This window comes from Globicephala melas, chromosome 6 (assembly GCF_963455315.2).
Source record: "Globicephala melas chromosome 6, mGloMel1.2, whole genome shotgun sequence".
In the NCBI taxonomy this organism is placed as follows: Eukaryota; Metazoa; Chordata; class Mammalia; order Artiodactyla; family Delphinidae; genus Globicephala; species Globicephala melas.
The window spans coordinates 14,352,382-14,640,739 of record NC_083319.1 but is presented as its reverse complement, the minus strand read 5'-3'; the positions used below and the strand labels follow the sequence as shown (position 1 = coordinate 14,640,739).

Below are 288,358 nucleotides of genomic sequence, written 5' to 3'. Positions count from 1 at the left end.
ACTGCAATGAAGACAAACCCAGAGGGCTGGGAAAGCACTGAGGTGGGCATCCAGAGAAGGCTTCCTGGAGGAGTTGTCTACTGAATGAATCTTAAAAACTGAGTAGGAGTTCTCCAGCAAAAGAGGGAGAGGGTGCTCCATGCAGAGGCAGATGTAAAAGTACAAAAGGATGACTCAGCACAGTGCATGCTGAAATTGTGAACAGTTCAGTATGGCTGGACTTGGAGGAGGAGGACGTAGGCACGGAGAGCTGTCATCTGTGTTATCTCACGTCCCCTTTTGTAGGTGAGGAAGCTGAGGCACAGAGAGGTTAAGTAACTTGCCCATGGTCTCACAGGCAGCATGTGGCAGAACCAGAATTTGAACCTGCATACAGTGGCTCCAGAGCCTGAACCCCTAACCCTTATGGAGGATGAGTCAGACCTGGGGTGATGGTGGGAGATGAGGCTGGAGAGTAAGCTCAGGAAAGACAATGGGGACTTTGGGAGCAGTGTGGGCAGTGGGGAGACAGAAGGATGGTAAGGAAGGCAGTGACATGGTCAGATATGGGTCCATTCCTAAGATTTCATGACTCAAGATCTCAGGAAACATTTGCTGAATAAATGAAAGAATGAGTGCTCTGCCTGAGCTATCTGTGAAACCTCAAAGCAGAGACCAAAGCAGGGGGAATACCCTGGTGGTCCAGTGGTTAGGACTCTGAACTTCCACTGCAGGGGGCGAAGGTTCGATCCCTGATCAGGGAACTAGGATCCTGCACACTGTGTGGTGCAGCCAAAAAGATAAATAGATAAATAAATAAATACGGCTGTTTTTAAGCAAAATGATGACATTGGTGAAGATTTTCCCTTTAAAAACCCCTCTCCCATGAGCCCTTCCTGATTCTCAGCCCCTAATCCACAAACCATCAAGTTATCCTCACTGCTCTGTTACCTGTAAACAAAACAAGTTTCACACTGTTTATCTGCCAATGGTCTTTGCCCTTTAATAGAGACACTTAAAAACAGGAAAGACTACAGACACCGTAATGATGTGGTTCACTGTGTCAAGTGAAGGGAAATTTCAGGACATTTGCTTAAAGAGCAAAATAAGCCTGACCTCTTTGAGGGTCCATAAATTTGACTCAAGTTTGCATTTTTTATAGAGGAGTTGAAAGTACAATCAAAACAACAAATAATGGTATTAATAAAAGTCAGATGTGACAAGATGAGAGGACAGTTATCTCAGAACCACTTTGTTGGTTTGAAATCCCAGCTCTAGCACTGTATCAGTCAGTTTCACTGAAGCAATGCTGCATAACAAACAATCCCAACATCTCAGAAGTTCAATAACAAAGATTTGTCCCTCCAGTCATCTGTGTCATCTGAGGTTCAGCTGTAGCTCTGTGGCTCTGTAACCTTATTCCCAGCACCAAGTGGACTTGAATCTATTCCATCTGTCTTCTCATTCTGTGACTCAGGCTGAAGGAGCAGCCTCCACTGGATACATGAAGTTCCCATGCAGAGGGCAGATTCTCCAGAGGAATGGTGGAAATATGCAGTGTTTCTTAAAGCTTCTGCTCAGAACTAACACACTGACACTTCCACTCATATTTCATTGGCCAAAGCCCAAAATTAACAAGGGACATATGTATACTCCAACCACCAGAGGCAGGTAAGTTACATGGTAATGGATGTGAACCTATAATCTTATGCGGAAGGAGGTACTGATGAACAGTTGTGAGCAAACTAAAATTGATTATAGTCACTCGCTGGCTGGGTAACTATAAACAAATTATTTACTCTCTTGGAGTCTGTTTTCTCACCTACAAAATGGAAATAATAATATCTCCTTTGCAAAGTCATGGTAAGAGCTAAGTAAGATAATGGTCATTAAAGACCCTAGCACAATGCCTGGGATCTAATCGGTAGGTCCTTGTTTCTTCCTTACCCAGTGGCTGCTAGTGCAACAAAATTTCAAATGGCACTTCTTAGAGCAATGCTTCTTAATTTTGTTTGTTGAAAGACCAATGTTTTGTTTTGCTTACTCCCAGCCAGTACTTCTGTAAAACACGGTAAAAATGAGTAGCTAGGAAATGAAAGAAAAATAAAGACATAGAAAATGCTAGCCACAATTTTTTATTATTAGAGTCAACAGATTTATTAAATTGCATCCCATGAGAGATAGCCTATCGTAGCAGAGGTCATCAGTGGTTACAAGGGTACTGACTTCTTTCTTCCCCCTAATCCCTTCACTGCTGGGCTCTGATCATCGCCAAGCAGGGAAGGAGGAAAAGAAAAAGCAAAGTGAGGATGAACAAATGAGAAGACTAAGCCCCCACCCCACTGCAAGTCCCTACACCATAGGGTAGGCACGGGCTGGGGGAGGGGAGAAGCTCTGAATTACATGGGGATTGAAGTTCTGATTTGGACCAGACTGGGATATTTAACCCCTGAGAGGAGGACGATTTTTAATACCTAAAAGTGACTGAATAATGATCATGTATCAATATTGGCTCACTAATGGTAGCAAATGTATCGCACTAAGGTAAGGTGTTAATAATACAGGAAACTAGGATAATATAGGAACTCTCTGTACTATCTTCTCAACTTTTCTGTGAATCAAAACTGTTCTAAAAAATAAAATCAAGTCAAAGATTTTTTTTTTAAGTGATTGGAAGTCTGCGGGATCTGCCTGAGACGTCTTGAAGGGGTGGGGAAGTGAGAACGGGGAGAACATGTCTGAAGGCAGTGGAGGGAGAAAAGTAAAGCTGTTTCTTGTTTGTACCTCATGGCCAGTACCATCAGTAACAGGTGATATTAGTGATTCTTACAGATGGGATAATTTTGAAAGTATGACAAAACCGAATTCTCTGCTTGTTTTTCTAAGCCAAATGTAGTAAAACTTAACAGCCTTTCTTCTGTTTCGGGTACGATGCTACAGAGATGACTGGAGGCCCTGAATGTGATTATCTGTGGGCATGTTTTGTTGCCTCTGCATCCATTTCCCCTGTTTCTGGTATCAGCTCTTTAGGAAAATATGCCAGCTACCCCTACTCAAAGCCCAGGTGACCCAGATAGGACTGGTTCTAACCTCCACTCCCACCCTAAACCAAAGATGGGACACGACCCAGGTCTGACCAATCCTTCAGGTCAGTGATTCATTCTGGAGTGAGGACCAGATCCAAATTACTCCAATGAGTTCAGCCCCTAAAACATGAGAAGCTCTCTTCCTGCTACGTGGCTATGAGGGAGTTGTTGTAGTGCTGCCAGGTCCACCTGATAGAGAGAACCCCCTGGGAACAAAGCAAACACGGAGGAAAATAGAAAATGAAGTACTAAATTCTAATGACATCATTTGAGCACCTGGATCCAGCCTTACCTGATCCAGCTTCCCTGGAACCTTTCAGTTATGTGATTCAATAGTTCTGCTGTTGTTGTTGTTGTTTGCTTAAGCTAATTTTCAGACGGGTCTATTCCTTTCCAGGAAAAGAATCCTGACAAATGTTGCATGCCTTCCACCTTAGAACTAATCTGATAGGAGAGACAAGCATAAAAAGGAATATAACCAAGATGCCAACTGGACTCTCCTGGCCCTCAAGAGATGCAGGTGCCTGCCTCAGACATCCTCATTCCAAGAGTACAAAGCACTTCTCATGACTTCTTCTCATTCTCAGAGACGTGTGTCTTCCTGGACCCCTCTGCCTACACCTTGGTCTGAGGCTGCTCTCTCTGTGTCTACTCTAAATCCTCTCCAAAGCAGAACCTGAACTTTGCCAATTTCCCAACATGTGCAAAAGCATTTGTGAGTGATACAGACTTACCTAAAGGTCTTGAAGGGAAGATGGTGGAGGCATAGTGCACATCCTACAGTGATCAACTTAAAACTCTCATCTCACACACTCTCCGTCCTCCCTAAGTGCCTTCTCAGCTGCCCCGCTGGTGGAGGGGAGATTTCCATCTCTGGCTCTGCCCCCATACAATGTCCAATCTCAGGGACTCCTCTCTCCCTGGCCCCCACCCCAAATTATTTTCCCATCCCCCAACCCCATTCCTGGATCTTCAAGCTTCTCTCCCTCCATCATAAAAAGTGATTCAACTTTGGCTCCTGCCTAGAAGTTGTTTATACACAAATACACCAAGGTGCTTGCCTATTAACTTATTCCACTCTCTTTAAAAGCAATTTGCCTTATAAACAGGAAAAGAAAAATTTATTACGCACAAAAACAGTTACAACACAGTGTGATAAATACTGCACCAGAGAAAGATGGGCAAGGTGTATGGGAGCGGCGGGGGTGTGAATTCTGCCCAAGGGAGCATTAGGGAGGCCTCCCCAAGGTGATGTTGGCAGTTTTTGACAGGCAGGGAATAGAGGAAGCACATGACCGACAGAAGGAAGAGTATGTACTAAAGTGCAGAGATGGGAAAGTTCATGGTCAATGTGTGGGGCAGCTCATGGGGAGCCCCAGGACAAATAGTGAGTGGGGAGGGGCTGAGGAAGTGAGTCAGGTGAGGTTGGCAGGACCCCAATCACGAACGGTCTTAGAAGCCAGTGAGCAGATAGATTCGTCCAGGAGGTGAGGGGAAGCCATTAGCAGGTTTTTAAGCAGAACGGTGACATAGTCAGATTTTGTTTAGAAAGATCAGGTTGGTCACGAGTTTGGAGGAGAATTTGGAAGGCTGATGGGAAAGGGTAGAATTGGTGGGAGCACGAGGTGGTTAGGAGGCTGCTGCAGTGATTGGGGCTGGAAGTGATGGTGACCTGATCGGAATGAGGGGAAGGGAGTGAGACACACTGCAGAACTTGGTGGCCCCTTGAAGGAGGGATAATTATCTGTCTTCCCCCTAAAATGTAAGCCCCTCAACAGTGGGTCCAGACTTTTCTCTGTCTGTATTCCCAGCATAGGATCCTGCACAGGGTAGCCCCTCACAGCTTCATGCCTGCATGAATGAAGGAATGAGCACTGATGAATGAGCTCCAAGCGTTCTGCCTCGGGCACTGAGTGAGAGGCTGCCCCCACTGAGATGGGAACCCAAGACAAGGCACCAGTTTCAGAACCCAGGACAATGTTCAAATTCTGCTCATGGAAAAAGCTACACTAGACCCAGACAAGATGTGAGGAAGGGATCCCTGAAGAGGTAAGGTCACCTGGAGTCCCCACCTCAGTCGGGAAATAGGTCACAAGGTGAGCAGCAATGCAGAACGGAAGTACTCAGGATGCTGAGCACAGATCAGGGCAGGGTAGGCGGTTCATGGCTAGGTTGGTGAAGGAGTCTCCAAGATCTACTTTGCCGTGGCACTGAATCAGACAGACATGCTAAAAGGAGCCTCAAAGAACCAACCAAGGGAAGAATTTCAAGCAATAGTCCATTTCTGCCCTGTATCAGGAAGCTGATGCTGCCTAACAAACCACCCCAGAACTCAGTGGCTTGAAATACGAGGCATTTCTTCTCGTGCTCAAGCCAAGCAGAGATACAGGTCACTGTAGTTTGGCTGATCAAGGCTGGACTGGCTGGGCAGCTCCACTTCAGCCTGCACTTCAGATGGGCTGGGTTGGGCTTGGGTTCAGGCTGCAGGTTTGCCTCGAGGCCACTTCAACGTCTCTCAAGTTCCTTGCACCGCTGGCGCGTTCTTCTCATGGCAAATGGTAGAAGTACGAGAGCCCAAACCAAACTGTAGGAACTCATGTAAGGTCTCTGAACAAATCCCATCCACTATCAATCCATTGGCTAAAGCACCTCAGGCAGACAAGCCCAATATATACTCCACAGTGTGCAAAGCATGGCAAAAGGTGCAAATGTATTATCCTATTACAGTGGAGTGAAGAACTGGAACCAATACCCCAGTCTATCACACACCATCTTACTTATCCAGAAGCTCCAGTCTCCCTCAAACCCTGCCAATACAGCACAATCATCATGCAAAATGCTCCCACCTAGAGGGACATGCAAAATTCATGGGAAAGCACAGCTAACAGAGGTCTAGTTAAGCATATCATCTGGACCTCATCCGCTTATTCATACAACCCACATATCTAAAGTAATTAGAAGTCTTTTAAGGTAGCTTAAGTTGGAGGGCCTAAGAAATTGACAATGTCCTTACGAAAAATCTTCCATTTCCTTGGGAAGACCAGAGTGGAGACTTCCTTAGCAAATTCCATCCACGTAAGTCATAGCCACCAAGGTTAGCCCTAATGTCACCCACTCCTCTGTCAGCAAGCTCCCCCCTGCATCCACTTCATGCATCTTTTATTACCGCCTTAATGCCTTTATAAAATATTGATTGCTCATTCCAGTGGCCCAGCCAAGGGCCCCAAAATGAGCTTGTGTGCTGATGTCTGGAGTGTGGGACACGCCACAGATGACAGAACCCACCTGGGGGACTGGGAAGACCCTCTAGTCCCAGGCTGCAAAGGATACTGGGGAGTTATATGAACATTGTGTTTACTAATGAGAAAGTGAGGATCTAGGAGGGGGGTTCATGAGAAGGGAGATGAAAGGAAATAAAAAGGTCAGGAGGAAGGAAAAGGAAGCTCCTGAGTTGATGGTGGGACCAGGCTGAACGCCTGATCGTCAGCTGCATTTGTTGTTAAATTTAATGGGCTGTAAGTGTTGATTGCTCAATCCATAAAATGAGCTATTAATTTGCTGTTCTAACAGGATAGAACCTATCTTATGCAAATTGATTTGAAAGCCAGCATCAGCTCTGAAAGAACGGTTCCGACCTCTCTAAGCAAAAAGTTTCCAGGCTTTCCTTTGGAGGGCGCTCAGCCTGCTTGTTGCTGTGCAGAGGGATGGCCCGCCTGGTGGAGGGCCCCTGGAGTCAGAAGACCTAGGTCCCTTGTTCATCCCCTACTAGACATGAGCTCCTTAAGGCAGGGCTATGCCTGGCCTGGTCACCTCTGTACCCCAGCACCTAGCGTGGTACCTGGAACCTAGAAGTATTTGTTGGAAGAATAAATGTGTGAAGGCCAATGGTAGATCCCCGTGTGTGACTTAGGGCAAGTTACTGCCCTTCTCTCAGCCTCTGGTTCCACCATATAGAAAGGGGAGGGTTTGGACCCAGTGCTGTCATGAACTTCCATTGTCTGGGTCATCCATCATCTCTGGGCATGGCCTACGGAAGCCATGAGTCACTGAGAGATGAGAAGGTAGGTGGAGAGGCTGGGAGGCTTCTGACAGCCCTGGATCTCACATGTTTCCATGGAGTTATTCTTCTGGACACAGGGTCTGTTGACCCAGGTTTCAGGGAGCCCTGGCCTGAAAGATCTCACCTCCAGTCCTGCTCTAGTGATGACTTGCTGGGAGACAGTCACTTTTCTTCTATGGGAATAACGACTTTGACCTCACAAGGCTGTGGGAGGCTCAAGCTGAAACAATGCCTTGCAAGGAAACCGTGCCTTAAAACCAAAATGTTCTGTGAACATGTCAGGTGAAAGAGGGTGGGCTTTGGGGACAATGTGGTAAGGGTTCAAATCCCAGCTGCATAACTTTGGGCAAATAACTTAACCTCTCTGAGCTTCAGTTTCCACAACAGTAAGGCTAGAATGATCATTCCTACCTCACAGGATTTGTCAGGAGAATTAAATGAAAGAAGGTATGAATAGTGCATAGTATCACAACACCTAAGTACTACAGGACTGGCTACACAATTGGCAGGACCCAGTGTGAAATAAAAATGCAGGGACCCTTGTTCCAAATTATGAAGAATTTTAAGGTGTGATCTCAGAGCATTAGAGCAAGTGCAGGACCCCTCTGGGTGCAAGGTCCTGTGCCGTCCACAGGGCACACACAGGAACCCAACATTGCTGACACACGACAGCTGCCTAAGATTTGCGGGACCTTTTTCTTTCCTCTACCTTGGACCTTGCCCTCCTCAACACATATAAATAGGATTTGGAAACTTTTCTTTAGAAGAAAATCACTATTATTATTCTTGAGGCAGCTTCATTTTTCCTCCCCTGAGCGGAACAGAGTCACCCATCCCGATAGACATCAGTTAAAGGTAGAAAGAAATCAAACTCCTGGCTGCTGGCAAATGCTGTCGCTGGAGGCACAGGTTTACAGGATAAGCCAGGAATTAGAACAGGGAAGACGTGACCAGCAATGATTTTCTACCCATGGCAGGAAACCATGAGCAAGTTCCTAAACACACCATGTCCCTGGTTTGTGAACCTTCAGTGGCTCCCCCTCCGGCACCTTCAAAGTAAAGTTCATTATCCCTAGCAGGGTGTTCACTGCTATCCATGGTCTAATTTTGCAACTGTTTCCCCTTGTTCCCTATCATGGTGCTTCAGCAATGCTGTTTTCTCATTGGCCTCATATATTCCAATGCATGGTCCCACCTCCATGCCTTCGTTCACTCATTTTCTGCCTCCTAAAGTGAACTTTCCCCATTTCTCAGCCTAATAAAAAACTTCTCCAGTCTGAGTTTACATTCCACCTCTTCCAGGAGGCAATGCAGAAGAGTCTCCATGATTTGGAGACTGTATTAGTCAGCTTTACAGTAACAAGCAATCCCAAAATCTCGGTACCTTCGAGTACAAACATTTGTTTCTTGTTCACATTTACCAGAGGGTTGCTTGGAGACTTTGGGTCAATTCTATGTGTCAGTTTTGCTCCATGCATTTTCTTATTTGGGGACCCAGGGTGAAGGGGCAGCAGCTGTTGGACACATGTTTTCTCGTGGCAGAGAAAAGGAGCACATGAGAGGCAGAGTGTCTTCAAAGCCGCTGCACAGACATGGCGCCCCTCACATCCCACTGGCCAAAGAAAGGCACGTGGCCAAGCCCAAAGTGAATGGGGTGGAAAGGACACTCCACCTACAGGGAAGCATGGCAAAGAAAGGAGTGAGGAACTGAACAGATCACACAATGTATTCAGCACTCAGACAGCACACTCTTCAAGGTCAAATACTTCTCTTCTGAATCTCAGTTTTCCAATGATTTGTCGAGTGTGCTCAGGCAAGTTCTTAAAGCTGTGCCTCAGTCTCATTACCTGTAAAAACAGGATAATAATACCTATTTTAAAGGCACCCATGAAAGATTAAGTGGGCTAACGGCTGCAAAACCTTTTGCACAGCCCCTGGCACATGGTAAGCACTCAAAAATGATTATTTTTATCAATAGCATTTTGAAAATTCCTTTTTTTCCCAGAATAATGCATTTTTATTGAAGTATGTTAACTTACAATGTTATATTAGTTTCACGGGTACAGCAAAGTGATTCAGTTATACATATATACACATATATGCGTATATATTCTTCAGGTTCTTTTCCATTATAGATTATTATAAGATATTGAATATAATTCCCTGTGCTATACAGTAGGTCCTTGTTGTTTATCTATTTTATATATAGTAGTGTGTATCTGTTAATCCCAAACTTCTAATTTATGAAAAAAATTCATTTTTATTAATCATAATTTTCTTTTTTAATCATTATTTTCTATTTACTCATTTGTCCATTTTTCATTCGTCTATTCAACAGACATGTCCTGTGTATCCACTGGCATCTGCCTGACTGCCCATCACACTATCTTAGCCCTAAGGAACTTGGATTCCATCAATTAGTCCTATGGTCCCCAAACCAAAGCTTGGCTGACATTTTGAGTCACCCCCCAACCCCACACTTGTAGGAGAGTCCAGAAAACTTTTCCCTCTTGGCCTGGTTCCATCTCAATCTAAGAAATCTATGATCAGTCCAGTAAAGGAATGTAAGTACATAAAACTTTAATTAGTTTCATGAAGTTAAAATTGCTTTCGTGGGTAGAAGGAATAAGATAGGGGATGTTGAGAATAAAACCAAAAAAAAGAAAGGAAAGAAAAGGAGAGGGAAAAAAAGATTGTAGGGGGCTTCCCTGGAGGCATAGTGGTTGAGAGTCCGCCTGCCGATGCAGGGGACACGGGTTCGTGCCCCAGTCCGGGAGGATCCCACATGTCGCAGAGCGGCTGGGCCCGTGAGCCATGGCCACTGAGCCTGCGCCTCCGGAGCCTGTGCTCCGCAACGGGAGAGGCCACAACAGTGAGAGGCCCGCGTACCGCAATAAAAAAAAAAAAAAAAAAAAAGATTGTAGGGAAGAGGAGGAGTTTCTCACAGGAGCCTCAAAATGAACTGTCTACATTTTGCTAGAAATGCTGCAAATGTCGTCTGATTCTGCAAGGAATTGTCTTTGTAAATCACTCAGCTTTTCAAGTGAATGAGAAGAAACACGGGGAAACCCTGAGCTGGATGGTGATTTAGGTCTCAGCCTCAAACAAGGGAGCAGACAGTTCCCTTAAGAATGAATGGGAAAACAAGCAAAGAAACTTACTCTCCCACAAATTCCTCCAGCATCTCCCAGACATTTATTTCTATAGAAAATTCACAAATCTCAGCTATGTCTTTCCCATCTCTGTAGCCTTGGGCAAGCTGCTCCACTGCTGTGAGTCTCCATTCCCTCCAGTGATGAGAGGCACCAGGAGGACCCCCTCTCTGGGCTGTTAAAAGATTAAATGAGCTACTGGGTGAAAAACACCTTGTCAGTGCCTGGCACGCTGTGGCCACACAGAAAGGATTAGTTCCTTTTCCCCTCACTGTGTTGGGAAGGAAATCCTACTTGCTTCAGAGTCAGATGATTAGAAAGGGTTCTCCAGAGAAACAGAACATGTAGGATGTATATAGAGAGAAATAAATTCATTCTCAGGAATAGGCTCACATGATTATAGAGGCTGACAAGTCCCAAGATCTGCCGTCTGCAAGTTGGAGGCCCAAGGGAACTGTTGGAGTGGTTCCAGTCAGAAGACCAGCAGACTCAAGACCCAGGAAGAAGGACTTCCCTGGTGGTCCAGTGGTTAAGACTCCACGCTCCCAATGCAGGGGGCCCAGGTTCTATCCCTGGTCAGGGAACTAGATCCTGCGTGCCGCAACTAAAAATCCCACATGCTGCAAGCAAAGATCCCGCATGCTGCAACAAAGATCCTGCACGTGGCAACATAGGTCCCATGTTCTGCAACTAAGACCTGGTGTAGCCAAATAAGTAAATAAATATTAAAAAAAAAAAAAAAAAGACCCAGAAAGAGCTGACGTTTCAATTTGAGTCCCAAGGCAGGAAAAAACCACCAATGTCTCAGCTTAAAGCCAGTCAGGCAGGAAGAATTCCCACTCATTCATGAGAGGATTAATCCTTTGTTCTATTCAAACCTTCAACTGATAAAACGAGGCCCACCCACGTTAGAGAAAGCAATCTGCTTTCTTCAGTCTATCAATCTAAATGTTAAACTCATCCCAAAACACCCTAACAGAAACACCCAGAATAATGATTGGTCAGATATCTGGGCACTCCATGGCCCAGTCAAGTTGACACACAAAATTAACCATCACAATTCCTAAATCGGATGCCAAGATACTCTTAAGGGGACAGTGCTGTTCACATCTCGCGTGGAAGTGCGTCTGATTACTTTCTATCTGCCATGCTACTGGGAGAATCTCAGCAACCAAAGCACAGGGGGCTTGGCACCATCATCATTTATCATAAAAGAGGTCACCCTCTCAGGCTATTTCCCACTTTGTTAAAAGGAGACCAAAGGCGGGGGGGGAAATGTCATGAAGAACCTAAGGGTAAGACAGGAATAAAGACACAGACCTACTAGAGAATGGACTTGAGGATATGGGGAGGGGGAAGGGTAAGCTGGGACAAAGTGAGAGAGTGGCATGGACATATATACACTACGAAACGTAAAATAGATAGCTAGTGGGAAGCAGCCGCATAGCACAGAGAGATCAGCTCGGCGCTTTGTGACCATCTAGAGGGGTGGGATAGGGAGGGTGGGAGGGAGACGCAAGAGGGAGGAGATATGGGGATATATGTATATGTATAGCTGATTCACTTTGTTACAAAGCAGAAACTAACACACCATTGTAAAGCAATTATACTCCAATAAAGATGTTTAAAAAAAAAAGGAGACAACAATGTCTTTGGTACTAACGAGACACTGTCAAAGGTTAAAAGGAAGAATTTTATATGCATATGTGTGAGGCTATGAGTAATATACTCTGGGGTACCGTATATGCAGGAGAAATCAGGGCAGCCTCCTGGACCTGTTGCACAAGTGAGCTGCAAGTAACAGAATAAGCCAATAAGTAATTCCTTGAGTAATAAAGATACACAATCATCTCACATGACAAGAAGCCCAGATTTCTATCCAAGATCGGCTTCTTCAGCAGCTCAGTAGCATCAGAGCACTGGGTCAGCCCCTCGGCTTTCCCGTTAGGGTCTCAAAAGGGCTGGAGTAGCTCACATTCCTCACTGGACAGTGGCCAACACTGGAAAGGAGGGAAGGAGTGGGGGAAGGGCTTTCTCCTCCTTCGTATCCTCCTTTTAAGACAGGAAAATCTTTCTCGAACTCTCCCCACAGACTTCCCCTCACATCTCACCCACATGACCTCTGCCAAGAAGAACAGTATCTCCATGATTGTCTTGGACAATTCCTGATTATCCCCTGATGCTGGGCACATTTCTCCCAACCAAAATCAAGATTCAATCAGCATGATAGAAAAGAGAAGGGCTTCCCTGGTGGCGCAGTGGTTGAGAGTCCGCCTGCCGATGCAGCGGACACGGGTTCGTGCCCTGGTCCGGGAAGATCCCATATGCCGTGGAGCGGTTGGGCCCGTGAGCCATGGCCGCTGAGCCTGCGTGTCCGGAGCCTGTGCTCCGCAGCGGGAGAGGCCACAACAGTGAGAAGCCCGCGTACGGCAAAAAAAAAAAAAGGAAGAAAAGAGAGTAATTGGATGGGCAACCATCAGTGCCCACCTTTGCTTTCTTATAAGCAGTATGTCAGTGTAAGGCAGTGTTAAGTGGCTATGAAAATATACAGGATTAGGTGTGAAGAAAGTATATCGCACATAAAATGGGCCATTTTTAATCTAAGGATTTTGCCTCCATCTTGAGCAGAAAGGGTGCCCAAAAAATCAGTAGAAATGCAAGGAGCATGAACTAAAGAAAACCTGGTTTTAGCGGCCACAGCCAACTCTATAGCGATATCAAACTGACATCATATGATCATCAAATAGGTTTTTTTTTCCCGCAGGGGGGAGTTGAATTCTCAGTAGTAAATAGTAGTTTATTATTAATTCCTTTACTTTGCTCTAAAAGTTATGTCTTATTAATTTTGTATTATGCTTACTTAGTTTTGCTATTTGCTCATGAAGAGTTTATCTTTTGTTCATAAACGTGGAGAATCCAGAGTTCTTATTGCTCTGATTTCTAAATCAAAGATTTATGTTCTTAGGGCTACTCTGCCAGACTTAGATCACCAGCTGTCAAGTACCTGATACCCGTTTGCCCAAGGGCAGTAGTATCAGAGCATAGAGGAAAAACTCCCTGGTGGAATCTGTAAGATCAAGTCAAAAAGATACTGATCATAGTAGGTGCACAATAAATGTTTGTTTAATTAACTAATTCTCAAGCACAACGAATCAACTATAGCAAGGATATGACATCCTCCTCAGTTCCCTCCTAGGGCAGGCTATGTAGCTTGTTGGTTAGCTGGTTGGTTGGTTAACTGGTCGGTTGGTCGATTGGTTGGTTGGTTGGTTGGTTGGTTGGCTGGTTCCTACTATATGTAGAGAAGTCTGCTCAGTTCTGCTCCTCAAAAAGCATCTGGCAGGAATGGGACATGAAGACTAATCCATCTATTCCTTCACCTCGTCTGAACCAGGACCTATGCTGGGTAACTATTAGGCTGGAGAGATGGAAAAGTCCTATAAAAACCAGGAGACAGCAGATCCAGTGCTTAGGTATACAGGCATTAGCATTTGACGCCCGTATGAAGTCTGCACCACCACTAACTTGCTGGGTGACCTTGTACAAGTCTCTGAACCTCTCTGTGCCAGGATTGTGGTAGGAATTAAATGGAAAATTCATGAAAAGAGTTTAATACAGGGCTTATCCTAGAGTAAGAGCTCAAGACATTTATTACAATCATTATCAGGAAGGTCAGAGGAACTTTGATGGGGAAGAGGGTACTTGAACTGAGCTGCAAAGTGTGAGTAGATGTTCACCAGGGTGGATATTCAGGGCGATGGAAAGAGTGTGAGCAGGGACAGAAAACTGGGAAAGGGCTGGTGTGTTTAGGAAATTGCTGGAAGTTTGGGGTGAACTGGGCAGGATGGCAAACTAAAAAGCCCAGCTAACACGACACTGGTTCCCTCCCCCAAGGCAAGCCCCAAAGGACCTGGAGAGAGGACACCAAGAAGCAAGTCAACAGTGATGAACCCCTTGGGGAAGGATCCTTTTTAAGTGGGTGGAGGAGTAATTTTGACCCAAGCAAGGAACCAGCCCAGCTGGATAGGTGGATAAAAGAGGAAAGGAACTGATTGTTTATTCTTCCTTCTCAGCCACCGTTGTCCTGGGACAAACAGTGCCTCTCCTACACCTGCAGGGACTCACACCAGTGGCCCAGGTATCCTCAGGAGTGACATCAGGGAAGTACAGGAGCCCTGTGCTTGGGAAAGGCTGAGAAAAACAGATGGGGGTTAGTTAACTTCAGGAATCCTTTCACCACCTTCTCCCCTCCACACCCAAGGCTGGGGGACTGCGATCCAAGGAGGATTTCCTCCAAATTCTGCTTTGCTCCGGGGCAAAGGGTGAGGCCTCAAGCTAAACACCTGTCAGGTGGGGCGAGGGTAACTGGCTGTGGTTTTGTGATGCTATGGCCTGTCCACTTCCCCAGCCTGCCCCCTGAGTCCACTGAGCCTGGGACTGGCTGCCGCCCCCAGGTATGTTCCCTGGGGAAAAATTAGTTCACAGGGAAACACAACTAAATATTTGAGAAGCAAACCTATACGAAAAGAAAGAAAATACTAGCGTTCTGGAATACAGATTCCATCGAGAAGCAAGACTATTAGATCAGAAGGAATAAGAATTTAAAATTAGCCTAATCGACCCATAAAAGAAGGTAAGGGAAGGTATTTGACATATAAAACAAGAGGAACAGAAGAAAAATAAAAAGATCGAGCAGAATATTGCATACAGAAAATAGAATTGTTTCTATAATGAACAAAGCAGTTAGGATAAATAGCTTAAGAATGAATTAGTCAACGGGAAAAGAGATTGAGAAAAACTCCCTGAAGGAAAAAGAATGAACTAATTAATTAATTGAAAGAACAACTAATCCAGGGAGCAGAAGTCGAAGTACTGACATCGAGATAGGAGATCCGGAAAGAGAGAAATGAAAATGGAGATGAAAAAATAGTCAAGAGAATAATGAAAATAAATGTCCTGCAGTTTCTCTTTAAAAAGGTAAAAAACTTCAAGTTGAAAGGTCTGAGAGGGGCAAAGAGAAGAGGCAAGGACCCCACACACCTCATGAGATGCATTCAAGACACAGGACAGGATGGAGGCAAGAAGGCTTGGAGCAAGAGGAAGGGGAACTCTGGGTCCAAATCTACCTCTGACTTGAGCCCCACCAGTCCCCAGACTAGACAGCCCCATGCTCTGCTTTATGGTCTCATGGAACCCTGGGGTTTTCCTTCAAGTCCAAGATTGTCGGGCTGGTTTCTTTGTGTGATTATTCAATTCAGGTCTCCGTCTCCACTGAGCATCATAACAACAAAGACTCCACCTCTTCTGGGGCCTCCCTGGTGGCGCAGTGTTTGAGAGTCCGCCTGCCGATGCAGGGGACGCGGGTTCGTGTCCTGGTCTGGGAAGATCCCACATGAGCGCGGGAGAGGCCACAACAGTGAGAGGCCCGCGTACCGCAAAAAAAAAAAAAAAAAAAGACTCCACCTCTTTGTCCCCCGGGGTATACTGAACACATGTAGTCGCCACTGAGTTGCTGCTTGTTGAATGGACTAATCCATATTCCAGTCTGAGTGTCTCAAGGCCCAGGGACCATTCCTTGTGCCCATCTCCCTCCATGGGGGTCTGGCCTGCTGGGCTGGGACCCTGACATCCCACCTAACTGTGGCCAACCTCTTCCCCCTCAGAGGACTAGATCCAGCCTCCTCCATCCCCTATGCCATTCACAGAAGGTGCTCATGCCAACCCCTTACCCACAGCCTGGACACTCACTCTGAATGCCCAGTCCCAGTGCTGGATTTCAAAAACCTAAATCAGAGAAGGGAATGGACTTGCCATGGTCACATGGTACCAGAGTGAGGACCTCAGATCCCCTGATTCCCAAACCATGATGTTCTGTCCTGCCCTACACTGCCTTCAGAGGACACCCATAAACGCAAGTTTCCTCAAGTAGGTCGCTTTATAGCTTTGGGTTTGAGGCAGTGATGGAGCACAGAGCTCATGAAGTCAGACACGCGTGGCTCTCCTCTTTCTGTCATTCATGTGGCGTTGGCTCTGGAGTCAGACAGACCAAGGTTTCCAGCCCAGCTCTGCCACTGACCAACTGCATGACCTTCAGCAATTACTTCTCTCGCTGAGCCTCTGTCTCCTCCCCCTCTAAAGGGCAGGCATTAATCCCCAAGTCCCAGGGGTGAGGACAAAAGCAAATCATGTGTGTAAAGTACTTAGCACCATCCATGGCACACAGCAGGCACCTGATATATCTACTTTCCTACCAGCTTCCTTCAGTGTTGCAAGGAATTCTGTGATCACTGAGATCACAGTACTCTAGCTCACCTTTCCATCTCCACACACTGATGGAGGTATGGGAGGTGCTTAATAGATATTTGTTGACTGAGTGGATGGATGGATGGATGGATGGACAGATGATGGATGGATGGATGGATGGATGGATGGACAGATGATGGATGGATGGATGGATGGATGGACAGATGATGGATGGATGGATAGATGATGGATGGATGGATGGATGGATGGATGGATGGATGGATGAATGGATGCATGGATGGATGGATGGATGGGTAGATGGGTGGGTAGGAGGATGGATGGATGAATGAAGGAATGAATGAGTCAATGAATGAAAAGTCTTCCATTCTGATTATGCTGGGGAATTGATGGGAGGTGTTAGCTTGTATGATGGCCTTTGTTGGTATAGAATAAGTCACTGAAATGAGGCAAAGGTATCCTTTCTGTCATATTACTAAATCCAAGGCAATCCTCACCCAGGAATTTACTGGGCCAAGCTCTCTGTGTCAGGAAAATGGCTAAATTCTCAGGAGAAGAGTAGTCAGTTATGCCACGTAATCTCAGACCATAATACTTAACATTATAAGCTCTACTAATAACTCCAGGTCACTTGTCTGGGGAAGAAAGATAAGGATTTGAAAATTATGCATATTTGCATGTGTAATCTACCACGCAATGACGTTGACTCTGAGACTGAGATATTTTAATTCACTCCCCCTCACCACCACCCCACTTGCCCTCTGACAACACAGTTGTTTAAGGAGAAGTCAATGGAAAGAGATGATTGCTATATGGTTCCATTCTGGAAATTTTATTCCATGTGAAGCTCGTTTCCAACCATATTGCTAAGACAAGTCCTCTCCCTGGAGGGAAGGAAATGTTTCTGGAGCTAAACAGGAGCAATGATACCCTGAAGTTTAAGTCTGGGCTCTCCTAGTGGTCTGCTGTGTGGCTTCCTACAAATGCCTGTTCATTCATTTATTTATTCCCTGCCTTCCTCTACCCGCCGAATCCACACCAACTTAAAACCGGAACATAGAGGTACTCTTTCCTAGCAGATTAAAGATAGCTGCAAATTCTCTGACCCTCCTCCGATCGAGGTAATATCCAGCTCATTTTTGTTTTATGAGTTTTCTTGTTTCTTGGGTTTTTGTTTTTTTGGTTGTTCTTTGTATCTCCCCATAAGGGCATGAACCTTGTTTACCTGGTACACAGTAGGTGCTCAATAAATATTTGTTGAATGGATGAGTAGATGGATGAATGGATGGGTGAATGAGTGGATGACAGATGGATGGCTGGATGAGTGGATGACAGATGGATGGTTGGAAGGATGGACGAATGGGTGGACAAACTTAGGCAGAATGGTCAAATGGAAAGACCATGTGTTTTGGAGTCACGGTGGCCTGGGCTCAAATCCCAGTACTACCACTTATTGGCTGTATATCCTCAAGCAAGTCACACAACCTCTCTGAGTCTCAGATACTTCTCCTGTAAAATGGGGGCGATAATATCTCAAAAGGGCTTCTGAGAGTTAAATGAGATAATATATAAAGGATATAGAACTTTCTGCTAAATTCCTGCCACTGCAGTAATTGCTAATTAAATGTTACCTTCTCTTCTCCCTCCCATGAAACCAAGTCTGAGGTATAGTTATTATATAGCTATTATATAGCTATAAATCTGAGTCTTGAAAGGGAGACTCCAGTTGTGTCCTGACTTCAGATGTCCACGTGTGATTAACTGGGACAACATCTGCGTATACTATATCCACCAAAATGAGAGTCAGGTGAATTCAATAGCATTTATTAAGCTTCTATTAGGTGGCCAGGTCAATGCTAAGACCTAGGGAGGACACAGAGAAGAATGGTCTTTGCCTTCACGTTTTGGTACAGAAAGAAACCATACCTGTTCAGCCCATGAGGAAGCCTGTGCATCCATGGTTCCTCAGGTCAGATGAGGAAAAATAATGTCCCTACAGCGGGCACACATGGTTATAAGAGAAAAGTTCAGCCCTGCTCAGAATCTTCCCACTTACACAGAAATCCTCAGGAGATATGCCCCATGAAGGCAAACTCTTAGACCTCCTGGCTGAGACTGTAGGTAGCTTCTGCTATTTCTTCCTCAGACACTCTGGGTATAGGCACGTGGATTCTCATTCCTCCAGGTTCAGTGGTGACGACAGCACTCAAAGAGCCTCAGAGAAGGGAGAGCCCAGTGTGTGAAGACGCAGTGAAGGACATCTCCTGGAAGAGGTGGCCCCTGGCTTTGACCAGGGATGGTACATGCATGCCATCGGTGCCTCCACTCCCCACCTCATCCAATCAATTGGGGCACACACCTACACTGAGCTCAGGATCCTACTCAAACCCAGGGCCATCACCAATAGATCCAACTGGCAAATAAGAGGGTACCTACTTGCCATCCCTGAACCAGGCATTGATTGGGGTAAGATTTGGGAGGCAGCATGGTGCAATGACAAAATCCTAACATCGAAAGGCAGACAGACCTGAGTCTGACTCCTCATGTTTCCACTAACCTGCTTTGTGGTGTTAGTTACATTGATCAGTCATCTCTCTGAACCTTAACTGTTTCTTTAACAAACGTTTTTGTAGCATTTACTATATGCCAGGCACTCCTCTAAGCACTTTATAAATTTTAGGTCATTTGTCCACTGCCACCCTGTAAGCTGATTGCACTATTACACCATTTTACAAATGAGGAAATTAAGACACAGAAAAGTTAAGCAACTTTCCCAAGGTCAAAATATTTTTAACTGAATGATGATGAAAATATCAAAATTTATAGGATGCAGCTACTACTGTGCACAGAGGGAAAATAGTAGACTTAATTGCATATATTAGAAAAGAAAAAGGTTGACAATCAATGATCTAAGCTTCTATCTTAAGAAGTTAGATAAAGACAGCAAAATAAAACTTTAGGAAGTAGGAGAAAGGAAATAAAAAGCAGAAATTAATGAAAGAGAACACAGAGTACAATAGAGTTGATTAACAAAGGCCAAATTTGATTCTTTTTTTTAAATTAATTTTTATTGGAGTATAGTTGCTTTACAATGCAAATTTGATCTTTGAAGATTAGTAATACTGATAAGCCCTTGGCAAATCAGATCAAGGAATAAGAGAGATATCAAGAGAGCACTAATAACCAATATCCAATGTCAGTAATAACAAGGGGAACATCATGGCAGGATTGTATAGAAATTCAAAATATAATAGGACATTATGAACAACTTTATGTCAATAAATTTGAAAATAAAAATTGAAATTGACAAATCCCTAGAAAAACACAACCCACTAAAACTGACACAAGACAACAAATAATCTGACTACTGTCTCATATCCATCAAGGAAATTGAATTCATAAAGGAAACCTTCCCCACAAAAACCTCGATCCACCCAAGTGGCTTCACTAACGAGTTCCACTCAGTACTTAGGGAATGATGCCATTTTACACAAGCTCTTCCAGAGAATATAAATACTTCTCAACTCATTTTATTTTATAAGGCCAGCATCATCTTGATACCAAAACCTGAAAAATAAATTGTGAGAAAAGTACAGACTAATTTCTCCCATGAACCCAGTAGCAGAAATCCTCAGCAATATATTAACAAGCAATTATTAACAGCAATATAGTTACTATAGTAAGTTGATTCCTCTCCCTTATTGGAGGCAACTTTGGATAGTAAAGTTGCCCGTGGAAATCCTAAACTTAGTGATAAACTGAGGTCCTTTTTTCCTACTAGGAAGGAGGAAGGCCTAGAATTTCAGAGATGCTATCATCACTTTTGAGGCAAGGAAGGAAGGAAGGAAGGAAGGAAGGAAGGAAGGGAGGAAGGAAGGGAGGAGGGAAGGGAGGAAGGAAGGGAGGAGGGAAGGGAGGAAGGAAGGGAGGAGGGAAGGGAGGAAGGAAGGAAGGTGGGAAGGAAGGAAGGAAGGAAGAAAGAAAGAAAGGGAAGAAGGAAAGAAAGAAAGGAAGAAAGGAAGGAAGATAGGAAGGAAGGAAGGGAGGAAGGAAAGGAGGGAGGGAAGGAGGGAGGGAAGGAGGGAGGCAGGGAGGAAAAGACACATTATGATTTTTATGGGGAGGAGGAATTGGAAGCCTGTGCTTCCAAATGTCATCTGCTTTTGGTCTAATTCAGCCTGAGCGACGACACCAGACTGGGAAGGACAGAGTATAACTCATCCACCAAGGCTTCCAGGAGCCTTGACATCTTGTGGTTTAAAAGTGTGGGAAGTCAGCGGGAAGGGAGTCAGAAAAGAGACTTCAGGCAGGATTCGGCATTTCCATATCTGTTGATGGACTATAAGAGCCTTGGTTTATAACTGACTCTAACACCCTGTGCTCCCTCCCACCTTTGTTCTCTCCACTGAACAAGGAAAAATCCTCTTAACCCAGCAGACTGAAGAGCAGAGCTTCATTTGAACTGACTGCACCTGAGTGTACCACCCCTGATTAGAATGAAATGGTCTTGTCCCCTCTGAGTTGAGTCAACTGCTGAGCCAATCAGGGCCCTGCAAGAAAGAAGTGAGGCTCCGAGGCTGTTCCGCTCCCCACTCTCTGCCCTGAGCTCTCAGGAAGACCAGCGTGTGGTCAGTCACCACGGCAGTTCACGGGCCCAGTCACTGAAACTGAGACAAGGTCAGTGGATGGGGGAGCTTCTAAGACAGGGTATCCAGCCTTCTTTCTCCCATGGGAGTTATTTGCCCAAGTTCACCCGAAGATGAAGGGCAGGGGCTCTTTCTCCTCCAGCCACCTCCAAGGGGCTGTGCGGTATAGTATACAGGCAGAACTTCACATTCAGTCCTCATCAACTTTATTTATTGGGCAGATTGTCTGCCTTAATTCCTTACCTCCTTTCTGATCCTGAAATGAGAGAGGCCATAAGTGCCCTTCTGCACCTCTTCCATCCCTCTAAACTTCCATCTACCCATTCATTCATTCATTCAACAAGCACTAGCCCAACTAGTTGAAGCGGTAAGGACACACTCTTTAGAGCTCTGCCACTTATTATCAAGTCACTTGAGCAAGTCTCTTCTGTCTCTGACCCTGTGCTCTCACCTGTGACTGGGGCTGACCTGAAAGACCAGACCTGGGGGGTCGTAAGGATTATCTTGAATGCGTTCATAAAACCAATGACGTAGCGACTGGCATTTAACTGGTGTTCAAGAAGTTCATTTATTTCCTTCCTTATGTACAGGTGATTACAAAGGTGAATCCGACATTTTCCCCTGACATCAAGAAGCTTATGATGCAATAAGGGAGATAAGGAATACATGAGAGGGGCTGGGTAGAAGAGGGTGCAGGGTCATACGATGTGGAGAAGGTGGGGAAGAGAGGAAAAAGCTGAGCTACCAGAACGGTGGTGGGACAGTGGCTGCTCTGTTCTTCAGAGGGTCCCACTGACGAGGTGTCACAGAGCATGAAGCTGGGAGTCTTCAGACCAGACCCTGGAGGGTCCTGAGTGCCAGGCCTCAAGTCTGGGCTACATTCCGGGTAAAGCATGACGCAAAAGACAGGCAATGAGAGCCACTTAGGATCTGCCTTCAAGCAAGTCTTTCAGGCCACACCTTCCCTGATGACACATAGGCCAGGATGCAGGAGGCTCTCCATCTGCCCTCTGCAACTTCACAGCATCAACCACCGTCCTTGCCAGCTGCTGTCACAGCGTTTTGACCCCTCTGTGTCCCAGGGAGCAACCAACTCTCAGCTCAATGTCACCACAAAAGGGGTGCAAATCTGGGGAGGTGCGTGAGGCCAAGAACATTCTCATCGATAAGTGTCAGACTCTTCCTGGGGCCCCAGACACTGATGTCCCCCCAACCCCAGTACCCAGATGAAACAGAAACCAGGACATCATCCCAGAGCCTCCCTTTCCTCATCCCTCCCCAGCCAATCCACCAGGAAGCCCTGCTGAGACTCCCTCCCAAATATCTCTGAAATCCATGTGCTTCTCTCCCCAGTCACTACCTCCCTGCTGGCCCAGACCCCATCCTCCCAGCCAGAGCCTCTGTCCTGGTCATGCCCTTGTGTAAAATTCTTCAGTAGCTCCCACTGTCCTAGGACAAGTGGCAAACTCCTCTCCAGGGCCTTCAAGATTCTCCAATCTGGCCCCCACCAACTTCTGCAACTTTACCTGTGCCACTCCCTGTCTCACCCGCGAGTCCCACCCAGCCAGACTGGACAACTTTTAAGTCCTTAAAATCACTGCATCCTCTCTCACTTCCAGACTTTGTACACTCTTCCCCTCCAACCCAGAATCCTTTTCCCTCCCTCCTAACTTTCACCCAAGCATTTGCCCTCAGACCCAATATTATGAGTTGACTTGTGTCCCGCCCAAAATTCATATGATGAAGTCTTACCCCTCAGTACCCACGAATGTGATCTTTTCTGGACACAGGCTCTTTACAGAGATGATCAAGTTTAAATGAGGTCAGGAAAGTATACGCTATTCCAAAATGACTGGCGTCCTCACAAAAGGAGAAATTTGGAGACAGACATGAAAACAGCAGGGCGCCACATGAAGATGAAGGTAGAGATCTGGGTGACGAATTTACAAGCCAAGGAACTCCAAAGACTGCTGGCAAACACCCAGAAGAGGAGAGGGGTCTGGAACAGATCCTCCCTCACAGCCCCAGAAAGAACCAACCCTGCTGACACCTTGATTTTGCACTTCTGGCCTCCAGAACTGCAGACAATAAATTTCTGCGGATAAGCCACCTAGTTGGTGGTACTCTGTTCAGGCAGCCCTAGCAACCTGACACACCCAATCAAATCCTAATCACCCATCAGAGAGCTTCTTAGATGTCCTTCCTCCAGGGAGTCTTCCCTGACCGCCCCCCCCACTGTGGGTTAAATGCCTAAACTCTGTGCTCCCAAAGCATCCTGCTCTTCCTCTATAGCAGCACCCATTGCCCTGCATAGTCTCCACGTGGGTGCCTGTCTCTGTCCCCTCATGGTCACCTCGAGGGCAGGCCGTCATCACTCTGACTCGCTGCTGTGTTCCAGAGCCCAGGGCAGAGAAGGCCCCAATGTGTGTTTCTCGGATGAATGAGTGAATGAATGAATGGGCAGAGGCTAATAACAGCCAGGACTAATGACCAGAAACTCAAAAACTCAGCGCCCACAAAGGTGTGGGCGACTCAGGCTGGACTGAAGCAGCTGTGAAAACTCGGGGCAGGTTGGGTAGGAGCCACGTTCAATCAGACAGACCCCAGCCTGACTCAGACTGTGCTTTGGAGAAGAGTACCAAGTAGTTTCAGGGGTGGGGAGGGGGGGAGGTCCAGCCAGGAACCCACTCATGAAGGGCGGGACTTCTAAGAACTGGATCCCCCGCAAGCGAGTAAGGCGCCATTTGAGTTCACATTTTAGCCTCAGATCAGCAAAATCCAGACTGTGGGAAATGTGACAGGACTAATTACCTGGTTTCATCAACCAAATATTGCAATGAAAGAAAAGAGAGATGGAAAGGGAACCTACGGATTGAAATAAAGGCAGACGGCGGGGATGGGGAGAATGTCCTTTCATGCCCAGCACGGAAACCAAGGCCAAACCCCATGGACTGAGCTGAGTGAGTGAGTTTCGGGGCACCCAGGAAGCAGACTCCCTGGAGAGTGAGCTCAAAGCAAAGACCAACCTAGAGTCTGCCCACTGGAGTGCTGACGTGAGCTGCCCACCATCGGGACTGGCGGGAAGGGCAGGGGTGTACCCACTGACGAAGGAAGGAGGGGCCCTGGGGGTGGGAAAGCTTCCTGCATTCCCTCTCGGGTCCCTGAGGTTGATACAGTTCCCACATGCAAGCACCTGGTGCTGCAGAGGTGGGAGAGGAGCCCGGCCAGTCAGGGAGACTGGGCAGTATACAGGCAGCAGCAGCAGCAGGTGTTGTGTGAGTGCAGACACACGTGGGAACTGCAGACTGGGAGACGGGGGGGGGGCACCTCGCTCCGCCGTGAGGTGGCGGGGGGAGGGGGGCAGGATGAGCTTGAGTGCCCTAAGCACAGGGATGAGGCCAGTGTGGCCAGACCAAAGTCAGGAGGGATTTTCAAGATCAGAGAAGCACCCAGGGGCCAGGGACCCTGTCATTCTCAGCTTCAGCTCTGTGAGGACTTTTGGATTTTTCGCTGAGGCAGAGGACTTCGAGCAGATAGATGTTATGATCTTATCCTGTTTTGAGAACAACTGGCTGTTACAGAGAGAAGAGACTGAAAAGGGTAAAGCTAGTGGCCTAAAAAGCACCTATGCTCTGGAAACACATCTGGGTTCAAATGTCTGCTTCAGATCAGCAAAATCCTGACTGTGGGACATTTGACAGAACTAATTACCTGGTTTCAGCAACAAAATATTGCAAAGAGGGAAAACAGAAATGGAGAGGGGAGCTACAGATTGAAATAAAGTTAAGCCATGAATCAACCTATCATGATCCAACTCAGAGCCCGAACTAGAAATGGCCGGGGAGATACAGACACAGGGGATATTTGATTTCATAAGGAACTGCTGTTAATTTCATTTACGTGGGAAATGGTGTTTGTTTCTTAAGTCCTAATCTTTTCGAAATAGGATCTGAAATACTTAGAGATTAAATTATTTTTTTAACACACAGCTTCACTGCGTGCTATGTGACGTCTGGCAAGCCGCTTCAATCCTCTGAACCTCAGTTTCCTCACCTTTAAAATGGGTATGATGATATTCAGTGGGAAAGTGCCTGGCACACGGTAGACTCTCGGTACCTGGCAGGGGTTATTGCGACCAGTGCCTCCACTGGACACAGGATTTTCTCATTGACCTGGCAGCCCCTAGGATGGCCCCTCTGATGGGGTCTCAGAAGATGAAGGGAACTACATTTCCAACGCAAGCCCCCTGAGAGCCCCCTGAGAGCTGGAAAGACTGGGAATCTCTCCAGATCAGAGTTCCAGCCCCAGGGTAGCCCCCAAGCCAAGGCCAGGTCTGCCCCCTAAACCTCTCCCAGCTCAGCCTCACTCTCAGAAGGTCCAGGCAGGAGATGGGGTCAGCAGATGAAATCCCCCAGGTGACAGCCCCTCCAACTCCCAGGTCCCCCATGTTTCCAGGCAGCAGGGCATGGGCATTTCTGAGCAGCAGCCAGCCAGCCAGCCAGTGGGGTTATAATGAGGCTAGTTCCTGTGTCCTCCCGGGGCTGCTCTGTCCTCTCCCTTTGGTCATTTTGCTTGTCAGATGGTCCCCCCGCCCCCCGGTCACAACCACTTCTTGGAATGGACTTTGACTAAAATCCAGTGAAGCCGAACAACAAGCCAGATTCACAGGGGATGGAAATCTCAGCCACTACCCTCAGGGAACTCAGCTTAATTCACGCTTCACACCAGGGAAAGGCTGGCCCCAGAAGCGGACCTTCGACCACGGGGACTGGCGGCTTTGAGCCCCTTCCCTGCACCAGGCCTACGAATGACGTTCTCTCACTTGCTTTACCAGGATGGGTGGTCTTTCTATGTGCGCCTCTTCTAGGAACCCCTAAAGTCAGAACAGAAACTGCAGGCTTCTGCTGCCACTGCCCCCTGTAACTGGGTGTCATTCCACTGCTTCTCTGCCCTGGAAGCCATCTTTCCATGACAGTCAGATGTGACCACCCCCAAAGCCAGCAGAGTTAACGCCTTGCTTCTCTTCTCCCCCCACCCAATTTCTTTACAGTACTTAACACACAGCATGATGGTAAGTCAGGCACATGCCCACCGCCCCCCAGACTACATATTCCTTGAAGGTTTTTTGCAAACTGTAGACTGTTGAAACGAGCACGGGAACAGTGGCCCATGAGGAACAGTGGAGGAGCTGGGATGGAGAAAGTGAATAATAAGAATAATATTTGTTGTGTCTCCTACCTCCTGGGCACTGAGCCAGGTCCTTGACCTCTGGAAGTACACCCAAAAGATGGGGACGCTGAGGCTTCGCATTGAAGACACTTCTCCTCCTGCACAGAAGCTCCCTAACACAGATGGGCTAGAAAGCCAGAGTTAGTTAGGGGACACAACTGACAACACGGCGACCCTTCCCTGATTCCATCCCAGGACAAACTAACAAGTTGGAAGGAAACCAGCTTAGAGCAGGGGGCCGACACTTAACAGTTTCAGCTGTTCTTTCGCCTAAGTGAGTAGCTGTCATTTAACTTGATTGTTAGAAATGCATTGGTTTTGATATGATACAATATATTGTTTCAGTTTCATCTGACTGGGGACAATTAATCAAATTGCTATTCTGAGGTGCCATGACAAAATAATCTCAAAATCTATTGGGAAAAACTCTCTCATTATTCAAACTCCTACGAGAAAATAACTAATTGTGAGTTTGAAACGGGTTACTCACTTTTTTCCCCCCCTCATCGAAAAAAAAAATTGTTTCTAAAATACAAGTTTTGAGAATGTGAGGTTTTCTTAGGCATGCAGCTGTCATGTTATCGCAAATCAGGCTGTATCATTCCCACTTTACAGACGGAGAAATCGTGCCACAGGCTAAGTGACTGCCTCACAGTCACCATCGAGTTACATGCAGAAGTAAGATCATCTCTAGAATACACCTAGAAATAGAACTGCTGGGTGTATTAGGGCCAAATTCTGCAGCTAAATCAAGTACCATTATATGAGTAAAACATTTAAGCTTTCCACTTTCCCTTTTAAAAATATACCAATCTGTTATAAAAAGCAAGTTTATTTTTATTTTAGAATTTATCGCTTTAGTTATAAGTGAGGTTGAGCATCTTTCAGACATTTATTCCTTTCTTTCTATGGAAAGGTTCTGATTATACCCTTTGCCAATTTTACTCTTTTGCTCTTCCACTGGAATTTCTAAGAACTTTGATTAATAAGAAAATGTTCTCTCTGTCATTTGTTACAAATATGTTTACCAGTTCAGTGTTTGCCTTTTAGCTTATTTATGGCATTCTCACCAGACAGAAATATTTTAAATTATATGTAATGCATTTGTCTATCTCTTTTGGTTTTATGTGATGTTTAGAAGAACGCTTGCCACTCCAATATTCCTCTTTTTTGTTTTAACATCTTTATTCGAGTATAATTGCTTTACAACGGTGTGTTAGTTTCTGCTGTATAACAAAGTGAATCAGCTATACATATACATATATCCCTATATCTCCTCCCTCTTGCGTCTCCCTCTCACCCTCCCTATCCCACCCCTCTAGGTGGTCACAAAGCACCGAGTTGATCTCCCTGTGCTATGCGGCTGCTTCCCACTAGCTATCTATTTTACATTTGGTAGTGTATATATGTCCATGCCACTCTCTCACTTTGTCCCAGCTTACCCTTCCCCCTCCCCGTGTCATCAAGTCCATTCTCTACGTCTGCAACATTATTCCTGTCCTGCCCCTAGCTTCTTCAGAACCCTTTTTTTTTTTAGATTCCATATATATGTGTTAGAATACAGTATTTGTTTTTCTCTTTCTGACTTATTTCACTGTGCATGACAGTCTCTAGGCCATCCACCTCACTACAAATAACTCAGTTTGGTTTCTTTTTATGACTGAGTAATATTCCATTGTATATATGCGCCACATCTTCTTTATCCATTCATCTGTCGATGGACACTTAGGTTGCTTCCATGTCCTGGCTATTGTAAATAGAGCTACAATGAACACTGTGGTACATGACTCTTTTTGAATTATGGTTTTATCAGGGTATATGCCCAGTAGTGGGATTGCTGGGTTGTATGGTAGTTCTATTTTTAGTTTTTTAAGGAACCTCCATACTGTTCTGCATAGTGGCTGTATCAATTTACATTCCCATCAACAGTGCAAGAGGAGTCCCTTTCCTCCACACCCTCTCCACCTCTCCCGTTGCGGAGCACAGGCTCCGGACGCGCAGGCCGAACAGCCATTGCTCACAGGCCTAGCCACTCCACGGCATATGGGATCTTCCCAGACCGGGGCACGAACCCGTGTCCCCTGCTTCGGCAGGTGGACTCTCAACCACTGCGCCACCAGGGAAGCCCTGTTTGTAGATTTTTTGATGATGGCCATTCTGACTGGTGTGAGGTGATACCTCATTGTACTTTTGACTTGCATTTCTCTAATGATTAGTGATGTTGAGCATCCTTTCAAGTGTTTGTTGGCAGTCTATATATCTTCTTTGGAGAAATGTCTATTTAGGTCTTCTGCCCATTTTTGGATTGGGTTGTTTGTTTCTTTGACGTTGAGCTACATGAGCTGTTTGTAAATTTTGGAGATTAATCCTTTGTCAGTTGCTTCATTTGCAAATATTTTCTCCCATTCTGAGGGTTGTCTTTTCGTCTTATGATTTCCTTTCCTGTGCAAAAGCTTTTAAGTTTCATTAGGTCCATTTGTTTATTTTTGTTTTTATTTCCGTTTCTCTAGGAGGTGGGTCAAAAAGGATCTTGCTGTGATTTATATCATAGAGTGTTCTGCCTATGTTTTCCTCTAAGAGTTTGATAGTGTCTGGCCTTACATTTAGGTCTTTAATCCATTTTGAGTTTATTTTTGTGTATGGTGTTAGGGAGTGTTCTAATTTCATTCTTTTACCTGTAGCTGTCCAGTTTTCCCAGCACCACTTATTGAAGAGGCTGTCTTTTCTCAAGAATTGTATATTCTTGTCTCCTTTATCAAAAATAAGGTGACTATATGTGCATGGGTTTATCTCTGGGTTTTCTTCCTGTTCCACTGATCTATATTTCTGTTTTTGTGCCAGTAGCATACTGTCTTGATTACTGTAGTTTTGTAATATGGTCTGAAGTCCAGGAGCCCGATTCCTCCAGTTCTGTTTTTCTTTCTCAAGATTGCTTTGGCCATTCAGGGTCTTTTGTGTTTCTAAACAAATTGTGAAATTTTTTGTTCTAGTTCTGTGAAAAATGCCAGTGGTAGTTTGACAGGGATTGCATTGAATCTGTAGATTGCTTTGGGTAGTACAGTCATTTTCACAATGTTGATTCTTCCAATCCAAGAACATGGTATATCTCTCCATCTGTTGGTATGATCTTTAATTTCTTTCATCAGTGTCTTACAGTTTTCTGCATACAGGTCTTTTGCCTCCTTAGGTAGGTTTCTTCCTAGGTATTTTATCCTTTTTGTTGCAGTGGTGAATGGGAGGGTTTCCTTAATTTCTCTTTCAGATTTTTCATCATTAGTGTGTAGGAATGCAAGATATTTCTATGCATTAATTTTTTATCCTGCTACTTTACCAGTTTCATTGATTAGCTGTAGTAGTTTTCTGGTAGCATCTTTAGGATTCTCTATGTATAGTGTCATGTCATCTGCAAACAATGACAGCTTTATTTCCTCTTTCCAATTTGGATTGCTTTCATTTCTTTTTCTTCTCTGATTGCTGTGGCTAAAACTTCCAAAACTATGTTGAATAATAGTGGTGAGAGTGGACAACCTTGCCTTGTTCCTGATCTTAGAGGAAATGGTTTCAGTTTTTCACCATTGCAAACGATGTTGGCTGTGGGTTTGTCATATATGGCCTTTATTATGTTGAGGAAAGTTCCCTCTATGCCTACTTTCAGGAGGGTTTTTATCATAAATGGGTGTTGAATTGTGTAGAAAGCTTTTTCTGCATCTATTGAGATGATCATATGGTTTTTCTCCTTCAATTTGTTAATATGGTGTATCACATTGATTGATTTGTGTATATTGAAGAATCATTGCATTCCTGGGATAAACCCCACGTGATCATGGTGTATGATCCATTTAATGTGCTATTGGATTCTGTTTGCTAGTATTTTGTTGAGGATTTTTGCATCTATGTTCATCAGTGATATTAGCCTGTAATTTTCTTTCTTTGTGACATCTTTGTCTGGTTTTGGTATCAGGGTGACGGTGGCCTCGTAGAATGAGTTTGGGAGTGTTCCTCCCTCTGCCATATTTTGGAAGAGTTTGAGAAGGATAGGTGTTAGCTCTTCTCTAAATGTTTGATAGAATTCGCCTGTGAGGCCATGTGGTCCTGAGCTTTTGTTTATTAGAAGATTTTTAATCACAGTCTCAATTTCAGTGCTTGTGATTGGTCTGTTTATATTTTCTATTTCTTCCTGGTTCAGTCTCGGAAGGTTGTGCTTTTCTAAGAATTTGTCTATTTCTTTGTGGTTGTCCATTTTATTGGCATATAGTTGCCTGAAGTAATCTCTCATGGTCCTTTGTATTTCTGCAGTGCCAGTTGTTAATTCTCCTTTTTCATTTCTGATTCTATTGATTTGAGTCTTGTCCCTTTTTTCTTGATGAGTCTGGCTAATGGTTTATCAATTTTGTTTATCTACTTAAAGAACCAGCTTTTAGTTTTATTGATCTTTGCTATTGTTTCCTTCATTTTTTTTTCATTTATTTCTGATCTGATCTTTATGATTTCTTTCCTTCTGCTAACTTTGGGGGTTTTTTGTTCTTCTTTCTCTAATTGCTTTAGGTGTAAGGTTAGGATGTTTATTTGAGATGTCTCCTGTTTCTTCAGGTAGGATTGTACTGCTATAAACTTCCCTCTTAGAACTGCTTTTGCTGCATCCCATAGGTTTTGGGTTGTCATGTTTTCATTGTCATTTGTTTCTAGGTATTTTTTGATTTCCTCTTTGATTTCTTCCGTGTTCTCTTGGTTATTAAGTAGTGTATTGTTTAGCCTCCATGTGTTTGTATTTTTTACAAATTTGTCTTTTCCACACTGATCGAAATGCCATCTTATTAAACATTAAATCCTCTCACATGCTCGAATCTTCTTCTGGACCCTCTGTCTATATTCAGTGTCATATTATTTTCATCATTACCATTTTACAATGTGTTCTAATATATCACAGGCTTAGTCCCCACTCCCCTTTTACAGATTTTTCCTGTCTTTTCTCATAGGTTTGTATTTTTATATGAACCCTAGACTAATGTTATCCTTATCTGCTATTATTTTTATTGGTATCATATTGAATTTATAAATAAATTTAAAGAGAGCTACCAACTTTATTCTGAACAAAGAGTACCTTTCTACCTTTCCATTTAAAGGTTTCTTTTAGTTGATTGTTGTAATGGGCTGAACTGTGTCCTCCCAAATATTCATGTGTTAAAAGTCCTAACCCACCCCCAGTACCTCAGAATGTGACTGTATTTGGAGATAGGCATGAGGTAACAGCAGTAGAATTTAAACCCAAGGGGCTGAGTGAGAGGCAGCCCAGAAGTTGAACATTCCACTTAGGACAGGTGTTAGGATGAAATGAAGTAACCAAAGTACTCGGCATGCCATAAACCCCGGTAAACTTAAGTTATCTCTTACATCTCTAAAGGCTTGGGATAGAGTCTGCAGCACATCCCTCCACCCTACACAGACAATTTAAAGGCTTCCTTGACCTTTGGGAAATCTAGAACTTAATCTGGAAGGTATAAGGAATGCTCATGGACTTGACATCAGAGAGATCCAAGGGAGTTCAATCCATCTGGCAAATTCTGACACCATTGAACTTCGATGGGGACAACGATGCTTGCCTCCCCTGGTTAAAGTAGCTAATGCGTGAAAAGCCCCCATGTCAACATCTGGCACAGCGTAGGTGCTTAAACTGAACTTGGAGTCAGGTTGAGAAGAGCGTAGAAAGAACTTTCAAAGCTCTGCAGGAGAAACTGTGAAGAGAGGACACACGGTCCCCAGAGAGAATAGAAAGAATGAAACCAGGTGGTTGTTTTCTGTGACTTTCCAAGCCACATATCCTAAAAGAAATTAGCCCAGTTCATTAAATCTGGCCAATTCCGTGTGGACCAAAGACAGTTTACACGAGTTTTGTTTGGCCTCAGATGTTGACTTCCCTTCTATAGAGTTATAAGTAGTTTTGACATTTACTCCTTCCGTTAAATAAGAAGATGGAGAGAACACAAGAGTGGGTGGGGACAGGGCCAGAAAGATTTTTTCCAACAGAAAAGAAGTGTCATCTACGGAGCAAAATGAGGCATCAGCGTTGCAGGGACAGTTCGGATGGGGCAAATTAAGCAAACGTTCCCATGATGAACTGTCTCTGCACGATCAGTCACGGTACCTCTGGCTTGAGTGGCAGCCGTGCTAACAAGCTGGAGAGAAGACTGATGCCCGTCCATGGCCAGAAAACGCAGCAAAGTGAAGAGCTGTTTCAGGCCTGCACCAGTCAGATTACAAATATGTACCACTGGCTTCTAAAGTGAGTTATGATTTCATTCTCCTACTGGTACCTGAAATCTAGAGAGGGCATTTGTCTAGTCTTTGTATTGGGGGTGACGGCTATAGCAACATGGTTGCACAGGGGAGATATCCACTTGGCAGATAAATCAGGTGCCATAAAGGAACCAGTTGTTATCAATTTGATCTTGCGGCAAGAGGGGGGACCTCCCTGTCCACAGGCAGCATTGTTAGTATGCTTCGCAGGTCTTCCCTTTACTGAAGCATTTGCAGGTGCTGTTTTCTCCAGCCTGTGATGCCTTTGGATGGGCTGGTGTGAAGCTGTCTGTCCCCACCCTTCACACAAGGTACCATCTGGCTTGCCCACTAGAGCATGAGCTCTTTGAGGACAGGCCCGTGTTCAATGCCTCTGTGTGCCCATCTTGAGCTCAGGGGATACCACTGTCTGTTCATCAAAGTGAATAAAAAGGCCAAATCTGAAATCTAACCTGCACCAGCGGTGGTGGAGACACTGGCATGAAAGCTCCAAGCTCACAGGATTTCCCTATCTTGGTTTGTTTCATGAGGTCCATGACCCCCGAGTACATCTTCAATGCCCAGGGCTCATTTCTCCTCATTATAGTCACAGTCATCAGGCAAGTTTATCCCCTTCTGGGCTTACCATCTAACCACTGGAGTCACAGATGCCAAGTCTCTGTCTGCAGCCCAGGCCATTCTCCTGGGCTCCAGACCTGTATAGCCAGCCTTCCTGAGGACATCTCCATCTGTGTGTCAAACTCATCTCCATCTGTCCAGAATGGAGCTCAGCAGGCTCCCCACTTCTTCCCATGACCCTAGTCTTGGCCATGACATCATCACTGCCTCAGCTGCTCAAGCCAGCAGCCCAGCGGGCATCCCTGACTTCCCCACACCATAACCTGACATCCCAGGGCTGAGGACACCAGCAAGAAGTTAGATTTTTGGGGTGGGTAGAGTGAGTCCTGACTTGACATTCTTCAGAGTTCACATCCATGACAGAGTGAATTTCCCCCCCTTAGGTTGACAGAGGGACTTGGCAAGGATGAACAAGTACATCAGACTCCACCGGTCTCCATAAAAGGAGAGGGTCGAACCAGCTCAGTGTTTTTAAACTAGCTCCATAGATCTCTTTACCTGCAGACAGAGAACCCTGTACTAGATGTCCTTTGACTTCGAGAAGGACTGTGCAGTTTCCCTTGGTTCCAAGGCAGACTCCCCAGAGGAGATTGCTTGGAGCGTTACGTGGTCCCTATCTCCTGTAAAGCATCAAGAGAGAGCAGCTGAGGTTTTGCTCCCTTTCCTCAAGAGTGGAAACTCAACAGGTAACCTGAGAAAGAACCAAATGGATGGAGGGAAGGAGGGAGTCATGGGGGTAGGGATGTCCCCTATGACAGGGTTTGGATAATTTCAGCAGCAGCACACATGGTCTGGTCAGTGGCAAAAGGGCACCCAGAGAGATCATCGCCTTCTCAACCACTTCCTTTTCTGGTAAGAAAGGCTCGTAGCTAGATGCTCACGTGGTCAACATTAAGAGCAGTTTAGCACGGAGGTTAAGAGCACACACAGGCTTCGGAGTCAGACAGACTTAGGTCAAATCCCACTCCCATTGCTGACTCCCTGTGTGATCTTGGGCAAGTCATTTCACCTCTCTGAGCCCGTTTCCTCATCAGCAAAGTGGGTAAATGCCTCCTAGGGCTGTTGTGAGAATTAGTACGATTATATATGTACTAGTATTAGTATACGTAGTAGATATTTGGTAAGTGGTAACCATGATTTTTACTGATGATCAAGACCATTCTTTCTGCTTTGAATTCTAAGTCCTTCCAGTCCTTGAAGGAAAGTCTCAAGTCCCCCTCTTCCGTGAAGCCTTCTTGGATCACCTGACAAGGAACCAGCACCCTCGGGGAACCATATGTCCAGCCAGGAACTGGAAAGACAAAGACGACCCAGACACAACTCCCGCCTGCAAGTGGGTTATGACCTTCAGCAGAGTCCAAACTCCCTTTCCACCACTTCCCCACTGTGTGAAGTTAGCAAGCAATTTCACTTTTCCGAGGTGCAGTTTTCTCATCTCTACAGTGGGGATAATGTTTTATTTTCCACTTCCATCAGTGGTATAGAGCATGAAAAAAGACAAGGAGGAAGGATGGAAGAGAGGAAGGGGGGGAGGAAAAGGAGGGAGGGAAGAGGGGAGGGAGGAGAGAAGGGGAGGAGGGAGGGAGGGGCTACAGAGGGAGAAAGGGGAGGACGTGTGATTACCAAACCGCCCTGAAACAGGGACGGTGAATGCCTGAGTGAATGAATGAAGCCACTCTATTTCCCCTGCTGTCTCTGGGTCCTACAAGCTGTCCTCCTCTGGCCCCTGTGTCAGGATACCTGTGCCAGGTCTTCATCATTCTACCTGGAAAGAGATTTCATTTCCCGCCTTTTACAGCCCTATTTTCAAGAACTGAAACCTGTTTAAAGGGCTGCTGTTCCCCAAAATGGCACATCGGACAGAGAGCCCACACATTCAGCTGTTTATGGGTATTAATAATACGTGGCAAAAAAGCCGCTGCTTTATTTTGTTCTCCAAGTCAAGCTCTTTATTTTTTTTAATTTTTTTACCATCTTTATTGGAGTATAGTTGTTTTACAATTGTGTGTTAGTTTCTGCTGTGTAACAAAGTGAACCAGCTATACGTATACATATGTTCCCATATCTCTTCTCTCTTGCGTCTTCCTCCCACCCTTCCTGTCCCACCCCTCTAGGTGGTCACAAAGCACCGAGCTGATCTCCCTGTGCTATGCAGCTGCTTCCCACTAGCTATCTGTTTTACATTTGGTAGTGTATATATGTCCATGCCACTCTCTCACTTCGTCCCAGCTTACCCTTCCCCCTCCCCGTGTCATCAAGTCCATTCTCTACGTCTGCGTGTTTATTCCTGTCCTGCCTCTAGGTTCTTCAGAACCTTTTTTTTTTTTAAGATTCCATATGTATGTGTTAGCATATGGTATTTGTTTTTCTCTTTCTGACTTACTTCACTGTGCATGACAGTCTCTAGGCCATCCACCTCACTACAAATAACTCAATTTGGTTTCTTTTTATGACTGAGTAATATTCCATTGTATATATGCAGCACATCTTCTTTATCCATTCATCTGTCCATGGACACTTAGGTTGCTTCCATGTCCTGGCTATTGTAAATAGAGCTGCAATGAACATTGTGGTACATGACTCATTTTGAATTATGGTTTTATCAGGGTATATGCCCAGTAGTGGGATTGCTGGGTTGTATGGTAGTTCTATTTTTAGTTTTTTAAGGAACCTCCATACTGTTCTCCATAGTGACTGTATCAATTTACATTCCCACCAACAGTGCAAGAGGGTTCCCTTTTCTCCACACCCTCTCCAGCATAGATTGTTTGTAGATTTTTTTTTTTTTTTTTTCGCCGTACATGGGCCTCTCACTGTTGTGGCCTCTCCCGTTGCGGAGCACAGGCTCCGGATGTGCAGGCTCAGCGGCCATGGCTCACGGGCCTAGCCGCTCCGCGGCATGTGGGATCTTCCCGCACCGGGGCACGAACCCATGTCCCCTGCATCGGCAGGCAGACTTTCAACCACTGCACCACCAGGAAAACCCTGTAGATTTTTTGATGATGGCCATTCTGACTGGTGTGAGGTGACACCTCATTGTAGTTTTGATTTGCATTTCTCTAATGATTAGTGATGTTGAAGCTCTTTAAATCAAATATTTAGGGAGGGAATATTTACCTGCACGTCCTCAAGGAAGCATTTCTGGTCTTAAAGGGAAACGTACGCTGCAGCAACCATGAGGTGATATAGGCATGGGGAGTATAATTTCTTTAATTCTCACAACAACCCATGAGGCACGCTCTTAGCATCAGTGTTTTATAGATAAGGATACTGAGGCTGAGAGAGAGTACGTGGACTTTCTCAAGGTTAGTCAGCTGGTAAGCAGAAGGGCAGGGATTCAAATCTCAGCCGCCTGACTCGGGGCTCACGTGCTGCCTGGTACCCAGGCTTGGTATGGGCAGGAGGCTGAGAGCCAGGTGGATACACAGGCATTAGCCAGCCGACACAGGCGTGCCCACCCTCGCTGAAGGGAGAGCAAGGGCATGGAGAAGGGTTACAGAAGAAGCAAAATAAACCAAAGCCCGAATTAAGAGTGCGTGCAACTCATTTATAGAACTGAATGGAGCTGTGGCCGGAACCTGGGAAGCCAGAGACGTGAGAGCTGAAAAGAGACCTCGTGGGGCCAGTTAAGGAGCTTGGAGTTTACCTGAGGGTCCTGGGGAGCTGCGGGTGGCACTGGAGAGCCAGGGAGCACTGGAGTGACCAGCGTTGTATGTTAGGACACATCCTGAGTGGTCCTTGATGCCCGATGCCCAGCACTGAGCCAGGAGCAAAGAACTCAGAGAAGAAGACGCCACAAGCTCCTCTCTTGAGAAAGAGGAACAAACCAACATTTACTCTCTTTCGGGCACTGAGCCGGGCTCTACACGATTATATCCTTAAAGGATGGCTCCTAAATTCCCATTGTGTACAGGAGTGAACTGAGGCCTAAGGAGGTCAAAGGAGGCACGGCCTAACAGTGAAGACAAATACAAAAATGGCCAACCACACGGCACTGTAGCAATAATTACAGCAACCAGCTCTGATTAAGCCCTTTCTTAAGTCAAGGTCACTAGGCCATGCACTTTCCCAATGCATACACTTCCCCAATTTTCTAGCTATTAAGAGCTAACTATCCTCAATCTACAGGAATGAAGAAATTGAGGCTCAGAGAGGTGAAGTAACTGGCCCAAAGTCACACAGCTATCAAAGGCCAGAGCACACTCATTCTTAGCCATCATGTCTCACTGCCACGCTGCAACCCCATGTGTCCACAGAGCAGGGTAAGCACGAGAGAAGGGGCTTAAGCAAGTTGATGAGGTTCGAGCTGGCCCTCGAGAAGGGGAGGAGGTGCTCCCCAGGCAGAGAAGGAGGGAAAGGGCATCCCATGCACTTGACAGCATCCACGAACAGTCAAGTGCATAGTGGGTTCAGGATGTCTGCAGTGTGGGGAACATGGTAGGAAATTCAGTCAGAGGGAAGCTGGGTTAGAACCTGGAGGGCATTGAACGCCAAGCTAAGGAGTTGTGACTTTATCATGCAGGCAAAGGGAGGCCCTCAGAGGGGCTGATGGGCTCATGTGGGGTTGAAGGACGCACTGTGGAGGCTTTGGGACTGGAATAGAGGAATGGCAGCCAGGATGTTGGCTGTTATGATCGTGATTTTGAGGAACCCCCAAATATTGAGCATCTGCAGTGCCAGGCACTGTACAAACTTCCTCTGTAGTCTTTTTTTTTTTAACTTCTTTTATACTGGAGTATAGCCGATTAACAATGTTATGATAGTTTCAGGTGCAAAGTAAAGTGACTCAGCCATACATATAAATGCATCCTTTCTCCCCCAAAGTCCCGTCCCATGCAGACTGCCACATAACATTGAGGAGAGTTCCCTGTGCTATACAGGAGGTCCTTGTTGGTTATCTATTTTAAACATAGCAGTGTATACATGTCAATCCCAAACTCCCTAACTATCCCTTCCCACCTCCCTTCCTCCTGGTAACATAAGTTTGTTCTCTAGTCTGTGAGTCTGTTTCTAGTCTTTACTAGACTGGGACAGGCAGGCGTCATTGTCTCCTGTGTACAGATGGGGAAGTAGGCTGCCGGAGGGCGTGTCCGGGAGACAGTCCCTTCCAGGAGAGCAAACTAAAGCTTCTTCCCTCCCGCCTCCCTGGTCATTCTCCTCAGTGACCCATGACCACCCCTGCTGCCCTCCTGAGAGACCAGGAACTGATGGGACCTTTGTCCCTCCATCCTGTCCTCCAGGGTCCTTCCTGGACTCCTACTACGTGCCAGTCTCCACTGGGCTCCGGGAAAGAGTCCCAGACAAGACACATCGCGCTTTCACTGCTGAGGTCATCAAAAGCAAACAAATCAGTCTGAATCCTGGGCTGGCAGTCCCAGTGCCATCCCCACCCCCAGCTCCAGTCCTGGACTGTCTAAACAATCACGTCCAGGCACGTTAGCAGCCTCGAGCTAAATGCTGAACTGTGTGTTTCCTGCTCAGAGGGACCAGTTATCGCTGACTCTGCAAGGGTTGCTGTAAGTGCTTGAGAGCTGGGGAAGGGGTCTGGCTTAGAGAAGGCTGGACCAGAGTGCGGTGCAGCCCTCTCCCCACACAGCTCAGGGCCCCCATATTTAAGGAGCAGAGGCTACCGGGTAGAGGGGCTCACGGTTAAATCCATTCTTTAAAGACAAAACACCAGACAATTTTTGCAAGTCACAAATGGAGAGGGGTGGCCAGAAAAAGAGAAAGGGGTCTGGTTAATCTGGGATTAAGGCATTTCTGAGGGTTCGCAGGTCTAAGGAGCCGCTCAAGTTACATTCACGTCCACAAACATTTACTGAGAATTTGCCTTGATGTCAAGGTCACACAGGTGGCTGCCAGGATCACCTTGCAGCTTTGAGAGTAAAATGACACTAAGTCTGAACTCCCATCTCACCTTGCAGGTCAAAAACCCGAAGTCACTTCCAGCCTCCCTTCGAGCTTCCTGAACGTGGAATTTAAATTTCTCCCACTTCGGCTCTGGCTCCCAGCATGTGTTTCTGCTGCAGTGACTCTGCTTACACCTTGTAAGCACTGTCCATTTTCCACCTCACCTGCAGTGACACATCCTGACTTCCTCTCCCCCCGACCCCTTACCAGCGTCCCTGCCCCACAACTGTGTGAGAGGCAGGCTTTGCTGAAGGTATCTGGGCAAACGGCAGAGTTCCCACAACTCTCCTGCACACACATCTCCACCCAAGGCACCATGCTGGTCCCAGACACCCTCCTGTCTCCCTGCGTGGTCTGACCCTTCCTTTCTTTCCAGGCTGGTCTCACCCTACCCACCCTCTTGCACCCTGAGATCTAGCCACTCTCACATTCCTCACTCTATTGAACACACCACACTCCTTCCTGCCTCAGGGCCTTTGCACAAGCTGTTTGCTTTGTCTGCAATGCTCTTTCTCTGTTTTTCCCCCGGGGAAGTAGGAGAGGACGCCTACTCAGTTCTCAGCACAAACATCACTTATTATTCCGTGAGGGTTCCCATGACTCCCTAAGCTAACCATTTACCAGTATGTTCTAGTCTTCATTATTCTTTTGCTTTGTTGCACATATCACAATTTATAAGTGTGTGTGTGTGTGTGTGTGCGTGTCTGTTAAATGTCAAACTCTCCCACAAGATCGCAAGCTGTATGAAGGTAAAGATCAAATGTCTAGCGGGAGGCCGGAGGGGAAGATGGCGGAAGAGTAAGACGCGGAGATCACCTTCCTCCCCACAGATACACCAGAAATACATCTACACATGGAACAACTCCTGCAGAGCACCTACTGAACGCTGGCAGAAGACCTCAGACCTCCCAAAAGGCAAGAAACTCCCCACGTACCTGGGTAGGGCAAAAGAAAAAAGAAACAACAGAGACAAAAGGATAGGGACGGGACCCGCATCAGTGGGAAGGAGCTGTGAAGGAGGAAAAGTTTCCACACACTAGGAAGCCCCTTCGCGGGCAGAGACTGCGGGTGGCGGAGGGGGAAAGCTTCGGAGCCGCGGAGGAGAGCACAGCCACAGGGGTGCGGGGAGCAAAGCGGCGAGATTCCAGCGCAGAGGATCAGGGCCAACCGGTACTCACCAGGCCGAGAGGCTTGTCTGCTCACCCGCCGCGCGGGCGGGGCTGGGAACTGAGGCTCGGGCTTCGGTCGGATCCCAGGGAGAGAACTGGGTTTGGCGGCGTGAAAACAGCCTGCAGGGGGTTAGTGCGCCACGGCTAGCCGGGAGGGAGTCCGGAGAAAGTCTGGAGCTGCCGAAGAGGCAAGAGACTTTTTCTTCCCTCTTTGTTTCCTGGTGCGCGAGGAGAGGGGATTCAGAGCGCTGCTTAAAGGAGCTCCAGAGACGGGCGCGAGCCGCGGCTACAAGCGCGGACCTCAGAGACGGGCGCGAGCCGCGGCTAAAAGCGCGCACCCCAGGGACGGGCAGACACTAAGGCTGCTGCTGCCGCCACCAAGAAGCCTGTGTGCGAGCACAGGTCACTCTCCACACCCCTCTTCCGAGGAGCCTGTGCAACCCACCACTGCCAGGGCCCCGTGATCCAGGAAGAACTTCCCCGGGATAACGCACGGCGCGCTCGAGGCTCGTGCAACGTCACGCCGCCTCTGACGCCGTAGGCCCGCCCCGCCATGCCCCTCCCTCCCCCCCCCACCCCCAGCCTGAGTGAGCCAGAACCCGCGAATCAGCTGCTCCTTTAACACCGTCCTGTCTGAGTGAAGAACAGACGCCCTCCTGCGACCTACACGCAGAGGCGGGGCCAAATCCAAAGCTGAAACCCGGGAGCTGTGCGAACAAAGGAGAGAAAGGGAAATCTCTCCCAGCAGCCTCAGGAGCAGCGGATTAAATCTCCACAATCAACTTGATGTACCCTGCATCTGTGGAAAACCTGAATAGACAAGGAATCATCCCAAATTGAGGAGGTGGACTTTGAGAGCAAGATTTATTATTTTTTCCTCTTTTCCTCTTTTTGTGAGTGTGTATGTGTATGCTTCTGTGTGAGATTTTGTCTGTATAGCTTTGCTTCCACCATTTGTCCTAGGGGTCTATCCATCCTTTTTTAAAAAAATTTTTTTCTTAATAATTATTTTTAATTTAATAACTTTATTATATTTTATTTTATTTTACTTTATGTTCTTTCTTTTTTCCTTCCTTCCTTCCTTCCTCCCACCGTCCCTCCCTCCCTCCTTTCTTTCTTTCTTTCCTTCTTTCCTTCTTTTCTTCTTTCTTTCTTTCTTTCTTCCTTCCTTCCTTCCCTCCTTTCTTTCTTTCTTTCCTTCCTTCTTTCTTTCTTTCTTCCTCTACTAATTCTTTCTCTCTACTTTTTCTCCCTTTTATTCTGAGCTGTGAGGATGAAAGGCTCTTGGTGCTGCAGCCAGGAGTCAGTGCTGTGCCTCTGAGGTGGGAGAGCCAACTTCAGGACACTGGTCAACAAGAGACCTCCCAGCTCCACATAATATCAAACAGCAAAAATCTCCCAGAGATCTCCATCTCAACACCAGCACCCAGCTTCACTCAATGACCAGCAAGCTACAGTGCTGGACACCCTATGCCAAACAACTAGCAAAACAGGAACACAACCCCACCCATTAGCAGAGAGGCTGCCTAAAATCATAATAAGTCAACAGACACCCCAAAACATACCACCAGACGTGGACTTGCCCACCGGAAAGACAAGATCCAGCCTCATCCACCAGAACACAGGCACTAGTCCCCTCCACCAGGAAGCCTACACAACCCAGTGAACCAACCTTAGCCACTGGGGACAGACATCAAAAACAACGGGAACTACGAACCTGCAGCCTGCAAAAAGGAGACCCCAAACACAGTAAGATAAGCAAAATGAGAAGACAGAAAAACACACAGCAGATGAAGGAGCAAGATAAAAACGCACCAGACCTAACAAATGAAGAGGAAATACGCAGTCTACCTGAAAAAGAATTCAGAATACTGATAGTAAGGATGATTCAAAATCTTGGAAAGAGAATGGAGAAAATACAAGAACGTTTAACAAGGACCTAAAAGAACTAAAGATGAAACAAACAATGATGAACAACACAATAAATGAAATGAAAAATACTCTAGATGGGATCAATAGCAGAATAACTGAGGCAGAAGAACGGAGAAGTGACCTGGAAGATAAAATAGTGGAAATAACTACTGCAGAGCAGAATAAAGAAAAATGAATGAAAAGAACTGAGGACAGTCTCAGAGACCTCTGGGACAACATTAAACGCACCAACATTCGAATTATAGGGGTTCCAGAAGAAGAAGAGAAAAAGAAAGGGACTGAGAAAATATTTGAAGAGATTATAGTTGAAAACTTCCCTAATATGGGAAAGGAAATAGTTAATCAAGTCCAGGAAGCACAGAGAGTCCCATACAGCATAAATCCAAGGAGAAATATGCCAAGACACATATTAATCAAACTGTCAAAAATGAAATACAAAGAAAGCATATTAAAAGCAGCAAGGGAAAAACAACAAATAACACACAAGGGAATCCCCATAAGGTTAACAGCTGATCTCTCAGCAGAAGCTCTGCAAGCCAGAAGGGAGTGACAGGACATACTGAAAGTGATGAAGGAGAAAAACCTGCAACCAAGATTACTCTACCCAGCAAGGATCTCATTCAGATTTGATGGAGAAATCAAAACCTTTACAGACAAGCAAATGCTGAGAGAGTTCAGCACCACCAAACCAGCTTTACAACAAATGCTAAAGGAACTTCTCTAGGCAAGAAAGACAAGAGAAGGAAAAGACCTACAATAACAAGCCCAAAACAATTTAGAAAATGGGAATAGGAACATACATATTGATAATTACCTTAAATGTAAATGGACTAAATGCTCCCACCAAAAGACACAGATTGGCTGAATGGATACAAAAACAAGACCCATATATATGCTGTCTACAAGAGACCCACTTCAGACCTAGAGACACATACAGACTGAAAGTAAGGGGATGGAAAAAGATATTTCATGCAAATGGAAACCAAAAGAAAGCTGGAGTAGCAATTCTCATATCAGACAAAATAGACTTTAAAATAAAGACTATTAGAAGAGACAAAGAAGGACACTACATAATGATCAAGGGATCTATCCAAGAAGAAGATATAACACTTGTAAATATTTATGCACCCAACATAGGAGCACCTCAACACATAAGGCAAATATTAACAGCCTTAAAAGGGGAAATCGACAGTAACACATTCATAGTAGGGGACTTTAACACCCCACTTTCACCAATGGACAAATCATCCAAAATGAAAATAAATAAGGAAACACAAGCTTTAAATGATACATTAAACAAGATGGACTTAATTGATATTATAGGACACTCCATCCAAAAACAACAGAATACACATTTTTCTCAAGTGCTCATGGAACATTCTCCAGGATAGATCATATCTTGGGTCACAAATCAAGCCTTGGTAAATTTAAGAAAATTGAAATTGTATCAAGTATCTTTTCCGACCACAATGCCATGAGACTAGATATCAATTACAGGAAAAGATCTGTAAAAAATACAAACACATGGAGGCTAAACAATACACTACTTAATAACAAAGTGATCACTGAAGAAATCAAAGAGGAAATAAAAAAATACCTAGAAACAAATGACAATGGAGACACGACAACCCAAAACCTACGGGATGCAGCAAAAGCAGTTCTAAGAGGGAAGTTTATGGCAATACAAGCCCACCTTAAGAAACAGGAAACATCTCAAATAAACAACCTAACCTTGCACCTAAAGCAATTAGAAAAAGAAAAACAAAAAACCCGCAAAGTTAGCAGAAGGAAAGAAATCATAAAAATCAGATCAGAAATAAATGAAAAAGAAATGAAGGAAATGATAGCAAAGATCAATAAAACTAAAAGCTGGTTCTTTGAGAAGATAAACAAAATAGATAAACCATTAGCCAGACTCATCAAGAAAAAAAGGGACAAGACTCAAATCAATAGAATTAGAAATGAAAAAGGAGAAGTAACAATTGGCACTACAGAAATACAAAAGATCATGAGAGATTACTACAAGCAACTCTATGCCAATAAAATGGACAACCTGGAAGAAATGGACAAATTCTTAGAAATGCACAACCTGCCAAGAGTGAATCAGGAAGAAATAGAAAATATAAACAGACCAATCACAAGCAGTGAAATTGAAACTATGATCAAAAATCTTCCAACAAACAAAAGCCCAGGACCACATGGCTTCACAGGCGAATTCTATCAAACATTTAGCGAAGAGCTAACACCTATACTTCTCAAACTCTTCCAAAATATAGCAGAGGGAGGAACACTCCCAAATTCATTCTACAAGGCCACCATCACCTTGATACCAAAACCAGACAAAGATGTCACAAAGAAAGAAAACTACAGGCCATATCACTGATGAACATAGATGCAAAAATCCTCAACAAAATACTAGCAAACAGAATGCAACAGCACAATGAAAGGATCATACACCATGATCAAGTGGGATTTATTCCAGGAATGCAAGGATTCTTCAATATATGCAAATCAATCAATGTGATAAACCATATTAACAAATTGAAGAAAAACCATATGATCATATCAATAGATGCAGAGAAAATTTTGACAAAATTCAACACCCATTTATGATAAAAACCCTGCAGAAAGTAGGCATAGAGGGAACTTTCCTCAACATAATAAAGGCCATATATGACAAACCCACAGCCAACATCATCCTCAATGGTGAAAAACTGAAAGCATTTCCTCTAAGATCAGGAACAAGACAAGGTTGCCCACTCTCACCATTCTTATTCAATATAGTTTTGGAAGTTTTAGCCACAGCAATCAGAGAAGAAAAGGAAATAAAAGGAATCCAAATCGGAAAAGAAGAAGTAAAGCTGTCACTGTTTGCAAATGACATGATACTATACATAGAGAATCCTAAAGATGCTACCAGAAAACTACTAGAGCTAACCAATGAATTTGGTAAAGTTGCAGGATACAAAATTAATGCACAGAAATCTCTGGCATTCCTATACAATAAGGATGAAAAATCTGAAAGTGAAATCAAGAAAACACTCCCATTTACCACTGCAACAAAAAGAATAAAATATCTAGGAATAAACCTACCTAAGGAGACAAAAGACCTGTATGCAGAAAATATAAGACACTGATGAGAGAAATTAAAGATGATACAAATAGATGGAGAGATATACCATGTCCTTGGATTGGAAGAATCAACATTGTGAAAATGACTCTACCACCCAAAGCAATCTACAGATTCAGTGCAATCCCTATCAAACTACCAATGGCATTTTTCACAGAACTAGAACAAAAAATTTCACAATTTGTATGGAAACACAAAAGACCCCGAATAGCCAAAGCAATCTTGAGAACGAAAAACGGAGCTGGAGGAATCAGGCTCCCTGACTTCAGACTATACTACAAAGCTACAGTAATCAAGACAGTATGGTACTGGCACAAAAACAGAAAGATAGATCAATGGAACAGGATAGAAAGCCCAGAGATAAACTCACGCTCATATGGTCACCTTATCTTTGATAAAGGAGGCAGGAATGTACAGTGGAGAACGGACAGCCTCTTCAATAAATGGTGCTGGGAAAACTGGACAGGTACATGTAAAAGTATGAGATTCGATCACTCCCTAACACCATACACAAAAATAAGCTCAAAATGGATTAAAGCCCTAAATGTAAGGCCAGAAACTATCAAACTCTTAGAGGAAAACATAGGCAGAACACTCTATGACATAAATCACAGCAAGATCCTTTTTGACCCACCTCCTAGAGAAACGGAAATAAAAACAAAAATAAACAAATGGGACCTAATGAAACTTAAAAGCTTTTGCACAGCAAAGGAAACCATAAACAAGATCAAAAGACAACCCTCAGAATGGGAGAAAATATTTGCAAATGAAGCAACTGACAAAGGATTAATTTCCAAAATTTACAAGCAGCTCATGCAGCTCAATAACAAAAAACCAAACAACCCAATCCAAAAATGGGCAGAAGACCTAAATAGACATTTCTCCAAAGGAGATATACAGATTGCCAACAAACACATGAAAGAATGCTCAACATCATTAATCATTAGAGAAATGCAAATCAAAACTACAATGAGATATCATCTCACACCAGTCAGAATGTCCATCATCAAAAAATCTAAAAACAATAAATGCTGGAGAGGGTGTGGAGAAACAGGAACACTCCTGCACTGCTGGTGGGAATGTGAATTGGTACAGCCACTATGGAGAACAGTATGGAGATTCCTTAAAAAACTACAAATAGAACTACCATATGACCCAGCAATCCCACTACTGGGCATATACCCTGAGAAAACCATAATTCAAAAAGAGTCATGTACCAAAATGTTCATTGCAGCTCTATTTACAATAGACCGGAGATGGAAACAACCTAAGTGCCCATCATCGGATGAATGGATAAAGAAGATGTGGCACATAAATACAATGGAATATTACTCAGCCATAAAAAGAAACGAAATTGAGCTTTTTGTAATGAGGTGGATAGACCTAGAGTCTGTCATACAGAGTGAAGTAAGTCAGAAAGAGAAAGACAAATACCGTATGCTAACATATATATATATATATATATATATATATATATGGAATTTAAGGGAAAAAAATGTCATGAACAGCCTAGGGGTAAGACAGGAATAAAGACACAGACCTACTGGAGAACGGACTTGAGGATATGGGGAGGGGGAAGGGTGAGCTGTGACAAAGCGAGAGAGAGGCATGGACATATATACACTACCAAACGTAAGGTAGATAGCTAGTGGGAAGCAGCCGCATAGCACAGGGATATCCGCTCGGTGCTTTGTGACCGCCCGGAGGGGTGGGATAGGGAGGGTGGGAGGGAGGGAGACGCAAGAGGGAAGAGATATGGGAACATATGTATATGTATAACTGATTCACTTTGTTATAAAGCATAAACTAACACACCATTGTAAAGCAATTATACCCCAATAAAGATGTTAAAAAAAAATGTCTAGCGGATGGTCAACAAATGTTTGTTGAAAAAAACAAATTTCAGTTGAATTAATGAATGAATGATGTGTATAGGGTACGGAAGTAGGCTAAGAGGTATGGTAAATATCTATCATGTTGAGGGAGGCTTCAGAAGGTTAGCAACACCTAAGAAGGGTGCTCAGGTCAGAGAGCAGGGGCCGACATTCTTTGGAGAGAACAGCTAGAGGTTATGGAAGAGAACGGGTATTTCATATGGTTTCATCTGACTGGGGAGTTAAATGCAAGAGAAAAGGCGGTTTGGGATGAGGCTGAAAAGACGGGCAGGAGAGGAAGGGAGAGCTTAATAACAAAGCAATGGGGAACCAGTGAAGGACTGTGAGCAAGAGTGATGTGGGCAGAGCTGACTTCAGCATCAGGAAGCTGGTGCCCATGAGGAGGGAAGAGACCAGGGAGGGTCGGGGAGGGAAGAGCGATCAGAGGGCTGTTGTGGTGACCGGGGCTGCGGGTGGTTCGGTGACACAGGTGTGTGCACTGAAGTGAGGGTTCACTCAGGAGGATGGGCTTGTGGGTGGAGATAGTTGATCGGGTTTGGGACATATTGAGTGGGAGGTGCCTACAGTCACCCCAATGGGGGTGTCCATGATCTGTGATCAGGAGAACCTAAGGAAGGCACCTAGGCCGGAGGTGACAGTCTGGGAGGCCAGCTTGGAGGTGACATCTGAAGCCGAGGGCACAGGAAGAATGCTGGAGGCATACGAGCTCCCGAGCACCTTCCAGTCCTGACAGCGGTGATTTCACAAGAGCTGGAAACTCTATCTGCGAGGGGAAAGGGAAGAGCGAAGTTCGTGCTCTCAGGTCCAGATGTGAGAGCCAGAGGGAGTGGGAGAGATAGAAAGGGCTTATTATCCTCCATCTCCTGGCATCAGGCCACACTCAGGCTGGCATCTGATTGCTGGCACTAATGAAATGGCACGCCTGCAGCCCAGCAGCCTGTAGTCGGGGGCTTGCGAGGCTGGGCCGGGCTGCCAGAGCCACTGGTTCCATCCTCCTGAAACCTGGCAGGTGGGAACCCCATGTGCCTTCAGGGCCACATCTGGATTTTCACCCCAGATGTTGGCCTTTCAGAGGGACAGGGACCCGTGGAATATTCACTAGCGAAAGTCACAATCTATGTTTCATGAGGGACAAGAACTGGAGGCCTCAACCTGGAGAAGAGAGAAAGTACAAATCCCGGGACGCCGTACTGGGCCAGGCAGCAGATATGACCAGGGGGTGACAGTGGTATGCTCCCTGTCGCTGGGAGTGAAGTCTGAACATCCCTGCGGAGATGGTGCTATGGAGAAGAGTCAAATCTTGAAGAAGGGCTCGAACGAGGTAACTCTTGAGGCCCCTGCTGACCCTTAGAATCTAATGCTTAACCATCCACACGCCAAGTCTTCTCTGGGTATCCATTCTCACATCGCACATCCCAAAATCCAGAGAGTTCTACCCAGCATCCCACCTCAAACCCTATGGCCACAGTCTCAGGTCCATGTGCCCATGTGAAGTGGCTAAAAGCATTCAGGAGCCACACATGACGTTTAACCAGATGCTGCCAGCCCCTCCCCGCCTGCCCACCCCATCCCTGCCAGCCTGTGTAAGTCCTGGACACCAGGAAGAGGGAAGCTGAGAGCCCAGGTGTCAACATCGTGCAAACGGAAATCGGTCGCCACCTCAGGGAACTTGGCTCAGTCCCTGGCCTTCTCTGGGTCTCAGTTTACCATGTTGGAATACGGGAATTGGGGAGATGTTTGTATTGGCTGGGGTTTCAGCTGCAAAATCACGAAGGGTCTTACTGTAAAGTATTACATGTGTCTCAGGCCTTCTTACTGAAACCCTGTGCTCTTTCCACCTGACTCCAGTGACAGAGAGACGGTAGACACTCGGGAATGTTGTAGCCAGGACCAGGGCTTAATTCAGACAATGACTCTGTGGGTCTGGATGTATCTTTTCTTAATTTCGAAGAAGTTATGTACAGTGACACTTTGTGCTACAAGGAAGATGTTAGGCCTGACGCCGTTTCCTCCTCCCAGAAATCCCCTGCCAGCCCCCACATCACCTGCCTGGGAAGCGCTGGCTGGACCTAAAACAGGGCATTGGTAGAAAAAAACAGTAAAAGTTTGACATACCGTTTAAATACAATAAATACAAATTCTAGGAGACACTTGCCCCCAACATGAACCAGGTTGGTCAATATTAAAAACCATCTCAGTGAGGATGAAAAGTGATTGCCTCTGGTGAGTACAATTCTGGGAGCCCTATTGCTTTTCTTTTTCAATCAGATCGTTTCGTTTTTAAAGCACATGCATGTATTATTTTTATTCAACAACATTTAATTATTAAAATAGTAAATAATATATATGCCAATGATTTTATATTTCTAATACATTAAATATATATTTTGATGTATAATATATATTATATATTGTTAAATATATATATTGTGTACACTTGGAGAGTCTTAATTTCATGACAAAGGGTAATCACGTAAGTTGAATAAACTTAACTTTATGAAAAACTGACTTTTAAAAAGTATCTGCCAGGAAGTAACTTTATTCCTCAATTATTATTCCTCAATTATCTTCTTTAGGATTCAGAAAAACATTTTCTCTTATGCCAACTATATCCCTTTTTTTCATGCCAACCCTGGTTTACAACGTGATGTCTTTTTTTGTTCTTTTTTTTTTTTTTTTTTTTTGCTTGCATTCTCCCATTTTATTTTTTTTGCAAGGCTTGGCAAAGGGCTTGTGTAGTGGCCTTTCCATAGATTATCATGATGTTAAAGGCACATTTTTCTGCATCGGTTTTAAGGAACTCTGCATTAAATAGATCTCTTCTGTCCCACAAATTTTAAAAGTTAGAGTATAACTGTCAAGCTCCCATCCCACGAAATACCACGAGCAAAGCTGCAATCGCTAATGGCTTCCTGTGCAATCAGGCAGGAGCATGCACACTTACCTACTCTCATTCCAGTCTCAGTAACCTCTGCCCCTGTGCTCTGGAACTTCAAGATTGAGACTGGGGTTGGCATTCAAGGCCCTGCTGAGAGTAGGGTGTCCTCAAGGCCTATGAAGTCTGGCCCCACCTACTTTTGAAAATTAACTCTTGCTACGTTCCATCACACACCTCACTCCAGCCAAGTACCCCTTCCCTATGCGTTCCTACACTATACCTTTACTCACTCCATTCTCTCCTTTAAAATGCTACTCACGTGTCCGACTCCTCAAAGTGAACTGCAAGAATAAAGAATAGCCAATAAGGTGAGCCATTACTATGTGCATGAGGATTCCTGCAGGGATTTTGAAGTAGTGAGCATAATGGCTCGTATAAAGTTCTTTGCACCCATTTTCATTTAATCTGCACAATATCCCACAACACCCACCTCAGGAAAATCAGCAACGGAGTTAAATAAATTTCCCAAGGTCTCCCAGCCAGTAAAGCATGAGGGCAGGATATGAAGCCGGCAGCTCATTACCAGAGTCATACTCTTCACTATGACACTATACCAGGTCTGGGCAGGCAATAGGTACACCACAAATAATTGTCATCACAGAAAAAGCCTATAAACACCTCAAAAAGTTAAACATAGAGTTACCATATGACCTAGCAATTCCACTCATAGATATATATCCAAGAGAAATGGAAACATACAGGCACACAGAAGCATGTACATGAATGCTCACAGCAAGCTCATTCACAATAGCCAGAAGATGGAAATAACACAAATGTCCATTAACAGATGAGTGGATAAATAAGTTGTGGTATATCCATACAATGGACTAGTATGCAGTCATAAAAAGGAATGAAGTAATGATACCTGCTACCACATGGATGAATCTTGAAAACATTGTGCTAAGTGGAAGAAGCCAGCCACAAAAGCCCACTGCAAGATGGTGATAGCAAGGGAAGCTCTGCATATGCACATATGGGGGGATCAGGGATACATGGAAATCTCTGGACCTTCTGCTTAATTTTCCTGTGATCCTAAGACTGCACTAAAAAATAAAGTCTATTTTTTTAAAAAAGGTCACTGTATTAGTTCACTGTAACAAAACAGCACAACCAGGGTGGCTTAAACAAGAGAAATTTAGTTTCTCCCAGTTCTGGAGGATAGAAGTTTGGGATCAAGGTGTGACAGGGTTTGTTCCTTCCAAGACCTCTCTCCTTGCCCTGTAGATGGTCATGCTCTCCTGTGTCTTCACATAGTCTTCTATCTGTATGTGCCTGGGTCCTAGTCTCCTCTTCTTATAAGGGCACCAATCATATTGGAGTAGGGCCTACCCCAATAACCTCAATTTAATTTAATTTCCTCTTTAAAAACCCTATCTCCAAATACAGTCACATTCTAACGTACTGGGTGTTAGGACTTCAACATACAAATTTTGAGGGACACAATTTAGCCGTAAGCCACGCATTATATGATTCCTTTTATATGGCCTGTCTAGAATAGACAAATCCATGGAGACAGACAGCGGATTAGTGGTTGCCAGGGGCCAGGGGAAGGGGGAAATGGGGAGTGAATACTTAATGGATGCAGGGTTTTCTTCTGAGGTGATGAAATGTTTTGAAACTAGAGAGAGCTGGTGGCTGCACAGCATTGTGACTGCACTAAATGTCACTGAATCATACAGTTCAAACAATTATATGTTGTGTGAATTTCACCTAAATTATTATTTTAAAGCTAAAAAAAAAAGACTATGAACATAGGCAACTCATAAGATTGCCATTCCCCCCTCTCCCTCCCAGCCAAGCTTTGAGGTCTCTTCATCTCTTTACCCAGAAGAAGATGGGACTCTGGGGGCTGATGGGACCCTGAGTTTTCCTAAGTATGACATAAGATTAAGTCAAGTTTGCCAAAGAGAGAAAAGTGAAAATGCCTTCAGGAGAATGTAAGTGAAACCAATGCTCCAAGCAGAAGATCCGTCCAACGAACCAGCTACCAAACGTCTGAGACAGGCCAGGTGTGAGGTTTATTCCTTTGTTCCTCTGCCGGTGCTTGCTGGGGGGGTCTGTAAGTGCCGCTGGCGGAGAGCTGCTTCCCAGACTTGGCCTGAGAATGGGGAGTCAGAAAAACGGGGCAGCTAAATTGAGCAACACTGAGAGGTTGTGTTATGCCTCCTGGCGGCTGCAGCCTGGACCCCACCTCTTCTCGGGATCCTCTGTGACACCTCCCTCCCAGTTCCCTCAAGCCTCAGCTGTCTCCATAGTTGTGGATTTCCTCAACCCCAATACTCCCCAGGGTGCATCGTAAGTGTCTGCCTCTTTAGCTGTGTCCCACTCAGGACTGGGAGAGCAAGGACAAGGTCTCGTTCTATCATGGAACCCCATTAACCAGCCTAGGGTCTGAAACAAAAGAGATGCTCAACTAACGTCAGTGAAAGGAAGAGACGGAGGGATGAAGAAAAGAAAGAAGGCATTTGATAGGAAGGTGATGGCATGGTTAGAAACAATTCATTTGACCTTGAGATCCAATTATCTCAGGTCTCTGTCTCCAGAAGACCAAAGAAAAAATGTTCTGGAAATGACTCAAACAAGCACAGGTTTTGAAAACTATGCATCATACAAGACTCTGTCCTTACTCACTGTCAGGACCATACCAGAGGCATTCACAGCACAAACAGCATCGCCCGCCATCTTGGAAACGTAAACACCATCCCTTAAGCCATGGGCATGACTATGGTGTTACTTCCCCCTGGGCTTCTGGAAAACATCCATCACTTGAGGTAGAAGGAGAACCGACAGTCACAAAATACCTGCTCCTGACAGAAGACACCTCAACCATCTTGTGAGGAAATTGAGAATCAGGGAAGTTAAACAGCTAGACTCATACAGCCAGGGTGAAAGAGCCAGAATTAGAACCTAGTTCTATCTGACAAGTTCCACTTATCACCCCCACCATGACCTCCCCCAAATTTAACTCTCTGACACTAAGTCCTGTGTTTCTAACTCAGCACATGGTCAATCCTTGCTTGACTACATGATCTATATCCCTGGCTGGTCTGGGATTACATCTAGACATCCGTACTCACCGAAGTGTCTTGCATACGGCAAGCACTGGATAAGCGCTTGATGGTGGAGGTAGGGAACCAGTAAAATAGAGAGAGCCCAGGACTGGAGGCTGGGGGACCTAAGTCACATCCAGTCCCAGCCACTTACCAGCTTTGAGTTTTAGCTAAACACATCCTTTCTGCTCCATAGTTTCCCCATCTGTGTTTGGGCTAAGTCTTAAATGACACATGCAGATATTCTTTATTAACTAACATACACTGTGTGCCTGCCTGTACCATGTGCTTTCCACAGACTGATGCACTGAATCCCACACAAGATTGAAGGAATCCTTCTAAGTGGAAGAAAGAGAAATCTCTTTGAGGTCGATTGTTTTTTTTTATTTGTTTCGTGTGAGTCTGAATTCTTTTCAAAGGTGACTCTGTGTTTTATCTCTGTGGTGGTTTCACAAGGACCTTAGAATATAAAATCATGGGGATAGACCCGCCATGTGTTAATTCATGCTAAAGTTTGCAGTGTTTGCACTAAAATCGTCTATAACTATTACTTGTTGAACCTTTGTACTTTTATGTTGGAATTTTTAAAACCTGGGAATAGGCCAAAAATATCTAGGAATTATTTGGTCTTTGGGGATATCTGGAATGGAATTGGACTGAAATGTGCCGTAATCCAGTTGTTTTTGGATATGTTACGGCTGGTTCGTGGGGAAACCAGTTCAGTCAATAGTGTGGGAGGTTCATGACATCAGGGATGTTGCCCTTTTCAGGTGAGAGTTCGTATGTTTTCATGTTTTGGGCCAATCTTGATGAATAATTTGGGTAAAAATAAGAACATAGAACACTGATTTTAAAAGTACATACCTGAGGGCCTCTAAGAAATGGGAAGGTGAGGGTGAATAGAGTTTAACAATGGCTCTAGTAAAAGGAAAGATAGTGGGAAAAGAACTAGATGGACAGCTGTGGCTTCTTCCACCTTGTACATGGCTGGTAGGAATGTAAATGATGCAGCCACTGTGGAAAACAGTTTGGTGGTTCCTCAAAAAGTTAATCGTAGAATTACCATGTCACCCAGTAGTTCCACTCCTAGGTATGTAACCAGAAGAATTGAAAATAGAGACTCAGACACTTATACACAATGTTGATTGCAGCATTATCATAATAACCAAAAGGTGGAAACAACACCAGCGTCCGTCAACAGATGAATGGATAAGCAAAATGTGGTATACACATAAGGGAATATTATTCAGCCATAAAAAGTACAAATATTGTATGATTCTACTTATGTGAAATCTCTGGAATAGGCAACTTCATAGAGACAGAAAGTAAATTAGAGGTAGGCAAGGGGAGGGGGAATGGGGAGTTATTGCTTTTAATGGTACAGAGTTTTGTTCAGGGTGTTGGCGGCATAACACTGTGAATGTAATTAATGCCATTGAATTGTACACTAAAAAATGATTTAAAGGGTAACTTTTATTGTTGCACATATTTTACCACAATTTTTTTTAAGTTGGGAATAGAGAGGAAGAAAACCAAAGAAATCCTTATAGATATCTGTGGAGCTGAACTGACTGGAAAATGTTTGGGGGTTCTTGATTGATTTCATTGTTCAACTGCCCGTACATTTGCAATACGTTCATGATATACAAATAACATTAGTTATTAGAGAGTGTCAATTTCTGTCTTGTTAAAGCATTGAAGACTTTCTTCTCCAACTCTCCAAAAAAAAAAAAATTAAGGTTTGGAGTTCCAGTAGAGAAAACTAGGAGAGGATTTTAAACAAAACCTTCAACATCTGTATTTGTCTATCTTCAGCCTTTGACTTTCATCTTTATTATGTATTCAGAGAGTCTATCTGTGATACTGAAAGCGTGTGTCTCACATCTGAACCTCAACCTGAGGGCCAATGGCCCCCATCCTCTGCTCCCCACCACTGGAATGTAATATTTGTGAAACTATGCAGTATAGGGGGTGTTTGGTACAAGAAGAGTTGAAATTAAAATTAAAGGAGCCAGCGCAGGTGGTCTCTCCTCCCCTCCAGAATACAGACTTTTTTGGATCGTTTCAGTCACAGCTTTACTCTCGGTCCTCCAGAGAGCAGTGAAATCAAACAGAAACAAAAAAAGTTTGTCAGACTTTGGGTAACACAGTGGTGAGAAAGTTTAAATTTAGAGGACATGACCCAATGGTTTAAAAGACACTGAGGGATAGCAACGCCCGGAACAGTGAGATAAGGTAGGTCAGGGCTGTTCACAGTGGCCAGAGGATGCTGCTTCCGGGTCTGGCAAAGAGTGAGCCGGTGTTGGATATTGGGGTAGTTGGTATTTTCTGTTGCTTAAAACAGAGAATTATAATATTTCAGAGTATCGTTATTCATCCATAATAGTAGCAAAGCAATAGGAAGGGAGAGAGGGAGGGAGGAAGGAAAGAAGGAAGGAAATGAGGACAATCACAAATGGCTTCCTTTCAACAGGGAGATAAAAAATGTAAAAGTCCCTTGGGGAAAGTGGGATAATATTAAATGTAAATTATTGATCAGAGGGAATCTCTGGTCTAGGAGGATGGGAAAGTATCAGGGTAGCTAGAAAAACACCAAAACAGTGGTTGGTAAATTCAGGAGAAACTCTGCAGACCACTCAGACCTTGTTGAGAAAACAAGAGAAAAAACAGGCAGGACTGCGGAATGGTTACTCTTTTTTTTTTTAATCTCAAGAGGGAAGCCCACTTGGGAAAGACAAAAGTCTCCATCAAAGTCACCCGCTAATATTTCACTCCCTGAGGCCCTGGAAATAGAAAACCGCTTTATACTAATGATATTACAATAAGGAGAAGGACATTTAGAAATGAAGAAACAGTAAATGGGGGGGGGTATTTGTTTCCTTTCGCCTCTTTAACAAATTACCGTGAATTTAGTGGCTTAAAACCACACAGATGTATTTATTATCTTGCTGTTTTGGAGGTCAGCTGTCTGACATGGGTTTCACTAGGCTAAAACCAACGTGTTTGGCGGGAAGCGTTCCTTCCAGAGGCTGAAGGAGAGAATCTGTTTGGTTTCCTTGCCTTTTCCAGCTCCTAGAGGCCAACCTGCACCCTTAGCTCATGGCCCCTCCCTCCATCATCAAAGCCAATAGAACCGCATCTTTATCTCTCTCTCTTTCTAACTCTGACTTCTCTCGTGCCTCCCTCTTCCACTTTTTAGGACCCTGTGATTCTATTCGGGCCATCTGGATAATCTCCCTCTTTTAAGGTCACGTGAGTAACGATGTTAATTCCACGTGCGATCTTAATTCCTCTGTGCCATGTAACACAACATATTCAGGTGCTGGGATTAAGACAGGTACCTTTGAGGGAAGCCTTTATTCTGCTTCCCACAAGGGGAACCACACATGTTATACTTAGCACAACCCTAAGGAAAGATCTGAAGAGAAGTTTGGAAGGGGCTGTGCCCCAGACCATAAAAGATACATGAGGAAAGACTCTTGACGTATGGCCAGTGTGAGCCTCCAGCCTAAGGAGAGTTTTACCATCCAAGTCTTGTCGACCTGTTGTTTCTCCTCCTCGATCGAGCCAGATTCTGTGTTGAGCAGTAATCACGTAGCCGTATATCCATGCTGCGTAACCAGGCTGACTCATCAGCATCGCTGCCCAGAGCAAAGCACAGATTCCCTCAGTCAAGTATGGAGAAGAGCAGATGTTCACCGACCTGGGGCTCCACGTGAGGAGGAAGTGGGGAAGCCCACAGCTTACGTTATTTCCTTGTCGTTACCATCTTCCTGGAAGTTACGGCCCATCCAGAGGTGGGGCGTGGACCAGGAGTCAACAGTAGGCTTTAGGATCAGACTCATCCTAAAGATGAAAAAAAGAAAGCCTAGAGGTTCAATGAGCTGTCCGTCATCCCTTGAAGAGTAAGCCGTGGAACTGGGATGTGGATCCAGACCTGTCTGACCCCCCAAAGCTTAGCTATTCACTCAATATAACTCAATAAGCCGTTATATTGGATTATAGGTACACAGATATAAGACGCAGTGTCTACTTTCAATGGATTCAGTTTTAAGGGGACCCTGGCATTTATTCAGTTAGACACGGCTGCATAGGTGTCTGTAGATCAGAAAGCCCAGGAAGCTGTGGGAGCTCATAGGAAGGACAACTAATCCTGCCTTGTTAGTTTTAAGTTTATAAAAAGGGACAGCTAAGCCAAGTCATCAGAATTAGATAGGCATTGCCCTGGTGAAGGGGTCAGTAACACACAAAACTTGGGAGGCATCACAGTCAGCTGCGTCCCTGCTCCCTGTTGGGCAGAGGCAGGGCAGACTCTGTGTGTCTGGGACATTGTCAGTCATAATGGCAGAGACACAGGAGATGATCATGGCAAACCACGTGCGGCTCCTGAAGCTTCTTCCTTGAAGTCACACACATCACTTCTCCTCCACTTATTGGACAGAGAGAGTCACATGGCCAATCCTGATGCAAATGAAGGACAAACAGGGAGGAGCCACACATACAAGCGATTCAGGATGTGGCCTGTCTTGCAAAGTGCGCCAGGATTTGGGGACCAGCTCAATCCTGCATTTATCACAACAACCTAACTCACACAGGATTTGATCTTTCTTTCCCAGAGGCACGAAATCATCAGAGGGAGGAAAAACTTGCGTCCATGACACAGTGTCAGATGGACCAATGCCTGGCTGTGGGAGCAGCATCCCTCCCAAGATTTCTTCATAATAAATGAACAAAAACATTCCACCGAACTCTTTAAACAGATAGAGGAGCTTAATTATAAGAATTTAATTTTCAGAAGCAAAAGCTGCTTTTATACAATTACAGCGAGGCAACTTTTAATTAACTTTGGAAACTTTCTTTTGCTTGGAAAATCCAATTAAAAATACTTAGGGAACTATTAACATGACAAGATTCAGGAAGCGGGGTAGAAATAATATTGGGAAGGTGTGGAAAAGAGACAGAGGAAAGGTATCCTTGGGGACTTAGGGCCACCTAAGTTTCCCCAAACATTCAAAGGTTCCTGTCCCTCTCAAGCTCTCGGGACGTCAAGGGGAGATTTTGCCAACACCAGTAGCTCTGTGGATTCCTCTAAGCCGTGGAGTCTGGTGAGAGTTCTGCCTTTTCTTTCTTCTACTTTTGGGACTCCCTCATCTCTGATGTAGGGAATAGAGAGGAGGGGGTGAGTGACGAGATTTGAGAGTCAGAAGAAATTCAAAAAGTGATGTGATACCATAAAACATCAGGGGACAGCAGAGTGGACGCTTATTAGCTTTGCAACTTATCTGCCCTAGCGCGTGCCCAGGGGATGAGAGTGTGGTCTCAACCACCGTGGTTCTCAGAGTGTGGTCGGCATCACCAGGGAGCTCGTTAGACATAATACAGATTCTTGGGCCCCCGCCTCGGATCTACTGAATCTGAACAGGCATTTGAACACAGCGCCTGGTTGATTTGTGTACACGTTAAATTCTGATAAGCACTAGAGCTTGTCTGGATAAACCCAGGTATGATCTGCCAATGACCTGCTTCAGAATTCTTTGAGGAGTCTGTCTAGAGAATGGATCCCCAGGCCCTACCCCAAACCTAGTGAATCAGAATCCTTGGAGGTGGGGCTTAGGGACGGATATTTCAAAGAAGTTCCCCAAGAGTTTGTGGCACACTGGCACACGGAAGAATCCAAGCTCGAGATCGGGGAGGGAGCCTCTCAACCTTTCTTTCTTTCTCAGACTCTTCATCTGTGCGATGGAGGGGGCAGTGCCCCCCCCCTTGCAAGTTCACTGAGCACCAGCTGAGAGAGTGGCCGGGAAGCTCTACATAACTGACAGCTGGTGATGTAAACACGAGCATTCTTTGCTGGTGACATCACATCCCAGGCTGGTTCCGCGGAAATCCGAGCCAGGTGGAGGTTAGGAGACAGAGATTCTATCCTGGCCCTGCCACCAACTCCCTGCAAGACTTTGGGCAAATCTGGCCACCTCTCTGGTCTCAGTTTCTCAACTTTCTGAACAACCAAGCAGGAAGTTGTCAAGTGTGCAGGATCATTGGAGATCTAGGTCATCTCTGAGATTCCCTAGGGCTCTGGAATCTGTCATTTGCATAGAACTGCCCTTTAGGTGGACCCCACCTTACCAGGTGAAAGCAGAGACAGAAGGGGTCTCCACCAACCCACCAGGGACATCGGGTAGGGAAGGGCATGGTCCTCTCCATGTTCCAGAAATGCGGCTTTCTCAGGAAGTTCCTTCTGAAACTCTTCAGATCAACACAAAAAAGAAAACAAGCAAACAAAACTGATTCTCAAGTGGCTCTGCATCCCCCAGCCCACCTTGCCTTGTGCCTGCCAACCAGGGGTTCCAAATATAACTAGCTGACCCAGATTCCTGAACCCAAGGGCCCCCATCAGGGTATGTGTGCCGGGCAGAGCTGTCCGGAGGAACTTTAATGCTACACTGACCCCCTGTGGAAGTCAGAGGCGTCAGCGACTCCTCCCACCTCGAGCATCCCCTCTCCCCCCTCCCTCCCATCCCCACCCCCACCGTCCCAACCAGGCCCTCCGGCAGCAGCCCAGGATGTTCTCAAGGAGGGCCATTCACCAGCTGCCACCTCTGAGGCAGAGACAACAGGGCAAACGCGATTGTATCCCGGGGAACCCCCGCCAAGGTCAGACAGAAGACAAAGGGAGGGGGCGTGCCCTCCACTCCAGCTGTTGTCACCACCGGCCTAGCTGGGATGCGGCTACAGACTTCTCAGTTGCCTCCCAAACCCTGGATTCCTCCTGCTCTGGAGCGAAGTCTCTTTCCTGCTCAAAAGTCTTCACCAGCTCCTTGTAACCCACGGGATGAAGTTCAGTCCTCGGTCAGGCTGGCAAGGCTTCCCACGATCTAGCCCTGACCTACCTCTCCAGCTTCCTCACCCAGGCTCAGCAAGGCCAGGAGTGTAGGCGTATCCCCACATCCTGCAGTTTCCCACACCATGCCTCTGCCCGGGCTGTCCCTCCTCCCAAAGGCCTCCCCCTAGCCTCCCTGTGTCCACGCCTCACCCAGACTTGGGAGGCCAGCGAAAGTGCTTCCTCGTCGCCAAGGCTTCCCTGATCACGCCAGCTCCTGCAGCAGAAGGTGGCCAGAGACCTGGGTCTGCACGCATGGAAGCCACTTCCCCTCTCTGAGCCTCAGTTGTCTCAGGTGTAAAGTGGAGGCAATGACCCCAGTCTTGTGCAGCTCCTAGGATAGGCACTGAGATGTAATGAGGTAACGGGAGAGCTTTGGAAAGTGTTAAGAAAGTACCAGGTTTACTTTAGGTTACGGAGGTTGGTGCCATGCTTTGTCCTGCATCACACAGAGGTTTTGTCTCACATGCTAGCTCCGAATGATGGAAAGCGACCATCAGAGCCAGCGAGTGGCAGAGTCGAGCCTGGAACCCTGAGGCCCAACTCTGTGTCAGATGCCAGAGACACCCAGATGCCCTCAAAGAGCCTTTGGCTAGTAAAGGAGACAGAGCCATGAGGATGACAGTTCAGCTTGATGAGGACTAGGATAGAGGTAGGTACAGAGTAGTGTCCTTGACCCAGGCTTGGAAGTCAGGGAAGGCTTCCTGGAAGAGGTGGCATCTGAATTGAGACCTGGAAGACCAGTGTGAATTGGCCAGAAGGATCATGAGTGTGGGCAGGGAAGTGCTGCTGGAGGAATTTTAAGAGTTCAGTGTGGCCGGGCCGAGACTTGAGGGGAGAGGCAGGATGGCAGGAGGGGCCAAATCATACAAAGACTCCAAGTGTGAGCACAGTAGGAGCCTCTACCAAGTTCCAAACAGGAAGTCAAGTGGTCAGATTATCATCTGAGAAACAGTCCTCTGACTCAGGGTCGGTAGCCATGCCACCAGGGAGCAACCCCTGATTTGACAGGCGACTTGGGGGTCAGTAATGGGACATCCCAGACACAGATTCCCTGTTTCATCCACCTCCTAGCCCCTTTAGACTTCACTCCTGAGGGTTTTCCTTCCATTTGCAAATTTCTGGGAAGTGTGTGTGCGTGTGTGTGTGTGTGCGTGTACACGTTTTTCTGCCCGTGTTCATGACTGTGCATGTCTGTGTTGGGGTATATTGTCTGCCTTTCAATATTTTGGGGTGATTTTGTACATCTCTTTATGGTACACTCTGCTTGACATTCAAATGTGTGGGTTACATTTCCCCACCTGAGGGCGTCCGTGTTGGAATCCATGCACGCAGCAGGAGGTGTACAGTTGGGAGTTCAGTTGTGGGTCCATTATCTACACCACAGGCACCCAAGTAAACTTACTAAAAGGCTAATCTGACCCCAATGTCCTCCTCTCATCTTGATTTCTAGGACAGCCCATCCGTCTCTCCACGAGAAGCCTCGGAGCAGACAGCGCACAGTGGTTGGTGTCCATGATCTAGAGTCAGACACCAGGGGTGTGAGTCCCAGCTCACCTCTCACTAGCTGGTGACCTTGGGGAGATGAGATAACTACTCTGTACCTCAGTTTACTCAACCGTCAAATGGGGTTGATGGTCAAGCCCATGACACAGATTCGTCCACACACGTGCACAGCAGTCAGCTCTTATTCTGAGCCCGAATATGCCAGGCCTTTGTTCATTCATGTGAGTCCATCAGCCTGGCTTGGTCTCCTCCTGCCAAGTCCTATTTTTTCTCCAGCCATCCATCAAATATTCAACTGGCCCGAAGACAAACACTCTGCGAGTCATGAACAAGCTGAGGGTAACTGCCCTCCGAACTCCAGGTGAAGGGAGATGCTGAAGGAAGCAGACAACGCCCGTGCCAGGAAGGGGGAGGGTGGGGAGGGTGCAGTGGAGGGCCGGAGGATCAGGGAAGCCTTCCTGGAGGAGGAGGTATCTCAGCCATAACTCAAAACGTAAGAAGGCGTTGTCTGAGTGAAGGTAGGAAGGAGAGAGAGCCAAGCAGAGGGCACAGGTGAGAAAGGGAGGAGCTTAGTTGTGGAAACGGATGGAGGATGGAGCAGAGAAGGTGAGGGGAGGACTGGGGAGAGAGGACATTGGGAATGCCAGCTGGACCCCGGGGCACAGACATCCTGCTGATAAGAGTGGACTTCCGTGAAGGAAAAGGGAAATGGCGCCCTCAGAGGTGCATTTTAGAAAAATCTGATCAATGCAAAGAAGAGGATAAGTGGGAGGGGACTAAACCAGACTCAGGAAGACAGAGAGTGTTTCCTGTGGCCCAGGCACGGCCCTCAGCACTATACCACCTGTTTATTAACTCATTTCCTTCTCACCAGAAGTGATGGTGGAGGAACTACTCTTATCCCCACTTTCCAGATGAGAAAGCTGAGGCCCAGAGAATTTACGTACCTTGTCCAAGGTCACACAGCAGTAAGGATGCAGTGAGTGGAGAAGACTGGCTGGCCTCAAAGAACAGAGAGCATGCCAGGGCCTCAGGGACAGGGCTGCTTGGGACCAGGGCTCCACCCTGTGAGGCTGGGTGTAGGGTCCCAAGAGCCCTGGCTCTGGGACAGCAAGCTCTAGGAAGGCTTTCCTGCTCTGCTCATTCAGCTCCACGAGCTCAGACAACTGATGTCTCCTCTCGGCCCCCTCGGCTGCAGAGTGCACGTGATGAGACCCATGAGGATGAACAGAAATTCTACCCTTCAGAGATAATGTTCATGTGAACATTTCGGTGAACATTCTTCCAGATGGTCATGAAATGAAAGTATAAGAAGGGGTAGGCACCCATGAGGGGCCCCCCATCGCCTCCCCTGCAGGGCAGCCTGCCGAGCCCCCACAGGCACACACCAAAACACCAGGCGCTGACAGTGGAGAGCAAGTCCCCTGCCCTGCCTTGTTTCTCCCCTCATAAGCTCACATCACTGCCCTCGTGGCCCACGTTTAGGAATCTCACTCTCGTGTGTACCGAGAAGATGCATGGAGGATGGTGTTCATCACAGCAGGAAGGAGCCTCTCCCTAAGACCCAGGAGGAACGGCTCTCTCAGCCTCTCTCAGGAATAGGATCTTCCTCTATAAATAAGTTGTAGATTCTTGTTTCCCTCTTTGCTTTGGCTGCCGGGGAGCTCAGAGCCATGTATAAATTTAATCATCCAGCCCTATCAGTTTTCTAGGGCTCACTGAGAGGGGACAATGTAGAGGGCCTTTCCACAAATGCAGAGGACTCCCCAGTATACATTTGGGGGAACAAACATTCCCTTGGGTACATCTTATGTCACTACATTTATTTACTCTTAGTTCCAATTTCCTTACTCTTTTTCCCCCCAAACAAAAATACATACATACCACTTGAAATTCCACCCTTCAGAGATGTTCATGTGAACATTTCGGTGAACATTCTTCCAGATGGTCATGAAATGAAAATATAATTTTATAAAAATGGGATTGTATAATCGACTCAACTACATGTCATGGATAGCTTTTCATGTCAATGACTATAAATCCACATGACATGTGGATTATCGTAATTTATTTAGCCAGATCCCTATTTCTGTGCATTTAGGTGATTTCTCATTTTGACAATTACAAAGCAAGCTGCCATGGAATTCCTGGTGCAATTATTTTTCCCATTTCTGCAATATTCTTCTGATGAAAAATTCTCAGATATACTCTTTCTTTTTTTTTTAATCTGACAGTATTCTTTGCATTTTGTGATTGGTAAATCTTTGGAGGAACAAGAAGAAGATAAAGATAAAATATAAGATATCTTATAAGATAAAATAAATGATGGCATATTTAACCATTTATCAAAACAATGGAATATTATTCAGCCATAGAAAGGAATGAAGTACTGACACATGCCACGACTTGCAAACATTATGCTAAGTAACAAAGCCTGTCACCAAAGACCATGTATCGTATCATTCCATTTATATGAAATGCCCACAACCGGAAAATCTATAAAGACAGAACGTAGGTTAGTGGTTACCTAGGGCTGGGAGGGATGGTGGGTTGGAGGGTGACAGCTAAAGGATAACGGGCTTTCTTTAAAGAAGATGAAAATATTTGAAAATTGACAAGGTGATGGTTGCACAACTTGGAATACCATTCAGTTGTACCATTGAATGATACCCTTTAAATGGGTAAATTGTATGGTATATATCTCAAAAAAGCTGTTACAAAAACTAAACTATACTAAACTAAACTAAACTAAAATAAAACAAAATAACTGTGAACAGATCCTTAGGAGCTGAGGGGAGACAAGAGCTCTGTTGGAAGACAGGGGACAAAGGAGCTCCCATCATGGGGCTCCTCGTCCTGGGGACGAAACCAGGAGACACGTCTTAGCCCCCAGACCTGAGACAGAGGAAGTGGTGGCGGATGACTCCCTCTGAGGTTTGGGGGGACACAGGAGACATTCCCAGGCCTGCAGGGCCTCCTGCCAGTCCAGCCTGTGTCCCCAATCCCACGTCCCCAAGCAGCTGTCTCCTTCCATCTATGAAGGCCGGGAAGGCAGGTGGAGACTCCTCGGGCACCCATATCTTCAATGATGGCTCGAAGCTCTCTGATTACAATCACTTTTATCATCTCCCCAGCAAACCTATTCCCCTGAAATTTGCTAATAAAAGCCAAGAAGCAAGAAACTGAAAAGAGGAAGAGAGAAAGCGCCGTCAGCGTTCCAGTAGCCGGGGAGGGAGAGAGGAAGAAGTGGCCCAGTTAGGGCCCGTTTCTCACCCCCATTTTATTGGGCTGGATCTTTGGGATCATCTGGGGGGGGGTCCCCCCAGTGGACGGCAGGTAAAGCCAATAATCCCACCACAGCTCCACACCAGCTTCAGCCTCCAAATGCCTGGCAGAGAAATGGGCCACAGAGACTCTGCCATCTGTACTCCAACAGCCAGGGCCCAGGGAGGAGGGCAGTTGGCCACCACAGGCTACCAGGTGGCCCCCAATATCCAGAAATGTCCCTCCTTCCCTGTCACCCTCAGAAAGGCCTTCCCCACATACCAGCCCATCCATTGTGTGGAACATATGCTTAGAGTCAGGCTGGGGCTTACATCCCATTTCCCAGCTCCGGGACTCTGAGCTAGTGACTTCCTCTCTCTGAGCCTCAGTCTCCTCATCTGTAAAATGGACAGTGATGGCCAATCTACCTTTTGCTCATTTCCTTGGGTGTTGTGTTGTGAAGATCAACTGAGCCACCAGACAAGACAAAGGGAATTAGGGCAGCAGTTCCTTAATGCCGGGCTGACTGCCCCAAAATCCCTGTGGGCACATGTTAAAATACAGTTTCCTGAGTCCCCTTTCAAAAGAGGAACGGCTCATTGAATATAGGGTGGGGCCCAGGAATCTGTATCTGGAAAAGCCACTCAGCACTTCTGATGGGTGGCCAGGCATGGAGAACCTCTGCTTTACAAGCCAATGTGGCGTGGCCTCTCCATGAGGGGCAGGGGTCCGACAGTCAGCCCTGGGGAAGCGATTCTCATCTGGGCCAGTTACTTTTCTGCTCTGAGACTCAGTTTCCTCACCTGGAAAATGGGAAGCCACCTACCTTTCAGGATGTGAAGTACTCAGCATACAATGAGTCCTCGATAGATGGTAGCTGTTATCATTTTTATATTAGTTTATCATTTTTATTATTACTAGATATTATTATCAATCATTCAGATAACTTAAAACCTAAAAGCCAGCATTTTTTAATGTTCTTTACCTACAATTTTTCTCTAATTTTTTTCTTTTTCCATTCAGAAAGTGCAGGCATTCTCAATAATGCACATTCATTATGAAAACTTAAGACATCTAGAAGTATTAAATCCCACTATTTATAGTTTAGAGCATAGTTTTCCAGACATTTCTCTATAAACCAGGATAAACATATGGCTGACATTTCACACGCTGACAGAAATGGCATCATACATCGCAAGTTGTCCTGAAACTTGCTTTCTTCTCCACTCAACCATCTATCGTGGACAGCCTTCCACACTGGTATATTGATCTATTGAATTAAGGGACAAAAAGGGTTCCATTACATGGGCGCACCCTGATTTATTTTACTAGGCCCCCTCTGATGGGCGTTTAGGTAGTTTCTGATTTCCAACGCTTATAAACAAACCTGCAGTGCCCATCTTTCGATAGTTATCTGTCAGGTAAGCTATCCTGGACAGCCACCAGGTACCTGGTGCCAAAAACTTAAAATACATTTGCTTCACTTAAACCTCATCACATCTCTGCCAGATTGGACAGATGAAGAGATTGTGACAGAGCTTCAAGGCCCATGCCTCTGCTCACATAACTAGCAGTGGCAGGGTGAAGATGGAGGAAGATGGAGCCTGTGGTAGGTTGACTGCTTTGCTGGCCCCAAGTTTTGCTGCCTCCCTGGATCCCTCCCCCTTTGTAAGTCCCTCCCACGCTGACTCTGGGCGCGGCCATATCACGTACTTTAGCCCATGAGACAGTAGCACACCAGATGCAAGCTGAAACCTGAATGCTTCTGCTTCCTCCCGCAAACCCCTGTTCTGCCATGAGAACAAGTCCAGACTAGCTGGCCGGAGAATGAGCAAATATTGGGTTGGCCGAAAAGCTCGTTCAGGTTTTTCCGTAACGTTTTCTACATTACAGAATACATGAAGCATCACATCCAAAGTCCTCCTAGACCAGCCAGCCCCCAGCCCACCTGCCAGTTGACCCAAGATATGTGAACAAGCCCAGCCAAGATGAGCCGATCCAGCCCAGATCAGCAGAATAGCACAAGTGACCTGCAGAGTCTTGAAAAATAATAACTAGTTCTCATTTTAAGCCACTACGTTTTGGTATGATTTGTTATGCAGCAATAGCTTACTGATACAGAGCCAAACTCTAGTTCACAAGCGCTACTATCTCCAACTCCACTGCCTTCATTCAGGGTCAAAGCCCTTCACATCGCCCACATGCCACAGACACTGTGCTGACAGATCTGGAGGTTCAAGACTAAATGAGATATTGCCCTGCCACCGAGGAACTGACAGTCCAGTGAGCAAGAACAACTGAGCAAATGATTACCATTCACAGATAGGAACCTGGGGCTCAGAAGGGGCTTTTGATTTGATCATCGTCACACAATACTTTAGTGACAAAGAGAAACTCCAGGCCTCCTGACCCTAAAGCCAGAGTTCCTGTGGCCCCTCAAACCTTTGAACATCCTTGAATGCCAGTACAAGCTACGTGCCTAGATCCCAGCAACCCCAGAGAGAGCCTGTTTCCAATTTAGTGAGTCAAGTCAAAGCGCTCCAGTTTCCTTCTGAGGGTATTAACTGCAAATTTATATTTGAGGCTCTGTGTGCTGTTTTTTATGCATCCTTAAATACCAAAACATAATTACCAATGTCAATACATAATGTTTATTTCTTTCAGAACTGACATTTTAATTTTCCTGAACAGGCGGGAAAAATGATATGCATAAAAATAATGACAAATATTAAAAGTCTCCCAAATAAGGGACCGGATCACCCGCGTAATCCTAAATTTAAATGCATTCACGATCACAGCCATATTAAAGGTCTGATAAGCCAAATTAAGTTCCATGTAAGCATAATTAATCTTCTTTTTCAATGAAGATATTACAAGGGCGTTCATTTGAATCCCAAAGGCCTTTGAGAAATTGAATTATATAGATAAATCAAATATTTGACCTTTTGCAGATAATTACTATTTTTTAAAAAATTCACAATGCAAATGAACTGCAAGTAAACCTTGGGTGTCACCAAGCCTGCCGAAATGAAGTTCGTTATAAATATTCAGATACTGCATTCTATTCAGCCCCTCAGCTTTTTATTTCAAATTTGGAAGCGTAAAACTCCAGCTGGGGGTCTTGGTGTTTACTAACAAATAACTGAATGGAATTGGCCGGTGCTGATTATGTCAAATTTGCAAATTATCTGGTATCATTCATAGGTCATTAAATTTCAGAAGACATAAAGCAATGGTGCCACAGTGATGATCCTGGGGCCGGCATTAAATGAGGCTAATGCTTATCTGGGTACATGACTCACCATAGGAAAGGTGCTCCTGTCACCCGTGAGTCAGGTTCCTGGGTCCCCAAGCAAGGTGGGAGGAGGGGATCCCCATCAGCACCACGGCCCTTCCCCTTAAGCTGCCTGGTGGCCTCAAAGATGAAGATCGGGGGCCTAGGACCAAATCCTGGTCCTGCAGCTCATGGACTGAATGGCACTGGAGCATCTCTAGCCTCAGTCTTCTCAACGGTAAATGAGCAGCATCGCACCAATGGTCAGGACCCCTGGGAATATGAAAGGCGATCAAAGATTTGGAGTGTTAACACCTGAGACACTTGGAGTTGGTCAGACCTGCATTGGCATCCTGGCGTCAACCCCCATCCCCACTGGTGATCAGATCTCCTGAGTTTCCCAATCTGCAAAATGGGTCTCCAGCACTACTGAGATATCCTGAGGTTCTTGTGAAGATTGTTACAAACGGGCTTACAAGGCGTTTTTCAGAGAGTAAGCGCTCCTTGAGGGCTGACCCTATGTCAGAATGCTAAGTCACTTCCCACGCTCCCAGAAAGTAGCCATGTGCCTCGGCCCCTTCCCCAATTCCAGAACACACTGCGTTTCTGGGCCCAAAACGACATTACTGGAACCCGGAATCTCAAACAATCCCTCCTGAAGACTGTTCCTGCCACTTCTGACACTGATCCCTCTCCACAGAGAAGTCCAAACATCCCCTGCTGCTGAGGCCAGCACTACTGAGTGTTGACCTGTGAGCCGTCCTAAGAGCTTCACGTTGCGATTTCATTTAATCCTCTAGCGTTTCTACAAGGAAAGCCTGTGGACATCCCCATCTTACAGATGAGGAAACCGTGACCTGGAGAGCTTAAGGAAGTCCCCAAAGTGGTAGCACTAGGGCTCATACCCACAGTCTGGCTCCAGGGCTCACAGTTTTTACCCCATTGGTACTGCCACCCAACCCAGCCACATGCCATGGCCACCCTGGGCCCAGATTCCCTATCCTTTCTCAGTGGCCTGAACACAAAGATAGAAGCCTACCCCTCACCAAAAGCCAAGGCCTTTATGTCCATTAACCCACTCTAGCAGATACCCAGGGTCCTGGCTGGCCAGGCCTGCAGCTGGAGGGAACCATGATCATATGACACAAAGGATCATATGACACAAAGATCATATGACACATGATCATATGACCCTGGCCTGAGGGTCTCCCTGGTCCCCAGCATGGCCAACATTGTAGAATGGTGTCTGCCTCAGTTTCCTTCTAAGACTGAGCTTGGCCCCAGCTAGGTGGGACAGAAATGGCCTGAGTTCAATCTAACTAGTTTTTTCCTTAAGAAAAGCAGATGTGTGACAAGAGGTACTGATGTTGAGCTATGACTGGACAGAGCAGCGTGACCTGATTTGTCTGGGGGAATTGATGACTGGGCCTTCAGAGGGGACATTTTGAGTGGGCTTTGAAGGATGCATAAGAGGTCACCAGGTGGAGCAGGGGAGAAAGGGCATTACTAATGGAGAAAACAGCAAGACAAAGAGAGGGAGTTACATGGAGCACAGGCTGGGGGGTCAAGGCACTCTCTGCCAGCCTTGGTCATCACTTCTTGTGCAATGTTTCCAGCTCCAGACTCCCCTCAGCCCAGAGGGTTGCCACCAGGTGCTCGGATTCATCCTTGGACCCACACGTGCTGGCAGGATGCAAAGCTGGGCCAGCTCAGAGCTGAGCAGAGGGATGAGTTCTTCCTATGACACTATTCGCCGTCATGTTCCAAGCTCGGCCAGAGGCATCATTCAAAGGTTGTCCAGGAAAAGAGGATATTGACAACATAACAAGATCAGGTAAACAAGCACCACCAAACCCTTGCCCTTCCCGCAGCCCTGGCAAGGCCAGTCCAGAGGCTTCAGCTCCCAGGAAGTGTTAAGCAAAGACATTTTACCTGTCATTATCACACTGGAGTTTTCTATCTCTCTGATTAGAGCAGAATTGAATCTGGCCGGGCAAAATTGAATTTGTACATTTCCCTAATCATACAATCTTCAAACACTGAACGTTCTAGTCCCAATTAGTCTGCCCTAATCTGGAAGGAGCAGGGAGACATCCTTATCGACAAAAGGAGAGTTACCGGTGATTGATTCCAAATAAAAATCAGGGCCTCTCCGGATACCAGCAGGTTACCTCCCTTCCGGGTAGGGGAGGGGCCTTGGTGAGGTCCACCTGCAGTGGGCAAGGATTTAGGGCATTTCCTGGGCCTTTCCATATGGCAGAGGTACTTCCACAGGAGATATTTGTTGTGGGTCAAGTAACTTCTTGACCTCGATTGTCTGGCGGGCTCCACAGCCAAGAACAGAACCCACGTTAAACCGCAGGCTGGGCTCAGGCCTTCTCCAGGTCCCCCTTTGCTCATCACAATGGGGGTCCTCCTGCAACCTCTTCTTGCACCAGACACACTTTCTTGGTGATTTAATCTGCCCCTCCAGCTTTAGTTACCATCTCCTCCCCAGACCTCTCTCTTGAGCTCCAAACCCAGGGATCCAGTAACCCTCTGGACATCTGGGGATGTCCAAGATGCCTCCCATTCCACATGGCCCCAGTGAAGGCAGCATCTTCATTTATGGAGAGCACCAGGCCAACCAGAATGAATGAAGCCCCAGGCTGGGCACCGTTCTAAGTGTCTAAATCCATGCATATTTCACTAGGCGCTCTAACAATCCTATAGGGAAGAACTCTTACTAGCCCTATCTGACAGTTGCAGAAACAGTTTGCCTTTCTATACGTAAGATTCTTCGGAAGAACAGAAAATCACTGGGCCATGACTCTGTAGATGCTAGTTTGTTTTCTCAGAGGAAGTCTGAAGCCAGCCCGACTTGTTCATTGCTGGGTCACCTCTTAGGTGTGTCACTTTCTCCTGTCAGAATCCTTGCATGTTAATGGCTTTGATCTTTCTCCTTGTCATTCAACACATTACCCGGGGTCTGCCCACTGGCTTGGTCAGGAAGGAGGGGACGTTTCTGACCTGCACCGTCTGTCTTTAAATTCTGCCTTGGTGCCAATTGTCTTGCTCTTTCCTCAAGAAGTGCCGTCATATCGATATTGCCCCGTCTTTTCTGTTTTTATCCTTTTCTTCTGACTCTTCTAAGGGAGACTTTTAAGATTGTCCTCCACACCCCCGACTTGATTTTCCAGTCGATTCGGCTGTTGTGATGCTTCCCGGGACATGGTAACGATTCTATCGCCTTGTGGGTCCCTTGTAAATCTTCCTTATCTCATCCATCTCTCTTTATATTTCATCTAGATATCTGTTCATCTCAGCTTCCTCTCCCTATGATTTTGCTCTAATTTCATAAAAACCACCCTCTCCTTGCATTTACATGAGGTTCCTCACAAGATTCTAAAATTTTCCTCTGGATCAAGAGAAAACACTTTTCAGAGACCTCGTCATCCTCTGAATTTTGAACAATATTCTTCTTCATTTCTCCAGCAATTGTTTTCCAGAGGTCCCAAACCATTTCTTGAAGAAGAATATAAAAGCACACTCATTTATTCATCAAATATTTCCTAAGCATCTTTATGTCCCAAACACTGCAAAGAATGCTGGAGAGCTCCCTGCTACCCAGTGGTCCAGAGAAACGTGAAATGTGTTTCTCCTTAGCCCAGGGGGAAACTCAACAAGGGCAGGGGACAGGACTGTCTTCCGCTGCTGCCACAAGCCTGGCAGCACGCCCACGGATGGGTCACTGGATCTGAAAGTACTAATCATTCAGGAGAGGGAAAGGGTGACCCTTGATGTCCTTTCTGAAGTCTGGATTAAGTCTGGATTTAGACAAGAAGTTCCCAAGAGATTATTTCATCTCTTTTGTGATGGAGCCAACTTTCTTTCCGAGCCCTTCCTTTGCCTGTTGAAACAGAGACCAACCACGGAGTGGGGAGCCCGGATCCTGCAGTGCGGAAAGGAAACTGAGAGCAGCCGGTTCCAGAGTCGAGCACAGGAGTGACCAAAGCAATAATGGCTAAAAGGATGACTCCTAACAGCCTTGCTCAGATCCTCGCCTCCCAAACCACGCCCCCTCCATCACACATTCTAAACCACGCCCCCTCCACCACACATTCTAAACCACGCCCCCTCCACCACACATTCTAAACCACGCCCCCTCCACCAAAGACTGGGTGTTTGCCATTTCAGAACAGAACAGCAGTGGCTTGGGCAAGGCAATCATGAGGAAAGAGAAAGGTTTTGTTTTCCACAAGAGAAGTGGTTTTTTTTAACAGCTGAACTGAGGTTAAAAAACTGCATATATTTGATGTATACAATTTGATGAGTTTGGCAGTATGCATGCACCTGTGACACCACCACAAGGAAGATATAAAGAGATCCATCACCTCCAAAAGACTCCTTGTGTCCCTTTCTTTCTTTGCCTGTTTTTGGTTTTTTGTGGTAAGAACACTTAACATGATATCTAACCTCTTAAATGTTTAAGCGCACGATTCGGTATTGTTAACTACAGGCACTGTTATTGGTTATTGATCACAGGTATTGTTAACTCCTGTCATACAGGAGATTTCTAGAATTTATTCATCTTGTGTGACTGAAACTGTGTATCAATGGAATAACAGATTCCCCATTTCGCCCTCACCCAACCCTTGGTCACTGCCACTCTTCCACTTCTAAGAGGAATTTAAAATAGTCAAGCCATAGCTTGACTATTTTAAATACCTCTTAGAAGTGGAATCATGCAATATTTGTTCCTCTGTGACCGGCTTATTTCACTTAGCATAATGTCCTCGAGGTTCATCCGTGTCGCAAGTGGCAGGATTTCCTTCTTTTTTTTTAAGGCTGGATAATATTCCACTTTATGTATACATTACATTTTCCTTTTCCATTCATCTGTCTGTGGACGTTTGGGTTATTTCCACATGCTGGCTATGGTGAGTCATGTTGCCATGTACATGGGAGTGCAGATAAAGAGAGAATTTCCTTAATCTTCCCAGGTCAAAGGGAAGGTCCTGTGGGAGAAATGACAGGGGAAGAAACTCCTTACAAGATTCACAGGAAAGAGCAGGTACTATATCTCCTATCTGCTCCTTTAAGGAGCAGATATAATTTAGTAGAAAAAAAGGACAGAACAACATGTGAACCAAGCAAATACACGTGTGCACGTTTGATTATTTCAGAGGTGCACCAGTTCTGTGCATCTTAGCGGCATCTACTAAGTAAGGTATATAGGGCTGAAATTCATGATGTCTGAGACTTGCCGCTCAGGTGCAACCCTGCAGGACCAGCTGCTTTACCTGGGAACTTGTTAGAAATTCTCAGGCCCCATCACAGACCTACTAAATCAGAATCTGGAATTTAACAAGATTCCCAGGTGATTTCTTAGCACATTAAATATTGAAAAGCACCAATTTAAAAGGAAAATAGCACTGATTTAACAAAGAGAGAGAGAAGAGAGAAAAGGGCGAGTGACGCAAATAGAGACAAATATCGCTAACTGTTGAATCCAGATATGATATACGAGAGCTCATTGTACTATTCACGGCTTTTGCATTTATCTGAAAATGTCTGAAGTAAAAAAGCAATGCCCTGACGGATTGACAGAGGAAACCATGGTCAGAGACAGCAGCGATTGCCTCAGGAGAGACGCTCCTGGGGCCGTGTCACAAATGCAAGTAGCCATGCCAGCCCTGGGCACAAGAACATCATTAGATTATATGTCAAAGGGCTGCATTTGGATGTCGGGGGGTAGCTGTGGCCTCAAAGAACAGAGAGCACAAGGCCACGCAGCATAAATGAAAAAGACAGACACGGGACGCCTCCTGGTGAGGTTTCAGCACTCCTCAGATACAGAGAACATTTCAAAAGCTTCAGAGAGCAAAAACACAGAACCCAGTGATGCTAGCTGCCCACTGGATACTGCAGGCCTGGATGCTGTAAAGCTGTGCCTCTGAGTGAGCCTCCTATGGCCGCTGTGACAAACCACCCCAAACTCGGAGGCTTAAGACTACACAAGTGTGCTCTCTCACAGTCCGGAGGCCAGCAGTCTGAAACCAGTCTCACAGGGTGGAAAGCGAGGTGTCCGACTGCGCTCCCTCCAGAGACCCTAGGGAAGAACTTATTTCCTTGCTTTCCTTTTCCAGCTTCTAGAGCTTCTCTCCTCACATTCCTTGGCTCAGGGCCCCTTCCTCCATCTTCAAAGCCAGCAGGTAGCATCTTGCTTCAGTGGCCACGTTGCTTTCTTCCTCTGTCAACAGATCTCCCCCTGCCTCCCTCTTATAAGGACACTTGTGGTTACATTTAGGGCCCCCCTGGATAATCCAGGGCAATCTCCCCATCTCAATACCTTGATCACATCTGCAAAGTCCCATTTATCATAAAATGTAATATTCATGGCTTCCGGGATGTTCTGGGTATTGGGGGAAGGGGGGGGGCATTATTCAGCCTGTCACAGCTTTCAGGTTCTAAGGAAAAGTGTTTTTATCCAAGGGTTCTATACAAACTATTAACTAGGGGGAGGGCAAAAGAAAGATATTTTATGATTCCCAGGAACTCAGGATTTTACCACTCTGCCCCCAAATTAAAAACATGTATATTAAGATGCTCCTACAGCCAAATAACAATATTTTTGAAAATATTTCAACAACAGAGAGACAAACAACCCAATCTAAAAATGCGCAAAGGACTTGATACTACCGCCAAGAAGATACACAATGAGCACATGGAAAGGTGCTCAGCATCAGTAGTCGTTAGGGAGGTGCAAATCGAAACCAGAGCTACTGCTTACACCAACAAGGGCAGCTAGCAGCAAAAACCGGAAAATAACAAGTGGTGGCAAGAGGATGGATAGAGGATGTGGAGAAATTAGAACCTCCGTACATTGCTGGTAGGAATGTAAACGGGTGCGGCCACTGCGGAAAACAGTTTGGCAGTTCATCAATAAGTTAAACATAGAATTATCATAGGACCCAGTAATTCCACTCCTAGGTATATACCCAAAAGAACTAAAAGCAGGGACTCAAACAGATACTGTACACCAATGGTCATAGCAGCACTATTCACAATAGCCAAAATGTGGAAACAACCAAGACGTCCATCAATTTTTGAGTAAATAAACAAAATGTGGTCTATCCATACACTGGAATACCATTCAGTCGCAAACAAGGAAGGAAGCAGTGTTACACGCTACCACATAGATGAACCTTGAAAACATTATGTCACGTGAAAGAAGCCGGATGCAAAGAGCCACATATCACACGAGTCCATTTACATTAAACACACGCAATAGACACACAGAGAGAGAAAGGATATTAGTAGTTGCCAGGGGCTGGTGGGAGAGAGGCATGAGGAATAATTGTTTAATGGGTACAGGGTTTCCTTCTGAAGCAATGAAAGAGCTCTTCTGGAGCTAGAGAGTGGTGATGGACGCATAACATGGTGACTGTACTTAGCTGTACACTTTAAAATAATTAAAATAGTAAATTTTATGTTAAACAAACTTAGGAAAGAGAAAAAGAGTAAACATGGGAAACAGTGGCAGTTAAGGATAAGTTAGGATCAGGGAAAGTGCAAACAAAATTACAGGAGAATCCACTGGCCCTGGTGTTTAGAACATTCCTAACGAAGCAGCAAAGCTTTCAAGACACAGGATTACATTCTCTTCCCTATAGATCTAATCACATCACTCAGTTCTGCGCTGAATACTTCCGTAGCCTAAAGTGTATAAATGGCATTTTATTGGGTTTAAGATTTTAGAACCAACCTATAGAGAAATCATGAACGACCGTTATGGTAACAGAGAGAATGGAAATGTTATGAAGTTTGACCAGGTAAGAAGAATTATTTAACAAGAATTGGGGGGTGTGCAGGAGAAGAAGAAAGTATAAGACCACTGACAAAACAAATGAAAGATTTCTCTATTTTTCATAGCAGAGATCAATACTTATAGTTCAAAATGAATAAATCAAGAAATAGAGACTTAGTATGGTATTAAAAGTTACATAGGCGATCTGTAGAAGAATTCAGAATAATACCATAACTACAAAATTCAGTAAAGGAAAGAAGAGGTGAAAGATAGTAAACTGTGCTCAATTTCTCATTTTTCTTAGCAGAGAGGAAATAGATACTGACTGAAGGACATAAGTCAAGAAATAGAATTATAATACTTAAAGACTTCAGTTATTGGTACATATCTGTTTTTGTCTGGTTTCAGATACCTTCTTTCTTTGGCGATTATCCACTTGTGTGGTTAGGGTGGGGCTGACCTATCCTTTTGGCTATGGGGGTGGTCAGCTTGGCCAATCAGAACCTCCCCTGGGACTTTTTGGTCAGCACTCTTGGGGAAGATACCAACTCTTAGCCAGGGTTGTCAAGTTTGGGGAATGTGAACCTGGGCTTGTCTGTGTCCATCTTCTTACTACTGGGCATGACTCCGAGTACAGGCTGAAGCAAATCAGGGCAAATGACGTTAGTGAGTCCCTAGATGTGCTGAAGTTTATATCATGTTCCAGTTTCTGTTATCCTACTCAGCAAATTCCCCTTTTGCTTAAAATAAATAAATAAAATGCCCTGGGCAGCCATCTGGCTCATGTGCTGTGCTGATGGGTGGTACTGATCCAAGGAATCTTCTAGGAGGAACTGGGATTCACTGGCATTGAAAAAGAGGTAGAACAACAACCCACGTGATGACCCTAAGGTGTTACCCATCTGTGCTCCATTCTGCCATCCAGGAGCAGTGCAACTTAGATGCGATTCTTAACCACACTGACCTCAGCTTCTGGTACCCAAAGAGAGTGGGGACTATCCCATGGGGTTGTGAAGAGGGTTGAAATAACAGATGAAAATACACTTTATAAGCCACACCGGGTTTTCTTTTTTATGATGATTGGTTTGGTCCCTGGGTTGGTCAGTTAAACTGGTTCTGTTCTCTGACCACAGACTGAACCCCTAATTCTACCCCAACCACCCCACAAATGCAAGCTATAGTCCCAGGTGGTGAGGGTGAGAGAGCCTGAAGGATTCACTGCAGCCCCTTCTAACTACTGGGGAGAAACACCTATCCCAGCAATCATTGCCACTCAGCCGAAACTGCCGTCATTTTCTCCTCCTGCCGCTCCTCACTCTTTCTACGAGGTTTGGCACCCTTCTAGCTAGTTCTTCTTTTAGCTCTACTGTCTTATAAAAACAATTTTTTTTTTTTGGTTTTATAAATGCCATCCTCGGACTTCCCTGGTAGCACAGTGGTTAGGAATCCGCCTGCCAATGCAGGGGACACGGGTTCAAGCCCTGGTCCGGGAAGATCCCACATGACGCAGAGCAACTAAGCCCGTGTGCCACAACTACTGAGCCCACAGGCCGCAACTACTGAAGCCCACATGCCTAGAGCCCATGCTCCGCAACAAGAGAAGCCACCACAACGAGAAGTCTGTGCACCAGAACAAAGAGTAGCCCCTGCTCGCCGCAACTACAGAAAGCCCGTGAGCAGCAACGAAGACCCAACGCAGCCAAAAATAAATAAATTAAATAAATAAATTTTTAAAAAAGAAGAGAATAAAAATAAATGCCATCCTCATGAAGTGGCAAAGGGGGCTTTTTAAGGTAGCAAGATATAAATTCAGGTGACCTGTGCCCCTGGAGAGACAGTAAGAAAATCCACTGTAATGGCTTTATACTGAGATAGTATCATTTACAAGTTAGGTAGGGTTAGGTTCCTTTTGTAAACTTTTACACTTTTTTTTTCTTATTCTAAAAATAATATTGTTTACGGTAATTTTTTATTGTAATATAAGTAGTATTGCTTATTGCAGAAAACGTTGAAAGATAAAGGAAATAAAAGTCCCCCACAATCCCACAATCCAGATACAAACCCTGTTCACATTTTGGCGGCTTCCGTGCTGTTCTACTAACACCTCTGAAATCATGTCATATACTGCACCCTGCTTTTTCCATTCAACACTATATTGTGAGTGTATCCTCACTCCATTAAAAATTTTTTTTACCAGCGTAATACTCCAGGTACAAAAATCTGTTCAATCAAGCTCCTAATGTTGGATATTTTAGATCTCCTAGTTGTTCACTACTGATCTCTCGGCCTGACATTTTTTTATCTGTTCATGTGTATGTGTTGTCGTAATGGATGGGTTTAGCCTTGCAGCTCCCTTGGTTTCTGGCACCACATCCGTGATGCTAGGTGGTGGGTCCTGAGGGATGCCACCACCACCTATGCACAGGGACAGTCCCCCTTCCCCAAAGGGCAGCGTTACTTCACAGGCCCCCCCTTGCTTCCGATCCTCACCCAGGGCCACGCCAGAGCTCCCTGACCGAGATCCCATGTTCGTATCTCCGGAAACAGAAGTTCTCAGCCATGTCCTTCTAGAAGGCTCTGCGCTCCTTATGTGCATAAGCCCCTCCCTCTCAGCCCCCCAGCCCCAGAAGGTGAATGTGCAGTTTTCTAACTCCCAAAATAAACGGCTGCCTTCCACCCTAACCCCCGAGAATCAGATGCCTACTGACCTTGCATCTGCATAATTAAGGTCTCCCATCTGTCCCATCTGCAAGGGGAGGGGGCACAAGAGGAGATTAGAGGCCAGAGAGGACCCACCAGAGAGATCCTGGAGCCAGTGCCCATCCTCCAAGCCAGGAAGTGGAGCTCACGTTGGAGAAGGGATGGCATTGCTCCACGTTCACGACTTCTCATCGGGCGCCCCCGTCCAGCTGGACTTATTCACTACCTCTCATTACACCAGGGTCTGCGCTAGGGAAGGGCAGGCCTGGGGTCTCGCTGCAGCTCTACCACGAGCATCCTGTGTTAGTGGCATGACCTCCAGAAGGTCACTTTCTAGCAGCTCCCGGAACCCAAGCTGTTTCTCCTCCTAATCATCGTGGACTCATTCAGAAGGCGCCTCCTCCCGCCTCCGTGTCCTCCCAGCTCCCCTCCCTCCCCAATCCTAGCCCCCATGTAGCCCGTGTTATAAGGATGGTACCATCTGACTGTGAGTTCAGCGAGGGCAAAGGCTCTGTCCAATTCCAAGTGGGCACTCAGCACTCGACCCCAGGCCCGGCCCCAGCACACAGAGGATACTCAGTGCCAAGGGCCCACATGCCTGCCCGAGGCATGATGGGGGAGGGAGCCCCGCCGTCACTCCCCCCGGGGCCACCACTCCAATGGTCGGAGCACTACAGTCAGGAGTCAGTCTTGGGGTCCCAGACACTGGTCCCTAGAAGTGGCCTCCCTGTGATAGGCCCTCAGCCCCCAGCATTGCCTTGAGACGGGCCCCAGGGAGTTTCAGGTCCTGTGAAGGAGCAATTTGTACTTCAGGCCGTTCGTGAATCCCTGAACAGAGGAATTAATTACTGTCTGTCAAAATTAGACTTCTCCCTTCCTTCGAGATGCATCTTCTTTTTATTCTTAATTAATTTTTAAAATTACGAAGTCAGCGCGGTCTAGTTTATTTTACCTTTAGCATTATTTCTCTCATAAGCAATTTCGTTTTGTGCCAGGCACTCGCCTCGGCACGTTTGTCTCATCGGCTCTCCCTTCCTGGGGCTGTGTCAGACCCGAAAGCCCAAGAACCAGGGGCCTCAGATGAGTTGTTCCTTTCCTGGGGCTCAGTTTCCCTACTGAGAGATGAACACATTCCACTAATCCACTCCTGAGGGCCCCTACCTGCCCCGCTGTCTGTGGTTCCATGAGCTCATCCCTCCCTCGTCCCAGGATCGATGGAAGGGGTGATACTGAGGCGCTGGCCTTGTAAACGCACAGCCCTCAAGAGTTCATGATGTGCTTCCCCGTGCGTGTCTCACTGACCCTACAAAAACCCTCTGAAGCAGGGCCTGCCATCCCATTTTACAGGTGAGGAAACACCCAAAAAGGAGGCATTACTCGGACATGTTGGAATAAAGGATTTCAATCCAGGCTCCGACTCCAAATCTGACAACTCTTCCACTTCATCCTGAAACTGAAATGGTGATGGTTATAAATTTCCACTTGAAGACCTGTGATTGAGACCCAGATGCTGACAGGACAGGTCCTGCCGGATTCCAGTTTTAGTCTGTCCCTTACCCCTTCTCCCTTCTCCTGGTAAGTTCATCCGCTTGTTTGGGGGTCTGCTCCCCCATCCGAACTCCCCACCCCACATACTAGCCAGGAACCCAAATGAGAGGAGCTCGCTTCAGCTGGGACCCTTCTCTCAGCCACGGGGACTGCTCACAGGGTGACCCCATGACTCAATTCAAGCCAATCAGGGGCTTCCCTGGGATTTTTCTCACCACAGCTGCTGGGAGAGAGCGTTTTCCTCTCTGGTTATGAAGCTGAGAAGGCGTGAGCCAGAAAGCAGCCGTGGCCGAGTCGCCCACCCAGCAGGGAGGGGGTCAGACACAGAGATAAGGTGAAGCTAAGTTGTGTGAGTCCCTGGTTCCAGCTCTTCCCCAGGCCGGCTCCACCTGTGGCCTCCCAGCTGGGCACACAGACAATAAACCTCCTTTGTGGTCCACATTGGTCTGAATGGAGTTTCTGTCACTTGCTGCCCTAGGGGGTCTGACGGGCATAGATTAGCTTGTAGAGCTGGAAGAAAACAGGAGCCCAGCCTGACGTGTCCAGGAACTGCCTCTAGTCAGTGATGCCAAACACCACGGGCTAAGGGGCTAAAAGTGCATGTTCTGAAACCCAGGAACGTCCCTGCCTGCTTGTCCCTTCCCCCTTCCGGAGGAGGGAGCCACGAGTAGGAGGCTGGTATACCAGGCCCTCCAGACTCCAGCCCACACTTCCTCCAGCTCACCTCCCGCAACAGTGTCTGTCACACACAGCCTCACCTCACCACGTATCCACAGCAGCGTGGGGACCAGACCTTGCCACACTTCTGCACACTGGTTCCCTCAGCCAGGCCCTCCTACCTGCTCATCTCAGACCACACCTCCACCGACGGCCTCTGGCCACCCCAGAAAGAGGGACTCACCCACTCCCTCGGCCATGCCATTCAATCTGTTGGTGCACATGGCACCGGAGTTGGAGCTGTTAGCTTACGTTGTCCCCTATGATACTGTGAGCCCTTTAAGCTCCATGTATCAGTCTCCCCAGGGGAGCGTCACTCACCCAACAGGTGTTTTCTGAGTGCACACCAGGTGCCCTTCAAATGAGCAAAACAGACAAGGTCCCTGCTCTCAAGGAGTTTACAGGTTATGAAGGGGATATAGACAACAAACAAGTACAACACACATGTCGTGGATAGCTGTTCATGTCAATGACTGTAAATCCACACGACACATGGATTACCAGAATTGATTTAGCCAGATCGCTATTTCTGTGCATTTAGGTGATTTCTTCAGGCCGGCTGGTGGGAGCTGGAGTGCAGGGTGCAGGTGGTGATCGTATAGGGGTCAGCGTAGGCCCCACCGATAGGGGACATCTGAGCAAAGTGTCTAAGGAGGTGAGGGAATAATCCACACAGAGGCTGGGGAAGGGCATTCCAGGCAGACGGAGCACCCAAACTTTCAGGCGGGAGCACGCCAGGCATGTTTGGGGGGAAAAGCCAAGGGGCAGGGGGGCTGGGCTGGAGGGAGTGATAGGAAAGAAGATGGGGGTGAGGCCAGAGGGTGACCACCTGGGAGGCTGGAAGATTCAGACCTATCTCGTTAAAAAGCTCAGGATGTGCTCAAACAAACTGAATTGTGATTTGAGAAGGCTCTTATAGTCTAGGTAGCAAGAACTATATAAAAAATTACAGTTGGGGAACACAGATGACCTGACATGGCTATACGGTGATCAGGGGATAACTGGGTGGAATAAGCCAGGGGAATCTCGGAGGCTGTGATTGAGCCGGGACTGGGGCCACGTGTCTACACGTGTCACTGTGGCCGAGTGCGTAGCGTGAGCACAGGCCCCAGAGGGCCACTGTAACAAGATACCACCAACGGGTGGCTTAGAACAGCAGAAATTTCTCCTCTCACAGTTCTGGAGGTTAGATGTCCAAAATCAAGGCATCATCCGGGCCAGGCTCCCTACAAGACTCTGGGTAGAATCCTTCCCAGGTTCTGGTGTGGCCGGCAATCCTCGGCCTTCCTTAACTCGCAGCTGCCTCACTCCAGCCTCTGCCTCTGTTGTCACATGGCTTCCTCTGTGTGTCACTGTGTCTTCACTTGGTGTTTCCCCCCATGTCTCTCTCACCTCTGCTCATAAGGACACCAGTTTCCTTGAGTTAAGGGCCTACCCCCCTCCAGTATGACCTCATCTTAGTTACATAAGATGCAACGACTCTGTTTCCACTAAGGTCACATTCTGAGATACTGGGGGTTAGGACATCAAAGTATCTTTCTGGGGGGACACAGCTCCACCCATACCAGAGGCCACACCTCCCAGGGATGCGCTGTGTGACCTTGGTTGTGCCCATTCCGTCTCTGGGCCTCAGCCTGTCCTCCTGTAAGACAGGGGCTGGTACATCACCCCTCTGGGGCTGCCTGTGTTTCTCCAAGTCCTTCTGAAGAATCTGTTCCCCTCCCCTCACTGCACCGCCTCTGATCTCCGGCAAGGCGGCAGGGGGAAAAGAGCTCAGGTGACTCCAAACTGTACCTTCACCATAAAACAAATATCATGAAAGCCTTTTGATGTCACCCTGATGGAGTGCAGAAAACCCCCTTCAACCCCCCCACCCCACCTTTGCACTTTTAATTGCATCCTTTTTGCTATTGTTTCTTCTCCCTTACAGCTTGTGTTTGCTTTCATGTTACGCATTATTTATTTAGTTGCTTGTCAATTAGTGTCTATTCTCCAAGTGACAAGCACATTAGCAGCTGCAGAGATTAGAATTAAAATTTGCAGCCCAGTTGGTGCTACCAAAGCCACGCCTACCCAACTGAGAGAACAGCACCTCTTTGTCATTTCAAAAGATGACCTTCTCCTTCTCCCCGCTCCTGGCTCCTGATTTAATTCCAATTGACTGCTCCATGGTCACTGCACGGTGATGGCTTTGAGATGGAACTTTTTCAGATGCACAAAGGAAGATGCAGGTTCCCGTTAACAGTGGCCTTTGATGACGGTCAGTGTAAAGAAGAAGTCGCTGGATTTGAATAACGGGCTCCGATGGCCTGTTAAGGGTTCTAAATCAGCCAGCCCAACGTGCCACACCTCTGGTCCACAGTTCGGTCAACATTCCTGACATGGCAGCGTGACCAGCTCCTTGATTCACTGGGTATGTGACCCTGGGCGAGTGAATTAACCTCACAGATTTATTTCCTCCTCTGCAAAATGGGGGGGGATTAAAACCAACTCCATACAGATGTTGTAAGAACTGAGATTATACGCGTGGAGCTTTGCAAAGAAGGCTTCAGCATCTGTTTCTTCCAGTGAATCTGAGGAGTTTACCGGCACGGGTTAATCACGTGGCCAGGAGGGCTTTTGTGAAGGGAGCCTCCCTGGGCAGAGACAGGCTGGGGTCTGACCACTGTGCACCTCAATGCCACAAGCAGAGGTGGAGGGACCAAAGCCTAAGTCAGGTGGCTTGAGAGCCCAGTGACAAGGCAGATGACCAGGGAACTGGGAGGCAGCATTTTCCCTTTCTCTGTTCCCAACATGCTACTGCACAGGTCCAGGAGACGCAGGGATGGGGACAACTTTTGGACCTTCACTGTGAGCTCGGCAAATACCTGCTACCACCCCCTGCCCCTTTGAAAGGCACATTTCCATGCCCTCGGACTCCTGGGAGTGGGAGAGATCCCTTGGCAGCTCCAGTGGGAAGACAAGAGTCCCCAGGGGACAAAGGTGACTGTGTGTGGCTCTGCCCGGATCACACTATAACATGTACCTGCCTGGGATGGATGTCCTCTCACTGCTAGAATCCAAGTGGCCTGAGGGTGACCCTCCCAGGGATCCCCCTTTAGTGAGAAGCAAGGGCAAGAAGCAAGCTTGCCTCTGGGCCGTCCTGGTCACACTGACCTGCTCTGTGACCTCGGGCTGTTCTCCTCTCCTCCCTGAACAGCTTCTTCGAGTACAAAATAAAAGGAGATGAAGCTTAATTCACAGGACTGTTGCTGGGAAACTTAATGGGGAGAGAAAATACTTAAAACATCTCAAAAATGGAGGCTCAGGCAACAAGGATGATGATGATGGGAACACCCTGTTGTCATGATGGCAACACTCTGAAGGAGAAAGGGCAAGTCTGTTATCCAACACGCAGCAGGCAGGACACCAAGTGGTCTCCTCCTTTCTCCAATATTCTCCCTGGGCGGCCACACCCTGGCTGTGTGGGAAAACCACAGCGTTGGACCAGAGGCGGGTCAAGCCTCCAGGCCCAGTGGCCAGAGTGATGCTGTAAAAAACTAAGTCGGAGCACGCCCTCCTCCCCCGCAGACCCTGCACCGTGTGCCCACCTCACAGAGTCACGGCCAACCCCTCCCGGGCCCTGCTGTCCTCTGAGCTCATCTCATGCCATTCGCCACCCCCCATCCGAGTGCCCCCTCACTGCTCCTCGGGCATCTCCGGGCATTGCTCCAGCAGCTGTCACCTCGGCCTGGGAGAGCCTTACCCCAATAACCGCTCCCTCCCTCCTCCCTCATCTTCCTCCAGCCCTGCTTACAGGACCTCTCCCTGCATCTGCATCTGCGGGTGAAATCCAGCCGCCTGCGCCCCTCCCTCTGGGATGTAGCATGTTCGCCCTGGGACAGACAGGGTGCTTTGCTCATCTGTCCTGCTCTCTCACAGCTAGAATCTAAGCAGAGGTCTTTGTTTTGTCCACTGTGTGTCCCCAGGGCCCAGCAGAGCGGCTGCTGAACAGGAGCTCTGAGTATCTATGGAAGGGTGACAACCGCGCAGAGAACAGGCCTCCGTCAGGGCTGACCGGGAGGAAGCCGTCTTAACTCGTGCCCTTTAGGGATTCCTGCATCTCCCCACAGACCCACCACAGCTCAGCCCCTAGGGCTGGGCCCCCCATCTGGATAATTAGCAAGGGCCCATGATTGAGTGTTGAGAAGGGGTCTGAGCACCAGTGAGAGGACGTGAGCGCTGATCCCAGGTTTGCCCAGTTTGGGATATGATCTCTGGCAAGCACTTCCCCATCTGGACAAAGAAGGCGTGGGGCCACTGGTTTGCAAAAGGGGGTCCCCTGGAGCCCCAGTAGTTTGTGGAGAGGCCTCAGAGAGGGGCTTGGAGGTGTAGCAGGCTTCCGAAGTGGTCAGGACCCAGGGTAGCCCGTCCCGGCTTCCCGCAGAGCTGACCCCTCGGTCTGCTTGTATATGAGATTCTTTCAGAAGGGGTTCCAATTCCCCCAGAAGGTATTTGGGGACCACGGGCAGGACAATGGCTGGGACGGGAGATGCTGGCGTTGCCAGGTCTGGACCTTGCATGGATCGCCTCATCCGTCAAGGATCCACCCTCCCCATCTGTCTAAAGGAGGGTTGGACCAAAGGACCCCAAATTGCCCTCCCAACTCGGAAGCTCGGGTATCCTGATTTCACGCCGGCAGAACCATCATGAAGAAAGCGTGGGAACCGGGTGAAGACGGACAATTATCACCACCCAATATAACACTCTAATGGCAGAATCTTTTATATTAGAATAGAGATTATGGAGCAGAGTTCCATCAAATGAATATAATAGACTTGTTTTATATTACAATGCACACTGCAATCACACATTTCAATAATTCCTTCAATGCGTTACATAGAAGCGTTCTGAAGTAATGGAGTCCTGGAAGCATATATAATAAATCACCCAAGGGGAGGACGCTGTGGGTGGTAACAGGGTGGCAAAGAGGCCTCCTAGCCGGCCGGGAGAGCCATCGTCTCAGCCCAGGGCCGCTTGGCTGTGACTCTGCTCTCCGGAGGCTCTTCAGAGGAGGCCCTTTGTCCAAGCACCTGCCCATGGAGGCAGGAATCCCCTCTCTGACACCCCCAATGGTACTTCTGCAGCCACACCTCTAGGGACCACGGGGAGCCCACCCCCCAGGCTACCTATTGGAAGGGCCCTGTCATTAGGAACTTACACTACTGCAGGCATATGGCACGCGATCTCTAAATTCATATGATCATATCTATTCTGACTATTTAAAGCATTATAGTCGATTCCTATTGCTGCTATAACAAAGCACAACAAACTTGGTGGCTTCAGACAAATTTATTCCCCTCTGGTTCTATAGATCAGGAGTCTGACCTGGGTCCAACTGGGCTAAAATCAAGGAGTTGGCAGGACTGTGCCCCTTTCTGGAGTTTCTAGGAGCGCATCTGCTTCCTTGCCTTTTCCAGCTCCTCCACGTCGCCTGCACTCCTTGACTCGTGGCCGCTTCCCTCCACCTTCAAAGGCAGCCACTCTCTGACCCCTTTTCTGTTGTCATGTCTCTCTGACCGTGGCTGGGAACGGTTCTCCTCTTTTAAGGACTCGTGTAATTAGCGTGTCCCACCTGGATAATCCAGGATAACCTCCCCAGCTCAAAGTTTTTAACATTAAGCACATCTGTAAATTCTCTTTTGCCACGTAATGTAAGTATTCACAAGTTCTGGGGATTAGAGATTGGACATCTCTGGGGGACACTGTTCTGCCTGCCATGGGCGTTATTTCATTATTACAATACCAAACAGACTGTGAGTTCCTCCTCGTCTGTAAAAGGACATGACAGTTTGTAGGATTAAGTGTGAAAATATATGTGTAGAGCGTGGCATATACATGCTTGATGAATGGAAAACACATTCAATGAACCAGGGTGAAAATATCAATGAGATAATCTGCTTTGTCAATATCCCTCCAAAAGCAAGCCATGGGAAATGATCTCAAGGCTCTCAGTGCAGTATGGCAATCATGGACAAAACAAGACTATTCACCAACCTTGTCTGGACTCTATACCTCTATTAATGCAGCCAAGGTACCACTAGCATTTGAGGTCCCTTCTTCTTTGGTCTCAGTTAACTTAGCTGATTATAGGCAATTAAAACCCTAAATCTGGGCTTCCCTGGTGGCGCAGTGGTTGAGAGTCCGCCTGCCGATGCAGGGGACACGGGTTCGTGCCCCGGTCCGGGAAGATCCCACATGCCGCAGAGCGGCTGGGCCTGTGAGCCGTGGCCGCTGAGCCTGCGCATCTGGAGCCTGTGCTCCGCAGCGGGAGAGGCCACAACAGTGAGAGGCCCGCGTACCGCAAAAAAAAAAAAAAAACAAAAACAAACAAACAAAAAAACCCAAAATCTGTCTCCAGTTCCAAGGGGCAAATAAGATCATGCCCATTTTATAGGGGGATAAACTGAGGCTTAAAGATGGAGACCCAGAGATGACGGCTGAGATGAGTCTTTAAGGATGAGTGGAGTGAGTCAGGCTGAGGATGTGGGAGATACATGTGCAAAGTCCAGAGCTGCAGAGAACAGGAGGTGCCTTCAGGGCCTATGAGGAGTGTGGCAAGTCTGGCCCTCATGGGTGGGAGTGGGGTTAACATCCAAAGATACTGGAGACGAAGGCCAGGGTCCGACCGGGGAGAGCTTGCATGCCGAGGAGGAAGGGGCACGCGGTCTTGGGAGGGTGTGTGCAAGCAGGGAGTGAAATGATGGGGCTTGTGATTGACAGGCTCACCTGGGCTGTGCACAGAGACCGGACCGGACAGGCAGGGGCAGGAGACAGGGAGACCCGTGAGGACCCAGGCCAGTAAGGAGGAGGCGGATGGAGAGGAGAGGATGGAGGCTGGGTGGGCTGGTGAGAGGCAGTGAGAGGACATCCTTCTGGGGAGACTGAAGTATCTAGGGGGTCAAGGGAGCTGATCTCAAAGACAGGGAGCCCCCAAGGGAGGAAGCGATTTGGGGGGAAAGGGATGCATATTACTCCCACCTTAAAGACAAGAAACTGAGGCCGGGAGCGTTCAGACCCCTCCCCGAGGTCAGCTGGTAGTTGTGGGGCTGAATCCCGGGTCCTTCCTACACAACTGCGTGGTCCTGCCGCCCTCGGGTCACCGGGTCACTCTAGGGCGAGATGCAGAGTCAGCAGATGAAACAAGAGTCCCAGCTGGTCCCCGGGAGGCCACCTCCAGGCGGGTCTCCTCCCCACTGCCCCTGCACCAGGCTTCCTGCAGCAGCAGCAAGAAGAGAGCGGGATCCCGTGTCCCCAGAGCCGTGGCTCCCTTGCCTGGAGATGGTCTGAGTCTCCCACCATCCTTATTTCCAGCTTTTCTCTTCCTGCCTGTCCCCCTTTCCCTGGGCTTTCTCTCTCCTCTCACTGCAACCATCACCACTGGTTCCCCAAGGCCACAAAATAAAAGGCCCCAACTCTGGGCATCCTGTGTACAACTTCTCGCTTGACTCCCTGGCCTCGAGTCACCATCATGGGTCTCCTGGTGGCCTCTGTGCCTTTGCACAGGCTGTTCCCTCTGCCTGGAGCGCCCCTCCCCTACACCTCGCCCCCATAACCCTCTGCCTACTTTGAAGGACACAGGCGGTGTGAACACCCTCCCTACTGCGGAGCCAGACCCAGACTTCTCTCCCTCACCCTCACCGACAGCACGCACACATGTATGCACAGCCCCCGACACCCGCGCACACACACAGCTCCCCAAGTCCTCCTAAGAGTCTCGAATCCACCGCGCCGTCCTGTGCCCCAGCCGGCCTTCGCCACTCGCCCACAGCACGCAGGGCATCTTCCCTGCCCACCTGCAAGGCCTTTTTCCAGGTGTCCCTGTCATTATCATTTACATGACGTAACATAATGGGGTGCTGGCCTCTCACCCACCAGCTCTGGGCGAAGGTGAGTGACGGAAGATGGTGAATTTTATTAAAAACAAATGTCTCTGGGCTTCCCTGGTGGCGCAGTGGTTGAGAGTCCGCCTGCTGGTGCAGGGGACACGGGTTCGTGCCCTGGTCCAGGAGGATCCCGCATGCCGCGGAGCGGCTGGGCCCGTGAGCCATGGCCGCTGAGCCTGCGCGTCCGGAGCCTGTGCTCCGCCGCAGGAGAGGCCACAACAGTGAGAGAGGCCCACGTACTGCAAAAAAAAAAACAAAAAACCAAATGTCTCTGAAACCCTTCCTATGCTGAGAGTCCAGCCCCGACCCCCCGAGAAATGGCCTTGCCTGCAGGCAGAGGCCACAGCATCAGTGAGGTTCTCTGAATACTCTAGGGAGAGAATGTGAGGGGACCCTGAATTACCAGGAACACCAGTGTCATCAAAATAAAGTGACCTTTGCCAAAAGAACCGTGGTGAAATGGAAGCCAAAATCATAGTTTGCCCATTTTGCAGAGAAGAAAACTGAGGCTTCAAGAGGGGAAGAAAAAGAGAAGAAAAGAAAACACACACACACACTCAGGCTTCCAACCATTGGCTTCTGCAGCCAAAGAGCCTCAGGATCTGGTTTCCCGTGTCGTGACCCCCGACCCCGCCGTCATTTTGGAGCCAGGACGGCCATTTCTCTTTCTTCCCTGCCGTCTGCCGTCACCGGCATCCAGTGCCACAAATGAGCTGGGGCCACACATTGTTCTGTTTGGAAGAAGAAAATAGCATTAATACAAACAGAGGATCTTTTAAAAGCTGAAAACCTGTAATTATGCTCTCATGTGAATGCCTGTTAAAAACGACGTGATTCCAGCGTTTGAGAGAGCGTGTGTGAAGGTGGCCGGTGAAAACACTGTGTGGTTTTATTCACATCGTGATCCAGTAGGAGATGGGCTCACCAGGCCCAGTGCTGCCCTCTGGGGTCAGGTGGGGGTAACCGCTTCTCCAAGGATGGGGTCAAAATGAATGAGCTGAAAGGGCCCTGGGAAACCTGGACGGAGGCTAGAGGGGTGAGCTCGCTAGAGGTGGCTCCAGTTCCGCGTCTCCTGTTCAGGATGGAGAGGCTGAGGCCAAGCCTGGGACAGGGCGGGCTTTGGAACTGGAAGCAGGAACCTTCTGGACATCTTGCCAGTGAGGATCACACCCCGGCCCACCTGAGCCACCTTGCACTTACCATACTGAACTGTGCTTGCACGTAGTACAGTGGTGGGGACCTGGGCTCTGCAGCCTGCTGGCCTCCGTCTGAATCCAGCTCCATGGCCGACTGGCCGTGTGATCTTGGGCAGGTCACTCTGTGACCCAGTCAGTCCTTTATCTGAGAAAAGCAGCATCTCCCCCATAGGGTTTCACATGATGACCTATGATAACGTTACAATGCCTGCCCAGCTCATAGGAGCCCCTGAACAAGCCTTCCCTATTGGCCTCATTACTTGTCTGTTCTCCCCATCAATCTGAGTCCTTCCAGAAGGCGGTGGGAGAAGTTTTGGGAATGTCTGGTGAATGAATATATTTGCTGGCCTGTGGCTGGCACTGGGGCCAGAGTGGTGAGCAAATCACATGGGGTCTGTGCCTTCATGCCCTCCCAGCTAGTGATGGGGGGAGGGGGCATAAGCCCCCCAAAATCACACTCACACAATCCAAAGCCACAACTGTGGCCACGTGCCAGAGAGGGGGAATCATCATATGTGAGAGTGAAAGACAGGGGCCTGATCGGAAGGAATCCTCTGACTAGGCTCTGAGGCAACTAGCAAGAGAAACAAGAGAAGCCAGGGAAGTGGACGGGGGCGTGCTAGGCAGAGAGCAGCATGTGCAAAGGCCCTGTGGCTGGAGAGAGGAACGCCCTATGAAACTGGAGCATGGGGAGCTGAGAGGGCAGGTGGCTGGTGGGGAAGGAGGAATGGGCAGGGCTCAGCACAGCCAGGGCCTGCAGGCGATGCTAAGTGCAATGGGAAGCATTCAACATTTTAAACCAAGAAGATAATAGGATCTGCTTTACATTTGAGCTCTAGCTGTCGGTGGGGACATTTGCAGAGGGTAGGGGTGGATGTGGGGAGGCCAGCTGGGAAGCCATTGCAGCAAGTGGTCCAGGTGAGAGACGATGGTCCAAGGTGGACCATCTGGAGATGAGTGAGGAATGGCCTTGAGAGGTAGAGTGGACAGTGAGGCCATGGTCGTGGATGAGACACAGAGGGTGAGGGAGAAGGTGTCGAAGACGCCTCCAGCACATGCTGCTGGCCAGAGGCAGGACCTTCACAGAGACGAACGAACAAGCAAACCCCAGTGATTTGGCCAATGTCCGGGCCTCCCAGACGTTATAAATCTTCATCCTTCCCATCATCATCTTGCAGATGAGGAAATGGAAGCAGGTTCTATTAGGAGCCCCAAGGGCCACAGCAAGACCCTGGGCCTCTGGACCCGCCCACGCCCGCCCCACCTGGCGTCCAGCAGAGTGAGCTGGGAGGCCCCATCTGTGGCAAGAGGTAAACACGACTGGCCCCAAGGCAGCGTCCTGGGCTTCTCTGGAGACGGGATGAGTCATTTTGATAATTGAATTTTGGAGTTAGACTTAAAATATGGCCAAGAGTGAAGAGGCAATTTGGCAGGGTCGGGAGCCCCCAGGCAGGTTTCTCTGCTCCACACTGCCGAGAACTTATTAACAAGATCACTCTTCCTCCCGTCCACGGCCCCATTTACAAGCAGTTCTCAGGGCTGCTGTGGCAAAGAATTCAATTGTGTGTCTCTGGGCTCCAGCTCTGGTCACCCAAAGACGTGTTGGTGGAAAGGGCAGAGAGAGAATACTTGGGTTGAAACGCAGGGAAGGGCTGCAGGTTTGGGAAGAGACAGCATTTCAGGGAGACCCTGTATAATTCAGAGGACAGGATCATTTCGAGAACAGGTTTCAACAGACTCGGGTTCAAATTCTCGCTCCAGCATGTGCTCAGGTGACGCTCCACCCCTCAGTTTTCTCACTTGTAAAATGGGCAGGTGGTACAGATAGACGAGAGGATGCCCAGTGTGGCTACCGCTAATCAGGTGGGCGCCAGCCTGTGGGGGGTGAGCCGGCCCACGGGCAGAGGGCTGGTGCCTCTCTCCCCCTCCTTCTCGCTGGGTATTTAGCCCCTGCAGCTGCTTCTCTCAGGGGGCTCCTCAGGCACACGTGGTGGTTAATTTCACCAAGGGGGAAACTGACACGGTTCTGATTAGGGCTTCCGAGCCTCCAGAACTCAGCTGCTGGTAAAATTAACTCTCCAGGGACAATGGAACTTTCCCGGAGGGTCCAAATTGTCTTTATTTGTGGAGTTTGTTCCTGGCCCTAATCCAGCCCAGGCACGTCGGGCTGCTCGCTCCTCTACCTCCCAGAGGAGGGCGGGCCTTCACTAGCCCAAGGCTGGGAATATTTTTACTCGATTCCAAACTGGGGGATAAAAATACACTTTGCTTTGGATTACTGTGTTCCTGAAAAGCTGTGGGTGACTAAAGCAAATGGCCGGCTGGATTCCCAGAAGCCCCTGCTCTCAGGCATCCTGGGTTTACCACCCAGTGGGCCGGGATGAACCAAGGTCTCCCCTCACAGCCTTTCCAGCTCCCACAGGCCAACCACGTGCCAGGCAATATACTCAGAACTAGCAATGAAGCAGGCACTAACTGTGGGTGCATCTGAATCGGGGTCTGGCTTCCAAGGCTAGCCTGAGCTCTGACCACTGCACTACACCACCTAACCCCCAACTCCACCCCTACCCCCCACTTACACTCCTGCGTTTGTGCACATCAGCCATGGGAACTTAAAACAGTGCTTCCGAAACTCGCTTGAGACTAGCCACTGAAGAGGAGTCGCTGATTTTTGGAAAGGCTCTTGTTCAGCTATTTCCAAATTACACAGGTTCACCCCGTGTGAGCAGGTCTGGGCTGAAAGGTAATCCCCATTTCACAGGTGTAGAGACCTGTAACAGAAGCGTCTAGACCCACTCGGGTCTAGATCCCGGCCTCCCGCTCCCTCCGCAGCGCCATGACAGGAACCCAAGCGGAGAAGGTCCTTACTGACCACGTACCCACCCATCACTTGATGGGTAAGAGGAGAAGAGGTGCGGCCCTGGGATGAGAGGCCCAGGCCGACTCCCGGCCCGGCCTCCGCTCCCCGACGCCCCCTGCCTCCAGCTGATGCAATCACATCACCTCAGGTCACCGTCGTGCCTCGGGAGCTGCAGGGGCGGCAGCGCAGAGCGGGTCGGGGTTTGGAAGGACAGGAGGGGTCAAGGCCCGGCCCTACCAACCACTCATAAGCTAAGGACCTTGGACGGGTCACTCGGCTGTCCTGTGAACACGGGAGTGGTCCTGACCTCCCCAGAGTCCCCACCTCCGGGGAGGTCACGGGGGTGGGGTGCGGAGCCCACAGACCGCGCCGGACTGCGCGATGGAGCCGCGTCACTCCGCAACCCCACGGTGGGGGCGGATTCTTGAAGGACCACTCGGAGCTGCCTCGGCGAGCAAATGGTGGGAGATCATTCCAGAGAGGGAGCGTCCCGGGCCGAGGCTGGGAAGCTCCCCAGAGCTGGAGGCAACGCCGTCTGCCTGGAGCGCGGAGGCAAGGGGGCGAGGCGAGGAGCAGACCGGGGCCCCAGGGACTTGTTAGGGGTGAGGGCGGGACGGCACGGTGGTCAGACCCGCTTCCTCTCTACACCTGGTCTGCTGCAGGACCAAGGAGGGACCAGCCGGGAAAGGAAAAGGAACCACAGAAAGGAGCCTGTGGCCGGAGACAGAGGTAAAGGGAGCAGAGACGAGGATCTCCAAGCGGTCCAAGCAGAGGGGGGACAAGGGAGTGAGCAGGCTGACAGACAGGAGGCGGTGGACAGAGGGCAGAATGTCAGCACGAGTGATGCACAGGGAGAGCAAACCAGGGTGGATGCAGAAAGGCCCAGGACGAGGGCAGGAAGAGGGACAGAGACCCAGTCAGGGTTCCAAATGCTCCCAGCTGTGGGCTGACAAACGAGGCCTAGCTGCCCGGCTGCTCAGTGGCTCCGAGGTGGTGGGCACGGGGCCGTGAGGCAGAGAGAGCAGAGCTGGGCGTGCAGCGTCGCGTCAGGGCATGGCCGGGGAGGCCCCCTCGGTCAGTGCCTCTTGGGGTGCCCTGGGCCAGTGTGCAGGCTCATCTGAACCCGGGGCCAAGCCCTACCCTGTTCACTTCTCGGGGACACTGTGAAGCTCGGGCAGGACAAATGCAGCTCAGGTGTGGCCAATGCACCAGGCAGGCCAGTGGGGAGGAAAGACCACCACCACTGTCAGGACACTGCGATGCCAAGTCCCCGCCCCAGGCCTCGCTGGGTCTTTCCCACGCTGGGCACAGCACCCCCGCAGGGCGCTGCTCCGGACGTCACCGTGCCGTCACTGTGCAGTGCCGAGGGCGCCCCGGGCACCCTGGCCACACCACGTGGCATCGTTCCTCTCTGGACACTGGGTGGCTCAGCACAGAGCTCAGGCGACCTCTGAGGGCCACGCCAGTCCCAAGACCCCCAGGCTGTCCCGGGCTTTAGGCTCTGCACAAAATAACGGCATCACCAGGTTGAATGAGTCGTTAAGTGAGCATCTTCCAGCTGCGGGGCTGGCTGAGCACCAAGCAAATCCAGGGGAGGCGGCGGGGGGAACGCGAGCCCACCCCCGGGCCTGAGAGTAATGCCTCAGCTCCGCACCGGCCCCGGACGTGGGAGGCCCGGCGTCTGGAAGCTCCCACCCTATCTGACAACAACTCCACGCCAATCTTAAGGTGAATGATAGGCCTCCTTTGGCCAGACAGCCCTTCTCCCCTCAGTAAGCGGGAACCACGCTTGAAACAAAGAGACAGGACGAGCTAAGTGGGGAACCATGAGCTTTATTGGCTGGAAGTTCTCCTCAGGAGCCTGGCCTGCTGGGACTGGACGTTCCAGGATGGGCACTCCCGGGCCTAAGCTAGGAGAAGGGGGGGAAAAAATGAGAATTTTAGGTCCCACGGAGGGTCTCTGGAGTAAGATTACTGACAGGATTAATGGTGAGAATGCTATTCTGAAACTACTTTCAAAGACATACTGTTTGATCAGTAAATATTTATAGAACCAGATGATAATGAAATATTTATCAAACGCCTACTATGGGCCAGGCATCGTCTGCTGTATTTCTCACTGGTAAGAAACAGCGTACCAATAATTAGAACAACCATCAACAACACGGCATGATGAAACTTCCCGTGCGCTGCTGGCAGAAAAATACAACTGACAGAGAACACGTGACCGGGTTTCACCTTCAACTTCGTTTTTCAAAAGAAGTCATTGCCAGCCCCACACCCATTCCCATCCCCCAAATGGCTTTCTCAAAGGGGCATCACCTCCAGGTTTCCTCTGGCCTTCCGAAGGATTTTGTGCGTAACGACCACTAAGGAAAGAGCAAAGAACGGGATGATTAGACATAGATGCCCAGGAAGACAGTGTAAAAGCCAAACGCAGGGAGGAGCCCCCAAGCCCCACATGGTTCAGGCGTGTGGTCAGCTCTGTAGCATCCAGACCCAGACGTGTAAGGCCCCACCTGCCCCATCACACATCCCAGCATCAAATAACCCATCAGAGAGGGTGGACCAGAGACCCCTCCTCAAGTCCAGGCTAAGCCACAACCTCAGCGATACTAGAAGGCAGAGAGCGACACCACGTTATAGACGGAAACTGAGGCTCTGCAGGGCCAGTGGGACCCCCAGGGCCCGCCTCTGCGGGCTGGGCTCGTGGTGCCGGGCAGGGGAGAGGCCTGCACCTGACTAGGGCCCCTCAGCCCCCCAGAGAAGCAGCGCTGGGAAGGGGGTGCGCCCGCTCCAAGCAAACCCACACGTGAAGGCCAAGTCGGGGGTCGGGGGCACAGCAGTCCTGGGAGCGGGGGCCTGATGGTGGGGAGGAGGACCGAACCGTGGGTGTCTCTCTCCTGAGCTGCCCTCCAGTGGCCCCCTGGGCCAGGCACACTCTACCTGGACAGCAGCGGGCGGGGCGGGATGATCTCACAGGTCCCTGTGATCTGACTGATGCCCTCCGAGCTGCGTGAGGCAGATCCCCAGCGCATCAGAACCCACGGGGGGGGGGGGGGGGAGTGCCCGCTTTCAGGGCAGCAACTGTAAAGCAAGGTGGCTTCTTCCCTCAGTCCGTGTCTTGTCCAACAAACACCAGCAGCAGCAGGAATGCCGCCACTGAGGGGAGATCGGCCCGATAAGGGATCCACCTTAAACAGGCTTTGGTGATGGCCAGAGACTCCGGCTACCCCCGGGGAGGACACACAGGCTTCTGGAACTGGGCCTTTGGCCAGTGGGGCCCAAGGCTGAGACAGTCTCCCTGTCGGCACACACGGCCCAGCTGCCCAACGGCTTATTCGGAATAGGTGCCGTGTGGTGGCCTTGAGAAAATATTTCTTGCCTCACGAAAATTTCCATCTGGAGGCAACGAAGTCTGTTTGCAATCTGTGACACCGCGGGAGGGGACAGATGGTGTGGGCTTTGTTTTTAACTGGGCAAAGTGAATTTCAAAGGTGCCCACTGCCTCTCTGTGCCCTTCCCCAGCCCCACGCCGCAGGGCAGACATTCTTAAGCTGGGCCCAAGGCTATGTGTTGGAGCGCCCTAAATCCTCAGAAACCACGTGCAAATCTCTGTGTGTACAAGGATGCGTGCACCTTCTGGGGAGAGACATCCCCTCTCCTGAGGTTCGCCAAGGAGCCTGTGACCCAGAAAAGATTCGGTACCATGGCTGTGGAGGTTAAAAATAATGTTCAAACAGTACTAAAAGTACGGAACGAGCTAAGTCTCACCTGGCGCAAGTGTGAAGGGGCCCAACGTCTGAACAGCACTGCCCACGTTCAGAGCAAGCAACTCCCACTGAGATGAGAAGCCCGAGGGACAGAGCGGGGAAGAGCTTGTCCCAAATCAAGGCTGGCCCCAGGCAGAGGCGTGACTAGAGCCCAGGTCTGTCTGACTCAGCACCTGCTCTTCCCACCTCAGCAGGGCACTGGCAAGGAAGACACCAGCCTCAGTGGTGTCCAGCGGTGACAGGTGGTTTGCCAGATGTGACCTCAGTGCACACCCCCCAGGGATTCCCGTCTACAGGCGGGAAGTGAAGTGGGCGGTTCCAGGTCACATGGGGAGGGTCTCACGGTCATCCTTTCCCTCCTCTCCCTGCGGACTCTGGGGGGAGCTGGAGTGTTCGCCTTGGCCCAGGCAGGGAGCAGCCCCAGGCCCTTGCTCTTCCTCGTCGCCAGGCGGGGAAGGGAGAGGAGGGGACACTACCCAACTTCCACTCAGTCCCTTAGAGCCAGAGCAGACCCTGGGAGGCTGGCGGGGTTTGGGGAGTTCAAGTCATTTATTCCAGGTCACGCAGGAGAGCGGAGATCTGAGCTGCGCTCACCGACGATGGCAGGCTCAGCGACCCGGGACTCAGGGCTGGGTTCTGTCCTCTGGACCTGCCGTGGTAACTCACCCATCTGAACCTACTTCTGAAATATGCTCACCTGCAAACAGGGGTAACTTCATGTTCCCTGTGACTGCCTGGGACACCGGCTACAGGGCAACGCCAACGCCGAGCGCGCCAGTGTTCCCTGGACCTGGGGGCCGTACAGAAGCCCGCTTCCCACCCCCTCAAGAGCCGCTCCCGGGGCCGGACCCACCTGGCCCGCAGCTACCTCAGGCACGGCCTCGATGGCTCTCCCCACACCCCGCCGCCTCCAGCGCTCCTCTTCTCTGCCAGTGGCTTGAACCCCCAGGCGGAACCCCACGGACACCCACCGGTCTGCCAGGGCCGCCTCCTCACCCCCTCTCAGCCCCGCCCCGCCCCCCGGCCCCTCCGTGCTCAGCCAAGGGGACCTAACACACGACGGACGCCGTGAGCCCCGCGGCTCCTTCTCGGGTCTGGTCCACGAGGCCCCTCGTGACTCAGGGATGTGAGGGCCTGGCCACCCAAGGCCTGGCAGGGCCTGTGCTGCTAGGAGGCTCCGCCGCGCGCACGAGGGCATGGGTGCCGGGGGCTGAAAGCGGGCAGGGGGTTTGCGCCTCTGAAGCCCCCGGGCCAGGGCTGGGGCCACCTTACAAGCGTCATTGGATGTCTCCGGCCTTGCGTTTCCGTGTCTGTCTAGGAGTGTCTTTCTCAAATGGGTGCCCTCCTCTGGATCCCACCGCCCGGCCGCGGGCCCTCCTCACCTGCCTGCACCGGCCGCCAGCAAGCCCTTCTTGACGCAGATGGACAGTCCGCTTGGAGCGGCTCCCACCCGAGGCCTCTCACGCGGCGGCCCCGGTGCCCCAGGCCCCTCTCACCTCCACCTCCCACGGGCAGCTCCAACTCCAGCAACATGAGCTGCTGTCGGCTTTCCTCACAGGCAGTCTCACTCCTTGTCCCTCTGCCCTTGCCCACACTGTCCCCTGTCTACCTGACCAACACCGACTCCTCCTTGAAGACTCAGGTCAGGTGTCTCTTCGTCCAAGAAGGCACCTCCCAGGACAGAGTGACCCCCTCCCCATCCCACCTCAGTGCTCCCCGAGCCCCTACACATATTCCCGTCACTGCACGCCACACACCTGTCTCCCCAGGGAGGTGACAGTCCCTGGCACGGAGCGGCCCCTCCACAGAGGTCTGTTAAGGGAATTCATCTGTCTGGGTGGGTCAGGATGGGTGAAGTATGAAAGGAAACCCATAAGCAGGAGGTGTGAGGACAGCCCAGGGCTGGGGTTTTGGTCCTCAGAGGCAGGCAGTGGTCAGCCGTGGTGGCCGCCGCCCAGCTACTCACGCTGGTCAAAGATGACTTTCTCCTGGCTCTTGCTCAGCTGCAACAGCTGCATGGTGTTTTGCAACTTCTTTTCTTGTTCAAACAATTTTTTGTGTAGTTTGCTGATCTCTGCCTTCAACTCTCCAGTCTAAAGAGAAAGGGAATTAGAAACATGAACACAGAATATAAACGTCAGATCATAGAGGAAGAATTACAAAACCACGTAAAAAGTGCTCAACCTTACAAACAAAGGTATCTGAATAAAAACTAGAAGCCTAGTTTTCTAGGCTTGCTCTGCTGGTCAGATGGCGGGGAGGGTGTGGGCAAAGCCCTCTCACAACTGCTGGTGGAGCTGTGCACTGGCACAGCCCAGGTGGAACCACGCCCGGCGAGATGCAGCAGAATGTAAAACGTGCTCAACCCTCTGACCCAGCAATTCTACACTTGGGCATCTACCCCAAGGAATGGTAACGCACGAGAAGACGCCTGCGCACCAGGATGTTCACCTCAGCACTGCTCACAGCAGGACAAAAAAAAAACCACCTGATTTGTTTCAATGGGGATTTAGATAACTCAACTACGGTACTTACATAATATGGAATGATTCTGCAGCTATTAAAAATGATGCCGTAGAACTTCATTTATTGACATTGAAAGATGATCATAATTAGTGACAAAAGTGCCCAGAACAGCTATTGTGCGCCACGCACTCCTGTTCCGTAAAATTGAACACATATATTTCTATCCATAGGTGTGTATATCAAGATGTCTAAGCTATTTGATGAGAGAGACATCACGAAAATGTTTATAGTGTTTTAGTTCTGAGAGATGGGATCTGGAATAATCATTTTCTTAATTTATCAGCATTGAGGGTTTTTTTTTTCCAAAAACTATAATGCTGGTATTTTTTTAACGCTTAAATCTTTTTTTTTTAATTGGAGTATAACTGCTTTACAACGTTGTATTAGTGTCTGCTGTACAATGACGTGAATCAGCTGTACGTATACCTACATCCCCTCCCTCTTGGGCCTCCCTCCCTCCCACCCACCTATGTCATCACAGAGCCCTGAGCCGAGCTTCTCGTGCTTTACAGCAGGGTTCCCACTAGCTGTCTACTTTACACAAAGAGAATATAAAGGTATTATTAGGGGAGTATGATCTACTAGGAGAACCTGTGTTGATTTTCCAGAGGTGAGGAGAGTGGATGGGTGGCAGAACTAGAGTCCCCAGACCCCCGAAGTGAACATGTGAACACCACCGCGGCTGTCTGAACCAATCTCCACTGAACTAGTTCACGGGGTTAAGGACACTCCCTTTCTCATAAAACACCTGGACTGTGAGATACCCCGGCACAGGCCACCCTGTGCTACACTGAAATACCTCTGCTCCCAAGAGGGGAGATGTTGGGCTGTCAGCTTACGAAGAGCCACTTTAGTTTGTCCCCAGACTTGTTTATGGCTGTTGTACTTGTAATCAGTTATATGATTTAATTAAGTATTAAGTAAACCTATGAATTATGTGTATGAAAAGAGAGAACCGGTTGAATGAAAACTAACATATGTTTCAGGAAACACTTGATAAAGACGAGTCACTAAAAACACCACATTTCTGGCGAATTAGGTGTGGGTGAATAAAAGATGTGGAAGGAACACAGTCTAGAAGGATTCTATATTCAAATTGCTTTGCAAGTGCCTAAGTTTTTTCTTCATCTTAAAGAAACGGAAATTGGAAGTGACAGACATACATTATGGATATAGTTTATGAAAGAAAGAAGATGTGGAACTTCAATCAGCAGACCCATATTCAAAGAAAAGGCCCTGGCCCTACATCAAAAGAGTGGCAAATGAATGTACATTTAACTGTTTTAAGTTAAACTGAAATGTTTAAGGTATGTATCATTTTTTGATTCCCTACTTTAACCTACTTTTAAGATTAACCAATTGTGTCGGTTACAAGGACTTCAACTGTGCTTCCAAAACAGATCCTAATTTAAACATAAGGTTTTCTTTGATTCTTCCTCAAGCTGAGAGCCCAGAGACTTGTGTTCTGGTGGTGGCTGTAGGCCACACATTCTGGGACAAAGTCACTCTACATTCAGAGCCTTAGGTCCACATCTGTAAAACAGGGATGATGCCTGACCCTCTCGTCACACTGCAGTACAGTGAGACTCAGATGAGAGGATGCCTGAAGACAGGGAGAATGATTATTGCTCACCTCGCCTGGCTAACCTCTATTGCTCTTTCTAAAGTCAGCTCAGGCATGACCCCCTCCAGGTCTCCTTCAGACCCTTCTCTACCAGGAGTCTAGGTTGGTTACTGCTCCTTTGGGCACCCATCGTGCCCAGTGCTTCCTCTAACGTTGCCCGTTTCATGGTAGATTATAACTGGTCATTTACTTGTTTGCTTCCCCTCCTAGACTACAAGCTCCCTGAGGGCAGAACTCAATTCTTCCCTCTGACCCCCAGCGTCTGCCATGGAGTAGGTGCTGTGAGACCATCTGTCAAGTGGATTTGTTTTTGGGTTTATTTTTATTTATAATTATGTAAAGCATTTATACAGTTTCAAAGTCAAATTTATGAAACAAGGTCAATTCAGAGAAGTCTACCCTCTATCCCTGTCCTTCCATCCTCTTCCTTCCCACCCCTACATGTAGACTGTTCTGTGACTGTTCATCCTTCCACTTAAAAACATTTTTATAAATGAATACGTGTACATATTTGTATCTCTCCCCACAACTTTCTTAGATAAACTGACATATATGATATACACTTTCCAGAGTAGTCCCAGGGACTGACTGTAGGAGATGCAAAAGGCAACTTAACGACACTCGGAGAAAACACCAGGTAGTAAAAAACCACTGGAGCTGCTGGTGGGAACTTGGAAATCTGCTTTGCACAGATGTCACACCAAGAAAAAGGCACTGTATGAAACACAGACAGGGACAGAAGAGTGGCTAGAGGCAATTTAACACCACACAGGGGTCTGTGCACACCAGCAGCCATATCAGAGCAACTCCAAGGTCCTTTTTCTGGCTCTAAAATTCTGTGATGCTAAAGTGAGCATAATCAATTACCCGAGAAACCCTCGGAAATAAGGGGCAAACCATCACAGGCACTGACCAGTCCCTAGACTAATCTGCTAGCGGGGGAGACCAATGTGACTCTAATTTGTATTTATACACACTCACATAATAGAAATAAGAACTGCATCCCATCTATTTAACAGACATTACTATGTACTGAGGTCAAAAACACTGCATCAAGGGTGAAATGTTTAGTTCAGACACATGCTTTAGAAATCATATGGGAAAAAAAAAAATCATATGGGCAAGTACCAGTTTGGGAGGATGAAAGGAAATTACTCTTTCATTCATTCAAAAATATGAACAAAATAGACATGGCCCCTCATGGAAAACAGAGGGGCACAGACATTAAACAGACAAGTGTGTAATTATAACTTGTGATAAGGGCTAGGATGAAGCAGAAGAGGATGCTATGATAAAGTGACCGGGAACCCTCTCTGACCTTGAAGTAACATTTAAGCTGAGGCCTGAGAGGTGAGAAGGAGCCAGTCGGCCAGGAGAGAGCACCTGTGCCTTCTGGGCTCAAGATGGAAGAGAGCTTGGTGGGTTAGGAGGAAAGGCAAGGCCAGTGTGGGGCTGGAACCCAGGGGGCCGCCCTTCCTCTCCAACACGCCGTCTTCCACTCCGTGTACAGATTTCCCTGCACAATGACTGCTCGTGTACTTCCCCGAGTTTACGGCACCAAACTTCCTCCCCAGGATCCCAAGACAGAAACCTAAGCACAGGCTCAGCAGAACCTTCCGAGGTGAGAGAGCTGCTTCACTGCTACTTCTTTGCCATGGTTGGGAGATCTGAGAGCTGTCAGAGGGGTGAACTAGATGGGTGATGACGTGGAATGCACATTTCCCTTCTGCCTTCCTGATGGCCTTTGGTAAAAATTTATAGGTTAGATAAAGGGGGAAATATCTATCAGGCCACCAAGCAAAGAGCTCTAACTCTTCCTTAACGAGTAGGCTCCTTCTTCCAGGGAGGTTTCCCTGATTATCAGAGCAGGTGCTCACCTTGTCATAATACGACATGTTTCCCACACACACAGACCCGGGGGACAGGCTCTGCTCTGCGCCATGACAGATGGGGATGAAGATGGAGATGGGAGCAACCGTTCTTAATTCAGTCATGTTCAAGTTACTGCAACGTCTAGCTTTTAAGGGAAATTTCAATGGTTTTGTAATAAATGATTTTGTTTGGTTAAAAAAAAAAAAGTAGTTTCTAAGTAGTTAAAATAGATTTACAAACCCCACTAAAATAGGATGCTGAAAGCTATCGAAAGGCATCAGAAATGAAAGACATTCTGAGCAGGATGGAATGGCCTAGTCCACGAGGAAAACCTGGGACTTAAAGCTATAAATCAAAGCCTGTCCTTGGGATTCAACACCTGTGCCTTCAAAGCCAGCTCTGCACCCTTGAGTACGTGCCTCACTGCCCGAACCTCAGTTTCTTGACGTGTAGAACATGGACAGGGTTTCCCTCAACAAAGATGTGCTGGCGCTGGGGACACGGTCGGGTCCAGGCGGCAGGCCAAGCTTGCAGGGCCCCAGGGGATCAGGTCAGAACCGGCCTGGAGCAGCCAGCGCGGTGTCGGACATGTCACTCGACCAACATGGCGCCCTCCCTGCCCCCCGCCACCCTCCCCAAACTGAGGGCACACCTGCTGGAGGCCAGGTCCCGGGCTGGACATGGAGAAGCCTGAGACACAGGCCCCAGAGGCACCCTCGAGCCTCTGCCCGCATGTGCCACCACCCACCTGTTCACAGTGGAGCGTGCACTGGCCACTGGTGGGCAGTGAGACCCTCCAGAGCAGCGTCAGTAACCTCGAGGCCTCATCCAGGGTCAGCCTGGCTGCGCCGACACCGGTGACGAAGCTGCTCAGGGGCGCCGAGTGTGGACGCTGCGGGGGGGGGACGAGAAGGCTGTTACGTGCGGTCTTGAAAAAGATTATGGACGAGCCAGCTTTAATGGGCAGCATAAATCCCCAGACCGCAGGGCCTGTGCTCCGCACGCCAGGCAAGAGCCTGCTGCCGGGCGACACCAATTCATTGTTCTTAAAGACGGTGACTTATAGATTACGAGAGAACTTCGGTGGTGACGTTAGCCCGGTCAGTAAGCATGACTGATGGCCGCCTGAGTTCACTCCATTTACTGGGCCAAGAAGAGGGTCCCCACAGCCACGGAGCCTCTCCGGAAGGTGAACAACGCCAACGGCAAGGGACGCGACACGAATGTTTCCCCTGGAGTCTGCATGGCGCCGGCGGGAGGCGGAGGTGCCCGCACAGGTGAGGGGGGTGACCTGCAACGCTCTTCAGGGAGCAGGATGACGGAGAAAGAGAGCGCCTTGGCGGACAGAGACCTGGGTTCAAATCCAACTGCTCTGAGCTACTCTCCCTCAGCACCTGCACAGCGGGAATGACATCACCCACCGTAAAGGCTGCTCTGGGATGAAAGAAAATACGATCCTAAAAGGTCTTGTGCAGGAACAGCGGCCGCCAAGCACCTTGAGGCGGCTGCAGGACGGCTCGCGGCAGCAAGCGCATCACAGACGGCAGCGTGGTGGACCAGACCACACGCTGCGTGAGGACCAGGACCTCAGGCACCCCGTTCACCGCAGCAGCCCCAAAGCCTGAGCACGGAGGCCGGGAGGGCGACGGACAGGTGACTGGGTGGGGGAAGGGATGGACACACTGCAGGACTGAAGGATAGAGGGATGGACGAGACACTGGACAGGCCGCGGAGGGGCAGTGCAGCGGAGCCCAGCGAAGCGACCGCGGTAACACAGGCACAGACCTCAGCAGTGTCCCTCCCGCAGAACAACGAGCAGCCTCGCAGCCCGGACCCGACCTCGTGAGTTTCGTGCGCGATGCTCCCTGGCCCCTCTTCCCAGGGCCTTACTGAGGACCCGTGAGCCTCTCGCCCCCAGTGCCCTCGGCCAACACCTTCCACCTCCTGCCCCGCTGTGCATCCCTCTCCCTCCAGCTCTGTCGCTCAGGTTACCTTTGCTGCCAGCTCTTGACTCGTGGGGCTGGGAGACTCTTGGATCTGAACGTCCATCTCGGCGAGGAGCTTCTGGCCCCGGCCAATCTGCTCGCACAAGGCACCGTAGTCCTCAATCAGGCCCAGGACATGGCAGCCACTCTTGCTGGCCCACAGGCGGTGGCCAGGGACCAGGCGGCACACGTTTGAGGCGCTGGTGATCGAGCTGCCACTGTCGCAGGAGAGGGCGTCCATGTCATTTCCAGAGAGTGGAGGAGTCTCTGAAGCTACAGAACGAGAAGGAAGATGTCAGACCTATCGGGGCGGCACCCTGCATTCGATGAGCTGCGTTCAACAATGTCTAGCCAGCCAGGAGGGCTGACAGCCCTCAGGCCCAAATGCCACCTGACACAGCCCCGAGGGGAAAGAGGCCTGGAGCCAGGACCTCAGTCTGTGTATTACCCGCCGTAGGCTTATTCATCCTGTGGGAGAAGCTCATTTCAATCCAACCGGCACTCATCAGGCGCCGGCTCCGCAGAAGAGCCCTGATTCACACAGACGGATCAGGCCTGGGCCTGCGCTTCAGGGGCCCGTGGTCTAATTGGAACACAGATGCCATGTGGGAGGTGTAACAGCGTGATGACAAAGAGCCGGAGCTCAGTGGACAGAATAATCAAGCCTCTGTGGGGGAAGGGAGATCAGGGACGGCTTCCTAGAAGAAGCGACAATTGCGCTGGGCTGAATGGGTAGCAAGAATTATGCTACACAGAGGTAAAAGCCTGCCGCTTTCCACCTTTGGATCAACAGAAGCACGGATGGATAATTTGGACCGGGGCCATCAGGAAAGACATTTCCCTGGGCAGTTTGCATTCAGGATGAGTCTTCGGGAAGCAGCAGGATTTTCACTGGCATAGAAGTGGGCAAAGTCGGTCTGGCAAAGGCGGGGGCCACGCTGCACAGTCCCAGTGACAGGGAAGTGCAGGCCCAACCGCAGGATGGTTTGACCCATCCGTGTGGCACCAGGAGGCCAGAGGGGTGTGGCTGGACGGGCCCACTCGGGCTGGATGCTGCAGGGCCTTGAAAGCCACGATAAGGCAGTCACACTTTAACCCAGGACAACAGGGAGCGAAACCAATGATGTCGCTAAGGTTGGTAACACCTGGGCTTGGAGAACGAGATTGCCAGCTAGAAATGCTGAGAACACAACCCCCCAAATCCTGCCAAATACCCTGCTGAGTTGGGACCAGGGACCCCCCTTTCCTCCAATTTAAAAAGTCCCACTGCCAAACCCAACTGTGCCACAGCTACCCAGCCTCTAGCTTTGTACCTGATCCTGATGGCACGGCTGGGGTGGAATCAAACAGATCATACGAATTGTCAGCTGCCACGGGACACTTGTCACCATCTACAAAATGCAAAATAAGGGAAATAAACCAGCAAACGTTTTAGTTTCGCTCTCATCAGCATTTGAGAGAGAACTGAATGAAAACACAGCGAGGCACCAGACACACACAAGCATTCATTCAGATCCTCACTGGGCATCTCTCCCGCCAGGCCCTGCGTGGGACACGGGGGACACAGAGGGAGCAGGCCCGGCTGCCTCCCCGGAAGGACCCTCTTGTCCAGACAAGTAAACAAGCTGTTTCCCCTCAGGGGTCAGGGCTAAGGGAGGGAGGCACGGGGCCTGTGGGAGCTCAAGCGAGGAGGTAACCCGCGGAGAGACAGAAATGTAGGCAGAGGAAGGAGCAGATGCCAAGGCACAGAGGAGGGAGCCCTCGTGACGCATTCAGGGCGCATGAAGTGGGGGACGTCAGGCGGGACAATGTCAGGCTGAGACCTGTTTTGGGCTGGAGGCGGCTGCAGTAACCCACATAAGACAGAAGAGTGACCCGAAGTAGGATTTGGGAGGTGATGCGTTCGAGACAATGCAAGGAGGCAAAACCAGGCATATGCGGCACGAGATGATGGCCACACTCTATAATTCAGGAAAGCACTTTCACATCTGAACTCTCAGTAGCTCGGGGGCAGGATGGCACTGTAATTCAGGCTTCCTGGAAAAGGAGACCAATGGGCAGAGACAGGAAGTGATCTGCCTAGCATCACCCAGAGTGTCCGTGGCAGAGAGAGGACTGTGTCCAGGCCTCAAGGTGTCCTGCCCAGCTTGCTCCCCACCCAGGCCCCTCCAAAGAGTGCACTTCAACTTTGGGGCCAAGGCGCCCAGGGCTCAGCTCTGTGGAGCTGGCCCGAGAGCGATCACTTCCTGCAGAAACAGCAGTCTTTAGGCCAGAACTTTCAGACAGCTGCATTTAAATACCGTCCTGAAAAGTCCTGTGCAAAGGAAGAAATGCTGCTGCCTACTGTATAATTCTAGGCTTCACCTGAGGAAACTGGAAAACTTCTCCACGGAGACGGCGCTGTGAATTTTGAGCACATCCTCCTAGATGCCTCTTTGGAGACCACCCCCCCCACCCCCGCCCCAGGGCTGACCCTGGACGAATTTCAAAAACAGGCGAAGGCTGTTCAACGGCCTCACTTCAACTGCCCCAAAGCTCCTTCCTGGGCGCCCCTATCACTCAACTCTTCTCCCTGCTTCAATCTCCCTAGCTCACATCGACAACCTCCTCGGTCCCATCTCCTCAAAGCCCTAAGAAGGGCCAGGAGCAGAGCAGACCCCTATTTAAATACGGCAAGGCCCACTGCCGATGTATCCCCTGTGCAGAAGGCGGCAGTAGGGCCCCTTCCCAGCCCCGTGAGGTTCCCCTTGCAGGATTTTATCCTAAGAATACTGTTCAACAGAAAAAGCGTGTTAACGCCGATGTCTATTAAAGCTCCAAATCAGAGACCACTTTAATGATCATCAGGGTAATGGTTTGGTGACTGACAATCATCTGAAAACAATAATTAGGAAGCCCGTGTGAAACAAGGGGAAACATTTATGATGTAATGTTGGGCAAAAACAAAGAAAGGACACAGAATGGCCCAAAACCAATTTGAACATTATAAATTCACACCTACATTTGATTACCAAATGAAGAGACACATACAAAGCAAAAAATTATTATTTTGTAACCAAGAAGGATTTTTTTTTTTTCCATATCATCACATCATCTTTTTGGTTCAAATTTTAAAATCCTTGCCAAGGAGAAACCCATGAGCAAGTAAGTCACTGTAAGTTCCAGAGCTGGGTGACTAGGTGCTCTTTGAGAGATTGTAATTTTTTTAATTAAAGGCGACAGATGTAATTCCCAATCTAAGTAAAGGTAAGTCCAAACTTCTCTACACTACTTGTTTATAAAGTCTGCTGGCATTCCTCGTCCCCTGGATGCGCACATCCATCCACCTGGGCATCGGGATGATGACCCCCAGACACCAGGGCTCCTGAAGGCCAGGTGGTACTTCAGACACAGCACTGGACCCGGAGCTGGAAATGATTTCTAGCTCCAGCTCTGCCACCTACTTGCTGTGTCACTTTGGGCAAGTCCAGTGCCCTCTCTGGGTTTTAGTTCCTTCATCCAAAGAGCAAAGACGATGGCCTGGCTGATTGATTTGAGCCTGGCCACCTGCCGGTTTACGCCCGGCCCTAGGCAGGAGTCGGGCAGACGAGGCCCAGTCTGTCCTCCTTCTCCTCCCTACACAGCCTCTGCAGGGCTAGACAATAAAGCCAGAGGTAAACGCCAAACTGAACCAGTTTTCAAACCTGCCGGGAAGCTTTTGAGATCCTGAGATGCTGACAACCGGAGGAAGAGGTGAAGATGCTCTTTTAAAGGCAGTTAAGAGGGACTGAAAAGGATTTTCAGCAGTAGGTCATGTGGACAGGACTAAGGGGGTGGCAGACAGCAGGACTGGAGGCGATAAGGGCGCTGGAAGCCCAAACCCCACTGCCCTGAGAATCAGCAGGCCCCACAGATGACACCGTTTTGCCAAAGGTGACAGCTACTCAGCGGTCAGGTCCCAAGCTCCCAGGGTACACGGCGCGTCTGCTGTCAGTGAGAAGACACCTCCATGGGGCAAGGGCGGGATTCAGAAGCTCACACGTGCTGCACAGACGCGCAGGGCTGCATTTCAAACAGTGAGGCGAGGCAGGGCAGTACCGGGCTTGTCCAGCTGCTGGGGCCGCTCGGGGACAGACAGGGTCTGGAGAGCCAGAGTGAGATCTGCCTCCTGGGCCTTCTCCCCGCCCTGTGCCAGCTGCTCCTCCAGCCTGCTCTGCAGCGTGCTGTTGGTTTCGAGGCTCCTTTCCAGCTGCGCCCGCAGAGCCTGGATCTCTGTCAGGAGGCCATGCAGGTGGCCGAAAGGGTCCTGCCCCCTCCAGCCTTCTCCCGATGCCTCTGCCCTGGTCTCTGCAAACACAAGCAAAGGGAAGCCTCGACACTGTCAACCGCCAGAGGGTCAGCCACCGAAGACAAGTGACGGCGCTTTCCACCGCTGCCATCACCACCCTCCCCCGCCCAAGACCTAGGTGCCATGGAACATAACAACTCGACCTGAAAAACAAAAGTCCTCGCAGACTTAATTGCTGCTATTCCACAGGCTAAATAAGAGCTGGAAATTAATTTTCGCTTCTGGCCATAAAGGCCTGACAAATTGCACACCAAACCCTGAAATTACGTCTAGTAGTAATAAAATCCATTTGGGCTGGAGTTATATAACGAAAGGGCTGATTTTAAGAGCCACGGGATATTTAAAAGACACAACAGCAAGAATAAGAAAAGCAACCTGAGGAGAAAATGAGAGCTGAGAGGTGACCCTTTTCTAGGTAAACTTTCAATAGGGAGAAACCATCTGGAAAATTAGTTGCGAAAAAAAAAAAAAGATAAAAACCCACCACACCTCAAAACAGATTCTAAAACACTAGAGTTTACAGTCAAGTCGCTCTGATCTGGTATCTCTCTAGGATACAGCGAGGCCCAGGGCCAGCAACCGTCTCTATCAGCACGTAGTAGGTGCTCCGTAATTGTCTGCTGGATGAATGGGCAAAACAAAAACAAACACACACCAGCAGGAAAATGATCATAAAAGTGATTTCGTGAGTGTCTACTACGTGCCGGGTACTGTGCTAGGACGCTCTTAATAAATGATTTCATTTAATTTTCACAACTGTACACAACAGAGATTAGTAGACATGTTTTACAGAGGAAGGAGCAGGCCCAAAGGGGTGAGGTGACCTGTGGAAGGCATACCCTGGGACGCGAGGCCGTGAGAACCCAGACCGCTGTTCACCGGACTCCCGCTGCCACCTGAGAAGAAGGGTGGCCCAGAGAGCCTGCCTCAGCATCCATCTACTCTACCCTGGAGGCAAGCTTGGGGTTTCAGAACAGCGTTTCAGGAAAGAGGGCAGCCCGCCGTCCGGGGGAGCTCACAGGCCAGAGCACCCAGTACCTTGCAGCCTCCTGTGCTCTTCATCCAGCTTCTCGTACACCTTCAGCTCCACCCGGAGGGACTGCAGTAGTTTGTCGTTCTGCGTGAGCAGCTGCTGCCTCACCTTCACCTCCTCCTGCACCCTGGAAAGGCCCCGACGCCATGGGAGCAGAGGTTATTCTCACGCAGGGGCTTACTTGACCCACAGGGCAGGCAATTCCACCGTCAGCCAGAGAGTGTGGACAAGAGTGACAGCATGGGGAGGAGTACCCCTCACAGCTCTGCTTCCCGAGGGCTGCTCCCGGCCCAGCCCTTTACAGACGTGATCTCACGTCATCTTCACAGACACCCTAAAAGGTATGTGCTCTCTAATCCCCAATTCACGGATATGAGGAAGTGAAGCTCATAAGGTTATGTCTCACCCAGGGGTGCACAGCGCAGGAGAGAAGCCAGCACTGTGTGATGGCGAAGACAGTGACCTTGCAAATCACTGCACCACCCTGGGGAAGTGAGGGAGAGGTCATGAACTAAAGGTGTGGGGCGTCCGGAGTGCTGACGGAACTGCTGAAACACGTGGGACGAGATGGGAGTCTCCGGGGGACCGCAGAGGGCAGTCAGCGTGATGCGCTCACAGCCTAAGGCAGACTCCCGCACGCCTCTGTGCAGAAACTCCCGTGGCTTCCTGAGTCACTCGGCCTGAAAACCGAGGTCCTCACCAGGCCTCGGGGGCCTGCGGGGCTCGGCCTCCAGTCACCTCCGTGTCCTCCTCTACCTCGGCCTCTCCTCTAGCTGCACTGAGTCCTGGCTCTGCCCTGCACAGGCCAAGGACACCCTGCCTCGGGGCCCTGACCCTTTCCAAGGAAAAGGATCTTCCCCCAGGACCTGCAGAGCTCACACCCTCACGGCCTCCAGGTGGCCACTCAGATGGCATCCTTTCAGAGAGGCCGGCCCTGAACCACCCTGGATAAAACAAGCAATCCGCCCCAGGCCCCGTCCCCCTTCCTTAGATGACGTCGCTCCTCGTATTTTATTCCCACCTGACGTGCCACGTGTTGTGTGCTTCGTGTCCGTCCCCGGGCACCGGGCAGGGCCGGGGCACCCTGACCCCTACCTGCTCAGCTCACTGCGGCTGTGGCAGACCTCCCGGAGCAGCCGCTGGTTCTGACTCTCCTTCTCGTCCACCTCCCTCTGCAGTCTGTCGTTCTCCGCCCTCACACAGGCGAACTCCCGCTGAAGGTGCTCCAGGCCGGCGGTCTTCCTGGAGAGGGACTCGCGCAATTTCTCATTCTCCTTCTGTTTATCTGCGTGCACAAAAAAGCACCAATGAGAGGAGACACCATTTATTTTTTCCACCCTTATTATGCAAATACGGTGCTTCGGCTGGAGCGCTCAGAGAATACAAAAGAGAACGAGATTTCATCTGGCATTTATGATTGTGACATTCCAATTATCTCCTGCATTTTGGGCAGATAAATCTGTCAACATCTAGGGTGCAGATTAAACATCACTGGGATGAAATGGGCCCGTTTAGTCTTCTACTAAATAATGGGCCGTGCAAACCTAGCTACTTTGCCTTCACAGAGCAAACAGTGGGTAGAAATTAAAGACAGAGGCAAGAAACAGGGCCCCGAACTCTGGCGACGGGTGTTGGGAAAGTCCGGAAGCCTCCCAAGGAGGCCAGCAGGGCTGTGCGGACAGCAACCCAGCCGTCACTCTCAGGCCATGAGGCCAGCACGCCTGCTGAGGGATGAGGAACACGGGGGCACGGGGACCAATGGCCAAGGGCACAGCCTGGAGGCAGAGGGGCACACTGGAGTGAGGCTCTTCCGTTTACTCAAGAGTACCCCATACTCTTGTGGGGTCGCTGACCCCACAACCTTGAGCCAGGCTCTTCACTCCTCTGTGCCTCAGTTTCCTCATATGTGTGGCCAGGAGTAGTAACTGAGTCACTACATGTAAGGGCTTCGCACAGGGCCTCACAGCACGCTGAAGGCTGCCAGCACTCCGGCAGGCTGTTAGCCGTGCTGGTGGCGGTAACAGCTGACGTCGCCGCCGTGCTCACTGCAGTCATTACCTTAGCACCTCCCCATGTGTCACCCTACTTGCTCTTCAGGGCACACCTCCATGTAGGTACTTTTGTACTCCCCATTTTCCACACAGGAAACTAAGGATCAAAGAGCGTAAGACTTCACCGAAGTCACATAGCCAGTAAGTGGCAGAACCAGGATTCAGACCCAGGTTTTCTGATTCTACTCTTAACCCCGGCATGATCATCTCCGAGCAAGCTTTCTCCTCTTCCCTCAGACTGCAGCCATGCTAAGCCTCCTATAACTCCTGACTGGTCCAGACTCCCCACCCCCACCCCCGCCAGCCTCTAACCCTCGGGCCTCTGTCCTCTCTCTTCTATTTAAAATGCCCGGGCTCTTCTAACCTTAGGTCCCTCAGCTAACCCCTACTAATGCTCCAGACTCAGCTCTTAAAGACCAGCCTCCCCTGGGTCAGGATGCTTTCTCCGGGGTCCTGCGCCCCCTGAGCCTTTATCATGGCTAATCCTCACCCTGGTCTGCCATGGGTTGCCTGGCTCTCTCTCCCATCAGACCATGAACCCCTGAGGGAAGGAACCGGGTCTCGCTCAATTCTGTATCAGAATCTACACAGGCTGTGATACAGAAGAGGAACCAGGAAGTGTTTGCTGAATGAATGAATGAATGGATATCTGCAGAAGCCCCCGTTTCATCTCTTAAGCCAGAATCGGCATCAGTATCCTCTAGTGAAAGTGGGATAAACGGGCCCAAGTCCCAGCTGCACCACCTTCTGTATCTGTGGCCGCAGGCCAGTCAATTCCCCAAGCCTCAGTTTCTCACCTGTAAAATAGGACTAACAATAACGTCATCCCAGAAACATTTTAAGTGAAAGCTCTTTGTGGGTTAAGCTCCAAACAGACGGAATTAAAAGAAGCGATCTTTAAAATACTGGAGAAACTTGCCTGACAGCAGGAAATCTCTGAAATTTGGGGAGCAATGTATTCCCAGCCCTTCTCTCCCACTGTGAACTAAGCCAAGCTGAGAGGTGGCTGCACAGAGGGGAGGGTGACAAGTAAGGAAAGTAGCGCCTACTAAGCCCCTGTCAGAGGCACCAGGCTGCGGGCTGGACACTGCTTAGGTGTCACAACGGCCCTCTGAGGCGTTCCTATTTTACAGCTAAAACATACTGAGGTTCAGGGAGGTTAAGCGACCTGCCCAAAGTCACAGGGCCACAGGACTTGGTCTCACTCCAGCGCCTGCATTCTCTCCACGCCACAGAGGGCTGTGGAGCTCCAGGCTGCGGACGGCTCCTCTCGTTTTTACCTCTGGATCCTTTAGCGAGCATTGTATTGAGGGCCTCGTTCTGCTTCCTCAGGAAACATATTTCTGATGTCAGAGAATTATGTAGCTCTGAACCATAAGCAAAAATGTTTGAAGAACCTATAAAAACACACATAAATAGTAATTTATAGATAGTCTCCAGGCCCGTATGGATGGAACTTTTTGGAAAACAGTTTTAAATAATGAGGAAACACAACACACAATGAAAATTACTCCTGTGAACTATCTAAGGTACTACCAGAGCCCAAAGGGAGATGAGAGTGAGCCTGAAAGAGGAGACGGAGGAGACTCCCCACATCCTACCCGGCCTCGGGGTGAACAAAGGAGAACCGGGCTGGCGGGGCGGGTGACAGTCTTAACCTCCACGATTTCTCTCCTGAGGTCCAAACCCTCAGGGGACCTCTCCACTGAGGCTCCGGTCCACTCTTCACCTTTCCCCCCAACCCTTCCAATCCCGCCCTCCCTCCTGTTTCCTGCCGGTGTAGACGGTCTCGCCTCTAACCCTAACCGGAGCCGGAAACCTGGGAGCCAGACTAAAGGCCTCTCTCTTCCACTGCCCAGTCAGGCAACCATGACTGCTGACTCTTCCTCCAAAATGCCTCAGACGCTGGCCCCCTCTTTTCTGCCCCTGTAGTTCAGCCTTATACCTTGCCCCGTTGCCTCTGCCAATGAGCTTATCATCCTAAACACGGTCCATTCAGGTTTTTTTCTGCTCAAAAATACGTGATGGCCCCACCATCACGTATTTGTGTTTGGTTGTGTGATTGGCAAAAGACAATCACACAACCAAACACAAGGTCCAAACTTCAGATCTCTATTATTTAGCTCGAATCTCAAGGCCTACACCCCACTCCCTCTCACACTAGACCCTGGTGTCCTCAAATGCAGCCAGACTGAGCCATGCGTGCTCCAAACACACACCACACACATGGTCACACACCTCCCTGGCTTTACAGGATGAGGTACTCCCTTTGCCTAGAATGCCTATCACCTTCTTCACCTGTCAAAATCACACTCACCTTTCAACTCGTAGCTCATACTCACTGCCCCGAAGTGTAGACTAAAAAGACCAGGCTCTAAAGCTGGACAGCCTGGGTGTGAGGAAACTTACAAACTCTGATCGGTCTCCTTATCTGTAAATACCTGCCCGGGTACTGTCTATCTCCTGAAATCCTAGCCCTCCCTCCGTCCGGGCAGCTCCCTTGACACACCACCTCAGCACTGCCCGTGCTCGGAACTTTCTACGGCTGCACCATGTATGATGTTCATGTTCACAGCGACCCCTGGAGAGCACTTGCTGGGTGCAAGGCACTTTCTACACTTGGCAGGCGGATGCTTCCCGGTCTTCCTTACTGGTGGAGTCTACCACACCGCAGAGCCCAAATGCCAGACACCTGCTCTTCCAGTCCGGCTAGAACACGGTCATGTGCCACTTCTGGTCGATGAAACTTGACAGGAAGCCTGCTGGGAGCTTCTGGGAAAGCTTTTCCACCCGGATGAAAGGAGGACAGGCAGGAGCACGTGCCACCCTCCTCCTTCCCCGCTCTGGACCCTGTCCTGAGAGGAAGGGATGCTGCAGCCGTCACAGGTACTAACCCTGTGCCCAGCTACCAGTCAGTCAGACTTCAGACCTGCCTTAGAAACGCCTGCCTCTGGATTTCTTGTTATGTACAAAGACATAAATCCCCATTGGTGACACCAGTTTCTACTCATATTCTGTTATCTGCAGCTGAAAACATCCTGATACACAACTGAGGACCTGTAATATCCAAACTCCCTCTAAGGAAGGTATGGTATTGTGTCTCCCGGAAGCCAGAGTTCATTCTCTTTCCACGCTACAGGCACTACCTTTTCCTCATGCTAACGGTTCACTGATTACAATGTCATATGTTTTTTTTATTCACGTGTATCTCTCCCCACTATCCTCCTCCACTCTCCCTATGAACTCTGGTGTCTTTCCAGAGACACCTGGGCTTGAACCACGGCTCCGGCTTCTTAGCAGCTGCATGATCTCAGGCACGTCACATAACGTCCCTAAAGCCTCTATTAACTCAATAAAAATGACGGATGGATGTTACTGTTACTGCTATTACCATTCGTCAATCCACCACTGATGACACGCTGGAGCCAAAAGAAGACCAAAGAGCAACCTGGATGAACAGGAACAATTCTACAGAAGAAGTCTCCTGCAACCACAGCTAAGGTGCTGACTTTTCAAAGGAATAATCAGGCCAAGGAACAGTTTCTGACAAAGCCTGAGCTAGCAGGATCCGCTTCGGATGCTACGAGGCCCATCTTTCCTCTGAACATCATCACTATAAGCTTGTAGAACCGGTGACAAGCCGGAAGATGTAACACATGAGATGACAGTTTTTAACAACGTTCCACCTCAACATTACAAGGAGCCATGCCTTTCTCAAACCTGCTCCCAAGATGAACATTTCACAGCAGGAGGGAGGCAGAACCACTATTATTTCTTTGTCTTTTCAGGGATTGTGACAACATGGTGAGAACAGCACGTCTTCCCACCAGCATAAATACTTTATGAATGCCTTTTTGTAAACCTTCCCATCAGAGTGAACTGCTCTCCAGAGCAACTGCCTGCTCCACTGTAGCTGGTGGCCATTTGAGTCCCCAAATAATTCTATAATTGGATTTGTCAGGGAAAATGTAAAACAGAATGAATCTAATTCAGGCATTACCAAGAGTGACTGTGATGGGCCCAGGCGTGTATTTCTTTCCTGTGTTTGATGTGACTAATAACTCAGATTAATCAATTTCCCTGGGAGTGTGAGGGGGAGGAGGGGCAGGATGCCGCTGGGGTTGGGGGGAGGAGGGGAGGGGGAGGGGGGGGAGAGAGAGAGAGATGGAACCTTTCTGTTTACCTTGCAAGCTACAGCATATATGGTACTTTGAAAAGATGTCCTTCTAGGCTGAAGGCTATGATGGGCTAGAATGCAGTGACTAGGGGTGCAAAGAAGCAAGTGCTGCCACTGACTACATCTTTCTAGAACTCGGTTATCTCATCCCTAGAAATGGCAACGACATTAGTGTCCCCACCCGGAGCAGAGCTTAGAGCTTCGCAATGTTAAACGAATAATGTTATACAAAATAAAACTGATGATGATGAAGAAAACCACCATCTCTTGGGTGAGGCACTGAGCAAGGCCCTATGTATAACACTGTCTCATTTAATCTCACAATGACCCCGTTTTGTAAGATAATGAAGCCTGGAAGGGAGAGGTGACTTGCCCAAAGTCACGGAGCTCATCAGCAGAAGAGCTGGGTCCCTACCCAGGCCAGTCCGGCTCCCAAACAAACTCAGGCTTTTCCTGGTGCACAGAGCTGCTCTCAAGATATATTCTGACCAGAGGGAGGACACTCTCTTTGGAGCAGCAAGGAAGGATGACCAAAATAGATTACTCAATGAAAGAAGGAACAGAGCAGTGATATAAAGCATTCTACCTTTCCGGCAGGTGAAGGAGACAATAAGAATATACATCTGTATCTGCATTAAGACTGTAAGGATAGAGAAGAAAACTAACAAAAGTGGGAGGAGAGAAGGGAGAACAGGACTAATGGGTACAGAATGGTGATATTAATTTTTGAACCACATGAATGTCTTGCCTATGGGAAAAAAATATGTATTTTTAAGCTTCTCATGGAAGAATAGTCCATTCTGAGCTAACTGTGGTTATGTAAGAACACTGGGGACCTCGTGATTGGCACGTGGGAGTTACCAGATTGCCAAAATGCATTATTAACAAAAAGACAAAATACTTTTTTTTTTTTTGCGGTACACGGGCCTCTCACTGTTGGGGCCTCTCCCGTTGCGGAGCACAAGCTCCAGACGTGCAGGCTCAGCGGCCATGGCTCACTGGCCCAGCCGCTCCGCGGCATGTGGGATCCTCCCGGACTGGGGCACGAACCCGTGTCCCCTGCATCGTCAGGCGGACTCTCAACCACTGCGCCACCAGGGAAGCCCTACTGCTTTGTTTTATTTTAACATACCTATCTATTTTGCTTCAGCTTCTAGAGTCAAATGAGGAGGCAACCACAATTCACAATGCCAGAGGCTGGCAGACTCCTCCAATGACCGGGAAACGAACATTTATCAAGTACTTGTTCTGCACCAGGGACTATGGGACACTCCGCTTAAGTTAGCGCACTTAATTCTCATCGCCACCAGAATAAAATGGGAATTATTATCCTCATTTAACAGATAAATTACTGTAACTGAGAGTCAGCAAGGTGAAGTAAACAGCAAAGTCGGGATTTGAACTAAAATCTCTCTGGCCACAAGTCCAAAGCTCTTCCCAATACACAGCGCGCTTATCCAGGCAAATGCGCCACAAAGGAAGCCCTCACCGCCCTTTGGGAAGGTCCACCTTATTACCTTGGTCAATTTCAGAGCCTTGTCGCTCCAGCTGTCTCCGTAGCTTCTCATTTGTTTTAATAGATTCTTCTAAACGTTTTCTCAAACTTCGAATTTCTTGTATATGTTCCATTAGTAAGTCTACAGGAAGGAGGACATTTTTAATTTAAAGTCTGAAGCCCCCAACAAACTGAATAATTTATAGACTACGCAGTGATCTTGAAATTCTAAATAGTACTGGATATGTTAAGAGAGTCTTCCTGAGGCCTGGGGAGGCAGAGCTACTGCCCACAGCCCACAGCCAGTCTGTGATGATTCTCTGCAGCCCTCTACAAAGAAGATACTTTATATCACATGGAAAAATTACACACCATGCAATTTTAATGCTAACTCTAATACAGCCTTTTATTCTTCTAAATATCAAATATTAATTTAAAATCTTCCTTTCAGGGAAACTAAAAGATCACTTTCAAGTTCGCCTGAATTGCCTGAGAGTTGATTAAGCCACCTTCATAACGAACTCAGATATTTTTGAGACTAATCCTTTGAGAGGAATATGTTAACCATTTATCACTTACTAATTCAAGACTTAAAAACAAGGCAAAACAATAATCCCAACACTGGTGAGAATGGTAAGAAGGGTGCTCTCCAGGAATACATCCTGTTAGCACGAGTATAAACGTGTATGACTCTGGGGACTATTTTTGTCATTAGCCTTAGAAAGGTTCTTTCCAATTTATTTTTACCAAATAATTCTACTTCTAGGAATCTATTTAAAGAGATCACCGGAGATACTGACAATCATTTGTCAGAATGTTTGGAAAGGTTCATCTCAGCACTATTTATAACAGTCAGAACTGAAAATAACGCAAATGATTACATTAACTGCTTTACATCCCTTATGATGCAATGTTACACAGCTATTAAAATTATATTATGAAGACCATATAATATCATGAAAAAATACAGATACAAAATGGGTTATTCAGCATAATCACAACTCTGTTTAAAAATCTGCAGACAGGAAAGACACATATATGCAAAAGAAGGAAATATACCTAAATATTAACAGAGGTCGCCTTTAGGTGGTAGATCTTAGGCTTCTCAAAACTTTAATACTATATCTTAACATAATATTTAACAATATATAGAAATTTAAATTTTCTGAATTTTCTAAAATGAGCATGCTTTTAATTTCTCAGCCTCTGCCACAGCTCACTTTAACAAAGAAAGGAGGAAGTGCAGTTCCAGTCCAGAGGTAGGTTTTTAGTATCAGTGTTTACAGCAAAATCACATTAAGTATCCAAAGGCAAAACTAATGTCTTTAATTCATCAATTAGGGGATACTCGGTTTTGTCTTGGTAATGTTTGTTTTAAAACATTATACTAATGTTATGACCCAGTTTTAATTCCTCCAAAATGACTTTCATTTAAAAGTATCACAACGTTACAGATCTTTTCCTAATTAAATAGTAATTCTGCCATGAATTTGAATGTTTATGGGATGACTTAATTCCCAGATCTTCAGCTATCTCCTATGAATGCCAGGAGCGCAGCAAGTCATTTGGCGGACTGTCTGTGGACCCCGCCTGCAATAAACCGAAGCAGCACGGCAACACACCTCCCGTTCCTGCCTTGCTGCCCCGCAAATCTTCCAGCGGCCAGTCAGGTCTCAGTGAGTCAGGAACTTATCTGTTCTGACTGCAGCCTTCCTTCCTGGTTTATCCACGTCACATACTGCCGGCTTCTGGGGCAAAAACCCTCAGCAGCAATCGGTACAACACATCTTCTACTGAGACTGGCTGGAAGCTGGAATCATCCCTTGGCCTTAAGGAAACATTCCCGGTCGAATTGGACACCGCTTGTTAATTATGCAGCCCTAACTGGGCAGAAAGAAATACTATACTCATCTTAACACAGGAGAAAAATATCTGTCCCTCTTACAATAATACCCTTCTGACAAACGCCGCCTCTTTAAACCCATAAATCCTGCAAGCAGCAGCCACCACAAGCGATGGTATAAATATCTTTGCCGAGTAGCTCCAATTTATAGAATCTAGGTTAGGAAAATGCCCCAGAATAAGGGGAAAGCTTTATGTTCAAAGACACTCCCTGCAGCACTGTTCACAATTGTGAAATTTTAGAAAATGACTTAAATGTTCAGCAACAGGGGAACATAAGGAAAACTGCAGTTCAGCCATTCAACGGACTATTCCAAAGCCACTGAAAATGATGTTATGTAACACGTCAGAAAACTTATGATATAATGCTAAGTGAAAAAAGGACAAGTACTAAATTATCTTTCTGCTCAGATTATAAGCGCGACAAAAGGAAAAACAGATGCAGAGACCAAAAGTCTGAAGAGAAACAAACCCAAAAAAGCTAACAGTGGGTTAATTAGGACAGCTCCAGAGAGCACTGTCCCCATTCGGGAAAGTGCCGGATAATCCACTTGAGAAGCCCAAGGTCATAGGTCCTCAGAGGACTGAGAAGTAAAAGATGGTTCTACACTGGAAATAAACCAAGGCTGGGGTGGCGGATGGGGCCTAGAGTGAGAAACAGGAGGGCAGGCTGGGGGAGAGAGAGGAAGTGCCTGGCACCACCGTAGCAGGAGGGTCTTAAAGAACAGGGATCACAAATAGCCCGTCAAGGATCAGGCTTGCCGCATTGTAAACCCCGCCCCTCTAGTCCCTGACACCTCAGTCTGCTCCTCCCACAAAGGCCCTGTGAGAGTGGTCTCGGGCAGCAGGAGGCAGCACAAGGGACAGGGAAAGGATCCATGGTCTAACCCAAAGCAGGAGAAGGCAGAGAGTAGAGCCAGAAATAACTGAGAGAAACCAAGTACACAGAAACTCACAGAAACTGCAGAGGGATACGGCCACGAACCCAAAGAAAGCACATCTAGGTAACTGGTTACTGGAGGACCCCAGCTGATACCTGCGTTACATCAAACGTGTACACTTCATGCTCGAGGTCCGATTCCAAACCGTGCTCCCCTGGCCCCTGCGTACCCTAAAGGAGCCTCGGAGGCGCCACTGGGGATAAAGGCTCCACTCCTTTGGGAAAAAGGTGTATCTTTTATATATCTTTTACATATATTCAGTTTCATCTGAAAAAAAGAAAAGGGAGGGGGGATTGCTGCTGCTAAAAAAATAGATTTAAAAATTTTGAAACCCTGGTTCTAATGTGATCTGGTGTCAACAAAGAGTTTTTAGCAGGGAGGTGTCTGATTTGTTCCCTGGGTCCATTCTGGGCACCTTGCAAACAACCCACTGGAAAAAGGAGAGACCAGAGGATGTCAGCTGAGGTCCAGAGGCTATACCAGGGCTCAGAAAACTATGGCCCCTGTGTCAAATCCACCCACCACCTGTTTTGGTAAATAAAGTTTTATTGAAACATACCCACACTCACGCATTTACGTATTTTCTACAGCTGCATTATGCTGCGACAGCACGACTGAGTAACTGCAACGGAGACCATATGCTCTGCAAAGCCTGAGGCACACAGTATCCAGCCTTTTACTGGAAAAGGTCTGTCTGTTCTGGTCTATACCAGTCCTTGAGCTTATGGAGAGTAAGCCCTACCTAATGCCCAACAGGAGGCAATCAAGACTGCAAACACAGAAGGGGTAAAGGGGAGCTCAGAGGCAGGTGGGGTCACGGGAGGCTGATTCTGCCAACTGAGCCCACGGCTCCGTGCCCAGAGGCAGAACAAGGGGCCGACGGAAAGGGCCGAGGGTCACACTGAAGAGAAACACAGCAGATTTACTGAATTCAAAATCTCCAAACAGGGGGTTAGGTACTCTCGGGCCCCTGTACAGTTCAAAGCAACGGTCCTCAAAGCGACACCACCTTAGGAAGAGCTAGAAAGAGACAGCAAGAAATGGGCCAGACCTAGACCTGATCCATAACCCCAGTGCTTTCCAGTCTGCCAGATAAGGAATGGCAAGGCATGTAACACGTCATCATTAAAAAATAAAAAGGACTTTTTCCCAATCTCCAACACTTTCAACAACCGTAGCTTTCCCCGGTGATGAAGGATAACTCTTAACAATGGGCCTGGGCCCTCGCAGGATCTCCTCTCACCTGGTAACTATTCCAATGTCACTATACTCCGCTTTAGTACGAAGGCAAGACAGCAAACTATCGTTCAAAGCAGGAAAACTCTGGCTAGGTTTACGACGCTCAGTGAAGCTTGGCTTACCTTGAGAAACGTTGTTTGCCAGGACCGAAGTCTTCTCGGTCTCTCTGTCTTGCTTCTGGTCTCGTGAGGAGGACTTTGCGGACATTTCACAGTTGGACAGCATGTGACAGTCGGACAGCATGTGACCGTCGGACAGCACGCGTGAGGCTGAGGGCGCAGGATACTCAGGGAGAATGTGTTGGTAGCTTAAGTTGTCTTCCTCAGTCCTTGACCATCGGGATTGAAAGAGAAATCGTTTTCCACACTAAGATCCCAAACCAGGACCATGACTTAAGAACACTTAAGATGACTGGCTCTTTGTAATCTACCCACATTTGCAATGGTGTTCTGGAGGCTTTTTGTTTCCCTAGAGCATTTTTTAGCAAGGATACTCTAAAAACAAACACAAAGAGGGCTCAGTGGGCTTGACGTGGAGCCAGTGAAGGAGGGGGAGCCACCGTCTGGCTGGTAGTGGAGGGACCCTGAGAGAGGGCACGAGTCAGCGGCAGCTGCGTATCAACCGGCCGCTCTGTACCAGGCATTTTACGCAGACGGTCCTCCTTGGTCCTCACAGAATCCCTCTGAGGTAGGGAGGACCATCCTCATTTAGAGCTGCGGGGACGGAGGCGCATCAGAACCTTGCCCACAGTCTCACAGCTTGTACGTGGCAGCGCACACATCTGAATCCACGTCTGTCTGGCTCCAAGGCCCCAGGAGAACGTGGGGGGCCAACCCAAACCCACGAGGTGGACTTACGGGTTTAAAAACCTCAAAACCCTCACGGTCCGCAAGCAGATTCCGGTATCACCATTGAGGCAATCATCTGGTTAGTGACCTGTATTACCCAAGGGCCACCTAAGCCGGGAGGAAAACCACCCTGAACTCTGTGAAGAGCCCACGTGAATCCCCATTACAGATAAGCTCCTTAATTTAAGCTCTTCTTTCTCCCACTTTTTCCTATTCCTTCGTGTCTCATTATTCATGAACTCAGACAAGAGCAGAGGACTTAAAGCTGCAGCGCATCCACTAACAGGTAAACAGCAGATGCAGTTGTGCTCAGACAGCGTGCTGGAGGCGATGGCTCGCTGCTGCCTTGCCGAGTGCAGGAGGGGCCGAGGGCACACATTTAATTAGCGTGAGCACTAAGCCTACAGCCGGAAACAGCAGAACAGAAGGGACAGAGACAAACCTGCCAGAAAGGGAAGGGTGACACGTGGCTGAGGAAGGCCAGAAGAGGCTCCCTGCCATTCTCCAAGCAACCACGGTCGGCTTTCAAGATGGCCAATCTGATCATGTCTAGTCCCAGCTTACTCTCCTTCAAAGACTCCCCTCTTCCTGTAGAACAGGATTTGGGCTCTTAAGGCAGTATCTGAGGACCAGCCCAAGGCAGCCCTGCCTGCCTCTCTAGCCTCACGTTCCATGCACCAGCCAGGCAGCTCAAAGGGGTCGTGTCTCCGTCACCTCGAGGGGGGACACTCTTCCAACAAGCCACGCCCCGGAGCCGCGTGCTTCAGATCTCAGCGAAGACCATCTCCACTCGGGGAGGCCCTTACTGCCCTCTCCGCAGCCTGCCGGTGGGACATGACCCACCGTTATTATCAGGACAGAAGTGGAGGGTTGAACTGGGAAGGGTCTTGCGAATACCGCAGTGGGAGAGGAAAGTTTCTTCTAAACTTACAGAAGCCCTGAGTAAAATGCCCTCCAGTGAAGAGCTGTGATACCTCCCTGCCTGCCCACCCTAACGATGCTGGAGGCCTTCACGATGCCAGTAAAATCTGAAACTCTGCACCCCAGACTGGTCTTTATTTCTTTATTTTGCCCCCAGGAGTCCAAAGGGTCGCAGCTCCAAAGATGAGGGAAGCAGCAATGGCACTAACGACAGTCAGAACCTTGAACAAGTCAACAGAGGAGGGCGAGACCCTGACGTTTCCAGTGGGCCACAGAGGCAAGCTAAGAGTGCTTGCAATCCATTTATTCCATGAACATTTTTAAAAAATTCCAACCACATGCCAGATAGCTGGGGCTAGAGCAGGTGTGCAGATATTAAAGAAGTCTTTGCCCTCAAAAGGCAATGTGCAATAACAATAAGAGCCCAGGTGTTGGAGCATAACAGATTCAAGTTCAAATCCCAGTTCTGCCTCTTAATGGCAAGTATGCAACTCTGACCCTGAAGGTCCTCATCCTAAACTGGGAACAATAATGCTCACCTTGTAGGGTCAGAAATAACGGATGTGAATGCCTAGGGCAGCAGCTGGCACATACCATACCTAGTTAATGCTGTCTCCTTACCTCTTTCAAGGAATCCTGGGCACGGAAAGATAAATGCAGAAAATATTATAATACCACGTGGTAAGTGCTATAGTGTAATTATGTGCCAACTGCTATAGGAAGGATCACTGATGCTGGGATGCAGTGGAGAGACGGGGGTGTCGGGGAGAGCAAGGTCCGTTTCCATGTGAACTGACTCTGAAGAAGGATTTTTAAATTATAAGCAGAAGAAGGCAGTGTACCGCTTGTGTACAGGCGTGGTCTGGAGAACAATCAAAACGAAGATTAAGACTGAAGCATGGGGTACACGATGAAAAGGAAAGATGGGTCAGGCTCAGGAGTCTGGAATTCATCCTGCAAGTATCCAGGAGCCAACAGAAGGAATGTGTCATCTGGGTCAAATCACCCGACAGAAACGCCAGGAGCAACCTAATGCAAATGAATGAAGGCTGCGGGACATACGGCGTGAACTTCTGGTTTTGTATGACCACTGTCAGCTTCACAGGTATTTTTGCTTTATTTACAAGACGCAGGAAACTAATAGAACAGGAGGGAGCAGAACACTCAAAACGCTGGCAGACAAACCTAACCCATAACGTCTTCTTACCAAAAGGCCACACACTCACCTCTCTCTCAGTTCCTTCTGGGTGCTCATTTCCGCTTCAACTGAATTTCCTGGAAGCAGAGATAACATCAAGAAGGAAAACATTAAAAAAAACAAAAAAAAAGTGCTCCCTAACAATTTCTTCCTCATCCATTTGTTTAAACACTCTTCATAACAGTCCCGGATATTTAAAGTAGGATTACCAAGAATACCACTCAGACTCTAGACTCCTCCTTTATCACTGCTCTGGCGCTAGTTCCAGGAGGAAGGTGATGGCACTGAATCTAAAAAGCAATCACAAAGGCGCTGCTGGGTGCAGAGGCTCTTCTTCCTTCTCTGATACTAACAGAATACAGGCTTGTTATAGGAAACGGGTAACAGAATTAAGAGAAAGAAGATCGCTACCCTCCAGGTACCCACCACAGACGTGTTACTGGCTTTCCTTCCATTCTTTTCTTCCACGCATTTTGACATGGGTGACACTGTATCACGACTTAATTTTTCACTTTGGCCTTTATTATGAGCATTTCACTTACCAAATTTGCCTTAGTAACGGCATGTTTAACGAGTACGTGAATATTCCCTTGGAGGTGGACATGGTCCAGTTTCTGCCAGTTCCCTAGCTGATGTCTAGGCCCTCTCCAATTTTTCACTTTTAAAAAATAAATAAAATAAACTTCTTTGTGCATACAGCTCTATCTACACTGAAACTCTCTCCTCCGGAAAGGCTCTCAGAAGCGGGATTCCTAGGACAAGGAGGCTGTGAGTGCAGCTAAAAAAGCTGGTGCCTGCAGCAGGGGGAATGACTAGAAGAAAAGACAAAAGAAAACAAAGTAAGTGGCTCAGAACGCAGCCGGGGACAATGCTCTGCGCCCCCTGCGTGTCATCATGCGCTGTTTCAAAGGAACATGTGAGCCCAGATTTCAGAGATGAACAACTTTAGTTTAAAGATACTTCAGAACGCTGGAAACTGCAGACGGGGAGGAGCCCGTTGAAGAAACGAACGCGTGGCTAAAGGAAAAACAAGCCTCCTACGGCAGCAGTGGAAAGATGAGGCTATAATTAAACTGCACCCACACGTACCATTTTCAAAACTACTCATAAAAGGAAAAGTTCTCAAACACCACCGTGTGGAGGAAAAGATCACGGGAGACACGCACATCTGCTCTGTATCTTGTGGTTCCCACCCACAAGCTCCCCAGGCCAGCTGGGTGGCTGCCAGGGCTCCCTCTCCACCCACCGGGCCGGGCCCTGGGCACCAGCACCACGCAGGGCGCATGGGCTCCGGGAATGGGTGCTGAGGGCGGTTCCTCGGTAGCCACCGTCTTCTTCAGGCCTCACAACAACCCTACGGGCACAGTGTCCGGATCTCCGTTTGACGGTAAAGACGTGAAATCCAGGAGGTCTAATGTTCCCACTCTCCCACTCTCCCCACTTCCCACTCTCACCTACTTTACTGCTTCGGTGAAGCAAGGGCAATGGAGACATTCTCACAGCTGCCCCACCACAAATCTACATCTCCATCCTCTGGTTCCATCGCGACCGAAACTGGTATGATATCTGGACCCCCCAAGAGGTAGGGAGAGGTTGACAGGCCTCCACCCCAGGGGATGCTCTCAAGGGCTCCCCGTCTCTGTCCTCTGCATCCCGCCTCAAGGGGGGAATCTACATCTGATACCCCTGACTGGTCAGATTCCAAGACCCTGACATTCCAAGTCCCACATGAACGGGCATGGATGAGTGTACCTTAGAAGAAGAACTCACTTGGCGTTTTCCTCTCACACCTGCACAGGGCTGCTTACTAATGTTCAGTTAATGATACGATTTTGGCCCTTAGACCCTAAGGATGGGCCGTCTGCCCCAGCCTAGCCTTCCAAAGAGCTCAGGGCTCTACACGTGCTAGGCAGGCAAGCAATAACGCAACATCTGCTTCACATTTACCGTCGTTCTTCAGAGGCACGTGCCTCAGGGACTACAACTGGCCCAGCACAGGCTTCAAGCATTCTGGCTCACCTAACCGTAAACTCATCTTAAAACCAGCAAAAAAACTCTCCTCGATTCCTGACAAAGTCCAGGACCACAGATGGAGTCCATGACCTGGATGCCACCAGCAACCCTTGGCTCCCCTTCTTCAAACCAGAGATGCTTTGGGGAGCTTGTAATGACTCAACAACTGTACTCCACTCATTTCGCTTCCACCACAGAGTTCTTTAAAACCAAGTGACAAACTGTTACTGTGGGACTCATAGGGAGATCGTTGGTACAACTGAGGCATTGAATTTCTTGGTGGAATCTGCCTTCACACAGGTGAGAGGGTACCATCTGTCAGGCTGTTCCAGAAGCTTAGGAAGCACGTCATGGAAACACTCTCCCATCTCTCAGGCAAATCTTATTGCTACACCTAAAAAGCTGTGGAGTATGTGGCAGTGGGGGGGTTTCATCTTTCCAAATAAAGAGACATCTAGTTATCCGACACACAGCTGAACAAGCACGAGAATCACGATGCAGGACAGGCTTGTAACTGATGGACCCGCCTTCAGTCCCCTCCCCTCACTGACCCCTCTGCACTCGGCCACCACGTAAGAAGTCTCTTGTGAAATGGTACTCCCTAGGTCAAAACCCATCAATCGTACGAAATTAAGTTCAAATATCAGAGCCTGGCATCTCCTACGTGACCCAAATGTTTCTTCCTTTCCATCTCACTGGTAATTCATATTAAATATTTACAGTCCTCCTCCCGGGTGCCTGTGCCCGACACTGAGGATACAGAGATGAGTGAGGGGCTGCCCCAGTGAGTTCACAGCTGAGTGGGGACGGTGGACCCCAAAGACAACTACACGACAGCGCTGTGACAGAGGCAGCATCGGATGCTGGGGGAGGACCCACAGAGGAGACAAGCACGATCCAGCCTGGACCATCAGAGAACTTACAGGAGGTGACAACTGATCTACATCTTTCAGGCAGGAAAGAACTGCTTTATAAAGGTAAGAAGCAGCTAAGGTGCTGTGTGGAGGGCAGATTCCACAGACACTCAGGAGAGAAAGTCCTCCATTCCATCGGACAGCCTGGCGCACATAGCTAACCAGAGCTTGCACGCCCCATCACCACCCCCAAGACACCCTTTCCCACCAGCTGTGAATCCTCCCACTGTGGAAGACTGAGCTCCAATATCCTTTCCTCCTGGAAGCCTCCCTTCAGAGTCCGCAGTGCCCCCCCTCCAAGCTCAACTATGTGGGCCAGACAGAGGCACAGCGCATTTCATCCAAGGGCACCCCAGAGCCAGGTCCATACCACAGAAAACTCCCAGCAGCAGCATCAAATCCTGACCGGGCACTACCTGTCTGGTCCCTTCCCAGGCTGGGAGGCCAGGACAAGACCAGGCCCCCACCTTCCAGGAGCTTACGCTCCGAAGAAATAAAATATGCCTACAAGAAATCATTGCTTCACCTCCTGAGCTCCCACTACTGGCCAGGAGGACACCAGATGCTTTAATAATCTCAATTCTCACCAATAACTCTGCCAGACAGGTGCTATTACCTCACAGAGGAAATCTGACCCTTAACCACAAAGCTGGGATTTGAACTCAGGCCTGTCTGGTTCCAAAGATTCTGTTCTCTCCACCCCATCACGTGGCCCCCATCACAAGGCCAGAAGTGATGCCATATGAGAGCTACAACCAACCCGGCAACAAAGAAAATGAATAGGTTTGCTTTCACTTGAAGTGAACAAATGAAGCTTCCTGGAGGACGGGCAGAATTTCTAGAAGTGGAGAGGGAGTAAAAGCCTTTTAGAAAAGGACTGATTTGAACAAAGTCCCAGAAGTGGGGAAATGCAAAGCCAGGCCCATGGAAATTGTTGACAAGGACACCCAATTTGACAGGAGTGTGAGGGGCATGACCTCATGGGGGTCAGGTTAGGCTGTGAAAACAAGCTGCCTGGGTTCAAATCCAGACTCGGCCACTTCCTGTGTGACCTTGAGCAAGTAAATTAACCTCTCTGTTCCTCATTATTAAATGAGGATATTAAATAGTAGGCTGAGAACAATGCCTGGCATACAGTAAGACCAGCCCTCCCCATTGGTTCTCCTTCATATTCATCATTATCATTCCGAGGTTAGAGGGCTGGAAAAGGCAGACCGTGGAAGCCCTTGAAAGAAATGGATGCTTCGGTCCAGAAGAGAGTGGATATATGTATACGTATAACTGATTCACTCTGCTGTACACCTGAAACTAATACAGCATTGTAAAGTAACTATACTCCAATAAAAATTAATTTTTAAAAAAGAAATGGATGTTTCGGGTTCATCCCTGTGGCAAAGGAGCACCAAGGGAAGGGATCCCAGCAACTGTCTTCTACTCATGCGGCTAAACCCTGACACACACGGTGAGCTTGCTGAGGACAGGGACTATCTCACCATCTTCTTCCTCGGCACTCACTCAAAAATACCTGAAGACAGGGCTTCCCTGGTGGCGCGGTGGTTGAGAGTCCGCCTGACGATGCAGGGGACACGGGTTCGTGCCCCGGTCCGGGAGGATCCCATGTGCCGCGGAGTGGCTGGGCCCGTGAGCCATGGCCACTGAGCCTGCGCGTCCGGAGCCTGTGCTCCGCAACGGGAGAGGCCACAACAGTGAGAGGCCTGCATACCGCAAAAAAAAAAACAAAAAAAAAAACCTGAAGACAAAAACACGGCCTTCCTGATTCTGATTCATGCTACTGCTCTCAGGAGGTACCACGGTCAAGGATATGGTGGAAAACCTGGGACTGCAACACCAGTCCTTGATCTATTTGGGGTCTCAACCCACTTTGAGAATCTAAAATTTATAGATTATCACCCCAGAAAAACACCAACACTCACAAAATCTGGAGCAAGGCTCCAGACCCCTAGTGAACTCCCTAGCCTATGGAGAGAGGCAAGAATCCCAGCTCTAATCCTTACCAGCATTAAGAAAGCACACTACCATCCTACTTCTTGGGTTCTACCAATTAAATATCATTAAAGAGGGCTTCCCTGGTGGCGCAGTGGTTGAGAGTCCGCCTGCCGATGCAGGGGACACGGGTTTGTGCCCCGGTCCGGGAAGATCCCACATGCCGCGGAGCGGCTGGTCCCGTGAGCCGTGGCCGCTGAGCCTGCGCGTCCGGAGCCTGTGCTCCGCAGCGGGAGGGGCCACAGCGGTGAGAGGCCCGCGTACCGCAAAAAAAACAAAACAAAACAAAAAAAACATTAAAGAAATAGCAAGGATAAGCACAAAGATTCCAATCCACTATCCTTTATCATAGCCCCAAACTGGAAACGAACTAAATATCCATCTAATGGGGAATGATTAATTATGGTACATTCATACAAAAGAATGCTCTGCAGCCACTAAAACCTACAACGTAGATTAACATTTATTATCTATAATTGAACAAAGGGAGAGGTTGCAAAGCGTCCTACTTCCACCAAAAATACACATATGTATAAAAAAGGTCTGGAAAGTATACACTCCAGGGTGTTCATGTTTTGCTGTATAAATGATAAAATTATGGGAGTATTCGCTCATCTGCTATCCCACAATAAACATGTACCGTTTTGTATTAATAAAAAAAAAAGGGCTACATTTAAATTTTTTAAGAACTCATGCTACGCAACTACCTCAAATATAAAATTACTTTATGGTAAGCTCATTTCATAATTCAGGAGCCAGACTCTTCAGATGGCATCCCAGAAAGACCCACCTCTGTTACATTTTATTCTCTAAGAAAAAGAGCTGTTGTAGTGAGGCTCCTGAGACTTTTATGCCTTTTGTAGAAGAGAATTAAGTTCTGTGTTTGTGTTGTCTGCTAAGCCCGAAATGCTTCTGCTTCCAGACCCATAGGAAACAAGAAGTGAGATCTCCTTGGGTCTGTCAAGGTAAATAACTAAAAAATAAATCAAGGGGAGGCGGGTGGATGAGGGAGGGAGGGCATCTGGTGCCAGAGGCAGTCTCTCTCAGCCTCCCACTCCCAGGTTGAGGGCCTGTAGGAAGAAAAGAGACAGATGGAAAATGCCTCGGGCCGGGAAGACACAGCTCTCTCTTGAGGACCCACTTATCCCTCCAATAATAAAATGGAAACTAGCTTATTTGGCAAACCTTAGCCAGAATAAAAGTAGATTTCGTAAAGCTGGAAAAAGTCAAGTGCTCCTGTGTCAGAGGTCCCGGGAGCTGGTACTAGAAAATCAGCCTGCGACGCACCTAAGCGGCTGGGCCCTTCTTAAAAATGGAGGAAAAACATTCCCTGAGCCCAGAAGGCCAAACTACCCCCCCGTTCTATCTTGGCATCACACTGAACACACGTGGAGCCTTGTGACCCATCTGTGTGGATGTATGAAGGCACGAAGACTGAGGTCAAATCCAGGTTCTGCCATGTCAGTTGTGACTTTGAGCAACTGACCTCCCTCTGTTAAGGCCAAGTTCCTCACATAAATTAAGTTGTTCTGAGGATGAAGCCCCCAGGCTCACAAGTACAGATGCGAGTAGGCACTCAGGACTCCAGGGCCATGCACCGAGCCACGCACTCTGCCAAGGTCTCACGTCCATGATTTAACTTGACCCTCATGACTCACCAAGGAAAGCCTTTGATGCTGAGCAGAGCGCGGTCATGACCTGACTTACACTTTGTAAAGGCCACTCTGGCTACAGTGAAAACCGACCGCTGTGGGACAAGGGTGGAAGCACAGAGGCCAGAGGAGAGGACCGCAACCACCCAGGCGAGCTGACGGCAGCCAGCTGGAGCCGTGGCGGCAGGGAGGGGGAAACCCGCTCAGATCTGGAACCGGCGCCGAAGGCAGGGCTTCAAAGGGGCAGCCAGTGGGGTGGGCGGGAGTACTGACTCCGAACAGTGTCCTCTTAGGAGCCAAGGGAGGACGAGATTCCCCAAGGGAGAAGGAGCCACCGCAACCACTCTCAAAGGGTTAGGAAAGATTATCAGTAGTGTGTGTGTGTGTGTGTGTGTGTGTGTGTGTGTGTGTGTGTGTGTGTGTGTGTGTGTGTGTGTGTGTGTGTGTGTGTCTGTGTGTGTGTGTGTGTGTGTGTGTGTGTCTATCTAGAGAGAAAAAGAGAATGAGAGCGCAAACATGGCAAAACGGATGAAGCTGGATGAAGGTATAAGGGAGATCTTTGTTGAGATCTCAAAAAAATGCAAATTATTATTTTTTAATTGTAATGCGATAACATCTATTCAAGTACCTAGCATGCAGCAAAGGTTTTCTTTCATCCTTTCTCTGACCACCTCTGACCCTTGAATATGCTGTTAACCAATGAAAGTTTGGGTTTTCTTATTTGTTTGTTTTGTTTGTTGCTGCCAACATTTAAAATCCATAAGTCTTTACCTGCCAAACCCCGGGTTCCATCTTCTCTTGAAAATTTGGAGGAACTGGCAACCATGTGGCCACGCCTCACCAGCCTGGCCCCCGAGGCCCCTCCACTGGACCCCAGGTTTGGAACACTGCAGACTGCCAACCACGCGGAAGTGGCCACCAGGAGGAAGCAGCGGCCATTGGGGCTCTGCCATCATCTCATCAGGGCAGAGGGGTGGAAGGAGAGGCCAAGGAGTCCGTTCCTCCTGGGGCCCTCCAAGAAGTCCTGGATCAATTCCTGATGGGTCGTAAGACCCGCAGTCCCTCGCCCCACTTACCCTTGAGAAACAGATTTTCCAACTGCCTCAGCAGCTCCGCGCACTGACTCAGCTGCTCCTGGAAACCCTCGGCCACACGGCAACCCACGTCGCTGGCCTGCAGCAGCTCCTCAAAGGCCTTGATCATGGCGTTCATGTGCCGACGATAAACGACACAGATGCCGTGGCTGTCCTTAATCTGCTGTCGTTGAAGGGAGAGCTCCCTGGCTTGGGCCTGAACTAACGAATCATATCTGATAAAAGGAGGGAAAAGAAAATGCTTGGACCGTTTTAGAATTGAATTTCCACGACTTTAACACTAATTGGAGAAATGACAGAGCACAATTTTGAAAAGCCTGCAGCTATGCAAGTATCTATACTTTTAGAAAAATTGCAACTGTACAAGGTCACTCCTCCTTCGATTTCAAAACAGCCAACAAATGCTGGAACAAAGGTTGCTCTGCAATATTTTTAACCTTACGAAGCCCCCAATTAAAGTACAGATTGGCAAGGACTCAGGAGAACAATTAGTTTCCACTCACTCTTCAAAAATACTAGTCCGAATTGTAGAAACGAGTGCTCCAAGGGTCAGGGGACCCAGCACAAATTCTCACAAAGGACAGAAAAGAAACTGTAAGGCAGGAAAACAAAAACAGGACCCTCTCCTCTCACGTGAAAGGTCAGAGGATAATCATAATCCTAACTCCCATTTACGGAGGGTCTACGACCTGTCAGCCACTGAATCAAGTGTTTTTCTTATAAGTTATCTGTTCCTCTCAATCTCGCAACAACTGTATGAACACCCCGTTTACAGGAGAGGAAACGGACTCTTGGACATGGCAGGTTGGTTAAACAGTGAAGACATCTCACTCAAACACAGCTCTGCCTTCAAAGCCCAACTCTGTTATCTGCAGTGAGGGGGATGGACCTAGAGTCTGTCATACAGAGTGAAGTAAGTCAGAAAGAGAAAATCAAATACCGTATGCTAACACATATATATGGAATCTAAAAAAAAAAAATGGTTCTCACGAACCTAGGGGCAGGACAGGAATAAAGACGCAGACGTAGAGGATGGACCTGAGGACACGGGGAGGGGCAAGGGTAAGCTGGGACGAAGTGAGAGAGTGGCATGGACATATATACACTACCAAATGTAAAACAGATAGCTAGTGGGAAGCAGCCGCATAGCACAGGGAGATCAGCTCGGTGCTTTGTGACCACCTAGAGGGGTGGGATAGGGAGGGAGACGCAAGAGGGTGGGGATATGGGGATATATGTACACATACAGCTGATTCACTTTGTTATACAGCAGTGACTAACACAACACTGTAAAGCAATTATACTCCAATAAAGGTGTTAAAAAAAAAAAAAAGCCCAACTCTGTCCATACAACACCGCCTCCTGATGCCACATCCGTCCTTCCCTATGTGAGCCCACAAGTATTAGTCGGCAGTGAGAAAAACGCAAGTTCAGGAAAGCGTGGCTCTGTCTTCCTTACCAACTGTGGGCGCAGGAAGCTGGCCACAGAGTGGCTTGCCAGAGACCCTGACCCTTCCGTTCGCCGTGTTCCCTGTTCCCTGAAACAATGATTGGCGACCACCTTCAACCCCACGTAAGCACAGAGAGATCACGTGACAGCAGCACTGCAGGTGGGGCCGGTTTAATGGACGAGAAAGAGCCCAAGCATCAGCACAGGGTACCGTGGACCGGACCAGCTGGCTCTGCGAACCCTCCCAGGCCACCTTCTCAGTCACGGCAGCCTCTCTAGGGCCCCGTTTCCTCACCTACAAACACACAGTTTAAGAACACCTCATTCTGGGCTTCCCTGGTGGCACAGTGGTTGAGAGTCCGCCTGCCGATGCAGGGGACACGGGTTCGTGCCCTGGTCTGGGAAGATCCCACGTGCTGCGGAGCGGCTGGGCCCGTGAGCCATGGCCGCTGAGCCTGCGCGTCTGGAGCCTGTGCTCCACAACGGGAGAGGCCACAGCAGTGAGAGGCCCGCGTACCGCAAAAAAAAAAAAAAAAAAAAGAACACCTTGTTCTCAGGTGACTGTGAGGGTTAAGTAAGAAAAATGCCTAACCAGGGGTCTGACCCAACTGCCTCTCACTAAATACCAGCTGCCTTCAACCACACGGTCTGGGAGGTCTTGAAACATGCACTCTGGCTCCTGACAATTCAAAACAATGTGTTTGTCTCAAATTAGTGTCCAGTGAAGGTCAGCTTTACAAATGATCCCATGTTTGTCGAATTTCGTGAAGCAAAACTGTATATATCTATGCCCGTAAAACGTATCTTCGTGGCCTGAGGATTCTTCTCTTTCAACAAAGGCTTATTTCTCTAAGATGACCTTGAAGGGTAAAGATGTGGCCAGTATTTACTTTCCTCCCACCCTGCCTAGGACATCAGTTTCAGCACCGCCCTCTCCACGCCGAACCCCTCCACCTCACCACCCCCCCGTCAGCACAGTAAAAGCCATTAACAGGGTCAGGGGTAAACACTGCCATTCGGCAAACTTACTATAACTCACCAAGTGACTGGTATAAAACCTTTAACCCCGAGTCCCCAACCTGAGGAGGGCAAAACCTGCTTGGCCAGTTTCAGAAGACACAGACTAGTATGTGCACAGTCACTGTGCCTTGTGGCCTCACATGTCACTTCCCCGCAGGCGTAGCTGCCTTAACGGTGCCTTCAAGCCTTCCCCAGCACACACCGGACCCCCATCACAGGGCAGCGTTCCCTTTTAGCTCGGGGGCGCCCATCTAGTGGCAAGTTGGGGAACTGCAGGCTTAAACGTGGGAGAAGACAGGTGGGACGTACCTTGAGGGTGAGAGATCTCTGAACTTATTCTGCAGGTTATGGATTTCACCGGCAAGTTCCATGTTCAAATTCTGCTCCTTCTGCAGCTCATATTCCTGGTCCACCAGCTGCAGTCTGAGACTCTCTAGCGCCCTGCTGTCAATCATCTCTGGGGCCAGCGGGTGGAGGATTTTCATGTGTTTCACATAACGTACTTGGTGCAAACTTGAAAAGGTCATTTCTTCTTCGTCGGTACTGCCCTTGGACTTGTTCAAGCCGTCCTGGGCCCCTTCTCTCCCACACAAAACTGTGATGATGGCCTCACTGAACTGGGAGTGCTTTTGAAGCTGCATTATGAAGTTCCGGTAGACCTCGAGCTCGGTTTCCAAGTCACAGATTTTCCGTTTTAAGGTTTCTTTATCATTTGAGGTATCGCTGTTCTCCAGCTGATCGGTCTCAACCACACTGACTTTAGCGGAAAACTGACTCTTAGGACTCAAGTATGTAGCTATGGAAGTGGAATCTGGAAAGTCTTCAGAAGGATTCTCTTCGCATGGTGGAAAGATGGCAAGGTCATCAGGCTGGTAAATTTCGGAGTCTGAAAATCAAAACACATTTATGTCGGTGTCTCCATCTCCACTGCTGAAATCCACCCCCTCGGTCCTTCCTCACAGCCACCGCCAAGCAGAAACCACTGCGGGAGCCTCCCACCAACCCCTCTGGCTCTTGGCCTTCCCTCTCAATCCGTCCTCTTCCTCAGAGCGACTGTTCTAAAAAGTGAATTCAACGACGATAACCACCAACACCCCACTAAATCGAAACTTCTTCTCACAGCATCTGAGACCCTGCTTGATCTACTTCCAGGCAACCCCTGGCACCACCAACGGAGAGTCTCTACTAAATTAACCATAATTCCCTGCACACACCAGGCTGCTCATGCCTCCATGCTTTTGCATGTGCTGTTCCCCCTGCCTGTAATACACCTGGCTCCCTCCTTAACTCCTCCTCAGTGAACTCTTCATCCCTCAACACCTAGATGCGATTTTCTCCCCTCTGCAAGCCCATCTTCAAGCTATGCAGAACAGTCACTCCCCTCTGTGCTTCCACAGTGCCTCATACACAACACCCGAGACAGACGTACCATGTGCTCGGTGCTAGCATATGACTGGCAATTGGCTTATTCATTTATTTATACAGCACTTAGTTACTTGGGTTCCTCTCTCCCTCCCTGGACTGCAAGTTCCTTCCCAGCAGGGACTGGCCTTACATCTTCACATTCTCAGTGCCTTGTTCAGTACCCAGCCCAGACCTGGTGTAAATGAAGGGCTGAAAAAATACTGGGGAATGAGTGAAGGAACATCAAAACCCAGTAATTCTAAAATCCACAGCAGATGAGAGTCGTCCTCTCATTTCCACATCGACGTGTTTCCGGGGATGCCATGATGTCCCCCGTAGCAGGCTGTTCCACTGACTCACAATCCTACCAGGAAACATCTCCTTACAGCTAGTTTAAATCCTCAGGTGTGTGGCCGAACTCCTGTGGGAGGCAGAATGGTACTGCAGACAGAATACGCAGCTTTGAAGCCAAAGAGAAGAGGGCGCATACCCAGCTTCGCTACTTGCTGGCTGCACAGCGTTAGGCAAGTAATTCACTGCCCAGAGCCTCAGTTTCCCCAAAGAGATGTCTTATGTGCTTGTTGTGAGGTTTCAAGGTCGGGCCTGAGTCTAGAGCTTCTATCCTTAACCACATACCACAATGCCTGCTGTCCAGGGAAAGCTCAGCTCGATACAAGGAGTGGTTTGAATACTTAAGCAGCAGCAGAATATAGTAGAAAAACCCATCTCTGAAATCCAATGGATCTGGTTTCAAGCTCTGGCTCTGCCGCTTACTAGCTGCGTGACCTTAGGCAAGTGACTTAGCCTCTCTGAGCCTCAGGAGCTTCATTTGCAAAATGGAGAGAACATCAATTACCGCGAAGCTTAAGGCTTCTGTTCTGTTTTCAGGATCAAATGGGACAATACCCGCAAAAAGGCTAACAGTGTCTGGCACACAGCAGCCAAGGAGACCAACTAATACGCATATCCTTTGCTTCCCTGAAGGTGTTCAAAGATGGAAGAGGATGCCTATCACAGGAGGCTCGCGAACAAAGGCTTGTGGACTTGGCGAAACATTGCCAGGGCAGCAAGGTGGGTTGGATGAGTTGACCTAGGAGACCTCTCAGAAGGAAAGGCACGTACAAACCCTTGTCAGGCTGTACATTCCAATTTCTGGGTTCTGCGGCTGCTCCTCGTGGCTTTAAGCCCATTCTTGTCTCTCTGCTCATGATGCAAATACCATAAAATACACTTTTTCATTTTAGAAAGCTGCTGCCACGGGACCTCAAGGAAGCACTCCTGATAGAGCATTTTTAGTGCACAAAATTTGTTAGAAAAACTCATCTCTTGAGGTCCTTTAGGGTGGAGACCACATCATTCACCTGCTTCTCCAGTGTCTGGCATGGGACCTGGAGCAGAGAAGGTACCCAGTAAGTCCTGCTGGCCGAACGAGTGTAAGAGACACAGAGGGAGAAATCTCAACAAGGCTTTTTTCCAGTGAATCACACTCCAAGATAAGGAAATATCTTTGCTATAACAACCTCACGATAATGGAATTTCATGGCAAGAAGTGATGTTCACGCATGGGAATAAAGATCAGTTTTGATGACTTTCGTTAAGTAATCATGAGGCAAAGACAAATGTAAGCCCTGTACACGTGTCCTTTTGTGACACAGACTGTTTAGACACACACACATGCATGCGCGCGCACACACACACACACACACCCCCTCATCGTGAATGGGAGGTTCATCCTCACGTCCACACTTAGACCTCCACTTTAAACTCTGCTCCTTAAACACACTCAGACACTTGACACTCGTAATTTTGACTTGAGAAGTGTCCCTAACCAACAGCAATTTGTGACTTTGCAGAGGCAAGGATCTGACTCCTAGGCTCCCAGGCCAGTATATGGCAAGTCTCACAGCTCACATCAGCATGGCGATGCGGCTTTGCATTCTCCACTCCACAGCCCTCAATAAAGGTCCAAAGGAGGACTTTTTCATTAAAAAAATCACTGCATAGAGAGTGTGAGAGATGGAGGATTATAAGCCGTAGTGTACAGTGTGAACCTGCAGGTGTATCAAGGCGTCAGGACACATAGCTATGTGCTGGGACCTGGCCCAGGCACCCAGCTCCTCACCTATGCTGTCCACTTGATCGTCACAACGACCCTGTGAGGCATCACTCATAACCCCATTTTACAAAAGAGGAAATTGAGGTTTAGAGATAAGAACTTGCCCAAGGTTCAGGGCAAGTAAGCAGCTGTCCAAGCCTGGTGGTCCAACCATCTGAATACTGCCTCCTGATATATCCCTCCTGCAACTGGGGTCCCCATCTCAGGGGGGCATAACAAGGAAAGACAGTCCTCAACCCTTGATGTGAAGGCCAGTAATGACTGTGGCGCCCCCTTCATCCATTTCTCCAGTTTCTGTCCAGGAGCTACTGAGGAAGAGCCAGCAGTGAAGCCAGCACAGGCAGTACCAGCCTCGTGGAGGGCAGTCGCTGAGCAAAGTCGCTACGAGACCAAGACGTGGCGGGCTGATGGGAATATTCAGGAAGGCCTTCCCTGGAAAGTGACGCTTAAGCAGAGAGCAGAAGGATGAGGCATCAGCTGGGCAACAGTTAAAGGGAGGAAATCGGGCTTCCCTGGTGGCGCAGTGGTTGAGAGTCCGCCTGCCGACGCAGGGGACGCAGGCTCGTGCCCCGGTCCTGGAAGATTCCACATGCCGCGGAGTGGCTGGGCCCGTGAGCCATGGCCGCTGGGCCTGCAAGTCCGGAGTCTGTGCTCCGCAATGGGAGAGGCCACAACAGTGAGAGGCCCGCGTACCGCAAAAAATTAAAAAATAAATAAAAAAAAATAAAGGGAGGAAATTCAGGAGGAGGCAAAAGCACAGTAAGAAGAAGGAAAAAAGGTCACTAACGATGGGGATTTGAGAGGAAAGGGGAAGCTGCCAGTCAGTGGAGAAGCCTCTAGTAACCGACTAACCACGAATGAGGAATCAGAAGCTGTCCCCAGGGCCATTCATTTACATACAGGAAACAGGGCCGCTGGGGACCTTCCCACAATTCAGCTAAGGGCACTTGATTATCTGGGGGAGCGGCTTCCTCCTCAAAGCCCAAAACACGCGGAAGCCTGTGACCACGCGTTCAGTGTACTGACTGCAGGCCTTGGGAAGCTTACGCCATTGGGAACAGGGCCCACAGCTCAGTATTTCCCCAGAGACTGTCCTTCCCCACGGCCACCCCATGACAAATTTAGGATCCTGAAGACAATGATTTCTTACAGAGTGAATCAGGGCCGCCTTAATGGTGATTTTTTTTTTTTTAAATTAAGAGGGGAAAAAAGAATCTAAGGTAAAAGAAAAACTGTTAAGCATCTGTTCGTGGTTGACTGGGATCATGAATATTGTTATTATTCTTTGTGCTTATTTGTGTGCCTGCGATACTTCATAATTCTAAGAAGGGTACAGCTTGCCTGGGGCCTTGCCCATGTCTCTGACCCACCTGACAAACCCCCAAACCAGGTGTCAGCTCAGGCTTGCCCCTCGTCCACCCCACCCCCGGGCAGCGGGAGGCCAACCGTGCACACCTAACATCAGCCAGCACTGCAGGGATGCTGAGGACGGCCGGCTGAGGGCGAGGCCCCTGAGGGCAGGCCCTGAGTCCTCTGAGGCTGAACCACCAGAGCCCAGCCCACTGCCTGGTAGAAAAGTGTCAGACAAACGGACTATAAGCTCCGACACCCTACTATACCTTGACTCTCAAAACCCTCAGCCTCCTCAAGTGTTACATGGGAACAGTGACCACGCCCTAGGATGGCTGTTGCAGGGCTTAGTAATAATTTTTGTATAAAACACCCCAAATGGTGCCCGACACAAAGTAGCTGTTCAAGAGGCCAGGGGGGGAATTCTGACCGGTCTCGCAGCTGGCCTGCTGATCCCTGTCCCTTTCCTTGTCTCTCCAGACACACAGCGTGGCTTTGAGTCCTTCTTGCTCTCCCAGGCTGTCCTGGTCCTGGTAGGCTGCTCCCACGAGGGGCTGGGCTACAGGCATCCACAAAGAGAAAGAAAACCAGATAAAACCACAGGCCTGACACTTAGCCAAGCAACTAAGAAGAACACAAAGATACAACAGGGAAAATGAAAACACTGGGGAGGCAAAATGCAATTCATAAGATAAAATTAATCTATTGAGCTGCCATAACAGGACATAAAAAGCATAAATATACTGCAGCTTGTCTGAAACGGTTTAAGTCCAGGCTCTTCTAAAACCATGAGTGAGAAAATGAATTCTATAGACTCATGCCCGCTTTTCCCAAGAAGAGGGGCCTCCGGGGCCTTCCAGGCAGCTGCAGAAGTAGCCCCTGGCTGAGGCACCCCAGGGTCTCAGCAAGAAATCAAAACATTGTTAAGCACAAATGGCAAGCCCTGGGCAAGGTGCCAGGGCCCCTGTGCGGCTCAGCCACCTTTGCCGCGGTCCCCGCCCCAGGAGACAGGGAGCCCTCAGAAGGCGGAGACTGCATCTTCTTCCTCTCTCTCCCCTACACCCTGTGCGTGAGGCCAGGAACACAGCAGGCGCTCGGGGAACATTCACTGCATGAGTGAATGGGTGCCTGGATGGGTAGATGGATGGATGAAGGACGCTGGGAAAGGAAGGAGGGAGGGAAGAGCAATCCTACCAAAGCCCAACTTATCTTAAAACCTCAACTGTGGTAAACCCAAAAGAGAACCTAAGATTAAACAGAAAATACCTCTGGCTACGCGGCTCATCGTAAAAGCCATACGCACGGTATCATATACTAGGCTCCCAGAAACAGCAGAGGAAAAGTAAAGGCTCTGAAATCAGGCAGGTTGGTTCCGATCCGGGCTGGGATGTCGGCAACAGTGTGACCGTAGCCGAGTCCCTTTATCTCTGAAACTGCTGCCTCAACGATCAAACGGGAATAATTAGCGTCCCTGCCTCAGGGGACTGTCAGGAGATTCTGCAAGATCACGTACGTAAAGCGGACAGCGGGGCTCAGCAAGTAACGGGCACTCATTTTATTTTACCACCACGGGCAGGCCGAGGCCCCCAGGCACCTCCCAGGCCTGAACCGCTCTGAAAACCCCCCGCTCGGACGCAATCGTCCACCCCTGTCTCCAACCCTTCCTCAGCAAACACTGCTTCTCCTGCAACCTCCCCAGGAGTGGATGCTTCTCTCCCTTGTACTATGGGCCTGGAAATGTATGAGCACCTCTGCTCTTCAAGGACACTTCCAGACCATTCTCTCTCTTCCCTAAAAACTCCAGCTTCACAGCTCATGCTGTGAGACTACACCACTGACAACACCTGCCTTCCTGCAGACACCCACCGTCCCGATTCATGGAATCCCTCGAGATTCATGGCCACCGTGGCCCCCGACTGCCCTGCTCCTCTCCACCCCTCTATGGCAACCCCCGCCCCCCCGCCGAGTTGCCTTTCTTGTATCCAATTTCTCTCCTCCATTCTCTCCGGAACCCACGCCAGTAGCCCTGCCCGCTCCATGGAAACAGCGCCCTTCAAGGTCCCCAAAGGACTCCCCCAACGCTAAATCCCAAGGCCAAGCCCCAGTCCTTGACTTACTTGTCTCACTAGCATATCCGACATAGCTAATCTGCTCCCCACTCGGCTTCGGGAGGCCATGCTCCCTGGGCCGCCCACCCCACTGGCTGTTCCTTCTCAGGCCCAGGCTCGGTTCCCAGACCTACCTCCTTTGTCTCCAAGCCTCAGAGCTTCAAATACCGCAACATGCTGACCTGGGCCCAGACCTCTCCTCCAACAGGCATCTCAAGAGTTCCAAACCAGACCCCTGAGGCCCTCCGAGCCTGGCTCTCCTCAATCCTTCCACCTCAGGGTATGACATCCTTCCCATGGTTCACATTAAAAGTGATCCTTTAGGACTTCCCTGGTGGCTCAGTTGTTAAGAATCCGCCTGCCAATGCAGGGGACACAGGTTCGAGCCCTGGTCCGGGAAGATCCCACATGCCATGGAGCAACAAAGCCCATGCGCCACAACTACTGAGCCCGCGTGCCACAGCTACTGAAGCCCACACGCCTCGAGCCTGTGCTCCGCAGCAAGAGAAGCCACCGCAATGAGAAGCCTGTGCACTGCAACGAAGAGGTGCCCCTGCTCGCTGCAACTAGAGCAAGCCCACACGCAGCAACGAAGACCCAAAGTGCAGCCAAAATTAAATAAATAAATGAATAAATAAATTAAATTATTTTTTTAAAAAAAGTGATCCTTTAAAGCAGAGGCCTGCCTACTTTTCTTCAAAAGCCAAATAACGAATATTTGAGACTGCAAGCCCCGGGGTCTCCATCACAACTACTCAACCCTGCATCACAGCGCAAAGGCCATCACAGACAACGCGCAAATGAATGCAGGGGGCCATGCTCCCATAAAACTTTACAAAAACCCACAGCGAGCCTGGTCCACAGGACACAGTTTGCCAATCCCTGCTTTAAAGCATAAGTCAGATCACGTGACTCCGCTGCTCAAAACCCTCTGGCCGTTTCCAACCTTACCCGGAGTAAAAGACAAAGCCCTAGACTGCCTATGGGCCTAGCGGGTCTACCACCACCCTGACCCCTTCTCCTCCTGGTTCCGCCCGAATATCGCCTCATCGGGGAGGCGCTCTCTACGACTCCACGTACCTCAGCAAACCCGACCCCCGCTCCACGTTACCCGTGTCCTTCACCAGCTTTATCTCCCTCCACAGCACCGATCGTTTCACACACGATACATCTGCTCCCGGCTTACTGCCTTCCTACCCCTGTGATATACAAGCTGGACACAGACTCGGTCTCTTTTGTTCACTATCTCCCCAGTGCCTGGCACACAGGAGGACCTGATACATCCTTTCTGAATAAATACATAAAAGACCACTGTTGCCGTTCTTGTTATTGCATGCTGTTGTCATTCGCTTAGAGCAGAAGTTCAAAATCAGGAGTCAAGGGCTTCCCTGGTGGCGCAGTGGTTGAGAGTCCGCCTGCCGACGCAGGGGACTCGGGTTCGTGCCCCTGTCCGGGAAGATCCCACGTGCCGCGGAGCGGCTGGGCCCGTGAGCCATGGCCGCTGAGCCTACGCGTCCGGAGCCTGTGCTCCGCAACGGGACAGGCCACAACAGTGACAGGCCCGTGTACCGCAAAAAAAAAAAAAAAAAAAAAAAATCAGGAGTCAAGAGAAGTGCTCTTGTGGATTCACGAGCGCTCTAAAGATGATGGACGGTGCTCCACGCATGAGAAGGCCCTCAGCCTCCCCCAGACTCTCAAAGGGGCAACATCTCTTACGCACCACTGTCTCGGGCTAGAGGATCCCACTGACGTGCTCCCCCCAAGTCTAGGAGTCTCACCCTGATGCTCTGTAACCCCAAGGCTCTCTACTTGGGGAGCTCCCAGGAGAGCAAAGACAGCAGATTCCAAGTGAGTAGGGAGGCAGGTCACTTCTAGAAGCCATAAGGTCGGTAGGGTTTAGAATGAGCCCCGAAGAACCCGAACAACTGCGGCCTGGCCATCCAGAGAACCTGCAAAGAGGACTGAGGCCTCCACAGATGGAGCCCCCAGACAACGGCAAGTGAAGGGGGCAGTGACCTCACAAGGCCTGGGAGCACGACCAGTCCCCCTCTGCCCCCTCTGGAATAAAATGAAAGCAGCAAATGAGCTTTCCTTACCGTGTTCCCTCGATTGTATATTTGTCAAGAGTCAAGATTAGTCACTGCAATTCATGAAATTTATACTCAAACGTATTGCAATTCCAAACAACGCGGCTGACGTTTCTGGCCGTCCTGTCACGCCGTTCATCTTCTAGCAGAGGATACGGTTTCCTTGGTGCTTACCTTTCAGGAGCGCTTTTTCTGGTGCTGGCCTCCCCTCCATCACTGCTTCAGCCAGAATTAACTTCTGGTGACGTTGCTTGTTGTGAATTTTAAACTCCTTCAGCTCCCCCTGCTGCTGAGCCACCACCTCCTGGGGGGCAGGGAGCTGGCACACACTCCCTAGTGACCGCGACGCTTTTATCAGGATGGGCAAGCGGGACTTCTTCACGTTCTGAAAGTACACCCAGGGAGACAATGAATACACTTCCTCTGGTCGCACAGTCAACACGCTCGTGCCAACCTTATAAAACAGGACTCAAAGTGCCTGTCCAGATAACGGCACCTCCGTTTATCCCCCGGCCTGCAGAGCTGTGTCTTGGCAGGTCCCCCCTCTGACTGACAAGTGCCAAGCTGTTCCTCCCTGACACCCTCTTAAGCCCGGCCGTGTCTCTCTGAACGTTCCAGATGCTCCCTACACGGCAGTCCTTTTCCCCACACAACCTTCTGGGAAACGTTTTCTAGCTCCTTATCTATTTCCTCACTTCCCACCCTCTCCTAAGCCTAAGTCAATCTGCCTCTCACCCCGCCAGGCCACCAGAACCACCCCTTACTAAGCTGTTCGGGGGCCACTAGGTGCCTAGTCCCATGGCTATTTCTCAGGCCCAGGGCTCCGAACCTGCCCAACCTACACATTTCTGACGGCCCACCAGCCCTCCCAAGTCAACTGAAAGCTGGGCTCCTTCATTCTATCACCCCAGGCCTGCATCCCACAGCTCCAGCACTCAGACGACCTCTGTCTCGGGGAATCAGACCACCCTCCACTTGCTGCACAGACAAAAACTGGAGCCATTTTTAAAATCCCCTGAGGGAACCTGCACAAGCCTCTTAGATAGCCTCATCCACCAGAGGGCAGACAGCAGAAGCAAGAACTACAAGAGGAAAAGGCAGAGGGCTACGTACCAGATGAAGGAACAAGATAAAACCCCAGAAAAACAACTAAATGAAGTGGAGATAGGCAACCTTCCAGAAAAAGAATTCAGAACAGTGATAGTGAAGATGATCCAGGACCTTGGAAAAAGAATGGAGGCAAAGATGGAGAAGATGCAATAAACGTTTAACAAAGACCTAGAAGAATTAAAGAACAAACAAACAGAGATGAGCAATACAATAATTGAAATGAAAACCACACTAGAAGAAATCAATAGCAGAATAACTGAGGCAGAAGAATGAATAAGTGACCTGGAAGACAGAATGGTGGAATTCACTGCTGCGGAACAGAATAAAGAAAAAAGAATGATAAGAAATGAAGACAGCTTAAAAGACCTCTGGGACAACATTAAACGCAACAACATTCACATTATAGGGGTCCCCGAAGGAGAAGAGAGAAAGGACCCAGGAAAATACTTGAAGAGATTATAATCAAAAACTTCCCTAACATGGAAAAGGAAATAGTCACTCAAGTCCAGGAAGCGCAGAGAGTCCCATACAGGATAAACCCAAGGAGAAACACACTGAGACACATAGTAATGAAACTGGCAAAAATTAAAGACAAAGAAAAATTATTGAAAGCAGCAAGGGAAAAACGACAAATAACATACAAGGGAACTCCCATAAGGTTAACAGCTGATTTCTCAGCAGAAACTCTACAAGCCAGAAGGGAGTGGCATGATATACTTAAAGTGATGAAAGGGAAGAATCTACAACCAAGATTACTCTACCCGGCAAGGATCTCATTCAGATTTGATGGAGAAATCAAAAGCTTTACAGACAAGCAAAAGCTAAGAGAATTCAGCACCGCCAAACCAGCTCTACAACAAATGCTAAAGAAACTTCTCGAAGTGGGAAACACAAGAGAAGAAAAGGACCTACAAAAACAAACTCCAAACAATTAAGAAAAGGGTCACAGGAACATACATATTGATAATTACCTTGAACGTGAATGGATTAAATGTTCCAACCAAAAGACACAGGCTTGCTGAATGGATACAAAATCAAGATCCATCTATATGCTGTCTACAAGAGACCCACTTCAGACCTAGGGACACATACAGACTGAAAGTGAGGGGATGGAAAAAGATATTCCATGCCAATAGAAATCAAAAGAAAGCTGGAGTAGCAATACTCATATCAGATAAAATAGACTTTAAAATAAAGAATGTTACAAGAGACAAGGAAGGACACTACATAATGATCAAAGGATCAATCCAAGAAGAAGATATAACAATTATAAATATATATGCAACCAACATAGGAGCACCTCAATACATAAGGCAACTGCTAACAGCTATAAAAGAGGAAATCGACAGTAACACAGTAATAGTGGGGGACTTTAACACCTCATTTACACCAATGGACAGATCATCCAAAATGAAAATAAATAAGGAAACACAAGCTTTAAATGACACAATAGACCAGATAGATTTAATTGATATTTATAGGACATTCCATCCAGAAACAGCAGATTACACTTTCTTCTCAAGTGCGCATGGAACATTCTCCAGGATAGATCACATCTTGGGTCACAAATCAAGCCACAGCAAATTTAAGAAAACTGAAGTCATATTGAGCATCTTTTCTGATCACAACGCTATGAGATTAGAAATGAATTACAGGGAAAAAAACGTAAAACACACAAACACATGGAGGCTAAATAATAGGTTACTAAATAACCAAGAGATCACTGAATAAATCAAAGAAGAAATCAAAAAATACCTAGAGGCAAATGACAATGAAAACACGATGATCCAAAACCTATGGGATGCAGCAAAAGCAGTTCTAAGACGGAAGTTTATAGCTATACAAGCCTACCTCAAGAAACAAGAAAAATCTCAAATAAACAATCTAACCTTACACCTAAAGGAACAAGAGAAAGAAGAACAAACAAAACCCAAAGTTAGCAGAAGGAAAGAAATCATAAAGATCAGAGCAGAAATAAATGAAATAGAAACAAAGAAAACAATAGCAAGGATCAAGAAAACTAAAAGCTGGTTCTTTGAGAAGATAAACAAAATTGATAAACCATTAGCCAGACTCATCAAGAAAAAGAGGGAGAGGACTCAAATCAATAAAATTAGAAATGAAAAAGGAGAAGTTACAACAGACACTGCAGAAATACAAAGCATCCTAAGAGACTACTGCAAGCAACTCTACGCCAATAAAATGGACAACCTGGAAGAAACGGACAAATTCTTAGAAAGGTATAACCTTCCAAGACTGAACCAGGAAGAAATAGAAAATATGAACAGACCAATCACAAGTAATGAAATTGAAACTGTAATTAAAAATCTTCCAACAAACAAAAGTCCAGGATCAGATGGCTTCACAGGTGAATTCTATCAAACATTTAGAGAAGAGCTAACACCCATCCTTCTCAAACTCTTCCAAAAAACTGCAGAGGGAGGAACACTCCCAAACTCATTCTATGAGGCCACCATCACCCTGATACCAAAACCAGACAAAGATACTACAAAAAAAGAAAATTACAGACCAATATCACTGATGAATACAGATGCAAAAATCCTCAACAAAATACTAGCAAACAGAATCCAACAACACATTAAAAGGATCATACACCATGATCAAGTGGGATTTATCCCAGGGATGCAAGGATTCTTCAATATACATAAATCAATCAATGTGATAAACCATATTAACAAATTGAAGGAGAAAAACCATATGATCATCTCCATAGATGAAGAAAAAGCTTTTGACAAAATTCAACACCCATTTATGATAGAAACTCTCCAGAAAGTGGGCATAGAGGGAACCTACCTCAACCGAATAAAGGCCATATACGACAAACCCACAGCAAACATCATTCTCAATGGTGAAAAACTGAAAGCATTTCCTCTAAGATCAGGAACAAGACAAGGATGTCCACCCTCACCACTATTATTCAACATAGTTTTGGACATCCTAGCCACGGCAATCAGAGAAGAAAAAGAAATAAAAGGAATACAAGTTGGAAAAGAAGAAGTAAAACTGTCACTGTTTGCAGATGACATGATACTATACATAGAGAATCCTAAAGATGCCACCAGAAAACTACTAGAACTAATCAATGAATTTGGTAAAGTTGCAGGATACAAAATTAATGCACAGAAATCTCATGCATTCCTATACACTAATGATGAAAAATCTGAAAGAGAAATTAAGGAAACACTCCCATTTACCACTGCAACAAAAAGAATAAAATACCTAGGAATAAACCTACCTAGGGAGACAAAAGACCTGTATGCAGAAAACTATGAGACACTGATGAAAGAAATTAAAGATGATACCAACTGATGGAGAGATATACCATGTTCTTGGATTGGAAGAATCAATATTTTGAAAATGACTATACTACCCAAAGCAATCTACAGATTCAATGCAATCCCTATCAAACTACCAATGGCATTTTTTATGGAACTAGAACAAAAAATCTTAAAATTTGTTTGGAGACACAAAAGACCCCGAATAGTCAAAACAGTCTTAAGGGAAAAAAACAGAGCTGGAGGAATCAGACTCCCTGACCTCAGACTATACTACAAAGCTACAGTACTCAAGACAATACGGTACTGGCATAAAAACAGAAACATAGGTCAAAGGAACAAGATAGAAAGCCCAGAGATAAGCCCACGCACCTATGGTCAACTAATCTATGACAAAGGAGGCAAGGATATGCAACGGAGAAAAGACAGTCTCTTCAATAAGTGGGTGCTGGGAAAACTGGACAGCTACATGTAAAAGAATGAAATTAGAACACTCCCTAACACCATACACAAAAATAAACTTGAAATGGATTAGAGACCTAAATGTAAGACCGGATACTATAAAACTCTTAGAGGAAAACATAGGAAGAACACTCTTTGACATAAATCACAGCAAGATCTTTTTTGATCCACCTCCTAGAGCAATGGAAATAAAAACTAAAATAAACAAATGGACCTAATGAAACTTAAAAGCTTTTGCACAGCAAAGGAAACCATAAACAAGACGAAAAGACAGCCCTCAGAATGGGAGAAAATATTTGCAAACGAAATCAACGGACAAAGGATTAATCTCCAAAATATATAAACAGCTCATGCAGCTCAATATTAAAAAAACAAACAACCCAATCCAAAAATGGGCAGAACACCTAAATAGCCATTTCTCCAAAGAAGACATACAGATGGCCAAGAAGCACATGAAAAGCTGCTCAACATCACTAATTATTAGAGAAATGCAAATCAAAACTACAATGAGGTATCACCTCACACCAGTCAGAATGGCCATCATCAGAAAATCTACAAACAACAAATGCTGGAGAGGGTGTGGAGAAAAGGGAACCCTCTTGCACTGTTGGTGGGAATGTAAATTGTTACAGCCACTATGGAGAACAGTATGGAGGTTCCTTAAAAAACTAAAAATTGAATTACCATATGACCCAGCAATCCCACTACTGCGCATATACACAGAGAAAACCATAATTCAAAAAGACACATGCACCCCAATGTTCATTGCAGCACTATTTACAATGGCGAGGTCATGGAAGCAACCTAAATACCCAACGACAGACGAATGGATAAAGAAGATGTGGTACATATACACAATGGAATATTACTCAGCCATAAAAAGGAACGAAATTGGGTTATTTGTAGAGACATGGATGGATCTAGAGACTGCCATACAGAGTGAAGTAAGTCAGCAAGAGAAAAACAAGTATCGTATGTCAGCACATATATGTGGAACCTAGAAAAACGGTACAGATGAACCGGTTTGCAGGACAGAAATTGAGACACAGACGTAGAGAACCAATGTATGGACACCAAAGGGGGAAAGCAGTGGGGGTGATGGGGGTGGGGGGATGATAAGAAATAAAATAAAATAAAATAAAATTCCCTTTATGCACCTCGCCCAATTGCATCACTCACCAGGTTCCACTAACTCCAACTCCCAGTGTCTATGAATTCTTCTGTCACTTCTCATCCTCCGCGGCCACCCCCCAACTCCAAGATGCTGTAAGCTATCATCCAGGACACAGAAACAGCCTCCTGAGGTGTCTCCCCACACTCATTCTTGCCCTTTCTAACCCACTTGCCATACTGCACCAAAACAGGCAAGACACCCCCGCTCCTGCTTAAAACTATTTTAATTGTTCCCCAGTTCTCGTATGGCCAAGGTCACAGTCTTTACCACAGCCCACATGTTGTGCACTATTACAGCCTGAGTTACTGCCCCTCCCCACCCCCCCAACCTGCAGCCACAGAGACCTCCTATCAGTTCCTCAGAATGCTTTGTTCCTTCCTCCTCAGGACCTTGGCATATGCTATCTCCTCTGCCTAGAATACTTTTTCTTGCCCACCCCCACCTCTCCCACTAATCCCAACACATCCATTAGGACTCAGATCAAATGTGCCTTCCTCAGGAGAACGGGCCTTGATTTCCCTGTTATATACTCACTGCCCCCTCAGAATTCTCCTCAGAAAAAGGTTAGGACCATAATAATTAAATGCCTATGCAATTACTTGTTCTTTGTCTATCTTCTGCACCAGCCTATAAGCTTTAGAATTCATGGATTCTGCATTTCTTATTCATACTCTATCCACAGCTTTGAGCACAAGAACTAGTAATATAGTAGGTGCTCAACATCTATTTGTGGAATGAACAAACAAATAATAACTTAAGAGGCCTAGGACTTCCCTGGTGGCGCAGTGGTTAAGAATCCGCCTGCCAGTGCAGGGGACACAGGTTCGATCCCTGGTCCGGGAAGATCCCACATGCTGTGGAGCAACTGAGCCCGTGCGCCACAACTACTGAGCCTGAGCTCTAGAGCCTGCAAGCCACAACTACTGAGCCCACGTGCCACAACTACCGAAGTCCGCGTGCCTAGAGCCTGTGCTCTGCAACAAGAGAAGCCACTGCAATGAGAAGCCCGCGCACTGCAATGAAGAGTAGCACCCCCTCGCTGCAACTAGAGAAAGCTTGCGTGCAGCAACAAAGACCCAACGCAGCCATAAATAAATAAATAAATAAACACACACAAATAACTCAGTTAAAAGATGGGCAAAGGATCTGAAAGACATTTCTATACATATGGTCAATAAGCACATGAAAAGATGTTCAAATCATTCATCATCAGGGAAATGCAAATCAAATCATAATGAAATACCACCGCTCCCTACCCATTAGGATGGCTATAATCGAAAAGATAATCACAGTTGCTGGTGAGGACGCGGCGGAATTGGAGCGCTCACATGCTGGTGGAAACTTCTGTAAACTAGCTGCAGCCACTTTAGAAAAGAGTCTGGCAGTTCCTCAAACCGTTAGACAGAATTACTACATGACCTAGCAATTCCACTCCTAGATCTATACCCCGGAGAAGTAAAAACACAGGTACACACAAAAACTTGTACATGAATGTTCACAGCAACATCATTCATAATATCCGAAAGGTAGCAACTGCCCAAATGTCCATCAACTAATGAATGGATAAATAACATGTGGTATCCACACAACGGACTATCACTGGGCCATAAAAAGAAATGAACGACGGATACCTGCTACAGCACGAACGAACCTTGAAAACGTTATGCTAAGTGGAAGAAGCCAGTCACCAAAGATCACAGACTACGTGATTCCATTTATATGAAATATCCAGGGCAGGCAAATCTATAAAGACAGAAAAAAGCTTAGTGGCCGCCTTCAGCTAGGGGTGCGCAGCCGGGGGAAATAGTAAGTGACTGCTAATGGGCTCGGGGCTTCTGCCTGGGATAAGGTTATGTTCTAAAATTGATTGTTGTCGATAATGGTTGGGACCCTGGAAAGGAGGAAATCAGCAAAGCCTCTCAAGAAGCAAAGAAGAAGAAGGAGCCCTTGTTGCACGTTCTAGGATGTCAAATGCTTTCAAGCATGTACTCCCGTAATCCTCGGGTGAACTATGCATTCCCAGAGCTCAGAGGATTACAGAAGTTATTATACCTATTTTCTCCAGATGAAGAACTGAGACGTCAAACAACCAGCCCAGTATCATACAATAAGAAGGCTGGAGAGCTGAGCCTCAGGCTAGCTCTTCAACCTCTACTGCCCAGTTAAGAAAAGTGAGAGCCTTTCTGCCCTGAAATTCCACGCAAGAGGAGAGAACAGGTTCAAGGACAAGAACAGTCTGCGGTGGTGTCAGGGACCACTCGGGAGGAGGTGGACGCCTCATCAAAAAGGGCTGGAAAATAAGTCACTTGCTTGGTCCTCAGACTCCACCAATCTCTATTCTTGGATCCAAATCTGTGTGTCATATGGCAGCAGAGAAGATAGCTGCAAGTGCACAAATGCCAAAGCCAATTTCAGGCTGGAAGGCTGCCGTCAGTCACCCTAACGCCGCTTCCAAAATAACACCACACAAAATGCTACCTTATGGACGCCGAACAGAATCCCACCTACCACCTTATTAAAGATGGCATCCTGGAACTTCTCACTTGGGGACGGAAGGGGGACAGGAATGCACATACCCTGAGCTCCTACCACGGACACGGCCCGAGGCACTCGCCACACACTGCCTCACCGAGCCAGCACGCCAGCCCCGGGTGCCAGGTCACAATGATCCCCTTGGAGCCACTGAAAGTCAGGTGACTGACCCAAGGACTCAGAGCAGGTGAGCGGCGAGGCCCAATGCAATCACAGGTGTATCTGTACAGCCCAGCATCTCGCCTCTGTAACTCAACCAGAAGTATGTCCCGTCTCCCTGTTTCGCCCCTGGGCTGCAAAGATGTTCTTTTTAACAGGATGCCACAGTTCTAGCCTAAGCTCAAGGATTACTGATTCCCTGACTAACCAAAGACCACAGAGAAGACCATTAAATTTTCTTCTACGTTGCATAGACCGGAGGCCAAACTGGTGGTAAGAGAGCTCCTCCCTTCCTGAGAAAGGTGGGGTTACAATATCCCTGTCTGCCTCTAAAACCAGACTCCACTTTACGCCCCTGCTACTCCTCTCAACGGCTGAGTCACTCTGGACAATTTTCTGAGCCTTTCAGAGCTTATATTTCTTCACATGCAAAATGTAGGTAATACCCACCTAACTAATATGCTTGGTGAGAAGATTAACTGTGATGATACATGAATAGAATATCTAGCACAATCCTGGCATATATAGCAGATGCTAAAAAAAATAAACACAGTAGCCTTCCTTTTGAAGATACCAGCAGGAAGATAATTCCAAATGGAAAATGTTTTTCAATATATTTGGGGAAATTAAGTTCATTTGATTATCCAATTTTCCTGAATATAGGATGCCATCTCCCTCATAGATAGCAGGGGAGAAAAAACACATGCACACACACAACATCTAGTTTTCCTAATACACAGGTACAAACTAAACTAGCTGGGGCAGATGAGAGCATCTCTATTCTAGCCAAATTGCACAAATCTGCATCTCGAGTACTGTTGATATAATGGTAGTGTCTTTTTTTTTTTTTTTTTTTTTTGGTCTCTACTGATATCTTTAGAAAACCCTTTTCTAGAAATTACAGTTTTGGTGCATAATTTAAAACAATCAAAAGCAATTTTGCTAATGATATATCTAACTCTCTTTGGTATGCACAAAAGCGGTAATTTACTGGTCAGAAAATAAACTTAATTCTCCATTCTGATGCTATGAAGCAGTGTGCACAGCTGATTTCTCAGAGACAAAACACCCATCAGAAACAAGGAGACCAGTCGCTGGAGCCCTACCACAAACACGACCTCTCTCCTTCTCTCCCAAGCCGCTCCCATCTCCCTGCTATGGGGCCCCTCAATCCCAACCCCTCCTCCCCAGGAGGGTTTTAGTAAAAGGTCCGATCAAACATTGCCAGGAGAGTCTGGTTTTTCACAATCTGGCATATTTGATGGTATCTGAGGAGAAGCATCTAGAGAAAGGATCTTGACTGAAGCAAAATGCAGGCATTCACCCAGCAAAGCCAGACCCTACCACTCGGGCCAGCACAGGCTAGACAGGAGCCTGACCCAGGGAAAGGGCACGGCTGTGCAGTCAGGCCCCTCACAGCTGGCTGACCATGGGCACTCGGGACCTGGCTTCCTCACCTTTGCCGGGTGTTGTAAGGATAAGAGAATGGAGACAAAGCCCACAGAACGGTACCTCTAAGACACAAAGTCCATACAAAATAAAACCTAGGTTCTCGTCCCTACCCCTAAAGTCAGGTCATTCCAGTTTTACTGCAACTGGCAAAAGTAAAGGTCCATCAACAGGGGAAAATTATGTAAACTTTGGTACATTCCCCACAGTGGAATTTTAGCAGCCGTTACAAGGAAAGATGTTCCTGATACATAACATGGAACAGTAAGCCACAGACAGATGTACACACATGACTCTGCTTTTATAATGAAAACACACGGATATCATGAGTTATAGATAAATAAGAGAGGGCTGGGATGGGGGAGGAGACAGGGAGGGAGGAAATGCTGGTAACACTTTGGGGAAGTTCAGGATGGACACACACCTCCAGGTAGAGGCCAAGATTAAGTACAGGCAGAGAGAGACACCAGACCTTATACAAATTTTTAAAAAGCAGTGGGATCGGCGGTGATTTTTAAGAAGTTTTTGGTCTATATTTAGTAAGCAACTAAGTAAGTAATATGTGGGGACACTTACTTTTTCGGTCCCCCTGGGGAAGGAGAGGGCAGCGGCCTGCCGCCCCGGCATCCTGCACAAGCTCTCCGGCTGAGGCTCGGCGCCGAATACGGCGTCCGTTGGCTTCTCTTCCCAAGGCTCTGTCGTGCCCTCGTGTCCGAATCTGACCGTGTCGCCCTCCACAGCCATGGTCTGCACGGAGGCATCTTTCTGCTCCACCCTGGACGCCTCTGCCGCCTTTGCTAGCTGGGCTCCCGGAGGCCACTCGAGTTCATCACGTGGCTTGGAAGACAAGTTGGCCTGGATGAAATGCCCGAGTTCACCTCTTAGCTGAACGGCCATCTGCCCAAGTGTCTTCTCCGTTTTACCGTCAAGGTGTTCTCCCGAAGCTTCCTGCTCTCTCAAGCTTATCTGTTCCAGAAGCAGTTCTCGGAGCACTTTCAGAAGGTCCGGCCTGTTTTTCCAAAAGGGAAGGAAGTGGGAGGACTCAGCTTTCTGCTATGGCCTTGTCACCGACCCACTTTCCTAAGTTTTCCCCATCGATTCTGGCCCAGATTCTGCTGAATTTAAACACAGTGAGCACTTGCCACGTGCCAGGACCCATGCCAACTATGCTATCCAGGTCACCTCAGAACAACCACACCAGGTAGGTACCACATGTCTCCTTCATGGAGGAGAAGGAGAGAACTGATTTGACGCAGGTGCACAGCAAGTGAGGGGGGCACACAGCTACCTGGATGCAGGCTGGGCTTCGGAAGAGCAAACAGAGTCATGAGGTATGCATGACGATTGCAAGGTCCGCCCACTCCCCTGGGCCCATCCCTACATCCAGGGGCAAGTATGGCTTTGGATGAATCTAGCCAACCTGGCAGATCCATGAGCCACCTGGTCCATCAGGGTGCACAGTCGGTGCTCAGCAAAGGTATCGAATGAAGGGATGCTGGGAACTGCTCTGGATAAAAAGAGCAGTGGCTTTGAAATCAGACAAAATGGCTTCAGATTCTAACTCTGTGATTCTTGGAAAGCAAGGTGAGTTTTCCTCCACAGGACGCTGTGAGGATTAAACGAGAGCATGTATGGGTAGCAGATGCTTCTCACGCCCCTTTGCCACATGGCCTGGGCCTCCCTGGGATTTCAGCTGCAACTGCGTTGACAGCTCTTGTAGACAGTCCCTCCGCCAGCGCCCACGGCATCTCTCTGCTGCCTTGGGCCCTTTCCCAGAGCTCTCTGAGCCGGCCAGCAGGGCAGCGGGCAAGCGCGGACCCATTTATAGCTCCAGGGGAAACCCTAACCAGTGGAGGAAGAGAGCTGTTGGGTGAATGTCCCAGTCTCCCGTCCTCCAGAGGGCCAGCACTGACGCAGGGTCTACACCGTCCCTCAGAGGGTGGCTGGCAGGGCGGAGGCCCAGCTGCCCACAGTCGCAACCAGATCATAAGGCAGCCTTCCTGGCTTTGCCTCCATCCCTACCTTAGTCTCCCTCATCCCTCCTTCCTTCTGCCTGGAGTCACATCCCAAATAAACCACTTGTACCCAAGTGGTTACCTCAGGCTCTGCTTTCCCAGGAACTCAAACTAAGCCAACATGTAGAAGACTCTGGAGCGGTTCCAGAAGAATCCCTCGTGAGTGTGTGTCTTGGGCCAGACACTATAGTGGGCGCTGGGGCTGCAGAAGAGCCTGCGGGCCCTGGTGTTAGAGGCAGTTGTGTAAACAAGTCACTACTCCACAGGCTAAAAAGAGAAACACAGGCACCGTGGAAGTCTGGGGAGCTACGGGCAAGCATCCCAGGGTGTCCAGACTGGGGGTGGCAGGAAGAACGCCAAAAAAGGGCCTCTAGAGTTGACGAGAGGTTAGCTGGGGGAAGGGAAATGGAACCTTCTAAGCATGGAAAACAATATGAACGGAGTCAAGACACACTGTGGAGAGCAGGGAGGTGAGGCTGGAAGGTGAGGCAGGGAGACCTCAGCCATGTTAAGGAAGGGAGAGCCACTGGGAGGCTCTGTGTGACGGAGTGCATGGCCACACACGTGCCGTGTGTAGAGAATGAATGGAGAGATTTCCCGTCAGGACAGTGGTGAGAGTACACTCAAGAGCCCCTGCCATCTGCTCTAAACATACGTAAATGACAGCAAAACAGACAAGACAAAAAAATGGTCAAGGTGCACTACAGGACTCAGAATCAAATAAGATGTATCCAAAGGTCAGAAACAGAGGAGGAGACCCACTGCCATGATAAAGAGGGCATCCGCAGAAAGCGGAAATTTAACTCCCATGGTTGGAAGAAGACCCACGCAAATTTCATGCCCCTAAAGTAAGACCTAGAGAGACAAGTCAAGGCAACTTCAAAAGCACCGCACAGGGAGGAGCAAGGGTGGCGGGCGCAGCGGGGCTCCTGACACAAACCACTGCTGCAAACAAAATCCACTGTTATGAAAGACAGCAATCGGACAGAGGAGAGAGTTCACACTCGAGGAAATAAAAACAATAAAGCAATCTGAAGAAGACTTAAAATAAGTACGTGTCAATCATCTAAAAAATAAAGGAGAAAAAGAGACTCATAAAAATGAGAGGAAGTTATAAAACTGAGACAGAAAATTATAAAAAAGAAGACTGGAGCGGGGGCAAGCACTGAGGGAGGGCCAGCTGGAAAGCTGTTGCCATCTTCTGGGAAAAAGAAGATCTGGTCGGGGGGGGGGGGGGGGGCGGGGAGTCAGGAGAGAGACGGGGAGAGAAGAGGCCCTCATCAGTGCTAGATCCTTCTCCTCTCTGCAGTTTCTCTTGCCTGCATTACTTCAAAAAACCTTGTCAGAGACCGGAACGACGGACTGCCCTAACATACCTTGGCCTCCCCTTCCTCTGTATCTTTGTTCCCACCGGAAGTGACAGGTGCCCTCATGTTGTCTTCCCACTGAGCCCTCTAAGAGCAGGGATGAAGCCTTAACTCTTACCTGGATTCCTAACGTCCAGCTCTGGGGCAGAATCGATTTAAGTCAACTTAAACAGCTACAGCACACTGAAACAGGGGAAAAACTCAAAGTATGAAAAACAAAATTAAAACGTGTGGTACACGTTTCACTTCTAATATGGGATCATCTAAACTACACAAACCATCTTAAAATTTAGTAAACCCAGAGTTCAAAACAATATTTCTGGTATTTCAAGCATGTTAAACTAAATTTTCCTTTCCTCTCCTTCCCTTAATACAGATTGAAAATAGTAACAGTTGCTACTGAGCTAGCCAAAGGAGGACCATTACTCACCACCAAACAACACACAATAAAATCCAGGAAAAAAGACTTACAAATGGGTAGTAAAAGGCGGTGAAAGAGGCCATTATAGGGCTTCCCCGGTGGCGCAGTGGTTGAGAGTCCGCCTGCCGATGCAGGGGACACGGGTTCGTGCCCCGGTCCAGGAGGATCCCACATGCCGCAGAGCAGCTGGGCCCGTGAGCCATGGCCGCTGAGCCTGCGCTCCACAACGGGAGAGGCCACAGCAGTGAGAGGCCCGCGTACCGCAAAAAAAAAAAAAAAAAAAGAGGCCATTATAATATACTAAAGTGGCAGAGCTGCTAACATTTCAAGTGTTACTCTGCTAGAAATCTGAACAGCAGATTCATTAAGCTATCGCCATAATCAGGACCTTTTTAATGGTTCAGTCCGAGGGTCCTGTCAGAGGCCCAAACGTTGTTTATATAACCTGAGCATCTTTGCCACATAGAAGGCATAAGGGGAAAGGAACTGACATTTACTAAGCACTTAACGGTGTGCCAGGTCCCTTAAATACACTAAATAGCTTTAGTCCTCACAGTAAGACCGAGATGGGGGCTGTTACTGACCCCATTTCACAGATGAAGAACACAGGCTCGTGAAGATTCAAGATCTTCCAGCAAAGTGGCGGAGCGAAGACTGCAGACGCAGACCTTTCTGACTCCAAAGAAGCACTGCATTCTTTCTAGTTTTCTAAACTTAAACCTCCTGCTATGATGCTGAGCTTCTAATAGTCTGCACATTCATTCAAATATTCATTGAGCTTCTCCCATTTGTCACGTAAGGCGGTGGAACTACATGGTGAAAAAGAATCATGGCGCTGACGTTTCATTGAGGAGACAGACATCCACACAGACACGGGTAGCTGAATAAGACAGTGCAAGGCAAGGAGAAGTACAAGGAAGGAGGGACGAGAAGGAGGGGAGGAGGGCGGCAGTCCTGAGACAAAGTGTAGAAGCAGGGATTCTTGTTAGACAAAGTGGGCAGGAAAGGCCTCTCCACAGAGCTGAGACACCACCACATCCCGGGAAAAGTGTGTGCCAGGTAGCGGGAACTGCTGCTGCAAAGGCTCTGAGGTGAGAACAAGCTTGGATGACGGAGGAACAGAAAGGTGAGTGTGAACAAGAGAGGTAGCTGATAGAGACACAGAAACAGGCAGAGGCCAGGCCAAGGAGCTCTGATCTTACTCTAAAGGTAACGGAAAGCCAGTGGAAAGCTTTAAGCACAGAAGAAACATAATCTCATCTAAGTTTTTGAAAGCTGGCTCTGGCTCCTCTGTGGAGAATGGCTACAGGGAGGCAAAAACGGAAGCAGGGAGACAATCTAGAAGGCTGTGCTTTTGGAGTCCAGGCACGAGATGTGACAGCTTGGACTAAGCTGGACTAACAGGGAAGCCGTAGAGACGTGAGTGGGTGGATTAGGGATACATTTTCCAGGTGGAACAACAGGACTTACTGATAGTTATGAGGATTGTGGAAGCTACACTTCCGGCCACAGCAGTGCTATTAAGTGACTCGTGGAAGAACAGCAGAGAAGCACATTAGAACAGGGGTTGGGTTTTAAACCAATTAGAGGGACTTCCCTGGTGGCGCAGTGGTTAAGAATCCGCCTGTCAACGCAGGGGACACAGGTTTGATCCTTGGTCCAGGAAGATCCCACATGCCGCGGAGCAACTAAGCCTGTGCGCCACAACTACTGAGCCTGCGCTCTATAGAGCCCACGAACCACAACTACTGAGCCCGCGTGCCTAGAGCCCTGCTCCACAACAAGAGAAGCCACCGCAATGAGAAGCCCGCACACCATGACGAAGAGTAGCCCAACTAGAGGAAGCCCTCGTGCAGCAACGAAGACCCAATGCAGCGAAAAATAAAGAAATCAATACATTTGTTTAAATTAAAAATTAAAAAAATAAAAGAAAATAAACCGATTAGAGTTGAAAGCGCCTGTCAGACACACAGGAGGAGACAGCAAGTAGGCAGCTGACCGTGTGATCTGAAGGGGGGAGTCTGGGCCGTGGGTATGAATTTGGAAGTCACACAGCATACTCTGCAGCCGCGGAGAAAGGAGGTACAGAGAGAGAAAGGGAGCTAGAACGGAGCTCCGGGACACTCCAACATCCAGCGTCCAGCATCCGGCAGAGGAAGAGGAGCCAGCACAGGAGACTGAGGAGGAGAGGCCAGTGAGGGAGAAGGAAAATAGAGAGGGGAGCTGTGAACAGAGGCCGGAGAGCGTGACCACCGCTGCGGGACAGCGGACACTGGCCACTGGATTCACAACTTGCAAACTGGAGTTGACCTTGATAAGTGAAGCAAAGGGTATGGAAGCACTTGGACTGAGATGAAGAGGCCTAGGTAACCCCTCACCTGTCCCATCCAACCCTGCTTTCAGACCTGGGCTTGGTCAGCTACTCGTGCTACAGGCGTCCTCGGGAGGGGTCACACTTTGTATTGATCGTCACTCGTTTCAAAATGGGCGCTCAGCACCGCCCAGCAGCTTCTCTTCTCCCCTCCCCAGCTGACGACCTTGCCCTGCTCAGGGGAGGGGAGCACGGAGGAAGCAACCGCGAGTGCCCATCCGCAGGGACCTGCATGTGCCCAGGCTCTGAAACGAGATGAAAGGGGTCTCGTTCCAGGGACTGGAAGGACTGTGCTCCAGGGCAAAGCCCAGAAAGCAAGCCGGGGACGGTGTGAGCAGAGCCGAAGGAGGGGGTCGCCAGATCACACGGGGCCCGGCAGACTGCGCTAAGGATTCTGGTCCCAAGAAAAATGGAGCGTCTCCGAGCGGTCCTAAGTAGAGGAGTGACTTCACTGCATTTTAAGTAACCGCTCTGGATACAGTACGGAAAACAGCCTGGAAGGGGGACGGATGGCTGCAGGGGACTAGTTAGAAGGCAACTGCAGGGATGCCGGAGAAGTGTGACGGAAGCGAGGAGTGGAGAGGAGGAGACAGGGATGGGAGGAGCGCATCTGGGAGGTGAAGGGTCAGGACTTGGGTTTGGGAGGTGAAGGAAAGGGGAGGATCGAGGAGGACCCGGGTTTCTGTCTGAAGCCCACAGACCCAGTCCCTCCGTAACACAGGATCTGCCTGCAAGCACTCGCCGTGTCCTCTCCCCGCAGACCGCACACCCGAGTCTCCCTGGGTCTTTCTCCGCTAACTTCTTCAGACCCCTCGCCAGCTCCACGCTCTGGTGGTCCCTTACCTGTCCCTTCACCATGCCCAGAAGAGCAGACCCAGGTTTTTCAGGAGAGTTAGCTTCTCTGCTTCTACTAGGTATGGCTCAAGAATGCAATACTAGCCTTGAAAAAGAAAATCCCAAGGGCTCCCCCTTTAGACTTTTTCCAATGTCACACCTAAGTTTAGCTACAAAGACTGAAACACTTAGGTAATAAATCCTAAACCATGTCCTCTAGGGAATGGGGCAAACGAACCAGAAGCACGTGAAGGCAGGGTTGGGAACCACACACATGGTGAAGACCATGGGAGAGCAGGGCCAGCCAGCCCGTCCTCCACGAGCTGACCCTTCACTCCAGCCCCAGTGGACGAGTGCTCGGCTTGGTCAAGTGCAAGACAGCTAATCAGGCTAAGCTGCTTCCTTATTCCATCCCAGTGGATGGCTAAGTTGAATCAGATTTACTCCTGGGGCCCAGCTACTCTGCTAGCCCGTTAGGCCCCAGCGTGGACGGCTAGAGGGTGGCAGAGCTCAGAGGCCTAAGTCTCGGGCCTAAGCCTATCGCGCTCCACACCAGGGTATCAGACATGGGCTCCGTGATGAACACAGAGGCCTGAATCACGGGCTGGCCGACGTATCTTGCATGTGGTATGAATCTTACCTGAGGGTAACGGGGAAAGGGTAGGAGTAACTGGCCAGGCACATTTTAAGCAGTAATATCACCAAAGCCCCACTTAATACCAACCTGGATCCCTATGGACACACATTATCTCATTTCATTCTCACAAGATCCCTACAGGGTCGCTAAGTATCATCACCCCCCACTTTACAGGTGAGGAAACCAAGATGGGGAGATAAGTCCCAAGGTCCAAACGGTACAGCTGGACCGGAGCACAGGTCTGTCTGACTCTAATACCCTGCTTTTTGGGGGGATCAAAACACCGAACTCCTGGAGAGACTATCTGGGCAGAAAATTAGTGTTTCCCTGGCCAATGAGAATCCTAGTTACCCAAGCGGTCTTTTTAAAAGACCACAGCTGGGCCTTCAGGAGGGCCCTCGGAGCCGTGAACCTGCCGTCCTGGGGCTCAGCGGTGCACCAGGAAAGGCAGCTGCACAGAAAGCAGGATCAGAGCGGCAGACGCCGGCCAGCATTTAAGAAGCCTTTTCTAACACTAGAGCTGGCCCACGATGGCCCGGAAGCTGATGGAACAGACGCCTACAAGGGAACAGGTAACTGAATGGCTGATGTCCCAAGCTTGCCTGCGGAGTGTCGGCGCGTAAAGCGCTTTCTTTAAAACTGTAATGAAGCCTAAATTTTCAAAAATCAGGAGACTGAGCATACAAATTTGGGGCTTCTGCTGAAAGACTGGAAGCTCTGAGGCCACGGGCTGGCATGACAACAATGATTTGGGGCTGAAAAGCTCCTCCCTGCCGGGAGGGAGCATGTGGGCCCCAATTCCCTGCACTCCCACCAGTCCATTGTTACCTTCCCAGGTCACATCACCCAAGTGCATTCCTAGGCGGTCCTCAGAGAGAGCGAGGTGCACCTTTTAACTCTTAACACAGGAGCCCCTGATGCCGAGGAAATCCTCCATTTCTCAAGTGTCATTATGGTCACCCAACTGCCTGTGATAATATACCAGAACAGCCACTGGGCGTGTCCCCCTAGCATGAGGACTCATGCTAGAAAAATGTTAAGCAGATGTCAGGGGCTGGGGAGGGTGGCCTCCCGGAGCTCACAGAACACTACCGTCCTTTTCAGCTGAAAAAATGTGTACGAGGCTGAGCCCACCAAGGACATGAGAACCGCTAGGCTCCTGCCAGCCGTCCTGGGTGGTGGTACCGGCTCCCTTTCTCTGTCTGTGCTGGAGGAGAATGAAAGGTTTCACTGAACACACGCCACGTGCCAGCCATTCTCCTTGAACAGCATTTTTTCCACTCCTCACAGCAACCCCAAGAAGTGGTCAGAGAAACGGAGGCACTGAGAGAGGAAAGCAAGCACAGCTCCCTCTGGCTCCAAAGCCCAGAGCAGCTGCTAGTGGCCTGGAAAGACTGGGAAAGAAGGGAAATCCGCTCCTGAAGGACTAATTTTTAAAAATACAAATGTACTGAATATTTCTCCCTTTTCGTTTTAAGGAAAACACCCTGTAGTGTCTCCTCACATAGGAAAGACTCCCGGCAGATATAATGAGAAGGGAATTGTAGTTCAAGCTCAACATGAAACAGCAGAGTCACAAGTACAGGGGCAGTTTTTTTAGGCTGTTGTAGAAAGCGGAAGGGATCTCGGTAGGGCTGATTCCTCGCGCTGACAGCCAGGCAGCCCTTGCCGGGCTCCCGGGAACAATCCTGAAGGAAGCTTTCTCTCTCCTCTTTACGCTGGCCTTGCATGCGGCTTCGCTGAACGCAGTCCCCTCGCGGCCAAGGAGCAGGCAGCCTAATTACTTAATTGCACAACTGGCAAGATTCCTTCCAAGCCATTTCGGGAGCTCTCCCAGGTAAATTACACAGCACCGCCATCTAAATCCATTTAGCAAAATGAGTTTGTTCTCCCCTCAAACCAGAGACAACTGCAGTGCCTGGGTCCCATGTCTACCTGGATTCCAGTAACCGTATGGCCTTCTCGCTGAAGAGAGGGGCGAGCAGGCTCAGGAGCTCGCCTTCTTCCAAACTCTGGTCTCCGGGGCAGCCGGATTTGTGGGCTCCGTCGGAGTCTAAAATATTGGAATCTGTGTGCCTTAAATATCCATTTTTGCAGCCCCCTTTGGAATTGACCTCCATAATCTGCAAATCAAAGTATGTGGTCAGATAATGGACTACGAAGGAGGGGAAGGGGGTCACGTGGAAAAGAGAGAGAGGATGGAGGCAAACAGTGCTGAGTGAGGGCAAGCAGACCCGAGAGAAAATGAAAGGGGAGAGGGAGGGTGCACGCGGTCCACACACGCTCATCTGAGGGCACGGAGATGTTTACGTCACTTCCTCTCACCCTCAGTTTCCTTATCCGTAACTAGGCACAGGAACACCACCTCCCATGGCGGCTACGAGAACAAAATGAGATGGCTGGCCCACTTAAGTTCCTGGCGCAGTGTCTTACCCGCTACAGCTGTGTTCCCTCAGCCCACGGCCTACTTCCTGTAAATTCTTTCTAAGAAGGGTCCGGAACATTGTTAACTGCCATTAACAATGCTTTGGACATTTATTATATGCTTCTTGCAATGTATCCTCCTCATTATATATCAGAAAGCAACCTCTTTACAGACACATCCTCATTACTGTGACTTTGATTTGTCTCATCAGGACGGTGGAGAGTTCCTAATTCCCATGGAGACGTGTTCTTCACAGATCCACCTCCTTGGGTCGCTGAAGGTCCCAGAGAAGTGGTACCAAGGAAACATCTAGTTAAAGCCTGTGCTGGGCATGTCTTGAGGTGCTGCAATTAGCATTCTTTCTCTCGCTTTCCAAAGCTGTAAATTTCTTCTATCAGTCTATAAATAACTCCTCTTGACTTCATTACTGCTGGTGATATACACACTGGCCATTACACCCCTCTCTCCACATGTGTAAAATGATTAAGATTTTTAAACGGAAGACAAGACCCACACAGATGAGCTGTCATTTATAGGGTCTTGTTTGCCACCAATCTAGTCATTAAATCCACCTAAATAAGCAACCTCCACCGAAGGAAAAGTCTAGAATATAATAATAAAAAGAGCAATTGCTACCACTTACTGAGCACTTAGTACGTACCTTCTCTTTAAATATCACAACAATTCTAACCAGGAAGCGGTGTTATTATCTTCATTGATGGGGAAACTCGGACTTGGGGGTTAAGCAAGGGTTAATGCAAGGTCACAGAGATCGTGACCAAGACTCAAAATCAGACCTGATTCCGGAGCCCCCACTTTTAACTGCTTTGCTGTCCAAAACGCTCATGAGAATGATCTCTCACTCAAGACTCCACGAACCTGAATACCCTGAAGGCCACAAACGCCCAATCTGCAGCCTCCTGTCTCCCACCGCATCCCAGTCTTTACGGTTCTTTCAACCCTGGAGAATATCTGCTCCAAATGTTCAGCCTCAGTGTGCCTGGAGTGAAATTCTCAACACCGCCCAGATGACACTACGCTGGGTTTCAGATCAGGAGATTGCAGACAGACCCAGAGGAGGAAAGTCTGGTTCTATCAGTGGCTCCTTACACTACACACATGATCTGGGAGTTCACAGCAGTCCAGAGACAAGGGCTCTGGTCCCAACTCTGTCACTGCCTTACTCTGAGCCCCAGATAAACCATCTCCCCTCCTAGGCCTCAGTTTCCAATGCGTAAAATGAATGCGTTGGGTCAGAGCTCTGAAGAGCTGCCCAGGCCCAGTGTCCAATGCCTGCGACTCTCCTGCAACAGCCTCGTTTTTATTTGCAACTATATGTTTGTTTTCCTGGTTCATGACTGGCTCTACCACCCCGTCTGTAACTTCCAGAAAGGAAGAGACCTCCTCTCTTTGCTCCCCGCTGGCACACGGCAGGCACTCCACACAGATGGAAGGAACAGAAAACCCGTCGGACTCGTTCCAGACTGGAGGCGGGCTTGGGCACAGAGAGGGGCAGATGTTCCTACCTTGTTCCTCTGCTCCAGACGCTCGCCACTCAGCAGATTATTCTTGTCATCCTCTCCAATTCTGCTTGAGTCCTCGTCCTCCTTGCTAGCCAGAAGCTACATGGAGCATGGAATGGTGTGAAAATGCAACCCAAAAATGAGTGCAGCATGAATATGTATGAATAAGTCGGTGATGTCTTTTTTAAAAGATGCAGAACAAAAAACAAACCAAAAAAAGAGGCAGAGACAAATGCCAAAGCCATGAAATAAAAATTAGCCGAAGTCAGAGCTGCTAGTTCTGGCAAATCACACACAGCTGCCTGGGATCATGCATAATTTAAGGACAAATTCCCCAAGAAATAAGTAAAGCCATTTCCCCCTGCCCTCGCATGGCCTTCCTGAGCTGCTGGAAATTGACTGTGCTGTCCGCTGTGCTGCTCCCATCCCTGCCATTGCTGAATTCACTTTCAGATTATATAAAAGTAACAAGATTTTGGAAAACAGCTATTGATGGAATTGAAACTATCAAATAGCGAGAAAGCAGTAAATGAAATTTACGGTGTGTCCAATTTATGCATCCCTTCCATTTAGCCCAGGGGATAAACCTCTTTTTGTACTGTCACACATCTGAGACGGGCAGTCTCAGCCACACTGCCATTTTGCTGACAAAAAAGTCCTCATCGCTAATGAGTAGAGTATCCAGCTTCCCTGACAATAACTTTATGCTTTTGAAAATGAAAGAGAGTTATTTCTAAAGACTGCGTAAATCCCTAATGCTCTGAAGAAGTGTAAACCCCAGAGCTTCTGCAGTTTGCGTTCTACAGAACAGACAACTCAGTGTTCTCAACGGGGCCAGATCTCAGCTCTCTGGAAGAGGGAAAATTCTAGGCACGAGACACCCGGATTAACCAACTAAAAAGTGAGAGGGAAGGTAGCCAACGCTGTTTCAAAAACTGTACCAAACCGCATCTCACCAATGAAGTAGTGACCGCTGCACCACAGCGTTAAAACATGAGCTGAGTCCCAGCCGCCTGCTGGGCATGTTGTACATACGACGTATCTAAGGTTCTATCTCCATACCGTGATTTCATGAATTCCCACATTTAGTCAATCACCCCACGATTTTCCCAGCCCAAGTTAAACTTTTCTGATCTTCCTTCTAAAAGAAACCCTTTTTTGGAAGAAGAAAAACAAAACAAAGCAAACTGACTTCACAAAGTCTTTTACAGAAAACTTCCCAGGATCAGAATACATTCAACCCAACCATCCTAATCAGGATCAAAGAGGACTGATGAGTCTACAAATCTTACTACACTATCAAGCATTCAATACGCTAAACATGTGTAAGTGTATTTCCTAAGGCATAAAAGTCTCTGAATATGGATGAGGAACTTCTCTCCCTCTGTTGGTTTCTTCCCTCATTATTAAAACATGCTCAAGTTACCAACTAGGACAATCAAATTTGTCGGTGGGAGTATAAAATGTTAAACTACTTTAGAAGAAGTCCTGGCAATTTCTTATAAAGCTAATAACCCTATGACCCAGGAATTCCCCTCCTAGGTATTCATCAAGAGAAATGAAGACATAGGTCCACATAAAGATTTGTATATAGGGCTCCCCTGGTGGCGCAGTGATTGAGAGTCCGCCTGCCGATGCAGAGGACATGGGTTCGTGCCCCGGTCCAGGAAGATCCCACATGCCGCAGAGCAGCTGGGCCCGTGAGCCATGGCCGCTGAGCCTGCGCGTCCGGAGTCTGTGCTCCGCAACGGGAGAGGCAACAACAGTGAGAGGCCGCGTACCACAAAAAAAAAAAAAAAAAAAAAAAAAGATTTGTATATGAATGTTCACATCAGCTTTTATCATAATAACCAAAAACCTGAAACAATCCAAATGTACATCAATAGCAGAACGAACAAAGAAATTAGAATATATGTATACAATGGAATACTACTTAGCAATAAAAAGGAACAAATTATTCATTCACGTAACAGCATGGATGAATCTCAAAAACACGCTGAGTGAAGGCAGCTTCACACAGAAGAGAAGATACTTTATGATTCCGTTTCTATGAAAGTCTAGTACAGGCAAAACTAATGGTGGAAGAAAATGAGAAGAGCGGCTGGAGCGGGGGCGAGTGGGAATCGACTAGAAGGAACACGAGGGATCGTGATAGAAGTTTGGGTTACACAGGTACATACATTCGTAAAACTTAGCAAACAAAGACTTACGAATTCTGTATTTCATCGTGTGTAAATTTAAACTTAAAAGAAAAAATAACTATAAACATATTGAAGGAAAAGATATACATGTTAAAGTATTTAGGGGGAAGCGTACTGATGTTTGTGATTTATACTAAAATTTATCAAAAAGATATGATGGCTGGTGGGAATGGTTAATAGTAGAATCTAAGGGGTGAGTATATGGGTGTCCACCATGAAGTTCTTTTCACTTTGCTAGAATTTCTTCATAATAAAATGCTGGGGAAAAGCCGCTCTCATTTGAAAAAGAGCAAAATAACTACGCTTTTCCTTCCTGGTTCATCAGCAGCTCTGGTCACTGAGTGCTGCCTGCCTCTCTCCAAGCTTCTTGAAAGAACTCTCCATCCTCACCTTCTGCAACGTGGCTTTTGCTGCCAACGCCCTCCAGAAACTGCTCATGAAAGCTCCCCAACACCTTCTAATGCAGGAGATGGAACCAACCCTCCTGGGATTAGGGAAGAGGCAGCAAGGCGCTCCTCCCCAACCCTGTGGATCAGAGAAGGGTCTCCCTGAAGTTTAGCCGAGCAGAGTACTGGTAACCCGTGTCATTCCAGCTGAAGCAGCAAAAGCATCCGAGCGATCCTTCATTTCCAGAACCACAACCACACCGTGACTCAACATACTGAAATAAAAATTCTCTTTCATTTCTCTTTACCTCTGCAGACGTGGTTAAAATTAAAAGCCAGTTTCCAGCAATGATCAAGAAATTCAATGCTGTGGACACAGAGACATGTCCCGCATGCCATATGTGACTTGTCAGTTTTCAAAGGCAAGATCCCAGAGAGACTGATGCATCACTGCAGGTGGGCTCTGTTTCGGGCCCACCACCACCTGGAGGAGTGCCCCACACCTCCAAGCGCCCACCGGCGCCGCCTTCATTTCCCCACCCTCACCGCTCCTCCATCCACCACCACGTGGCCTCGGTCCCCCTCACTCTGCTGAAACTGCCCAGGTCACGAATGATTTCCCAGCCGTTTTTCTCTTGTTTTCTCAGAGTACGTGACACTGTAAGCACGCCCTCCCTAAGCATTGCTCCCTAACAACTTCACTGGCCTGGTTCTCCCCCTGCCTCTTGAGCTATTCTTTCTTGACCTTTGCAGGCCCCCTGCAGGGGGGAAATTTCCTCCAGGGGGAAATTCCCTTGACCTCACAAGAGGAGGCCGGGCCCGTCTCCACGCCCGCGTGCACTCCTCCAGGCCCTCGCCAACCTCCACTTCTCTGCATCACGGACTCCATGGGGCAGGGACCCTGTCTGTGTTCCGCTTTAACACCAGGGCCTGGTGCTCAAGACAACACTGCTAAAAGGACAAACAAATGAATCAAGACTTTTTTCAAAATGACAGCTGGAACCAACAGGTTTTCGGGATTACCCCGGTCTTGCTACTCCAAGTGTAGTCTTTGGAGCAACGGAAGCTTGTGAGAAATGCAGACTCCCGGGCCCCATGCCAGGCTCACTGAGCCAGAATCTTCACGTTAACAAGGTCCCCAGGAAATTCACACGCACGGTAAACTTTAGAAGCACTGCCCTATGGTGTTGCTAAAACAACACTGAACAGAGTCAGAAAAGGGTTTAGTTCCAACTCTGCCACTAATTTACTAAAAAAGTAAAATTAAAATAGCTGTGTTTTACATATTGAGTGCCTACTACATGCCAGGCACGGTGCCAAGGGCTTTATAAATCGGGTACAACTCATAATAACTTATGAAGTCAAAATGTTAGAAACTTCCTCCTTTCAATGAAATTCAATCTGCTTCTGACAAACCAAATTTCATTCTGTTGATAATAACAGATGTTAACAAGCACCTTCTACTTCTGAGTACCACTTCTGTCCTCTGAGTCACATGAGGTCTATTTCTTTTTTTTTCTTTTTTGCGGTACGCGGGCCTCACTGCTGTGGCCTCTCCCGTTGCGGAGCACAGGCTCCGCGGCCATGGCTCACGGGCCCAGCCGCTCCGTGGCATGTGGGATCTTCCCGGACCGGGGCACGAACCCATGTCCCCTGCATCGGCAGGCGGACTCTCAACCACTGTGCCACCAGGGAAGCACAAGGTCTATTTCTTATTCAAAAGGACAGCCCTACATATATCTGAGTTCAATTAAATTATGCCCCTTAATCCATGTTTCCTCTCCATGCCAAAAAAAAAAAAAAAAAAGCAGTTTTCTAACCATCCCCTAAAAATGACAACATAAGTAAATAATGACAGCGACTAACCGTTTCTGAGCACTCGCCCACGAATCCCACCCCCCAGGGGTGACAACTGCACGTCACACAGCTCATGGCTTACGATGCTCACCGCCCCCCCGCTGCCACTGCAGTCCGCTCAAATCACTCCTGAACGGCAATTCTCAACCACACCGTTCTGTAATACATAAACTATAACCAGTAAATAAATACAAGGAAATAGGGGCAACCTCATTACAGATTTTTTCTTTTTTTTCTTGATGTACTTTAAAATAAAAGGATGCCTCTTCTTGGCCTTTTGTTGGTTTGGCTGGTTTTTCAGTGACCTGCCCGCATGCAGGGAATAAGCGCTGTGTGCCCAGCAGGAGGGAATCCAGCCCAGGGCCACCGTTTTGAAGACACAGCTGCCAAAATGCATCAAGGGCTTCCTACTCTTTATAGCCTTTGTCGAACTAAAAGTTGCGGAGGCAGGGGTGTGTAACACGAAAATAAATCACGTGCCTATTTTATACACATATCTATCTGTGTCTGGACCTTTGACCTAGTCATTACTCATCTGGGAACACAGTCTAAGGAAAAAAGGCCTAAACCCTGAAAATGATTTGTGTCCAAAGACATTCATCAGGTGCATCACCGGAAATATCTACATGTCCGACAACAGTGGCGCAGCTAGCGTCTCTAAGATGGCATAAGAGGTTATAACACAGCAGCCACTGGAAAGAAACAGGAAACAGGACTGTGTATGTACTGTGGGTGGGCACGCACACGTTCAAATACACACATAGAGAAGGAAAGATTCCAGGATGTTAATTAACTGTGTTTTAATGTGACAGGATTAGGGGTCATTTCTTTATTTTCCAAGTTTTAGGCAATGCTGTGGGTTAATTAAATATTGGAGGAAAAACTACTGAATTTTAAAAATACAAAATATATTTGCTGTCTGTTTTTTTCCTTTTCTGATTTGTAGGCTCCCAGAGCACTGGAGCAGTGCCAGCCCCTACTCCACAAGCCCTGCTGCCCAGAAAAGGCTGTGGACCACGGAGGCATTTCCCGTTTGTCTCTGCCTCGTTGCTCATCCAAGGAGAGCCACACACACTCCCAGGGAACAGCAGCCTCTCCTTGCTGCCATCCCACCCTCACCCCTAACAGCCTCTCCTCCCTCAGCTCAAGATGATCGTGGGAGCACCATCCTGCCCGTGCGGATCTCCCCATCGCCTGCCGGGGAAGACGGGGCCTGTGCTGCGAAGGACACGACTATTCATAGGGAACATCAAGTTGATGTGCAACCTGACAGATGACTCCAATCTGAATCGGCTGCTATTAAGATCTCAGAGTGGCAAGAGGAAAATCCCTCTGTTCTCCAAAGGACATAATAGGACATTTAACAGATTTCTTTCAAAGGGCAAATGAACAAACACTCGCCGTCTGACACTCAAATGAAGCAGGTGACGAATGGGCTGCTTATTAAAAATGCCACACACAAAAAAAATGCCACATTGGGAAAAACAAACCAAGAGACTTGTTTCTCCCTAAACGGGCTGCAGATATTCTTGCTTTTCAAAATTATCTGGAGCCCTGGAGACTAAGCTCAATAACATTCCCTCTCTCCAAGGGAGCAGATGGCCAGAGCTCCGCATAAACACCTTTGAGCGTTTCCCACCTTGAACGTGGGAGGAGACAGCTGAAGGCTGACAAATCTTTCCCCAGAAATGGTGTGGCAATGAGACCTCCATTTACCTGGCACGCCAGGCTGAGTTCAAGACAACCCCAACCAGGAAGGTTCTGGGGGATCCAAGTACAAAAGGCCCTAGTGCATTTCATGATGAGGACAGTTCCAGTCTTCTGAAACTAAGTAGCATAACACAGGCATGGAGCAAGGCGCTTCCTGGGGGAGCGTCAGGCCAGGTAGGGACTAGAGGGAGGAAGTGGCAAGCTTCTCCTCACTGTCACAACATCAGGGCCCTCTACTGTGCGGTCGGGTTGAGAACAGAGAAAATCGGAGCCAACACACCACAAAGGTGAGCAGAGAGCCAGAGTCACAGGGTGAAGGGGCTCCCCCCGCTTTCCCTGGGGTGGGCTAACGGAATGGGCCCACACCCTCAGTGAGTACAAAAGCCCAGGAACCACACACGCTTTAGTGCAGACACCAGATTTAACCTTCCGTGGCCCTTCCAGACTTTCAAATGTCACCTGTGGAAAACTCCCATAGTCAGGAAGCTGAATTTGTGGGCTCACGGGACGCCGACTCTGTACTCCCTGTCGGGTCGTCGGTACACAGCAGAGTGCAGCGGTTCCTGGGTACGCGTGGGAATTAACTGCACACATCTGGTCAAATCCAGAAGCCAGATGCCGTGGGAGTGACAAGACGCATTTAGAGGATTAATACAAAAAGTAAATGAAAAGTGTGTTTTCTCGTTTGTTTCTCCACGGTAAGGGGTTCATTAAGGCTGCAGCTACACTACCCAAGCTACGTGGGTGACGTGGCAACTCTCCAGGCCCCTGAGACCAGACCAGTCATCCAGATGTACCAGCTACAGCCCAGATCCCAGGGCCGGACGTGGAGTCCAAAGCATCACAGCACATCGAGCGTGTCCACGCAGATACGACCCAAACCTGCGGGACGCTCCGACAGACCTGCTGACCTAAGAGGGCCTCAAACCCCGTCCACGGCAGAGGGAGTTTCAGCAGAGACCTCCCAGGAGAGATGCAGCCTGGAGATGTGGGGCGGGGGCGTTACTCTTTGTGTAATTAGCACGCGAGGACGAGAATATTCTTTCTTACCTCCATCTGATCTGCCGACTCAGGCCTGTCCTCTCCCGGGAAGCCCACGCAGGAGAGATCAAAAATAGTTTTCTTCAGGTGCCGGTTGTCCGCGTACAGCTCCTTCACCAGCTGGATAAGGTCACCGACCTGGGAGATAAGGGCAGGAGAGGACTGACTACCCACGGGTACACTGCTGCCTCCCGGGGCCACGGCTACGGAGAAGACGTCCTGCATCACAGTCACGGAGAGTCAGGTGGCCTGACTCCAGGCTTCAGGCTACCCTGGGTACAGTGAGAAAAACACCAGCATTTCTGTATTCTAACCCCAGCGCCAGACTTCAAGGCAAAGAGATCCTGGGCAAGCTGCCTGGTCTAAGTCTCCATTTCTACATCTGTGGAATGGGTTCCCGTGAGCACTGAACGCGATCACGGTCACAGCACACTACAGCCCTCGGCACGGTCTAAGTACTCTGTCCGTGACGCAGATATGGCCTCTGCCTTGTACTTGAGACCCTCTGGAGGAAAACCCCCCAGGACTGAAACTTCCGAGGCTTGCCAGAGGCTTATTGTACAGCATCCACCTTCCTCTTTCTATGCCTCTCTAGCACCGTCCATAATAACAACAGTCCTCAGTCATAAAGCAATTCACGGCTGCTAAACTACTCCCACAAGCTTTAGTCAATCGCTCCTTACAAAAATCCCGAGGAGGCGGACAGCAGTATGACTGTCCCCGTTTTACAACAAGAAGCCCGAGACACAAAGAAGTTCACTGCCCGAGGTCCCAGAGTTGGGGTGCCTGGAGAATTCAGTGACATACAACAACAGCCAAAGTGCCCGGTCGTGTGGGCAGGGGCAGCTGCCCGCACAGAGGCAGAGCCGGGCCTGGACTCCCGGTCCAGGGCTCCTCCTTAAGGCGCAGGCCTTGCGAGGCCAGGTACATAGCATCTGAGCAGACACCACCTTCATTCCCTGCAAGCTTCAAATCACAACGGCTAGTGATTTTCCAAACCCTTCTGAAGGGGGTAATCATTAGCCCCTCAAAGAAAGTGGGAAATCCCACCCTGACCACACACAGCAGGTGTCCACTGCACCAAAACATGAACACAACTCGGACCCAACCTCAAGGAGGTTATATCATAGAGGGAAGAAGAAAACATTCTGATTCTACAAACATTCACTAAGTGCCAACAAAGGGAACTAGCTCCTGCCCTTAACACAACCACAGTAGGTACGCGCAGTGGCTATTACCATGTCTATTTTCATCTTCGAAACACTAACAGATGCCTCAATGCTTCTTGCTCCACTCCTCCCAAAACACCAACATGTTTATAGTTCTCCTTCTTGTCTCTTCTGCACCTTACATCTGCTGTTTTTCCTCTCTCTCTCTGCTGAAAAAGCCTTCCAACTAGATAAACTCCTATTCAACCTCCAAAACCACTTCAGGTCTCACTTCTATTGAGAAGTTTCCTGTGATCCAGTGAGTACCTCCCAACCCCCGACAGCTAACCTCTCCTTCTCGGCTACCCCTAAACCTCGCACCTCTGTCTATTACAGCCACCCTTGCACTCCACATTGCCACTGCTCCTTCACATGACCCTCTACTCCACCGGCATGTGAGTTATTCCCAGACAGAAACTCAACCTGTCATACATAGATGGTAATTTTATAATAAATCACAGTGTCCTCTGAGCTCACACTTCCTACTCTTATCAATGGCTCTTAGAACCTTGAAATACAAAGCCACTCTAACCACACCAATGATCAACAGATTGAAAACCTTTCCAGTTTTAGAAAAGATTTACTGATCAACCTTGAATCTTTACTCTTTCAAAAAGCATCAATTACCTCCCACTATGTGTGCCAGGCACTGGGAAATCAGAAATAAATAAGATACACTCACTCGCTTTAAGATGTTCACAGCCTAGTGGAGATACAGAAGAATACCCAGATAACTATAGATCAGTATGAGAAGGACATCAGTGCAGTCAGGTACAAGAAGAGAGGAGAATGACCCGAGGGAAAGCTGGCTAATTCTAGCGGGGATAGAGAGCATTTCCCAGGGGAGACGGAGCCTGGGTGGGGTCCTCAAGCCTCAGAAGGCGTGCATCAGACACGGGGTAGGGACTCCAGGGAACGTACATCAAGGGGAAAAAAGATAGGCAGGGAGAGAGGGAAGAGAGGCGGGGAGAAGGGCTTTCAGAATCTTACACCTCTGATCAGGAACCCAAGAGACAACAAATAACCAACAAAGCACTGAAAGTTAATAGGTCAATACCTTTTCCTTAAGCTCTTCTTGAGAAAAATGTTCCACTTGAAACCGATTGTGCTCTTCAAGGCAAATACTCAGATAAGATGTTTGATCACTATAAAATGAAAATGGTTCTTCTGCACCAAAAGAAAAAAAAAAGCGGGGAGGAGGAGAAAAAGAACATCAGAAGTAGATCCTTCCCAGACAATTCCCCGTGCAATCCATCTAAGGCACTTTGAATTGGGTAGCGGGGGAAAGGGAGATAAGCACACACAGGGAGTTTAATGCACCACCTTTGGAGCAAAAGTAATTTTCTTCTTTCTCTACAGGCTGGTATCTCAATGTATGGTTTCATCGTGGGCTGTAGGCTTTCACTGTGGCCAACTCTGAATTATAATTTGCATATCCAGTGCTGTACCTGGAGTCCATTCTGAGTGGCACAAGCAAATAGTGATTTTCAATTTAAATGAGGGAGTGATTCTGTTTAAGTGAAAATACAGGAAAATTAGATGTGAGCCTCAAGGGTAGAACTCAAAAGCGCCTGATGTGTTTTTTACCGGCCCCAGAGCCCGCCACGGGAGCGAGCACACCGAGTACAGAAACCGCCTATGAGATCTATGATGAGAGACTCTCGGGTCACCCACGGAAGGGTCGGCCTTCTCTGCACCAAAGGTCACCCTCTCACAGGGAGCAAAGGTGCAGAGAAGGGTCACGCTGTTCACTGAGTGGAGCATATCCACAAGCATGATCTCACTCAACACATGTGGGTAAGAGCTGATACGCCTCGTATAGAGGAAAGAGCTAGACTTCGAAGGAAGATGTCCTGCCTCCAATCTGGGTAAATCAACCCCCACTGCCACCTCGGTTTCTTTACCTGTGATGTGACGTCAATGTCTACTCGATCCAGTGGGACAACGGTCAGGATCAGAGGTGAGGAGTTAAGTGCCTGCCGCTGTGCCTGGTACACAGCGGGCGCTCAGGAAATGTCAAACCTACCACTGCTATTACTGATTGTAAGCAGGAATTACAATCAGTAATGAGGAAGAGAAAGGAAAGGAAGGCTAGAGATAAGGAAAGGAAAACGCCAACCCAGACACCACGGGGCTCAGGTTCTAGCAAAGGAGGGAGCCAGATACAGCTGTCATGAGCACAGCAGCGCCCGTACCACAGGACCCTCCCTAGCTGAATCCACTTGCGGTCATGACAGTGTGAAAAGCGATGCTTCAGCAGGAAACAGAGGTTTCACCCGCACGTGTCTGTGCAGTGGGGCTCTCTGCGGTGGGCGCCGTGGTAGGCAGAGCCCAGATGTTTAGGGTGATGAGGGCCACTGACCACAGAAAGGAAATGGCAAGGCCCCAAGGTTATCTGGAGTTAGAAGAGTCAAACAATGCAGAACACAGCAGGGGCAGCGAGGAAGCAGTCCTGCAGCAGGCCCTCTGCGGAATTAACACTACCTGCTGGGCCCTTTGACTCCGCGAGCCGAAGCCAGACAGGTACAGACTAGGAGAGCAACAGTAACACCATCACTGCAAAAAAGGCTTCCCAGACGAAATCCCCGGGTGCCTCGCCTCCTACTGCAGTCTTAGGACTCTCTTAAAGTTCAGCCAAGGCCCTCCAGGCGGGAAAACCAAAGGGAAATACATACAAGAGAGCACGTACCTTCCCGCCGCCGGATTTCACTGATCTGCTCCTCCAGGGCCTTCTGCAGGTTCTGATAGGAGAGCACATCGTGCTCCAGCCGCTTCCGCAGGGCAAGGATGCTGTTCAACTCAGCTTGCAGGTTGCTGACACTTGGTAAAACAAGACACCGGAATTTTAAAACAGACCTACTTGTGCTTCAAGATGCAAAGCCCAGCAAGCCTTCCTTTGATTTTTATGTCATTTGTGGGGTTTTTTCTGGTTATAAAAGTAAATACACGTTTATAGAACATTTATAATAGAAACATATTAAAAAAAAAAAAAAGCAAAAGTTACCATAACCCAACTACCAAAAAACACATGGCAGACTATTTCCTCCCAATCTTTTTCCCTGAGTATTTCTATAAGGTTGAAATCATTCTGGACATAAAATACTAAGTTGTGCATTTCTCATTTAAATATTTCCCTACATTTTCAGAAATAATTTGCAAATGTCATTTTTAATGACTATATAACATTAAATCGGGTGAATGTCCCACCATTTAACTCATCCCCTATTAGTGGACATTTGGGTCATTTCCAAGTTTTTGCTACAGATGTAGCTAGGTGGAAGTAATTTAATTCCCCAGAATGTTTCTCTGGAATAACGCCTTGTATGGGCTTGGGTATGGAAGGAAGGCTCTCCACAGAAGAGAAGGCGACAAGAAGAACGTCGGCCATGTCACCCCTAAAAGAGGTGGCACTGGAGGTAAAGGTGAGGGGCAGCAGGGACAAGAAAAAAGAAAAGGAGAAGACTGAGTCAATAATAGGAGGAAGAGAAGGACCAATTCAGGGGTCAAAAGAAGTCTACAGCAATGGGTTGGCCACTCACAAATGCAGAGTAGAATGGGTTTTTATTGGAGGGGTGGTGACGTCAAGTATCACGTCTGGGTCATGGTACTGACCTGCACAGAGAGCCTGCAAGAAACCAGCAACCCGGAACTCAGAGGAGGCCATGAAGAAGCACACCTCCCAGAATCTGCACTGACGGGGGGAGGACTGTCCCACAGACCTGCCTCCAATGATGCAAATGTTCTGTATCGGCGCTGCTGAATACGGTACCCAGTAGCTGAACGTGCCTACTGAACATCTGAAATGTGGCTACATGCTGAGGAACTGAATGCTTAATTTTTTAATTTATATGTATGTAGTCACATGGCTAGTGCCTACTGAACTAGGCAGTGCAGCTCCTCACGCAGGGCTCCGGTCTCCTACTGACGTGCACGTGGCAGGAGTCTGAACCGGTTCTCTCAGAGGAACAGAGGCTCCAGCAGACACCTGAGTAACGTAAATATTGTTTCAATGAAAATCTCTGCGCCTAAAGCCTTGTTTCACACTCAGGGTTAGCTTCTTAAGATGGATTCCCAGCAGTGCAATTACTGGGTCAAAGTATGTGAACATTTTTTGAGACTACGAAAACGCCTTAACAGATCAGAAAGCCTTTTTTAAATATCAAGAAATACGTCACTCTGTCCAGCGTCTGACCTATTTTTCCCTGAAAGGGTCCATCAACACTTTGAAACTGCTGGAAGAAGTGTATGAAAATGTGGATTTGTTTTAGGGAGAGGGTCCATGAGCTTTCATCAGACTGTTCGAGAGGGGTCCACAGCCCCCAAATGGTTAGGAGCCATCGCTCTGAGATATGTGCGCCACAGACTCAAGCCCCACGTATCCTCCAGCGATTCCTTCCAGCTCCGTCCATCGAACTGCACACATAAATCAACATCTATGGGAAGGAAAATAAACCATTATGTCTAATCTTCTATGCTTGCTGCTTTGAAGATGGTTCACTGTGAAGCAGCCTCCTTGCAAGGGAAGGGGCCCTCCCAGCAGCCTGTAGCTAGCTCCATTTCAAGACAATCATAATGATCAATTTGTAAGGCTGATGGAAACCTTACAGAGGTGTCACAGCACAGCACTCGCTTGGATGCGGTCAGGCCGCAGACGCGTTTAACCAGTGGGGGAAGAAAGGAGATTGTTTTAGCGAAGCTCCTGCAATGAGGGCTAGGGAAAGCGACGGCTTCACTCCCTCTTCCATCTTCTGACAGGGTGAAAAGTACACAGCTGCTGCTCCTGCGTCTGTCATTTCTGTTTCCCCAACTCCACGATCTCTGCAGGGTGTGAGGAGTCGGTGGAACAAAAGGAGCTTCACTCAGAAAGAAAGGACAGCCCTGAGCCTTCCTCCTTCTGGAGTGGAGTGGGGGAGGAGCCGGAGGACGCACGCCCCCATAGTGCCACCATTCACGAGCTCCATGACCTTGGCGGTCAGCTAAACTGCCCGAGTCCTGCTAGCCTCATCCGTAAAGTGGGGACAGTGCCTTTCCTTCAAGAGTGTTTTGAGGATTAAATGAGATGTTATAATGGAAAGAGCTTAGCACAGTGCCTGACACACACGAGGTGCTCGACAAACATCACCTCCTTCCTTCCACGTATTCTAATGACTCCCATACAGCAGACATTTATATGCCAAGCTTTCTGCTACTCCTGAGTTACAGGCGTGATTTTCATCTGGAGATGACTTAAACCCCCCAGGGCACATATGGCAATTCTGGAGACATTGTTGGTTGTCACAACTGGGGCAGGGAGGGTGCTACTGCCATGTAGTGGCAAAAGCCAGAGATGTCGCTAAACATCCTACAATGCACAAGACGGCCCCTCAAAAAAAGGACAAAAGTTATCTAGCCCCGAATCCCAACACTGCTGAGGTCGAGAAAACCTGAGTTAGAGGCAAAGTATAAACTGTCCTTGTCCTCCAGATGAGAGCTGTCTCAGTAAGGGCCTGGGCTCAGGAGCCACGGAGACTTGAGCTCTGAGAATCCCTAAGTGTAGGAGCTTGGGAAATACCCTCAACATCTCCAAGAGCAGATTTCCACTTTTGTGATATGGGGTTGAAGGGTCACTGTGAGGAATACATCGTAAAGGGAAAGGACCAGGCACACAGCTGCCCTTGGTCAGTTCCTCCCTCCCGCTCCCCCTTTCCAAGTTTAGTTACAAGTACGTCACACGTCTCCAGAGTCATCCAGCTTTCACTGCCAGTTTCCAGAGAGTGAGCAGTGCTGGAGTTACCCCAGGGGGCTCCACCGGCCTTAGCCCACAATTCTGCCCGCTCGCTAGGGCAAGGTCTGAAGGCTCAAAACCCCCTGCAAGCTGAGCTTATGCACAGTGGCACACTGAGGTCTATGGAGGCTTTTCACGTTGCTGTTAGTCTTAATAAACGTTACCATTTGTTGAGTGCTTACTATCTGCCAGGCAGAATTAGGACTTTACACATTATCATCTCGTTTCAAACAACCCTGGAAGGTAGGTAGGGAGGTAGGTAAACAGGTAGGTCTATAGGCAGGCCAATCCCAATTGCACAAATACATATCCTGAGGCTCAGGGTGAAAAGTGACCTACCCAAGAGCTCAGAGCTGCTGAATGTATTGTGACTCTGAAGGTGAACAGGAAACCTTTTAAGCATCTCTATTAGTCACAGCCCTGACCCACCTTGGTCCCATGCACCTTGTTATTCACTAAGGAAGAGCCTATGAAACTCAGAGCCGCCATCAGTGACGCTGAGGAAGCCTGACAGCGGCCACATCCACCCCAGGGCCTCTCGGTGCCCAGAGTCAGAACTGGCTCCCGTCGGAGTAGCCGCACAATTAAACCCGCTGTGCCCATTCCCCCTCTGAGGTTCGCAGCACTACTCAACCCCTCCCCCAAGTGAAAATGACGAGCAGCTGAGGCTTCTCGAAAAAGCTCACTTTCAGAGAATTTCATCAGCATGTTTTCATTTTCCTTAAACTCGCTTCAGATTAAAAATCCTGAAAACTCATAACTTAGAAGAATTGGGAGGGGGTTCATCCGCGAACACTTCCCAAGTGCCTACTCCATACCAGCCCCCGTGACAGGCACTGGGAAATGCAGACAGCAAGACAGAACCCCTGCCCTGGGGGTGCTCACCTTCTAGGCCGAGACGCAGGCCACAGCAGCCAAGTAACAAAGGGAGGTGAGGGCAGCTGTGAGGGCAGAGGAACCGAGCGGGCCTCCTGACAAGGGGAACCCCTGAGGCAAACCCTCAAGGATGAGGGGGACGCAGAGCAGGGTGCAGATAGCTGCTGAAAGCAGAGACAGGAGACACCCCGCCCCGGAACAGTGAGGACCCCATTAGCGCTGGAGTGAAGGGCAGAAGAGAGGCAGCAGTGAGGGCTGGGTTTCCTTCACTTTTTATCATGGAAAATTTTAGACATTAGCACATGAAGACAAGTCAGTATAATGAGCCCCACACACACACACCTGCCCACACCCCTGTCCCAACAACCAGGGAGCCGTGGCCAATCTCGTTCCATCGGTGTCCCCGCCTGCTCCCTGCGCTGCTGTGCAGTGTGGAAATGAACCCCAGACATCATATCCTTCCACCCGTAACCATCTCAGTGTGCAGAGAGGTGACTCCTCCATGGGAGAAATCACTGAGGCCAACCCAGTGCTGGGCCAAGAGAGGCCCAGATGTGTCACTTGCCTGTGGACACAGGCAGGGCAGTGGCAAGACCACTAGCCTATAATCAGCTCTCCTCCCCACATCTCATTGCACCAAATCACCTCGGCAATTCTGTGAAGACACCAGTCACTCCGAGTCACTTATGGAAAGTAGGGATAATGATATTACTTACCTCACAGAACAGCAGTGAGGATTATAAGAGATAACACACGTGGAGGCGCTTTCTAAATCCATAATAAAGTATTATAAAAACCTGAGTAATTAGTATTAATGATATTTTTATCCTACATTTGCTGCCAAAAAAATCAGACAATTCCTGCTAGGAAATAGGTATATCTGATTTAAATAAGGCAATCACCATCCAAGCACTTTAAGCTTCCTAAGCAAAGTGGGAAGGCTTCACTGCCTCCGAAACTACCAGCATTTATTCAGAATATGTGTGTTACGCATGCACGTGATGTCCAAACAGAAACCCTTACCTGTCTGAGTCCTGCAGAGATTTCACCAGATGTGTATAGATGTCCTGCTCTTTCTTTAAGACCTGAATCAGCTCTTCATAGCCTAATTGTTGTTTTTCCTGAAAACGACAATGGGCATCTGTCATTAAGAGAAGAATTTTGAAAGCGCACATCCTTACATTATGCAAACACATGTGGATAGTTCTGGTTTATAAATCCAAACAAAGGTGAACCCCTGTGCCAGGCTCCGGATCAGGCTGCAGTCAGAGGGCACCACCTGCAGGGGGAGTGGGGAATGACCGCACATCACTCACGGAGGAAGAAAGCTGAGCGCTGTGCTCCCGACAATACCCAACTGCCCTTCGTGAAACTTCCTCTGCCCTCCCCCCCGCCCCAACCCAGCTCAGAGCTGCTGGTCATTGTTTTCACAAAACTACAAAGAATGCCCTTCCACGCTTGTTCTTGCTACAAAGAAAACAAATTCATCAACCAAAACCTGACAAGTTTTAGGGACAAGGGACTTACATTAAAATTGTAGGGGTCAGGTGAGTCACGCTTTCAAGGCACCATGAACAGACTGATGATAAAGAGATCTGAGGGGGACTCTGCCACTTACTAGCTATGTGACCTCAGCTAACCAGCTTAACAAACCTCTGTGAGGTTCAGGCTCCTCATCGATGAAGTGAGGATGTAATTTTGTGAATTTCACAAATGTGAAAATTTTTTTAGAGTTCAAATTTCGGCTCTGTCACTTCCTGGTTCTGGGACCTCAGGAAGTTACTTACTAGAGCCACCTGTAAAATGCTGGACAACAGCCACCACCACCTTATGGAGTTACAGAGCAGATACAAGTTCAATTGTGTGCTGGAAGGAATCAAGGATCCCAGGGGAAATGGCCAATTCCAGTACTGATGCAATGAAATTCAAAAGCAATCCACGTCTACAGCATTCTGTCACACCAGAAAATAAGGAGGTGTTTAAATAATGGAGCACTGTCAAAAGGATACAGGCGCCAGTTTGAAAAGGCCAAGCCTGGGACAATTGAGCATCAAAACAATGATAGTAACACATTATACCCCACTGAGTGAAACAGAAACTCACATCCCCACGGACATGAGTAAATGCGTACATGGGAAGAAGAACGGGCTTTTCTTTACAGAACAGCTAATAAATGTAGAAGGAATAATGGAATTAGAAGAATCGCCATTTGCTAACCATCATGGTAAGAAATTATTCAGCCACAAAACATAAAAGGAGGCTAAAACTAACGGGTGAAAGTTTGAAGAAGATCAGCATATTTACATAGACTCAAAATACCTCCCCTCAAATACTTACTAATTACAAAGGAAAAAAGAGTAACTGCATAGTCGAGACACCACGCAGACACCACCTTCACAGAGTTAACCCAAGTCAGCATGGCCGGTAATGCTTAGGTAACAAAGCTAAGCCGTGTACTGTCGGACAGGACACACTGAGGACACAGCGCTGGTCCTGTGACACTCCTGCCAAGGATGCCTCACCTGAAGCCAGGCACCAAGAAACATCAGACAGACCCAACGAAAGGACACTCCACGGCAGAACTGGCCTGGACGCTTCAAAAGTCTCAGGGCCGTGAAAGTCAACAGACTAAAGTCTACTAAACGCAACACAAGATCCTGAACTGGCTCCTTCCACTACAAAGGGCTTTACGGGACAGCTGGTGAGACACGAATGAGCCTGAGGGTTCGATGGTAGTCTGAGGGTCTCTGCTCAGTCCCTGGCTGTGACGGCTGTGCTGTGTCATACAGGAAAAGGTCCCTGCTGACACGAAGTACACACTCAAGTATTCAGAACTGACAGGGCTTCACACAGGCAACTTACTCTCAGATGGCTCAGGACAAGCAAAACCCTTTACTCTTGTAACTTGCCTATAAATCTGATATTATCTCAAAATAAGAAGAAAATGTTAAAATAAAGAAGTAAAGCGTGCAGGACACCTGGCACAGCGCCTGGCGCAGACCAGAAGCTCCTTAATGCTAGGGAGACACTGGGTCAGTGGAGAGAGAGGGGCTGCAAGCAGCCCTTGTGTCTCGTGGACTCAGCCTGTCGCCTAAAGTTCAGATAATGACCCAGGATAGGGCTTCCAACCCTAATGAAAACTCAAACATGAACGAGGGGAAAAAGGTACATCTTTATTGCCGCTAACCTCTAACTGAAATTGAGCGTTTCCTTCATTTAGGGGTTGAAGGAACACTGTTACTGCTACAAACCATAGTAGTACTCGGTGTTTTCCTGAGATTTTGTCATCAAAAGAAATAGTTACTTTGTATATGTTGCAAGTACCTCAAAATATTTATTCTCATCACTACCTCAGAACTGCAGCAGCCACTCTGTTCACCACTAGGTCTTGTTATTTAACACATTAATAAAGAAGCACCATTTCTACAGCTGATTTTTTTATATTTTGATAACCAAATTTCAAAATAAGTGGTTTCCTTTATAATCCTGTGCACGTATTTTGTGCATTTAAATACTTTTCCAGGGAAGAGGTCCTTGGCTCCAGCACGCTACCCAAGGGATGCAGATGGCAAAAAGGTTAGCAGCCCCTGACCCAGGAGAACGCTGCTGTGGTTCTAGCCCTGAACGAAACGAGGCAAAGGCAGCATCTGCCAACTGAGGGTTTTAAATGCTAACCCACCAGCTTGGTCATGAGAAGCTGGCCACCCACACTGCTAGAAATGTCAGGCCCTTTTGTAAATCGTGCCACATGACACTGGCACAAGGAGCTCCCACCTGCCTTCTGTACACAGTCACCAGTGTCAGCTCCCACCCGTACGCACCGCACGTAGACAGAGGGCCCCAGGGGAGCGCCTGGGAGGAACTCACCCGGGGATCAAGACGAAGAGGCTACCATGTCCTCAGGATGTCAGCCGTGGTACAAAGTGCTCTCCAGCAATTTCTCACTTAATCCTCACAAGCCAGTGAGCTCAAGCATTACCACTCTCCCCATTTTGGTGATGAGGGAACCGAGGCACGGAGTCAGGGTGGTGAGGCAGGGTGTGGACCCAGGCAGCCAGGCTCCAGGGCCTGTGCTCTTTGGTCCACCCGTGAATGACCCATGATGGATGCAAAGCACTGGGAGTTTGACAAAGGTGACACAGTCGCTGTCAGCCACATAAAGGCCAGGCAACAGTGACGACGAAAATAAGAAAAACCTACTGCTTCTTGAGCATCTACCACCAAGGGCAGGGACTGTTAAGAGCGTGTGACCTTATTAGCTGTGTGACCTTGAACAAGTTACTCAATCTCTCTGTGCTTCAATAGCCTCACCTGTAAGTAGAGGTAATAATTCTACATATCTCATAGGGTTGTGAAACAGATTAACTGAGCTAATCTATACAAAATTCTCACATGGATGCCTGGCACAGAGTAAACACTTAAGGAGTGTCAACCATAACTACCATTCCTACGCTCCAATGCTAGGCCAGGTCCTTTACATAGGTCATCTCTAATCACAATAACGACCAAGGAGGTATATTAATCTTCCCACTTTTCAGATGAATAAACTGATTCTCTGAGAGGACAGGTCATGTGTTTTAGTCCATTCAGCTAATAAGTGGCAGTCAGAATTTGTACTTAGATAAGTAACCAACCAAGAAGGACTAGGAAAAAACATGAATAAATGTGGACCTCAGGTGGATGTGGGAGACTCAGCTGTGGGATGTACATATCCAGTGAAAGAATCCCAACCCTGTATAAAAAAAAAAATATATATATATATATACACACACACATATATATGTGTATATATATATTTTTTATTTTTTTGCAGTATGCTGGGCCTCTCACTGTTGTGGCCTCTCCCGTTGCGGAGCGCAGGCTCTGGACACGCAGGCTCAGCGGCCATGGCTCACGGGCCCAGCTGCTCTGTGGCATGTGGGATCTTCCCAGACCGGGGCACGAACCCGTGTCCCCTGCATCGGCAGGCGGACTCTCAACCACTGCGCCACCAGGGAAGCCCGCGACCCTGTATCTTAACTGGATCACCGTGGGCCTGGCTGGAAGCCCTAGAGGACTGCCCACTGCGGTGCAGGGCCTGGGTGCCCAGCTTGGTTCCCCTCCCCTCCTTTCAGGCAGCCATTCCAAACCTTCACCAGGTTTTCCAGGTCACTGCTCACCTCAGCCCCCACCCTCCACCTGCCAGCCGGCCACACCTGTGCTTGCTCTCCTGCCCTTCCATCTCCGTGGAACCAGGAAACTCCCTCCTCCTCACAGACCACGCTTCATCAGTCGAGCCCTCTCCACTGACACCCTCCATGGTCCCTTACAGAGACCCTCCTCCAGCCCCACGGCACCCTGGTTCACCTTCACCCGGAGCTCGTGTACCAACCACATGTTCACAGGCCTGGGGACCCCTTGCGGGCAGCAGCACCCCGATCCAGGCACAGTGCTTGCCACAGATGCTCGCTGAAATGATGATTAAAAAGGTAAGAGGGGAACACAAGGACCAATGTGACTCTTCAGAGCAGAGCTTCCTGTGGCTATTTTGCATAATGGAAGTCAGAGTGAGTCAACGTCTTCCTAGAAGCAAATTGCTCACCCATGTTAAATAAATGAACTCTTCAGAGCCATTTGGGTCCCATTGCATCAATCACCTGCTCCCCTGCGCTGAATCATGCCCCATTAGAATGACGTCACTTGGCTCCCTCGGCAGAGCTGGCAAACCAGTGGGTCTCCTCGGCACAGAGGCAGAGGGCCAAGTGGCCCAGAGGGGGCCCCTGCTCAGCAGCAGCAACCAACCCCCCTGTCCCCTACCCTCTGCCCGCCATCCCCACTCTCCACCCCCGCCCTCCATCTTGCCTCTCCAAACAAGACAGAGCCCCAGAGTCTACGACCCTTGGCATCTGTGAGACTCTCCGGTAATGTTCCCGGTAAATACTCCCTTTCATTGTTGTTTTGCTCAGACTCCTCAGCGTTGGATCCTACAGCTTGCAATCAAAAGAACCTTAACAAATACACTCACATTATTTTTAATCCTCTCAGGAGGTAGGCATGTAACTCCCCATTTACAGATTAGGAAGGGGAGCTTCAGTGAGAGGAGGTGACTTGCCCAAGATCACAGAGCTAATAAGCGGCAGAACGGACATTCTGACACCAAAGCCGAGGCATTTTCTACTCCACCATAGTTTCCTCAATGACTTGAAGGAAACGTATGTAATGGGCAGACCACAATCTGAAGAGGCAGCAGATATGTAAAGAGAGACCTTAATGGCTCACTTCTTGGTAATCAGGGCAATTTAGTGGCCTGACAGATGGTGTCTATTTCAGTAGCTATATCACAGCTCTGCAACAAAGACATTTATTTTAATACTCAGGAAATTCAGCTGCAATGTCCCAACCATGTCAATAGCCAAACTATAAATCTCTGGCTGCAGCAAGTTAAATATGGTCAGTGTGTTTTACTCTCTGTTCTTCAATTCCCTGGTCATCTAGCATTAATTCTCAGGATCACACATGATTAGAAGGAAAACAGACTGCCCAGAGCCAACGGAGACATCATCACAGCCTCAAGTTCTTCATAGAAATGGGCAGAGGATAAACCCAAAATCAACACAAAATGGCCAAGGGCAGAGCAGAATAAATCCGTGTTTCCTACAAAGAAAGAACTACAACCTGAAAAGCATACCTTTCTTGGGGGGAAAATACCGTAGGCTGCAACAGCTGGGGTTTCTTAAACTGACACCTAGAAATTTTCAATTCCTAAATGATCATTTATAACCTTTTATCCTCGATTTGCAATTGCTCTTGCTGAACAGAATTAAAACCTTTGCTAAAATATGTAGGTATTTTGCACAGTCATTTAAGCATCACCAGGATCTAAAATATGACTGCAATGCCCATGGGATGACTTTATACTTGTGTTTCTAAGAAGTACAGACAGCGGCCAGCACAAAAAACTAAAAAACAATGCGGTACAGATGATCAAACTAGTGACATGAAATATTAAAATACTCTGTTAGTAAATTTAGAAACATTCTGTTCAACATTTAGACACTTTTTACATATCTAAAACATGATTCAAAATAGTGAAGTTTAACTAAATGTATTCAAATTAGTGATTATTTGTCCATCTAAAAAACCTGATGGGCTTCCATCTTGTTTCAAAACAGACTGTGCCTCGTGAAAAGACGCTCAACATCGCTAATCATTAGAGAAAATGCAAATCCAAACCACAATGAGGTACCACCTCACAGCGGGCAGAATGGCCACCACCAGAAAGTCTACACATAATAAAGGCTGGAGGGGGTGTGGAGAAAAGGAACCCTCCTGCACTGTTGGTAGGAATGTAAATGGGTGCAGCCACTATGGAAAACAGTATGGAGGTTCCTTAAAAAGCTAAACAGAGGGCTACCATATGATCCTACAATCCCACTCCTGGGCATATATCTGGAGAAAACTCTAATTCAAAAAGGCACATGCACCCCAACGTTCACAGCAGCAGTATTCACGATAGCCAAGACATGGAAGCAACCTAAATGTCCACCGACAGCTAAATGGATAAAGAAGATGTAATGGAATGTTACTCAGCCATAAAAAAAGAATGAAATAATGCCACTTGCAGCAACATGGATGGACCCAGAGATGATCATACTAAGTGAAGCAAGTCAGAAAGAGGAAGACAAATACATGATACCACTTACATGTGGACTCTAAAACAATACGATACAAATGAACTTATTTACAAAACATAAAGAGACTCACAGACATAGAAAACAAACTTATGGTTACCAAAGGGGAAGGGGGGAGGGGATAAATTGAGAATCTGGGATGAACAGATACGCCCTACTATATATAAAATAAACAACAAGGACCTACAATATAGCACAGGGAACTATATTCAGTACCTTGTAATAACCTATAATGGAAAAGAATCTGAAAAAGAATATATGTACACACACACACACAAACACACACGTGTATAACTGAATCACTTCGCTGTATACCTAAAGCTAACACAACATTGTAAATTAACTATACTTCAATTTTTAAAAAACAGTTAAACAAGACTGTGTCTGATTATGGGTTAACGTGCATCTTAATATCCAACTAAATTTGGTCAAAATAAAGGAACTATTCACAAAGTAAAGCAACTAAATCACAAAACATTAGCCCTCTGAGATTTAGTTACTGGACTTGCCCAAGGTCACTCAAGTGAAGTGACAGAACCAAGAGAGGAATCCAGGCCTCCAGACTTCCGGCCCAGCCCAATGGCCAAGTTCTCGCTGACATTCTTATTCAAGAGGGATGGCAAAACGCAAATCCACAAATGGTCAGAGTTAAGAAGGAACCCCCACCGCTCAGGCAGCGGTGCGCTCCAGGACCAGAGCTGATACGGAGCGGATACACAGTGCAACGGCCGGTACTGGTGCTAAAATATGGAAACACGTCTACACCAGTTGTAAACTAACCCCTGATCCATGCACCCCAACCACCCCAGCCCCTCTCCAAGACCCAGGAACTACAGGGTTGGTGCCTGGCACAAGAGGAGGCCTCCGGGACCCCACTCCAGCCCTAGCGCCTGAGTCTGTTCTGATGGCTGTACCCGTGCTACACTGGTTGTTAATTATTTTGAGAATCATCCTTCACAAAAACCACAAGTCATGATCAGAGTCATTCATCAGAGAAAAATTTGCATAACAATTCCCTATTTTCTGAACGTATGTACTTAATTAAAGCCGGGCTTAAAAAAAAACAACAAACCTTGGCCGACAGTGAACGCCTTTCTTTCCCATCTCTGGCTGCCTAGCTGTAGTACAGGCAAGCTGCACATCAGAACAATCTGGACGCATCTCCACAAACCAATATCATCAGTCATTCAATCAACAAACGTCCACTGAGCCAGGCACTGGGATTCAGACACGAACACCAGTTCCCTTCCCCTGAGGTGCCTCCTGGGGTGCGCAGGGCTCCAGGGAGGGGAAGCACCAAGGCGGCTCCGTACGTCAACCCAAGGGCTAAGCGCTACGGTGGATGGATGTGCAAAGTGCCGCACAAGGGGGTGGACAAGGAGACGTCGCGTTCAGCAGGCCAGGCAAGGAGCCCAGAGGAGGTGACACCAGAGCGGCAGCCCTAGGGGTGTGCAGGAGCCACCAGGTCAACAAGGAAGAAGAAGGCATTCCAGGCAGATGGAACAGCATGTGCAAAGGCACAGAGAGGTACAAACACGGAGTTTTCGGGAATCTGCAGGAAGTGAGGTGCCGTTAGAGATGATGGGGAATGAAAGAAAAGGAGAATGGAGAGCTAGCTTGGGGCCAGATCACGAAGGGCCTGCTGTGCCCTTGTAGGTGTGCATGGAAATGTTCAACTGGAAAATGTTCTTACCTCGAGATTACATAGTTCTTGAGAGAGTTGCCCCCAGGAGGGCAAACATGAGGCTCATCTTTGAACAAGCTCTAGTTTCTCGGTTTCCTGAGCAGTGCAAATACTAACACTCAGCTGAAGGATACTAATCTGTAAGGAGGGAAGACTGAGAACCCCTCCTCCTACCTGCTGTAAGCTCATTTACCAGCACAAGGGCCTTGGAGGATCTTCAGGTCAGAGGAGTCATCAAATATGTGTCAGGAAAGGATATGAATTTGCATGTGAATGTCCAATTTCAGGCGGGCTTACCTCGGAGAAGATGCTTTTGCTGCCTGGTGACTGAGAAGAGCACTTTTCTGTTATTAAGTCTTCACTCCTGAAATCGAGATCCCCCGCAGTCATTAAATAACGGTTCTGCTGTATTGCTTCCAAGTCTTTTTCACTGAATTTCTAAGGAAGAAAACAAATCATAAGGAAGTTGTCATCAAGAAAAAAATACTAAGCGATGGTCCCAAACTCTTTAAGGGAAGATTTACTGTTTTTCACAATTTAAACAATTGCCACCATCCCCACATATTAGGCAATTACAAATGGTAATGCAATCCCTTTGTGCATTATTACAACCAGGAGCGCAGCACGCCAGCAAGGCACAGGCAAGGACAGTGGCAGTCATTACAAACCTCCCCTCTCGCCACCACTGGGACACCTCCCAGCAGGTACAGAAGACGAAGCCCAGGCTCTGGTCCCACGACCCAGGCTCCAATCCTGGGTCCTCCTTGGCCAGGGTGTGATTTCTGTTTCCCATGCTACAGGGTTAGTGCAGTGATTAGAGGGACTGTGTATCGAAACCCAACAAAGTCTAGGCGCTCCTGAAACATTACAAATTTGACAAAACTTGAACCGTCCATATCTACGAGGAGATTTGACTTCCAGGAAGAAAAAGGCAAGACTGCAACTACTTTGGGGGTCTGGTCACAGGTGAAAGCTCCTCCTTCACGATGAGACACCATACAGCCCAGTTCACCAGCTCCTTCAGACGAGGTCACATCCAACGATACTGCAGGCCTGGAAACCACTTCTCTGGTCTTTCGGCCAAATTCAAGCACAGAAATCTATTCCTAACAATTTAAAACCTGGTAACTCCTGCACTAAGTGTCCGTCCACTCTCTGTGGGAAATTAAGGGTGAGAACCTCATCTCATTCCCAATCACCCATCAGAATTAATTCATCATGTCAAACATTTCTAAAATAGCTGAACACAAACAAGAAAGTAGAAGCAATTTTTTGTAAAAACCCATTGAACTGTAACAGGGAATCAAATAACCAAAACAGAAATTCAGAATTACCATCATACAGTTGTGCTTGAGTTACAATTTTCATTTTTATTTCTTAAAAGTCCAACTATACATACACATTAACAAACGGGCCCACAAGGCTTAGAAGGGAACAGCCACCCCTAGCTCGCCACTTCTCACCTCTGAGTCCCACTCGCAGAAAAAAACCGCTTTTGACTCTACTGATTTCTGTTATTTACTTCCATGTTTCTACACTGCGCTCCTATGCTCACATGGCTTGATTTCCTAAGGTTAGATTTTATTAACTGGCTCCTGTCATAGAAGTTTAAGGATGCAGCTCTCACATCATCCACCCCCCAACGCTTTTCCTAACAGTTACATCACGATTTTGGTTAAATCAACATTCTGCATTTACGTGATTATGGCCACGCACATACTGTCCACAGCCCAGCCAAATGGTGTTCCATGGCGACATTTCCGTTCATGTTTAATTCCTTGCTTTTCTTGGAATTAGCAACAACTGCTTTGTTGTGTTTACTTAGTTCATAAAACTGAATTATGTACTTAGTGTTAATTTATCTCCAAACTTATAAATTCTTCTACATAGAGTCAAGACACATCAGGTAAATGATGGGCTCTATTTCAGTTTCTTGAAAAATTCCCAACTAAGCCCTCCCTCAACGGCTCAAATCTGGGCTTCTGCGTAAGTGGCTGGGATCTGCCTTCCCCACATGCCAGGTGAATTCCCTACTTTCTGGATCCCATTCTGTGTTACTTCCTCGTTTGTACGGACTCGTCCTCCAGCAGTTTCCTGCAAGGAGCACATGGAGGCAGATGAGTTTAGGCGTCAAATACCTGAAATTGCCTTTATTCTGCCCTCATTCTTGCTGCCAGCTTGGCTGACTACAGAATGCTGGATTGGAAACCACTTTTCCTCAAAACCCTGAAAGCACTGCTCTCCTGTCTCCTGGCTTCCAATGTTTTTTTTTTAACATCTTTATTGGGGTATAATTGCTTTACAATGCTGTGTTAGTTTCTGCTTTATAACAAAGTGAATCAGTTATACATATGCGTATGTTCCCATATCTCTTCCCTCTTGCGTCTCCCTCCCTCCCCTGGCTTTCAATGTTGCTGCTGAGAATTCTGATGTCATTTCGGGTCTGGATCCTTTGTATGGAACCTATTATTTTCCTCTCTCTGGAAGCCTTTCAGATCCTCTCTCTGCCCCTGTGTTCTGAAATTTCACAATGACACAGGATTGTGAAATTGCGATAGATGTCTTTCTTCATTCACCGTGCCAGAAACAGAGCAGGCCCTTTCAAGGTAGAGATATCTGCCCTTGCATTCTGAAAAGTTTTCTCCTATTACTTTGAACTTTTCCTTCCCTCTGCTTTGCCTCTTCTATCTTTCTGGAACTTTTGTTCGTCATATATTGGAGCCCTTGACTCGAGCCTCTGATTTTCTTATCTTTCTTCTCTCATTTGCTCACCTTTTTGTTTGTTTCTATGTTTAACTATATTTTCTGGAAGATGTACTTGACTCGTGCAACTTTTCTAACTCTTTTATTAGGCTCTTTATATCTGTAATCATACTTCCAATTTCCAATAAGGTCATCCCTCTTTTTCCCAAATATCTTTTTTATCAGATCCCAAACTCATTTCTTATCTGAAGATGTTACAGTACTGAGTTTTTTGAAAAGCTGTCTAGTTTTCTTCTCCGCCTCCACTGTTTCTGTTTCCTCTACGTAGCTTTGTTCTGTCTTTGTCTTTCCTCTTAGACGCTTTTCTCCTGTTTGAGGAACTCGGGCCACCCACGTATCTTTAAGGGTAGAAGTGTCCAGAAGCTCTGTGAGTGTGGAAAAGGTACCTCAACGGCAGCCTCACTGTGAGGTGATCAGGCGGGGACTCGGCTGTTTGGTTGAAGGACCCCCTACTGTCAGTCAGCATCTTTCAGTCTTCTGGGTCCACAGAGGACTCTCCGTGCTGGTACGCACACTTCCACTCCTTCTCACTGAGGGATCCACTCCTGTTTTCAGCTGCACCTGGTGAGCCCCAGGCCAGAGCTTCTCTGGTTTAAGGTCCCCCCAGAGTAAACCTCCCATATAGTGCTGGTGACAATAAGGCCACCTAACTGCCCAGCATTCCAGCAACCTCTGTTGCTGACAAAGGTACCAGGTACCCCCACTGCCCGCTGAGCCTTCCTGGGTTCTGTAGGATTAATCAGCTTCTTCTTGTTGGCTTTTCATCCCCAAGACATGAGGCAGACGGGAGAAAGCTGAATCCTATGTAGTTACCACTTATCATTCAAACAGCAACCTGCCCTTCCACCATTCCCATTCTCCTGGTCCTGTGCGTTTATACCTTTTCACCCCTTCACCGTCACGTTAATGAGGCTTCAGGAGGAAGCAGTGTTAAACACGCATGTTCACTCCACCATGGTTACCCGTAATTCTGAGCTGAATCAAAAATCCAATATACCATCAAATGATAAGGGTAGTCCATGACAAAAAAGGAACAGATAGAAGAAAAATACAGAGGAGTGAGACAGCATGGCACAAAGGAAAGCCAGGACCGCAGCAGAAGGCTGGCGCTAGAGCAAAGCAGGCCAGGGCCTGAATCAGGCCCTGCCGTTTACTAGTCACGTGACCCAGGACAACTCCCTTCTCTTCTCGAAGCTTTCATTTCTACAAACTTACCTCCCTGGTGGCTGAGGTCCAAATGGCATAAAGAAAGCTCTACAGCGCTCCAATAAATAACAGTGAAGACCACAGTCTTTTTTTGCCCAGCCTTACCTTTTTATAAGCATTCCTGTCAAAAAGTTTAAAAAACAAAGCAAAACAAAAAAAACCTATGCCGAAGTCAAAAGATTTAAATACAAAAGAAAAACTGTTGTGGTACCTGAAGCAACAAGTCCTTCTGACTGGCACTTTCTGTTAGACTTCTGATCACTTGCTCTTGACTGTGCAATTTTTTATTACTTTCATTCAAAAGACTCTTGTAACGATTCTCCACTGCTTTCTCTCTTTCATTCACTTCACTGCGTAATTTCTCAACTTCATTTCTAAGGTCCTACCAGAAGAAAAAAGAAAAAATGGAATTTACTTGACAAAAGTTTCAAGGTAATCTTTCACCTGTTTACCTTACTGCTGTAAGAGAGCAAGCTAAATAGATATATTTAACAAACGTGAGCTTCCTTCTCATTTAAAGTCTTATAAAAACCAACTTTTAAGAATAATAAATTTGGGGAAAGCTTCAATGCACAGACATTTATCACAAAATTATTAACAATACTGAAAAACCAGAAAGAAACTAAATGTCTAAATCTAGCAACAGAGAATTAATTATAAAAAAGCATATGGTATAAAAAAATCACAATTACGAGTAAAAACAAAGCAGTATACTATGTAATATGATGTGATTGTTTTCTAAGCGTTTACACAAAATATTGTCAAGGCTATGGGGAAACACACCAAAATAATGACAGTATCCCCAAGTAGAGCGATTATGGGTGACTTTGCATTGATTTTCATTTTTCTGAGTTTCTAAAATCTCTAAGTCTGTATTACTTTCATAATCAGAAAAAAAAACTGTCTTAAAAAATGACATTTATAATAACATGGAAAATGCTGATGTTATATTGTTAAGGAAAAAAACAGAAAACAAACAGTATACAGTGTGATTTTTAACTACCTCAAAATCTGTACTATTTATAATATTGAAGCACTATTCGTAACAGCAAAAGGCTGGAAACAACCCGGATGTCCACCCACGGAGGAACAAACTCTGGTGCATTCTCACAGCGGAGCACTCTGAAGCTATAAAGGAAAAGGAATGAGGACTCTACAAATATCCCGCCCTCAAGTAATCTTCTAAACATATTGCGCAGGTGGGCATGTGGGGTGGAAAGTGGTGTGGACCCCAAGAGAAAAAAAAAGTATGTCTAGCATACTGCCATTTATTTAACCATAAATAATGGCTGCCTGTACGGAGAAGGAGAGAACGAGGTACAGGAGAGAGTAGACTCATTTTACAGATGTGCCAGTGAAGTGGTTTAAATGTTTAGATAATTATTTTAAAAATAAAATAATAATCTCCTAAAACTAAGAGCAAAAGAAACAGAAAAAGAATTTAACTGTGTATCAAGGTGACTGGTTAACCAACCAGAGAGGAATGATCTCAGTAACGTAAAAGCAGACTAATTTGTACACCCCTAGTGGGATATTTCTCCAATGTCAAAGGGACTGCTGCGAAAATCGTAAACTGCTTTCAGTAATCATGTTGCAGGAAATAATATTCGTATTGTTACTCTGAAACTGTGTGCATAGATGTATACATATTTATTAAATAAGTAATTATCACTATCATAAGAACCAAGCCTCAGAGAAAACAAATACAAATATAAAAGAAGTTAAAACATGTAATTCTCAATTTGAATTGGAAATACGAATATGAACTTACATTTTATTTCTTTCCCTTCACTGAAGAAGCCTAGAATCAGTATCCTTCCTAGCATGCAGGCTGGAGTCTCTAAATATCATTGCTCACCACAAAAAACCAACAGGGTTCTTTAAAACAGTGGTTCCCAAAGTGTAGTCCCTAGAACGGAGTTAGCAGCACCACCTGGGAACCCCAAATGCAAATCACTGGGCCCTAACCCACACCTATTAAATCAGAAACTCTGAAGGGAGGGAGGGAGGGCCCAACAAGCTGTGTTTTAATAAGCTCTCCAGGTGATTCTAAATCACACCAGAGTTTGCCTTATAGAAAGGGATGATTCCAGGCCTGGGGCAGGAATATATAGTATGAGCTCAGACATCTTATCATGTCAGAAAGGAAGGAAGCTGTCAAAGATTACACATCCACGTCCAGAGAACTCAGGAATCAACTCGAATAAGCTTTTTCACTGTCGAAAGATAGGACAATTAGAATATCAAGGATGACAATGAATTAAAATACATCAAAAATGTTAAAAAGCTATGAGTTCATAATAATTAAAAAATAAAAAACCTTTGGTCACTGTGATAGGCAGAATTACGGCCCCCCAAAGATGTTCACATCCTAACCCCCAGAATCTCCGACTATGCTGAATTACAGGGTAATAAAAGTTGAAGATGGAATGGAGGTGGCTAATCAGCTGACCTTAAAATAGAGAGATTATCCAGGTGGGCCCGATATAATCAAAGATCCTTAAAAGTGGAAGAGGGAAGCACGAAAAAGACTCCACCAGCCATTGCTGGCTCTGAAGATAGATGGGAGTCACGGGTCTAGATGTGCAGACAGCCTCTAGAAGCTGGAAAAAGCAAGGCAATGGATCTTCTCCTGGAGCCTTTAGAAGGAACACAGCCCTGCCATGGTAAGACCCATTTCAGCTTTCTGACTTCCAGAACCACAGGGTAGGTGTGTGTTGGGAAGCGGCCAAGGGTGTGGTGATTTGTTACAGCAGCAATAGGAAACTAATACAGTCACCTTTGGAAGGTTTTAGGGAATTCTTCCGTTGTCTTTCTTGTATGAACTACACCCCAGAGTAACTAAATAGATAATGAAAAACAAATTTTTCTTCATACAAGTATACAGCTATAAAAGAAGAAGGAATGATGAAATTAGATTATCACCATTTTGCAAGCAATCATCCACGGCTAGTAACATCACAAAAACAGGGACTAGCAGATACAGTGTACCTCCTGCTGGAAGTACAAATGACCACCTATGGTGTGATCTTGCCAAAAAATTAAACCTGAATTTGATCGTGCACCTTATCTAACTACCAATTTACTAGAAATGAAAGTCAGCAGAGAAACACGTTGAATGACATTACAAAAATACAATCAGCAAAATCCAGAATGTGGAAAACAATAAAGGACAAAGGACCCAACTTATTCAACAAATAAATTTCAAAGAAAAAAAAGGAGAGACAACCTGTAGATTAAATAATAATTAAGAAAGTTAGGGAAGGCTAGTGTGAACTCACAAATTCATACTGATTCTACTGATTCATTCTGAGTTCATTCTAGCTTCCTTTTCTTAATACGCACACACAAACACACGCACTCTTGCTCACACACAGAGATGGACACAGAAATAAATACAGATGTGTATGTGCATGTATGCAAGCATATTTTCAAGCTCTGTCTACTGCCAAGGCCTAGAAGTACTGACACCCCAGTAGTAATGAGGATACCTGTCATTCAGATCTTGGTTCCTAAATATCATTCTCCAATAAAAGAAACCAGAGATCCTTAGAGAAATGGTTGATTCCAGGATTGGGTTAGGGAAAATACAAGAAGAGTCCAGGACATCCTGTGACCCTAACAAGTACGGAAGTGCTCAAGAAATGTTAAAGACACAGGAATCAATTTGAAGGAGTTCCCAATGGCCATATCTGGGCCAATCTGAACAAGAAAATAAAACACGATAGTAACGGCTTAACAACCTACAGAATAGAACAAATATCCATGAGTCCATACTGATATAAACAACTATACAATAAATAACTGCAGGAGAAGGGGCAGTCCTTCCTTATAGTAGAATTACAACTAATAAGTGTAGAAGGAATGATGGAAAATCACCACTAAGCAAACACCACAGTAATGACTGTTGTAGGTAAGGGTCATCAATAAGATGCTTATAAGTATGAGGAGAAACAAGACATTTACATAGTGTCAAAGTATTTCCCCCAAAATACTTATCACAAATGGAAAATAGTAACTTTACTGCGGAGAAACCCAGGAGACCCCCACCTTAACCAAGTGACCAACACTAACTGCACCAGAAATAAGACGGACTGACATTATGCACCTCCAGATATGACATATCTCATCTATGCTATTCTTGCCAAAAATGTATAACCTCAATCTAATCATGAGAGAAACATCAGACAAGCCCAAACTGAGGGACAGTAACAAGATAACTGATCAGTACTCTTCAAAGGAGTCAAGGTCACAAAAGACAATGACTTGAGCAACTGTCCCAGATTAGACAAAACTAAGGAGACATGACAATTAAAGGCAATGTGGATCCTGGACCAGAAAAGGGGCATTAATGGGAGAACTGGCAAAATTCAAATACAGTCTGCAGATAACAATATTGTATCAGTGTTAATCTCCTGATTCTGTTGAGTGTTCCATAGTTATGTGAAACGTGAACATTAGGGAAGCGGGACGAAGGATACATGGGAACTCTGTTATTATTTCGAATCTTTATGTCTAAAATTATTTCAAAAGTAAAACTTTTAAAAAAAGAGACTTATCAATCAGTACAACGTCCAGATCATGATTTGAACAAACTGTTTTACAACAATTTTTAAATAAGACAGGGAAATCTAAACATTAATTGGCTAGTTGGTAATATTAAGAAATTATTAATCTTTCTGAAGTGGAAAAAAAAATTTTTTAACATACTGAAAAACCAACAAAATAATATGCCTGGGAATTGCTTAAAATACTTGAGTGTTGAAAGAGAGGGAGTTGGGAGGAGGGTACAGATGAAACAAGGTTGGCTATGAGTTTATGAGTGCTGAGCTGGGTGACAATTACCAGAGGGTCAATGTACTATCCTCTCTCCTTTTCTGTGCATTTGCGTTTTTCTTTAGTAAGTAGTTTTTTTAAAGTAATGATTAAAAACCTGAAAGAAATTACCAAAACACATGATTATGGATGATCTTTTTTTTTTTTGCTGTACGCGGGCCTCTCACTGTTGTGGCCTCTCCCGCTGCAGAGCACAGGCTCCGGACACGCAGGCTCAGCGGCCATGGCTCACGGGACTAGTTGCTCCGCGGCATGTGGGATCCTCCCGGACTGGGGCACAAACCCGCGTCCCCTGCATCGGCAGGCGGACTCTCAACCACGGCGCCACCAGGGAAGCCCATGGATGATCTTTTCAATTATTTTTTCTCAATTTTTAAAACATTTTATACTAAGTATAGACCACATTCATAATGGGGGATAAAGTAAACATTTTTAAAGTAACATTTTTTTAAAAAGAGAGAAACGACTTCAAAGATTAAATGTTACTCTTTTTCTTGGGCAAACAGATGATGATAAGATTGTCCTAAGCCTTTAATCCAAAACAACGGGACCAAGAACCTATCGTGAATTATAAATGTAAACAGAAATTCAATTCTAGGGGGAGGAAAGAAGATCTTATTATAAGGCAACAGTCACAGAATTCTAAAGCTAAAGAATAAAAACACTCTCCCACAATACAGTTGGGCCAACAAATTAAGACATTTTCCCACTGCAGACGTTCCTGTCAGCCCCTGTCCATCTGCAGCCATAATTTTTATACAATTTTAACTTTGGTTTGGATTTTTTCCCAAAAATGTTACTTTATTCCATTACACCATGAGCTACAAAGAGCACACGCCAATTAAACAATGATGACACATAAAGAAAAAATCTTAGAAGTTAAAAAGAAAAGTTTAAGAGTATAACGTCCAGAAAATAATTATTAAAAAAAAAGTACAAAAGACGGAGGTCCCCGGAGCTGCTGCGCCTGAGCTTACGACTTGGCTCTCCTCCTCTGAGTCCAGGAGAAAGGCTAGGTGAGGTCACCGGGTGATGCACAATCTTCCTATCTATCCATTTTAATGAGAGTATCCTACCTCTCCTATTTCCCCACCGCCTCTGTCTGCTCTTACGGGGAATAGAGCAAAGAACAGCTCTGTGCATAAAACAGGTTTTTTCTAACTTCTGGTTTGTTTTCTTAGGCTAAATCTCCAAGAGTGGAATTACTAGACCAAAGAGTAATAATAATAAGCATGGTTCGAGGATTCTCTCTACAAAAGAATTCACTTTCTTCCCAAAAGACAGTGGCTGAAATGCCACCAACAAAGCCTAAGTTTCCTGTTTCACCACAATCTCACCAGCACTATTTTCTTAAATCTTTGCTAATTTAATTGGTATCAGATGGTCCTTCAAAGGGTTTGAATGCGCATGTCTCTAATGGCCCCCACCATCAGCTTTGATATGTCTGATTATCTAGAGTTCCCCTTGTGCAAACTGTCTTTAGCCATTCATGAAAGTAGTTTCGAGGACGGTTCTAAGGAAAAGCCGATCTCTCAAGAATCGCCCACGGTGAGCGTACACAAGCACACACACACACTCGCACTCTCTCTCACAGTCCCCCGACATCAGAAAGGCCACCAGGACAAAGTCCATCTGTCTTACTAATGCTACCAGAGAACGGGCAGATGATGAACGTTTCGTGATCGTCTTGCCTTCCTGACCGCTTAGCGAGCTGTCCTAGTCCGAACGAGGACGGGGCCCAAGCGCAGAGGAGCGGCCATGGCTGGTGGGCAGTAGCCTGGGGCCACCCCGGGACCGCCCACACCCGGGACCGCCCACGCCTGGGCTCCACTGGTAAGAAAGCTGCGGTATGTCAAATCGCATTAACCCACGTAACCTTCACAACCCACGTGGCCTGCAAGGCTTTACTCCACCTGGACCCCCACTACCTCGCTGACCTCTTCTGCTGCTCTCCCCTCACTTGTTCCGCTCTGGCAAACCCGGCTTTCTTGCCGTCTCTCTTACATACCACGTACACTCCCAGCTCAAGGCTCTTCTACTCGCTCCTCTCCCTGCCTGGAAAATTCCCCAAGGCTGCTCCCTCACTTCCATCAAGTCTGAGCTCAAATGTCACCTTCTCAGTCCAGTCTTCCCAAGCCCAGCCCACCTAAAATAACCATCACAAGTCCCACCGCAACCTCACTCCCCATATCCCTTCCCTTCATTATTCTTCCTCATAGCATCTGCTAATACGGTGTTTAATTAGGTGTATGTTTTGGTTGTAGTCTCCCCTACCATGAAAGCAGGGATTTTTGTGTATTTTGTTTACTGTTTTATCTCCAGCACCTAGAATGGTACCTGGCACATAGTAGGCACTCATGGCAGATTTAAGATAGCCATAAATTCTTTGACCTTCCCATTGAAAGGTGTGGCGTCTGTGTCCCCTCCTATTGAGTCTGGGCAGTGCGGTGACTACCATGACCAACAGAATATGGCAGAAGTGACACTAAGCCAGTTTCTGGGTCCAGGCTTTAAGAAACTGGCAGCCTCCAACTCGTGTCTCTTGGAACTATGAATCACCATCCAAAAAGCACGACTACCCTAATGCTGCCATGCTGGAGAGGCCACACACAGGTCTCCAGTTGACAATCCCAGCTGTGTCAGCTTTCCAGCCATCCCCCAAAAGGTAGCAGACATGTGAGTGAAGAGTTATGGATCCTCCAGACCAGCCCATCCACCAGCTGAATGCCATGAGTGACCTGGGCCATGGAGAGCAGAAAATCACCCAGCTGAGCCCTGCCCAAACCCTTAAGCCACAAAATCATGAGATATAATAAAATGGTAATGTTTTGAGACACCAAGTTCAGGGGTAATTTGTTATGTAGCAACAGATAACCAAAACAGCACTCAGTAAATATCTGTTGGACGACTGAATAAATGAAGGAGGTAGATGGGACTGCTCCCATTTTATGAACGAGGAAACAGGTCCAGATAGGTAAAGTAATTCTCCCAAAACCACAGTCACTAAGGGACAGCACCTGTCCGATTCCAAGCCTCTCAGTTCGCTTCCACACAATGACAAGGGTTTGGATTTCTTCGTTATCAGCCATTAATGCAATGATCCCAATCCACTCGATGGTCACCTGACACTTGCTTTTAAACAAACCTCCCCCTGAAAACTGCTGAGAAAGGGACAATGAAATCTTTTGTTAAGCCACTTAGGTACATCTTTAAATTCACAATAAATTCACCTGCCATCCTAGAAAGATCCTGTCTACTTTTTAATTTTAAAATATGTGTGTATTATGCTAAGTAAAAAGTATACACTGCTCATATGCACAGTAATTACAGGTCCACTTAACATCATTTCCCAGATTCAGTTCCCTCCTTTATAAAACACCTATCAGACCCGTATTTTGATGTCTGGTCAAGTTTTTGTCTATGTGCGTGTGTTCGGCAATCATTTATTCCATTCTCCAGTTCTTTTTTTTTTTTTTTAATTCAGCAACCTAGGTTAACAACTTCTTACATGTTTTACGTGATAAAAGCCACTATGTTGTTGCTTTTCTCCCCCATATGTCCCTCAACCTAATAGAGCTGACAACGTGAAAACAACATACCTGCTCCAGGATCCCACCAAGGACGTATAGTTTTGTCATTCCTCCAGATTGGGGGGTTCTTAACCTGAGGGCCACTGAACAGGTCGGCCCCTGGGAGTCCATGGAAATTTGTTCATGTGTACATTTTGGGGGGTAGAGCGCTCTCAGCGTAAATCAGGAGTTCAAGGAAAGTCAGGACACCAAAGGGTACAAACTGTTTCTCTTCTTATAAGCTTAGTAACAGAACTACTATTTACCAAGGCCAAGGTATTTTCACATAAAACATCTCTAACCCTTAAAACTGCCTACACAGTAAGTATTATTAGTCCTGTGTTTACAGAGAAGAACCTAGGGCTTGTAGAGACTGAAAGATTTTCACAAAGCTTTATAACAAGAAAGTTCTGGTGCTGAAATTCAAACCCAAGTCAGTTTGACCTCACATTCTGTACTCTTCCCACTCAGCTGCACTACTGGTAAAACCAAAGAAAGTATAAAACCACCCTGCGACACGGGCTTCCACTGGTCAACAGTCCACTCCCCGGAGCTAATTTTATAGTTTCTCAAGGACTTGGGATGGATGGAATAAACCAGCTAATGAACGAGGCAGGACCAAGGATCTTGGACCTCACATGAAGAGCAGTCGGAGAAGGCTTGAAGTCAAAGGACCAGTGCAGGGAGGGGGGAAATGGGTGCCAAGGTGGCCTTGAGGAGGAGTGGCTGCCATGGCAACACAGAGACAGCTGATGGGCTCATGGGCTCGGCACCAGCAGAGTTATAATAAATGTTTAGGGGAGGTATGGAAACGGCATGTCTCGCCTGAGCAAAACAATCAGAAACGAAAATTGATAAACTTGGGTGGTTTCCCCAAACCTCCTTCAATATTTCTGGGCTGTGAAGACAGGCAGACCTAGCCTTGAATCCTGGCTCTACTGCTAACTAGCTGTGCGGCCAGAGATAGATAACTTAAATCTTTGTTTCCTTTCCAGTAAATGGAGATACTAATATAGATTCCTAGCATCCTTGGAGGGTTAATTGAGAGATGGGTGCCCGGCACAGAAGCAGGTGCCCAGGAAACAATACTGTGTCACCTCCGCCTCTCCCTACAGCCCCCAACCCCCGCTCCAGAACGACCTCTCTTCCCACGCTTCCTCGTCTGGGCACAGCATCGCCATCCAAGGTTCAGCTCTTCCCCCTGCCTCTCACACACACCTCCTCATCCAACAGGAGACCCAGGCCTGAAGGTCCAGCGCATCCTCCACACAGAGCCCGTGAGAGATGAAGAGTGAGGTTCTGCTGCTCCTACATGGCCACGAGTGCCCAAGTCCTGCCCTGCCATCCACTCCTACTGCCCTCCCCACACCCCCAGAGTTCTCAGAGGCACTGAACATAGGAAACAATCGCAGACTGAGAAGCAAAGTACAAGTCTGGACAATCTCATAACCACAGTAGAGCTTTCTAATAAAATTGAGGGCTGTTTATTTTTTTTCGGGGGGGGGGGCGGGCAGGGGTGGGGGGAACAGGGAGGGGATATGCAGCTTAAGGGAGCCATCCGAGTCCTCTTACTCAAGTAGAGGCAGAAGTGGAAAAAGAAGACGACTGAGGAAATGAGGACGTCAGCCAGCCCAGCAAGGGCCAAGCCTGGCTAGGTCTGCAGCAGGAAAGCGGAAGAATCCAGAAGCTGTGTTCTTAAGGTACAGTAACCCAGGAGCAAGGACGGCCCAGTGAATATCCTGGACTCTGATTAACCAGATCAGCCCCTCCTCCTCCCTGGAGGAGGCATCAGAAGGCAGGATGGGCGAAGCTGAAGCACTGGGGGCAGAGAGAGAAGCACCCCCTCCCTCCCTCCAGCCCACCGCACTGCCTTCTTCAGCACGTGGCTCCCATCTGGTCAACGGCAACCGCTGTCTACGTGCTCTCCTGACTGCGTTCACCCACCAAACCACATGCCTTCCTTTGATCATTACCTCTCTGCCCAGAACCCTTCAGGGACTCTGAGTTAACAGCAGGACGAAGCCTCCTAACAAGCGGTCACTCTGGGCTCCCTCCGGTGGGCTCCCTCCAGCAGCTCCAGCTTACCTTCCACCTAGCCTTATCTCACCCAACTGCTCCACCAGCACTCCAGGCCCCCACCTGCCTCCAGCCCGTCCCCTCCATCTGGAAACAAAATAGTAAAATCTCCCCAATTCTGCCTGGAGACAGCACGCTTATCCTACAAGGGCCAATCCAAGGGCCACCCCTTCGAACAAAGCCCTCCCTGATTACTCTGGCCCTCAGCAATCACCCTCCCAAAATGTTACCCACCACTTTATTCTATAAACCTCTACAGCACTTGGGAGAGTGCTGGGCACTTTACCTCCATCACACCTCATCCACCTCTCACAGCAGCCCTACAGAGTAGAGGTTCTGATTACACCCATTGTACCAATCAGGAAACTGCGGTTCAGAGAGCTCAAGCAACTTAACCAAAGTACAAAGTGGTGGAATCAGGATTTAAAACCAGGTCTATCTGTGTTCTTTTTACTAAACTAGTGGTTTTTCAAACCGAACTTGCGAAGCCCTCGGATTAGCAATGCCCGAGCCTGGCCGGCTCTCAGCATCATCTAACTACATGTTCCCGGGCCTTCCTCCAGAAACTGAGTCGGTTGGCTGGGGAAAAGCATGGAAATTTATATTTGGTTTTAATGCAGGAATCTGCAGAGCTCCCTTACGTACATTTGTTTACTTGCTTCTGAACAAAGAGACAAGGGGAAAAAGTTTGAAGACCCCTATCCTACACCAGACCACCATCCTGCTTTAAAGTGAGAATGGCCCCAGCGAGTCTGCATGATGCCATGAACTGAGCTGCCTCAATTTCCACCCAAATGGGCCATATTCCTTGAAGATTCCCAGGCACACTCTGGGCCAACACTGAGCTGAGCGTTGCCTTTGCATATCAGAGCTCTCTCAGGGCAGTTTTTCTTCTTTCTTTTTAAGTGGGCTGTATGAAAATAAAATATCCCTGTAATCTTAGAATCACGTTAGAAATGAAAAGCCAGGCCCTCACACTCCCTTCTCCAGGCAGCTGGTTTGTTTTATCTCTAGCCAGATGGAGAGAGAGAAGGTTCTCATCCATCAAATTTCCATCTTATCAGGTTTCACTGTGAGAAAGCTTGTCAAAGTGCTCAGTGGCTACCTTTAAATATACAAAGGAAACTTCTCCAAAATCTTAATGAGGTACAGGAACTCAGTGATGTAAGAATCTCCAGAATTAGTAGGAGATACTGGCGTTCCAGCCACGCTCTACGGAGCTTCGTGGCTGCTGGGGGCTGAGGCAGGAGCGGGGCGAGGTGGGGAGAGAGGGGCTCCCAGGCCTGCCACCTCACCCCACCCCACCCTGCGCAGCTCCACTTTTCTATGTTTTCTCTCCAGAAGAGTTCACTTGAACAAAGAATTCATATGCTCAAAAAATAAATAAACAGAAACCACTGAAATGAGACAGTCCTTGCCAAAGAGACCAACAAACATGCGTGGTACTGGCTGCGAGCAGTTCTGAGCAGGGAGCTCCGTGTAGGCTCCACCAGGAAGCTGGGGAAGAACGAACGGACAAAGGTGCTGAAGCGCAAGCTGTGCGGGGGCCGAGGCCCAGCTGTCAGGCGCCAGGCGAGGCACCACACGTCTCTAAAACCCCACCTGCCCTCTCCTCCAGCCCCCTCCCCGCTCCCCCTGTGCCAGGCTCATTCACGCCCCAGCCTTTGCACAGGCCTTCCCTCTACCAGGAATGCATTTCCACCTCCTGTCCCCCTCACCCCCAGGCAAACTGCTACTTAGCCTTCAGGTCTCAGCTCAAACCCACCTCTTCTGTGAAGCCTCCCTCCCCCTCCCCGGCACCTCTCTCAGCACAGCTGCATTCTCTGTGCTCCCAAAGCACTTGGGCCATCCCTCTATCAGCCCTCATCACGCTATACTTTAGTCAGCTCTTGTCTGCATTTCTTTTATATTTCTCTACTAGATTCCTTCAGAGACTGTGTCTGACTTGATTCAGTCCTGTACTCTCAGTGCCCAGGACAGAACCTAGCACAGAAATGATGAAGGAAGAACCAGAGATAAGGGAAAGCCTCTGTTTGCACCCCAGAGACACGACAGCAATACCCTGTGAAAAGTGATGGGAACAGCCTTTTAAAACAGCTTCCCCAGCAGGCCCACGCAGGAGCCACTCACACCCAGGGCCTGTCACTCAAAAGGGTTCTGACGCCCTTCCTAGAGGGATTAATCAGTTGAAAAGGAACAGACGAGCACTTTCTTCAGAGGAGAGGTGAGTGCTGATCAACGAAGAAATTTACAGCTTTGTTGCCTGGACTGGTGAAAAGGCAGAACACAGTTATGAGTCAGCAGCGCCTGTCAGAGAGTCTAGCGGGCTGGGCTGTGTCACCCCAAGTCTTGAGACAGCACCTGCCACACCATTAAAAGCAGGAAAAGAGGAAGGAAAAGAAGGAATCTAATGTAATAAGCATCGCCCTCTATGAGCCAGGAACCACAGTAGCCATTTACTCCTGCATTAAATTTTATTATCCATTTGTTTAATCCTAAATTAGATATCATTAACCCCATTTTAGGGGAGTAAACATTAGTTTAGAAAAATTAAGTAACTGGCTTGGAAGCTCAGAGTTAAGCACCTGCTGACGCTGAGATTCCAACCTAAGTCCGGCACTGTTTGCCCCTGTCCCAAATATACCCACTAAATCGCTAAGTTTCTAGCACCCAAGGCAGTGACGTCATCACCATCAACAAAACAGCTAATATTTACTGATCATTTATGATGCACCGGATATAACGCTAAGTGCTATACCTTATCTCATAGAATCCTCACAACTGATATCTGTTTTTCTGACAAGAAATGGACACCACAGTCTGCAGAGGCAAAGTAGCTGGTTCCCAGCCCCACAGCTAGCAAGCGATGGAACCAGGATCCAGATCTGGTCTGACTCCCAAGTCTCTGCATTGTGCCTCTCTTACGAGAAACTGGAATTTGCCAAGACAAAACTTCTCCCACACAGGTCATTTAAACTGCCCATTCTACAAGGATACCGACTCAAAATCTTTACACCTGACCTTAAGCAAAAGGGCAGGGGGAGCTCTGACCCTTGGTAAAAATCACACTACCTCAGGTCTGTGGTCTTAGCCCTAAACCAACTAGCCTACAGCCTACAGACACTGTCTCCAAATGCCAGGTTTTGATGACGGTTCACCAAAAGATGTCCTGAATGCTCTCGCAACCTCATCTGGAGCGATCCGTCAATAAACACACGTGAGAACCAGAGGGGTTCAGGCTGAGCCACCCTGAAATTAAACCCGCTCCTGTCAAAGCACACAGGATTAGCCAGCTGGGTGACGGGTACAACTTTAATTAGATCTTTGGGCTGTAGCCAGCAAATGCATCCCCACAGAGCGAAGGGCCCAGGTACTGAAGCACACACTTGTCAGAGTAGTGGGTGACAGGTCTCGTAACAGATGAGAGTGTTATGAGACAGTCTGGGGAACAGGCTAAACCAATGTCTAATAAACGGTGCTTATAAAGGAGAAGAAAAAGATTATGACTTGTTCCTCTCCTCCCTGCACCCACCCCGAGCAGCACACAGAACACCTGAACACACACACACACACACACACACACACACACACACACACACGTGCCTTGAGTCTCTGGAGCCAAACAAGGGATGTGAGGGCAAAGATGTGAGAACCCAAGCAGCATTCCTGTTAGACCACAGAAGCTGGGACACTTTAAACATCACAGTTAGGACACCGACTTGGGAATACTGGGGGGGTTTTGTTTGTTTTTTGCAAAGGCCTCCTGAATTTCTTTGAAGGGATGTGGGTCCCTCTGGTGGCAAGGAGGTATAACACAATGAAGGGAATCTACCCGTGAGACCCTCACTTTTTGACCTTCCTTTTCATAAAAGACTCCGAGGTAGAGGCCAAAGCTTGGATTCACCCGAGCCTACCGACAGTGCCTGCACCACTGCAAGTGCTCAATAAATGTTCCCTGAATAAACAAATGAGCAAACTGCAAATTACCACACGTGCTGAGTTGCCTGGCACTACTAGGTCACTGCAATCACAGGCAATTAAAACAAACAAACAATGAGCTGACTCTCACAGCCAACATCTCAGTGTTCACGCACCATCAGACACAGTGAATCCAGATGCCTCGGATCCAAGCTGCATTTTCAGACAGGCATTGTCTCCCTCCAAAATGCTCAAAAGCAGGCACAATGAGACGGCAATACATGTTTCTGGCATGAGCAAAGGATGGTTTGATCACATCCAAGAGAGGCTGGCTTGCCATCAGAAAGAATTCAGGCAATGCTACAAAAGCCCATACTGCTTGACAGGGGACCACTGCAAAGGCTTTGAGTTGGGGATCATCTCTCAACAGGGCTGCAGTATTTCCCACTTATTTTAAAATTCTTGTCCAAGAAACGAAAATAATGGGAAACAGCTAGAGAGAGTCCTAGGGACTGAAAACCTTAATACTTACAAGCTTAACAGACTTGGGTGACATTGATCTGGCCCTGTACAAAACTGCTTCTACTGAATGGGGTATTGTCGAAGAGTCTGTATACTGCTCAGAGAACTCTTTACAAAAACCCACCGGAGGAAATACTTCCCTCAGGCCTCAGTGCCAGCAAAAGCTGTCCCTTTACCTTAACGTGTTCTTATAGACACCAGAGACCTTGTAACTGAATTTCCCTTTTCACTTTCGCTGCCAGGAGCCCCAGCTGGATTTTAAGTCCCTCTTCAGCACTGTGGCAGCTCTCACAAGTGGCACTTCTCCTCACTCACCTGCCTCCATTTCACTGGTCACCCTTATTGTTCCGTGACCCTAATGCCTTTAATCTCATTTAATTTTATGACTTTACATAAACCTCTGAAAATGCTTTTGAAACACAGAAAGAAAGAAATTACAAGTCTGAAAGCTTCAAATAACCAAAATACTTCAAGTTGGGTGGTCTTGAAAATGGATTATTGTAGTCCGCTGAAAGGCTGAAATTGTATCAATCTTCCTTTTTGCTAAAAGCACAGTATTCTTAACATAAATATTGTTTGGCACAGCCTCAGCATGGTATCTCAGGTGAAGTCCTGAAATTAAGAGTCCACAGACTTGGATCCCTGTCACATATTTATCACTTTCTATGTGACCATGATCAAGCCATTTAAATTCTGAGGCTCCGGGGCTTCCCTGGTGGCGCAGTGGTTGAGAGTCCGCCTGCTGATGCAGGGGACGCAGGTTCGTGCCCCGGTCCGGGAAGATCCCACATGCCGCGGAGCGGCTGGGCCCGTGAGCCATGGCCGCTGAGCCTGCGCGTCCGGAGCCTGTGCTCCGCAACGGGAGAGGCCACAACAATGAGAGGCCCACGTACCACAAAAAAAAAAAAAAAAATTTCAAGAATCCGCCTGCCAGTGCCGGGGACCTGGGTTCGAGCCCTGGTCAAGGAAGATCCCACATGTCGCAGAGCAACTAAGCCCACACGCCACAACTACTAAGCCTGCGCTCGAGAGCCCGCGAGCCACAACTACTGAGCCCACGTGCTGCAACTACTGAAACCTGCACGCTTAGAGTCCGTGCTCCACAAGAGAAGCCGCCGCAATGAGAAGCCTGTTCACCTCAACGCAGAGTAGCCCTGGCTCACTGCAACTAGAGAAAGCTTGCGCACAGCAACAAAGACCCAACACAGCGAAAAATAAATAAATAAATTTATTAAAGAAAAACAAAAATTCTGAGGCTCTGATTAATCTATAAAATGGGAAAAACCTTTTGTATGCCCAATCACAGGGCTGTGAGCACCAAGGGAAAGACAGGCAGTCCTTGTATTAACTGTAAAGTGCACTGGAGAAGAATACGCCTAAGAAATCGTATCTGCTTCATTTCTATCACTCTGTAACAGCAGTTTTCATTAACAGAGGGTGTTGAGGCTTGAGCTGAATGTGGACTGAGAAAAAGACCAGTGTTTGGAACACATTTTCTTCCCGGTGTTTTTCAGCTCTACCTGTGGGATGCAGTGAAGTTTGAGTAAATGCTGAGTACTCACGAGTCCTGGAGGGGAGCTTACTATGCACCCAGACAGCCCAGAAGCCACACCTGAGCGGCGCCGTTACAGAGGAGCAGGTTCTTTTTCCCCTCTATCCCCGACCTCCCGGAGCCTGACACACGTCACGTACCTTTTCTCATCTTCTTGTCTCCGGGCTCTCTGCAGGCAACCCATTCTCCAGACCTCCATCAGACAAGTCTCTCTAAACTGCAAATCTAACAATCCTCTGCTCAACTCCCCCTCGACAGCGGCCCCACTGCCTGCAGGTCAAGTCCACACTCCCAAACTCTGTATCCAAGGCCCTCTACAATTCAGCCTCTCTCTAGGTTAAAGCCACCCTTCACTACAGCCCCAAACTCTTCTTCCCCCAAACACCACACTCTCTCACATCTGTGTACCTTCACCTCCTATACGAAACTCTCGTCTCCCTCGCCTAGCTGGTAACCTTCAACTCAAACTTCAGAACCAGTTCGAAAGTTACTTTCCCAGGGAGCCTTCTCCAATCCTGCTCTGTGCTCCCGTGGTTACTCTGTTCCTATCTCCGTCCCGGAACTGTCCCCAGGCAGAGCTGAGGGCCCGCACAAAGCGTTCAATGTGGCTGAATGCATGAATGGGAGTCCTTTCCATTGCCAAGCCAGACACAGGGGCCACCAAAAGGCCTGGGGTTTTGTTTGTTTCAATCCAAAAGCAACAGCAATAGCAGCTGGTGAGTGGGAGGCTCTAGTTAATTAAAGAGCCTAGTTAACAGAACCAGCTGATAAGCCATGCAAGGCTGGTGGGTTACACTCTACCTCTGCATGCGTCCTAGCACCATAAGGCAAAGTCATCCCCAGCAGGGTTCCCCAGACGCTGAACAGGCCAGTGCCCCCAAGATCGGGTGTGAAGCATGCTCACGAGATGGACACAGTCAAATTCTTAGGATGAAACCAGAAGTTAAGCAGAGGTACTGTTGTGATGCGATACATGCTCAAAAAGAAAGAAAGCACGGCCAGATCCTCTTGTCAGAAACGTGCATGACTCGATGTAGAAAAGCAGCCGTGATGAGACACTAGGAAGCCCTGAGTCACAGGCAGGCTCACCTGATGTGAGCATCCAGAGGCACAGCTGCTTTTTGGTGCCCACGGCCCTGAAACAAAGCCGCGCCTTCTCTGGATAACTGCTCACTCCCTCCAAACATGGGGTTCTAGGGGAAGCTGCCAGTGATGATACACGAGCTCTCTCTCTCACACACACACACACACACACACACACGCACGCACAACCACACACACACTCACTTCTGACAAAGAATGAGCATGTGACCCAAGTTGGGCCTCTCGATACCTCACCTGTCTGGCCCTCCAGACCAGGGGACAACAGGGGTAGTGGGGTGTGAGAGTCCTCCTTCATCTCATTTACTAAACTGGGGAGCTGTGATCCCAGCAGGGCTGGTAATGCTGGGTCCAACCACTTGGAGCTGGAGTAAGAGGACGCAAGAAAGAGAAGCCAGGGCTTCCCTGGTGGCGCAGTGGTTGAGAGTCCGCCTGCTGATGCAGGGGACACGGGTTCGCGCCCCGGTCCGGGAAGATCCCACATACCGCGGAGCGGCTGGGCCCGTGAGCCATGGCCGCTGAGCCTGCGCGTCCGGAGCCTGTGCTCCGCAACGGGAGAGGCCACAACAGTGAGAGGCCCGCATACCGCAAAAAAAAAAAAAAAAAAAAGAAAAAAAGAAAGAGAAGCCAGCTCTCAGAGAGACACGGACTCGGTCCCGGCAGAGTTCCTGTCACCCCTGTCCTTCCAGCCATTTAGTTACCCAAGGCAATGCATTCCCCTTTCTGCCTAAGTTACTTAAAGCTGGGTTTCTATCCCCAACAACAAAAAAGAACTCCCACCCGTAGTATACTTCACTCTAGTCTCTCCCTCTCACTGTCACATGCCCCTTCCATTCCTTGCCAAGCATTCCTTGCTTCCTTATGAAGACGTATGCATGTTACTTAGGAATAAATCTTATCAACAGCAGTCCAGAATTCTTTTAGAAGCACTAGAGTTTTCATGAATAAGTGAATTATGGAACCAACATTGTCTGATAATAGAGGGATTGGTAAATACATTACAGCGTATCCACGTGATGTAATGTTACATAGCCATTTCAAGTGTAAGTTATAATGTAAAGAAACAATTACATATTTTATACACCTAGGGGTGTGTGTGTGTGTGTGTGTGTGTGTATCTCCCGAATCCAATTTCTATTGAATAAACATTTTTATATGATACAGGGGGATGGAGGGGACAAACTAAACTGAAAAAAAAAAATGTTATCCAACAGTGAAGGATCTAAGAATTGGTATGAAAACTGACCTCTAGAGAAGGACCCTCTGGCCAGTCTTTTCTTTACCTCATCCACAGAGGCACACGACTCAGACCTCACACTGCCCACTCAACTGAAGTGTCATCTCCTCTAGAGGGCTTCCCTGACTACTCTGCCCCACGAGGATCTTTCGCACTGACTGCGTAAGCTGCATGAATTAGCTCCGGGTTTTCCACTGCTTTGCATTTTGTCATGTGTAACATTTTCACCTCCCTTAAGGAAAAAGTAAAACATTCAGGGCTCATGCCATGTACTTCCATCAGCATCTCAACTAGACACATTTGGTTTTCAGTGACACTGAATAAATATCAGGTCTTTTAATAACATGCAATAAACTGGTATACACCAATACTGCTGGTGGCATCATAAACTGGGTGAGCCCTTTGGACAAATAATTTGGCAGCATGATTAACTAGTATAATCCTCAGAATCTATCCTTGGGATTTCAAGAAAAAAAAAAAAAAGCCTTTATGCCCAAAGATGTTCATTGTGGCATTACTTAAACAGCCAAAATGTCCAAGAGAGCAGGAAATTTTTATTAAGTAAATCATGTGAAATCTATTCAATGACGCGTATGCATCATTCAGCATGACTGCTCCGGAGCCTACACAACAGGCGGAGATGGCCGTGAGAGAGAAAGTGATCAAAGAACACACAACAGCATTTAGCCTCTGATTGGACTGGGGCCCCAAATGCACCAGGACTAAAGGGTGATACTGAAAAACAGAGTTACTTTATGAGGGTGGTGGAATTATAGGCGACATTTTCTTATTTTCCTAAGTTTCCATTATTTCTCTCTTGATGTTCATTAAAATTTCTGTTAAAATAGACAAACATTTATATTTCAATCCTCTTGTCAGTGCCAGCCTTAGGATTTCAAACTATGGTCCTGACGTCCCGTCCCTGCCAACAGCAGCCACCAGAGAACTAACCTCTGGTACCTGCGGGCTCTCCTTCGAGCTCTCTACTCCAATGACTCTGCCTGCCCCAGGCGCCCGTGCAGGGAATTCGTTTAACCTGAGCGTCAACAATCACTCAGACTCAGTCCCTGTGCTACCCGACTGCACCGAGGCTGTGGATCTGGACGTGACTCTCAGGATGCGGAATACTTACATTTAAACCTAACAGAAACTGTAAAAGATCAACTTTTTTGTCTACCAAACTCAGAGAGAATTTCTTAAATACTAACATCCAACGCTAAATAGAGTAGTCTTAAAAAAAGATCACTCTCACCTAGGGCAACGTGGTATAATCTTTCTGGAGAACAATTTGGGTGTATCTATAAAATAGTCTTTAAAATATTCATACTCTTTGACCCAGTAATTATACCTCTATCAGGAAATAATCAGTGGATAAATATTTATGTACAAGGATGTTTGCTGCAGCATTTGTTATAAGGCAAATATATATATAATGAACTAAACATCCTACAGTAAGGACTAGTTAAATAAACTGTAGCACATTCAAGTGATGAACCATTATGTTCACACACAAAAAAACACGTTTTTGAAGAACACTCATGACGGCCCCACACCAAAGGGAGAACATTGAATAAAAAAAAAAAAAGAAACAATACAAAAATGCATTTTCAGCTTGACACCAATAATGTGCACCAATAATGTGCACGCGTGTGTGTGTGTGTGTGCATGTGTGTGACAGAAAGAGAGAGAGAGAGAGAATAAAAGGACTAGAACATCAAATAGCTAAGACTGGTCATTTCTAGGTGATGAGATGGTGAGTGAAATATTTTATATTCTTCCGGTTTTTCTAAGCTTTCGGCGATGAATATCTGTCTCCCTAAAACAGCCAAAGAGCCCTGGCCAGCGCAAGCGCCCTGCCCACTACCTCGAGGGCCGAGCGGCACTCACGTGGGTGATGCGGTCTCCCTTGCTCCTCTCTTGGTGGGCTGCCTCCAGCTCCTTCTCCAGTCTCTCCCTCTCCTGCTGCAGGTCGCTCAGCTCCCGGCTGACTCTCTTAATGCTCCTACGCAGTCTGTGGTTCTCTGTGCTCTTGGTGAGGTTTTCTGAGCGCAGCTCAGCCAAAAGGGCTGCCTTTTCTAACAGAGCAGCCTCGTAATCTTCAGACCCCTAGAAGAAGAGGAGGGGAAGGGGAGTTGGGCTGATTTTCACAGCTCAGGAAACAAACCAAGAAATCGGTGCTCCTTGTTCACCAGTTTTGTTTTTCTTTTTTTGGTCGGGGGTGGGGGGGGGGGGTGGGGTGGAGGGAGGTGGAGATTAACATAACATTCAGGACCCACAGCACAAATAATATGAAAGTTTTGAAATAACACAGGGTAGTGTTTATGTTACAACGTTGATGTTAAGGGGGAAAAGGCTACAATTATTGTGTAAAAACTTTTTTTTTTAAAGATGAGAAAGAAAAGCACAAAATGTTAGTAGTAACTGTATTTAGTAGGGTGGGAATACAGATGATTTTTTTCCTTTACTTCTCTGCATTTTCAAATGTTGTAAGGTTAGTGAGCATGTTATTTCTGTAATAGTTTAAAAAAACAATTTAAGTTATTTTTAAAAGATAGAAAATAAAGAATTTTATTTGAAAAGCAGAGATGGATTCAAGCACTGGCAATGTTCATCTCTGTTAGAGATAAACCCACAGTCATCTAGAGAAAAAGGAGGGTCAGCCTAGTAATCGATAGCCACCTCAAGAGGCTACAAGTTCAGCAAAGTCGGAGGTCTACGCGTGTCAAGAACATGTTTATTTCATTAATACAGTTTATTAGAGAAAATACATATGTGATTATCGTGCATATGAAAAAATGTCGTAACTCACCACTAATCAAAAAGAGCGAATCAAAACAAGCTTTCACTTAACAAGTGAGATTGTTTTAATGAGAATATCCAGTGTTGGCAAGCTTATTGGGAAATGGCACAATTAACATTCACGTTTCAAGAACTGACCAAGCATCTAGAAGCCAAGAAATATGCTGGCAGGAATGTACATTGATAGAACTCCCCGTGGACAGATTATGTACATCAAGTATGTGTGTATTATATAAAGATGTTCACAATCATCCCAATAATTCCATTCCTAGGATTCAGTCTCGGAGAAGAATCCAAAATATAAGGGGGAAAAGCCTTATATACAAAGTCATTGGGGCTTCCCTGGTGGCGCAGTGGTTGGGAGTCCACCTGCCAGTGCAGGGGACGTGGGTTCGAGCCCTGGTCTGGGAGGATCCCACATGCCGCGGTACGGCTAGGCCCGTGTGCCACAACTACTGAGCCTGCAAGCCACAAGTGCTGAAGCCCCTGTGCCTGGAGCCCATGCTCCGCAGCGGGAGAGACCACCGCAGTGAGAAGCCTGCGCACCGCGGCAGGGAGTGACCCCGCTCGCCGCAACCAGAGAAAAGCCCACGTGCATCAATGAACACCCAAAAACAGCCAATAAATAAAAATAATAAATTCTTTAAAAAAAAGTCATTCATCAAAGAATTACTTAAAACAGTGAAAAATAAGAAACAACCTAAATGTGCAAGAATATGAAAACGAATAAAGTATGACAAAGCCACACAATAAAAGCTTAAAACTGTATTTACAAAAAGCTGATGATAAGTGAATATTTCTAAGTCACTATGTTACATTAAAAAAAAAAAAAATTCCCTGGTGGCTCAGTGGTTAAGAATCCACCTGCCAATGCAGAGGACACAGGTTCAATCCCTGGTCCGGGAAGATACCACATGCCGCAGAACAACTAAGCCCGTGCTCCACAACTACTGAGCCTGCGCTCTAGAGCCTGCGAGCCACAACTACTGAAGCCCAAGCGCCTAGAGCCCGTACTCCACAACAAGAGAAGCCACCACATTGAGAAGACCACGCACCGCAACGAAGAGTAGCCCCCGCTCGCCGCAACTAGAGAAAGCCCGCGCTCAGCAACGAAGACCCAACGCAGGCAAAAATAAATAAATTTTAAAAAAATCAAATTGTAAACGATCTAAAAAATAAAATCTATGCATAGGAGAAAGCCTAGAAGGAAAAACAACAAGGCGTTAATAGTGGTTGGGGAACTTCCTGATTTCCCTTTTTTCCCTTCTTGCCAGTCTTCTGAAAAAATTTTTGAAACATATATAATACTTATACTCAGAAGAAAATTAACTTTTTAAAAAATCTGTCTTTTGAATTAGATTGAGGACAAGATTAAAAATTTTAAAGCAAGGGACACTTGAGCTGTCAAGGTCGCAGCTCAGACTGTGGAGTAAAGGGACTGGCCCCAGCTTCCGGGCCCTCCCAAGAAATCCATCTCTGCCTCTGTGGACAGTGAAGTCCTAGCTGTTCAGCAGAGGTAGGCTACAACCACGGTCACTCCAGAGGCAGAGGGGTTCCGCTGTTCCTGGGCCCCTACAACCCAGCCACCTGGTCCCATGCTTCCCCAACTATTGTCTAGGACATAGCAACAGAGGCTGAGGGAGAAAGCCATTCAAATTCCAAAGTAGGTTTTATTAGAAGCTTCTGTTTTAGTTTCCTTTAAAGTTAAAATAAATAAAAAGAAATGGGAAACCTAGGTCACGGGCCCACCCAAAAAATGTATCTGGGGCAGTGCTTATTTAAATAAACTCAAAAAGAGAAAAGAAGATAAACAATGATTTGGGAAAACGCTCACCTTGAACAATTTTCGTAGTTACCTTTTATTAAGCACTGATTATGTATGCGGGGTTAAACCAGGCACTTTTACACGTATTGTATCTCAATCTCTCACAGGACCCTACAAAGTACACATTATTATCCCTATTTAAGTAACTGAGGCTCAAAACTGTTAAATGACTAGCCTGTCATCAGACCGTAAGTGATTAAATCCGGGACTCAAACGACTGCAGAGCCTGTGTTCTTCCCAGAGCACTATTCTGTCTTGCCCATTCCTGGGCAGATTCCAGTTAACACCAATAAACTACAAAAAATTAAAACAAGCAGACTGAATTCAAGGGGAGAACACCAGTTAGGAGCTTGTTAAACAAAGGATAGCACTGGTTGCTAGTAAAATAATAGATATTATCAAGCGATCAAAGTTCTGTGGGATTATCATGTAAATAACGATAACAAAGCCTCTTGAAAAATCTGAGCTCGAAGAATTCAAATTCATACATTCGATTCACTTCATAAAAATACTTTCCATGTTAATTTTCCCTGAGATGGCCCTCTGGAAAACTTCTTTGGAGAATTTTTTTTACCTTTTCCTGCAAGACACCCTGACTTTCAGATTCTATAACACCAGTCAGGTGCTTATAAATCAGGTGGCAAATACCTGACCCAGTTAGACATGGTCAGAAACTAAAGCACCCCCTACCCACCCCCCTAAAAAAGAAACTAAAGCCCAAATAATATGAAACAAATTGTTCTTCCCCACAGTACAGAAACATGATGAGTTCAATAAAGAAAGAGTCAGAAGGCCCAGAGTTCAGAGACCAGTTCTAGCTGTGTGACTTGGGAGAAGTTAACTTCTCTGAAGTTCTGTTTCCTCATGCGTGAGAACGATCTCTAGTTCACAGGGTTGTTGTGAAGGTAAAATCTGACACATAAAGTCCCGTTTCAGCAGGTGCAGGATAAGTAAATCTAGGTTCCCTTTTCCATCACTTACTCCAGTATCTTTCATTCCCAAGCAAGAGATAATATGGAGAGTTTCCTCAAACTAAAAGCTACGTGTATAACACCATTAACTGAGAAGCTGAAAATAGACCAAAGTAAAAACTACTACATTGTCATGCCAGAACTACATCACCCAACTTAAGGATGAGCTAACATTTACTGAGTTACCACCTGTGCCCAGATACTTGTTCTTATTTAATCCTTGTAAGGATTATGTGACGTAAATGTGACCACCCAGATTTTACAATGCGCAAGCAGGCTGGGAGAGCGCAAATATCTTGCCCAAGATGATACAAGTTAGTGAAGCAGAGTTAGGATTCAAATTCGTGTCCCACCCCAGGTTCTTCAGGGTAAAAATAATATGATACATACATATAATGGACTATATGCAGCTGTTTAAAAAGACTGTATAAAAAGCACACAACACACACACACACACACACACATGACTGCATGTCAAACTGCTGAAATCTGAGTAAGGCCAACAGATTGCACCAATATCCTGGTTGTGACACTGTCCTACGTCACATAAGATGCTAACTTTGGGAGAACCAGGTAAAGAGTATACAGAAGTCTACTGCATGTCAATCTACAATTATCTCAAAATATATTTTTTTAAAGATTGGTTAGATCTACATATACTGCCAGGGAAAAAATGTTAAATGAAAACAGAAGAGATTACATAACAAAATACATATTATAATGCTATTTAATTTTTCAAAGGTGATAATGTATATATGTACAAATACGCTTTGAAAAGAGTCAAGGTGCTAACAGTGAACATCTTTAGACGTGAGTTTACTGGTGACATTTATCAACCTCTTTCCACCATTGTAAATATTCTATGAGTTTCCTGCAACGTGCAATTTTACTTTTATAAAGCCGAGCAGGGAGGGGAGGAGACATAACCGCTACTTCCAATTTGAAAATACATTGTTTAAATGGCTTCAGAGGTAGCACAGCCAGGCCACACTGCAACCTTCACAGAGTCACACCTGTGATGAGAATCTACCTCTCTGCACTGTGGCAACTGCTCCAAGAGTCTGAATACCACTTGTCACTGTCACGCTTGATGCCACCCCTGTGAGCTTTAGCTCTTATACTCATGCTGCAATTAGTTCAAATCATTTGACATCCCAAAAAGGGCCCAAAATGTGAAAGACAATGCATTTGCAAATGTCTGTGCAACATTCAAACTATACACACCTCGCAGTGAATTAGCCGATATAAGGGTCTGGTGTGTATTGACTCACACACATAATCAGAAAAATGGAAGGAGCAGAGACTTTGGAGTCAGACTTTGAGTTCAAGTACTGGCAACCTGTCAAACGGGTGAGCACTCTGCCTCCATGGGTAAGGATTAAATGAGTGCTCTCTGAACAGCCAACGTGCCATGCAGAACCTGAGGAATTTCAACAGTGTCTGATCTCCATACCTTGCAAGATGAGAAACCCGGCCAACACTGTAAACTACAAGACCTCAAAGATCACTTTTAGACGAGGACTGAGGGTTATGAAATTAATCAATGGATGTAATAAGTCTGGGTAACACGTAAACGTGTAAGACTCTTTTCCTTCCTTCAAGGCCCAACAAGTAAAATATCACAAGACGTAAGGATGTCTGGTCTCTGCTTACCAATTGCCAACATACACTTTTTCTTCTCAAGGAATTGGTTTTGCTAAGAATTCAGCTTTTAAGGCTTGTTATTTTCTAAGCAAGGGAAAAAAACTCAGTGTAAAGTGTAATCTCAGCTCCATTTCATCAACCACTGTCAAAATGGTGGGGAAGGCAAGTCTGCAAGTCCAAAGACAGAGATTTGTCTCTGCTTCTAGTGCACCCGGACTTAAATCAAATTACTTCAATTACTCTTACTGTGAACCAAAGCTCTGAAAAGATAAGGCATAGGATATGAATCTGAAGAACCAAACAGTCTTAAATTAGATTTAACTACTAACTTCTACTTTATAACCAAAAACAACATGGGAGGAAGAAGTGGGAGGGTGGAGCTTTAAGGCAGTATGGGCTTAATCCCATGATGGAGCATTACTGATTCATTAGTTATTAGTAACAGGTATACACTGTAGAGGGAAACTAGAAACATGGGAAGAAAATGTTAATTCAAAACACTGAACTTGGGCTTCCCTGGTGGCGCAGTGGTTGAGAGTCTGCCTGCCGATGCAGGGGACACAGGTTCGTGCCCCGGTCCACGAAGATCCCACATGCCGCAGAGCGGCTGGGCCTGTGAGCCACGGACGCTGAGCCTGCGCGTCTGGAGCCTGTGCTCCGCAACGGGAGAGGTCACAACAGTGAGAGGCCCACGTACCGCAAAAAAAAAAAAAAAAAAAAAAAAAAACACCAAAAAAACCCACTGAACTAAAATTAGCAAGAAAGAGGGAAGATTGAGGGGATGACCCGCAGGAGCCCTTGCTGTGCAACGCTGGAGGGAAAACAAAAGGCGGGTCAAATAACCAAAGCCTGGAACAGAAAGCTGGCAGGGAGCAGGCAAGCCAGGTGAGGAGACGTAGGGGGTGAAGGGAAAAGCACAGGCTTGGGAGCGAGACTGATTCAGGGGTCAAATCCTAGCTCTTTCGCTTACCGCTTCTGTGACCCTGAGCAAGCTACTTGAATCTCTGAACCTGGATTTCCTCAGCAGTAAACAAGGATATGAACAGTGCCTACTTCGTGGCGCTGCTGTACAGATTTATTGAGCTAATCCACGGAGAACACCTGGCACAGGGCTTGACACATAGTACATGTTCAATAAATGGCAGCTTTTATTAGCAGCAATTACCACATTTAGACCCTGGTCCTGTCATTTGCAAAGCTGTGTGACCGTGAATATGCTGTATACCCTCACTGAACTTCACAAAGCCCTCAAATACAAGGGGGGTGAAAATTACCTTCCCCACAGGGTGGTGAAGATTAAATGAGATAATCCACACATCTCGCACGGTCTACTCCTGGCACAGCCTAAGCTCAGCACTCCTAACTGTGGGCGTAGTGGTCACCATCTTCACTGTCATATTGAGGAAGGGGCTGGAGAAGCACCCAAAGCTGCAGAAGACGCTCTTTTAATTAGACTGAGTGAACTCTTCTACTAAAGACCACTCAGAGGACTTCCCTGGTGGCGCAGTGGTTAAGAATCCGCCTGCCGATTCAGGGGACACGGGTTCGAGCCCTGGTCCAGAAAGATCCCACATGCCTCGGAGCAACTAAACCCGTGCGCCACAACTACTGAGCCTGCGTGCACAACTACTGAAGCTCGCGCGCCTCGCGCCAGTGCTCTGCAACAAGAGAAGCCACTGCAATGAGAAGCCCGCGCACCGCAACGAAGAGTAGCCCCCGCTCACCGCAACTAGAGAGAGCCCGCGCACAGCAACGAAGACCCAATGCAGCCAAATATAAATTAATTAATTTTAAAAAAGACCACTCAGAGCTCCCTTGGTTCCTTTCAGCTGCAAAGTCCTGACATCCCCAGGAGGAAGGATCATGGAGAGAGCCACTTCAAACAAAGCCAACACTTACCTGGAATGTCTGGGTCTGTGCTTTCTGGGGGGCCTCTTGGGCTTTAGCAAAGGCGGCATTGAGCTCTTCAATTTCAGAGTTAAGTTCTTCAATCTGGGTAAAAACAAGGAAGAGCAGCCAAGTATGCACTGGGCTCTCCTCTCTGTGCTCAGCCCAGAAGCTTTTCCTGCTGGACTGGGAAGGGCTTGTAACCGAGGGCTCTGTAGTCAGAAAAGCGGGATTTCCAGTTTGCCTGTCTACTAGCTGGATGACTTCAGGCCAGGCGCTTCATCTCTTTGAGACTTAATTCCCTCAACTATAGAACGAAGATACGACCACTCACCCAACCACAGCACTGTGAGCCTTGAACAATGTTAACAGGTACGGGCACTCAAGTAATGCCCGGCTCACGCTAAGAGTTACTATTATTGTCCACAGAGATGACCCACCCAACCACCGAGCCTGGCTCTTCCCAGAACGCCTCACCCTCCAGTGACCTTCTCCTCTGGCCCAGAGTCAGCGAGGAACTCCCCTGGCCACACCCTGAACTCTGCCAGCAGCCAGAACTGCCCTACCACCGGTGCCCTGCACAGCAGAGGGTCTCCGACGACCACTGGGCCCTGAACTCCCAACACCCGAGACAAATCACACTGACCGTGATTATGAACCAAACCTCCGCTGCGGCTGACACTGGTGGTACTCAAACTCCTACCTCCTCGGCTTCCTCAGCCCCCGTTTCCTGGTCGGCGTCCCACTCCTGCAGCCACTCCTCCTGCCCCCTTTGTGCATTCCTCTCCCTGTTCCTGAAATTTGCTGTCCCCTGCGGCCCGATGCTCAGCCTCCTTTCCCACCCCATGCTATCCTTGGATAAGTAGATCAACTCTCAGAATTTTCACTCGTATCTGTGTACGACTGACTCCCAGACCTGTACCTCTAGGCCTGGGCCTTCTCCAAGCTTTAGACTCGCGGATCCATCTGCCTCCTGGACTTCTCACCTGAATGGTCCATGGGCTTCTCAAAGTCGGTACCTTCTGAACAGGCTCATCACCTCCATCGCCGCCCCCACCTCACCATGATCCTCCATTGTCTATGCTTTTAAGGGAGGTGGTGGCACACCATATCCCCAGTCACGCAGCCAGAAGTCACCCTTGACTGCTCCTTCTCCCAAGTCCTACGTCTAATCATCAAAGTTCCCCAAATTCACTTCTAATTTTTAATTATTTCCAGTTGTATTTCTTGAATACGCCCCACCCCTCCACTCCCACTTACTGTGACCGCTGCTCTAATTCAGCCTTTCTGAATTAGGGGGCTCTCACCTCAGCTACTGGCCTCCCTGCCTCCGTTCTCGCCCTTCCGCCGTCCCCTTTCCCAGTACAGCCACAGGCTGCTCTCGGACGCAAACGTGACCACACCCCTCCGCTCGGAGCCTTCAGTGGCCTTGCTACCCTCTGAGTTCCACCACCTCCGCTGCCCCTTGCAACCCCTCCAGCTTCTTCTCTCGCCTCACTTCAGCTCTGCGCTTGATGCTCTGAGAACCTCAAACTGTTCTGTTTCCACAAACACACAAGGGGCTCTTTCCTAACGTAAGGCTCTGACCAGCATTCTCCCCTCTGCGCGAAATGGCCTCCCAGTCTCCGCCTCCCTTCCCAGCTAATTCCTGGTCCTCCTTTAAGATTCAGCTCAGACACCTCCTCCAGGAAGAAGCGCTCCCCACTCCCCGCATCCACACCCTAACCTGGACCAGGCCCCCTTCCCTCTGCTTCCACAGCCCCCTGCACTTCCCTCAATCACAACACCTTCATGCTGTCTTTTTTCCCCACTAGACTGGCAAGCAGAGCTGTGTTTTCTTCTCTGTATCTGTGCCGAGGAGTTACTGAGACATAACTGATGGCTATACTCGTGACAGGAGAACCGCAAAGAACCATGAGCCACCACCTTGGATCCCAAAGGCAACAAGCGGAAGGCAAGGGCGACTTCTGGCTGGCACGGCTAGGGATACAGTAGTGCCACCAACGCAGGCAAGAGCAGAGAAAATGGAATAGGATGGTGAGATGGGGGCGGCGATGGAGGTGATGGGTCTGTTGAGAAAGTGCCGGATCTGAGGAGCCTGCAGACCACCCAGGTGAGATGTCGCAGTCATGGCCTTGCCTCCCAAAACTCCTTTATCTCAATTTCCTGTTGTCTTTCAAAAGATTAGACCCACGCTGTCCAATACGGTGACAAAAGTCAGAGTTTAAAAATGTTAAATACCTCATTGCTATTTTTCTTTTATTGATTACATGTTGACATCTGGCATGTATGTATTTTAAAGTTAATTTCACTTGTTTCTTTTTACTTCTTTTAATGTGGCTACTAGAAAATTTTAAATTACATACATAACTCGCATTATAATCATGCTGGACAGCACTGAATTACTCTACAAAAGAACTTCTAATTGACTACAGGACCCTTTCCCCACTTTCTATACTCATCTCAGCTCTCTTATAAACTTTTTTTTTTGAGTTTCATTTATTTATTTTTTTAACATCTTTATTGGGGTATAATTGCTTTACAATGGTGTGTTAGTTTCCGCTTTATAACAAAGTGAATCAGTTATACATATACATATGTTCCCATATGTCTTCCCTCTTGTGTCTCCCTCCCTCCCTCTCTTATAAACTTTTTACCTAAAGCTAAAAATTCAGGGTAAGACAGGCCTGTCACAGAAGCTAATAAAGAAAAGTCTCACTTCAGGGGTATCAGACATACCTCTTTTTCCTTCGACTTTAGTGCCATGGTTAGACCCTGAATGGCTTTATCCCTCTTTAAACTATTTTTCTTTTCCGTAGCAATTTCTCTTTCCTTCTCTCTCAAGTCCTTCTGAAGTGCCTAAATTAGATTAGAAAAAGATTCACTAAGTTGATGCATTTTAACCAAAATGCACTGTAAATATAACTTTAAGAGCACACTCAAACGCAGTTATTCTATCATTCCTGTCAACCTGTGATTAATGTTTCCAAGCAGAGCTGAGAATCGTGGCATCAGCTCCAAGTTACTGCTTTACCACTCGCGGCAACAGGGCTGGGTGTAGGAAGGGGATCAGATCAGTTAAGACGATGACAGCTACTCCCGTGGAAAGGACTCCAATGCCTTCTGGAATCTGAATACAGTCACAGCAGAGCCTTTGAAACCGTAGCAGGTTATTTGGGGGAAATGACAGATCATTAATTTCACTCCTTAATGCTACAAAAGCCAGCAGAGAATTTGGTTTGATGGAGAACGAATATATACATTTATAGTCTTGAGTTCATTTCTAAAGATATTCACCGCTGCCTCCCTCCCGGGCTGTTGTGAGAATCAAATGAGATAATGGACGTGAAAGCACTTTCTACGCTGGCAGGCGCTACACAAATGGCGGCCGCTGTGACTAGGGGACCCTGCAGCAGTGGCTCTGCGATTGGCCTGGCAGGTCTGAATCCTTGCTACACCTCTTCCAACTCTGTGACCCTGGGGACGGAGCCTCCCCTCTCTGAGCCCCATGTGTTACATCTGCAAAATGGGAACGCCTACTCCAGAGTTATCGTGAAGGCTACGAAACCCTCCTCTCTGACACACCTAGAGCTTGACTCAACGAGTGACAGCTACTGTCACACAGGATTATCTGTTGCACTCAGAAGAAAGCAAGAGGCAGGGATAAATCCTCAATACGTTTGTAAAAATTGTGTCAACATACCTGGATCCTCTCTTCAAAGCGATTTCTCTCCTTCTCCTCCACCATTTGTGCAGCCTAAGAAAAGACATTCATTGGTGCTCGGAAGGGATCCACAATCCAGCAGCTTCCCCAGAACGGTTAGAATGAGCACTGCATTTACTTTCCATTCCCCACCCCACTGCTGAGGAGCTCATGAAAACAATCATCCACTCCTTCTGTCTCCCCGGAAATGCACCCGAGTTAAGAAAATGTAAAGACAAACAACCCGCACGGGCTGACCACCAGCCCCATGGAGCGTGAACCAAAGAGCTACGGGACGGCGCAAAAGCCACTGAAGCACAGCGCCCGCGGGGCGAGAAGGGCCGGAAGGAGGAGCAGACGTGGGCTAATCACAGCCAACAACCAGCCGGGGAGGCCGGAGGGTTCGCTGCTGTGGTCGGGACAAAGGAGACCCTGCTCCACAAAGCGACTGAGACAGTCCATGAGCGCTGAGACGTCCCCTGGCGTTTAGGGACCACACACGGCAGCCACCCTGGGTCCAACCAGGACCAGAAAGCCGCTACCAGGCCTGCCTGCACCTCCAGGCCTGCCCACCCACTTCAAAACAGCTGGGCATGGAGGTGGCCTGGGGGAGGGGGGGCAGGGGTCCAGGAGGGCTTTGGGGTCTCTACCAGCGACCCACCACTTGGAGCCTGGGAAAATATCACGACGCGTCTGAGCGTGTTTCTCTACCCGACGAGGGGACCGTGATCTCTGCCTTGCAAGGTGCCAGGATTAATTGAGGTGCACGCTGACACCCTTCGAGTACTGCCAGGCCCGATACAAGTTATTTCCCTTCCCCGCTGCTTCTGAAGTTTCCAACCGAAGGTGGCCTCAAGTCTGCCTCTAACCACAGAGACAAACCAAACCCAGTGGGTGCAAATAAAGTCCCCGGGCATCGACAAATTAACCCATAGGAAAACAGAGGCGTGCAGGTGTGGACTATTTTGTTTGTTTTAAAGGTTTTGTTTTCTTTTTTTTGGCTGCGTGGCTGCATAGGGTCTTAGTTGTGGCATGCAGGCTTTTCGTTGTGGCGCACGGGCTTCTCTCTAGTTGTGGCGTGCGGGTTTTTCTCTTCTCAAGTTGTGGCACATAGGCTCCAGGGCGTGTGGGCTCCCTAGTTTGTGGCACGCGGGCTCTCTAGTTGAGGCGCGCAAGCTCAGTAGTTGCGGGTTTATTTGCCCCAAGGCATGTGGGATCTTAGTTCCCTGACCAGGGATCAAACCCGTATCCCCCTGCATTGGAAGGCGGATTCTTTACCACTGGACCACCAGGGAAGTCCCTGGACTGTTTTTTTTCAACCGACTCTACATGAACACGAGACTGGAAGGATAAAAGAAATGCCAGGGCCCCTGACAAAGGAGCTTTCTGGTAATTCCTCAGCAGACAACAGGGAGCTAGTATTTTGAAGGCCACTGTGTGCGAACCCTGGGGACTGAATGTGCATCCACTTCCCACAGGGGGATCAGGTCTGCTAATTAAAGTCCCCCGCCATGTCCCGTCACCTCACCTCGGTCCCTCTCTCCTCATCTCCCCTCGGAGCAGCAGGAAGTCCTCGGAGCTCTCCAGGTGACACGTTTTCATCTGGAGATGCCATCCGAGACTTCTCCTCTTTCAGGCACTGAATTAAAGCTTCTTTGCTCTTCAAAGACAGCTTCAACTCCTCAATCAGTCTGAAAGAGAACAGAATTTAAATATTAATTCTAAGCTGTTCTCTTAGCTCAGTGTAGCAGGAGGAGGTAGGTAACAGGGCCAGACATCTTCAAAGCAGACGCGTCCAACGATCGAACATAAATGGAACCACATTTTGCAGGTGGGAGATTTGGGGCCAGCATTCGCCTCCAGCCCGGCCCTGGCCAATCCATCCTCTGAGCTGCCAGACTACGGTCTGGTCAAGTCACACTCCCGCTCAAAGACTCTCATTGGCCCCCACCATCGACAGCAGTGGATTATGAATTTGGGGGGCGGGGGGTGGGGAGGGGCAAGAAATCTCTCCCTAAGGAATCTGTCAGTGAGACTCAACAAACATGACCAGTAAAGCAGAATGGTTCCAGTGAGCGTGAAAACCAGAGAGCGTCTCGCCAAGGCTTCCCAGGGCAAAGTCTAAAACAGACTGGCTTCCAAAATAAAGGCCAAACTCCTCAGCAAGGCGATCACGGCCCTGTCTTTTAGGGCCTAGTAGATCAGAGGTGCTGCTGACGGCGTCCGTCGCACCTCTCACAGGAAACGGACACCCTCTTCATTGGCTCTCAGGGCCTCCCTCCCAAGCCTGTCCAGGAGCTGGGCTGCCCTGCGCACACCACTCCCTCTACCCAGAATGCCCTTCACACCTCTGCTCCTGCATCCACCTGATAAACACCCATTCATCCCGACACCGCCAGTGAGGCGTTACATCCCCTCAAGACCCCAGAGGCCCTCCTCAGGAAGAGCTGAGCACACCCTTCTCCGGGCCACCGAATTACCCCTGACCACGGCCAAGTCATTTAACCTCTCTGAGCCTGCACTGCCTCGGCTATAAAGTGGCCATAACTTGCTTCTGTGGAATGGAGATAAGCTATTTAAAATGCTGCACAACTCCAGGCACATGGCAGAACTCAACAAATAACAGTGGCTATATGGCTATAATTATTTTTTTTTAAAACACTGAGCTATTAGCATTTTGTCAAAGGACTCTCAGAAGAGTCTCTCCAGCTAAGCCTAGAAAGCAACTCAGTAGGGTAGAAAGAGCAAAGGCCTGGAAGTCTGAGAGAGCTTCCCGAGCCCCCAAGGCGAAGGTGAGGAGTCAGCTAAAAGCAGTTAAAGCGCCTAGCAATGCGTATTTGAGTATCTGAAAATTTGTGTCCACCCAAAATTCCTATACTGAAATCCTAACCCCCAAAGGTGACAGGATTAGGAGGTGGGGCATTCGGGAGGAGATAAGATCTTGAGGGTGGAACTCGCATGAATGGCAGCACAAATGGAACTCCAGAAAGATCCCCCACCCCTTCCACAAGGTGGGGACACAATAAGAAGTCTGCGACCCGGAAGAGGGCCGTCGCCCAACCACGCTGGCGCCCTGATCTCGGACTTTCGGCCTCCAGAACTGTAAGAAATAAGCTTCTATTGTTTGTAAGCTACCCAATCTGTGGTATTTTGTTATGGCGCCCCAAAAGGACTAAAATAATTGGGTACAGAGGGAACCGGGCAGCACCAGCGCGGTGCCCCGCAAAACTCGGAGGAGTAAGACTGCCCTCTAGGGGTTCACCTTTGAAATCATCACACAGTCAACTGGAGAGGTAAAAAGTCGCCAAACTATACACTTAAAATGGATGTGTCGTGCTGCGTGCAACTTATACCTCGATAAAATTGATTTGCTTTAGTGACCTTAAAGCAAGTTCTAGACAGGGATGGAAATGAGCAGGGAAGGCCTGTGGGGACTGTAGCCAGCCTAGTGCCCCAGCCCGCCTAAGAGAGCAGCCTCAGTCCAGCAAAACCCTGGCCCAGTCCTGCCACGCCTTCCGGGTTTTCAAGAGAAGCTGGAAATCTAGACTTTCACGTGAAATTAGGTGTTTGTTTTTTTTTTAACATCGGCAACGAATTCCATCTTTTCAAAGTACTGTTTGGGTCAAATAAAATATGTCTGTTGGCTATACTGACCTGCAGGGCTCCTCAAGGCTGACTGTCTTAGAGATACAGACTAGCTGTAAGGTCCAGTTGAAGGAAATCAAGGAGCTAAAGCATGTACCTTTGAAAAGGGTGGCGGGAGGCCAGGACACGGGCAGTGTCCGTCCTGGTGAGGGCCCTGCTCAGCGGTGATGGTCAGTCACGCGGCAGACCTGGATCCAGCTCACCAGGGCGTGACGAAGGGCCCCTGCTCCATCCAATTCACTCACACCTCTGACCTCAATTTAGCTTCCTGGGCAGGTCTGCCTTCAGGGGCGGAACACACTGATCCTAGGCCCAGAAGAGTTCCACCACAGAGGGCCACACCCAAGCGAGCGGGCAGAAACCCAGAGCTGGCTGCCGGGAGCGTGCCTGAGGAACCTCTATCCCTGAGAGACGGGTGCACTTGCAGGACTGACACATCACGTTTCGGTGCCTCCCCAGCCGGACCGGTAGGAGACCCCAGGAGCAGGCAGCCTTAGGGAGGCCCCGACCTGATCACCCACGTCCACGGAGACCCCACTGCCCGGACCACAGTCAGTACGCAGCAAGCATTAACCCTTCCCCAAAAGGGCTCCGTCTGCCAAAACGATGGGCAACCAAGCTTCTCCAGCGTATGCTAACAGGGACCGAGGCTGCTCTAAACTGTGCCATGCGTCCCACCTTTGAGGGTGCCTCACCCCAAGCCCAGAGCTCTCCTCTCCTAAGCTCTCCCTGCCCCACACCCAGGCAGAGCTGATCACTCCCTGGCTTTTGTCACAGCCCAGACCCGGAACTTACCTCCAGCACCAATCGTGACTTGTGACTTTCTGTTTTTAACGCGTGTTTCCTCCCCCACATGGGAGCTCCATATAAGGAAGACAGTGTTCACCTCTGCATTCCTGGCACCCAGCCCGAGGCTAGGCTCAGCAGCTGGGGAAGGAATGAACCTGCATCTCCTTTAATTCAGGCCTCACTCCACAGGCCCAGCATCTCCTGGACTCTCCTCTTGGTGCCTGCAATCCCTCAACCCAATGCGTCCCAACTGAAAGCTCATCTTCCCACCTCCTCCACCCCAAAACATCTCCTCTTTCTCCCCTTTTCCCACAAACTCGGCAAACTGCCCTCCCATCCCACGGTTGCTCACGCTCAGGACCTGGGTCGGGGGGACCTCTGCGGCCTCTTCCCTCATCCACAGGTCCAGCAGCCATCAAGCCCTTCAAGCCATCACGCCAATCCAACCTTCCCAGTGTCTCTGCCTGCTCTTCCCCCAACCCGAGCTCTGTCACCTCGGTCCTCGCCACCATCACCTCTTATCTGAACTTCAGCATCATCCCCCTGCCAACCCATCCTCCAGGGGGCAGCCAGAGGGAGGGCTCGAAATTTAAATCTGATCCTGTCATTCCCCCCACCCCCATCCTTAGCTCTTCAGTGGCTCCTCACATGCCCTGAGGACAAAACCCAAACTCTACCAAAAGGCCCACAGGACCTGCCCCAGCTTCCCTCTCCCCAGCTCCTCCTATCGCCCCGCCCCCGTTCCAGACCACGACACTCGGCCAGGCTGTACTCTTCCAGTTCCTTGATCGCGCTTTAGAACAATTTCTGCCGACTTCCAAACTAGCTTGGCTCTTCAATGAATGGGCCAGAGGTTAGCCAGAAGTCTCACTTTTGTTTAGTTAACTCAACCTTCCACTTAGTAACCACCAAAGCAAGGCAAGAGTATCAAAATGCAAAAACGGTAAAAAATAAAACCTCCACCCTCTCCTGACCAGTTTTGATTCAAAGTTTGGTTGCGAGACATAAAGGGCATTTAAGATTGCCGAAAAGCCGTATGGCCCACGCACTTCTCTGGACCAAACGGCACATGTTTTATTTCTGGACCATTGAAGAGCTCTGTACTTGGTCTACATTGTTTTGGTCCCTCGCACTGTACTAATCTGGGCCCTCAGACTGCATTAAAAGACATGATGGAAAACAGGTCACAAAAAATTCACTAGTATTTTACTGTGGGGATGGAGTCACTTACTACTCCCTTTGGGAAAATCTACAAGAGAAATGTCTCTCTGACAATGACAAGTAAAACTGGGCTTCTCCTGAGTTACTAGCTTGTTTTGTCTTGTGAGCAATGTGAATCTTATGTCCACCAAAATTGTTTTTCCCTTTTTCCTTTGGCTACCAGGAAGCTTATAGCCAAAACCTGAATGCTAAATTTAGTATCTGAGTAGAACTTTACAGCAGGAACTTCTGTCTACTAATTCTATCTCTGTCCTCATATCACTACCCTATTCCTTTCCCTTTCACCCTGATTTTATCCCTAGTTTTCTCACTATGGGGAACAAGTAGAAAAAGAAGGGGAAAAGGGTAGGAAGGCAACAACTCTTTCCGTTTTTTTTGGATCATGCTGCCAGATAAATGGATGTCAGAGCATCACAGGGGTAAGAGCCAGACCTGTCCTTCTCTTCCAGGACCAGAGCCGTCTCCAGATCCCCCTCGTGCATCTTCTTCATCTCTGAAAGCTTGTTTTCCAAGCTTAACCGAAGAGCCTTCTCTGTTTCTGTTCCAGCAAAGGCCTTTTCCAGCTCTGCTTCGGCGACTTTCACATCCTAGAGTTAAATTAAACGCATTTGATGCTATTTTTCAATACAATTGGGAACACTTTGAAAGGAAATTGGATTAAAATATAAATATTTATGACTTTTTCTCCAGCACATTTCCCCTCTCTGAATTGTACTACACATGGGGAGAATCAGTAATAAATACATTCACCAGCCACTTTTCCCCTCTTGTATCCTGAAGAGTAACAGGCATTTCCAATGGAAAAGACTCTACAAGAACCGTATTTTGGGTTTTGAAAAATCTGATCAATATTTACAGTTTCAATGAGAACGAGGAGAAATGTGCCTCTCGATACCTAATCATACATAAATTCCTAGGAGTCACCATAATCTCCATGCAAATTCTTCCCACACCCCACTGCCCCCTCACTACTTTTAAGATAATGACTACACAACTCTAAAGTGCATTTTCTGTATCTCCAAGGTGATTTAGGTGGTAAAAAACTCTTATGTTCTTCCTGAGAGCTCAGAGAAGCCAAAAAGGAAATTGCCTAAATCACGCAGGCAGCGTCTGTGTTGGGGAAAAAGGTCCTGGTGCTCAGGAAAGGGACCGGATAGCAGATGTGAGTCTCCAAGTCCTCATGCCGCTGCCTCTGACTGCATCACAAAGATGAAAGGCAAATCGAACTGGATTCAAAACCCAGCTCTCCCACCACTTACTTGCTGGGTGACCTTGAGTAGTCCCTTAACCTCTCTGAGCCCATTTCCCAACCTATAAAACAGGGATAACCACCGTCTCAAAGAGTTGCTGGGAGACCGTCAAATGCCTGCTGCGTCACAGGAAGCTCAAAATACGCTGGCTTCCTCTTCCCTGCCCTTCCCTCCACGGTGCTTTGAGCAAGGAGCTTTACTTATACTATCTTTGATCCTCACTCAATCCTAGAAAGTTACATACTGACAGAGAGGCTAGACCAGCCCAGAATGCAGGCTCTACAGCCAGACCACCTGGCATTTACTACCTGGGTGACCTTGCGCCAAGTGACTTGGCCACTCTGTGCCTGTGTCATCATGTTTTTGGTTTTGTTCCTAAAAAGGGATAGTAAAAGCATTTACCTCATACGTTTACTGAAGGGATAAACTAAGTCAGTGTATGAAAAGGCTGAGAAGGGTGCCTCAGACGTGGTAAGCCCCCCATAAATCGTTAGTTCACTGCGGGTACTACAATTACCCTTGCAGGGCAGACACCACTGGCCTCATTTCACAGATGAAGCAGCAGAGGCTCAGAGAAGGCAAATGTCTTCTCCAAGGTGACAAGCTAGTGATAGAGCAGGGATTCAGCCCGGTACTGTCAGTCACGCTGCTACCCTAAAACCTGGGGAAGCACTTACTGGGAAAAATAAGATGACTGAACCAACAGATTAAGTCTCTTAGAAGTCTCAGAATTACATTTTAACTAAAGTTCAGAATTCGGGCTCAGCAGACCCTCCTTTTGGTTTCAGCTCTACTGCTATGACCAAGACTAAGTTTCCCAGCTCTCTGAGCCGGTCTCGTCTGTAGTTTGGACCTAGGATCTACACACCCCCAGGGGGCTGATGTGAACATGACAAATGGAAAAGACCACTATAAGCTGTAAAATACAGTACAAATGAATCTGCTCTTTGTATCTAGAAGTGCTTTGTGGTGTCATTTCTCCTCTTATCTGCCAAGAAGAATCAGGGTTTTGGGTAGAGAAACAACAGACTTCAAAGATCAAGAATTAAAAGGAACTGGTATCACTCGATGATGAGCTTAATATGGAGGAAAGCTTTTCAACATCTAGGAGATAAAGTTGTGTGGCCAAGGAGCGCCCTGATTCCCACCACAGGCTGAGAATGGGGGGAAAGAAGAGCTACACACAACGGCTCCCCGAGAGGAAGCAGGCAGTTGGCACAGGTGGGATGGAGGGATGGAGACTGGGCTCTGGGGACAGGGGCTACGTGGCCACGCATGGCCTACGAGTCAGGAAACCTGGCTCCAGGCTTAGCTGTGTTAGGCGGGTCGCCTCCCCTCTCTGGGCCTCAGGCCTCAGCTCCCTCTTCTCTAAAGTAAAGGAACTAAACTAGATAAAAAGAAGGGTGGTGTTGCAGTCAGGACACAGGCTGTAAAATCAGCTGTTGTAACTTAAATCCGGGACTAAACGTGGACTAGTTAGTATTTCTCTCTGTACTTCCGTGTCCTCATCTAGAGGATGGAGACGATAAAGGCCAGCGCGCAGGGTGTAAGGGTATAAATTCCATACGCAAAGTGCCTAGACCGGGGTTGGAGCGCAAGGGGTGCTCAGCAAGGGGGGGCTCTTCTCCCTGCTGAAACCCTGACAGTTTATGACAAGAGGAACAAAATTCTGCCCACTCGGTTACGAACCCGCTGTAGGAAACACATTCTCCTCAGGGCTTTCAGACTTGCCTCTCTTTTTTTTTTGGCCGCACCACGCAGCATGCGGGATCTGGTTCCCCGACCAGGGATCAAACCCACACCCCCTGCAGTGGAAGCACAGAGTCTTAACCACTGGACGGCCAGGGAAGTCCAGACTTGCCTCTTCTAAAAGGAGTATTCTCTTGGTTAGGAGCTCTTCGACCTGCTGCACCTTCTTCTGAGCATCTTCCTTCACCCGCTGAATTTCAGAGCCACCCCCTGCGGTGAGGCTCTCAATTGCTTTGCTGTGAAAAGAGGCAAAGGCATAAAATGCACAAGAGTGACAGTCAGATGGTGATTCCAACCGCTCCAAAGAGACAAAGAATATTTGTTGGTCACTTCTCCCACAGACCTGTGCTGAGCTTTTTTTTTTTTTTAATTAAGATTTGTAATTCAAAAGCACAGATAATGCAATATATAAATGTATCAAGTCAACCGTGCAGTATACCTTGAACTTAACACAATGTTATATGCCAATTACATCTCAATTAAAACACATATATAGGGGCTTCCCTCGTGGCGCAGTGGTTAAGAATCCGCCTGCCAACGCAAGGGACACGGGTTCGAGCCCTGGTCCGGGAAGATCCCACGTGCCGCAGAGCAGCTAAGCCCATGCGCCACAACTACTGAACCTGCGCTCTAGAGCCCACGAGCCACAACTGCTGAGCCCGCGTGCCACAACTACTGAAGCCCGTGTGCCTAGAGCCCGTGCTCCGCAACAAGATGGAGCTATCGCAATGAGAAGCCCGCACACCACAACGAAGACCCAACGCAGCCAAAAATAAATTAAATAAATTTTTTTAAAAAATAAATAAATAAAACACATATATATGATATATACATATAGTTCGCCTACTAACCAGTGATCTTCTTAGGGTCAACTCCTAGAAAGGGAATTACTAGGTTAAAGGATAAGCTCGTTTTTAAGACACTCGACAGCTACTGCCGAATTCCCCACCACGAAAGTTCCGATAAAGCACACCTCCACCGGCGGCAGGAAAGGCAGGGCGCTGGTGTGACAAACCAGTGCGCAAGGAGCTGGAGACAACGAAAATAAACCTGCAGGTAAAGGTCCTCTGCCACTGGAGGGAGGAGCATCTCAAACACAGCACGACCACTCGGCAAGCACGAGCGGCAACTGAGGGCCTGAGGAGAGGAGGTTACCCGCCCTCCACCACCTCCAACATAACAGGCAGACTTCACATCGCCGGCATCGTGGAACATTCTCTCTGCTTGACCAGCATGCTGGGGCTGGCCCACCAACACCAGACACAGCGCTACGACCACAGACGCCTTTCATTTTGGTTCTCGAAAAACAGCGCCGGATGTGAATTTGTGAGACACAGACTCAGAGGCACGTCTCATCAGATTTCTAAAATGACTGCGGGTTTCCAGAAGGCAGAATGATGAAGGAGACGGCTCCACCTAAAGCTAGCTTTTCAGAAAAGCTGCAAAAGGATAAGTCTATTCACCACCAGCCTCCCATGCCCTACTTTAAGGGTATATAACATTTTTCCAAAGAGGGGCCACGTGATCAGACACTCACATGCACAGGCCATGTGAATTTCTGACTGAGAACAATGCAAAGTCAAGAGGGCCATCTTTGCTGCCTTGAACATGAGTCGCCTGCAAATAAAGACTTTATTCATATCTTGTTTCCTTTCACCAATAAGCCTTCAGAAGGCCCCAGTGTCATGATATCATTTTAATGGAATTCAATGTGAACAATTGGAAAGAAAGAACAGGGGCTCTGAGGCTGAACAGATCTGCTTCCAAATTTTGACTCTATTATGTCCTCAGCGTGACTCTGGGTAAATTACCTCTTACACCTCAGTTTCCTCATTTGAAAAATGAGATGATTAGCTCTTAGAACTAATGTGCTAACACATGTGGTGGCCGTAGCGCGGTGCCCTTCCTCTCTGATCTGAATGCTACCTGCTGGCCTGTTGTCCCCGAGGCCACCGCAGCACTGGCCCCTGCTGCGCCGCTGTGAGAGGCCTCGTTCCACCGCCTCTGCTGGCATCTGAGCTGAGAATGGATCCTCTCTGGCCAGAAGTAAGACCACCACGGTCACCTCCTGATCACTGCTATGAAACGTCCTGAGCCGCCACTCCCTCAGCTCATTTCCTGATCAGTACTGTCTGGAATTCACAATGATTCACAATCACTTCCATCACTCCTCAAGAGGCATTATACATGGCTGGAAGATTTCTGTACTAGAAGCTTTTCCCTCCTGAGCCTTGGACACAGGATTTTTCCAGTCCCAAATTTCCACTAACCACCAGAAATGTTTTAGCCCTTGGGCTTCATAGAGACTGCTCTAGAAAATGGCCTGCTCGACTGCCTCCCCCTCCCCCCGCCTCCACCACCCAGTACGTGCAAATACACCGGCTCCCGCCTATCAGCCCAGATCAAACATTTCTGTTTTGCAGTCTGAATCATATACATCGTCGAGGGGCTGACTACAATTTTTAACAAGTACTGGTATTATTCAGTTTGGCTGCACTTTAGTTACACCAATAAAATATATTCCCAATAACAAATGTTCCAACTTTTCATTTATCACCTTTGTATCTCTGTAGCAATAAAATTTATACTCAGCAGTATGGCGCAATTTTCCCCTACTGATGGAATTATTGTTTTTGTTTGTGTTTTAAAGCCACAGAGATAAAATTTACTCCCGACAGTATGTCTGCTTTCGTTTTTAATGCCCCCTTACTGTAAGTGAGAAATACAAGAATAGAAAGCCGGCAAACTATATACTTACTCCAGAGCAAGGCAGAGCGAGCTCAGACCAGGCCAGTCCCAGTTCTGTCACCAACCTGGGCAAGACTTCCTACTCCTCTGAGCCTCAGTTTTCTTTCCACTCAAATGGGAACACTGGCTGCCTCAAACAGCTGTTGTAAAATCAACTGCAATAAAGCATGTCAAGCGCCAGGCGCAGGGTTTGGGGCAAAGCAGGATCTCAGTAAACATTCGTTCTCTCCTTCTGCCCTTTCTCTCTTTACAGAATCTGGGGCAACAGATGAGATAGACAGCAAGGCCTAAGGAGAGGAAAGGTTTACAGAAACTGGTCTAATCCAGCTTTCCACCCAATACAAGACAGAACTGTCTATAAACACCACCCTCACTACCCTTTCTAACCCTCAACATTTCCTCTTGACTCTTTCCATTCTAATTATAGTTTTTTAGAAAAAGCAGGGGCTTTTCCTGTGACAGGTGCTGGGCATTTCGGGGTAAAGAAAGGCACCTTTAGCAGACGTGTGGTGGACAGGGCACCTAGCCTGTGGCAGGTAATTCTCACAAAGGCCCCATGAAGTAGGAACAGCTGAGAAGCCAAGACTCAGAAGCCAAAGACCCACCTGCTGGCAGAGCCAACCCAGAGCCCCTGCCCCTTTCACTGGCCCCATCTCCACTCAAGTAGGGGAGCAGGCTCTTGGCCTCACAAGATGTACAGTCATGTTAGAGAAGTGAGAATCACATACAGGAAAATAAAGAACATGAAACCTAGTGCTAGGCTAAAAGTCAGGGACTTGAGTTCTAATCCCAGCTCTGATCTTTCTAAGTGATTTTGTCATGGTCCTTCCCGTCTCCAGGCCTAAGTTCCCCCCGCTACAAAAGGTTTTCCTAGAAAGTTGCCTAGCTCCCAGGATAATGATGGAATGTATCAATAAATGGATGTGAAAGCGTTTTATAAACTGTAAAGTGTTACATACACATGGGATTGCCATTATATGCCAGAGCAGTCTGTACAGAGGTTGAGATGTGGACCACGGGCAGCCACGGGTCTCAGCATGAGCCTTTACGGAGGGGAGGCGACAGGAAAGGCATCTGGGCCAGGAGGGGACGGGAAGCAGAAGAGACCTGCCAAGGCAAAGCTAGAGCAGCAGGGGCAGGACATTTTCAGTACCTGTGCACTACTGGGATAAAGTGTTGGTGGAGAGAAAGCTGGAGCAGTGAAGTCACTGTGACTTTCTTAAACAGAACCCCTGCCCTAGAAGGCATCCTTGACATCGCCCTTCCCACCATTACCAAGCCCTGTGGACTTTGCTTCCCAATCATCTCCCCAGTCCCCCCATGCAGCTCATCACGAATCTCTTGCCTAAACTACTGGCCCAGCCTCCTAACTCGACTCCCTGCTTCCACCCTGGCTCCCTCCACAAAACATTCCCCACTCAGCAACCAGAGTGACCTTTGAAAAAACAAAGCCCTGATTGTGTCAGCTGCTTAAAACCCATGACTGTTTTCCATCTGATCTCAGGATAAAGACCAAAATCTCTAGTGAGGCCTCAAGACCCTGCAAGACAAGATTGAGCCCCCTAGACCTGTCGTATCTCCTGAGACCTGCACAGTCCCTCCTCCTTCAACACCTTCTCCACCCTTTCCCCCTGGTCAAGGCCTACTTACCGCCAGATCCAATCTCATCTCAAATGCCACCTTCCCGGCCACACACCTACAGCTACGGACCTATTCCTGCTGCTCTAACTCTCCTAGCTTCCTCCCTTTCGCTCACAGCTCTTTTCCCAACTTGTATTTATATATCTATTACTCCAAGTATTCTATCCCGATCACTCCTTCCAGAATGTAAGCCCCACGTGTCTGTTTGGATCACGGCTCTATTTCCAGGAACCTAGGCCAGTGCCACACACGACAACTGCTTGATAAATATTTTCTGAATAAATTAATAAAGCTGGTCAGACCAAAAAGGGCCTTGGACACCAGTCTGGGCAGCTGGAAAATCTGTGCATACAAACACGGGCACCAGCCCCCAAACGCTCAGCTCGGTGCGCTGGTACTGAGGCACGCACGTGGCCTTTTTGAGTCCGGGTTTCCATGTGCACACGCCTGGCTAGAAACAAGTCCTGGCTGAGATCTGCAGCAGGCAGGGTGAACAGAGTAGGAAACAGACAGAATTCTGCTACTGACTTCTAGGCTTGGTAAAGTCAATTTGACTTCCTGCCCAGAGAACGATGTGCTTCCAAACAACAACAACAACAAAGGCAACCAACAAAAACAACGTGTTAAGGGAATTCCCTGGCAGTCCAGGGGTTAGGACTCGGCGCCTTCACTGCCTTGAGCCCGGGTTTGATGGGGAACAAAGATCACGCAAGCCCAGCAGCATGGCCAAAAAGAAAAAAGTGTCAATCTAGTTTGTTCATTCATTCATTCATCACTCACTCACTCAGAAAATACCACGTGTGCACAGTCAGCGTAACTCAGAGAAGCCTGGGCCAGGGAACCTCTAGTCTACTCAGAGCCCACAGCAGTCCATGCCGGCTGCTGGCTGTGTGACAATAAAAGGAATTGTGTGGCCTGGCCCAGAGCAGTGCAGCTGTGCCCTAGGCCAAAGGCCCTACGCCCCTGGGCAGCCGTACCCAGCAGGAGCTCTGCTGCTAGGACAGATGAAGCGCTCCCATGTAAGCTTCCAGCCAGGTCCCTGGTGGGTCAACTCTGGGAAGTCTTACTCCTCTCTCACCAAGCGAAACTCAGCACACTTAGGTGCCTCACCCCGTGCCCACAAACGCCCTCTGTCACTGCACCTCCAGCATACCCCGTTCACAGGCTCACCCGTCTCCAATGAGCTCCTGAGGGAAGGGACATCTCTTCTCAAGTCCTCAGCGTGTGGCACACTTACGTGAGAAATGTTTATGAATGAATGAATGACCAACTGAGTCACAGACTGTATCCTCTGAACTGTGCTTGTTGTTCAATAAATATTTAAATTAATTAACTGATTGACTGACTAAGGTAATAGTTTTCCAATTTTTTAAAGCAGTAGAACCCCTCTTATAAACTAAATATTACAAGGGACCCTAGTACATAAAACACACGCAAGAACGCGCTCCTCTGGTCGAAGCCCCACCCTCCGCCCCCCTGCCTCACCCACCACAGGAGTCCTTCAGGACCCCGAGGCCCCCCAGCCTTTCACAGCAATGAAGATGAAGGAGCTGCTGATGTAACTGACAACAGGGATGGATTTCACAGACACATGGCTAAGCAAAGAGGCCAGACACAAAAGGGCGGGTGCACAGTGTACGATTCCTTTTCTATACAGTTCAAAACCAGGCAGAACTAAGCAATGCGGATGCTAGCGGTGAGCAGCGGTTATCTTTGAGGGAGAAGGGTAAGTTCTGGGAGCACAAAGGAAGCGTCCGGGGGGCTGGTGATGTTCTGGTTTCTGATCTGGAAGGTGGCCCACAGCTGTGCCTGCTTTGTGAAAATCATCATGCTGTATGTACACTTACGATCGGTTCATCTTCCTGTAAGTATGCTACATTTTAAAAGTTTGTTGAAAAATAATTAAATAAAAATGTAAATTTCCTCGCGGTCCTCAGAGCCCCGCTGGAGAAGAACTGGCTTAGAAACACAAGGTTCTCTTGTACCGACGCACCCAGCCTCCACCACCAGAACCCTGGGCGACCTGTGAGCTCGCGGCAGGGGGACAGGTACTCACAAGGCTTTGAGGAGCAGCCGCTCTCTCTCCTGGAGCTCCAGCTTCAGACTCTCTACTTCCACCTTGAGCTCGATGTTCTTCCAGACAAGATTAGGAAAGAAAAGAAACAGTGTGAAGCACAGGACATCCGAATGCCTATAGTGGGAAACCTGCTTTCAGCACGGACTGGCTCCGTGATGCTCATAATAGACAGATATTAGATTCAAACCCTCATTAGCCTCGGGGCACAGGGAAAAGGGAATTACTGAACACTGGTGGGCTCCAAAGAAGGCCTTGGATTTCTCAAGGCTTGGAACAATTATGTAAATTTTCCAAGCTTCTAAGAGCCAGAGCATTCAAACGTTCAGGCATAAATGTCATACAAGTGAGGCTGATTTAAAAATTGTTTGCCCTCCACCAGGCAAGTTTACAATCAATTCTGCAGCTTGCTTTTACCATTCCAAGGCAATTACTTCTGGTTGTTTGCAATCATGCATGTGGTGGTGTAGCAGTGGGAATGTGTTACAGCATCAAAAAAATAAAACCTGTGGATGGATGAGCAGGAAGCCACATCACCGCCTGTCTCATTTCAGTGTAAGATCTCAGGGTGCTCCCTCCCCAAAGAGCCGTGACCACACAGGGCCCGCTGTCTAGAGGGGACACCACAGTGTTCCCCAGCCGTCTTCCTCTTAAGTGACTGGAACGAAGGGAGACACACATGGTCCTGGGCTTGTAACTCACGTGAGAATCCAAAGACAGACTCTTTGGCACACGGGTCACAACGTGAGGCAGCGGGGAGAGATCAGCTTCGCAAACCAGTCCACAGATGTACCCCAGACGGAATATTAGGTGAATTCATGCAGTAAAGAGGAAGGTCTGAGTGCGCAGCCTGCAGGGGACTGCTGTAAATCCAAGATTTCTCTAATCTTGCTCCTGCTTTATTTTAATAATTTATGCCAACTTTACATTTTATTCCACACTACATGTGTATTATTTTAAATAAAAATACCATTTCCGGTAAAATTTACAATCTCCGAGGACAGGTCTACCTCCTTTTAGCCAAGGAGCCCTGGGGGGAAGAGCACCCCTGACTGAGAAGTCAGCCAGAATGGAAAGACCACAGCCTTGGGACTAGACGGACCTGGCTTCAAATTCTGCCTCCACTCCTTCCCAGGAGGAAACCGTGGCAAGTCAGTGGATACTCGTTTATTTACTCATTCCTTCACTTCACAGACATACACCAACCCCTGTGACAGGCCAAGCACAGGCTAAGCACCAAGGCCACCACGGTAGACGAGGCAGACGCAGGCCCTGCCTTCCTGCTCACACCCAATATGAAAGTGCGAGTGCGAGCCTGTAACTGTCCTTAGAAACACAAGCCCAGGAGGTCAGAGAGCAGGTGTCTCCTTTCGGATCCCTCAAGTGTCACACGAAAAACATGAAGCCCACCTGACATGGTGGATTTGAGGATTGAATGAACTAACAAATGAGAAGAGGCTACGAGACAAGGCTCAGACTGTGTTATTTTTTTCACTGTCAAACAACAGGAACTAAAGAAGTCATCTCTGCAGCAGAACTTTTTCTAGAAGAAACTGATCTTGGCATAAAGGACACTGAGTGACAGTGCACAATGTCTTCAACTGTGGTTTTGTGAAAACTGCAGAAACACCCTTCAAAGAGAAGATTCCTGTTCCAGCTCTCTGAAGGGCAGAGGGCTTCTATGTAACAGCTGATATCATGTTCTAAGTGCTTTGCTTTCTGATGAACCAATCGGCACCCCAGCCCAGCAAATTTAAAAGAATGGACTGCTAACAGGTCCACTAGACTTTTTTTTGCAAGCTCAATACTTCAAGTTATAAACTTATATACATGGCGACCATAGTGTCTAAACCAAAAATCAAGACACCTTATAAGCATAAAATGGAATATCACTATAAAAAAGAATGAAGAAGCTCTTAAACCACTATTAAGGAAAGATATTCAAGATACTGTTAAGGAAAAATGTGAGGTGCAAAGCGAACATGCTCGCATTTATGTGAAAAGGGGGTCTGTACACATGTACGTACACACACAGTGCTTGCTTGTGTACACATAAAATTTCTCTGCCTGAGGAATGAATGATATTGGTTAGATCCACGGAATCTAGGAGACAAGGGTGGAAGAAAGTCTTTCCAGTGTATACCTTTTACGCTTTTTGATTTTGAACCATGTACACCTATCCAAAAAATTAAAATTTAAATAAAAGTATAATTAAATCAAGTCATCTAGCCAAACAGTGGAAAAGAAGAGCTGAAACTGTGTAGTAGAATGAGGTAGGCAGACCCGGGCCCAAAACCCATCTCACACAGCAGCTATACGACAGGGAGCAAGCTGCTGATCTTCCCTGAGCTTCAGCTGCCTCTCCTGCAAGGCGAGGACCACCTCCATTGTACAGGACCGTCTTGAGAATTAAAACAAGCTGATGAATGCACAAATGCCCAGGACAGGTGCCCGACCAGGAGTAGGCAATTAACTTCCTTTGATGTCCTAACGCCCATATTCGTTCTGAGATACATGATAATTATACTTGCATACAAAATATTTTCGGTTACTGGGTTTTCTTTAAAATTCTGATTGCACCACCACTTCCTTCCAGAGAAGGGGAGACCCTCACTGTCCTTCTCTCCCACAATAAAGAAAGAGAAATCGTGTCCTGAGGGACAAGGGAGCTTTTCAATGGTTGAAAAGGCCCAGAAGTACAGTACAATCCCTCTTCAAGACAAGCCCATTTAAGTCCGTCCGCTAAAACTCAAGGAGAGTTCTTTTTCCTCCTTCAAAAGCTTCCACTGGTGCAAACTTCCGAATAGAAAAAATGGAAGAATTCTCAGGCCAAGGGCTAATCTCCTAGAGAAAGTCAAGAAACGGGCACTAAAATATTGTTTGTGCTCATGTCTCTTCAAGAAAGCCAAGTTCCTTTTTCAACTTTCAGAACCAAGGTTTGTTTTCAGGCGGAGACCTCCAGGTCAAGACTTGAGATAGGAATAGACTCTTTCTTCTGACAGTGATAAGCAGGCACACCAGGAATACAGAAGAGTCAGATCACAGGAAAAATGACAAGCCTACCTTCGGGCCGCCCACGGAAGCCCCAAGACAATGATGATCATTGTCAAGCGCTGACTGGGTGCTGAGGCTTTTCATCTGTCAACTCATTTTAATCCACACAAATAACCCCAAGACAGAGGGATTATCACTTAACTCTGGAAGCAAGCCCAGAGAGCTGAAGTGACTTGCCTACAGTTACACAAGTTAGTCAGTAACAATAGGATTCAATTCCAAAGACATTCTACCATTTCACTGTCTTTGTCTAAATTACAGATAATGAGAAAAAGGCAATTGAGATATGGTAAATCAGAATTCCCACTTTAAGAAGAGAGAAGGACTCCCTTAAAATTAATCTTGTATCGCCTTTTGCTTAATATTAAGGTCATCCTATTATCTCTTCATGCTCCCTGTAATCAATTCAAATGAAGTGAAAGCAGTGCTCTCTACTCATGCCAACTCTGAGAACAAATATTCATCAAACTTCTGCTTGGACTGACTGTTAGAAAAGACACTGGGAATGGTGGCAAGAAGCAGGGCACTCACGGTTTTGTAGACGTGTTCAGTGGGGCCATCAAATTCCTGTTGCATCCTTTCCTCGAGGAAATAGATGCGGAGCTTTAGGTTAAAGTTTTCTTTCTTCAATTCAGTGATTTGCTAGAAAATAAGAACAGATGGGTCATCAGAAGTAAGATCTAAGGGACAATACCTGCATGAACCCCCATAGCTTCCAAGGCTACAAATGGAGTAAAAGCTTACCGTTGCTATAACTGTACTAACCCAGAAGTAAGAGCCAAACTCAGGACCATCTGAGCACTGAAATGCATGATGACTGAGTGGAGAGAGGATTCATGACTCCACACTGACAGTGAGTAAACAGGTAAAGAAAGAAAAGGAAAGGAAAAGGGGAAGCTCTTCTTTACAAAAGAAATCCAGTTAATAAATGTAGAAGAATAACAGGAAGAGAAAATCACCCTTATACAACTGCTATGGTAATAACTGACTCAGGCAGGAATCATCAATGCGTAAAGCGTCAGGTGAAAGAACACTGGAAGCCACGATATTCCCACCCCACAGATGGCTTGTTATTTACAAAAGGAGAGTATCTTCACAATTTAGAAACCTACTAGACACCACCCTAATCAAGAGAATTATTTAATACCACCTCCTGGTGGAACAAAATGACATCTCGTGCCTCCTGAACTAAATCACTGAAAGTAAGCAATTGCATTTAAAATGTTAAAACACCTACAGTCTTTTTGTTTTTTCTTCTCGCACCTCACCATTTGCAGGATCTTAGCTCCCCGATCAGGGGTCAAACCCAGGCCCGGCAGTGAAAGCACCGAGTCCTAACCACTGGACCGCCAGGGAACTCCCAAAATGCCTACAACCTTTAACTTGCGTCTAATCAAGAGTTGTCAATCAAACAAATCCAAATTGAAAGACATTCTACAAACAACAGGCCTGGACTCTTCAAAAATTTTAATGACAATCTTAAGGCAAAAATGGCTGGGGGACTCTTCTAAATAAGTGGAGGTAATAGAGGCCTGACTACTAAGTACAGTGAAATCATATAGTGAATCTTGAAATTTTTTTAAGCTCTATGGAGATAACTGGGGGAATCTGAATAACAATTTTATATAAGGTAAGAGTATTATGATTTTGTAGGAGAATATCCTAAGTAAGAGATACATGCTGAAGTACTTAAGGGTGATGTCACATGCCTGCAACTAGCTCTCTAATAAGTGGGGAGGGAGGGAAAAAAAAGAGATAAAGCAGATGTAGCAAAATATTAATTGATAAATCTAGATGAAGAATATATGGTTGTCTGTTGTACTATTTTGCAACTTTTCCATAAGTTTAAGATTTGTTAAAATTAAAAGTTGGAAATTAAAAAAAAAACAGATTAAGAAAACTAGTATTTACCAAGACCCTGCTATGTAAGAGACACTGAGCTTAGGTAATTTAAATACAATATCTGCACCCCTAAAACAACTCTGAGAGCAGATTACCCCCGCTATACACATGATCAAAAATCACATAACCAGTGGAAAAGCTGAGATTCATATCCTGCCCTGTCTGGCTCCAGTGACTATGATGTGTCAAGTAAACCTCACTGCCTACAGAAAACACCTGATTTACTTGTGTGTAACAACCAGCAAGCTTTCTAAAGCAGGTTAACCTAACTCCAAGAACAGAAATTAGCATACACACTAAAGCTACTTATATATTCACTTTTTTTTTTTTTTGCATCATGCGGGCCTCTCACTGTTGTGGCCTCTCCGATTGCGAGGCACAGGCTCCAGACGTGCACGCTCAGCGGCCATGGCTCACGGGCCCAGCCGCTCCGCGGCATGTGGGATCTTCCTGGACCGGGGCACGAACCCGTGTCCCCTGCATCGGCAGGTGGACTCTCAACCACTGCGCCACCAGGGAAGCCCTATGTTCACTTTTTTGATAATTTATTGAACCGTTCTCACGTGATTTAAACGTGCTCCTACATGTATGTTACAGTTCATTTTTCACATTTTTGAAAGTCAACAGTCCATGGTTATAAGTAAATTATGATATGGCCACTCAACAGAATCTTATGGAGCCACTAAAAAGAATAAGAGATCACTCTGTGTACTCAAAGGAAGTTATCAAGACACACTGTTAAACAAAAACACTATGGTATAGAATATTATATGTGGCAGGCTACCATTGTGAAAAGTAAGGGGAAGATATGCTTACTTGCTTGATATAAATGGTATGTATCTGGAAGTATATGCTATATAACCTTTTTACCTTTTGAATTTTTTTAGTATAAATTTCCTAACAAAAAATAACTTAAAAATAATATTAGATGAAGGCATCCTTTTTAAAGACTATTTGAACTGTGAAGAGACTGCTGATGATGTTGTATTAAACCCAGTGTGTCTGCCCAGGCCATAACTCATGCATCTGTTGTTCCCCTTCCATTCTCCAAGTCACTACTCCAGCTCAGTTCTCAAAGGCAAAGCAGAAAGATCAGGGGCTTTGGAGACAACACTAAGTTCAATCCTAACACTTCTCATAGAGTAACCCTAGATTTGCTACCTTTCAGAGCCTCAGTTTCTTCACTTATAATATAGAGATAATACGCTTTTGTCAGTACTAAATGAAATAAAATACTGTATAGAGGATGCCTAAGACAGGGTCAACAAAATGCACAAAGAATGAAGAATAAATTATATGATTTGATTATATCAAAATGTAAGACTTGTAACTACAAAAAGACTCATAAACATGGTTTAAAGTCAAGTGATTAAGGTGTTGGCAAAATGCCAAGACATAGGGTGCACTGTCTTGAAATGAATGGCAAAATGAAGTCTCAGCAGAGAAACAGAAAACGTAGAAAAGAACCAAATAAAAATTTTAGAAATGGAAAGTACAAAAACCAAATAAAAATGGACTGGGTGGGCTCAACAAATGGGGATGACAGAATACTCAGTGAACTTGAAGACAGATCAACAAAAATTATCCAGTATGAAAACAGGGGGGAAAAAACTTAGAAAAGAAAAAATTAAGAGAGCCTCAGGGACCTCTGAGCCAATACCAAAAGGTCTTTCATCAGAGTCCCAGAAAAATAGGAGAAAATTAGGAGAGTGTAGTATAAAAAAAAAAATTGAAGAAATACAACTTAGAACTTTCCAACTTTTGAAAAAGGCACAAAACATACAGACTAAAGAGGCTTATCAAACACCAAACAGGATAAGTTCAAAGAAATTCACATCTAGCAACCACTGAAAAATAAAGACAAAAAACATAAAACAAAAACAAACAAACAAAAACTCTTGAAAGCAGCCAGAGAAAAATGACACATTTATGAGGAACAAAGATTCAAATAACAGCAGATTTCTCAGTCAAAACCATAGAGGCCAGAGGGCAGTGGAACAATATTATTAAAATGCTGAAAGAAATTGTCGTGCTAGAATTCTTAAGCAGTGAAGGTAAAATGAAGACATTCTCAAATGAAGGAGAACCAAGTGAATCCACTGCCAAAAGATCTGCTCTAAAAGAAATGCTAAAGGAAGTTCTTCAGACCAAAGTGAAGTGAGACTACAGAGAGAGATGGAAACTTCAGAAATGAAGGAAGAAGAGAGAGAAGGAAGGAAGAGAAAAGCAAATGGTAGTAAATCAACTATACTTCAATTTTTAAAAAATGATAAATATCTAGATAACTATCTAGAAGAACAGTAGAAATGAAAACACCTCAAGTTCTTTAAAACATTTATGACAGTAAAGCAAAAGTTAAAACATAGTCTGGTGGTATTTTCAATGTTTTTGGATATAAAATATACTGGGGATAGGTGTGGCAACGTTTTTACATTTCACTTATGGTGAAATGAAAAGTTCCTATAATCTCTAAAGCAACCACTAAAAATTCTTTAATGTTTTAAAATAACCTATACAAAGAGATATGTTCAAAAACTCAATAGATAAATTTAGATGAAACAGTAAAATAACTCTAATAATCCAAAAGAAGATTTAAAACGGGAAACAGAAGAATCAAAAACAGAAGAAACAGGGCTTCCCTGGTGGCATGGTGGTTGCGAGTCCGCCTGCCGATGCAGGGGACACAGGTTCGTGCCCCAGTCCGGGAAGATTCCCACATGCCACGGAGCGGCTGGCCCCGTGAGCCATGGCCGCTGAGCCTGTGCATCCGGAGCCTGTGCTCCGCGACGGGAGAGGCCACAACAGTGAGAGGCCCGCGTACCACAAAAAAAAACAGAAGAAACAACAGAAAACAAGTAAGAAAATGGTGGGCCTAAATTAAAATACATTGATATATGTTAAATGTAAATGATATACACAACAATTAAAATACAGAGGTTATGAGAATGGATAAAAAACCCAAAGCTGTGTACAAGAAACCCACTTCAAATATAATGATAGAGGTAGATTAAAAATAAAAGTTAGAAAAAGAGGTACCATGCAAACACTAATTAAAAGAAAGCTGGAATGGTTATTCATATCTGAGAAAAGTATTCAGGCATAAAAGGGACATTACATAATAATGAAAAATAACAATCCTAATTGTGTATGTACCTAACATTACAGCCTCAAATTCATGAAGCAAAAACTGATAGAATTGAAAGGAGAAATGAACAAATCCACAATTATTGTTTGAGACATCAATACTCATCTCTCAAAGAAAAAATAGACCAAAAAAATAAACAAAATATAAAAATGCTGAGCAACACCATCAACCAACTAGATCTGATTTACACTTACAAAATACTCTAGGGATTCCCCTGGTGGCTCAGTGGTTAAGAATCCACCTGCCAACGCAGGGGACACAGGTTCAAGCCCTGGTCCAGGAAGATCCCACATGCTGCGGAGCAACTAAGCCCGTGCGCCACAACTACTGAGCCTGTGCTCCAGAGCGCATGAGCCACAGCTACTGAGCCCATGTGCCACAACTACTGAAGCCCGCACGCCTAGAGCCCGTGCTCCGCAACGAGAAGCCACCACAATGAGAAGCCCGCACACCGCAACGAAGAGTAGCCCCCACTCACCGCAACCAGAGAAAGCCCGTGCGCAGCAACAAAGACCCAACACAGCCAAAAATAAATAAATTTATAAAAATACTCTACCCAGCAACTCAAGTGAACGTGGAACAGTTCCCAAGATATCCTGGCTCATAAAACAAACCTTAACAAATTTAAAAGAACTAAAATCAAACTATATTCCCTGACCATAATGGACATAAACTAGGAATCAGTAACAGAAAGAAAACTGGAAAATTCCCAAGTACTTAGAAATTAAATAGCACATTTCTAAACAATCCATGGGTAAAAGAGAAAAATCAAAAGATATTTTGAATAAATGAAAATGAAAATAAATCAAAATTTGTAGGATGCAGTTAGAGTAATATTTAGAGGGAAATTTATATTATTAAATACTTTGGAAAAGAAGAAATATATACCTATTATATATAAAGTAGATAACTAATAAGGACATACTGTATAGCACAGGGAACTCTACTCAATACTCTGTATTCCTATATGGGAAAAGAATCTCAAAGAGTGGATATATGTATATGTATAACTGATTCACTTTGCTGTACAGCGGAAACTAACCCAACGTTGTAAATCAACTATACTCCAATAAAAATTTTTTTAAAAAGGAAGAAATATCTCAAATCAATAATCTAAGCTTCTATTTTAAGAAACCATGAAGAGAGCAAAATAAACCCAAAGCAAAAAGAATGAAGGATATAATAAACATAAGAGCAGAAATCAATGAAATGGAAAAGAGAAAAACAATAGGGAAAAATCAATTTAAAAAGGAGATATGGGGATATATGTATATGTAGAGCTGATTCATTTTGTTATAAAGCAGAAACTAACACACCACTGCAAAGCAATTATACTCCAATAAAGATGTTAAAAAAAAAAAGATAGCTCTTTTCAAATGATCAATGAAACTCATACCTCTAGCAAGACTGGCAAAAAAAAAAGACATAAATTACCAATATCAAGAATGAAAGAGGAGTTATCATTACAGATTCCACAGTAATTAAAAGGATAATATGAAAATAATGCATACAAACCTATGCATGGAAATTGGAGAACTTAGATGAAATAACACAATTCCTTCAAAGGTACAAATTATCAAAATTCACCAAAGAAGAAATAAGAGAAACTGAATAGTCCTATAGCTACTTAAAAACTTAAAATTTGTAATAAAAAACCTTCCAAAAAAGAAAATTCCAAATCAAGATGATTTCAGTAGCAATTTCCACCAAATACCTAAATTTCTACCAATTTTACACAATCTCTTCCAGAAAATAGAAGATGAGGGAACTTTCCCACTTCATTTTGTCAGGGCAGCGTTACCCTCATAAAATCAGACCAAAATATTACAAGAAAACTACAGACTAAATCCTTCAGGAATGATAGACACAAAATACTCAACTAAATTTTAACGAGTTGGAAAAACATATTAACACATCATGAGTGGGATTTATCCCAGGAATGTAAGGTTACTTCAATATTCCAAAGTCAATCCATGTAATCCACCAAACTAAAAGACTAAAGAAGAAAAAATACATACGATCACATCAACAGAGGCAGGAGAAAGCATTTGACACTCAACAGCCTCTCAGGATAAAAATTCAGCAAACTAGGAATTAAAGAAAACTTCCTTTATCTGCTAAAGAATGTCTACAAAAAAATACACATCTACAAAAAACATATTTACTTAAAGATGAAGAATTGAATGTTATTCCCCTAACATCAAGAATAAGGAAAGGATATCGGTTCTCACAGTTCCTATTCAACACTGTATTTGAAGTCCCAGACAGCGCAGTAAGGCAAGGGAAGAAAACAAAAGGCATCCAGATTGGAAAGGAAGAAATAAAACAATCTTTATTTGCATATAATGACCATACATATTAAAAAATCCCAAGGAATCTACAAAAACAGCTCCCAGAATTCATTAAGTGAGTTTAGCAAAGTCAACTTGCAGATATCAATCATATTTCAATATACTAGCAATGAACAATCAGAAACTGAAAATTTTTTAAATACCATTTACAATATCTCCAAACAGTGAAATTTTTAAGTATAAACCTAATAAAACATTACATATGCTTAAGAGCACACAATGCTGATGAAATCAAGACCCTAAATATGTGAGGAAACTTACTTACCAAATTCATGGATTGGAAACCTCAATATAATAAAGTTGTCAATTCTCTCCAAATTGATCTATAGATTTAACACAATCCCAATCAAAATCCCAAGAGTTCTTATAGATAAAGACATGCTGATTATGAAATTTATTTGGAACAGTAAAAGAGGTGAGTGAAAACAACTTTGAAAAAGAATCCAGTGAAACAGAATACAGAAATAGACCCATACAACTATGGCCAATTGATTTTTGACAAAGGTGCAAAGACAATTCAATAGAGAAAGGATAGTGTTTTCATTTTCAACACATGACATCGGAACAATCAAACAACTATTTACAAAAAAATGAACCCTGATCTATCATACTTTAAACAAGCATTAAGTCAAATTAGATCACAGATCTAAATGTAAAACGTAAAATTGTACCTGTAAGGCCAACTGGCCTGAGGCAGGGGAACACAATCAGATTCACAGGTTGCATCAGACCGAAATTCTCCGGACCACCCAGTTCCAGAAACTGCCCTGGAGACATTCCGGACCACCCAGTTCCAGGAACTGACCTGGGGACTTTGAACCCAGCCCAGCCTTCCCGCCTTTCGAGGGGCGGGTCTAACGGTCCCCCAGGATACCCGAAAAGACCACCAAATAAGGAATACCCTGCGCCCTCCCAGATTCACCACACCCCTTTCCCTTCTTCCCCTATAAAATCTTGCCCAACCCTCGCCCGGGTGCGACTTCTCTGGCCCCCTTTCTCTCAGACCAGTGAACCTCGCCCGGGAGTGCTCCCTAATAAAGCTCACTTGAAGCTTTCCTCTGTTTCGTGATGCCGTTTGTTAAGATTCGACCTTACAGTACCTTTCAGAAGAACACACAGGGAAAAATCTTCGGGACCTACAGCGACGCAGAGTTCTTAGCTATAATATGATCCATAAAAAACTTTTTTTAAAATCAATAAACTGAGCTTCATCAAAATCTAAATAAAACGTTTGCTTTGGAAAAGCACAGTGTTAAGAGAATGAAAAGACAAGCTACACAGAGAGAAAATATTTGCAAATCACAAATCCAAGACAGGAACTGCATCTAGAATACATAAATAACTCCCAAGATGTAATTGTTAGAAAACTCAATTAAAAGAAAAACAAAAAACAGGCAAAAGATTTGAAAAGAAACTTCACAGGAGAAGATATACAGATGACAAATAAGCACAAGAAAAGATCTTTAACATCTTCAGCCATTAGGAAAAAGCAAATTAAAACTACAATGAGATACCACTACACAGCTATTAGAATGACTTAAAAAAAATTTTTTTAATTAACAATACCAAATGCTGATAAAGATGTGGAACAAATGGAATTCTCATACTCTGCTGATGGGAATGCAAAATGGCACAATCACTCTGGAGGACAGTTTGGCGGTTTCTTACCAAAAAAAAAAAAACTACACGTACCATATGACCCAGCAATCCCAGTCCTAGGTATTTTCCCTAGAGAAACAAAAACCTATGTCCACACAAAAAAAAGTACACAGGAATGTTTACTGCAGCTTTATTAATAACCACCAAAACATGGAAAGAACCTGAATGTTCTTCAAAGGGTGAATGAATAAAGTGTACATCCATATGATGGAAAAATATTCAACTACAGTGATAAACGACAACATGAATGAACTTCAAAGATATTATGGTGAGGAAAAGAAGCTAGCCTCAAAGATTACATACTGTATGCTTCCATTTATATCATATCTGGAAAAAGCAAAATTATAGGGACTAAGAACAGAGGATTAGCTGCCAGAGGTCTGGGGTGAACAGTCTGACCACAAAGAGGCAACACATGGGCATTTTTTGGCATTACGGAACATTCTGATTGTGGTTGACAGTCACATGAGCCTAAAGCCGTATACACCTATACCAAAAAAATTAAAAATAAGTAAATATATATTTTTTCGATTATGACGAAAGTTACAAGGGACTATACATATGTCAAAACTCAGCCAACACTTAGGGCTTCCCTGGTGGTGCAGTGGTTGAGAGTCCGCCTGCCGATGCAGGGGACGCGGGTTCGTGCCCCGGTCCGGGAAGATCCCACATACCGCGGCTGGGCCCGTGAGCCATGGCCGCTGAGCCTGCGCGTCCAGAGCCTGTGCTCCGCAACGGGAGAGGCCACAACAGCGAGAGGCCCGCGTACCACAAAAAAAATAATAAAATAAATTAAAAAAATTAAACTTGTGAGTTTTATTTCATGTAAATTATATCTCAATAAAGTTGATTTTAAAATAAGTAAAATAAAATATAGCAAAATATTAATAGCCATACTTGAATGCCAATACATCACCATAAACATACGTTCATTGGCATTTTTCTTCAGCATTTTAAAAAATAATTGGTAATAGTATGTAATACTCTTTCTAAAAAACTTTTTAATACTTTTATGACTGATAAAAGAAAGAGATTAACATATTCTACATTAAGTATATTTCAAACTCTCTGCCCCTGGCCCCTTGTTAACACTTAAGGTTTCAATTTTGTGGCTAAGAACAGCAGCGCAAGAAACAACCGGTAGGTTCGTTAAAGCCTCCTTTTAAATGTTTTAAGGAAACAGCACATAAAACATTCATTCAAACAAAAAAGTCTACCCCGCCAGATGCTTCCTATAAAGAGAAACCTTATTCTATTACTCGGCTACCAATAAATTATTTATGGAGTGGGCTTAGAATGCCCACATTGTGCGCACTGCTAGAATTCTTAGCAACACTTGAAAGAATATTTGTCCTATTTATAGGTAAAGAAGTTGTTGTTTTTTTTTTTAATGAGAGGAAGGTAAATAAGCCTTCAGAAGGTCACTGCAAATGCCAGACAAGCCCAAATGAATACAATGAAATACAGGCAACATCTTTTCTGCAACAACGTCAGCCTCATTTCTCTGCTTAATACCACTGCCCTCATGAAGTTTTCTCTGACTACCCCATCAGGCTGTACTGGGGTCCTTCTAAATGTTGCCACACACCCTCTAATTTCTTTATCATGGCAACTATCACACTGCATTGTACCAGTTGGGTTATTTGCCTTTCTACCCAATCCATCTCTAAGAGATGGGGAACCATATCTTTGTGTGTATTCTAGTCTAAAACATAAGAGATGGTCGCTAAATACCCAATGGCCGGATGAATGGACACATTTAAGAATTTCTTGAAGGCAAAGTGAGGCAAGGAGAGATCCATAGGCTTCAGAGTCAGACAAATCTGGTTAACACCACTCCATTGCTTTTTTTCTATCACTCTTGGAATAAAGCTTCCTGCCGTGGCCCCAGGGTTGTGTGAGCTGGCTCCGCTATCGGCCTCGGGTAGAGCCCTCACCCTCACCGCAACGCTCCAGCCTCCCTGGCCTCCCTTCTGGTCCTCACATAAGCCACCCTGTCTGCCTGCACAGCTCTTCCTGCAGCACTTCCCAGGGTGGCTCAGTCTCAGCCTTTCCATCTCAGCTCAAATGTCAGCACCTCAGAGACGCCCTTCCTAGTCACCTGCTCTAAAGCAGACCTGTCTCCACCACCTCCACCAAGTTACTCTCTAACACAGACCTCTTGTCTTCTTGCTAGAGGTTGTCACAATCTGTATTCATACTATTTACTTACACGTGCGTTATTTACTATCATGCTTGTCACATGAACATAATCCACTTCTAGAGGGCAGGGACCTCATTATCTATCTGCTCATGGCTATTTCCCCTGAGGTTTTAGCACAGTGTCTGGAAAACAGCAGACATTTGTTGAATTTGTTGACATTCAACATTTGTTGAACGAATGAATAAATTAATGAATGAATACAGTCCAGACTACCTTACTAGCCATGTGACCTTAGTCAGGTTCATTTTTCTGTGTGCCTCAGTTCCTTTATCTATAAAAATGGGATTATAATAAGGCCTGTTTCAGAGAGCTATTATAAGGATTAAAGGAAATTAATTGGGATGTTTAGTATTGTGCCTGGCACAGCATAAGAACTTAAAATATTAATATTCTTTTCATTTGTACTTTTCATCTGTACTTGAAACAAGTTCAAGAAATGAAAAAAAAAAATTGAGTTGGAAACACTGGAAACACCTTACCATACAGCAGTTATAAATACCTCAAAATATAAAACCCACCAAATATGACAGAAACTCAATGTTCAAAAGTAAGCTAGGGACTTCCCTGGTGGCGCAGTGGTTAAGAATCCGCCTGCCAATGAAGGAGACAAGGGTTTGAACCCTGGTCCGGGAAGATCCCACATGCCGCGGAGCAACTCAGCCCGTGCGCCACAACTACTGAGCCTGCGCTCTAGAGCCCATGAGCCACAACTACTGAGCCCGCATGCCACAACTACTGAAGCCTGCGTGCCTAGAGCCCATGCTCCACAACAAGAGAAGCCACCACAAGGAGAAGCCCGTGCACCACAACGAAGAGTAGCCCCTGCTCCCTGCAACTAGAGAAAGCCCGTGTGCAGTAACGAAGACCCAACACAGCCAAAAATAAATAAAATAATAAATTAAAAAAATAAAAATTAAAAATAAATTAAATAAATTAAAAAAAAGAAAAGTAAGCTAACACAAGACTGTACCTGCCACATTCCGGCTCCTGCAACTCAAGTGTGACTGTGGAGCTGCAACATCTGAAATGGGAACCATCCCAACTTGATCATGGGGTGGAGCTTTCAGGAGCTGGAGCAGCCGCAGCTCAGCAGCGGGACTGACCCTGAAGGAGCTACTAGTTGGTCATTATGGCTTCCTCCCATTCCCACTTCCAACCCCACCCCCCATCAAAGGCCTTCCTAGCCTACAGCACATCAAAAAGGGAAGAAAAACAAAAGCCAACAACATAAAAAAGAATCAGGACGACTCCAACCAACTGAACTCTCAGCAAGGTGCCTAACTCTGGCAATCAGTTTCAACGGCTTGCAAGAGCCTGGGCCTCCAAAGCTGAAGCTCACCCACCAGATCACCTTTCAATTCAAGGCACAAGGAATAAGAGCAAGGGCCCTGGGGTCAGCAGACTAGGAAACGGATGTTCAGCCGCATAACCTTGGGAAAACTAACACCTTTGAGTCACTGTTGGCTCATCTATAAAATGAGGATAAAAATCAATTACCTCACAGGGGTGTTGTGACAAGTAAATGAGCTGAAGTACCTGGCAGAGCCTGGCACGGAGCAAGCAGAAAACACAGGATAGCTTTCAAAAGGAATCCAGTTCTCACTAAGCCCTCAATACGCAGATCTTCGGGCCTCTGTCAATTTTTTATCCTCTTTGAAAGTCCAAAAACTGTTAGACCATTCACCTAGACAACAAAAAAACCATGAAATCTTGCTGCCCAGAGTTCATCTCCGGTAAACAATACCGCAGGTAAGGCAATTCTGCCAGCAGCAACTAAGTGAGGTTAGTACAATGAGGAAGACACTTCGGAATTAGTTTCTGATTCCAGTACTCTCCCGGTGTCCTCAAATCATCCAGAAAACTGTTACTAGGCAAACATCTATTTATTAACAAACAATACTGTAGCAATGACAGAATTTTAAAACCCAAATAACACTTGGAATACAACTATCTTACGAAAGCAACTCTATTTATGTTCTTTTCAGCCTTTGCTCATGAATACACATCTTTTTGTAAAATTATAACATAAGTGAATTTGTATAATCCATTGTTTTCCCCTAACATATCTTAAATATTTTCATGTTGCTGCATAATTCACATAATTATCACTTAAAATGACTGCACTAAATTCCACTGAATTGATTCACAGTCCATCACTTAACCCTTTCTCTCTTGCCCACTTATGGATCCAGTGTGCTCTAGGAGAAGCCTACAGGCTTTACAACCAGAAAGACCAGGTTTGAATTTTGCCTTCTTTTTTTAAATGTTTTATTTTATTTATTTATTTAGCTGCACCGGGTCTTAGTTGGGGCATGTGGGATCTAGCTTCCTGATCAGGGATCGAACCTGGGCCCCCTGCATTGGGAGCGCAGAGTCTTAACCACTGGACCACCAAGGAAGTCCCAATTTTGCCTTCTTTTTGTTTCTCAATCACGCTAAACTCATGGGCAAGTCGTTAATCTCTCCAACCTCCACTTCCTCACCTGTGAAATACCTTCATCACAAGCTTGTTGCAATAAGCCAAAGAGATAACAAACGTCAAATATAATTCCCTTGTTCCCAATTTTTCCCCATTACATACAATGTGGCAACAAACACCGTCATGCCCAGAGCTTTCTTCCTCCCACTGGGTTGTCTCCTCAGGACAAATTTTCCCAAAATGGATTATCGGGCTCAAGAGTAATATTATTTGTATGACCATCAAAATCTCTTTTCAAATGGCCTTCAAAAAGATTGTAAAGATTTCCTGTTATTGTGTAATGCTTAAGTTGTATGTCACTGTTTGAAAATTTTAAAACCTATAGTAGCTTGCTTAAAATTACAAAAGAGAAAAAAGCGTTCACACAAAAATAATTTTAAAATAGTGGATTTTGAACATTATGTCATTTTAGGAAATAGCAATAAAATTGCAACATCATTTTTTTGGACCACATTTATAGACAAAATTCATCACTTTGGATCATTTCCACAAATCTTTTAACTTGTTACTTGTAAAAAGTTACAAATAAAAGTTGAGTTTTGCTTCTTAAAAAAAAAAGATTGTAAAAATTTACACCGCCCAGCCCGCCATCTGGCCAGGTCTTTGGAAGGCATGGCTGGGACGTGCAGAGGTCCGAGAACTCACAGCATTCGATCCAACACACAGGAGGCCATCCTACCACACAAGTGAACCTCTGCACGGAGCACAGACATCCCACAGCCAGAAGCCCAACTTGATTCCCAAGGCCCCAGGCACTGACAGGCCCCATCTCCTGCAGAGCCAGCACCCCAGGGTGGCGGCGACACCCACTCTGTCAGCTCCAGACTTGGCCTCAACCACGTCCACCGGCCTGCACCCCACGCGATTCTTGCTCTCCTGCCTGGTTCTAAAGGCGTCCCTGTTCTCCTTCTCAGCCTCCCCTCGCCCTCATCACTGCCTGCTCTCCTAAGACTGGGGCGTCTGCGTGCTCCCTCCCTGCTGCTACACTGCTCCAGCCACTTGATTCACAAGAACGTGGCAGCCACCCGCATCTGCTTAAGACCCGGGATACCAGGCACCGTCCTGGCATATGTTACTTCATCCTCACCACGGCCCTAGGAGTTAAGCATTACTTTTCCCATTTCACAGATAAGGCAACCAAAGTTTACAGCTTTAGTATCTTATACAAGGTCACAAATTCATCTCATCAACAAGCATTTATTAAGCGACTACCATCTTGTTCAGTTCGGTGCTGAGCACTAGGGACGAAGCAGAGGAGACACGTTAAGCACCCACACCAATAAAATACACCATTACAGACAGTCATGGGACTCATGGTGGGAAAGACTGGGCCCCGAGGGCTGGCTGGGTCCCCAGCGAGCTGGGGAAGGGAGTGAGGGACGGCCTCTCGAACAAGGTCACATCAAGGCTGAGACGTGAAGGGCAAGGGGCCTGCCCCTCGGGAGGAGGAGAAAGGGCGGCCCCAGCAGAGGGAGGAGACGTGGGAAGGCCCAACTGCGCAGCTGAGAGCAGCCTGCGTGCTGCAGCACCAAGTGTACCGCCGGTGACACAGCGCAGGGTGTCAGGGGCCGTGGCAAGAAGTTAGGGATTTCATTCCAAAGCCAAAGAAACATCCCAGAAGGATCAGCCGAAACTGACAACTGATGGGGCAGAACCGAGGGGCCTGTGATAGAATCCTCAGCTCAGAGGGCACACCAGCAGGCACTGGGCACCCACTGTGTGCCAGGCATCACGCTAGGTGCTTTCCACACCAGAACTCATATAACCCCCATGACGATTCTGAATGAAAGACCGTATCAGCCCCCAGGTCAGTTAGTGACAGGGCCAAGACCTAAAACCCAATTCTGGTCATCTCCAAGTGCGTGTCATGTCCCCGTACCACCGTGCTTCTGAAGCTTCAAGGGCCGTGCAGGCCTGGTGGGGCTGGAGAGTGAAGGGGGCTATTCTCTGTGAGGAAGTAAGCCACCATATGGAGGTTACAGAGCAAATCTGAAGATGCAAATCTCCTGGCCATACCACAGATAAAACATTAAACTTGACCAGCTGCCTCGGCTCAGACCAAGACTTTTCAACAAAAAGGAGTAAGGGCCTTGAAACGAGAACACCAGCACCTCAGGGCAGGTGGATTTGAAACAAGAGCAGCAGGGTCTATCCTAAGGAAATAACCACATAACTGTACAAAGACACATGCGCCAGGATATTCACCACAGCTTTGTTTATAATAGTGAAGAATTAGAAACAATCTGAACGTCGCACAGGAAGAGATTACGTAAATTATGGTTCAATCCATCCCTTTGAAAACAAGTCTTTATGAACTTAAGACAGTCATTAAATAATACTAGCCACTTGTATCAACAGACGTGGAAAGCTACACGTGTCACTCTCTGTCACAGTAAAAGCCAGAATTAAACGCTTCTACATACGGATAAAGATAGCTACCCGGGGCTTCCCTGGTGGCGCAGTGGTTGAGAGTTCGCCTGCCGATGCAGGGGACGCGGGTTCGTGCCCCGGTCCGGGAAGATCCCACATACCGCGGAGCAGCTGGGCCCGTGAGCCATGGCCGCTGAGCCTGCACGTCCGGAGCCTGTGCTCCCCAACGGGAGAGGCCACAACAGTGAGAGGCCCGCGTACCGCAAAAAAAAGAAAAAAGATAGCTACCCGGACTGGACATGATGAACCAGATTCTGGGTCTCCCCACTTGCTCAAAACATTTTGAAAGAAACAAAGGGAGAGAGACAGAGAGAGAGAAACTGCAGTCTCTGAAACAGATCACACCAGGTAAGCACAGTCCTTTACAAAACACATCTCAGCCAATACTCCTCTGGTCCAGGGAGCCCCCCACTATAGTGGGGAGCTAGAAAGGCTCCCACTGAAGACCAGACTGATAACTGATCTGCCAACTAATCTGCTAACTAATCTGCCAACCTCCTGCTATAAGGCCTGCCGTGCGGGTGATCACACCTCAGCTGACGAGGGCACTAGACAATGGGTCACCAGTTTAAAGGCCCACAAGAAGGCGTGTGGCTTTTACATGTCGGAAGAGGACTCAGAGTGTAACAGAAAGACCTCCTGTGTCAGAGGCCTGCGGTCAGAACCCAAAGAAGTCCCTCTGCCTCTCTGGGCTTGAGTCCCCATGTGTCAGATGTAGGGTGAGCCGACAATGCGGGCAGACTTTCTTCCCAACACCTCCGGACCCCTCCCCTTAGCTCAGGCATCATCCCTCCCCCCGACCATGACTCACTGTAGTCTTTCAACCCATCACAGCGCCACCAGCCTCGCTCCCTCCTCCATCCATGTAGTCACCAGCCTGGCCGATCTTTTGAAGCAGGATTCCGGTCACTTCCCTCCCCAGATTAAAATCCACCACTGGCTCCCCTTCATCTCCAGGAAAAAACTAAAAAGAAGCAGTGTAGCATACAGGAGCCTGCAGAATCTGACCCCTGCCTGCTTCAGTGGCCTCACTTCTCTCAGGCCCTCCATCCTACCGCCTCCTTCCAGCCAAAGGGAACTTAGATTCCCAACCTCCTCACACGCCATCATGCCTCTCTCTACGTCGTCACACGTGAGCCCTTGTGCCTGGGGTGCTCTCTCAATCCTCTCATCTTGGCTAACCCTAATCCCGACTTTTCCTGATGACCTTCCTCCAGGGAGGCTGCCCTAAGTCCCCTAGGTCAGGTTCGGGGCCCCTGCTCTGTGCCCCAGAGCACCCTGTACTTAACCCCTAGCACTGCACTATTTTCTTATCCATCTCCCTAACTAGACTGCGAGCCTCTTGACAGGGAGACTTACAGGGTCTTAATTTACTGCCAATTCCCTAGCCCCTGGCACAGCCTGGCACGGGACATGTATTTGAAAATATTCACTGATGAATGGATGAACTCTAAGCAAAACCAGGAGGCCCGTATTTTGCTAGACCCTTGCTAGTAGACTCTGATGTTCAGATATCTGTCATCTAAGACTAGAATAAAAGAAACCAAGAGTTTCCCCTTTAAATCAAAAGTATTCTAGTCCCCTCTTTAACACGCACGCGGACTTTAAAATCAGCATCAGGCGCCAGGAGCATCTCCCATGAGCACCCAACACAGAGATCACGTATTTAGTAGCGCAGGCCAGAGGAAAACGTTCAGTGTTTTATAAAGACCTGAAAGCGAGACACTGAGAACAGTGTGGTCATTTCAATTTCAACTGCAGAATTTGCTCTTGAAAATGCTACAATAAAAAATATCAATGCCATAAAAAACCTAACAGCAGCCAAAGGACCACAGTCACGAAGAAAAAAACATAAATCCTGAAACATACTGGCAGAGAAGGCTCTCCCTCACCTTTAAGAAAATCAGTATTTGGGTCATCAAGAACACATCTGAGCAAGGGAAACGTGAATCACATGGCAGAGTAGACAAAAATAACAACAATAAACAGAACAGTAAGAAGGAGAAATAGGTAACACACAAAATGAACTCTGTGCTAGGCATATGTGTTTCACATATATTTACTCATGAATCCACACAACAGCCCTATGAAGTAGGAACTTGTAACATGTCCATTTTAAAGACAAAGAAAGTACAGAGAGGTTAAGTGACTGGCCCAAGGTCACCCAGCAGAAGTGGATGAGCAGGCAGTCTGGCTCCAGAGGCCGTGGTCCTCAGGCAGCACAGACTGCCTCTGAAAACAGCTTTGCCATGTTGCATCCCTCAGCCTCTGTTTCTCCTACATATAATAAAGAGGGTTGGATTCAATTCAGAGATTTCTCCCAGTTCAAAAGGCAGACAACAAAACGTGAAGCCGAAATTCTGAGATTCTGTTAAATTTTTCCATCTAGAAATAAAAATCAAAACTGTGCCCTTCAAAACTTAAATAACTCTGTATCTTGCAGAGCTGCTTCAATATTAAAGTAATATATATGAAGAGCTTAACGCTTCAAGTTCCCAGCTCAGAGCAAGAGCTCAATAAACAGTAGCTATTATTACTCTTATGATAAAGCAGGAACAACCATTTAATAGTAGAGCACACTTTAATTATACACGATGTGGAATCATCAAATCTCATCTGTTTCAGGCCCCAGGCCCCACAGCATAGATCGGGTTGTAGAGTTGAAATTGTAACAACTCAAAGCTCAGAAATTACTTGTTCCCATTAGAGATCTGACAAGTCATTTCTTCAATTGGTCACTGGTGGTTTGCAGATAACTGATAGCAGTAATGAGTATTCTAAATTAAATCCAGAGACAGTACCACTCTTTTCAGGAAAGACAACTGGAGAGAGAGAAACATGATGGTGGTGTCCTCCACCCTCTGTGTCCTCCATCTTCTCTCTGATAAATATCTCCCGTGTCCTGCACAGTATGGATTTCATTTGGTTGCAAATGAAGAAGAGTCTAGATCTTCCCATGACAAATGAGAGCGTTGAGCAGGTAACTTGTTAAGGAGAACTGGAATTGGGAAAATAACCTTCTTTTCCTGTTACTTGACAACAAACCCCGTCCACTAACAAATGAAACACACAATGCTGGAAGACAGTAAGCACTGAAGCCAAATCCATCACTGAGCAATCCATTCTGAGACAATCACCACACAGCAGTGGGAACAGGCCGCTCGTGTTTCATTCGACAGCAACAAAGATGCAGCCTGCGAAATGCAAGGAGGCCACACAGCGCAGCAAAAAGAATAACTTTTTTGCTTTGGAGTCATTAAAAACCTGGATTCAGACCCCAGCTCTGTCACTCGAGTATGATGTGACCGTAAGCGAGCCTCCCCTAGTCTTAAGATTCTTTACCTGTAAAATGCGGATAATACAAAATACCTCCGTCACAGTGAGGATTCAATGGGGACCATAAATAACACGGCTTACATCACAGGAAAGCCCTTAATACATGTTAGTGCCTCTCAGCTGTGCTACATGGTGACATCCTCTTATTTGGGACACCAGAAATACACCAAACTCCCCAAGGCTGGAAACCACTGATCCTGTTGGAACCCGTAACTGGCCTGTGTACAAAGGGCCGTCTGTGTAGGAATGTGAAGGTCACCCAGAGAGCACCCACGAGCTCTGGCATTCCTCCCAACCCTGGCCTTATCCAGTCTGGATGCTTCTTAAGAAATACAGCTCCCTCCTGGGTCTGGCTGGACAGTGGCTGCAGACGTGATTTGTGAGGGATGGTAATTTGGTATCTCCACTTACGTTTTCAAAGTCCTTCATGTTCCGGGCTCTGGTGGGAGACACCATTTCTTCCGACACATGTGGGAGCACTATAAAAAGGTAAAACAGACACAGGAAAACGTCACGGTATGCAGACTGCCCAGCATCCCCATTAGGGAAGAAAAATAAAAATGACTAGCTTCCACGATATATTGTCTTGTGACTTGAGTCTACAGAAAGCTCTAGCCACTGTATTTCAAATATTTACGAACTACTTGAACTAGCCCCAATGTAACAATGTAAATGTCAGAAGATGAATCCGAAGAATACATGGGGCAAACAAAGAGAACTGCCCCGCTATGTACATCCTTACTGCTTGGCATAAAATTATTTTGCTGAACAGGATATCATCTTCACGTGTCAGCAATTAAAACAAACCATGTCTGACTGACTTGACAGCAGGGGTTGGCAAACTTTTTCTTAAAATGCCAGACAATAAACATTTTAGGCTTTGCAGGCCATACACAAAGCCTCAAATCCGTCACAACCACTCAACACAAAAATAGCCATGGACAGTTCAAAAACAAAGAAGCTGTGATCCAATAAAAGTTTATTTTCAAAAGCAGGCAGTGGGTCAGAAACTGGCAAATCCTGCTTCAGAGTGATTCAAGACTTTGCCAGTACCCAAATCTTTCCGCAGCTTCTTTAATTCAACAAACATGTATTACGCCCCTCCTCGGCGCCAAGCACCACGCGAGGTGCTGGGGAAGCAACGGTGAGAGAGACACTGATCCTGCACCCAAGAGGATCCCGATCCCGTGGGCAAGACAGAGATGTAAGCAAACTGCTCCACGCTGCACAAGTGCGCGGCGCTTTCCAGGTGTTGAGGAAATGCGTGAGTGAACGAATGCATTCGCTCTTCCCACAAGAACGCACTGAGGGCCTACTCTCTGCTTGGCACCATTCTAGAAACAAAACAAACAGAAGGAGCTGACAGTCTAGAAAGAGGAGACAGACAATAAACAAAACAATAGGTAGTTACAGAGTATGTTCAAAGGTGATAAATGCTACGGAGAAAAATACAGTGGGCGAGGATAGGAAATACCAACAGCAAGGGTGGGGTGAGGACTTGCAGTTTCGAATAAGGTGGTTAAATTCAGGAACGGCTCACTGCGGAGGTGACCTCTGGGCAAACCTGGAGAAGGCACAGGGGAAAGGCCTGGGGTGGGAGATGCCCAGTGGATCTGAGGACCAGCCACGAGGCCGATGGACGCGAGAGCAATAAAGGGGCCTATGTGGGTGAGCCAGGTGGGTGAGCCAGGTGCTGGCGGACGGGCTGGGTATGGCCTCACTGGCTCCTCTCAGGACGCCGAGGATTCTGAGCTCAGGAGCAGCGTTATGGGACCTGGGTTTCCACAGGCTCCCTCTGCCTGCCTCGCGGAGAACAGATTAAAAGGCGCTTTGAGAGAAACAAGGAGACCAGTTAGGAGAACACTGGGAGAATCCAGGCCAGAGGTCCTGATGGCTTAGACCAGGGAGGGAGGGTGAGAAGGGGTCTGATTCTGGGTACTTGTTAAGTAGCCAACGGGAACAGATGAAACGAAATGCAGTGAAATACATACGGTTCAGAGAGGAAAGCACACCTAAGGCAGCCTAGGGAGAGCCAAGGAGGCGGTGGGCTTGAGCTGAGTCATAAAGACTCAGGCAGGCAGCAGGTAGATGAGGACAAAGGCCCAGAGGAGGGAGCGGGCGTGGCGCTCGGCGCTCAGCATTCAGCGGACAAGCGCGGCTCAGGAGCGGGGCGGTGGGGGACTGTGCAGAGCCCCGTGCGCTAGACCGGGGGCACACGGGTTGCCTTCCTGTTTCTCAGACGGGCTGTGCTCTGTCACCTGTGTCTGTGTCCCCACCTAGGTCCCACTCATTCTTCAAGTCTTGGCTCCAGTTCAGCTTCTTGGGAAACTCCGGCCCACCCCCCCTCCTTCATCTGAGGGTAAATCTCCTTCTCATCCCCTCTCCCCGCTCCTTTCACTTCTTCGCTCGTTACGTGTGATCTGTCCTGATCCTTCTTTAGCTGTCTGCCCTCTAGGCTTGATAGGAACCATGATCGGAATCCCAGCACTGAGCCCAGAGCCTGGCGTGAAGCAGATGTATAACACGGGCTGAACTGAGGAGGAGGCCTATGAGTTTTCTGCTCCTAACTGCCTGGGCAGGAAAAAGAGAAACCAAACTGCGGGATTGTATGTTTGAAGTAAAAGTTAATAGGTTCTAAAGGAAACCTGAGGGTGGCCTGTAAGTTACAAGAGTCTCCAGCAATAAACCTTGTGAAACTTACATCATTGTCTGCTCTAAAACCTTCTTCCTTTTGCACATAATCTCATCATTCTGGGGGGGGGGGGAACAAGTCACAATATCTCTAAGATATTTCAACGTGGCAAATTATTAGCACTTCCCACAGATACTTAGGATAGCATCCACTTTTTTCGGAAACAAAAATTATGAAGAACGCTTAGCAAAACCCAAACTGCAAAACAGAAAGTCTCCTCATGGTCCAGCTTCAACACAGCAGACTGCCTATTTCCTCAGCGCTGTCTCCTGTGGTCTAACCAACTATTTGTCTCCAAAGGGCAGGCCCGTGTAGGAATGCTGGGCCTCAGCGGGCAACTGGAATCCACCAGCCTGCCAGGAAGGCCTCTGCACACTGAAGTTTGGACAGCAGCCCTCAGGGGCCTCCAGCCACTCGGCAGCAGGGACCAACAGATCCTCCGAACCTGACCGAGTCACCGATTCAACGTCCAGCCTCCACTGGTCATTCAGTTCAGCAAACACTGGCTGAACCCCTATAAGCGTGGTAGCAAGAAATGAAACTCATGAAATATGGCCCAAAGGACATCAATTCCTCTAGTCCAGTGTTTATGAAAGGACTAAGTAGCAGGTCAATATGTATACAAAATACTGTGTACCTCCTGGGAGCACCAAGCCATGCCAGGCTAGCTCTGGGCCCTGGAACCATCAAAGCTCAGGCCCAGGCTCAAGGCCTGAAGGCCCTCGTGGCCTCGCGTCTACTTCCCTTGTTCTTACTTTGTGTACTTACCACCATTTCCCAAACCAGCAATGGGGCTGATGCCATCCAGGTCATCTGGTAAATTGGGAACAAGGCCACTAGGAGAGAACACGTGTGATAAAAGAAGAGTCAGTGTTTGAACAGCAGAGACTATCAGACGGACTGTCCGTCATCAGGTCACAGCCAGCCAGCTACCTGTGAGGCATGCAGTGCAGAGGTTAAGAACTCAGGCTTTGGGGCAGAGGTCTGGCTCTAACACTTAACAAGTGAGTAAGGTCAATCATTCATTCACACGTCAAGGGTTCTGTGGGCCACAGATGGGCTAGGTGCAGAGGCACCATGCCAAATATAAGCTACTGATGTCCCTGAGTCTTACTTTGTTAATTCGTTACATGGGGATACCACCCTCTACCTGTAAAGATTAAATGAGTTAATGTATCAATATATAAACACTCAGCACACAGTAAGTGCTCGCTAAATGGCATCTAGCGTTGTTTTTGTCATTACTATTATTATCATTATTAATATGCCTATCACAACCAAAAACTAAGCTTCCAAGAATCAGGCACCAATTAGGATGCTTTAAGAATATCAAATAAAAATGCAAAACTCACTGATTCAAGAAGTTTTACTGGTTGAATTATAAAAACAGGTTCAGTGAGGATCTGGAGACACTGACAGAAAACTAAACCATAACAGGAGGTGTGGTTCAACACGAAACACACCTCCCTGGATTCTGTTCTAGGCTCTGCCACATACCTCTCCCAGCCTCGCTTCCTTCGTCTGCAAAAGGAGAACAGCAGCTACTTGATAGAGCAACTGGCAATTAACTGAGACAACAAGTGTCCGGCAAGTACCTGGCGTATTGTGAGTATTCCATAAATGGGAGCAAAACACCCCGTCACCTTGAAACATACAATGCTCTATAACTGACAAAAGATTTACCATCATGAGGACTACCCAATCCCCTGAGGGTCTATGCATTTCTCAAAGGAAGGTGCTAAAGCCCAGATAATTTCAGCAGCCTCCTCAGTCTCACGGCAGTTAAGCAGAGAACCAAGGCCAGAATCCGAGCCCTTTATGTCTAACCCCCAATAATGCTTCCCCGTCCCAAGCTGTAAACTAAGAGTTGATGGACGTGCAGCTTGACTTCTTGGCAGTTTGCTCTTTCCATTCTGTTCCTAGGACAATTTTGCCTGATAACCAAACTCTGGTGTTGGAATGAACCTTCAAGATCAGAACCAAGCCAAAAACTGGATGTCGTAAAATTCCAACATCAAGAAAATGATTACATTAAAAGTGTCTGCTATGAGGATAACTGGGAAAAAAAAAAAACCTAAGTAGAATACACCTTCAATTATTGAAAAACAAAATACATGTACACTAAAGACACCTCAAATCCTTCTTGGAAACTAGGTGGGCTTTAAATATATATAACAAGACAACCGAAATATTAAAAATCATAATTTGCAGGGAAATGAGAGATATTTTCCTCCTTTTTAATTTTACAATTCTAAATTTCCTCCAATAAGTATCACGAGAAGGACAAACTCCATTTTCTAAACTGAATTGTAAAAATTAAAATCAAGTTCGATCACCACACTTTGCAGATGGTGGCCCAGTGGCCCAAGATCACAAACCAGGTTACTGGTCAAGCTTAGCCCACAGTCTGGTCTCTACATTCCCAAGTTTGGGGTTCTCTCCACCATGGCCATTAATTTACTACTATTGGAGGAAACGGCCCATCAGTTACTCAAGCCAAGGTCAATCACCGTTGTAGACCACATGGCAGGCAAAGCCAGAGAATTTGGTCTTAGGCAAATTTCCAACAGGCAACCAGCGAAGTCTGAAAAATGACATTTGACACCGCAACTGAGAAGAAACCACTATTTAATGCAGCAATTCCGGCCTGGTTCCTGCCAAATTTCCGTTTGGACTTTACCTGCCCACTTTTTAAATGCCATGAACCTGTCATGCGCAGTCTCAGTCAGTTCCAGCCACACCTCCACCTTTAAGAATTCACCTTTTTGTATCCCATTCTGATCATTCACTCTAGGCCTGAGAACTAAAGTTGGGGCTTCATGGGGCCCCACCTGTAGTCAAAACTAGGCAAGCAAAGGAAAAGGGCTTAGACATGATTTTGTCATGGTATGGATGGGGGAGACTAAGGCCCAGAAACGGAAGGAACATATTTGCTCAAAATCACAAGCGGGGGCTTCCCTGGTGGTGCAGTGGTTGAAAGTCCACCTGCCGATGCAGGGGACACAGGTTCGTGCCCCGGTCCAGGAAGATCCCACATGCCACGGAGCGGCTGGGCCCGTGAGCCATGGCCGCTGAGCCTGCGCATCCGGAGCCTGTGCTCCGCAACGGGAGAGGCCACAACAGTGAGAGGCCCGCGCACCGGCGGGGGGGCGGGGAATCACAAGCGGTTGGTAGTAAAGCTGAGACCAAAATCCCGGTGTCTCTGTGTCCTTGACACTCGCTAACCAGCGTCCGGGCTGCCCAAAGCTCCTACTCAATGGGGCACATAGTCAGGGCCAGTTTCCTCGCATGCAAAACACAGCCTAAGCGTAACCACTACCCTGCAGGGGCACCGCGCTGAACAGACCCCACGCTCAGCGACAAGCAGCCTCCCGTCTACTACTCACCACAGCCCTTCAGTGGTAGGTGGTAGTTTTTAGATGTTGCCATTTTTTTTAATGAGGAAAAGGGAGGCCCAGGAAAGTTAATAAGCTGAAAGACCAAGCTGGCCTGACTTCAAAGCCCGTGCTCTTAGCCTCTACACCAGCCTGGCCCCCGCCAGCACCTTCCTCAAGGGGCTGTGGCGAGGTCCCCATGAATCGAGGCAGGGCCTTCCAGAGTCTGCACAGCGCACGGCCGTGTGGCTGCTTCCTGTCCACTATGTGTCGGGTAAATGAACGAACGCTCACCTGCGCTTCACCAACCACTTCATCCTCCTAGCTCGCTCCACCGCCACCCAAAAGGGGCGATCTCCTGAGCCTGTACATGGCAGCCAACAACTGTCCATCCACGCAAGGTCCAACAAGGATGGAACGTTTCACGGACAAAGTGCTATGAGAGCCATGGACGGACTGGACATCACATTCAGAAAACAACTATACCAAGTACAGTCTTGTCTGTCTTTCAACAACTTGTTTTTCATTCTATGTCATGTATTCTTAATGAGAGAAAAATATATATAAATACAAAATAGACAAGTTTCAAGTTCTCCTTGACTACTCACTCCCATCTTGGTCTCCTCCTAAGAGGTAACCACTCTTGTCAGCAAGACATTCCAAACCTTTCCCTATGTATGTAATCGTATATGCAGCATCTTTTCTTCACTAATGTGTCCTAAAGATGTTTTCATGACAGTACAGATCTACCTCAGTGTTTTTAACTCCTACAAAGCAATGTACAGCAGTGTCTGCAAATTTTATTGACCCCAACCCATAGAAGGAAATATATTACCCTTCATTCTTGAAATTCTTTCTATTCTGTTCTACTCAATTTTTTTTTTTAATTCTGGTTGCAACCTACTACATTCAGTTTCATGAGTTGCCAATGGGTCACAGTCTGAAAGACACCTGAGAAAAGATGTGTATTTACCAGGTCTCCTGATGGTAGTTCAATGTTTCTAAATTGTTCCTTTTACAAACAATGCTGGATCTCCTTACACAGGTCTCATTGTGCACATGTGTGAGGATTTCTCTAGTCAGATAGATAGCAAGAAGTGGAATTGCTGGATCTAAACACATTCACATTTTTTTAATGGGCAAAGGATTTGAAAATATACAAAAGGCTAATAAGCACATGAAAAAATGTTCAACATCATTAGTCATTAGGGAAATGCAAATCAATACCACAATGAGATACCCTGTCACATCCCCAAGCATAGCTATAAGCAAAGACAAACAATAACAAGTGTTGACATGGCAATGGAGAAATAAGAACCCTCATATACTGCTGGTGAGTGTGTCAGGTGGTGCAGCCACCTTGGAAGAGAGTTGGGCAGTTCCTCAGAATGTTAAACATACAGAGTTACCATATGACCCAGCAACCCTACTGCCAGAGAAACAAAAATTTATGTCCACACAAAAACTTGTACCCAAATAAGTGTTTATAGCAACATTATTCATAACAGCCAAAAAAGCAGAAACAACCCAAATGTCATCAACCAATGAATGAATAAACAAAATAAGGCATCAATACCTGTATATAATGGAATACTATTCAGGCACAGAAAGGAATGAAATACTAATACATGCTACAACATGGATGAACCTCACTAAAGACCACATATAGTAAAATCCCATTTATATGAAATGTCCGGAATAGGCAAATCTATAGACAAAAAGTAGATAGTGCTTGCCTAGGGCTGGGGGGAGGGGAAGGAGGAGAAATGTGGAATGTTATAGACTAAATGTTTGTGGCCCCCCAGAATTCATATGATGAAACCCTACCCACCCCCCCAAGTGATGGTATTAGGAGGTGGGCCTTTGGGAGATAGTTAAGTCTAGACGAGGTAATGAGGGTGGAATCCTTGGGAATGGGATTAGTGCCCTTAAGGGTTCCCAGAGCTCTTGCTTCCTCTCTCTGCTCTCCACCATGTGAGGATACAATGAGACGTACCAATAGGTAGTCTGCAACCCGGAAGAGGGTCCTCACTAGAACCTGACCATGCTGGCACCCTGATCCTGGACTTCCAGTCTCTGGAACTGTGAGAAATAAACTTCTGTTGTCTACAAGTCACCCAGTCTATAGTTTTTTTGTTACAGCAGCCCAAGCTAAGACAGGGAGCGAATGTTAATGGGCACAGGGTTTTTTTTTTGGATGATGAAAATGTTCTAAAATTAAGATTATGGTGATGACTGCACAACTCTGTAAATATACTAAAAAAAAAAACATTGAATAGTATATTGCAAATGGGTGAAATTTACGGCATATAAATTAGATTTATATCTGTTAAAAAAGCTGTTAAAAAAAAAAACCACAAGGCACATTTTTAACGCCACACTGTGTTCCACGAAGACTGTATCAGTTGACACTCTGTTGTGCACTTTTTCACACAGTGATTACAAAGCAGCATTTTACTACTAAATATGGAGCCTATATTCATGGTATTTATCTTTTTAAACGGAGACTGAACAAAATTGATTCATTCAACAAATATTTGTTGAGCCTCTACCATGTGCCAGACACAGTTCTAGGGCAGATACAGTGGGGAAGAAGCCAGACGTGCTGCCTGCACTCACTGAGCTAACACTGACGACGGAGAACACCTCCTCAAACTCACAGCCTAGGGGTACCTCTGGTCCAAGGTCGGCCTTGGATTAAGCTTTCAAGCCTTCACCAGAAATTTCATTCCACCATCCTCTTTCTCAACCTCCTTCTACGAAATCCATAAAGGCACTCTTTGCCCAAGAAAGTACAAACTGTGTACAAAGCTATAAGAAACATGTATTTTTGGTCTGCCCCTAACGGGGCAGCACGCACTTAATGGCCATGTACTTGAGGAACCCATAGATGTACAAGCCTGGGCCAGGCCTTAGGAAGCTCACAGGGAGAGGCAGAATCCTGGGCATGAAAACAAACGGGTGAACCCAGGGGTGTGGGCACAGAGGACTTTGTCCAGGAAACAGTACAACATGGTAACGGTGAAACAAAAACAGCCAACATTTCATGTACTCCCCAGTCGGTGCTAGGTACTTAATACATACAATCTTGCTTCATCCACAAAGTCACCCAACAAAACAGATTTTATCACTGAAGAGAAACTGAGGATTAGGAGGGTGAAGCGAATTACTCAAGCAGCACAGCTAGTGACTGGCTGAGGCAGGATGCAGACGCAGACATCCTGCCTACAAAGTGCAGGTTCTTTCGACACCATCAGGCAGGCCCTAATGCAGGGCCTTAGCTCAGGTGAGGCTCCAGGGGCCGAAGCTCTTGGGGCACCCACAGGTGATCAGGTTTGGAGAGAATAACACACACTGACCTAATTCAACAGAAGTCCAAGGACAAACTGGACTCTGGTCTAGTCTCTAAAACTGGGGCTTGGATGTTAGCGAGCAGAAGAGGACTCATGTTAGCATAAAAAGAGATTTTACTGCAGGGATTTTTCTCATCCACTGTGACCACCTGACAGAGAAGCTGACTCTCTCAGGACGTTTCCGCTACTCTTTGAGGGCCAGTTCAAGCACCAGCAGCTCCAAAAAATCCTCCCAGAATCCCCTCAGAATTGGTTCAGAGAACTGGCTGGAAGGCGAGACATGGTACTGATAGCCAGGCTTTGGAGTCTGTAGGCCTGGATTTAAATCCTGGCTCGATCATGTACTTTTTGTGGGACCCCACACCGTTCATTTCACCTCTCTGAACCCCAGTGTCCTCACCTGTAAAAGGGGGATAAAACTGTCACCCCACTAGATCATTGTTTATTCAGTGATTTAACAAATGGTTACTGAGCCCCTACTATGAGCCAGATACCACATTAGGAAGTCGGGTTACAAAGATGATCAACATGCAGCCCCTGCTCTCACATAGGTCAGAGTCTGATCTGGGAGACAGACAAGTTAACAGTCATACCTGCTGTGGCCAGTACAGGAGCCACCAGCCACCTGGACCTACTGAGCACCTGAAATGTGGCTCATTCAAGTTGAGAAGGGCTGTAAGTGTAAAACACATACTGGACTTCAAAGACTTAGTAAGATCAAAAAGAAGATAAAATATCTCATTAATAATTTTTTTCACAAGTTAGAATGATAATATATGGAAATACTGGGTTAAATAAAACATTATTAACATTAATTTCACCAGTCTCTTTTTACTTTTTTAATGCGATTATTAGAAAGTTTTAAATTGCATACGTGGCTCAAATTATATGCTGACTGGACCACACTAGTTAATCAAATTCAGTGAAGTCATGGGACTTCCCTGACATCCCAGTGGTTAAGACTCTGAGCTTCCAGTGCAGGAGGTGTGGGTTCGATACCTGGTCGGGGAACTAAGATCCTGCATGCGGCGTAGTGGGGCCAAAAAAAAACAAAAAAATTCAGTGAGGTCAATGAGGGCTGTGAACAGGTCAGTGACGGGGGGACTAGAGGAGAACAGAGGGCCCAGGTGGGGATAGGGGGATATCAGTGAAGACTTCCTGGCAGTACCATCTAAACTGAGACCTGAAAAATAATAAGGCAAGGGGGGGGGCAATCCAGGCCGCAGGGACAGCGAGTACACAGGCCCAGCTGTAAGAAAGAACAAGGCAGATCATTCATAACAGTCTGGCAGCCAGCAAGAGTGACGGGCTTGGGGAGGAGACGGGGAAGGAAGAGGGAGCACAGGAGGTTAGTGAGGTAGATGCGCCAGAGTATAAAGAGCTCAGAAGCCATGTTAAAGAACTTCATCTTGAGGGCAGAGAGGAGCCAGGGAGGGTATGAAGCAGGTGGGTAAGAGATTAGTTACCAGGAATGTATGCAGCACCAGGATCACCAGCAAAGGCAGGGAGAGGAGGGAAAGGAGAATATCTGATGCTCTGTTGAGCTGCTACTCTGGGTCAGACATTAGGCTAAACCCTTTTAGACGCACCCATGTTACAGATAATGAAAACTGAGGCTCACAGAGGGTGACTTGCCCAAGGTCACAAGATTCTTAAGTGGAAGAAATGGGATTGAAACCCAGTTAGGTCTAGGTCCCAAAACCCAAGTGCTTGGCCAACTGGTGCTGAGATGTGAAAAGCTGTCTGAGAGAATAATAATGGACTTTACCTTAACGGCAATGAAAAGCATTAAACATGTAAAGCAGCAGACTGAGACAATCAGATTTATATTTTAAAAAGAGCTTTGAAGCTGTAGTATAAAAGGCTATCAGAGGGCTTCCCTGGTGGCGCAGTGGTTGAGAGTCCGCCTGCCGATGCAGGGGACGCGGGTTCGTGCCCCGGTCCGGGAAGATCCCACATACCGCGGAGCAGCTGGGCCCGTGAGCCATGGCCGCTGAGCCTGCACGTCCGGAGCCTGTGCTCCGCGGCGGGAGAGGCCACAGCAGTGAGAGGCCCGTGTACCGCAAAAAAAAAAAAAAAAAAAAAAAAAAAAGGCTATCAGAGGTGTGAAGGAAACCACGACAATCCAGATGAGAGGTCATACTGCAATATACTGGGGCAGTGGCAGAAAGATGAAGAGAAAGGGACATGATGCAGGAGCTGCAAAGGGCCTTGCTCTGTGCCTGATAACTAGTAGGTCCTCAATAAACAGAGTCACCATTTGTCCAAGGTTTGCCCAAGACACAGGACCTGTTTATGCCTGCTGCTCAGGCATAAATTAACTGTGCCCATTTTACTCTTAAAACCGTCCAGATTTGCACAACAAATAACATGTCACCGTTTCAGTTAGGATCTGTTGACTAAAAGAAGCAGCCTGTCCCTAGCAGAGCTGGATAAACACTGCAGATTCTCAGTTAGGGATCACCTCTGAGACCTTCTACCCTCTCCCCAACCAGGAGCCCAGGACAACCAAAGGGCCCCAACCCTGCAGCAGTGCAGGGCTCTGTCAGGCCTTCCTACCAGGAGAGACCCCTGCCGCACCAGCAATGTGGACTCCAACTGCCTCTTGGGACAGGTGCGTGGGGAGGCCACTCTCAGACATTATTCCCCAATTTGTATTACTGTTGATGATGATAATGATGATAATGACAACACCGAATCTCTTTTTTCATCTTTTGACCCCGCCCCGTGGCATGTGGAATCTTAGCTCTCCCACCAAGGATCAAACCCGCACCCCCTGCATTGGTGTCGTCGAGTCTTAACCACTGGGCCGCCAGGAAAGTCCTCCGAATCATTTTTTAAGCACTGATTATATGGCAGGCACTACTCCTGCCAAGCAAATTGCTGGGTGGGCATCTTCTCTTTTGATCCTCAGCCCAACTCTGTTGGGTGGATATTACTGCCAGCCTCCTTTTACAGATGGGAAAGTAGATTAAACCATTTTATCAAGGTCATACAGCTAGTTAGTTTAAAGGGCTGGATTTGAATCCAGTTCTGTTCAACTCCAGCCAAGGTTCCTAACCGGTGCACTCCATAGCCCGAGTTTTGGTGGCCACTATGTGACCCCATAAGCAAAGCCTGGACAGACCAAGTGCACTCCCCATAATGAAAGCAAATCCCCAAACCAGCATGAACCATCAAGTACCCTCAAGGTCCCCGGCCCTCAACTAGCCCCCACTAACTGCACACTCCAAGAGGTCCCCATCTCCCACCCTTTCAGAGAACCCTTTACCTGTCCCTCACCGCCTCTTCAAAGTATGTCCCGAAATGCTAGAGGCGGGCGTGGGGCAGGTCGGGACCGCCCAACAACCTACACTCAGTATCAGTGGGCGGGTCGCCAAAAAGATTTCCCCCCCCAAGAAACCCATCCCACATACTGACCACGTCCAGAACCCTCAAACACCCAAAGAGCAAACCCCAAGTCTCGGATGGAGCAAACCCCAATCAGCGGGAACCCCGGCCTGGTTACCGCGAACCCCCGAAGGCCAGGCCGCACCTGCAGCCGCTGCGTATCCCGGGGAGGGTGACGTCCTCTTCCAACACCGAGTCCATCATGGACACAGAGGAGGTGGCGGCGTTGGTATCTGGCGGCGTCGCCACTGGTTTCCCTCCCCCCCTCCTGCCCCCCGTCGCGACCCGCCCGGCTCCCGAGGTCCCCGCCCCCTCCAACCCAGGTCTCGTTGGGACTCCGGCGGCGCCGCTGGAATTCAAACCGCAGCCGCTGCCATCTTTCCCGGCGCTTCTTCCTACGGAAACGAGGCGGGGTCACCGAGGAGCGCGCTGTGAAGCCGAGGCCGGGCCGGGCAGCGCGGGCGGGCGCCATCTTAACTAATGGCAGGGGGCGGGGGGGGGGGTTTGCACTTGCGCCAGCAAGACTTAAGGAAAGAGAGGCAGGATGCCATTTTTAGTGAGGGCACTCGGGCCGAGGCCAGGGCAGCTGCCATCTTTGTTGAGGGCTGAATCGGCCTTGGGCCGTTAATTTAAGCGGGAGATGGGAATCCAGCACGTCTTGGCACCCGCAGAGTACCTAACCAGGTTTGTACTTTTCTAGAATAATGACTCCGAACCTTAGGGTCTGGGCATCCCAAAATCTTCCACCTTGAGTTGAAACTCAGATAATCCGGTGCTGCCTCGCTTTAGAAAAATCCTACCTACAGAATCCTGACTCAAGCAGTAATTTGCACACTTAGTTTGAAACGAAGAAGCTCATCCCTATGAGCCTAGTGGTCAGGGACTCTCCCTCTCCAATCTCTCACCTGGTGAGCCTTTATTACCGTTAGGGCTCAAATGCACCTGAGATCAGTAAACTGAGCCCAAGAGAGAGGAAAGCCTCACCGAAGGTCATGTACCATAAGTCGGTCAACTGGAGCCAGACCCGTGGTTCCTGCCAACTATATCCGAGCTCTCTCCATAACCCTGGCTGCCTTTCTTAAAGCAAATAGCAATCACCAAACACCTAGATAATTTGGCAGAGCTTGGCCAGTGAAATCGACCTTCCTCTCTTAACTCAGTGTTGCTACCCTTTCTCTGCAGACTGTCAGGACTGTTCTCAGTCCTGCCTGAAAATAACTTGAAAAGATGAGTGACTGGGTAGATGTACCTGTCCTCCGTCAGCCTCAGTTTCCTCGTTCTTTCCAAAAGAGGCCTTCTTTAATCCTCTAATCTACATCAAGCCCTTTCTTGTATTCTTAGCAATCTGTATTTTTCCTCTGTGGCGCTTACCACATTTTGCAGTTCTATACTTCCGTATATAATTATTTTAACTGTATCCCTTTTGCAGTAGACTGTAAGCTCGGTGAGGGCAAAGACTGTGTTCTGAATTGTTCACGGCTGTATCCCCAATACTTAGCACTGTGCCTGCCACCCAGCAGGTGTTTAAATATATATGTTGAATGAATGATTCAATCAATCTGGAAAATGGGGCTAATACCTATCCTGCAAGGGTTTTTTTTAATCCATTTTATTGAAGAATTATTGATTTACAATGTTGTGTTAGTTTCTGCTGTACAGCAAAGTGATTCAGTTACATGTATATACATATTTTTTTCATATTCTTTTCCATAAGTTTATTACAGAATATTGAATATAGTTCCCAGTGCTATATAGTAGGACCTTGTTGTTTATCCATTCTATATATAATAGTTTGCATATTATCCTGCAAGGTTTTTATGACAATGTAGAGATGACCTAAGATACATTTAGTAGCTCAGTCAATGGTAATCCCATCTCTCTCTCTCTCTCTCTCTCTCTCTCACACACACACACACACACACACACACACACACACACACACACACACACACACACACACACACACACCCCTTTAGTGAAGGCTACAAGGCTCATGGTCCTGCACCTGTCCCTCTTCCATTCCCAGATCTTCAACCACCCCCAGAATCAGCAATAAAATAACAGCCTGAAAGACAGTGGGCAGGAACCAGCTGGAACACAGGGAAGGGGCAGTCCCTGAATCCCTGGAACCAACAGTCCTTGCCAATGCTAAGTTCAACCAGTGAGATGAGTGTGTCCAAAAGCAGGGAAGCTGGCGTGTCAGGATTCCTGCCCTGGTTCTGCCACTGACTCTCTCTGATCTTTGCCAGACTGCTCCTTTTCTCTGGGCCTCAGTTTCCACAGCTGTAAAATAAGAGGGTGGGACTGGATGGATGTCTCCGGACCTCACAGCTCTGGAGCAGATTTCTTTGTGTTGATTTCAAAGCTACGAACGCACAACCAGCTCTATTCTGGTGAGGGAGTCTGAGTTACAAATCATCACTTCCCAGATGAAGGAACTAAGTTTCCATCCAGCAGATGAAAGCTCTTGAGAAAGGACACAAGGAAGAGGATGTGCACAGTTTGACATTCCTTACGTGACACTCGTACCAGGTATATCACAGGCACCACCGCATCTAACCCTCACAACCACCCTCAGCTAGGTGTTACTGTTATCCCCATTTCTCTTACAGATGAGAAGACTGAGGCTGAAAGAGGTAAAAATAATTTATGGTCTCCCTGCTGCTAAGTGGCAGAGCTGGAATTTGAGCCTAGGTCCCTCTGAACCCCCAAACCCTAATTGTTTCAGGAAGCCTGTCTTCTCTATTTGTTTGTTTTTCTCCACTTTAGAATTTAGGATGAAGAGGTGAGGTCTACATTCAGACAACGGTATTTCAGGGATGTGTTCACTGGACTCTACTCCTTGGGCATGTGCTTCGAGGTGGCCATGAGATGAGTCTGAGTGTGGGCAATATAATTTCAGGACTGGAAGTCTGGGCGCCTGGATTCTGACTTTGGAAAGTCCTCCAACTTATCCTGGGACCTGGCGTCTCTTCCCCTTGCTCCTCCTTGGTTTTTCCTGTGTAAAATGGGACAGACAACGCTGAGCTCACTCGGTTACATTGGATACTTTGGAATCTATAAAGAAGGAAGAGCCGGGGAGGAATTCTCCTTATGATTAATCCATTGCCCATTCGGTGAATGGCCATATTCCTGGTTTGTGTGCTAAACATTTTAGTGAACCAGGAAACTGAAAATAGAATCAATTGCACAAAAGATGGGCTATTTGGGAAGTTGTTTTCCTGTTTTCATGGTCAGGGACGAAGCCCTTTGCCCTGTCTCTGTCTCACCATGGCCTTTCTTTCTGCCAAGCCTGGAGGTGACGTCACTACCACCAGCTGTTTGGGCTATCTGGCGCCATCTCCCTGACGACAGCCACCCAGCCACAAAGCTGGCATTATTATTTCCTTGGGCAAGGTCATATTGAATGGCTGGGAGGAAGTCCCTTGCAGCCAGATGTTTCTCATTAGGGTAGAACCCTCAAGACACAGAAGCTGCCATTACTAACGGCAAGAATAGCTTTTTATAGAATCAATACATACACACTGCTACTTTGCACTATTTCATTTTATCCTTAGAACACTGTGAAGTAGATTGGGATGACTGCCCTGCGCTTCAGGTCAGGAAACAAGACTCAGGGAGGGGAAGAGATTTGCCCAAGGCCACACTTCCTTCCTTCCCTTCTCTCTCTCTCTCTTTCTCTCTTTCTTCCTTAGCTTTCTGTTTAGAAATAATTTCAGGCTTAGAAAAAAGTTGCAAAAGTGTGCAAAGATTTCCTTGTATAGCCTTCACCCAGCTTCCTAAATTACTAACATTTTAGGGTTGGCTAAAAAGTTCGTTCGGATTTTTCCCTGCCATCTTACAGAAAAACCTGAATGAACTTTTTGGCCAACCCAATACATAACCATAGCACAATTGTCAAAAATAAGAAATTACATTGAAAGGATACGATTCACTACAGACATTTTAAAATTTAATCAATTTTCCCATTAATGCCATTTTTCTGGCTCAGGATCCAATCCAGGATTTGACACTGCATTTAGCTGTTATGTCTCCTCACCCCCCTCCAATGTGTGGCAATTCCTCTGCCCATGCCTTTCATGATGTTGACACTTCAGAAAAGTTCTTGCCAGTTATTTGATAGAATGTTCCTATTTTGGGGTTCATGTGGTGTTTCCTTGTCATAAAACTGAGGTTGTGCACTTTTGGCAAAAGTACCACAAAAGTGATGCTGTGCCTTTCTCAGGTACCAGGAGGCAGGTGATGTTAATATGTCTCATTAATTGGTGCTGTTAACTCTGTTTTCTTGCGTAAGGTAGTATCTGCCAAGATTCTCCATGGTAAAATTACTATTTTTATAATTAATAAAAATCTTGTGTTGATATTTGAAACTATGTAAATATCCTGTTTTTCATCAAATTTTCACCCACTTATTTTAGCATCCATTGATAATTTTTTTTTTTTTTTTGGCTGCATTGGGTCTTCATTGCTGCGCGCAGGCTTTCTCTAGTTGCAGTGAGCGGGGGCTACTCTTCCTTGCGGTGTGCGAGCTTCTCTTTGTGTTGGCTTCTCTTGTTGCTGAGCACGGACTCTAGGCGCACGGGCTTCAGTAGTTGTGGCACGCAGGCTCAGTAGTTGTGGCTTGCAGGCTCTAGAGTGCAGGCTCAGTAGTCGTAGCCCACAGACTTAGTTGTTCCCCAGCACGTGGGATCTTCCTAGACCAGGGCTTAAACCCCTGTCCCTTGCACTGGCAGGCAGATCCTTAACCACTGCACCACGAGGGAAGCCCCCATTGATAATTCTCACCCAAAACAATTATCACAGGGCTGTTTGCCAGCTGACGATGTCCTGTTTTCATCATTCCTTCTATCTTTATTAATTGGAACTCCACTGTAAGGAAGAGCTTTCTCTTCTCCTCCATTTATTCAGTTGTTTATTTAAACCAGTATGAACTCGTGGATATTTGCTTTATTTTGTGAGTTAAAATACATTACTATCATTATTTCTCTTGTTGCCCAAATTGTCCTAGATTTGGCCAAGTCATCCTTTGAATACATAGGTGTGCCAAGGTTCAGACCCAGGTCTGTCTGGTCCCAAGGTCAGCAGTATTTCTGGCTTGTCACCTGCCCCCTTGCTCACAGGAACTCTTCCCAGCCAACCCTCACCACCAGCAGTCCCTGACCAGTTCCCAGTTGTTACCCACTGTCTTTCCCATAGTGTGCTTGGTCACTAAGCCAGTGATGCCTTCTAGGACCAGCATCTAACCCCAGGCTGTGCACATAGCTCAGTGCCAGTTTGCCAAATTAACTCAAGTCCTAACTTCTCAAGATGGGAAGAAAACTGAGAAATACTCCATATCAAGGGAAGAGCATGTAGATCATTAGGCTAGAGAGGGTAATACACATCAACACCATATGATCTCAGACCTGCCAATTCTACTTTCTCAGCTTCTTTTCTTACCTGTAAACTCAGTACATTAAACAAAAACATGGAGGCTCCCTTCAGCTCTGACATTCCATGAATAACTGATACCAGTTACCATGTACTGAGTGCTTTCTGTGTGCCAGGCGCTATGTTAAAACCTTACATTCAATCCTCACAGTAACCATTTGAAACAGGGACTGATTATGCTCCAATTTTATAGTTGACAAAACTGAGGCTTAGAGAGGAGAGGGATTTGCCTGACCATCCAGCTGCTAAATGTTGGAGCTGGGAGCTGAACCCAAATTTTATTCTGAATCCCAGGCTCTTAATCATTATGCCATTTGCCTTTCACTGAATTACTAGTATCCCTGCAGTCACCAACTGGTTAAAATGCAGATAAGTAATTATAAATCAAAGTAAAACATTTGAAATACTTTGTTAGTATAAGAAAAATAAGTGTAAGATTCTAGGGACACAAAGAAAAGAGATGAGTCATTCTGACTGAGAGGTTGGGGGAAGGTGTTTTATAAGCAAGATCTATGCCCTGCAGAAGCAGGGTAGAAACCTGTATATGCCATATGGGCCCCAGCTGCTCACTTTTTAATGCCAGCAGAAATAAAATAAAATTGCTATTTGATGCAATGCCATTTACAAAGCCCATGTCACTTTCTTTGATGCTGTCTCATAATTCAGACGTTTGTTATCCTTTATGAATAAGGAAACTGATTCTCAAGAGACATGAACTGATATTCCCAAAGTCACACAATAAGCTAGTGACAGAGAAAGAAACTTGGACCTCAGTTTTCTAATTCCCAAAAGGTGGTGCTCCTGAATTTTTTTTTTTTTTTGGAAACTTCCAGAAGGTGTCCCAAATCGAGATCTCCCTGCCTGAATTGATCTTGCTGAGTACCATGGCCAGATCCCCATGCAGCTAAACCCAGAGGCTTGGCTGTAAGAGAGTCAAAGACTTCTGGGAAAACTGTCCTAAGGTACCAGGGAAAGCTTTCAAGCACCCTTCCCAGCTGCACACTTGAATATGTAAAACAGCAACAGCTGTAGGCAAAGAAGGATAATTGAACTAATCAACTGTCTGGACATTTTGCAGGTTAAAAGAATCTTGATGTCTTACTAGTGATTAAATGTGGTGAATTCCTAATAAGAGAACAGACCAGGACCTAGCGAAGGTGGACCGCAAAGAGGTGGCTACCTATTTCCTCAAAGGGAACTTGCAGAACACCCTGGTCTTATTTATGGCACTCACACAGCTCTGTAACTGTCCATTAACTTGCCTGTCTCCTCTATTAGACTGGGGTCCCTGAGAACAGGACTTTATTTTAAATCCGTTTTATTGAGATATAATTTATATGCAGTAAAATGCACCCAATTTAAGTATACATTCTGATGTGTTTTGACAAATGTGTACACCCATGTAACCACCACCACAGCCAAGGTATAGAACAGTGCTCTCCAAAAGAACTTTCTGGGATGATGGAGGTGTTCTGAATTAGCACTGTCCAATAGGGTAGCCACTGGCCACATGTGGCTATTGAACCCTGGAGTTGTGGTTATGGGAATGAGGAACTTAAGTCTTTTAACTTTTTTGGGGGCGGGGGGAGAGCCTCACCTCGTAGCATGTGGGATCTTAGTTCCCCGACCAGGGATGGAATCCACGCCCCCTGCGGTGGAAGCACACAGTCTTAACCACTGGACCGCCACGGAAGTCCCAGTTTTTATCTTTTTTTGAAGTATAGTTGATTTACAATATTGGGTTAGCTTCAGGTGTACAACATAGTAATTCGTTTTTTGCTTTGTTTTTTTGCAGATTATATTCCGTTATAGGTTATTACAAGATATTGGGTATAATTCCCTCTGCTATACAGTAAATCCTTTTTGCTTCTCTATTTTATGTATTTTACTTTGAATCTGTTAATCCCATACTCCTAATTTGTCCCTCCCCCATCCCTCTCCCCTTTGGTAACCATAAGTCTGTTTTCTAGGACTGAGAGTCTGTTTCTGTTTTGTATATGGATTTATTTGTATTATTTTTTAGATTCTACATATAAGTGATATCATTAAGTATTTGTAAAATTTTTATCTTAAATTTAAATAACCACATGAGGCTAGTGGCAACTGTATTAGCATTGATATAAAACATTTCCATCACCCCAAAAAGCTCCCATGTGATCCAGTCCCAATCAATCTCCCTTCCACTTCAGGAAACCATGATCTACTTTCTATCATTAAAGATTTGCCTTTTCTAGAGTTTCAGGTACCTGGCGTCATACAGTATGTACACTTTCTGTGCCTGGCTTCTTTTGAAAACAGGTACTTTTTGGTTGTTTTTTTTTTGGTTTTTTGTGGTACTGCGGGCCTCTCACTGCTGTAGCCTCTCCCGTTGCGGAGCACAGGCTCCGGACGCGCAGGCTCAGCGGCCATGGCTCACGGGCCCAGCCGCTCTGCGGCATGTGGGATCTTCCCGGACCAGGGCACGAACCCGCGTTCCCTGCATCAGCAGGCGGACTCTCAACCACTGAGCCACCAGGGAAGCCCAAAACAGGCACTTTTAATTCTATATCCTAAAGTCTATCATAGTGCCTGGCAGATAATAGGTGTTTAATAAATGTTGGTGAAAGAGTGAATTATAAACCTTAATTAGAATTAATGATCTTATCCCAAACACTCTTTTTTCCCCACCTAATAGAATACAAGAGTGAAAAAGGCACTCACAGAGACCATTTAACTAAATCTCTTGGATGTACCAATGGAAATACTGAGACCCAGATGGGTTCCATGGCCTGTCCCAGTTCACTCTGTAAACTTAAAGCGAAGGTTACAGCCTACATGTGCAGACACCAAGGCTTGTACTCTTCTCACTTCCCAATACCCACCTGCCATCCGTTTCCCATAGGCCAACATGGCAACTCTGTGAATCCCTGTGGGATCACAGGGATGCCTTCAAGATGCCATGCTGCCTACTTCAGCCTCCTGTGGATGCCATCCTGGCCCTAGATCACCTACCGAGCCACAGAAACAGCAGCGATTAAACTCAGAAAAGTATCTCATTTCATTCCAAGCATACCTAAAACCTAGGAGTGACCTTCCTCCAATACGGGGCTGTGGGTTGGTTTTCTGCTCAGAAAACAAGCCACCCGGTACCGCTCAATAGAGAAAGAATAACACTGCATTTATTGAAGACCTCCTAAATAAAAGGGAGAGAGGAAAGGACCTACCATTCATTATAGATGTGGCATGTGCTGGGGTGCTTCACATATGATTTCATTTAACCTCAGTGCGACCTTAAGAGGTCAGCATCATTATTCCTTCTACAGGTGAGGACAGTAGGATTAAGAGCCATCAGTTATCTTGCCCAGGATACTACAGTGTGGAGCCTGCACTGGAATCCTCTCTGCTTCCAAAGCTGACACTCTTTATACTACAAGCTATTGTGTTTTAGAACTCAGTTAAAGAGCTTTTCTATTGATGTTCCAGGATGCATCCTTTCATTAGTAAAAGCTAAGTAATCTATATTGTTGTTTGCTGGGAAACTCAGCTAAATTAGGTGCCAATTGCTAATGTAGCCTTAGCCTAGCTTTGCTGGTATACTTCTATCTCCTCTTTGGTATACTAAACTGGTACTTTTATCCTTTATTTAGTGGTTTAATGATCTCTGTCTTTTAATACAAAAGGTGAGGTACAGATTATAAGTAAATGAAGTTCATTCTTTACTCAGGACCAATAACCTGTTAACACTGCTACCTTTTCATTTTAACTGAAGGAGATTCAAAATGTAACTGTTACCAAACTCTGATCCTTGCTCCTACATATAAAGGCCTCTCCATTTCAGACAATTGCTTTGGAGATTAATGGCCCATTGGAGTCTATACAATTTGCTTAATTGCCCCCAAATTATTATCTCAACTAAAACAGAATCTTCAGAGACAACCATTAATGTCTTTATCCTTGTCTGGAAGAATCTCCTCTCTTGGCAAAAATAGCTTCTTCAAATGAAACTGGATAATCCCCTGGCCATGGTTATTAAAGATAACAATGGCTCATTTTAAAAATGTTTTGGGGGAATTAAAAAGCTGAGATTTAGCCTGTTCTGCAAGCTATTGAAAATAAAGGCAGGAGGGGGAGGACAACAAAAGCATCCAAATATCAGACTAAGTTTGCTTCCTACCCAGTCAGCACAGGCCACAATGTTTGAGGATATGCAATCCAGTCTGTGGGCGAGATCTGTCTCTGCCCTATAGGAGTGAGCTTCATCGGCACCATTCCGCTGAAGGAAATTTTGTGCTGTTTGTTCCCAGTGCCACTCAGAAACGTCCCTATTTACAGATGACTTGGTGCTGCCCCAGATAACAGTCTATTTGGTTTTTGGTTTAGGCTTGCATTACTTTAAAGCTTAGGAACAGCAGTTCTTACATGCCTTTACCGTATTTACCAGTGTAAACCCTGCAGTACATTACTGTATTTACCAGTGTAAACCCTGCAGTACAGCAGATTCCATCACTCATTCATTCACTAACATTTATTGAGCACCTTTTGGTACCAGGGCCATGCTTGGTTATATATACATTAATGTATATATATACATTATATATATAAATGTATGTATATATATACATACATTTAATGTATATATATACATTAAAAGATGTATACAGGGGCTTCCCTGGTGGCGCAGTGGTTGAGAGTCCGCCTGCCGATGCAGGGGACACAGGTTCGTGCCCCGGTCCGGGAGGATCCCACATGCCGCGGAGCAGCTGGGCCCGTGAGCCATGGCCGCTGAGCCTGTGCATCCAGAGCCTGTGCTCCAAAATGGGAGAGGCCACAGTAGTGAGAGGCCCGCATACCGCAAAAAAAAAAAGATGTATACAGTCCCAGCTCTCAAACTGAACAGATAATTTGATAGTAGAGAGTATCATCATCATCTTCTTCTTTATCATCATGTTATTATCATGAATGAATGTTGGATTTTGTCAAATACTTTTTCTGCATCTATTGAGAGAATCCTCATAAGATTTTTTTCAGTCTGTGTGAATTTCATTGATTTTCAAGTATCACACCAACTGTGCATTCATGGAATAAATTCCAGTTGGTCGTGAAATACTATATATATATATATAATATATAATTATTAAATTATATACTAAATATATTTTATATATTGCTGTATTTAATTTGCTTAAGTTTTCTTAGAAATATTTGTGTCTGTGTTCTGTCTGTAGTTTTTCTTTTCTTGTGATGTTTGTCTGGTTTTGGCATCAGGGTAACGCTAGTCTAACAGAATGAATTGGGAAGTATTATCTCCTTTTTAATTTTCCGGGCCAAGTTTGTGCGGAATTGATATTATGTTTCATGGAATTCACCAGCGAAGCTATCTAGGCCTGGAGTTTCCTTTGTGGAAGGTTGTTAAATATAAATTCGATGTCTTTAATAGTTATAGGCTTCCTTAGGTTATCTGTTTGAGTGAGCTTTGGTAATCTGTGTCTTTCAACGAATCTGTACATTTCACCTGTCATCAAATTTATTGGCATAAACTCCTCTTATTATCCTTTTAATGTCTGTAGGATCTATAGTGACATCCCCTTATTACTGGGTTTTTTGTGTCTTTTAAAAAATTTTTCATGATCATTCTGGCTGGAAATTTATCAATTTTATTGAATTTCTCAACTTCTAGTTCATTGATCTTCTCTTTTGTTTTCTTTTATATTTATTTTTGCCCTTATTTTTATTCTTTCTTATCTTCTGCTTACTTGGGGTTTATTTTTCTCTTCCTTTTCTAGTTTAAGATAGAATCTTAGGTCACTGATTCGAGATCTTTCTTTTCTAATATAAACAGTGCTTTGAACTTCCCACTAAGCACTGCTTCAGCTGCATCCCACAAATTTGAAATGTTGTGTTTTCATTTTCATTCAGTTCAAAATACTTTCTATTTTATTCATTTCTTCTTTGACCCGTGTGTTATTTACAGGCATGTTAGTTTTTAAGTATTACAGAATTTTCCAGATATATGTCTGTTACTAATTTTTAATTCCATGCAGAGAACATATTTTGTATGATTTAATATTTTTTAATTTAAGACTTATTTTATGGCCCAGTGTATGGTCTTTCTTGATAAATGTTCCATGTACAGTTGAAAGGAATGTATATCCTGCTATTGTTGAGTGAGTGTTCCATGTAAATTAGGTCAAGTTGGTGACAAGTACTCTGTATCCTTACTACTCTTCTGTCTACTTGTTCTATATGTTATTGAGAGAAGGGTTGCAATCTCCAACTGTAATTGTGCTTTTGCCCGTTTCTCTTTTCAGTACTATCAGTTTTGCTTCATGTGTGCTGAAGCTCTGTTCTTAAGTGCATAAATATTTAGGATTTTTATACCCTCCTGATGAATTTATTCTTTTAGTATTATGAAATAAAATGTAGTGGATTTGCTTTCTTTTTTTTCTTTTTTTTTTTTTTTGCGGTACGTGGGCCTCTCACTGCTGTGGCCCCTCCCGCCGCGGAGCACAGGCTCCGTAGGCGCAGGCCCAGCGGCCATGGCTCACGGGCCC

At 47.1% G+C, this 288,358-nt stretch overlaps 1 protein-coding gene across 3 annotated transcripts; it reads right to left on the bottom strand.

Moving 5' to 3' along the window:
* Window positions 1–94,723: 94,723 nt before the first annotated feature.
* Window positions 94,724–276,656, bottom strand: CDK5RAP2 (CDK5 regulatory subunit associated protein 2). Of its 3 annotated transcripts, XM_030858863.3 has the most exons (38): window positions 276,544–276,656; window positions 267,050–267,117; window positions 264,001–264,068; window positions 244,616–244,726; window positions 241,013–241,089; window positions 234,680–234,803; window positions 232,001–232,155; window positions 227,442–227,604; window positions 225,914–225,967; window positions 224,950–225,069; window positions 222,223–222,315; window positions 214,972–215,190; window positions 194,485–194,655; window positions 190,602–190,742; window positions 181,974–182,071; window positions 177,000–177,130; window positions 175,368–175,477; window positions 173,112–173,240; window positions 165,911–166,006; window positions 163,895–164,082; window positions 154,891–155,323; window positions 144,307–144,517; window positions 140,368–140,496; window positions 135,377–135,953; window positions 132,580–132,812; window positions 124,949–124,997; window positions 122,076–122,281; window positions 117,894–118,013; window positions 113,480–113,596; window positions 111,244–111,433; window positions 110,154–110,275; window positions 108,866–109,114; window positions 106,102–106,179; window positions 104,796–105,061; window positions 103,552–103,695; window positions 98,748–98,874; window positions 95,331–95,377; window positions 94,724–94,918 (listed from the first exon to the last, which is right to left on the bottom strand). In XM_030858863.3, the coding sequence occupies exons 1-38, from the start codon at window positions 276,600–276,602 to the stop codon at window positions 94,862–94,864; spliced, it is 5,730 nt and encodes a 1,909-aa protein (XP_030714723.2). In that variant the 5' UTR covers window positions 276,603–276,656; the 3' UTR covers window positions 94,724–94,861. The 3 variants fall into 3 exon arrangements, with proteins under 3 accessions (XP_030714723.2, XP_060156536.1, XP_060156537.1); XM_060300553.1 differs by lacking the exon at window positions 140,368–140,496; XM_060300554.2 differs by lacking the exon at window positions 214,972–215,190.
* Between the last annotated feature and the right edge of the window lie 11,702 nt (window positions 276,657–288,358).

Bases quoted from the DNA above. Each gene is read 5' to 3' on its own strand.
- CDK5RAP2 (XM_030858863.3), bottom strand. From the start codon at position 276,602: ATGATGGACTCGGTGTTGGAAGAGGACGTCACCCTCCCCGGGATACGC. The intron at 106,180-108,865 runs GTACTGCCCTGC...TGCATTTTGTAG, and splicing joins CCAGCAGCTGGACAAGCCCG to ATGGTGACAAGTGTCCCGTG. The intron at 105,062-106,101 runs GTACAAAGCTAG...CTCGTTCTGTAG, and splicing joins AGCCGTGCCATCAGGATCAG to CTTCAGAGACTCCTCCACTC.